Source organism: Drosophila biarmipes, chromosome 2L, assembly GCF_025231255.1.
Source record: "Drosophila biarmipes strain raj3 chromosome 2L, RU_DBia_V1.1, whole genome shotgun sequence".
Classification (NCBI taxonomy): domain Eukaryota; kingdom Metazoa; phylum Arthropoda; class Insecta; order Diptera; family Drosophilidae; genus Drosophila; species Drosophila biarmipes.
In genome coordinates, this window is record NC_066612.1 from 1,661,466 (window position 1) to 1,934,005 (window position 272,540).

General features: G+C 43.5%; 42 protein-coding genes, 1 long non-coding RNA gene and 3 other non-coding genes across 86 annotated transcripts in view; 24 read left to right on the forward strand and 22 right to left on the reverse strand.

The window, feature by feature from the left end:
- Positions 1–27,502: 27,502 nt before the first annotated feature.
- LOC108029304 (fork head domain transcription factor slp2) lies at positions 27,503–30,043 on the reverse strand. The gene has a single exon (XM_017101507.3). It carries the CDS (start codon positions 29,726–29,728, stop codon positions 28,367–28,369), a length of 1,362 nt encoding a protein of 453 aa, XP_016956996.1. The 5' UTR covers positions 29,729–30,043; the 3' UTR covers positions 27,503–28,366.
- Positions 30,044–40,500: 10,457 nt separating this feature from the next.
- On the reverse strand, positions 40,501–41,988 carry LOC108028980 (fork head domain transcription factor slp1). Its single transcript, XM_017101020.3, has one exon. It carries the CDS (start codon positions 41,901–41,903, stop codon positions 40,899–40,901), a length of 1,005 nt encoding a protein of 334 aa, XP_016956509.1. The 5' UTR covers positions 41,904–41,988; the 3' UTR covers positions 40,501–40,898.
- Positions 41,989–55,551: 13,563 nt separating this feature from the next.
- Positions 55,552–58,068, forward strand: LOC108029125 (zinc finger protein 777). Its single transcript, XM_017101243.3, has 3 exons — positions 55,552–56,275; positions 56,331–57,267; positions 57,327–58,068. The coding sequence occupies exons 1-3, from the start codon at positions 55,640–55,642 to the stop codon at positions 57,836–57,838; spliced, it is 2,085 nt and encodes a 694-aa protein (XP_016956732.1). The 5' UTR covers positions 55,552–55,639; the 3' UTR covers positions 57,839–58,068.
- A 6-nt stretch (positions 58,069–58,074) lies between these two features.
- Positions 58,075–66,990, reverse strand: LOC108029126 (pneumococcal serine-rich repeat protein). 3 transcript variants are annotated; one of them, XM_017101245.3, is made up of 4 exons: positions 66,818–66,990; positions 61,695–61,782; positions 61,069–61,397; positions 58,075–60,982 (listed from the first exon to the last, which is right to left on the reverse strand). In XM_017101245.3, the coding sequence occupies exons 2-4, from the start codon at positions 61,702–61,704 to the stop codon at positions 60,305–60,307; spliced, it is 1,017 nt and encodes a 338-aa protein (XP_016956734.1). In that variant the 5' UTR covers positions 61,705–61,782; positions 66,818–66,990; the 3' UTR covers positions 58,075–60,304. The 3 variants fall into 3 exon arrangements, with proteins under 3 accessions (XP_016956734.1, XP_043950006.1, XP_016956733.1); XM_044094071.2 differs by lacking the exon at positions 66,818–66,990 and adding an exon at positions 66,348–66,618; XM_017101244.3 differs by lacking the exon at positions 66,818–66,990 and adding an exon at positions 62,820–64,023.
- A 2,057-nt stretch (positions 66,991–69,047) lies between these two features.
- On the reverse strand, positions 69,048–85,104 carry LOC108029120 (protein bark beetle). Of its 4 annotated transcripts, none has more exons than XM_017101234.2 (13): positions 84,959–85,104; positions 80,683–81,288; positions 78,919–79,097; positions 74,806–78,859; positions 72,541–74,746; positions 72,274–72,485; positions 71,856–72,211; positions 71,673–71,798; positions 71,487–71,510; positions 71,329–71,426; positions 70,895–71,265; positions 70,611–70,835; positions 69,048–70,513 (listed from the first exon to the last, which is right to left on the reverse strand). In XM_017101234.2, exons 2-13 carry the CDS (start codon positions 81,163–81,165, stop codon positions 69,479–69,481), a joined length of 9,369 nt encoding a protein of 3,122 aa, XP_016956723.1. In that variant the 5' UTR covers positions 81,166–81,288; positions 84,959–85,104; the 3' UTR covers positions 69,048–69,478. The 4 variants fall into 4 exon arrangements, with proteins under 4 accessions (XP_016956723.1, XP_050740787.1, XP_050740789.1 ...); XM_050884830.1 differs by having other exon boundaries at positions 84,902–85,098; XM_050884832.1 differs by lacking the exon at positions 84,959–85,104 and adding an exon at positions 81,868–81,970.
- Positions 85,105–85,369: 265 nt separating this feature from the next.
- Positions 85,370–86,373, reverse strand: LOC108028936 (uncharacterized). The gene is made up of 2 exons (XM_017100955.1): positions 85,708–86,373; positions 85,370–85,477 (listed from the first exon to the last, which is right to left on the reverse strand). Exons 1-2 carry the CDS (start codon positions 86,371–86,373, stop codon positions 85,370–85,372), a joined length of 774 nt encoding a protein of 257 aa, XP_016956444.1.
- Positions 86,374–86,938: 565 nt separating this feature from the next.
- On the reverse strand, positions 86,939–87,579 carry LOC108029021 (uncharacterized). The gene has a single exon (XM_017101067.3). It carries the CDS (start codon positions 87,495–87,497, stop codon positions 87,051–87,053), a length of 447 nt encoding a protein of 148 aa, XP_016956556.1. The 5' UTR covers positions 87,498–87,579; the 3' UTR covers positions 86,939–87,050.
- Positions 87,580–88,458: 879 nt separating this feature from the next.
- LOC108029155 (protein bowel) lies at positions 88,459–101,152 on the reverse strand. Of its 5 annotated transcripts, none has more exons than XM_017101290.3 (4): positions 101,113–101,152; positions 100,154–100,401; positions 92,088–92,968; positions 88,459–90,668 (listed from the first exon to the last, which is right to left on the reverse strand). In XM_017101290.3, exons 3-4 carry the CDS (start codon positions 92,933–92,935, stop codon positions 89,288–89,290), a joined length of 2,229 nt encoding a protein of 742 aa, XP_016956779.1. In that variant the 5' UTR covers positions 92,936–92,968; positions 100,154–100,401; positions 101,113–101,152; the 3' UTR covers positions 88,459–89,287. The 5 variants fall into 5 exon arrangements, with proteins under 5 accessions (XP_016956779.1, XP_016956780.1, XP_043950075.1 ...); XM_017101291.3 differs by having other exon boundaries at positions 101,083–101,151; XM_044094140.2 differs by having other exon boundaries at positions 101,001–101,148.
- A 2,290-nt stretch (positions 101,153–103,442) lies between these two features.
- Positions 103,443–124,772, reverse strand: LOC108029103 (uncharacterized). 8 transcript variants are annotated; one of them, XM_017101208.3, is made up of 21 exons: positions 115,947–116,614; positions 115,813–115,859; positions 115,076–115,213; positions 114,832–115,013; positions 114,480–114,662; positions 113,476–113,556; positions 113,122–113,414; positions 112,613–112,931; positions 111,046–112,528; positions 110,755–110,993; positions 110,373–110,497; positions 108,453–109,912; positions 108,204–108,399; positions 107,306–107,440; positions 106,873–106,956; positions 106,666–106,791; positions 105,988–106,400; positions 105,544–105,749; positions 105,308–105,471; positions 105,066–105,207; positions 103,443–104,798 (listed from the first exon to the last, which is right to left on the reverse strand). In XM_017101208.3, the coding sequence occupies exons 1-21, from the start codon at positions 116,002–116,004 to the stop codon at positions 104,747–104,749; spliced, it is 6,126 nt and encodes a 2,041-aa protein (XP_016956697.1). In that variant the 5' UTR covers positions 116,005–116,614; the 3' UTR covers positions 103,443–104,746. The 8 variants fall into 8 exon arrangements, with proteins under 8 accessions (XP_016956697.1, XP_050740896.1, XP_050740895.1 ...); XM_050884939.1 differs by lacking the exons at positions 106,666–106,791; positions 106,873–106,956; positions 115,813–115,859; positions 115,947–116,614 and adding exons at positions 113,822–113,959; positions 123,960–124,123; positions 124,437–124,772 and having other exon boundaries at positions 114,832–115,000; XM_050884938.1 differs by lacking the exons at positions 106,666–106,791; positions 106,873–106,956; positions 115,813–115,859; positions 115,947–116,614 and adding exons at positions 113,822–113,959; positions 123,960–124,123; positions 124,437–124,772 and having other exon boundaries at positions 110,319–110,497; positions 114,832–115,000.
- LOC122818818 (uncharacterized) lies at positions 107,564–107,906 on the reverse strand. Its single transcript, XM_044094066.2, has 2 exons — positions 107,830–107,906; positions 107,564–107,778 (listed from the first exon to the last, which is right to left on the reverse strand). Exons 1-2 carry the CDS (start codon positions 107,897–107,899, stop codon positions 107,603–107,605), a joined length of 246 nt encoding a protein of 81 aa, XP_043950001.1. The 5' UTR covers positions 107,900–107,906; the 3' UTR covers positions 107,564–107,602.
- Positions 124,773–124,922: 150 nt separating the features above from the next.
- On the reverse strand, positions 124,923–129,466 carry LOC108029105 (monocarboxylate transporter 12). The gene is made up of 8 exons (XM_017101209.3): positions 128,896–129,466; positions 128,340–128,512; positions 127,834–127,975; positions 126,633–126,806; positions 125,861–126,162; positions 125,645–125,800; positions 125,206–125,367; positions 124,923–125,147 (listed from the first exon to the last, which is right to left on the reverse strand). Exons 1-8 carry the CDS (start codon positions 129,464–129,466, stop codon positions 124,923–124,925), a joined length of 1,905 nt encoding a protein of 634 aa, XP_016956698.3.
- Positions 129,467–129,531: 65 nt separating this feature from the next.
- On the reverse strand, positions 129,532–146,237 carry LOC122818817 (uncharacterized). Of its 2 annotated transcripts, none has more exons than XM_044094065.2 (2): positions 145,952–146,237; positions 129,532–130,312 (listed from the first exon to the last, which is right to left on the reverse strand). In XM_044094065.2, exon 2 carries the CDS (start codon positions 130,025–130,027, stop codon positions 129,662–129,664), a length of 366 nt encoding a protein of 121 aa, XP_043950000.1. In that variant the 5' UTR covers positions 130,028–130,312; positions 145,952–146,237; the 3' UTR covers positions 129,532–129,661. The 2 variants fall into 2 exon arrangements, with proteins under 2 accessions (XP_043950000.1, XP_050740899.1); XM_050884942.1 differs by lacking the exon at positions 145,952–146,237 and adding an exon at positions 137,406–137,489.
- Positions 146,238–150,454: 4,217 nt separating this feature from the next.
- LOC108029166 (potassium voltage-gated channel protein Shaw) lies at positions 150,455–160,505 on the reverse strand. 12 transcript variants are annotated; one of them, XM_044094200.2, is made up of 10 exons: positions 160,219–160,505; positions 157,679–157,719; positions 157,474–157,614; positions 156,958–157,168; positions 156,701–156,818; positions 156,446–156,640; positions 155,820–156,038; positions 155,152–155,755; positions 154,623–154,751; positions 150,455–151,729 (listed from the first exon to the last, which is right to left on the reverse strand). In XM_044094200.2, the coding sequence occupies exons 4-10, from the start codon at positions 157,164–157,166 to the stop codon at positions 151,380–151,382; spliced, it is 1,824 nt and encodes a 607-aa protein (XP_043950135.1). In that variant the 5' UTR covers positions 157,167–157,168; positions 157,474–157,614; positions 157,679–157,719; positions 160,219–160,505; the 3' UTR covers positions 150,455–151,379. The 12 variants fall into 12 exon arrangements, 6 of the variants coding, with proteins under 6 accessions (XP_043950135.1, XP_016956796.1, XP_043950134.1 ...); XM_017101307.3 differs by having other exon boundaries at positions 156,958–157,614; positions 157,679–157,708; XM_044094199.2 differs by having other exon boundaries at positions 150,455–151,711; positions 156,958–157,614.
- Positions 160,506–161,054: 549 nt separating this feature from the next.
- LOC108029004 (accessory gland protein Acp29AB) lies at positions 161,055–162,326 on the forward strand. Its single transcript, XM_017101047.3, has one exon. It carries the CDS (start codon positions 161,094–161,096, stop codon positions 162,204–162,206), a length of 1,113 nt encoding a protein of 370 aa, XP_016956536.1. The 5' UTR covers positions 161,055–161,093; the 3' UTR covers positions 162,207–162,326.
- An 8-nt stretch (positions 162,327–162,334) lies between these two features.
- Positions 162,335–165,813, reverse strand: LOC108029235 (glycerophosphocholine phosphodiesterase GPCPD1). Of its 2 annotated transcripts, XM_017101430.3 has the most exons (6): positions 165,668–165,813; positions 165,400–165,534; positions 164,634–165,033; positions 163,032–164,489; positions 162,833–162,979; positions 162,335–162,741 (listed from the first exon to the last, which is right to left on the reverse strand). In XM_017101430.3, exons 3-6 carry the CDS (start codon positions 165,030–165,032, stop codon positions 162,622–162,624), a joined length of 2,124 nt encoding a protein of 707 aa, XP_016956919.1. In that variant the 5' UTR covers position 165,033; positions 165,400–165,534; positions 165,668–165,813; the 3' UTR covers positions 162,335–162,621. The 2 variants fall into 2 exon arrangements, with proteins under 2 accessions (XP_016956919.1, XP_016956918.1); XM_017101429.3 differs by having other exon boundaries at positions 165,400–165,806.
- Positions 165,814–166,252: 439 nt separating this feature from the next.
- On the forward strand, positions 166,253–170,810 carry LOC108029301 (chromosome transmission fidelity protein 18 homolog). The gene is made up of 12 exons (XM_017101504.3): positions 166,253–167,199; positions 167,254–167,836; positions 167,890–168,118; positions 168,184–168,300; positions 168,362–168,464; positions 168,527–168,666; positions 168,826–169,060; positions 169,399–169,574; positions 169,634–169,767; positions 169,831–170,054; positions 170,495–170,558; positions 170,617–170,810. Exons 1-12 carry the CDS (start codon positions 166,339–166,341, stop codon positions 170,715–170,717), a joined length of 2,967 nt encoding a protein of 988 aa, XP_016956993.1. The 5' UTR covers positions 166,253–166,338; the 3' UTR covers positions 170,718–170,810.
- A 454-nt stretch (positions 170,811–171,264) lies between these two features.
- Positions 171,265–172,021, forward strand: LOC108029292 (uncharacterized). The gene is made up of 2 exons (XM_017101494.2): positions 171,265–171,424; positions 171,776–172,021. Exons 1-2 carry the CDS (start codon positions 171,301–171,303, stop codon positions 171,985–171,987), a joined length of 336 nt encoding a protein of 111 aa, XP_016956983.1. The 5' UTR covers positions 171,265–171,300; the 3' UTR covers positions 171,988–172,021.
- Positions 172,022–173,010: 989 nt separating this feature from the next.
- On the forward strand, positions 173,011–174,869 carry LOC108029293 (boophilin-G2). The gene is made up of 2 exons (XM_017101495.3): positions 173,011–173,600; positions 174,243–174,869. Exons 1-2 carry the CDS (start codon positions 173,507–173,509, stop codon positions 174,452–174,454), a joined length of 306 nt encoding a protein of 101 aa, XP_016956984.1. The 5' UTR covers positions 173,011–173,506; the 3' UTR covers positions 174,455–174,869.
- Positions 174,828–175,341, reverse strand: LOC108029009 (kunitz-like toxin PcKuz3). Its single transcript, XM_017101053.3, has 2 exons — positions 175,166–175,341; positions 174,828–175,112 (listed from the first exon to the last, which is right to left on the reverse strand). The coding sequence occupies exons 1-2, from the start codon at positions 175,242–175,244 to the stop codon at positions 174,940–174,942; spliced, it is 252 nt and encodes an 83-aa protein (XP_016956542.1). The 5' UTR covers positions 175,245–175,341; the 3' UTR covers positions 174,828–174,939.
- Positions 175,342–175,956: 615 nt separating this feature from the next.
- LOC127010685 (uncharacterized) lies at positions 175,957–176,390 on the reverse strand. The gene is made up of 2 exons (XM_050885106.1): positions 176,282–176,390; positions 175,957–176,219 (listed from the first exon to the last, which is right to left on the reverse strand). The coding sequence occupies exons 1-2, from the start codon at positions 176,343–176,345 to the stop codon at positions 176,053–176,055; spliced, it is 231 nt and encodes a 76-aa protein (XP_050741063.1). The 5' UTR covers positions 176,346–176,390; the 3' UTR covers positions 175,957–176,052.
- A 1,932-nt stretch (positions 176,391–178,322) lies between these two features.
- LOC127010686 (uncharacterized) lies at positions 178,323–179,651 on the reverse strand. Of its 3 annotated transcripts, none has more exons than XR_007763401.1 (2): positions 179,405–179,651; positions 178,323–178,545 (listed from the first exon to the last, which is right to left on the reverse strand). It is a non-coding gene; the product is annotated as an uncharacterized LOC127010686 (long non-coding RNA). The 3 variants fall into 3 exon arrangements; XR_007763403.1 differs by lacking the exon at positions 179,405–179,651 and adding an exon at positions 178,603–178,824; XR_007763402.1 differs by lacking the exon at positions 178,323–178,545 and adding an exon at positions 179,123–179,347.
- Positions 179,652–180,163: 512 nt separating this feature from the next.
- LOC108029268 (BPTI/Kunitz domain-containing protein 4) lies at positions 180,164–180,693 on the reverse strand. The gene is made up of 2 exons (XM_017101466.3): positions 180,593–180,693; positions 180,164–180,537 (listed from the first exon to the last, which is right to left on the reverse strand). Exons 1-2 carry the CDS (start codon positions 180,654–180,656, stop codon positions 180,374–180,376), a joined length of 228 nt encoding a protein of 75 aa, XP_016956955.1. The 5' UTR covers positions 180,657–180,693; the 3' UTR covers positions 180,164–180,373.
- A 151-nt stretch (positions 180,694–180,844) lies between these two features.
- On the reverse strand, positions 180,845–181,265 carry LOC108029267 (male accessory gland serine protease inhibitor). The gene is made up of 2 exons (XM_017101465.2): positions 181,154–181,265; positions 180,845–181,098 (listed from the first exon to the last, which is right to left on the reverse strand). The coding sequence occupies exons 1-2, from the start codon at positions 181,215–181,217 to the stop codon at positions 180,914–180,916; spliced, it is 249 nt and encodes an 82-aa protein (XP_016956954.1). The 5' UTR covers positions 181,218–181,265; the 3' UTR covers positions 180,845–180,913.
- A 450-nt stretch (positions 181,266–181,715) lies between these two features.
- LOC108029264 (tissue factor pathway inhibitor 2) lies at positions 181,716–182,543 on the forward strand. Its single transcript, XM_017101463.3, has 2 exons — positions 181,716–181,987; positions 182,179–182,543. Exons 1-2 carry the CDS (start codon positions 181,774–181,776, stop codon positions 182,352–182,354), a joined length of 390 nt encoding a protein of 129 aa, XP_016956952.1. The 5' UTR covers positions 181,716–181,773; the 3' UTR covers positions 182,355–182,543.
- A 746-nt stretch (positions 182,544–183,289) lies between these two features.
- LOC108029265 (early lactation protein) lies at positions 183,290–183,880 on the forward strand. The gene has a single exon (XM_017101464.3). It carries the CDS (start codon positions 183,331–183,333, stop codon positions 183,718–183,720), a length of 390 nt encoding a protein of 129 aa, XP_016956953.1. The 5' UTR covers positions 183,290–183,330; the 3' UTR covers positions 183,721–183,880.
- A 720-nt stretch (positions 183,881–184,600) lies between these two features.
- LOC108029014 (male accessory gland serine protease inhibitor) lies at positions 184,601–185,039 on the forward strand. The gene is made up of 2 exons (XM_017101060.3): positions 184,601–184,748; positions 184,811–185,039. The coding sequence occupies exons 1-2, from the start codon at positions 184,682–184,684 to the stop codon at positions 184,990–184,992; spliced, it is 249 nt and encodes an 82-aa protein (XP_016956549.1). The 5' UTR covers positions 184,601–184,681; the 3' UTR covers positions 184,993–185,039.
- A 1,042-nt stretch (positions 185,040–186,081) lies between these two features.
- LOC108029251 (male accessory gland serine protease inhibitor) lies at positions 186,082–186,610 on the forward strand. Its single transcript, XM_017101446.2, has 2 exons — positions 186,082–186,237; positions 186,291–186,610. The coding sequence occupies exons 1-2, from the start codon at positions 186,171–186,173 to the stop codon at positions 186,470–186,472; spliced, it is 249 nt and encodes an 82-aa protein (XP_016956935.1). The 5' UTR covers positions 186,082–186,170; the 3' UTR covers positions 186,473–186,610.
- A 112-nt stretch (positions 186,611–186,722) lies between these two features.
- LOC108028935 (male accessory gland serine protease inhibitor) lies at positions 186,723–187,383 on the forward strand. 3 transcript variants are annotated; one of them, XM_050885108.1, is made up of 3 exons: positions 186,723–186,935; positions 186,999–187,098; positions 187,158–187,383. In XM_050885108.1, exons 1-3 carry the CDS (start codon positions 186,869–186,871, stop codon positions 187,159–187,161), a joined length of 171 nt encoding a protein of 56 aa, XP_050741065.1. In that variant the 5' UTR covers positions 186,723–186,868; the 3' UTR covers positions 187,162–187,383. The 3 variants fall into 3 exon arrangements, with proteins under 3 accessions (XP_050741065.1, XP_050741064.1, XP_016956443.1); XM_050885107.1 differs by having other exon boundaries at positions 186,999–187,094; XM_017100954.3 differs by having other exon boundaries at positions 186,999–187,383.
- Positions 187,384–188,900: 1,517 nt separating this feature from the next.
- LOC127010684 (tabkunin 2-like) lies at positions 188,901–192,727 on the forward strand. Of its 6 annotated transcripts, none has more exons than XM_050885104.1 (3): positions 188,919–189,029; positions 190,883–190,999; positions 191,701–191,796. In XM_050885104.1, exons 1-3 carry the CDS (start codon positions 188,963–188,965, stop codon positions 191,751–191,753), a joined length of 237 nt encoding a protein of 78 aa, XP_050741061.1. In that variant the 5' UTR covers positions 188,919–188,962; the 3' UTR covers positions 191,754–191,796. The 6 variants fall into 6 exon arrangements, 4 of the variants coding, with proteins under 4 accessions (XP_050741060.1, XP_050741061.1, XP_050741059.1 ...); XM_050885105.1 differs by lacking the exon at positions 188,919–189,029 and adding an exon at positions 190,704–190,832; XR_007763400.1 differs by lacking the exons at positions 188,919–189,029; positions 190,883–190,999 and adding exons at positions 190,710–190,832; positions 192,685–192,727 and having other exon boundaries at positions 191,584–191,799.
- LOC108029253 (kunitz-type serine protease inhibitor 2-like) lies at positions 189,787–190,240 on the forward strand. The gene is made up of 2 exons (XM_044094332.1): positions 189,787–189,915; positions 189,970–190,240. The coding sequence occupies exons 1-2, from the start codon at positions 189,849–189,851 to the stop codon at positions 190,149–190,151; spliced, it is 249 nt and encodes an 82-aa protein (XP_043950267.1). The 5' UTR covers positions 189,787–189,848; the 3' UTR covers positions 190,152–190,240.
- On the forward strand, positions 192,275–192,727 carry LOC108029252 (kunitz-type serine protease inhibitor 2-like). The gene is made up of 2 exons (XM_017101447.3): positions 192,275–192,402; positions 192,457–192,727. The coding sequence occupies exons 1-2, from the start codon at positions 192,336–192,338 to the stop codon at positions 192,636–192,638; spliced, it is 249 nt and encodes an 82-aa protein (XP_016956936.1). The 5' UTR covers positions 192,275–192,335; the 3' UTR covers positions 192,639–192,727.
- Positions 192,728–193,029: 302 nt separating this feature from the next.
- On the forward strand, positions 193,030–193,421 carry LOC122818840 (male accessory gland serine protease inhibitor-like). Its single transcript, XM_044094333.2, has 2 exons — positions 193,030–193,126; positions 193,196–193,421. The coding sequence occupies exons 1-2, from the start codon at positions 193,060–193,062 to the stop codon at positions 193,375–193,377; spliced, it is 249 nt and encodes an 82-aa protein (XP_043950268.1). The 5' UTR covers positions 193,030–193,059; the 3' UTR covers positions 193,378–193,421.
- Positions 193,422–193,987: 566 nt separating this feature from the next.
- On the forward strand, positions 193,988–194,470 carry LOC108029254 (male accessory gland serine protease inhibitor). The gene is made up of 2 exons (XM_017101449.3): positions 193,988–194,108; positions 194,169–194,470. The coding sequence occupies exons 1-2, from the start codon at positions 194,030–194,032 to the stop codon at positions 194,354–194,356; spliced, it is 267 nt and encodes an 88-aa protein (XP_016956938.1). The 5' UTR covers positions 193,988–194,029; the 3' UTR covers positions 194,357–194,470.
- Positions 194,471–194,591: 121 nt separating this feature from the next.
- Positions 194,592–195,346, forward strand: LOC108029247 (chymotrypsin inhibitor SCI-II). The gene is made up of 2 exons (XM_017101441.2): positions 194,592–194,720; positions 195,126–195,346. The coding sequence occupies exons 1-2, from the start codon at positions 194,651–194,653 to the stop codon at positions 195,293–195,295; spliced, it is 240 nt and encodes a 79-aa protein (XP_016956930.1). The 5' UTR covers positions 194,592–194,650; the 3' UTR covers positions 195,296–195,346.
- On the reverse strand, positions 195,327–229,523 carry LOC108029243 (homeobox protein aristaless). Its single transcript, XM_017101438.3, has 8 exons — positions 228,984–229,523; positions 220,113–220,236; positions 214,155–214,246; positions 213,998–214,099; positions 207,987–208,088; positions 207,292–207,869; positions 197,113–197,270; positions 195,327–196,635 (listed from the first exon to the last, which is right to left on the reverse strand). Exons 2-8 carry the CDS (start codon positions 220,207–220,209, stop codon positions 195,974–195,976), a joined length of 1,791 nt encoding a protein of 596 aa, XP_016956927.1. The 5' UTR covers positions 220,210–220,236; positions 228,984–229,523; the 3' UTR covers positions 195,327–195,973.
- On the forward strand, positions 197,436–197,948 carry LOC122818839 (chymotrypsin inhibitor SCI-II). The gene is made up of 2 exons (XM_044094324.2): positions 197,436–197,578; positions 197,702–197,948. Exons 1-2 carry the CDS (start codon positions 197,509–197,511, stop codon positions 197,869–197,871), a joined length of 240 nt encoding a protein of 79 aa, XP_043950259.1. The 5' UTR covers positions 197,436–197,508; the 3' UTR covers positions 197,872–197,948.
- Positions 198,145–198,670, forward strand: LOC108029245 (male accessory gland serine protease inhibitor). Its single transcript, XM_017101440.3, has 2 exons — positions 198,145–198,293; positions 198,389–198,670. The coding sequence occupies exons 1-2, from the start codon at positions 198,224–198,226 to the stop codon at positions 198,556–198,558; spliced, it is 240 nt and encodes a 79-aa protein (XP_016956929.1). The 5' UTR covers positions 198,145–198,223; the 3' UTR covers positions 198,559–198,670.
- On the forward strand, positions 223,064–223,555 carry LOC108029244 (uncharacterized). Its single transcript, XM_017101439.3, has 2 exons — positions 223,064–223,192; positions 223,248–223,555. The coding sequence occupies exons 1-2, from the start codon at positions 223,120–223,122 to the stop codon at positions 223,511–223,513; spliced, it is 339 nt and encodes a 112-aa protein (XP_016956928.1). The 5' UTR covers positions 223,064–223,119; the 3' UTR covers positions 223,514–223,555.
- Positions 223,749–224,361, forward strand: LOC108029248 (uncharacterized). Its single transcript, XM_017101442.2, has 2 exons — positions 223,749–223,890; positions 223,948–224,361. The coding sequence occupies exons 1-2, from the start codon at positions 223,824–223,826 to the stop codon at positions 224,232–224,234; spliced, it is 354 nt and encodes a 117-aa protein (XP_016956931.1). The 5' UTR covers positions 223,749–223,823; the 3' UTR covers positions 224,235–224,361.
- Positions 229,524–235,676: 6,153 nt separating the features above from the next.
- Positions 235,677–236,778, reverse strand: LOC108028934 (accessory gland protein Acp29AB-like). Its single transcript, XM_017100952.2, has one exon. The coding sequence runs from the start codon at positions 236,743–236,745 to the stop codon at positions 235,945–235,947; it is 801 nt and encodes a 266-aa protein (XP_016956441.1). The 5' UTR covers positions 236,746–236,778; the 3' UTR covers positions 235,677–235,944.
- A 10,335-nt stretch (positions 236,779–247,113) lies between these two features.
- Trnap-agg (transfer RNA proline (anticodon AGG)) lies at positions 247,114–247,185 on the forward strand. The gene has a single exon. It is a non-coding gene; the product is annotated as a tRNA-Pro (tRNA).
- A 559-nt stretch (positions 247,186–247,744) lies between these two features.
- Positions 247,745–247,816, reverse strand: Trnap-agg (transfer RNA proline (anticodon AGG)). Its single transcript has one exon. It is a non-coding gene; the product is annotated as a tRNA-Pro (tRNA).
- A 104-nt stretch (positions 247,817–247,920) lies between these two features.
- On the forward strand, positions 247,921–247,992 carry Trnap-agg (transfer RNA proline (anticodon AGG)). Its single transcript has one exon. It is a non-coding gene; the product is annotated as a tRNA-Pro (tRNA).
- Positions 247,993–248,188: 196 nt separating this feature from the next.
- Positions 248,189–272,540, reverse strand: part of LOC108029068 (protein outspread) — an 83,705-nt gene continuing 59,353 nt past the window's right edge. For 2 of the 3 annotated variants that reach the window (XM_017101139.3, XM_050885098.1), the window contains 9 exons: positions 260,125–260,190; positions 258,951–259,527; positions 250,797–253,459; positions 250,582–250,716; positions 250,370–250,509; positions 250,092–250,241; positions 249,921–250,032; positions 249,354–249,711; positions 248,189–249,117 (listed from right to left, as the gene is read on the reverse strand). In XM_017101139.3, coding sequence (XP_016956628.1) covers positions 248,927–249,117; positions 249,354–249,711; positions 249,921–250,032; positions 250,092–250,241; positions 250,370–250,509; positions 250,582–250,716; positions 250,797–253,459; positions 258,951–259,527; positions 260,125–260,190 — 4,392 coding nt within the window. In that variant the 3' untranslated portion in view covers positions 248,189–248,926. The remainder of the gene's footprint in view (positions 249,118–249,353; positions 249,712–249,920; positions 250,033–250,091; positions 250,242–250,369; positions 250,510–250,581; positions 250,717–250,796; positions 253,460–258,950; positions 259,528–260,124; positions 260,191–272,540) is intronic. The other variant, XM_050885099.1, reaches the window with a different exon arrangement.
- Positions 264,153–266,026, forward strand: LOC108029070 (alcohol dehydrogenase). The gene is made up of 4 exons (XM_017101142.3): positions 264,153–264,297; positions 264,956–265,088; positions 265,146–265,550; positions 265,611–266,026. The coding sequence occupies exons 2-4, from the start codon at positions 264,990–264,992 to the stop codon at positions 265,875–265,877; spliced, it is 771 nt and encodes a 256-aa protein (XP_016956631.1). The 5' UTR covers positions 264,153–264,297; positions 264,956–264,989; the 3' UTR covers positions 265,878–266,026.
- On the forward strand, positions 266,149–267,696 carry LOC108029069 (alcohol dehydrogenase-related 31 kDa protein). Its single transcript, XM_017101141.3, has 3 exons — positions 266,149–266,267; positions 266,770–267,174; positions 267,241–267,696. Exons 1-3 carry the CDS (start codon positions 266,172–266,174, stop codon positions 267,556–267,558), a joined length of 819 nt encoding a protein of 272 aa, XP_016956630.1. The 5' UTR covers positions 266,149–266,171; the 3' UTR covers positions 267,559–267,696.

The window sequence follows — 272,540 nt, forward strand, 5'->3', positions numbered from 1 at the left end:
GAAATATCACATTTGTTTTGGTTCTCACATTGTGGATCTTGCTGTACCTGGCACCAAAGAGTACCTTGTACCCAATTGATTTTGAAATACTTTTATCGATTATTGGTAGGTGCCACCAGACCTTAAAAATGTTAACTGCTTTTCAAATTTAAGCGCGGGAAAAGTATTAAAAGGTAGGAAGTACGAAGGTTCGAGTCCTTACTTGAACTCTCCAAAATTGGATAGTTAGCAAGGACTTGAACCTTGATTTAACACAGGACAAGTGCTGCCCATTTGTGGCGGTCTATTCAAAAAATAAAATTACCCGCAATTCTTTTAATCATTTTCAGAATGATAACTACATATATTTTCCCTTTTTACTTTGGAAAATTGTTTTTAATTAAACAATCTATGCTTAGCCATTTGCAATGATTAGCTTGATTCTTAAGAAAGCTGAATTGGAATCAAACAAGGCAAAATCCAACACCTGGAAATCTTGAAGTAGCTGAAAAATCACTGGGGGCAATTTTCAAAACAAAGTTTTTAGATTAAAACATAACACACTTCAACCACCCAATAGTAAAGCCTTTCATTTAAACTAAAATTGTGCTAGACAATATTCGGCAAGGTCTTCAAAGTGGTCTGAGCTAAAAACAAAATAATAGTTTTCATAATTGAGGTACTAAGATTATATATATATATATCTTCCGAAACACAAACTAATTGACTCATCACCAACAACACAAAGTAATAAAGTGATTAATTAATAGGCCATAAAAGTAAGCTAAAAAGTTCATGTTCAGATCCCGGAGATTAACTGGTCATCAAACAGTTTGACATAAATCAGGCATCTGGTCAGCGATGCATCTACCTAAACTACGGAATTGAACAAAAGGGAGACCTACATGAAAGCGGAACGAATGCTGTGATCAAATGCCGCAGTTGGCCAATGATGAAGCCATCAACGTTTCAGTTTATACACCTCTTTGCCAGCGGAACGGGCGGCCTTTATTGATTTTGATGGCTGCGCAGCAGTTCGAAGTGATTTATCGCAGATCCTGCGGCAAACGGAGGAACACACAGAGGCCCGCATCCACAAGATACGAATCCGAGTCCGACTCCGAGCACGTCGATAAGTTGTGGCGGTCTTTAAACGGCCCTCGAGGCGGCTCATCACCATCATCGTTACCGCCTACAAGACGTCAACACCCAATGGTCAGCGGATAACCGAAGGAAACTGAGACTGCACTGTGGGAAAAATACTCAAGGGAAAAAATATATGTAAAACAAAAAAATGTATATATAAATTTGTGAAATTTGGGGATATATGTTTTTAAAAATCGGTGTAGTTTTGATTTCACTATTATAGGTGTCTAAAAGTATGCAGTACAAAATCATCTTCTTTTTCATAAATCTTTTATGCTACTGAAATATGAAGTTATCAAATATAATATTTTTTTAAGTGTTCAAATGGAGTGGGATCTGAGGCTGAAGAAGGATGCCTGCACTGCGGCGATGATGAACTTATCTACATCTCGGGACATTAACGTGTTTGTTGTTTGGGCCTGTGTTTTGTCATTGGTTGGTCTTCGCTTCCAGGACGGGATACAGTGGCACTTTCGATGGGCCGATCAGATCGGAGATATGGCCCAAATGCACTTGTGTGGGCCATTTCCAAAGAGCCTTAAGCAGGCAGCTTACACGGAAAGAAAACAAATAGTTTCAGCTAATAGACAGCTAGAATTTGACGGGATGGAATCCAAGTATTTAAAAGTAAGCCACAGAAAGCATGACTTACAAATCAGGAGATTATGATCCATTATCTGAAATATGATATGGTTAAATGAGTAAATGATTTAGGTTTTTAGCCACAAGTAATTTTAAAACCTAAGTACATGTTTTCATAATATTTTGAATAGTTTTGGATAACAAAACACTTGCTTAGATTTATGATATTTCTCTTCCCAATTTCTCCCTGTTCTGAAGTAGTTTATTAACTCTCGGCTGCGCGTATTTGTTGTGCGATAAGCACGCCGCTTGTTTATAAAATATTATTAATTATTTAACCAAGGCGGAGCCGGCTGCTCAAGTTTAGGATTTCATGGTCGCCCACACGGAGAAGGGAAAAGTATCGAGTTTCCTGAAGTAAATGCAATTAATTTGCTCTTGCACAATGCACACAATGCGAGAATAGGGCTCCCGAGGATTTTTATCCAACTAATTTGGGCCTATTCAGGGAACGGCGAGCCCTGCACATGTGTGCTTTGGAGACCCTAATCCTTTCACTAGAGATGTTTGCTTTCGGCACCTTTTGGTAAACATGAGATGGCTTGAAAAGGATTTGCGATCGGCCCCCGATGATTAGAGCTCAGCTTACACACACCCAGCCGAAAGGTGTGTGCGAAGACGGAATCGCAGAGATCGAGACGATTTACTATTCAATAGCGTACGGCACATATGGTTTCGGGATCTAATCCTGCGAAAAGGGGGCGGAGGGACATGTGTTGCGCAATCAAAAAGGGTTTCCCAGATCACTTTTCCAGGGGAGAGCCGGGAAAATTGGGGAGTGGCCCTAATGTAAAGGAGTTCAAACTCAGCTGATTTGATTTGAAAGGATCTGACAACGCACAGAAAAGCCGATCCATTATCACATTGTTTTTTCAATTAAGTTCGCCATCTTCACACTTTGGTGATACGTTATAATTCAAACTATTCAAAGATTTGCTATCCCTCTTTTGAACCACTTTTAGTAGTAAAACAACCATACCTGACCTGCTGGTTTCCCCAATATGCCCAATTCAATCAATCCAATTTGTTACTAATAATAGTAAAGATAGTCCATACTTGAAAATACATTCTGAGAGCCCTCCAAAAGTTTCCACTGCCACTTAAGTCTTCGATCTCGGTCTTCAACTGCGGACCGTCAAAATGGAAGCCGTCTTTGATATTTCTCTTAATCGCCGGCTAAGTCAGCGATTAACTTTACTGCTTATTTTGTTTTCACCCATTCGTAATAAAAATGCCATAAGCCTGCTCGGCGGCGAAAATAAAATGGAAAATTTATTGTCTATATATGGGATGCTGTCTGACCATCTCGACAACCTTTGGCTTCTGCAAAATTATAAAAAGCAAAAGCCCGCTGAAGAAGATGCGAAATTGCCGCCGCTTCCCTGACATTTGGCTGTCTTCTTTCAATTTCTGCTTTTCTACTCCGGTTTCTCGCTTGACGTTGATAATTTAGCAGAAGGTAACCGAAAAATTCAATATTTTGACAGCATTGTGTGTTGAGTTATAGAACGGAATTAATTTGCCACTCGATGCGGGTAGATAGCATTAAGTAGGGGGAGAATTCGAAAGGAAAGAAAAGCTAAAAAGCTAAGACTAAATTGTTAATGAGAAAAATGTGTTTGATGGAGAATGGACAAAGACAAGCTTTAGATATATGTTTTTTATAAGTATTTCTGATGTGGCTGTAGCTTTGTTAATAACAAGCTGTAAGATAGGTACAAAATGAGAAGGGATTTATTTACACAGATAAAAAGTAAGAAAATGTATTAGTGTGAAAAAATTTTATAGTGAAAATCTTAAATTTCTCTCACTTCGAAAATAGTCTTAACATTCTTTATTCTAGTTTATAAACATATGCCTTTGTCGCATTGTCACTAAGTAAATTCTTAGAGTTATTTAAAAAATTGAGCAGAATTATATAAACTGCTGCCAGCACAGCCAGAAACTACCCCACCCTTTCCTGTGATTTAAATGGTTAGCTGCACAAATTATTTAACAAGCCGAAGCACCTGATACCAGGTCAGCCCCCAGCCCAAGCCCATGGCCCATCCTTTAGCCAGGACAATGCGAACAGGAACAGGTGTCCCTGCAGGTCGTCCTTCGCCGCGTGGTGACGCTCTATTACACACACATTCACACGCACAATTGGGCACTTAACAATTTCGAAAACTTCACTCAAATTACATAGCCTCGCACGCCCGCACCTCCCCAAAAGGACTTTTAGACCCTCCGGAACTCGCCCCAGGTTGGCTCGGTTCCCGCGCAATTTGCGTTTAATTCGAGGTTGGAAAACCATGAATTATAAAGTGGGGTAGCTTCTTCAGCGCATGACACTCATCCTTGAAAGGGGGGACACCGGAACAGGAAGCGCTGTAATTACAGACCGTCCATATGCATTCGATTTGTTTTCCAAAAGTTGGCTTTCATTGTCGCATGTTTGTACACAAATTTCGATTCGATTTCCATGGGCTCTGCCGCTCCGCTCGCAGGCTATCATTTAAATGCCATGAAATGATTTTATTTTCCTGCCAGCAAATGCCTATAATTATCATAAATATTTGCCCCGAAATTGACAAGGCTTTGCAGCCAAGAAAGTTAAAGAAGGTTAGAGCAAAACTCCCCTTAACTCAATCAATAACAAAAACTGCCAACGGCTTCTGCCACTTACAATATTATTACAATATTGCAGCCCATTTCTGTTATATTTTCTATTAGCTGCTCCCGTTTTTATTAAACCACTTGCTGAGATCTCTCTTCAGTTTACAACATGAAATCTATGTCAGAGCACTAGCGACATCAACACGTCGCCAATCCCAATCCCAAACTTATCCGAACAAAATTAGTTGACTATAAATAGTCACAACCAGATGTCGATGGTGATGCGAGAGCAAGCTAATAACCTGGACAGGTTTTCCCGAAGACAAATTGAAGTGGTCGATAAGGCGGCTGTGTAGATGCATAATTGAACTGTGATGGTAAAAATATTTATTGTCTTATCACATCGTATAACTCGCCGTGTCACAACCTGACCAATAGCAACAAATTACCAGGAGACTGGGGGCTCGGAAGAGGGGATCGGCATCTGTGGAAGTCGGGATGCAACCACTCCACATGCTGTTCAGAACCCGGAATCTACCGCTAGAAGAGCCACTCCAACTGCCAATGAACCGAGGAAACTGGGAAAACTGAGAGCCGAATTCTGCGGTTTCGGTTTTCGCAATTTGTGCATTAAAATAATATTCATCGTTATCGTTATTAAGTTATGTTGCCTTGTGCTAATGCCCAGGAGAAGCAACCGATTTTACACGGCGGGAAAATATTTTGATCAACCAACTTAAGTTATTTATTTAATATCAAAACCCCTTCAAAATTCAACCTCAGATGAAGTTATTTTTAAAGGAGTTTTTTATTTGATCAGCATGGTATCCCATTGTAAGTTAATTTACACTTTAGCAGTGTAATTTTTAGTTTATCATGTTTAGAACTAAAAATATAATACATCAGTATTAATGTAAAAGAAAGAATATATTGTAAATTTAGTCAGACTTAAGCAATGATTATTTTGAGTTTGCAAAAGAAAGTACTATTTTATTTTTAGTGTCAGAATTCGTTATAAAAGAAAGAACTAATCCTTTGATCAAACTTCTCTAAAAGTGTTTTCTTTCTTAATAAACTGAGGGCATTTTCTTTGGACTTTTCTGAAAATATTAATTCGTGATAGCCTGGAGGGACTTCCCCTTGTTCTCAGTGCCGTTCGCCGGACGGGTTCCTCTCTGCGGCGAACAGCTCGCCGGCAGTTGCCAACAGTTGGCCAGTTAAATGCGCTAATCCGCGTGTTGTCAACTTCATTAGCCGATAAACACGCCGACACATTAAATTGGCAGTAGGAGGATCCGAGGAACCGGGGGATTATGGATGCGAAAGACCGCAGCCGGGGACCAAGGCCCGGGGAGAGCCCGAGAGCGAGCCTGATTTCCGCGGCTTCCATTTGAAGTCGCCAACGAAAAATTGCTGCCACTTGAATTTTTAATGCCCATAAAGTATGCAGCGGAGGCTGAGCTGGAGGCTTTAAGAGGAGGATGCACTGCAGCCAGTTCCAGAATCGGAATCAGGGAATCGGCGGAACTCCCGAAGAAAGTTCACATAAAATACGATGGCTTAGCTTTTGTCTGGCTCCCCTTTGCTCCTTTTTGATTTTTTTCTCCAGGTTTTTCAGGCCCGTCGTCAGGTGTGTAATTCGATATCTTTGCTCTTTAATCCCCGGCCATTCGTTTGTGCGCGCGATTTATGTACTACATTTGTACTTCTGCTCTCGGGGGCAGGCGGGGGCATCGGGACCATCCGGCCGCAGGACAACAAGGATGCGCCACTAAACAATAATTATGACAACAATAAAAGCGAGGAGACCTTTAATTTACTCCCGCTTCGAGGCTAAAACAAAGCACAAGCCCAAATTGGTAACTGGCGACTGGAGCTTCGGGTTCTGGGACTGGAGATTAGGGGGCAATTACGGCTTCACACGACCGACTGAAGCCGGAGATGTTTTGACAAAAGCGACCAGGTCGGAAAGTGGTCGAGCTCCCCTAAGCGCCGGTATAGAATGTCTCTACGCGGAATTGGATTGGTCTTGAAAAGTTCCGTAGAAGAGATGGGGTTGGGGACCACGTGGCCAGAATCGAATTATTCAGAGAGCCCACAAGCCTGAGATCTACTACAGCTGCACTTCTTAGTTTGTCAATTAAAATAACCACAATTGATTGAAATGGTCTATTTAGTACTCAGATTCCTTAGTAATATTTAATAATCATGATAATGGTTCAGCCTTACCCTAATGCCAACGCGAATTCTTCAGAAACAGATTTTATAACGCTCCTTAAAATGTACTTTGCCCACTGTTATCATCTGAAAACAACTAGGGTACCAACACTCCATTACCGATTTACCCGAATTACGAACGCTTAACGCTTTCCATTACCGGTCGTACCCCCCACTTGGGAAACACGCGCTAACTCACCCCCTTCCTCAGCTAGTCGACCATTACGAGACCCAACTCTTTCGCATAACAAAGCTCGGGCGGCCCAATGTGCTCCGCGTTCCATGCCCAATTGAAGACATAATTACTACTTAAAAGCGGCATTAACGCTATCACTTACACATGTCACATGCTCGTCGGGGCATTACGGAAGACAATAAAAATAAAAAACGAGCACGGGGGGTGGTGGGCTCCTTTTCTCCGTGCCACATCATCTTCGGACCCAAATAACAGCCTCATCATGATCTTGACTGGGCACAAAACGCAGTCCAGCTGTGGCTCGCGCTTTTGTACGGCACTGGAATCTCAGCCAGAGATGGGGATCTCCGATATTATGGGACCTGGGAGCCGGGGTTGTCCCATCATAATCAACTCAGCGAGCACCGGAAAAAAATGTTAGTTAGAAATGGGGAAACAGGAGAAAAATCGAATTTTTGGAGCATTTTATGCAAGAGAAAAACCACTTGGGAATTATAAGCGCCGGCATTTTATCTCACGATCATCTTGAAGACTTAAACCTTTGAAATTTCAAAGTGATACAATAATAAATAATATTATAAAAAGATTATAATTTAATATTAAGTAACTAAAATGTCATATGAGCCTTCCTTTATCTCCACGCGTATTACCCATAATTTTTTTACCGTGCACCTTACAACAAACAGTCCAAGATGAAGTTCCAGGCATTCAGGCAGGCAAAAGAAAATAAAACCTTCGGTGGCTCCGTTCCAGAGCAGCCGCAGCGGCGTATTGATTAATGGATCAAAGTCTTTTGACACGAGCTATTTTGGTAAGAAATCCTTTGTTGATCTTAACACAACCACAAACATACGCGCTCAAAAACACACGGACTCCGTGATATTTAAACTTTTTTCGTTTTTCTCCTCGCCGGTTATTCAATAAATTTTCAATTTTGACTGATTGTGAGTGGAATAAGGTCGTTCGTCAGTCGTCAGTCCTCTTCGGAATCGGTCGGCGCGTTATGATGTATGTTTATAAGGCGGAGGAGTGTGGGATCCACGGGGGTGCAGAAGGTGCGGGCCGGGCTGTTGCGCTTTTGGTTGTTGTAACACGAGTGTTGCCGTGTGTTTTTGTGTTATTATTATGATTGTTGTTATTGTATTATTGAATTGTTTGGGCCAAGGCACTTGGGAGCCACATAGCCATGGTTACGGTGGGATCGGGTGATTTGGAATGGTTCGTTGGGGAGCCAAACGAAATGGGGAGGAAACCCTGTTCCGAGAACCGAGTTATATAATAATATGATTAGTAATCCTTTTAGAAAGTAACATTATAATAAAAATTAAACAAATTATTAAAAAAAAATTCATTATTTTTATTTATGTTTATTTAATTATTTTTATTCTGTGAATGTTCCTATTTTTTTGAGTAGTTTTCTGTAAATTTAATTTTGCAATTTAGGTTCCAGGAACTTTTATAAATAAAGTTCTTTGTAGAAAGTTTAGGTATTTAAGATATTGAATAAGATAAAAACGATGATCCATTTTAAGTGCTATTTCCCCAATATTTCCCACTGTACTGCATACCATTACCATTACGCGCACTTGCGTTGTTTTCCCCGCTCTCGGTTGGCTGTATTTGTTTACAAATCGTGATTCAGATTGAAGTAGTAGCGTCAATACGAAATGTTTCTCCAAGGAACTCTGAGGTTCCATTGTGGATCCGCGAGATACATTCATTAAAATCGCATTGGTGTGCGCGTTTTGTATCTGTGATCGTCGTCAAAGCAGCCATGAAGATGGATTTCTTTCTTTCTTTCTTGGGGTTTCTGCTCTCCACAAACCGATTTTTCTTTCGGGCCAGCAACAAAGCCGAAGAAGTTGTTTTGTTGTGGCAAGCATTGTTGTTGTGATCAAAGCGGCTTGGCGCGTCTCACATATGAGTTGTTCTTTTTTCTGAAACAGGGGGAGTTCTGGGGGAAGTCAGTTGTCTTTTCTGCATTAAATTGTAATTACTCAAATGTTACAGAGAGAGGAAAAGAGCTAAATCATAACCATTTATATAAAAACTTGGGCTAAGGAATATATAGAATGAATACTAATAAAAACCTTTATAATTATGTTAAGTGAGTTCCTTATGATTTTTAAACAAAGTAAGGTCTGTACCTATAATTTTCAAAGTTATTCTAACTAACTTTGATCCTAAGTATAAATTTGTTTATGTAGAAGTTGATCTTAGAGCTAATCTTATATTTCTTTAAGTGAGCTTCTTAGAAGCGTTAAGATGGAAAGTTGGGTGTCAGTTGGGGAAGAAAATTCCCGAAAAATCTGACACGAGTCGAAAACGTCGTCATCGACAGCTGCTGACCGTTAGGATGTGGCACCTTTGTGGGGAAAAGCGTGCCGATCTCTGTGGAATTGGATGAGTGAGTGGTCGGTAGCCAGAACAATTGATTACGCCGAATGCGGTTACCGGATGACTCTAGCCTCGCCCATTTGTGCATTTATCCACGAGCCCCCCGCCTGGAGGAGTATCAGCCATGGCAGGATGCCAAATTCCCCATGGGTCCCATACAAAGTCATTCCAGTTACGAGGAATAGGAGTCCTGATGTCCTGCTGGCCCGCTGTCCGGTGATTGATTGCAGGAGCTGATCACCAGGCCTTCTAGCCTGTCAACACGATTTGGCCAAACAATACTGGACAGACGTCAAACTGGCCCACAATTGCAGCGAGGCAGAGAAGGAGAGTCAAACGGAGTTGGGAACAAGGGTAGGATCAGAAGAGGAAGGCAATGCATGTGTCTCAGAAGGAACTGCTGTCAGCTGGATATGTCCTGGGTCCTGCTGCAGAAATGGCAGCTACTGCGGAAGCACAATGAGAGGCAGGGCCTACTAAACGGCACCACAAATGCCAGCACTTTGCACTCAATTTGTACATCTGTGTATCTGTCAGTTTCCCTATTGATATCCCCGAGTTTGTGTGTGATAATCCCGAGAGGAGCCTTTGCACACATGCAAATTGCACTTACAGAGAGAGAAATAGGGAGAAGAACAGTGAGTTTCCACTAAAAGTGCAAAAATTTTATTTAGATCATCATATATTTTACTATGGTTTTTTACTAAGACAACATCTTATTTTTAAATTATATTTAGATCATCATATATTTTACTATGGATTTTTACTAAGACAACATCTTATTTTAGGTTTAGGTGATAGAACAAATTGGCCACAAAAAAAGATTTTATTTTTATTTAAAACTTAGTCTTAGTATACAAATTATATTTTCATGAAATACAAGTAATAGACTACTATTTTTATTTACAATTGTTCTGTAATTTACAATATAAGTTCCTTATTTTCCTCAGTGCCCTTTTCTCTCCCATAAATACAGTAGGATTAAGGCAAACAATTCGTAGGCCAAAAACTAAACTGTCAACAAATAAAACACAAATCGCCAATAATAAACGGCTATTGTCAGCCCATATTGAAGAGGCTTAGAAATCGGGAAAGGGGCGGGGGGAGTGGCGATCATCCTCATCAGGAAGGGAGTCCGAGTCCACTCAACCTCAACTCGCCTCGCAAAAAAGAGCCCACGAAAGGTTTTCGCATGAAGGCAGTCAAATCATATCGCCTGGAATGTGTAGAGCATGGCATAAATGTCACTTCGCATATGAATTTGCCCACGAGATGACGACGGCGTAGCGTGAAGCCGAATGGTAATGGTGATGGTAATGGTAATGCCAACAAACGAACCCGGGTCCACGCCTACACCGAGAAAAAATGTTGCAAAAAATAAATAAAATTGATTCTAATTAATCAAGAAAAGTGTGTATATATAAATATATTAAAAATATATTTTAAATTAAATTATAAAAAACCCTTTTTTTATTTTTAAAAATTGTTTAATTTTTTATGTTGTCTAATTGAAATATCAAAATTTTGTTAAAGGTAAATATCTTTAATATTTATTTTGAAAATTCAATAATGGACTGCAAATCTCTTTGAGAAACTTATTTTTCTTGCATCGCCGATCGTTTCTGATCGTCATGTTTTGAATAAAGACCCCTTTTTTCTCCGTGTGTCAGCAACCATGAGATGGAGCCCGAGTTCCGTGGCAGCCGGCACCGAAAACGATACATCATCGAAAGCAACAGGACTCGAGAGTTGGGAAAACGCCAGAGCCAGGGCATTTTCGAGCCAACTGCGGCTGACTGTGCGCCTTTTGTGGCAAGTCAACATGATCTCATCTGTCATAGATCGATCGACCTGTTCCAACAATGCCAGCGCAGGCCGTCAGTGGCAGTCCGGTCGCACTCGCAGGAGGGATCCCTGTATCCCTGTATCCCTGTACCCGGGCCTCACTGTACAGTGCCCATACGCACTACCTGTCCCCTAGCAGCGGGTGATCGACTTGACGGAGGTGAGGACGAGACAGCCGGCCAACGGAATTCCACCAAAATACAATTCAAATTTGTTGTCGGAGATTAAAACACATTTGTTAATTTGAATGGGTTTCAACGTCGTTGCACAAACTGTGTCCCTGCTATATCTTCGCGGCCATGTATCTGCCGATCCTTATCTGAGGAGGTGTTGGTGTTTACGTTGCCATTAGATGTGGGATTAGAGCTTGATTGGCTTGCCATTTGTGACAGCTTTGTCGTTTTGGGGATTGTCAACGGTTCCGAAAGGATTAATTTAACTGCAGAGAGAAAAACACTCTGCTTTTGGAAATTTAGGCATTAAATGTACACTGCTGTGGGCAAAATGTAAGGTGTTTTCCAATCCTTTAGAGAATGGAAATTTAATTTTTTTGGAAAGAGTTTTAAAGGAAACAATTAATTCAATACTGGTGCCTATATTATTTTTTGGTAATATTTTGACATATTTGTTTGCAGTGGATTAATCCCATTCCCTCTCAGCTGGAGCTAGCGATTCCCTCGAAAATCTTCTGGGAACCATATAATCGAATACAAAGCCAGCATTTAAAATACACAAGCCAGAAAATCTCTTCGGCGCTTATCCAAATGCCTTTTTCCTAACTGTAACAGCAAACTGCGAGTTTTCAATACGTTTTTAAAAGCTTTCAACTAACTGCAACTCACGCACAGACAAAGTCACGCAGTAGCCAAAAAGAACTGAGCCAAATAAAAACTAAACAAAAATAAATGGAAAACATTTTGATATCAATTTAATTGAGCTCATTTGCATGTGGGGAAGGGGGGGATATGGGGATCTGGGGAACAGGGGAGGGGAATGCCCAGCCGGGCCAATAGAATTAAGATATGGCCGAGAGAAGATTGCCGCGCTGTTGGCCATGACAATAATGCCAATCTACGACTTACGGCCAGAAAGACAGCTCTAAGCTGAAAAACGAAGCAGAACGAATGGCATTTGTGGGGAAAAAGGAAAGGAGTCTCGAACTGCAGCTGCACAGGGAGAAATAAGTTATATAAGGTGGTGGGACTTGTAATAATAAAAAAAAGTTAAACTAACAATAATCAGATACAAATTTCTCTTGATTAAATATAATCAGGAATATAACGATGAGTGATGAATTCCTAAATATATCTATATAAAATCTTTCCAAACTATAACTTATTTATTTAAATATAAATATATAAGCAACGCTTGAGAAAGACCCGATCGATAGGGATCTCAATTAGTTTTTATCCGTGTACTACAAATCCATAATTATGCGCGGCTGATGTCTTTATTAAAGCTGCAACAACATGTGGCTAAAAAGAGATGCAGATGCCGGGGTTCTGGGCCCCAGCCTCAAAAACCTTTTGGCGTTCGCCGCCGCAGCGATCGTCACATAATTCTGACTCACATAAGCCAGATATGTTGACAACGGGCGAAGAAAAGGGCACAAATGATTACACACCGGAGACCGGGGATTGGAGACCGGAGCTGCGAGGCTGGGGGATTAAGCCGGGTTATTTCTCCACCGACATTTGTCCCATTATCACCGCGGACAGCAGCGGCTTCCAACTGCTTTCGAATGCCCCAGCTCCCGGGACACACACCCGTATACACGTACATATATATGACTGTGTCTAGTCAAACAAATAACAACAACTAATAAGTTGCATGGCAATCAAAGCTGATCAATGCCGACAAAAGGCAGCCGACGACTGCATCCCACGTTCGGGCCAAGTGAGAAAAGCAGCCAAAAAGATACAACAAGGGGGAAAAAGCCTGTAAAATATCGGAAATTATTATTTAAATTTACAGCGACAACAACTGGCTGCGACAGCCGGAGATCGATAGGAAAATAAAACAAGGGAGTCTTAAACGGACAGAACTACGAACTACTAGACTCTCTTCCATAAGTAAATAAAGTCATAAGTTATACCAAATACGGGAGAACTCAGCTTGAGAAATCAACGTAAAAAGTATGGTATTTTTAATTTACAAAAAAAAAAAAAAACCTTTAAGAGAAAAAATTATATATGAGTGGAATATAGTATCATCTTAGAAACAAATCCATATTTGCAACTGTTTAAGACCTTGTTTTTTTGATCATACACCATGTTCACTGGCAAACTTTTAAGAACAAAGGAATACCATTTTTAACTGACTAAACTGTTTTAAAAAATTACATGTTATTTATGAAGTAATACTTCAAACTAACCCTTTACAGGGTATCCTCTTTCTCGTTGAGCCAGAGTCAGCTCTATTCAATATGAAATAATGGGAGCTACTACTATTCTGAGTCAACCTCAACTTCCAGCTCGGCTCGACTCATTAATGTGTATCTCAATTATTGAACACTATAAATATTTGGGCTACCTGTCGATACGGCCGGACCAGCAGCAACAACAAAGGAGCACCGATCGGAGGGGCAGAGGCTACTTAAGAGATCCCCGAGCTCGGGAGATACATCCCCCAGCCCAGAGGCCCCAATAGTCATCATCTTCACATAGTCGTATTCAAATAAACGTGTCCCAGGTCCGCGCGGCATTGGCTTGATTTTTCTTTTGATTTCGGAAAAGTTGCTGTATTTTATAATAAGCCTGCCGTGTATTCCTCATAATCATAAATATTTCTGTGCCCCCTAACAGATGGGACCAACAGACCAGCTCTTTCGGGCGGAGTCAGTGCCTCACTGTTGTTGTCGTTGCCCAGCTCTTTTTTATGTCCCAAAAGGTTCGAGATTTTTATTATTATTATTAGTATTAGGGCTCCATGTGCATTCTGCCCGAATTATATTGCTCTGCCCGGAATCATAATGATAATGCTGATGTGTTGATGAGGTGCCGTTTGGTCTTCGATCTGGGCATAAGTAATTTGGAGCGCGGTTTTGCCCGATGACAGGCCCGAGAAGGGCTTATAAATGCTGGCCATAAAGGGTTTATTGCCGGATTTTGTGGAAATATTGGGTGAGATTTTGTCAATGCTAGGGAGAGGTCACCTTAACGATCAGGCCACGGGATCTACCATCACCCTCAAAATAGCAGGTTACTTTTAATTTTCCATTTCAGTTATTAGCTCACTTAACAAACTTCTTGGATTACAACACACTTCCTTCCAACATCCTTTAACCCATCTTGAGCTAAAACTTTGGCCACAGAAGTTCGAGCTTATTGCCCCTGGCTGCGGGGTCACCACCCCTGTTGAGGTCACCGACGGTAATTGCAATTGTAACCTTAACTGGAAGTGTAACCAAGTAAGCTGCTTGGGTGGATTTGGATGCCCATAATGACGAATGCTCAGCCATTCATATGTCTGCCCTCCGGATTTTCCCCCGCCGGAAGAAGGGAGGTGTAACGTAAGGATATCGCCCAGGGGCCCGAAGGAGCACATCATTAGCCGAGTTGGTAACCATGGAGCACACTTGAGGTCGACGGCTGATGGCTGAAGGATGGAGGCCGAGAAGCGAGCGTTTTGCGGGCTCATGTGTCAAATTGAGTGTCAACTGGCAATTTGGGCACCACACACGGGACTTCGCCCCCGAAGCGCTGGCTCAGAAGTCAAGTGTCATGTTTATCATAAGCCTATTAGAGCAGCTTTCTGGCCTCTTTTTGATAGCCCATATGCTAAGCTGTTTTTGCTTCGCAGGGAAGCTATAAAATAGTAGCAGAGGAGTTTTATATATTTTTATGACATTGACAATCACGTATTGCCAATACGTCATTAGTGCACTTGGAAAAATGTTAAATCAAATTGATAGGTATTTGACTCTAATACAATTTTTGATTTTATAATAATAACATTAAACATATCAGACATTTCTTAACTTTACTTTACTTTACAACATAATACAACAATTTTAACGAATCTTAAAAAAGGTTGTGTACTCCCATATCATTTATGGTAAAACTATTCTTTTTTAGTCCTTGTTTAATTTAATTGAATTATTCTATTTATGCCTTCTTCTTATCTCAAGAATTTAACAACATTTCTGAAGTTAAAAATCGTAAATAAAATTGAATTGAAGATTCCAATATTGAGAACAAAATGCTCTTACACTAATTAATGTTCTCAATTCAAGAACAATGGATACTTCCCTGTTTAGTTCCTTATTTAATGGATTGCCAAGACCAGAACCATTTTATTATTTTTTAAGTAAGCCCTCGATTTCTTGAAGTGCACGTGAACCCCTTTTGATCCGGTGACACAGCTGCTCGATTTTTGAGTAAAGTCAAGCAGAGGGTCCTGACCACTAGCCCCCTCTCGCTTGCACGCGCTCTGCCAGTCCGTATTGCCCTCTCGCTCGCTGTGGTTGGCATATATCACATTTCAAAGCCTACTAATTTAACAATATTCTCATTAATGCGAACACGGCAAGGGGCGGGAATCAGCCATCGATTGGAACTAGTAATCCGCATTTTGTTACAATTTACTGCCTCGCGCCCTGTCTCTTTCTAATGGCGTCTGGCCGTCTCTTTCGCTCTGTTTGTTGTAGCGATTTTCAACAGATATCGTCGAGAGAAACAACATAATCGGGGAATCTGAATCTGAGTCCCAGTGCGATTCCGAGATCGGAGGGTTGTTTGCCTGGAAATTAGAAAATCGTTACAAATTCCCGCCCGGGTGTGTGTGATTTTCTTTTATTGTTATTTTGCACATTTGTCTGCTGTTTTCCTGCTGGGCTTGTTTGAGCAAGTTTGCGTATAAACATTATACACGTATTTGCCCATCAGCTTATCTGCGATCGTAACTCGATACATTTTTACATATTACCGGAGGATGGCGGCAAACGGCAGAACAACCAGAGCTAGCCAGGTCGGAAGGCTGGAAAACAACACCCTACTCCCGGGGGTATTATGTTCTATAATCCGCCTGATTCATATACCCCTTCCCAGGGGCCAACTTTTCAGGGGAGCGAGCCATTGCGAAAATGTGGTCAGCGAGCTTAATTGTTGTAGGCACAACTATGCAAATTACCAATGAAATGAGGCGACGGGTAGTTGCAGTTTGACGAGGTCTTTTGACTCGACACGCCAAGACATATTGAGTCCTATAGAGGCACACTATTCTGATTCTTCAGCGGATGAAAAGTGATTTATTTTGTATTGACAAATCCGAAAGGTAAACACAGAATCTCATTCCCCAGTGTTTGAAACTCTATGTTTGCTTTTATCCTTAATGCAAATATCTGTTAGGTGAAAGTTGTTTTGAGAGGATTACCTTTGTGATGAAAAATTGGTTCAGCAATAAACTATTTATGCTCTTATTTAGCTAAGAAAATACATTTCAAATTAAAGTAGTTTATAAATGATTCTACCAAACTATTCGACCTTTACTATTCTGGAACCAGAAAAAATGGTTTCACTTAGGAACTCTGATTAGTCAATACAAAGTAGTGTGATTTATGGTCTTTCTGTAGCTTTCCCCCTGCCTCAACAGTAGCTTTACCACCTTATGGAGAACCTTTGCCATCCACTTCCCTGCAACACGAAAAAACCTTCCTACAAAGTTGCATGTGCCTGGCGTGTTTTTGTGTACGCTGGCTGCATTTGAAAATTTTCAATTAAAATTGAACGTGATTGAAAATGATGAAAGTGCGAAGTGGCAAAAACCAATTTCTCAGCACAGTGCGCGATAATTGCAAGCAACTACGAGCGGATTCCTCCGATTTTGCCCCCGACTGTTGTGGGATGCGCTGCCAAATGCTGGTGCCGCATAATACAAAACTTTATTTATGGCAAAGCAGTGGCAGGCAACGAGCTGCCTGTATCTGTATCTCCAGGCACGGTGAAAAAAGTATCTAAATATCTAAAAAAAATATTCAATTTACTGCGTTTTTTGGCTAGCAGAGAATAGAAACATATTTACCTATATTTTAGTTGTCCCTAAAACATATTTACTTTACTTTCTTTACTTTCTTTAATTTTTAATCTATTTTTTAAACTACGAAATGAAATATATACATTTTTATAAGTATTTTATGGCTTATTAAGATTGATTTTCGAAACTTCTTGGCATATACACATTTGAAGCTCAGTAATACGAATAAACAGCATCTGTGTGGATGCTATTTTTCTTGCATATGGACCAAGCCCAATTGTTTCCAGTGCACCTCTACTTGTATCTTCATTTGGCCGCAGCACAATTTTGCGCGCAACAAATGAGAGTGTAAATTTGCGTGTAAACACTCGGGTCACCCGCTGACACACGATAGAGGAACTAAGGAGCTGAGGACCTGGCACCGGGGACCGCATCTCGCATCTCGCATCTGGGAGCTGGGAGCTGGGAGCTGGGAGCAGTCCTCCGCGGACTGGACGGGCAAACTAGACTGCCGCTTCCACCGTCGGTAGTCCGAGGCGCAGCCGCGGATCGCGAAACGCGGGCGCATGCGCATGCTCACACAGCGCATAAATTTATCGAATCGAATATAAATTATATGCGGGCCAATACCAGCCGAGAGCAGCTCCTCGCCAGCTCCAGTCCAGTTCGCAGGCCACTTTCAAAGCCCCAGAGTTCCCCAGTGATAAAAAGGAACCCAGCGTGTCGCCGCGGATGCGTTGATCATTCATTATTTAAGGATTGAAAAGTTAATTAACATTTTTGCCCAGCCAAAAGCTCGGCGACTGTGCTCCCCCCTTTCCGCAGTGGCGATTTACGAGAAGCGGTCTTAAGCCGCTTTTTAGCCAGGCTATTTCTTTTTTTCAAACATTTTTTCCCGCATTTATTTGTGGCCTTTTGCGCGAGCAAAATCAAGACCATTGCCTGGCTTGTTGAAAAATAGCGGAAAATTATTATTGATATTCGCAGAGGGACAGGGAATGTCTCAATTAGTTCAATGTTTTGGTTGTAGCTGGAAGATAGAAGGTTTTGGGGAACAGGAACAAGCTAGAGATACCAAATAGAATAAACCTGAAGACAGGATTAAGTATAAACTGAATAATATAACTTAATACTGGTATTCCTTTTTGCGTTTTTGATAATAAATAAAAATTAAGAGGTATTTTAATAAACAGTTTTTCTCAACTTTCTTGGAATTATACGTTAGGTTGTTGTGGAAATGTAGTATTTGCTGAATTAGTTTTACTATATAGCTAGCTGTCTCCTCAAGGAATCTTGTCGGCATTCCCCTCTTCAGCGAACAGTGCTAAAGTTATTCCCAGCAAACTTCTGTCAAGTGGTTGTGGAACTCCTTGGGAACCTGTTCGACCAAGTCAACAGCTTTACGAGCTAATCAAGTGCCACTCCTTTGGCCTCGACTGTTCCATGGGAAAATCCACACAAAATGGCACCGAATAAATCAAAGACAAACTCCCAAGCTACCGGCTCCAATCAAATGGTTAAACAGGCGGCAAATATTTTCCACCCAGCTTTCGCTCTCCTTTGTATGTACTTTTCCCGGCACCCGGGATGGGCAATTAAATTAATGTCTTAATCTGCGTTTATGGCAAACACCCCGGAACTACAGTAAACACCCTGTGAAGGGACGGCTTTAAGGCCACTTGGCTGCAGCAGAAGTCAATAGAGCGTAATATAAATCCGTGTAATGCTCGCCCGGGCAGGGGATGAAGTCTGCAGCAGGACATATGGACTGGGAGTTGCATATGCCTCGGATTCGGACTCGGATTCGAATCCCTCGGGGTTGCCTTTTCGGTTAGATTAAGACCTCAGCCGAAGGCCCGGGGCGTCTGGTTTCCATTTCAATTTGTATTTCTCCCCGGATTTTGGTTCCCTGTTCGGAAATGTCGTAGCGAATCACAACAGCAACAACAGTCATAAAAAATGTACAAAAACAGCGCCTGCTTAGCAGCTAAAACCCCCTTCCCGAACCTTTGGACATATCCTCGCCCGTATTTAGGGTGCGAAATCCCAAATATTATTTTATTTATTTGAATCTCAATGCTTTGCAGCATCTGAAACAAAAAAACTGCGTTTCCCAATCGAGTGGAATCGAAGAAACTTTAAAGCCAGGGGAAGGAAAAGGGGTTAGCAGGTACGAAGGAGAACGCAATGGCGTATCGAATGCAACTCAAGTGGAAAACTCGAAGCCAAAAGGTAGGGCATTCAGTTGACTTGAGAAGCGCGCTAAATGTCTTTCTCGATTGTAGGCAATCGAAAGTGCAACAGTGGGGCAAAGATGAAACCAGCTACATTCATTTAAATATACTAAAAATATATTTAACTGAATTTAGAGTAAAATTTTAGAAACAAAAACATTTTCTTGGTAAATAATGATCCTGAATAATATATAAAATAAATTGGAATCCCTAAAAACAATGTTTCATTCAGAAATAAAATTATATTTAAGTATTTAGAAGATATTCCTAAACTTCAAGCATACATTTACCTATCTGTACGTGTATATTCTCCCTGCCACGTGACCCACTTGAGACTGTCATCTCAAAATCGATTCCATCATCGGCCAAAACCCACTGTGCCCTTTCCTCAAGAATCCTAAACTGAAAAGGCTAAATAAAAATAAATAAAATAAGAAATGCGTGCATGATTGTGCGGAACTTTCGAGAGAAGGACCCAGAACATGCGGAAACAATAATCCATAAATGTAAACATCACGTCGACATGGCACAGTCACAGTCATAATCGAAAGCCCAGAAGACCAGTTTGTGGAACGGGGAGGAATAAACGCCTATGCCCTGATATGTTCAGGGGGCAGGGTAACGAAAGCGTAGCTGATTTTGTTGTATTATAAACACAAATAAATAAAGGACGAGACGGCTGCTTTGCGCAGGATGTGCGCGACGATCGCGAATGAGGCAAACGAGGCAGAAACACGAAATCGTCCTTCGTCCTTCATCCTTCAACCTCCATCCCATATCCTTCATCCTGCGGCTGCGGCGGCTGGCTTCCAACAATGGCTGCGATGACAGCCCAGCCTAAATGCCGGGCAGGAAAATATACACACACACATAGGCGGGGATGTGGAAAGGGTGCCCAGGATATCCAGGACGCACAGGATACCCTCACACAGACGCGTAATTAGGAATGGCATTCTCCATTTCATTTAACCCGCGCAACTGTGATTTTCAGGGTGCTCCTGCTCGGATCCATTGGGAAACCACCACCTTTGCACCACCCTGGCCACAGTCACAGTTGCCATTGTTCACCCATATGTTAGGACGTGCTAAATATGGGAGTGTCCTTGTCATTTATATGTCGCAATGTCGCCCGCTCCAGATCCCACTTTCTACACCGGGAAAAATGTATAGCAGAGATGGATTTTATTCTAAGATAAAATACTTTTAAGGATAGGGGATATTAAAGAATTTTAAAAAATAAAGTAGGTTTGGTATTTTTGGAACAGGTCGAAGACCATATTTAAATATTTTTAATCTGTTTCTTTTACCTTATAGTTTTGTAACCCTTGAAAAAGACTTTGTTAAATTTCTTCATATTAAAGTGGATATATTGGTTATTATATATCGAAGAACAGAATTTAAAGTAAATGTATCGCATCACTATTTCCCTCGATGTATCCCATCCCATCGCATCCTTGTCATGAGAATAAATATGGCCATAAATGAAATTAATACATTACGCATTGCGTCCTCCTCCTTTTCGATCCTCCGGCTCCTTTCGCTTGTTCACACATTGTCCTGACTCATGAATATTTAAACGTTATAGCATTTGATTTATGGGCTTACTTCTCTTTTGGGAAACAAATTTCACATCTATCTGCTGAAGCGCCGCTTGCAAAAAACAATACAACATTTTAGGCGTTGCCCGGGCGAACTGAAACCATTTTGATCTTGGACATCCTTGGCTGCTTTTCAGGGGAGGGGAAGAGAAACTGGAACGCGCGCGCGAAGTGCACAAATAAAACATGAAAATCTGTCAGTTTCTGTGTTTTGCCGCTGCCGTGTTCATTGGCCACAAAGACTCAGAGATTCAGATTAAGATTCGTATTTGGATTCAGCCAGGTATCCAATTGCCACTCGCAGTTAAGCGTTTCGACATGGGCAGTCAACAGCGAAAACAGCCCGAACAGTGGGTGAAATGAGTCCTTAAAGTAAAAATAAGGATCATACGTTAATGTTTTGACTTTCTAAACAGATTTTACATTTTTTACAAAAAAAGCAAAACTCTGGCTCATCTTATCTCTAAAAATATCTTTTAGTAATATCTGAGATATATGTGTATCACAACAAAAAAATAGCTTACCACGCGTAGGAAACTTTTTTTTGTTTTTAAAATATTTATCAAGTGTTTTCTGTTTAAAGATCTTACTTTAAGAAGAATTTAAATTAAAAAACGTTTATTTTCTTTGTGTCTAAAAACAATTTTAGACTTAAATACTTTCAATGATCGAAAAGATCGAAAAGTTTTCGGTCCTACACATTTTTGATCGGTAAAGCCCCACCCTGGACCACTGTGCCAAGGCTTTGGGTCTTGTGCTGTTCGACACAAAAGCCCACAAGCAGCCCAGTTGAGCGGAACACGAATTTAGTATCGAATTACGAAAATATTTTGCTAACAACAATTAGTTAACTCTCTCGTTAATTAACACGTCTGCAGCTCGGAATCTGTGTTGACAGCCCGGAGCCAAGGCGAGAAGAAAGATCGCCACGTTCTGCATCTGAGGCCGTGTTCTCGCTCTCGAAATTCGTTTTGCGCGGCCAACAAACAGTTGAATGTCTTGAAACTATTTAATTAAATCAATAGGGTCAAGTGGTAAATATTTTGACCCGCGTCTGATTAGTCAAGAAAGCCCCCGTGGGCAGACAAAAGATCGGGAGACCAGGCCCCAGAGACCCGCATGCTCCGTCCTATCCCATCCGATGCTGCACATACGATCTGATCTGATCTCGAGCCCTAGCCGAGATGATCTTCCGAGGCAAAACTTCTGCTGTCGTCTGCCGTGCCACAAATTCATTCGCTTAATTGAATGAATGGCGTTTTAAACGGGAAATTAAGCGCATGACTTGGGATGACTCGACTTTGCCTTCGCCGGATAGATGTTCCAGGAGTTCGTATTCGTTTTCGGGTTCAATTGTCAATTAAACGGAAGCAGCGTTTTCTCAACTTTGACTCGGCGATTTCTTGGGAAGCTTTCCGTGCGTTCCGCTCTTCAGTTGTAGTTTCGATCCCGCTGATGTGAGCCACTTGTGTGGCACATTTGCCCAACAGCTAACAAGGTACTTGACAAGGTCGACTGCGGCGCGGGACTGCAAGGCAGAACAGGGAGGGGAGTCACCCCCAACGACAGGGCAAAGTTCAGCTGCCGTGACCAAAAAAGGACCGAGGAAGCTCAAAGAATGCGACTATTGTGTACCCAGTAAAATGATTGATGGTAGCTTATATATAGTAATTAAATCTTACCTAGATGATAGTGTGTTCAAATAAACTTTCCCAGATGATAAAGCATTTTTATATTATTTTCTATTGATCTGAGACCTATTATCATAGAGAGTAAAGTGCATGTGTTCCTAAATTATTACAAGTATCTGTTGTATTTGTAATACAACATTTAATTTCATGTTTCTAATCCCCGAAAGACAGGGTTCCCACAGGGCACATACCCGGTCCTCAGCCCAAATCGCGGCACTGGGTACCCTGAAACCAAGTCAACAAGGCAACGCCGCTCGACCTGGAAACGTGAAAGGCAAATGGCATTTGGCCGGGACGGCGTTGTGCCTCTGCATTTGCGGCTGCGACTGTGGCAGACACTTAACTTCAATCGGAATCAGTCAGTTGGAATCAATGAGTCCATTTCGTCTGTTTCCCAACAACCTAAAATGCACGCAGCCAACGCATTGAAACAAACGTTTTTGTTTCACACAGGCAAACAAAGGGACAAGATATAGGAGTTGGGAGGAGGAATCGGAATCGGAATAGGAATGGGCGTCGGAAACCCGAATCGAGTTAATGCGCCTTTTTAAGTGCTCAAGTGTTTTGGCTAGCGAAATGCACCGAAAGCTTTCCCAGGAAATTACGGTCAGGGTAGAAAGGATATGGGACTTTGAGGATATACTTGGGCAGCTGCAAGTGTCTCCCATTCCCAAAGTCACTTCCTTGCACAACCACACAATTGTTTTGCCTATGAAAATATTATCCGTACTTATTTTTGTTTCGCCTCGTATTACCCAAGGACTTATTGGCCAACTCCTGCCCAGCTGCCCAGATTAGGAATAAAGGACCGTTTGGAGGAGCGAGGTGTAGGCTTTCTGATCCCTTGACCTTTTCCCCGGCAGATGTCCTTAGATAAATGTTGGAAGACATTGGGCAATTGCAATTTTTGGCATAATCCTCAAGGAGTGAGTCCTTCTCTAAATGGGAGATATTTTGCGGGAAAGGTTGATGCGGTTGCAAAAAGTAGATTATTATCAAGCGATCCAATTGTTGTCTAATATGTCTAGCCTTCAATAGAAAAGTAGATCATAGGATCCTCAAGTGTTGGGATTAAATTCCACAAAGGGTAGAGGGTACCACATGTTACTCATGCTCTGATAACTCGAAAGTGCCAATGATAATACAATGGAATTTAGGGGTCTAGGAAACAATGAAAAAAAAGAAGATATAAAAGGTACATATGTGCAACATTATAACTATAACTATATGTTTATAAAAAATGAAAATGTTATAAATGACGAAATATACATATTTTTTATATTTTTGAAAACTTTTCTCAACTCACTGTACACTGTAATTAATAAATTAAAGCTACCTTTTGCCTCACCTCAACCTTAATGCATCAGATGAGGGAGTATGACTGCCATTTCAATTTCCAGACGGGGCTTAAACATCAAGTCACGCCCTCAACGGCGACCACACCCCCGAAAACCAACTCGACATCATGATCAAAGGCAAAAAATATGAAAAACAGAAATTCCAAGATAAAACCACATTAAAAGCGGCAGCCGCCAAAAGTCATGAATTACAATGCTTAAAATCGCTCATTAGGAACTAAAATTTGTAAACTTAAGGCGATAAAGATCCCCACGAAAGCGGCGACAGTCAGGCATGGCTAACGCGAACAATGGATTTGGTAAAAATAGAGGCAGGCGAAGAAAGAGCGTGTGGAAATAATTTGGTTACAATTAAATAACAAAAGAATTTGTTTGGCAACTCTTGTGCGCTTTTTGGCCAACAACGTATGCCCCATTATGGCCAACACCTGCCCCGCCCCTCCTCCCTCCTCTGGCGGCATTACAAAGTACTGTACTGTACTCCCCCCATATATAAAGCCATTTCCAATGCCATTGTCCAATTGTTAGGGCTCAGCTTCAGCTGTCCCGCTCCAGATTAAGCTGCGACTATAATTAAGAGCGGAACGGGTCAGCAAAGGAGTGGAAATCGGGGGAATGGGCAACTGTTTACCATAACAATGCGCCGACTGTAGGGAAAACACCTTTGGATGCACTGGAAAAATTGTGATATATATATATTTCACTCAATTTTAAAGGGTCGATCAAGTGAAAATCATCAATAAAGATATTTATACGAAATAGTTAAATTAATACTCTTTACAACACTGCCTTTGCATAATTATTTAACGTAGCTTTATGTTTCTTAAAACAGTACAGCATTTATATAATTAAATAAATAAATATTATATTTAGAATGTTAAATGAAACCTTCACTAAATACCTTAAAATTATATATGCCCAAATGGTGAAATTAATAACCTTTACAACACTAACGCTTTTTGCAACCCTGAGAGTTCGTACAGCGAAATAAGACATTATGTTAGATTGTTGAATTAAATGACAGATATTGCTCACTTTACTCCAATAATTTTCTCCTGTGCATCTGGAAGAAAGAAAAACTTTTGTCGCTGGCCTGGTCAGGTGTTAATGTCTGTGTTTATGACCCGAGTGAATAGAGCCGACTCCTATATACGAGGTGTGCAATTATCGTCATTAGTCCCCGAACCCCCCATCCAGGGCTCGCCTCCTTTGATCCACCATTGTTCTTCTGACGCTTGCCGCTTTAGTTGCGGCTTGTTGTGTATCGATGTTGCATGCTATAATTTTGAAAATAATAAAATGATTTCTTCATGCCAGTCACAGTTGTGCTGCACACACATCATAATCATCGCAGTCGTCCCAAAGAGCCCAGCCCCAGCGCCTTCGTCATTATGCTGATGATCATCGGTCTCGCCTCATCCAATTATTACAGTTTAGCCATGCCACAAGTCAAACAAAAGATCCCAGGGCTGTCAGAGTCCCGTCAGATGTTCTCTGCTTCTTGTTGGTTTTTTAAGGCTACCCAAAATGGGGGTTGAGTGGGTAGCTCTTGGCGGTGGCCCGAGGACTCGAGGTGTTAATGAGTGGGTTGGCAACGGCATTTGGAAGGGGTGTGCCTTAGAGGATCAAAATGCATACATATTAAAAGTGTTCCAAGGACTTACGTTCGAGACAGAATGCCTGATTTAATTTTAAGCAGTATATAAGTAGAAACTGTAGCTCACAGAATCCCTGACTTATCCCAACCAATTTCCGTTGCAACACTCTGTCCATTTTCAACTCGCAGTCGTCTAATGGGCTAATCAAGGGTATTACAAAACCCACACCAAACTGGCGCCACATTCAATCTAAATCAGAGTAAGCGCGATTCTCGCCGCTCTTCCCGACACAAAGTTTCTTGAACTTAGGCCTCACACAGAAAGAAACCCGAGTTAATTGAGTCAACTGCCTGTGACATCATGCGAATGTGAGCGTGGATCGTGGAATAGTCGTGAATATATGGGGATAATTCGCTCGAGATGTTTATACAGACAATAATCCGTCGCGCAAGGCGAATAAATTGAGTGAAATGGGGAAATCTCGCTGGGGCGACGGGGCGGTAATTCTAGGGGCCTCCTGAGAAGAAGAGATTTACGTGGAAAAGAGACAAACAAATAAATTTACTTTGATTGAATAATGGTCGCATAATTGGCAACTTGAATGGAATTGAGTAGCAGGCAAAACGCAATTGAAAACTGTAACAACAAATGCAGTCGCCAGGAGTACCCGAGCGCGGAGCGTATTAACTAAGTGAATTGGATAATCTCATCGCATTCGCATTCGCATTCCCAATCCCATTCCCGTTCCCTCAACCACGTTGTCTAAGATTTTCGCCTCAATTGAAATGTGCAACTGAGAAATGTCAACCGGCAATTGTCGTCTAGATGGATGCGAATATCGCGCATACGCCCCGTGAGGTGCAGTTGCACAACCGCAGTTTGTTAACCTCTGGGCTAAGCGATGAATCACCGCCTTGGTCATGGGAGTGAGCAAGTGAACCGAACTGCAAGATCGAACTGCAGTCAAGGTGCGCCAGACAGCGACTAAGAAAAATGAGTGGATATTAACAGCCAGCCGAAGAACGCGGCTTTAATTCCATCTAATAAATATGGCTAGATGACTCGCTGGGCGCCATAACCTTAAACAATGCACTGATAAAAGTGCCGGCACTTTAGGTGAGAATTTAAGCGGACGTCATTACAGCTTACACTTAATAAAAAACATTCCGGAGATAGTAAGCCAGCGAAAAAGTCAGTAGAAAGACAGAGAGATTAAAAGGAGAATAGAAAGCCAGACAAACTTCCAGAAGTCTTGCAAGGACCTAATAGGACAAGAATTTCCAGAAGTACTATTTAGTACACAAAATCAACATACCACATTCTTGCAAAACATATTGTAGGAGATGAAAGTTATATATGAAACCGAGAACTCTCACCAAGAAGAAATCTATCAGTCAAACATAGAACCTAAAAGATACCAAATATCGAGTGGATTGGCTGTAGACAGTTTTAACCCACAAAAGATACTAGTGGACGTTCGATCTCGACAAGAAGTTTCTGTCGTGCTTTTGAAGGATATCTATCAACTATATAAAGCAAAGAAAAAATGACTGTCAACAGTACGAACTGAATCCGAAGGATAGGTACTGGGCTTATTTCTGGGTCCTATGAAGTCTATATAAAAATGTTAATTGCTCATTTAGTGTAAAAAAGCAAATGGTACTTAACAAGTGCACTAGACTTTTTTTAACTTTTCACTGAAGATCTAAAATGTGTATTCATTTATACAAATCTTAGGAGTGTGACAAGCGCCTAAATTAGATTTGATTTGACAGCTTTCAGGGGCATTTAGCGCTACTTTCACCACAAGCCCGCAACTACACGTGCGCCATGCATCTGAGTAGTGTGCCTGCCGGTTATTAAGGACTTCCTGTTGTCGGATTGTCCGATTGCCGACAAGTTTGTCGCGACAACAGATTCATTTAGCGGGCACTGCAGTTCAATTTAACACCCGTCGCCTCAAACGAATCCCAGGCTCCCCCGCAGATCCCATTAATTTTCGCCTTTCTGTTTTTGCTTTTCAGTTTTTATTTCAATAGAATTTTAATTGGTTTCCGTTCTCGCTCGCTTCGCTCGGTGTCTAAATATACAATAATATATAAATTAAATAGTGCTTAGTTCTTTGCCTGTAGCGCTTAAGTATCGTTAATCAAATTACATACATATACCGTAGATATGTGACAACAAGTTAGCAACTGTGGAACACTCGTTTGGAGAAGCCTTTGCAGAGGTATTACCATCGGGCTTGAAGGGGTTGTGTTGGAGCCACACAAAAGTAACTATATATTTTTACTACATTTTCAAGGTGCCTCAGATCAACTTTTGATGGCTTTTCTGGTTGATGACAGGCATCAATTTGTTAGAACGGAAAAAATAGTTTTATGTTTTTATCTTGAGTTATGCCTTGAATTAAAAAACAAACATTCATAAATAAATTTCTCAAGAATGACATTTTGAAAGTTGTTTGGACTTTAATATTTCACTTCGTGAAAAGATACTTTGATCCCCATATCATTATAAAACCTTGTTAGCAAAGAATGAGAATTTAAGTTCTTGAAACAATATGAAAATTTAAATAAATCAATATACAGTTCTGCTTGCCTTACATATCAATTCTGCTGATAAAATTTAAGTAAAGCAAATGAATTTTAAAGTTATCTTCCGACTCTTCATAGTTTTTTCCACATCCCTGCAAAGGTTTCTCCTAAATTCGGTCAACCGAATGTGGTTTCTTCCTAGCTCCTGCTCTGACTTTCTTATTTCCCCCCCTTTCTCATCTATTTACAAGCGTCTAGCGCCTCAGTCGCGGCTATATCTATGTACAAGGAATACTTATGAGCTACAGGAGCTGCTCCGCTGGCCGAAGAGTCGGAGGAGCCTCCTCCGCGGAGCCTTCAGCTGTTGCGGGAGACAACGGTGACGGGCTTGATGAGGGGCTGTGGCGAGGGGCCCGGGGAGTCCCCGCCCGGCGACAGCGGTGGCGCCTGACCCACCGCCCCCAAGTGGGCGTGGTGTGGGGGCGGTGGTTGCTGAGCCGCCTGCGAGGCCGCCACCACCGAGAGCTGCCTTTGATGAGCCGCCAAGGCGGCGGCCGCGGCGTGTTGGTGCAACAGCTGTTGGTACTGCAATCGCTGGTAGAGCTCGCTGCTCGTGGGTGGTGGTGCAACGAAGGGCGGAGGTCCCGGGGGTCCGGGAGGTCCTTGTGGTCCTGGAGGCAGTCCCGGCAGGCCCGTGGGCATCCCCGGGTGGCCCGGTCCACTCTTCGGCGCAAAGGGATTGTAGCGCTGATACATGCTGGCCAGCAGGCTGGGCGCCGTCGGCGGATAGGTGAGGAACTGGCCAAACTGGGGGTAGGCAGCCAGTCCCGGGAACATGGGCCCAATGAGGGATCTCTTGAAGGCCGCCAGCCTGGAGCGCGAGGCGGCCGTTGTCCTTCTCCTGAGCTTTCCCGTCGATCCGCCAATGAAAACATCCTCCGCCGAGGGATCCAGCATCCAGTAGTTCCCCTTGCCGGGGTCATCGTAGTGCCGGGGCACCTTCACGAAGCACTTGTTCAGGCTCAAGTTGTGCCTGATGGAGTTCTGCCAGCCCTGCTTGTTGTCCCGGTAGTAGGGATGGTTGGTCATGATGTACTCGTAGATGCCGTTCAGGGTGAGACGCTTCTCCTGGCTCTGGCGGATGGCCATCATGATCAGGGCGTTGTAGCTGTAGGGCGGCTTCTCGTTGCCCTTCTTGTCCTTGACCGGCTTGCCGTCCGTGGACTTGTTCTCCGCATCGCCATCCGTGGTCTCGCCATCGCATTCCACATCCTCCTCCGCAAACTCCTCGTCCGCCTCCTCCGGATCGCTTTCGTTGGCGTTCAGGACGGGCGCCGGTGACATGGAGGTCACATCCAGATCCGATTCGGGATCGCTCTCCGCCTCCTGGTCCTCAGACGAGCCCCAGTTCGTGGCATTCAGGTTGTTGTTGTTATGGTTGGGCGGAAACTTGGCCGGGGACTTCTTCTGCACCTCCTCCTCCTCGTCCTCGTCGTGGTGCTCCAGCGTCTCGGGCAGTATGGCATTTATGGAGAAACTGGACTTCAAGTGGGGCGTCCTGGCCATTTTCATCAGGTTGGTGAGGTTCAGGCCGACGGGGTGGGCGCTCTGGAGCGGGTGGTGGTGCGTGGTGGGCGGCAGTGGGTGGTGGTGGTGCTGAAAGTGGTGGCTGTGGGCACTGATCTCGCTGGACGGCAGACCTTCCTCGATCTTCACCATGTTGCTCGGCTCAGCTGGTTCAGCGACTGAACATCGCCTGGGATTTCCGTGTAGTAATGCTGATTCATATATCAATAGTGGGATTTTGTATTTTTTATTCTGTGTTTCTCTTCTTAAAGAGCTCTAAATACGCTTGACTGATTCACTGGCTATTCGAATTGGCTCCCGCTCTACGTTCAGTTTTACCGACGCTCGACGACAACACACAGCCCACAAAATACACGATGCCACGTCCGTTGCTGTGGGGCTTTCGGTGTAGACTAAAAACGAGAATTCCCAATAATTCCCAATCGCAGTCGGTCCGGTTTTCCAGTTTTTTCCGTCGAGCGGGTCTTCAGAGGTGTCGTCGGGGGTGGTTCTCGAGGCGACCAATCAGCGCTGTGGAACGAATGCGAGGCTGTCTCCCTCTCACTCGCCGCCACTGCCGACTCTCTCTCTCTCAGATTTATTTCCCCATTCGTTTGCTAATTGCCGCCGCACGCACACAAATAAACATAAACAAATACATAGGAGACCTATGTGGTGCCCCATACCCCAGAGTAGGTCACCCTTTTCCGGATTGTGGGTTGCGTTTTGATACGCTGGGTCTTTCGCGTACTTATTTTTCCACCTCCCCTCCCTTGCTCTTTTGTATCTTTTCTGGCGGCAGCTGTTGGTGTTAATGTACTTCTTGTTGTTACACACAGTTGCCATTATCAATTGTGTCCCGGACCGTTGTTGTTGTTATCGTTCCAGTTGCCATTTGCCCCCGTTAATTTTTCGGCGAGTTTGCAAGCCGATTTCCGGCGAAGGGGGTTGCGACTCAGTTAGCTATGCACTGAGATTTGGGATTTTTATTCCGCAGAGGACCATTAGGATCATCCGTTAGAATAGCCAACGTTTGTGGGAGGGATTTTTATGATCATGTCAGCTATAGGTCGGTATTACCTTGGCCAGCTGTGGCGAATTCGGCAACCTTTTTATGTCCGGCTATCATATTTGACCATATTTCTTGTCCCCAAGGGGGAAGTAATTGTACAGACTGACTGTTTATGGGAACGAATCCGCTTAAAACTACAAGTATCATGGATAAAGACATTTTATTAAAAAAAAACATGGAAGGAACTTATATTTTAGCCTTAATTTTACAATGACCCATAGTAAATTAGTTAGAAGCAACATTTAGATAAGGTATATAAAAGTATTTCGTTATGTAGTAAAAATGTTTACTTTTTGTTTGATTTAAAGTTAGAATTAAAGAATTAAAGTTAGAATTAAAGTTAAAAATTAAAGATTGAGCTACTACCCTCCAATAAGGTACGTTACTTTACCTTCCTGTTGAGCAAACCGAATGAAATACTTCCCCAAAGACCAACTTTTTAACGGCCGAGCAAATCAAAAACGACCTGACAATTAAGTGTAATTTGCTGCAATCAATTTCCACGAAGGAATTTTCCAGAGCGCCTGCAAAAGTGGGATGGCAGCTGCCGGCTTTCGCATGAGCCACGAAACACATGCCACATGACCACGTCTACAGGGCGACCCCTCCCTAGCCGAGGAGAACCGAACTCAAAATCGAAATCATTGCTGCAATCATAATAATTGTTTTCACAAATTGGGGGCGTGCACTCGTCGGTCGTGCGATTGGACCCCGAAGACACACACGGCCACGGCTGTATCTCTATCTATAAGGTGAGGCAAAAACGTGTTTTACCTGAACGAAACCATAAAAAGCCGAAGCCCACGACGACGCCGCCATGTTTGTATCGCTATCTGGTTTTGGGTGTATCTGTATCTTTGGCTCCCCGTGCGCGAGGGGTCTCCACACGGCCTTGCGGTTGTGTGAGTGTGGCCACAACTTATTGGATGGCCGAGTGGAGACATGCGCTCTCTCCGGTGGAGAATGGGGACTCCCCCGTGAAAAGCCATCCCCCCTTTCGACACAAAATGGCGCCCAACAGTCTTCAATTGACTTTTCGTAGCCCCTTTGTTTTCTCAGTATTTCAATTAAATTATTCAGCATTGTATTTTCTGCGTTGGGTAATTGTTTTGGCTGCTTTGCATACAACAGTGACGGGGTTTCAGAACGGAATGGATGGGAAACTTAATAATAGGGGGTACCGCGGAATGGCAATTACGGGTCTCTTTGAAATTGTATGTTTGTGATAAATACATAATAGAAATTTCGGGAAGAGGGAAGACACTTTCTAATATTTTATTAATTATGTTATTATTGCGACTTAGTATTCATGTACTAAAGAACAACTTAAGAGGGTATTTGTAGTAAATTTCTAAGACAAATGAGGGTGGTTTCATTATTAAATATTTATTCCGAGGGACGTTTACAATATGGTGGGTAATTACTTTGTGACGGTAATAAATTTAATATAAGTCCTAGGACCAGTACAAATTAACAACGATGGGCTTGTTGTTAAAAAGAATAAATACCAATATTGATAAAAAGGTCCAACTTCGCCTATAGAATGTTTAACTTCATTCTAACGATCAGTCATCCCACTCCCGTTGATTAACCAAATAAATACAAATTTGTTTACTCTCCGGCGATTCATCTTGCCGAAATCCCGCTTACAATTTCGGAAGCAAAATAAGCAGCGAAATCCTTTTCGAAAATATTCAAAGTATCAACAATTGAAAACAAACAAACCGGCCAGAGAACCGACTTAGAACTCCCCGACATTCGGGAGTCCGGAAACTACAGAGCGTAATTACCCCGGACAAACAAAAACCCATGAAAAACGAGCCACGGAAAAAACCAAAAAACCAACTCGTCATTGATCAAAACGCAGGACAGGAGACAGATTTCCGCGCTACCGAAAGGGATTTGTGCTTCAGGATTCGGGATCTAGGCACACCCTTTCGGAGTTGGGGGCGAGAGTACTTTGCTAATCAGCCAGATTTATAGCAGGCACTTAGTTTTGTTCCATAGCGAAGTTTTCGATATTTTGGCAGAAATAAATCCGCGACGCCTAACCCTTTAGGGATACTTCGGCGGTGCTCTTAACCCGTTCTCGGCCGTAAAGTTGCCACGCCCCGCGGAGCAACGCCTACGCGCAAGTCCTTCCGGGTATACGTGCCTTATTTTGATAGACTCAATGGCAGTTTAACCGCAGGATTAGCTTGTTTGTCCAACGGATCACCGCGGTCCATGCAAACAAGGCTCTGGGTCGTGGGTCGCCACTCTACCTGCGGAATCGGGACTCTGAACGGGTTAAGGGTCGCCGGGAATCGAGGACCTCGAGGATCGGTGGCTTTCAAGGGATACACAGCCCACTGCTTCCGCTGTTTATATGGTCTGTTTACATGGCCGCGCAGTCAGCAATGGGAATCCTACAATGTCCTACCTACGCCCCGACACCCATTCCAGCTACCGTTTCGAAAGAGTTAAGCAAGGATTAGATCGATCCAGGCTCGGAGCGAGGACTTAGCTTAGCGCGTATTAATCTCATTTCGAGGACCTCAAGCTGCGTCCTCCTCGACGTCCTTGCTCCTCCCTAATCGCCGTCGCTTAGCCACGCAAATATTTTCAATTTGGCCCTTGGCTTGATTAAGGGAAAACGGTTTAACCCGGTTGGCGGGCTACCATCTGATTTCGATTTAAGCATCGTATGCAGTTGACAAAACAGGAAGAACCCCAGATAAATACATAATGTCTTAAGGTATTCTCAAAACAATTGCTGGGGATCGAAAAATTATTATTAAAATACATCATTCGTATACTTTGAGCTTTACAAATTCCTTTGACATTATAATGTTGTCAGATTTTAAACATTTAAATTCTAATCCAGTCCTTCATAATTTTTACCAGTTCCAGTTTGCAGAACAAAGTATATAAAAAGAGGTTTCCTCTCGCTTTTCGCTCTGACCCCTTTTCAAGGGGATTTTCCCGGCGGGAATGGGGCGCTGACAAATTGGCCAAATTTCGTTGAAATCACGTTCACGGGTCTTTGGACAGTCCCGGGACTCGGACACACTTGTTACTTCTGTTGTTGTTGCTGTTATCGTGGGCTTCGTTTTGCAAATAAACAGCCAAATGAGTGTCCTAGAGGTTGCCTTGAGTACGGCGAAGGGTGAAACCGGGGACGGGTGTCCTTTTTGGGGGTTGCTCCATGGTCCACGCTGCGATAGCATATGGTTTGGCCAAAACAGCGGGGTGATGAGCCGGAAACCAGGATTTAGAAAAAGGAAACTTTCAGCTTTGGTGGTTGACAAATGCGCTATAGCAAGGAAATCGTTTTGAGAGGGCATTTGGTGAAGATTATCTCTGGAGATCATCTAGGGACAGAGTGTGACCATATGGTGGAGTGAAAGATGAAATAAGAAGATTGCTGGACCAAGCAGCAAGCACTCTGGAAAAACAAAACTTGAAAACAAGTTTAAGAAGAGATCCCTGCTATTATCAACTGAAATGTAATATATATTTCAATCCGAATCTGCACTACCAAAATTCATGATCAAGAAGTGGGCAAAATCATTCGACAAACCCTCAAAAAAAATGAAGCACCAAAAGCTCACCCCTTACCAGTGGCTAACACTTGATAATTGTTGACAATGTGTTATAAACTGATTTACACGCATTTAACGAAAAAAGGGAAACACTGCCAAAACTCACGCAGAGCCAACACCAACAACAAACAACATTAACAACCCACAAACGCTAACTAAAACGAGGCGACGGCAGCGCGACACTCGTCAGCAACATCGTTAAGGGCAACCGGAACACCAGCAGCACTGCACTGAGAAAAAAGAAGTACATGGACATGAATATATAAAACTGAAACATTCCAAGTGTCCTGCTCACATAGCTTTCCTCTAATTTTACAGGATTCGGTAAATCATAAAACGATCTAATATTAATATATGCTGTGCTTTAAAGGCATAAGGCAGTGTGACCAAACAAACTATTTTTCAAATCATGAGTGTGGTCAACTTAGTTTATTATGCACACTACTTAGATTGATTAAGATGAATAATGAAATGATATCTTCAAAAATAAGTGTACATAGTATTAACAATATTAAAGTGTTATCACCAACCAAAATTAAAGTTTATGTTCTAATATTTATTCATTCAGTTATTTTTTCCGCAAAATAAATCCATGCATTTTATAGAACTCTATTTTTCCTCAGTGCTGCAACACGAAGAGCAACAGCAGCCACCGCTTAGATGTCATCGTTAGCGCTGGTGGAAAGGTCAGTGGTGGGTGAGGGGAGTGGGGAAGGGGGCGGTGTGCGTGGGGTGGGGCACAGTCGCGTGTGCCACGCGAGGGTGGCACACTCACTCACACATACGCTTCACGCTAAGGGGACCCGAACACCGAGCGTAATGTGGCATGGTGTTATGTGGCGTGGTGCGATGTGGTGCCCTGTGATGTGTGTTAATGAACTGCGTAACAATTAACGGCAGCAGCAATAAGCGTCAACAAGCGACCGCAGATCAAACAAATAAGGCTAAATTTTACAAACGAAGATTGGAGTACCCTAAAAATTTATCTTCTAAAACTATTACTGATTGTAAATAAATATGGTTTATTTGGAAGAAATATAATACTATATTTATATTTCATTTCAATAAATGTTTTACCAAGTAAGAAAGTAAAAAGTTTATTAGAAAGAGTTTCATCAGCCACATCTCACATATTTAATTAAGAAACAATACTTTCAGATATTATTATTAAAATGAAAAAAAGAAATGGTTTGAAAAATGTTGAACTTCCGGACCTAAAAAAATATTATAAAGTATTTATCCATTGTATATCAATGTAATCTTACTTTCCCCTTTTCTAAAATTCCTTCTTTGTTGGTCAAAATATTACATTTTCCCCGAATCAATATACCCCCATCCAGGGTACAAAAAGTCAGCGGTCACGCGTAAGACTCGAACATCGTAGTCCAAAAGTTGCGGGTACTTTCGCGGATTTATTGCTACACATGATCGGTCAGAGTGCTTAGAAGTTGTTCGATGGCCTGATTATGCTGGTGCTTCCTCAGCTTCCTCAAATATCATCGGTCAGCTCGGAACAGTTCTTTCGGCCTGGGGACTTCTGGGGAACTAGAGTTCCCCTCCCCGGTCTAAATCAATTTAATTGAGGTCCGAGTGGTGGCCCTTGGCCCGGCTTAATTTGTTGATTGTCTGCCGAGTTGTGTTGTGTTTTTCTGTGGCCCGTTGAAACCATTAGCAGTGTCTATCAGTGTGAAATCTGAGGCAGAAGGGTGGGGTGCCATCGGCCAGACCTTTGGAGAAGTCGGGGTTAGGAAGCAATTAGCTAGGGCTAGAAATCAAATTCAGCGGGAATGACAAGAAGCCGAAGCTGGAAGAAGTCATGAGTGAAATTCTGGTAAAAGAGTTTCAAAACGTCTTTATTTTGAATTAAGTTATTCCAGAGAAACTTCTGAAGAAGTCAATTTCAATTATTTTGAAAAATACCTGAAACTAATCCTGTCAGTTCTAGGAAATAGTTCAGTTGTGTATGTATAATAGGAACATTCATTTAAATAAAATAATGTATATATATATTCTATTTGATAACAATACAAATATTTAATCTTACTAGAACTTCGCCTCAGAACTTTTCCTCTACCCCACAATGGGGTCACTTCCTCTGCGACTTTTTCGTACCCCGAGACATCTGCGTTCGCAATTGAAAGGGCAGTTCCGCTGTTCAAGTGCAAGATTGAAAAGTTCAGATGCCAACTGATCATGCAAGCTGTCTTCTCCTCAGAACCTCGGCGTCAGCGCATCCAGAAAGAAGACCGAGTTAACCCCAACCCGGAATGAACTCACTTCCGCTGGGACCGAGTGGGGGATTTCTTCGGCAAGTAGTGTTAACTGGACGGGTCGAGTGCCCAAGTGCAATTCGTAATTACTCATTCATAATTTCAGCTTAATTGCGAGCGTACTAGGCCCATTCATACGTTTATTTATTTATTGGTTCCCTCCCCGAGGGGGAGAGGGGACTGGCGGCGTAAATTAACTTAATTGAAATTCGGGTCAACAGAGAGGCCAAGAAAATGAAAGAAACTAATTAAGGCGCTCCGCCGAACTGCCCACATATGTGACTACTGATTGTTGCTTTGCGCATTTGTCGCTCAAATATTTTCAAATATTTTCCCCTTCGCTGTGTTTGTATTGCCATTATTTGATTACTGTGTGCGCACTCGCGGCCCATGGGTTAACAATTATTGTATTAATAAATATTTGAATGCGCTGCCCTCATCTGAACCCATCAGGAACGGCCATTCCACATCAGTTTCAATTAAAAACACATTTTGTGGTCACTGTGTGGTCGCCACTTGGTTCTCTATGGGTTGGGTTCGACATTCTAGCCTGGGCTCTCGGTGGCTCGCAGTGCTCCTAGGTGACACACCCAGTACTTGCGGGGCTTCTATGTGCGGCCTCGTGCTTCCATTTCTGCTGATGTGGGCATATACCAGTGGTGGACCCTTGTGGTGGCACATCAGGCCGGATTTAAAACCAATCGATAATGTCAATATTTTAGCTCGGCAACTTGGCTGCTGGTCTAAACTACTTACTGTCAACCAACTGGGCTAACAAGTGTTAAGGTTCTCATCGACAGCTGCGACTGATCCAATTACACAATCAGGGGGGTGCAACATATTTAAGAAACTTAAATTTGGTTAAAAAATCAACACTATACGCTGGGCATTAATCCGCCATCTATGAGGTTGAAACCAACACCTTGATAACCACTTAGACACCTCAAGAAGATCTGCACAAAGGAAAGTTTTCAAACCTTCCAGCCACTGCTATCTCCAATATCTGCTCTATACAACTCCCAAAAATGCATACAATAGAAGGAAGAATAACCTATCCCTGGCAACCTAGAAACCCGAATGAAAAAACCACCGCAGATCTTAAGCCTTTGCAGAAACAAAGCGGCTGAGCAACTAGCCGATTATGTATAAAATATTTATGAAATAGACCCGTCCTAGGACTAAGCCGATGGGTTTGAATCATTAGAGCGGCGAAGGAGCACCCAGGAGCAGTCTAAATGGACAAAATGTGTAACAAACTGCGTGTGCCGTCCCGGGCTCTGAACTCCTATAACCATATACCAAGCACCAGGATCCGGAGTCCCGAGTCCCGAGGATGCATGCTGGGTAATCAGGCCTCGGCATCTGCTGGTTGAGCCCTTCTCTACATAAGTGTATTATGTTCCGAGGACCGAGCACCGAGCACCGAGCTCCGAGCACCGAGCCTGAGGACCCACAAGGTTGCTCTTTCGACACCGTAATCCCTGCACTTAACCCGGGTAATAAGATAAGTAAGGCAGATCCGAGGTTCGCTCTGCTTCTGCTTGTTATCTTTGTAAATTGCATGTCGAGCACTTAAGCCAATAGAAAGGAGACTTGGCCAAGACATTCCCCTGCCCGAGCGCGTGCTACGCACCACTATTCCGAGCCAATTCTATTCTAAAGTGATATATAGTTTAAGGAACCCCGATGGCCGGCCGACCCTCGGACTGATTTAGCGACTTAGAGCTTAGAGCTGCGTAGTCCGGGCTTAGGTAAGTGGATTTCTGAATTCAATCCGAATCCAGGGCACCGGCGATGTGTTAAGTATATAATGCGCTCATCCGATCTATTTCAATAACAAACCAGATCCAGACTAAGCCGGGCAGGGCAGCCCAATAAAACAATGCTTCTGGTAAATTGTTCTATTCGCCTGATCTGCGGATTGAGCACAACAGCTCGGCTCGAAAGATACATGGGCAGGGCATATATGCATATGCGAAATATATGAATCTGAGGCTTAGACGTGGGCCAAACCGATTTAACTCTTGCACTGGCCTAAGCTGAGCATAAGCCCCAAATATGTACATACACGATAGGGAATCGAAGATGGTTTCCCGTTTTAAAATTCGATCTTGAGGAGGTTGCGAAATGAGCAGGGATGTGTGTTGATATTTAATAAACAATGCAGGGGATTAGACCAGAAAATATGTAGGTCCTGCTAGAACAATCTCAGCCAAGATTAAAAAACCTGTAAAGATGCTAAAATAAATCATGTTTTCCTCAGCTTGCCTATAGAACTTACAGCGAGGAGGGGTTAAAATGTAATCCCCTTCCTAACAATACCAAGCTTAAATTCAAATAATATAGGCTGACTACCTTCATCACCCCTATTACCTAACCTGACTCGATTAGGCCTCAGTGTTGCACAACTTCTGGCCCAATCCATCCCCCACCCTGCCCATCCCCTTTCCCAGCTGACACCTTATAAAACCGCCAGCTAATCGTTTCAATAGCATGATTTACCAGCTCACACACAATAATTCACAATTATTGAGTCGAAGAAAAATGGGCACACAAAATATGATAATTGCTACCGATCGCCTCTCGCCGGAGATAAAAGGGGGACGTCTATGGGGAGTGGGGAGATTAATCTAGTAACGATGATATTAATTATCATTTCGTTTACAAATCGCCTTTGACAGAGCGAGGGGAGCGGCGGGAAAAGCGCTGTATTTATGATATCGCCGAGGCTTGTTACTCGAATTTCCCCGTCAATGTCGGTTCGTGGGGAAATGGAGGGGAAAACTTGTTGATGCTGATGATGCTCCCTTTTTCTCACATCTTTTACTCCAACGCGCACTTAAGCCACGCACACAAACACAAGTCAAGTGATCAAAGAATCAGAAGCCGCCGCACCAAGTGAAATTTTCGAAAATGAAGACGTCCACTGAGAACCCGAAAAACACACATTTGAGAAATTTCGAAAACAACGCCCAAGTCGGTGCCCTTTCTACTATTTCTTTCCACAATTTCCCTAACGTTCTCATCTTTCACATTGAGACCCAAGCAAGTCCCGAGTTTACACTGCGAAAAAGGAGGGGTTTGTTCAATTATAATAAATACTTATTCTTTGAGCAGGTTGAAAAGCGAGAAAGTCTTTAGATTTTTGTACGCTCCACTGCTTTTGCAATTTTTAAAATTATTAAAATACTCCCAAAAGAAATTTTTGTATACCTATTAGTAAATTATCAATTTATCTAAAATACTTTCCAAATATACGAGAAATTCCTTAAAATAGATGTTTAAAAAAATCCCGAACTCTTTAGATTCCTGAAGTCTCTATTGTAAGTCCTAGGTTGTTTATTTTATTTTTCGATATATGTGTAAGTATTCACACTTTTCTCCAGGTGTAGCGCACATATTAGTTGAAAAATTGTATAACAAAAGTCAAGAAAAATTGCCTGCCACGGGCGGAGGGACCGGGGAGCAAAGTGTGCTCGCTGGACGGAGCGATCTAGACAAAGGCCTGGCTGGGGTCCAGGGGCAAGGGCTGCGGACTGGCTGTGGGATATCATATCGGAGCGGATCGTACCTGCGGTGCCCAGCACATCCCGCACAGCTGGAGTTGTCACTGGGCATGTAAAGAGCCAAACAAAATCGAGTCAATGGGTGATGGCTCATTTCGGACCTCATCCTCTCGCATTTTCTGCCTTTTCGGGAATCATTTTCATGTTTGCCGCTCCAGCTAGCAAACAACTAATTAAGTCATCAGGATGAAAGCCAGTCGGCAGAGGAAGCTGGGTAAATATTTACGGGATGTGACTGCGAGCTGGACAGCAGCTGAGGGTCAATGCAGAAAGAAGCTGCTGGGTTTTGGAGAAAATAGAGATAGTCACAAGGAAAGTGGAAATCTTTGAGTTCAGGAAGAGGTACAATGACGAATAGTTCACGTTTTCCAAAACCTATTTATATACAACGAATCCTGAAAAGTCCCCAAGAAATAGGAAAGCATCTTTAAAATTTTTGTTTTAAAATATATTTTTTATTGATTTTTTTGCAATTTTTGTTATTATTTCTTAACTAAATATATACAAAGTTGGTAGGCAAACTACAAGGGCCCTCGGCTGGCGAAGAATTGGCCTCGGTCTAGGACCGGCAGTCCTCGGAGCTGGTTCCTTGCTGACCATCGACTTTCCAGGTCGATTCGGAGGACCCGCTGAAGACGCGAAGCGGTCAGTGGGAAGTGACCAAAAGAATTTGCTAAATGGCGGCATTTAGACGTCAAGGGTTTTCTTTGCGGGGGGATGAGTAGGTGAGTCCTACTAGTCCTAGTTCCTCCCCCCAGCGACCCTAGTCCCTGGGTTTTTTCTGTGGATCCAAAGCGCTGGGCTTGGTGTTGCGCCGGCTGCCAGGGACACTTAGCTGGAGGGGAACTTGCCAAAGAACTGCATGCGCTGGAACAGCTCGGCGTTCAGCTGGGGCGGGTAGCCCTGCATCTGGGCGGGATGGGGCGACTGGTGGTGGTGGTGGGGCGCCTGGGGAGCCTGCTGGTACTGCATCTGCTGGTAGGCAGCCTGGTAGGCGGCGGGATTCATGCGCTGGTACAGGGCGGCGGCGGCGGCAGCGGCGAAGGGAACTGCGCCGGGGTATCCATAGCCAGGAGCCGGGGTTCCATAGGGCGCAGCGCCCATCATGGGCGAGAAGATGGCCTGGCGGTAGGCGGCAAGGCGAGTGCGGCTGGCGCCGGGATTCTTCCTCCTCAGCTTGCCGGTGGTCTCGCCAATGAAGACCTCCTCGGCCGAGGGGTCCAGGATCCAGTAGTTGCCCTTGCCGGGGTCGTCGTAGCTGCGGGGAATCTTCGTGAAGCACTTGTTCAGGCTCAGGTTGTGGCGGATGGAGTTCTGCCAGCCGCGCTTGTTGGCCTTGAAGTAGGGGAACCTATTGATCAGGTACTGGTAGATCCCGTTCAGAGTCAGCCGCTGCTCGGGGCTGTCCTGGATGGCCATCATGATGAGGGCGTTGTAGCTGTAGGGCGGCTTCTTGGTGTCGCTGCCGGCGCTGATCTTCTGCTTCTTGCTGGGGTTGCCGTCCTCGCTCTCCTGGTCCTCGTCCAGCTGGTCCTCCAGCTCGTCGTCGAACTCCACGTCGAGCTTGTCGTTGTTCTGGGAGGACAGGCTTTCGGCGGCGCTGCTCATGGGCGTGCTGGTGCGGCTGGGGCTGTCGAAGTCCTCCGAGGCCGAGAGCTCGCCATCGGAGTTCGAGTACGGATGGACGTACTGGTGGTGGTGGTGGTGGTGGTGGTGCTGATGGTGGTGCGCCGGCTCCGTCTTGATGGGCTGGCTGGCGGGCATGCTGGCGGGTTTCTTGGCCAGGATGGCATCGATGGAGAAGTTGCTCTTGAATTCCATTTCACTTTTCACCATGGTTTCGGTCTCGAAGATAGGCGTTTGTATCTTTTCTGAGGCTCACACACGACTGTTGGGATCGCTGGCGATGCTTGCGCTTGGGATGGTAGCTCTGAACTGATTCTCTACAGCCCCGGGTCGGGCTATTTATAGTGCACCCCCGGCCGCTCGAGCGAAGTCTACACGAGAGAGCCCACCGGGCGAAAGAGACGGGTGGCCCGGCCTGCGCCGTGCGAGCGAGCGAGAGGGCTGCAGGTAGCTGGGTAGCTAAACCCCCTTCGAAAGACTCCGCCCTCCATTTTGAGACCATTTTGTTCCACTCGCCTTCCACATGGAATCACGGGCCGAGCGGACTGTGTTTGGGCCTTGTGGATGTTTATTTTCAGTCTTTTGCGCTTCGGCGTCAAAATATCCATTACGCCCAATCCAAACAGGGTCGGCTTGGGGTTGTTCTCGGGGCCTCTCGCTTCCGCTCGCTGTTTTGACTATTAATTGCACTAACAAGCGGCAATAAAAACAAAAACACCATGCCAAGGAGTCGCAGCTTAATCAGCATGTTTATAGGTCCATGATGGTTTTTGATTGCGAGCCCAGATTACTCGAGGAAGTGGGCCATTTCTAATCACTTCAAGGAGTATGGCAATCATTACTGAGTCTGTGTTTCGGAAGAGCCAAGCCTTGCGCTGGTTCTGACCCACTTTGAGCTATAATAATCCTTAGGAATTAACTCCAGGTGCTTAATACTAAATTGGAAAGGTTTCTTTACTTTTAATTTTAGTTTAATAGAAAGGAATTGCTTGAAGAATTTGCTAAGTTAAGGTTTAAACTCTACTCATGAAGACTTTTCTAGTAATGTAAGATAGGAAACAATTTTCAAAACTTACTTTCGTCCTGGAATATTGAGCTATAATAACCTTTGGTAATGAACTACAGGTGCTTAATACTACTAGATTTTTATTTTTAGCTTAAGAACCAATTTTAACTTTATACAACAATCTGAAAACATAGTTTCGTCCTGCAAAATTGGATTGAGCATTTGATCCACTTACTATTTGACTATGGATTCTGCGAATTAGTTTGCTGGCAATCTGCGAGGCAGACTCCTCGAGTTGCTCCTAATCCCGCCCAAACTAGTTCAAGGGTCGCCTCGAGGCCCGGGGATTATCTGAGGCAGATCAGGGATCTGGGCTTACGGCACGATCTTCAACAGCTCAATGGAGCTCAGGACGAAGGATTCCGAGCTCGCACTCAGGTAATCCGAAGGGGTTAAACCTTCGGGCGGCGGGATTTGTCCTAGTTTCGCGACAGATTTGCGAATTAGTTCTGGGCGCGCTTAGCCAGAATCATTGTGGATCTCCGGCAGTCCTTTGGAGATTAATAGATTGGGAAACGCGTTCCCTCAAATATTTGAGCTCAGTATTAGCTGGCAGTGGAGTTTGAAGTTGCTCGCAGCGAAGTTAAGTTGTGTTTACGTGACTTGTTTGGGAGTCAAGGGAACAGCTAGAACATATAGGAGTAAGCAAGGGATTTTATAATATTATTATTCGAAATTTATATTTCCAAATATAAGTAGGTTTTGTACGCATTCAGGTATTAAAATATAAAGTTAAGGACCATTTTCTCAAATATATTTAATACTTAGATTAGATTCATTGAAAATGTAACTTAGGGACACATGCAACTCATATGGGAAAACATCCTGCGGGATCAAAGAAAGTGTCGCCGACTTACTTAGCCATAAGGCTACCGAAATGGACCTAAAGTCGGAGTTTTGATTGCGAGTGGGTTGGCAGTGGACCGAGACTGGACCCCGACTACAAAAACAAGGAAGTACAAGTGGTTTTGTTTTATGTTTTATGGCATGTTTTGCTAGAACAATTGAACAAATATGCTGGCGAAAGTCAAGTAGACACAATGAAGACGTCAGCGCTGTGGGTTATTACAGATGGATGGATGGATGGATGGGTGGATGGAGGTATGGCTATAGGGATGGGGGCGAATACTTGTCGGCGGCACTGCGCGTTTGATATCGTAGACAACTTGACAAAACAATCAAAGCAGCAACAACACATGTTCCAAATGACTGTCTATTAATTTGCCCTTCTCATATTTTATTTTTTGCCCAAAACCAAAAGCAAGTGAACCAAACAATGGCAGCGTAGGGGCAAAAGTAGGCAGCGCACTTTTGACGCAGTAGTCCAATTGCCGATGATAATGATGCACTCAGGGAGTCGGCGAAGTTAAAAGTGCCCGAAAGAGACGGGACCATGCCGGCCGAAAGAGACGGCTACAGGCTGTGGAAAAAGTAGGCGGCTAACAATTGTCGAGGCGGCAGGTTCAGTAACTATTCTTTCTCCGCAGAGCGCTTCTTTCTTTTCTAAGCGAGGGATAAATGAAGATTTGAACGCCTCGCTTTTCTCTGCGGCTTCCCTTTTCCCTCTTTTTTCCTTTTGGCCGAGCCACTAATTGAGTTGGAAATTTGTGTAGTTTTTTGCAAGTCGTAGCTGGAGATGAAAGGCGCTTTGCCGACTTTGACTCCGACTTTTCCCCGGTGAGCGCATCATTTTGACAGCCGCGACAAAACTAATTGATTTGTGAATTCCCTAAGCCGTCCAGAAAATCCCCAGATCCTGGACACACACATTGCAGTAATGGGTAATTCGATTATCAGACGCAAGCTGAAGATGGTATCTATGAGTTTTTTAAAAATTGTAGTATGCTAAATATAAAACGTCCTTTGAGTTTCAGCTGACTTATGTTAGTAACAGATATTTTTCAATTTATTAATTTTAAAGTGGTTGTATGTAAATATTTGCATCGTATTTCTATACATTTAAGCGAAAGTTGAGCGTTTTTAACCAAGAGTGGATATTGGAAGATGAACTGAACATTGCAATTCTTTCTAAAAAAAATATTTAAGATGAAATCGTTCCTCTGTGTCAGGAAAAAACCTTTTGGATGACTTTTAGTTTGACTTTGGCGTTTCTCCTTTCAGAGGATAATGCGGTAAGACGAATCGATTGGCGATTTGTGATCCTTGAGCGCACACCTTGAGCAAATCGAGCGTGGAGCAGACCGAGAGCATGTGGTCGCTGATTGGGTGATCAGGATGCGATCAGGACCACGCTGCTTGACATTATGGTTTCATTGCCAAAACCACACTTAGGCGTTGCCTTCACGAGCTTCACGCTTCGAAAGAGCGCTACGCCTGCCTCATTAGCCCACAAAAGCGGAGGAAAACTGAGGAAAACTAAGGGAAACTAAGGGAATCGCGGGAACTATGGGCAATGCATAAGCGAATTCCAAGTAGACACCGTGGCCACAGACAATGCGCATGTAATTTTCAATTAACGCCACAAGATCTCCCTCCTTCCTGGTTTCGTTCCACTGTGGGTGAGCATTGAGTCTCATAATTGATCGTAATGTGCGATATTCCTTTCGAGGGACCTCAGTTGTCAACAGGACTCGCTGCCATCCCGTCCTCGGAGACTGTCACATGGCCGGGCCTCGGGACACCAGCAGGATGCCTTCGGCATTTGTCGCGCTCAGCGAGTCGTCTTCTCGCCCTCGCCTCTGCCTTTCAGTCGCTCTGTCCTGTCGACAGGACATTCTGCACGCTCGGGACTTTATGGTCCCAACAATGGCCATGATCGATCTGTCGTTGCACTCCCGAGGAAAAAATGCACGGCCTTTTTTATGCATGCGAATCGCAGAGTTCTGTCACTAATCAGCTCCTTTCACTCGGGCACTTCTGCATAAGTCTCCGTTTATTGATAAGTCCGGTGTCAATCCCAGATTTTGAATGAATCCCGCTACTCGGCTTAGGTACAAGACCGGACTTAAGTTTACAGGGCCTTTATGATCTGGTTTCGCTCTGAGGGCTGCCAAGCCTGGTAGGTAGTGGGGAAATTGAGGAGTTTATTGGCAGCCAGGTAAGCATTTATTCAACACCTCCTTGTAAAAGAACCATAAAAACACATTACAGTATTGTCAGCACAAGAACACTGTGCAAGTTAATTGATATATTACTGGCAAAATAACGCATACAATACAGAAAGTAAATGATTTAACCGTTTGCTGATGTTAAACTTAAGTTGTCTTTATTAAAATTATAGGAATGTAGAGATAGAATAAAATATTCGATACAAGAACTTTTGAGGAAACTCCAGAAATGATCTAACAAATTTCAATTCCCCTTGAAGAGCTCATCATAAATATAGTTGTCAAATTTAATATTTCCAGCGATCCCATTTTCTCCTCTTCGAGGCGGCTAAAATTTGTTTTACTTTCCAACCATATGTGTCCAAGTTCCACTTAAGTAGAGTCGCCTCCCCCATATGGAAACAGCTGGAGATCGTAGCCAACCTCCTTTGACAACTTTATAGCCTAACGAGCTCAAAGGACCTCCAAGCGCACAGTCAACACCCACTATAATTGATCAGTTCCACACAGACGCATTGGACATAAAAAAAATATTTCGCATCCTTCGGGGGCGACTGCGACTTATTGATTAAGTTGTCCCTGCGGTTGGGACTGGAATGGCCAGACAGGATGCGTGAAAACCTGGAAGGATCCCTCGCCCGATAGCGGGGATCGAGTCATAAAGGGCAACTGGTTGCCATCCACCATTTCCCTTTTCCCAGTGCAGCTTGCCAGCCAGAACCAAACTGATTCGTCACGCAGATTTCGATACATTAAATGCAATCATTTGACAACAGGACGAAAATATTTTCATCCATTGTGTCCTAACAACTAGGATACGACTCTCTGTGTGTGTGTGCACTGGTATATGCCACATAAGGTATTCGAGAGCGAGCCTTTTGCAGGTTTCCACGGCAGTGGACTCCCCCCCAAAGCGTAGCAAATGCGTGATGAGGATGCCCTGTAGAGGATGTCTCGGGGGTTAGGTCCCATGCCTCACCGTATCTCTCCTTCCTGGGCGTGTGAAATCGGGGAACAACGCCTGGGAGCTGGCGATAATTGCTCGTTAGTAGCTGCACCATGTCCACGTCGGTTTTCGATCAGGGTCTATCCTCCATTCGGATTAGGCAGTCAGGATCAGAGGGAGACTGTACCAAACCCAGGGGATATATGCAGGGAATGCGGTTTATATGCGGTTTTATAAGGCAGTTCGTATATTTATTTAATATTTTTAAATGTTTAAATTTAGATGGAAATGGTTTTTTCATTGCTTTGAATTAAGATGTCAGGATCAGGTCAGATAACTCCCAGGATATGTGCAGGAAATTGCGGTTTTATATTATATATTATATTTTTAAATATTTTTGTTTATATGAAAAGTGGGTGTTTTGGATTTGCGGAGAATTGCGGTTTTATAGAGGATTCGTATATTTTTTTTTTGTATTTTTAAAAGTTTGATTTTTTTTTAAAAGGCATTTTACATTTATTCTAGTGCATTATTCTGATACATTTTATTCTTATATTTTGTAAGAAAAAGAGAAGATCATAAAATTACGTTTTCCCCTGCATATTTATAACCCTGCAAGTGAATACTTTTATTTTAACTGACAATCGTTGATATCGTAAAAATCATTTTCCATTTTCTAATGCTTTCATTAACAGCTTATATTTTTTATGCTTATCCTGTGCCTTTGTTGATTCACATTGACACCTCTGAGGAAACTCTCACCTCCACGATAATAAAATATTATCCTGCTGATCTCCCACTGATCTTGCCATATCGATTACAACGTCCTTTGCGCGAGGCAAGTTCCCCGAAAACCCATTAAACCGATTGTGCCAAATGTGACAACATAATCCACATAAAGTAGCCAAGGAGCCGACTATTCCGCTTTGATCTATATCGCCCTATCATCGCCGTCGTGATTTTCGTCTAATCTTGTGATTTTTGGGTGACAACATAATCGAGGCGAGATCGGCAGAGATCAGAGCAGCCGCATGTATCTTTTGCTGGGCAGGAGGACCAAAGGACACTCATTGTTCGAGACGTGCCGAAAGGTGGAAATAAGATGTCACCTGAAAAATGCAAGGAGCAGCCGCTCCTGGCCGAAATAAAAGGAGTTCGGAGTCCGACTTTGAAGTCATTGTTTTAGCTGCATTTTATCACATTGTCATTGCGGGTAGACCAGAAATATCGAAAAACCAGCCGCCGCCGCCGCCAACTAATGTCTCAATTATTTCTTGTTTTCGGCCTTTGGCTTTGACTTCTATTCTTTTCGGCCGCCTTGGGCCACGCCTTTTGGAAAATATGTGTACGAGGGAGGGGCAAGGCGTCCGCAGCGGGAGTCCTTGATTTATGCCTCGGCGATCCTTGATCCCGAGTCCTGTGGACGCAATCAAAGGAGAAATTCAAACAATATATAATCACCACAAATGGTCGCAGCGCGTGCAAAATGTTTGAGGAGTCGTCAGGATCGCATCCCCAACCACCACGAAAGCAAACCGAGCCAACGCACAATTAGGGAGCCAGAGAAGGAGACCCTCTGCTAAGCGGATTCTGCCTTAATAGTCTTAAAAAACGATTCCCTTTCGGGCTCTTGGCCTTATTGAAATGAGCAGCAGACGGCTCTTTGTGTTTTGGCCGGGACGTGTTAACACAGCAATTAACTTTTACAAGGGCGGCTAAGGAGCGGGAATTTATGTTCAACTTATGCGGCAACAGGACATGCAAGAGGATCTCCCCAAGGAGGAGATCTAACAGCTGGCAAATGTGGTGACCGGCGGTTGGGGAGGATCGCGAGATGATCGGTTTATGGACATTTTGGAATGTGCTTCGAGCTCAGGTGGGAGGATCGAAAGCGGAGAAGGGAGGGCAATATGAAATGTTAGTTTTTAGGTTTAAGGCTTACATTTTCCCAAACTCTTAATTAAATATGGGTGCTAGATTTTTTGTGTGACTTTTACCCTACAATGAGGCACTTTTTTTACAAACTCAAGAAGTCATTTGTTCAACATTTGACTATTTACTAGGTCGAATTTCCCACTTTCAATTAAACGACTTCCTTCCGGGGCACGTGAAAGTGTGTCAGCCCCACTCGCGGCTCACTTCCTCAGCTGCGGCAACTTCGCCGGGTTATGGCCGCAAAAACAAGTCAGATCGCACCTCGTTGGCATAATGACAAGATGGGAAAATGGAAATGCGTTTGCTCCTCGCCGCGCCACGTCAAATCGGTGACACTTTCTCATTAACACAAAAACAGGCGCAGGCGGTCAGAATTCGCTGACGTTTCGAGGCGCCTGCCTAGCTCCGGGCTAATGTCTGTGAGTCGGGGAAACCCGATACATGCGAGGAAAATGTGGGGAAGTGCACAGAAAATATAATTTTTAATGACTATAAGTATAAGATGGAAACAAGAAAAGGAAAATATAAGCTAATTCTTAAAGATTTTATTAAATTTAAAAGCTACAAAAACACGTTAATATTATTTTGAAGTCCCTGGAATATGAATATGCATCTTATCCGATGTTAAGGATGTATCTAGATCTTACTGTATTGAATTTTTTCTAATATTTTTCAGAACTTAAAAACACTTTTTTCCGTGTAGCCTGCACTGTGGACAAGAAACACATGCGGCAAGTGGAGTGTTTAGGCGTGGACGTGGCAACATCGCGCACCGAAAAGGAAACAAGAAGTGGGCAGTGCCGCCGATGTGTTCGAAAGTCGGTTAATTACAAGAAAACTCGAGGCATCCCCACGATCCGACATGGAAAAGGAGACACACACTTGAGGCTGACTGACTCACTCGGATTTCATGTGGCAAGGAATCGGGGAAATCGAAGACGAACGCGCAACATCAAAGGCCGCCAGCGACTTGTATGTTTTCATTGCTTCAAATTGGAAAATGTCTTGGCATCGAAAATATTTGGTTATCATTGGGTAAATACGTGAGGAAAAGCAGGAAAGATGGGAAGAAGCGGGAAAGCAGTGAGTCTATAAGGAGGAACTTGGGAACATTCCTGGGTAAATAGAAGGGATAATTGGTCCTTGCACTTGGAAAAATAACGCTTCTTTATGTTTTTTTAATTTTGTGGTTAAGGTTGAAATCGTTTTCTATACGATTTAAGAAATAATATATAAATATATAAAATAAATATGACTTTTTTAAATATTTTAAAATTGTTAGGATTTTATTTTCAGGACATATTGGATGGGCTGTGATGCCTCGGAAAATGCAGCGCACTTTGATATGTATAGTTTGAAGTGCTCAGCCTGGAAAGGTTTTTCCTCAGCTGACACAAGTCGAAGGTGTTTCTGCCCGAGACTCAGGTGCTGTTTTGATTTTGGAAAGCGACTGGCCGATGTCCCTTGTCCCGCTGGCCGAGGTGCCTCGGGCGGCAGCGGAGAGCGGAAGGTTAGTGTTAAATGCCGGCGATTTGCACCAGCAGTGCACCGGGGGAGGCAGCAGCAGATCTCGGAATGGGCCGGAGCCAGGGGGATCCACGCGGCAGGACGCGCTGCCTGCCTGCGAGATGATGAGCCTCGAGTAAGGAGGCCGGCACAAAGGACTTCCACTGGCACCCGCTGCTTGACATCCCGACGACAGCAAGCAGGCCAAACTCAGCTGCTGGTGTCTGGTAACTCGTGTTTCCCTGGGTTCCTCGGCACTCGTCCTTGGACGACGCGCAGCTCGTCCTTGAGGCGGGACAACGATGTGTGGCCAAAGTAAATGGCATATTTTGGCCTCTCCTGGTTAACCGTACGCAGTTTGGGCCGAAACTTTGGATCTAACGCAGAATTGTGGCCATACAGGGACCTTGGGCCGGAGTCCTTGGCAGGTCCTGTCGCGTTCGTTGGTCACAGTCACGACATGTTAACTAATCTCAAGTTTGCTGTTTGGTTTTTGGTTTTTCGGTCACCGCGGCAAGGTCGAATGGAGGTTGACTGCGAGTGACCTTAGTGATAATGGGATGTGTTGGTCAGGGTCCCTGGGCTTGTGTCCTTGCCAGCTATCATGTATTGGTTATTATTTTCAGCTCAAATAAAAGCCAAATTATAGAAAATGGGTCAATGACCAAACATCGATGCATATGATCCGTACACATCCCGTGGCGAGTCCTGAAACGGCTATCGAGCAATCTTTCGCTTTTCAGAACTCCAGCCCATTCGGTCTTTCAGGCTTTTATTTCCCTAGTATTTTTCACGGCTCAGTGGCCGCCGGAACAATCAAACTAATGGGACACCGCAAAAATAAAGGCTCGCAACCTCTTGTGTTGGTCAAATTCACTTCCACTTGATTACGCGCAAAGCTCAAATCTGTTGCGGAAATCATTTGATCGGAATTAATGCTCGAACAAAACATGTGAAAACTATCGCTCTGCGAGGCGGGGAATCACCTCGAGTCGCACAAAAATATATTTATTTTTCTTTGATTTTGCACTCGCAGTTCGGGCGCACAAATGTCGGAATATCCAGATACATTGGCGAAAAGGTAGAGCAGGGCGTGTGCAGGCCTGGCGGGTAGCTGGGTCGATTCCCTGGCTAAAAATGCCTAAGAAAGGGAAGCCCATTCGCAGAGCCCGAGTAAAGCGGGAGACTCTCTAATTAGTCTGGCGATTGAAGAGTGTTTTTGTATGGGGAAATTTCCTGCCCGAGGCACAAACACCTGTGCAATAAACCAAGTAATCATATTTTTAATAATAATTTTAGAAACAAGCGTAACCATATTATTTCAGAATGAAGAGGACTTGAAAATGTACGTCGCAGTAATCCTAAAAATTAAATACAATTAACATAAAATCTACAAAGCATCTGCCAATTTATTTAATCAAATGTATTATTTTATTTATTATTTATACAATACAAATTCATAATTTGGCTTCTTATTAATACTAGAAGTAAATTACTCAAGCTGTTAGGGTTTATCGAAAATATCAAGATCTGTGATGCAATAATCTCAACCATATCGGTACCCCTTAGAAAACATTTAGTAATCATAGTGATGATAATAACATGTGTACCATTTAGAGATCCCAGAAACTCCCCCCAGACATTAGCCTCATTATCCCCCACAAAGCGTCCTTTTTACCGGGGGGTGGGAAAATCAGATTGTGTCGCCACTTGTGCGTCGCCGCACTGCACTCAGCGAGGAGCTGAAGACCCGGACTCGGGGTAAAAAAGTGGCACGAGGCACGAGAGTCCCCTGCCCCCATGTGTCTTCTAAAACTACACACAAAAAGCGTCCTTTGGCAGGACACGATCTGGGCGATGCAAGTGAAAAACTGCCAGGGCACAGCACGTGACAATTGCGTCAACAGATTTTTCGCTGAGATGAGCACAAAATCGTTGGCAACAATGGCCCAACAGAAAGTAAAAAACGTGAACCAAGAAAGGGAGTGTGGCAGGAGGCAGGGGCGGTGGGGCGGGGGGGCTTTGGGGTTGTGGGTGTGGGTGTGGGAGGGGTTTCCCACCCCGGCCAGACGAAGTGCCAAGCCCCGCTGTTGTTGCCGTCTGCAGTTGTTGCTATTGACAATATTTACGCAGCAGCAGCACCAACAGGGAAATGGGAAAAGGGGGCTTGTGGGCGGGGCCAGGAAATCTGAGGGTGGGAGGGGGCTTCCCAGCCCCCAGGGCGAAGCTGTGGTGCCTGTCAGTCCTCTGTTTGTTTTTGCATTTGGCTACATTTTACAGCTTTTGTTTTATAATTTGGACCCGCAAGGCGACAAACTCGAGGAGGCAACAAAAAAGAAAGAGATTTAAAAAAGGAAAACCAGTTGAGGTCCTATAAGTTGCACAGGCCGGGAAATGTCACCCAAAAGGGGTAGATATTGTGGAACTGAAGCACAGTTTTAGAGGTGTGCAGCTTCGAAAACTGTTCTTGAAATCAACAGTTCACAGAAGTGTTATTTAAATGAAGTATCTATGTTTTGATAAACTAATTTTAAATTCTAAAATGGTTTATTGATGGGTAAATTAATTATTAATTATGTTTTATTTCTGAACAAAAATTAAGAATCATCCAGCTTGAACAGCCCAATATACCCCCTGCGTTGCTGGGTATCTGCGGCTCTCTTCAGCGATCGAACCGCTCTTGATGAGGCTCCTTCCGCTTCCTCTTTTTGCGGCGAGCAACTCGAGTCTGCGGTAGGTTGGTCCTGCTGCCGGGCCGTGGTCCTGCGCGCCGGCTCCGTGTGGTTGGGAGGTGGTTTCCCCTGCCTCCGAGTGGGGGGCTGCGACTGCTTCCGAGGAGGAGGAAGTCGGAGGAGGGTCCGTGGCACCGCAGTACGTGACGAAGAACAAAAGAAGGCACTTGGGCACTTGCATGCTTCCTGCCCTGCCTCGGAGGGCGGAGGTCCTGTGCTGTGTTTTTTACAAAAACTTACTTGCTGCTGCTTTTGTTGTATCCACAAAAAAGCACGCTTATGATAATAATGGCATTGTGAGGCAAGTAATAATGTACAAAATGTTGACAGCCGCAGTCTTTTTTGCTGCCTCCCCGAGCTGCGCACACTTGTCTAACGAGCTGGAGGCGGATGGTTACAGAAATCAAGTGGGGAATATGTGGAAAAGTTTGCGAAAGGAAAGTTTTGGCTTAGCTTCCTTATTATGTGTCGTAAAGACAGAAAAAAGGACGGAGAATATCACAGTCTTTGCGATGTTCCCAAAAATCATTCCCAGAAAGTAACCATGGCAATCGCATTTACCCAGGCAGGTTGATACTTTTATTATTTCGCCAAAGGAAAATATTGACTTTTCATATTTGCAAAAAATATTTGAAAACCACAAAGAGAGGTTCCTGTTTATTTATACAGAATTTGGGAATACTGTAAACCAAAAACAAACAAAAATTGCTTGGTAGCTCGCAAAATAAACACACAGGCAGTAATCCAAAGGTGCAGGGGCAGGTAGCACTGCATCTATGAGGCATGGAACTTGGGCTCTGGAGGGCAGCTGGTGGGCGTTGCTAATGTGTGAGCCAAAAAGCAAACAATTTGCATTTCCCCCTAATGAAAGAACAATATTTATGCGGCCCACAAAAATATCACAATTGAAAGGCAGGACAAAAGTGTGCACGGCAAATGAAACTATCTGCATATCTTTCTTATAATTTCTAGATATTTAAATGTAACTATTCCCCAGCAAATAAGCTGTGGCCATACTGAAAAGCCCAAATTATGGTGTCCCATTTGGGAACTCCCCGCTGCTCCAGAAACCAATTGGTTGGCCCATAAAGTTCGACAACAAACACTCCCACTACAAATTAACACTCATACACAGTCCGCACTCTGAAGGGGCGCATAATCCCAGCGGCTCCCAGCCCCATATGGCCGCAAACAGGAAGCTAATCCTGCTCAGTGATATATCAACATATTTATGGTAAACGGATCAGAGGGCTTGGGCCCGCGGAGCAGGGAATGCGGGGGCGCCCATGCCCATATGGTCCCCTCGGTATTTTTAGGCCCGACTTCAAGTGGCGACTACCGCAAAAGTCCATAAAATTTTATGAACACTCTTTTCGAGCAGTTTATGTGACGAGCCCCGGCTGCTCAGCACTTCGCCCCAAAACGCCGATAATGTTTAATAAACAATTATTAGACAATCCGCATATTTCGTGGCCTTGCAGCTTTTTGATCTCCACTTCCACTGACTCGCCGAAAGGGGTGTGAAAATAAATACCAAGCGGCTTTGCTGGGACCGAGTCGGATAATTACGCACACGAATTCCCATGAATCATAACACTAACAATGGAGTCCCTTGAGGAATCCGTCAGGAATCACCTCAGACGGTGCGATTGACAAGTCACGGGGCGAAGTTCGAGAGTCGAGACCAAATGCACTTTGATGTAGGACGAACTCCACGGCGATGGGGAGTCGCTTTGAATCATAACAGGCACTTACTGATGCTCGGGAAATCTAAACGTTAATAAAATAATTAAATAATAAGTACGTTTTTAAAATCTCTTTCAAGGAAGGAAGCGGTTCAAGAACCGCTGTCCAATCCGGAGAGACTTCAACAGGAAATCCTGGCTAAGTTGAGTTAAAGCCCGTCCTCAGGCCGCGTCCCGATGGATGCCCATCATGTTCGAGCAGCCCTGCGACCCGTCCAAGACCACATAGCCAATCTCATGGAGGCACAGAAAATGCAAGCCTTTGCCCAGAGCGCAGACAGATTCGGAGGACTTTGAGAAGGAAACATTGGCGATACTTGGCAGCATTGCCCAAATTAGGAAGAGGCTGGGCATCATTGGGCTCAAAATGGCACCTGCCAGTATTCGAGAAAGTCGACTTCAGATACTTTCGCGTGGAGCATAGTGACGACAGAAGCTGGCAAACTGCCAAGCAGGCCTGCCGCCAGAAAGGAGGATATCTGGCCGTCTTCCTGGATGAACATGAGTTCGAGGCCCTGAGAAACTCGGAACTCGGGGCCCAAGAGTACTGGCTGGGCCTCAACCTTCGGCGCATGGGTTCCCCAATACGACAAGGGCTACTTCAACTGCATCACCAAAGGATAAGGATACGCAATGAAAGTGGCACCATCATGTTTCGAACCAAACTTTGTAGGTTATCGTGGCGAATAACCACTCACACTTTTTGAATCTCCCGCCTAAGCAGAGACACAACCCAAAGTACCGCCAGCTGCCGAACTCTCCAAACAGCTGATGCGTCCGCGACACCACGTAGAATACATGCGAGTTACACGCGCTTTTCGTGTACCCTACGTGCTGCTGCCAATCGAAAACATTTGCCATCACTAAAAGGAAGAATAACAATGAAGAACGAAGACTAGCGAAATTCAGTATTATTGTTTTGGCTAGAGATCAGCAAAGGGGTAAGCCATGTGGGAGCAGCCGAACTTCATCATCGACCTCATCGACCACACGTACAAGTCGGAGGGGCCCACCAACCTGAGCACGAATCCCAGCGCCGGGAGCTCCGAGGGCGGAGTGGGCTACGTGGAGAAGGAGTCGCTGACGCCGGAGCTGAACTTCCACAACACCATCTTCCAGTTCGTGGACAAGGCGTCGCCGGAGAACGATGTGGTGCCCAGCCACCACCAGCAGGACGCCCAGCCCACCTTTCCGGCCCTGGCCATCGAGCCCACCGTGCCCATCGACGTCGCCGCGGGCCTCCACGAGGAGGAGGACCTGCTCTACGCCCACAACAACGCGTCCTGCAATGCGAACGCCCGCAAGGTGCTGCCCCACAAGAAGCGCATCTCGCGGAAGCTCAAGGGCAACATAGAGGCCGACCTGGAGCACCACCACCAGCACAAGCACGCCCAGGACGTGGCTCCCTCGTACTCCTGCGAGATCTGCGGCTACGCGGTCCACACCCAGCTGGACTTCTTCGCCCACCTCAAGCAGCACTACGAACCCACCGCTCTGGAGCAGCGCCTGGTCGTCCAGGATCCCCAGCAGCAGCAGCAGCAGAAGGAGCCGCTGGACATGTGCGGACTGTCTGCCCAGGATAAGGTAAGCCGGCCTGTCCGTGTCTTAGACTCTTAGTAGACTTCTTGTTCTCCCAAAGCTGCAACAGGAGCAGGCCAAACTGGACCAGGTCTTCCACGACGTGCAGCTGAACTTCGAGAACTTCCACAACATCACCCACCATGTGGACGCTGTGGCCAACGTGGGTGTCAACATGGACAAGCTGAGTCCCGTGGTGGTCAACAGCAACAGCACACCGAATTCCGGGCCCGTGGTCGACGACGTGGAGTTCAGCGACACGGAGGACATGCTCGAGGGTATTCGGAATGTGGTGGACAAGGTCTCGATAGAGGACACCTGCGACGAGCTGGTGGACCTGGAACTAACCTCCAGCGGGATGACGGCGCCCTGGTTCAACAACAACTTCAGGGACATCACATTTCCGGCTCTCCTGCTGCCGGGAGAACCGCCGCCAGCCCCTGCAGAGCAGGCCACGCCGCTGCTGAAGGAGAATCCCCATGAAAGCGAGCACTTGGCCCTGGACTTCCTCAGTCCCGAAAAGGAAGAAGCTCAGATTGATGCAAAAATGGAGAAATCTCTGTCGAAGGCGGGCGAATCAAATGAGCAGCAAACCCTGTTGGTTGCCCCAGCAGCCTGCCAGACGCCACCGCCTCAGTCTGCTCCTCCACCCAATTCCTCCATCGAGCAGCTGCGCCGATCTCCCCTGGAGATAAATGAAGCCTTCAAACTGGAGGAGGACGATATGACGGACAGCCGACCAGCCTCGCCCTTCGAAGATGCAGACGCCGAGGGTGGGGAGAGCTTCTCGGCGGAGGGACTGGACACGAGCCTAGCCGAGGAGACGCTGGCCAAGGCGAGGAGGAAACACTTCTGCGACAAGTGCAACCGGGACTTCAACTCGTACAACGCCCTCAAGTACCATCAGTACACGCACAACCAGCAGAGATCCCACAAGTGCGACAGCTGCGAGAGATCCTTCTACACACAGAGTGCCCTGAAGGCGCACGAAAGGACGCGTGAGTACAGTTCGAAATCTGCCAGAGATGACCAACTTATCCCTGATCCCTAACCACAGATTCCAGCGTAAAGCCCTTCAAGTGCGAGAAGTGCGACTTTAAGTTCCGGCAGTGGGGCGACCTTAAGTACCACATCATATCGCGCCACAGCGACATCAAAGCCCACATGTGCGAGTTCTGCGGCAAGAGTTTCTCTCGGAGGTACTCCCTGGTCTTGCACCGCAGGATCCACACCAGGGAACTGAACTACGCCTGCCAGCACTGCGACAAAACCTTCCGGGCCAGCTCGTACCTGCTCAGCCACATTAAAGTGCACACTGGGGAGCGGCCGTACGAGTGCTCCATCTGCGAGAAGAAGTTCCGGGTCTCGGGCGACCTCAAGCGGCACTCACGGATCCACGACCCGGGCAGAGCCAGTCAAGGACCTGCGGAGAAGGTCAGAAAGAGGAAGGCGGCTGCCAACAACGCTCCAGTGCCAGTCGAGGGGGAGCCCAAGGCGGCCACCAACACCCAACACAATAAGTCTGACGCCATGCGCGACCCAACCGGGCAGGAAGTCCTGGGCTTATAGCCATGCTGTGCCAAGGTTTCATCAAAGTAAGATAGTTAAGATAGTTAGTTCTCCGTTGTACGCATTTTGTACGATCCGCGAGTGTAAATAGGAACTCGGAACTAGTGGGTAGGAGGCAGGAGCTACACGCTTGTGTTTGTAAAGCTAAGAAGGGATCGTAGTTGCGCCCCAAGCTTAGGGGTAATAAACCTGTGAATTCAAAGGGTTGTGCGGATGGAATCATTTTCAAAGACCAGTTCTTCTATTGCAGAGCATTTCTTTATTATTTTCATGTTTTCCTCTTGTCATCTTCATTTCGTTTTTTCCCAAATTGGTTTTTCTTGCTTGCTTCTCTTTTTGCACTTGTACCGTTCGTCGACTTAATTGTTAATGAGTAAGTATATATTAAATATATTTTGTTATTAATTATGTAACTATGTACAACACAAGTGTTTGGGCGCCTGTCAGCGGGCCCGAAACGCAATGAAATCTTTGTATTCTTGTTTACAACATAATTTGTTCTCCTTCCCAATCGCTTCTGTTTCGTTTCTTTTCCCAAAAATATTCAACTAAACGCCCCGCAGCCTTGCGTTCCGTAGATTTGTGTGTTCGTTAGCCGTTCTCACAGTACTTTCCACCGCCTTAGAGCCTACGAACTAAAATCCTAGTAATGGTTGCTCCACCAGCTCCCCATCCTTCCACGCCTTAACCTGCGCTCAGTCCATGATATCCTCCGCTCCCCGAGCGTCACACGTATATAATATAATTCATCTGTTCGATCCCTCCTGGCCTCTGACCCCGCCTCGGCTTCTGCTTAGTTAATTAAAAATTACGAAAACTGCATTCCTAGTCTCAGTGTCTCAGTATCAATCTGCACTGCGCGTCGCCCAGCCTGATCCCGACCTCGGTCCATCGGTCCCCGCTCCCATCCTAAGTATTCTTGGTGTCTTGGTGTCTTGGTGGTGTGGATTATGCTGCTTGGTAGGTTGAAGTGTCGAGTGTCTCTGGTGTGGTTTTGTGGGGCGATGAGGTGGCCACTGAAGAAATGAGCCGGGTACCAAAAAGGTGGCCTGCTTCCGGAGGAAACTGAAATTCCGCCTGCCTCCGCTAGTGAGTACGACTAAATTAGCATTACACTGGCTTGCTGCTTGGCTTCACTTAAAAGTTTACGCTGTTTACTCTTGCTTGGCTATGGTTGCACACATTTACTGATTTTAAGTTTCTTTTGGTTTTTATTGAATTGAATATGGGTTACTTGCTGCGATGACTCGCTTTTCGTTTGGTTTCTTCATTACTCGACAAAGAAGGGCATAAATACGCTTGACTAACACACATATGAGCTGGCAAACCTCTCCAATCGTAGTCTCATCGATCAATCAGTCAATCATGTGGGTGCGCCCGGCACCCAAGCCGGCGGGAGACGCAGTGCCTCCTGTTCAGCTGGGATGCCGGGCCAGAACTAAACCTCAATCGTATGCATGAATCTTGATGGCAGCTTTTTGGTTTGTGGTTTGTGGTTTGTCGTTTCTCTTAGTTGTGGATAAATTGAATATTGTTTATAAAATAGCTCGCTATTAAACACATAATTTAACTGCCTTCGCCTGTCGCTGCGGCAGCTTTCTTCAGGCCCCCGTCCCCATACAAAAGGTTTGTTTGCTTGTCCTCGTGTTGTTCCAGTTGCTATTGTTGCTTCACATTGTTGCTGTTGCTGCTGCTGCTTCTGCGTCCCAAGTGCGTGCCACACTTTCCCGCCTTGCCCCCACTTCCGCCCACTGCTCGGCCCAGCTTTCTTCGTCTCATAGAAATATAATCTTCTGCTTTTCAAGTTTGAGTCTTCTGCCACATCACCACAGGTGCTTTTCGTCGGCTTAAAAACTAAAGTACATTCTACTCGCTTCTCGGTTCCCCCCTCGATGGCATGCCAATTCTTCAAAAGTTTTTGGTTTATCCCACTCAAATACAATATGTACAGTTCACAGTCTCCCTGGCTGGCTCCCTACCGTCCAGTCGCTGCACCCAGAGCACTCCTTAACTTATTTTTAATCAACTTTGTGATCCTCCTGCCATACGGCCTCCTCCCCTCGCACCCTCGATCCTTTGCCCTCCCGAGCTCCTTTAAATCTATTGGGTTGCTTCAACGTTCGATCCGCATTACAGTGTTTGCTTGTTACAGTTTTTCGGTTTAAAATTGTGAAAAAATAGCTGCATCTATTGTAAATTTTAGGTTTCTCTTGGTTTGTTGGTTGCGTTAAAACTGGAATTACCTTTAGATTTATATAATTTGATTTGGTGATATCCTCCTCCGCTGCCTGAATCTGAATCTCGAATCTGCTGCTGCTGCTGCTCCTGTCGTGCTCCGAGCACAGGTGCAGCTTGGTTCGTATAAAAGTCTTTGATTTGCCCCCGTTCCCGCAGACCGTCCACCTGCCCGTCCTACTCCCACGGATTGCGGACCTTCCGACTCCTCCGGCTGCCCGGGTGTTAGCATTAGAGACTAACCTGCTGCATCTTATCAAAATCTAAACACGGCCGATGCGGTCGCTGCAGTCTCTGGGTGGCGACGGCGGTGACGTTGGCAGCGTTGTGTGTCGTTGTTGTTGCTGTTGCGGCGGCTGACGCAGATGCGGATGCGGATGCGGATGATGGTGGCGACGTGGTGGTGGCATTGCTGCTGGGTCGCCGCCTGGGCGAGATGGCGCAGTGGAACAGTTTCGCCGGCGGACTGACCGAGCGCACCTCCATGTCCAGTCCGGTGGTGCTGGCCGGACTGCTCCGCGAGCTGTTGTAGTGGAAACTGTACTTCGGCTGCGGCTGGTAGATGTGGTGGCTGCTGTTGCTCATCTTCAGCGAGCTGCTGCACGCCTTGATCACACTCGGCTCGTTCTCGTTGCCGCCGTTTCCGGTTCCCGTTCCGGTGGCCGCGCCAATCTTGGCACACTTGCCGCCGTTGCCGCCGCCGCCACCGCCACCGCCGTTGTCGCCGTTCTCCTCGTTTACACTATTATCACATAATTTAATATTTTCGATGCCACATCGGGCCTCCGATAATATCAGTGGCGTTGTGGAGCGGAACATCATATGGCTACGATTTGGCTTGAACGCCTCCAATGGCGGCGATGTGCGAAAATTCACGGGCGTCAAGATCGGCTCCAGCGAGTTGCGCAACTGTGGTGGGGCGAGGAGATGTAGCATTAAAAATAGTGTTACGTTAAAGGGCCCAGAGCCCGCCCGACCGTGCCCCCGGAACCCACCTCGTCGTCGGAGCTGTGGGCCAGCGACCGCTTGCGGTTCTCCACCATCAGCGTGGAGCTGGAGCGCTTCGAGTTGGAGGTGGTGGCCCGCTCCTCGTAGGGCGCCTCCGTGTCCAGCGAGGAAGTGCACCCGCGGTTCGAGATTCGGGAGGCGCACGAGGAGCCCGTGGCCGCCGTTCCGCCGGAGTGCTGACCCGCCTGCGAGGACGGCCCGTTGATCACCTCCAGCTCCTCCTCGGAGCTGTGCTGGTCGTACATGAGATGGGCACAGGAGGACGTCTGCTGGTGACACATCATTTCAGGAGCGATTGGTTTTTGGCCAGCAACACCTGTGCGAAAGGATGGGGACATCCGTCTTATTAGCGTGGTTCTGTTAACTTTCTGATATTTTCAAAACCCATCAAGCAATTCAGAAACAGTGTGATTTTTAAAGTTGAAAAAGTATTAAAAAACAATACAGAAAATGGGTTTCAAACAAGAGGCTCCGAAACTAGTTTTAAAATAAGAAATATCAAAATCGTTGTTACTTCTTGGGCCTCTTAATATGTAAACCAAAAACCTGATCGTGTCAGTTTCGAAATAGTTTCAAAATCTGTCTCGAACCTGCACTGCCGTTTGGCACTTACTAGTTTCCATTTCCACGTCTAAGTGACGTTGGTTTTCCACATCGAGGAGTTCACCATCAGATTCTGTGCCAGAGTCATTCGATTCACGCTGCGGGAGGAGAGGGGATTTTTATGGTTAAATAAGTTAACAACAGCGAAAATTTAGTCTCAAAATACCAATTAATAAAACTGTAATTGGGCAAAACCAGAAATTTGTTCTAAAAGATACCATTTGAAATGCCCAAACCGATGTTTCTCTTAGATATTTTCAGACTTTTTCAAAAGTATTCATTTCTTGAAGTGTTCAAAAACAGTCTTATAATAATTTCAAAAATGCATTTTTCAAAAAATTCAAAAGTTTTGCCCTTTTTTTTATTTTAAAACGCAAAGGAGGGGGAGATTTTTATGGTTAAATAAGTTAACTACAACGAAAGATTAGTCTCAAAAATACCAATAAATACAAAATTTGTTCTAAAAGATACACTTTTGAAATGCCCAAACTTATGTTTCTCTTAGATATTTTCAGACTTTTTCAAAAGTATTCATTTCTTGAAGTGTTCAAAAACAGTCTTATAATAATTTAAAAAATGCATTTTTCAAAAAATTCAAAAGTTTTGCCCTTTTTTTATTTTAAAACGCAAAGGAGGGGGAGATTTTTATGGTTAAATAAGTTAACTACAACGAAAGATTAGTCTCAAAAATACCAATAAATAAAAAATTTGTTCTAAAAGATACACTTTTGAAATGCCCAAGCTGATGTTTCTCTTAGATATTTTCAAACTTTTTCAAAAGTATTCATTCCTTGAAGTGTTTAAAACAGTCTTATAATAATTTAAAAAATGCATTTTTCAAAAAATTCAAAAGTTTTGCCCTTTTTTTTGTTTTAAAACGCAAAGGAGGGGGAGATTTTTATGGTTAAATAAGTTAACTACAACGAAAGATTAGTCTCAAAAATACCAATAAATAAAAAATTTGTTCTAAAAGATACACTTTTGAAATGCCCAAGCTGATGTTTCTCTTAGATATTTTCAAACTTTTTCAAAAGTATTCATTCCTTGAAGTGTTTAAAAACAGTCTTAAAATAATTTAAAAAATGCACTTTTCAAAAAATTTAAGTTTTCAATTTTTTTATTTTAAAACGCACACCTTTTTACGCATAAAATTTTTGGATGCCCTTAGTGTGTTTTCTCGATTCTTCTGCCTGACAAACTTTATCATGGTTTCCTGCTTTGGCCTTTATTCGCTCCACAGCCTCACGCACACTGCGACAACGATGCACCCACGCAGCGCACACACACGCGGAGGAGAAAACTTACTACGACGCCGCAGTCGCAGTCGGCGTCGCGGTCGCGGTCGGCGTTTTCTGCTCCTCCTTCTGCTTCTCCTTCGCCTGCGTTTCCCACTACTATTACTACATACTACTGACTTCTCGCCGTTGCGCCTTGCACGCCGTTTCTATTTATACTCCTCCGCATGTATTTTTGTTTGTTATTTTTACGCGCTGCTTCGCTTGGCGATTCTTGGCTCTCCGCTCTCTCCACGCGCGTGTAAGGTGTAAGCGGCGCTTCCCTTTGTGCAAAAATGTCAGTTTACGTGCTCTCTCCCGCTCTCGCTCTCTCCCTCTCTTCGGTTGTAAATCGGTAGTTAACGCGTAACAGGAGCGGTTAGAGGGCCTTGCAACTAACAGGACCTTTTAGTTTAAACATTTTCTCTTTAGTACTTCAATTCTTACCCGGTAACAACCGGATTTTGGTAAATATTTCGCACTTTGAATTTGGGGTTTGAGCTTCGTAGGGCGAGTGGCAACCTCTCTTCCTGCAATCTCTTTCGCGCACAGTGGTCCCTCCGCGTAGTACTCAAAACACCCGAACTCAAATCCCGAACGGACACCTTTCGCCGTAACTTATACAGCACGGAATTATCGATTTTTTTTGGCACGGCCACGGAAACGGAGACCAGACGACGCGAAATCGGCAAATAAAAAAGCAGGCGCACCCGCACCACCAACGGGTTAAGCAGTGCTCTTTTGGCCTTTTAACCCATCGAAAATGGGCCTTTTAACACTCCTTGGGCTCGGACTGGGCACTCTTCCCCGACGCCTTGTTGTTTTTCTGCCGCTGCGGTTGTGCAACGTTCGGATCCGCCTACGCCTGCTGGCCGTGCTGGTTACTACGGCGTTACTGTGTGTATCGGGTGTGTATCGGGTGTATATCGCATGCAGCTCGCCGCCCGTCGCCGGCTAACGTTGCGCTCCAACTGAAAACCCATTGCGTCCACAATGTGGCAAGGCAACACTGTTGTCTCCAACGTCTCTGAGAATCTCTGCGCGGGCGCTGGAGAGAGACCACCGAGCCCCGTTCCCCGACTGATTCTCCACTGCGTGCAACCCACGGTTCACTCCTGACTTGCAGTTCCAGGGTTACCAGGTGAACGGGGAGAAACCACGAAAATTCATAATAAAAAAATTGTTTTCAAATTAAGATTTTTTTAAATAAAAAAAATATTTTGAAAGCCCTACACCGTCTGAAATGGATTGCAGTTCCAAGTGAGAGGGGAGATACGAGCAAACTTTCATAATAAAAAAATTGCTTAAAACATGCAAACATATTTTAAAGATTTCTTTAAATAAAAAAATTGTTTTGAAAGCTTTACACCGTCTGAAATCGATTGCAGTTATAGAATAATTGTAAAGGTTGCGTTAAACGACAAAAGTTTAAAACAAAATCCATAAACTACAAGCCAGTCGACAGCCTTCGGGTCCCGATCCTATTGCACAACAATGTAAGTCTTGTTAAATTGCAAAAGTTGCACACTAATTGATTGTGGATAATGGGCGTGTAGTAATTAGCCGAGCAAAATTAACATTCCCTGCAAATTTCTTTGGCTGATTTTCTCTTGTGCGCAGCTGTTTTCCCATTCATTGAATTCCTCGCCCATTCCCACCCAACAATTGCGAAAACTGCGTGTGCCTGGCAACCCTGGCCGCACTCACAAAGTGCACTTACTACTTGGATGCGATGCCCGTGTGGGCGCCCATGGAAAATTGGGGGCGTGGGGGCCTGACGTAGTGCTGCGCGCTTTTGTACATGCGCGCTCAGCTCGTGCCTCCAACAACGACGGAGAAGGTGCCGAACAAAAGTTTAGGGGCTTATTTCGGAAGTTCGACAGCCGACAAGTAAAGATTCGTTCGGAATTTAATTTGCCATCCAAATTTCACCAAACTGAGTGGCTAATATAAAGTTCGCTGGGTTATAACATATAATAATATATAAAAACATATAATTTTGCGCACATTCCGTTGTATAGCCGTTACTCATCTTGTAGTTCTTATCATCTTTGCTTTTACCAGAGTTTTTCTTTCAGAGCCTGTTAGAGACTGGCACCAGCCTTATCGTTTCATAAGAAATTTTGTAGCAGAACTGAGGCCGACTTTAGAAACCGAATTTAAATTCAGTCAAATTTGGACACTCGCTGAGCTTACACACAAACAATGCTTAAGTTAAAAAGTTCCTTGTTGTGCCTTATAATTGTAATGGGTGTTTATGGATATCCGGCTCGCTCCGAGCTCCCAGGATCTGTTGTATGATAATATTTCGAATTTAAAGCAAAGCTTGGATACCCGAATGGAAGCGCTAGTAAGAATAGCTTCGTCCTTGGAGTCAAGCAAGGCACCGTGTCAGAGCCCCAGAGCGCCCCTCGAGGTCACAGGATCTGGGCCCCTGTTTGATGACGTGAGAAACATCAAGCTCATGCTGGGGAACCAAGAAAGAACCTTGAATAATTTCATAGATACGAAATTAGACAGAATGCAAGATCAGCTGGTGACAACAGTGAAGAACGCAACGGAAGGACAATTGGCAGACATAAAGGATTTCCTTGCCAGGCACGCAACTCCTGTTGCGGCAAAGGCAGTAAAGATACCTCCGCTATTTCGGACGATCGGTTCTAGACATTTCTATATCGAAAGTAATGCCAAGAAAAATTGGCGAGATTCCCAGAGCGCCTGCCGTTCCTCAAAGCGTTCAGGAATGGAAGTTAATAGAAGGTGAACTCAGTCACCAAATACCTGGTTTTTACTGGCTTGAAAGGAAGTTACTAAATGGTGACACTAACAACTTTCATCTTGTCACTGGTGACTGGCATGAAAAACATCATTTTGTTTGCCAACTAGAAGATGAAGGTTAAGAAAGGAAATGAAATTGTGACTGCTTTGGTTGGTAATTCGCATTCGTAATGCTCCAAAATGGGGTCGGCCTGCAGTTTCGTCGCGCACCTTCCCCCACACGGAAGAAGAAGCAGCTGGAGCGGGCAGGTTCCTACACCGATTCCTGTGGATATGTGCCTATATGTCCACGACTATGGGTTGCAACGCGTGGCAGCAACAGGGGAGGGTGGAGCGAGAGGGGCAGCCGAGGGGGGGCCACGCAAGGAAGGGAAGTAAAACGAAGCGTGCGAAAGCCGTTGCAACGATGATATGGGAAATTGCAGCCGCTTTTCGCCACCGAATGTGGAAGACATGGAAAACTACGCACGAACTGGTTTTTCGGCTGCTCGGGGCAGCTTTTCGAAAATGTATTTTCTTTCTTCGAATTTTTTGTTGCTTGGTTCGTTTGGTAAAAAGTGTCACTTGGCAAAAGCTAGTAAGAATCGATTACCTTCAAATTGTAAACTTACTTTCTAAGAACTTGGCTTTTGTTTCGCATATTTTAAGTGTTTTTTATTCAACTGTAAGCCTATTTGAATTTCTTTTCTTTTGTTGTTCATAAACTTCTTCACTTTTGGCACTTTTTGCAACTCCCTCGTGAGCTTTTCAATCTGCTTTCAATTTTACGCGGAAAATTTTACTACGAGTCTACGTGCCACAAACACAAGCGCACACATCGCTGTCTCGCTCCCCCGCGGTCCAAGTACTTTTGTTCCATTCATACCACACACACACGCGCGAGGCCGCTCTCCGTCTCTTTTGCGCCCGCTGGAGAGGGAGAGCGTCTGACGTAGGTGGGCGGTGGGCGGTGGGAGGTGGGCGCAGCGGGGGTGGCGCGGTGGTGCTGCTGGTGCTGGTGGTGCAGCCTTCAGCTTGAGTTCTAAATTTAGCACTTGCAACTTCAGCAGGACCTCTCTCTCGCACCGCGTCGGAAACTTACTTGATTCGCCCGCTCTCCTCTGCCTATCTCCGCCTCCCTGCTCGGCCGTCGGCTTTCCCTTTGTTTAATCACAAAATGGTTTGTTTATTAGTTGTGGGCTGCCTGTTTGTGTGCCTCTTTGGTTGCGGAAATGCAGGAAAAGCAGCGGAAAAGCGGACCAGCGACGGCGAGTGAAAAGCGATGAATGGCGCTTACTACAGAAATCAAACAGCACGCGACGAGTTTTTGGAGAATTGACTAAACAAGCGCTGAAAGAGAGCGCGGGCACGCGCACTCCCTCTCACTCTCACTTTCCCTCCCGCAACCCCACACACGCGCCAGTGCAGACAGTCCAGCCTTTTTCCCGCACTCTCTGCTTTCCTAGCTTGAAGGTCAAAAGAGGTTCTATTTTCCCATACGAGATCGTTTATTTTCAGGTTTACCCATCAAAGTCTTAAATGTATTCTTAACATCATCACTTCATCAGCCTTTTTCGTACTAAACTATCTGCTTTCCTCGCCCTTTCACAACGAAGAATACCCTTTTCTCAGCGAAGGAATTTACTTGTCCGTGGACTTAAGAGTAAGGACACGTCAGGGATTTTAAAAACCCATCAACAGTATCGAGAGTTTCCTATAGATATCGAAGTATTTGCTCATATTGAACTATGAGGGGTCCAAAAGGTATCACAATATTTAGGCATGCGCAACGCCCCTAAAGTTACCTTAAAAATCAAGCATACGACGCATGTGCCTGTATGAATTTTTGACAAACTCAAGGTCTTAGTAATATCCTGGTCAACCCATCGAATTCGTTTGAGAAATTGTTCTCTAAAATAAAGAAAAGTAACTTATCTTCGCCCAAAGGATTGAAATACCAATGTTACAAAGTGCAACAGTTCGTATGAGTGATAAACTTTGAAGTCGATGAACCGATCCTATAATATATAAATTTTTTTAATTCTTTTGGTATGCCTTAAATGCCAAAAAGCCGGTGAAAGTAGAACCTTAAAATTGGACCACCCTATTAATTCATTTAAAGTTTTGTAGGTAAGCTTAGCACCAACCTAGTTTTATGGATGGAAGGGCGGGTGAAAGCTAAAATTATAATTATAAAATTAATAATACTAATCACAGTTTGTGCTACTAAACCAAAATTAAACAAAGTGAAACACCATGCTGCTTTATACACATTTTTACACATTTAGCGAAGACACGAATCACTAAAAGTCGATGGAAAATAAAAGGTGAAAAATACGTTGGAATGCAAATATTTAGTTTTTATTTTCTAAAATGTAAACTAAACTAAATGGCAAATAACAATTGAACTGATCTGAAATTTCATCTGAAATATGACATTTAATAATGTTAGCAACATCTTTTTAGATAAGGGTAACTTAATTATTAAATCAGATAAGTAAAAAGTATTAAAAAACACTTGTAAACATGTTGCACTTAGGAATCGTATTTTTTTATTCGAATAGGCGGATATTTTGGAACGGCAACACACTTGAATAAAGTTTTTTAAATTGTTATGTAGCCAGGACTTTTTCCGCGAGTGGAAGGACTACAAACAAGGATTTGGCCACCTGGACAGTGAGTTCATAATGGGCCTAGACGCATTGCATGCGATGACGTTGAAACGCCAGGAACTTCTAGTCCTTATAGAGGACTACGACGGGAACAGGGCCTACGGGCTTTACGATGACTTTTGTTCAAAAAAGGTTACCGCAATCTGTTAATTATTTATTCTGGTCTGCCTTAATACTAACAAACAGAGTATTAAAGTTTGTTTTCCTACACGTTATTTATCTAAATTCTCATACTTTTTGTATCTCCTTGGTTACACAGTAACGAACGTTTTTTAAGGCGAAATTATTTCAAAATTCTCTGAAGAATTCTAGGAACCATAACTCTCTAAAACTCGAATGTTGATATAGTAAATTTGATATTCGCAAAATTTTGAATTTTCAGTTCGGAGGTTTCACCCATTTATAAAATCCGAGAGTGTGTTCAGACCTTTAATGAAGGTAAAAAAATAGAGATTGTCTTGAAAAGTATGCTAAAAAAAATGTATGCTGAAGGAACCCATAATTGGCACATATATGTTTAAAAGTTTAGTTTTATTTTATATTAAATCGTAATATTTATTTTAGTACATTTTTAAGTCTTATTTCCGCTAGCTAGATGGGTAAAAAACTTTGCCCCAGAAAAATATGAAGCTGTTCAATGTTTGATAAAAAGAATTTAAATGTTTTTAAACTTTTATTTTGATTTATTCTTCTGTTTATATACAACAACTTAAAACTAGTTCGATCCGGCAATAGTTAATCGTATTCTTAGGGCTAATGGATGGAATGATCTAAGTTTACCACACAAAAACAACGGGCGGGCGTGTTCGTCTCTCTTGGTCTCTCTCAATCGTAATCTCGATTTTAAAAAGTATACTCTAAAGGCAAACTAAAACTACGAAGCTGTGGTGGTGGTGACCCCAACGAAACTGACAAAAAACGTATTTAAAGCCTTAGAAACTAAAAGAACAACTTAGGGTCTTCTCTTTCAAGTGATGTGATCAATAGCTTGATTTACCCAAAGGGTAGTTGCGAGTAATTCAGATTCTTGTCAGTCTCGCAAGGAGCGGATGGTGAGGGCTAATTTGGAGTATGCAATGGATGACGACTCCTCACATGGCCGTCTCCAGGGGCTGACTGTGGCTGCGCCCGTTGGCTTGCAGGGGCTGCAGACCCCCCGATCCACCATCCCCATCGAAGTCCGTCTCGAGCAGGGCCTCCGACTTGGAGCGATGATACGGATTGGTCAGCGGTGAGGGCGTCGTCGGCGAGGACTCCGCGGACCCCGTCTGGTAGACCGTCTTGGGTCGCCCATGCGCCACGTTTGGGGTGGCCGGCGGCTGGGCCAGGGGCCTCGGGGTCCGGTAGTGGGAGACTGGAGCCTTGCTACTCCGCACGGCAGTGTAGTATGAGTCCGGACGCCGCATGTCCGCCGGCGTGGCCTGCTGACTACTGGCAGGGACAGCGGGCGCTGGGCGGTACAGTGATGACTCGGTGGAGTAGTTGAACTGGTCGAGCTTTTGATCGAAGGGCAGTGAGTCGCCGCTGCTGCGGTGCGGCATGAAGCTGCTGTGCGAGCTCCTCTGGTACTCGGGTAGATTCTGCTTGAGTTCGCTGAGGAAGGCCAGACCCGGCTGGCCGCGCCTTCCGCCCGGGGTGCTGCCACCGCCGCCCTCGGTGCGCAGGGGCAGGGTGCTGGCGTTGCCGTAGTAGTCGGAGCCACCCTCGTCGACCTCCTGGTCGGTGTGGTGTATGATCGGCGTGTCCTCGGCCACACTGGTGCTAATGGAGTTGGCTCGAGTGCCGCCGCCGTAGGTGGAGTTGTCCCGGAATCCCTCGTTCCGGTAGCTCAGCTCGAAGGCGTCGGGCTCCAAGGCGGCCGCCGCCGCGGCGGCAGCTCTCGCCCGGTGGCCACTCGCCTTGGAAATGGTGGCCACCTTGTGACTCTGGTGATCCTGGCCTGACGGCTGCACTGGTCGCAGGGCGTTCTGATTCACATACTCGTTGTAGTGGGGCTTCTGCTCGTAGCCCTCGAAGCTGCCAGCCTCCGAGCTGAGCACACTTTTGTCCATCGAATCGATGGACCCATTGGCCACCATCTGCTTGTAGTCCTGACTCTTCGACAACGTTCCATTGCTGGACATGTTCTGGTTATTTGATGAGGCCAAAGCAACAACATAAAATGGTGGGAAAATAAAAATAAAATAAAAACTGAGGATAAAGCAAATCAAAAGCAAATCATACATAATTGGGCCTGCGGCGAAGGGAACCCTGTGGATCGATGCTGTTCAGGCTGCGCAAGCTTTGGCGAATGCTGTTCCTACGCTGGAGTCGTTGGACATGGCGGTGCTTTGACTTGGCGAACCAGCAGAAGGCCACCAGGATCAGCAGGATAATGGCAAGGACGAAGGCTGAGATAATACTGATGGCAAAGATGTCTGCGCGCCAGGATAAGGGATCAATGATAACCTGCGAAAGAGTGATTCATTAGCAAGGCTTCTCCTTAAGGTCCTTAAGGAGCCTCCTACCCTGGGATCCATTTCGCATATGAAACCGCGCTCCTTGCCGCAATCCTCCAGCTCGACTTCTCCAAACACGAAGCTCGTGCAGCGCTCGATGTGATTATAGTCCTGGATCCACACCTTATCTGGGTACTTCAAGTGCCTCATCTGGCTCTGCAGATACTTCCACAGCGTTGTCTTATCGGTGCGTATGAAAGGCATGGTGGAGTTCTCCGAGCGACAGAAGTCTCGGGCTTCGTGGAATGTCATGGGAGCTCCCACATAGATAAAGCAGGTGTCATGGACCAGGGCCCAACCTGGGGGACATTTTCCGTCCAGGATGGTCTCGTTGTTCATCTGGAAGGGCACGGCTAGGACCTCCAACAGCTTGGGATCGTCTGGTGGGAGTGAGCAGAGGGTTATTACGATTATCCAATGCACTTGGCTCTACAAAAACTCACCTGATTTATCTCTGATGCGAGACTGCACCGATATAGTGTTGTTGTAGCTCCAATAATTGTGACGGGCATCGATCTTAGAGCTCCAGGTTTCAAAGGTCCTGTTTGAGATAAATGGAAAATTAACGGAAGCTCCAGAGATGTTTGGTTACTTCTCTTACCTGTTTTCATAGTCAAAGCTCAAACTACAGGTAGGAAAATGGTAGGAAATAGAAACAAGTAAGAAATTAGATTCCCATTAATAGCTTCGAAGGAGAGATTAGAAGTAGATTTGAAGTAGACATAAAGATAGGACTTCATTCTGCTTTCCTCTATAATACTGCTTTAAATTAAGGTATACTACTTACATGGAATTATTGACGGTCAGCAGCTCGTAATCGTTTTCGTAGTTCTCGAAAATATTATCCACATATTGCTGACCCGCCGTCCCGGCCACAATGGTTGCCCTGGTCATCCAGTTGGTGGCAAAGTTCCTAGGCAACGAGGGTATTTATAATTTACTTATATTTCTTTCAGTTTCACAGACTTACCTATAGAAACCATTGTGAGCCGTGGTCTGATAGATCTGCAGCCGCACCTTTTCGAAGCCGGAAACCTCCATGATTCTGCCGCCCACATTGCTGTGCACGTAGTTATAGCTGAAGTTGGATACCACCTGACATAGTCTTATCACGTCCTCGTAGCCAGCCATGTTCTGGGCAAAGTAATTGCGATAGAGTTCCACTTCCTGGTACGGCGAGGACTGGCGTCCTTCCACGTAGAGAGCGGGGCGGTTGCGGTTCCTCATGAAGAGATTGTGGTGCACGAAGCCCCGAAGTGAGGTTGCAGAGCCCCGAGAATCAGCTCGAATCTTCAAGCCTCCTTGGTTTTCTGTGATCAGGTTGTTCTGTGGTATGAAATAGAAAATAGTTGTTATGCTTATTTACTGCATGCACACGCCCTGCTCACCATAAAGTACAATGAGTTCATGTTCTGCACATCCAAATTCAAGGCCGACGTGCAGGTGGAAAAGTTGCCATACAGTTGCCGGCAATTCCTCTCTATCCTATTGCCTATCAGGGTCAGCGTGGGCGTGACCTCACCCGCAGAAGAATAGGCTACCGCCCCCTTCATCGCGCCAGAGATATGGGAGTCCGTGATGTTGTGCAAAGCATCGCGATCTATAAAAGGATTCTGCGTTAAACGCAAGCTGTATAGGAAGAGGGGTTTACTTACACTGGCCCAATGTGGAAATGGGCACCGTGACGACCTCTGCTATGAAACCATGAGTTTCGGGAGCACCACTGGCCACCAGCTGAAGACTCATCGTTGGGCCCTTGGTCTTGAAGAACGACCTTTGATTGTCCGTGTCAGATTCGATTTTACCCAAGTAGGTGGCAGTCACGTTGTAGATGTCACCGTCGTAGAGCTTTATGAAGTCGGTTCTGCCGTACAGCTTGGAGTGATTGAAGAGATTTGACTGCAGCAACCGGAAGCCAATGGGCTTAGCGCGGAAAGCGGAGGTGAAGATCTTCACACAGTTCACGGGGTTGTTGTCGTACTTGTAGTAGATCAGCATGCGCTCTTCGATGGTCAGCACCTTCTGGGGATCGCAAATGTCCACCAGCGAGAAGAGTTTGTACGGAAGATCCAATTTCTTCAGGGGCGAAAAACTGGACTCATCGCTGTCGCGGCCCTCGCCACTCAAAGACACGATGCTGATCCCGGTGCCCAGTGTTTTGTTGATGCTCAGGTGGTTCAGGTTCAGTTTGCCACTGGGCGCTATCATGTTTATGCCATGGTTGGCCGAGTTCTCAATGCTCACCGACGTTATGGACGGGTTCTTGTGAATGGCTTGAATGGCAGCCGCCTTGTGGTTGTGCAGGATGCCAGCCTGCTCAATCCGCACATACTCCAGCTGACTTTCCCTCAGAGGCAGCCTGGCGTGCGACCTTGTGTTATGCAAACGATGCTCGTACTGGATTTCCTCGAACTTGGAGTTGGCGAACCGAATGCCACCCCAATAGACCTCATCGTCGGCGATGCTGTTGCAGCTGACAAACACGAAGACGTCGTCCCAGCGGCATTCGTGGCGATGCCCATAGAGTTGGCCATTCAACCGCTCGGCACAGTCCTCCATTCTCTCCTCGTCACCCCGGCACTCCAGTGGCTGAACCCAAGACCAAATTCGGGTCAGGGAGTTCGTGTGGAACTCTATCCTGCGGTCGTGGCCATAGTAAACATTCAGCGGGTCATAGCCCAGTTCGCGGCACACCACCTGGGCATTTCGCTCCGTGAATCTGCTATCGCAAATGGGCACCCACTGGAGCGTGGTGTGGTTGAAGTACTCCAGGAATCCCTCGTTCAGTCCAAACATTCCGTCGGCATCGCCCGTGCAGTTATTGGCACTGGTGCACAGCCTTATCGAGTCGAACTCCGTCAGAGGAGCACTCATGTCCTCCAGAGCACGCTTCTTAGGCTGAGCATCAGTCAGCGACTCCCGTGTGGCATTTCTAAAGGGTCTCATCACGATGGGCGACTCCTTATACCCGATGGCCACCAGGGTGCCCAACACCAGTATGCCCACGTTCGGCTCGAACTCCATGGTGACCCCGTGGTTGATGGTCAACGTTTTGCCGGGCATCACCGTGATGTCAGAGTGTATATAGTAGGGAGTGCTCTGCTTCGTCAATGCCAAGTCCTTGTACACCCGGCCACCTCTATAGGTGGACAGATCTATCTCCTGGTCCTGGTTGAAGGGCACCACCACCGAAACACTGGCATCGTAGCTGTCTTCGATGAGGAAAGGTTGGTATATGACATCCGCGTGGTCGTTCCAATTGTCGAAGTCGAAGATCTTGGCCTCTATGAAGGCGGTGTCCTTGGTGCCCCACCAATTCTCCCTGGCCTCAAAGTAGTTATTCAATCGGGCCGATCTCACACCTGCCACCAGGTTGTAGTCCATTTCGTTATCGGATATCAAATTGCGGTACAGCCGGACATTCTGGACACCATCCAATCGGATCACTGCGGTAGGCAGTTTGTGTTGCTTCTTTATTCTCCTCGCAGCTTTCATGTAGTGGTTTCGGTAGTTTGCCGTCATGGTGACAATATTATTTCCCTTGAAACTGTTGAATTCAATACTGGCGGGTACTTGGCCGATGATTTCGCTGAGGGAGTCCGCATTGAAGAGCAGCACAAACTTGGCATTATTCGACTCGAAGCGGTTGTTGTCGAAGCGCAGTCGCTTTTCCATGCCGTCGAGAGCTATCAGAGCTCCAGGACAATTATTCTCCCTAAAGACGTTGGAGGTTATATTGAAAACCGTATAGTGGCCGGAAACGGAAATGCGGAAGTCGCGATTCCTCTGCCAGGTGCTGTTGCCAAAGTAAATGGAGTGCGTAAAGTTCTCGTTGTATTGCCAGACATACGGTAAAGCCACCTGAAAGCACATAATACTAGATTAGAAACGTTTCAATACAAGAAACATCCGAATCCTACCTGGAAACCACCATGAGTGTTCTGCTCCACCGTGGTGTCCTGAATAACGTAGTGGAACAGATTGTTGGATGAGCGCAGATCCTTTGACATTTGCCGTATTCCATGGCCATTTTGGGTGATCAGCGAACTGTTGATGTGCAGGGTTGTCTCTGACAAATTACTGGAGATCACGTCCCAGAACGGCGACCTTATAAGTACAGCTTCTCTTTCGTTGTAGCTCAACTCGGAGTTGATCAACTTGATTGATTCGTTGGCTTTCCTCAAGTAGTACTCCCCGTTGTCGCCTAGGTAGCGATTGTAATAGATGCCCGTTATACCTCGCAGATTCTTTTGTATCTTCGTTGATCGGATCGTCAGTGTGGGCACTGCTCCGCTGACTATGCGGTTCCTTATGTTTTGAACTGGAGCGGTGACTGTACTCAGCATGAGAACAGCTCCTCCTAAGGCCTGCAAGCCGCTTTCGTAGTAAATGATAATGCCATAACTGCTGCTGGTGACCGGGAACACATTTAAATCCCTCTTGACTTGCCACAGGTCACTCCTTATGTTTTCTGTCCTGGCATTCAGGATGTTTATGCTTTCCGTGGACAGGTTGTGAATGGGATTCAGGAGCTGAATACCTATGACATAGCCAGCTGGACACTGAACCACTATTTTCCTGTTGATAGTTTGGCCGAGGATCTCTTCAGTCCGTATGTACTTGTGCTCAAAGGTTCCCAGATCTATATTGCTTATTTCATGTGGCAAAATATAGGGATCGTAGTCGGTGTCAAAGGAGTTAAAGTCTGTGGCCATGTTGAACCATCCGCCGATTTCCTTTTGATCCAAGGCGGAGATCACGGCGTCGTGCGAAATGCCACTGCCCTTGTTGTCCTTGATGATCGATCCCGAGATCCTAAAGTCCAGTTGCTTGAGGCTAATGCCACTACCTCTATTGCCGGAGAACTCCGAGTTCTTGATGTTATTCACGGACTTTCCGGCATAGATATCGGAGTACACAATGCCCAAGCCATCTTGCAGGTTGTTCACTACTCTCACGTTTTCCAGGTTGTGCCGCGCGTGATCCATTTGGACGGCGGGCTTGAAGGCATTGGTGGTGTAGTCAAAGAGCCCGGCCTTCTCCACGGTTACGTATTGCAGATCAGCTCTTTCGGCCAACATGCTGAACCGCACACCGGCCCAGGCACCCTCGTAGCACCGGAGACCTACGTCGTTCTCATGACTGCAGGTGTTTTCGAACTCGTACTCAGCCCTGCACTTGGTGACATCGCGATCCTGCAGCGTGCACCTGACATTGGCCACCAAAATGTCCTCGGAGGTGCCGGCATTTGGTAGCTGCGAGCGGAGTAATCGCCAGTCCTGGGGGTTCAGGGAGTAGCCTAGTTGGTGGCACACCAAGGCCGCATTCAGGACATTCCAGCCGTAGTCGCAAACAGTACCCCATCGTCCCTTTAGATACACCTGGAGTCTTCCCTCATTGGCACCCGCCCCACCAACCAGTCGCACCGGAACTCGGGGCACTCCATCCGAGGGTATTGCCTCCGTTTCCATGTCTATGGCCTCCGTTTCGCTGTCCAAGTCGATGGTCTCCGTGTCATTATGCTCGCCAATGATCGTTTCTCGTTTCAGGGTGAACAGTATATCATCGGGTCGGCGTCCCCTGGCTTCCAACTTTCCCGCCACCATCATTCCCACGCTGGGCTCGAATTTGAGCGTGGTGCCGGGCTGGAGTATGAGCTTGCCACCGGGTCTGATATTGATGTCCTTAGTAACCGTGTACGTTCCAGCCGGAACCATGTCCTGGCCATCCACTTCGCCACCAATGACATCACTCCCCTCGTGGAAAAACCGGGGAACCACCGTGGAAACCGTGATCATGGCTGTGGAACCAGGGTTCGAGCTGTGCAGTAGGTACGGTATGTAGCTAATCTTGGCCAGATTGTAACGATCGTTGCGGTGGAACAGCCGGGCGTAGATCTTGTTCTCATCCGTGTGGCCCAGCCAGTTGCAAGTGGCGTTGATAATCTTACTCTGGTCGGTGAGTTGGGAGCCGATTTCGTACATGGAGTCCAGATTGTGCAGGATGTTCCGGAAGATATCTACGTTGCTCGAGCCCACGACCACGGGTGCTGCCACTCGGGATCTGGGATTGAGGCGACCGGCGCCATCACTTCCCTCGGAGCCAGCTATCAAAGGACCAAAGGCTTCGGTGATGTTGTTGCCCCTCACAAAGTTCCGCGTAAATAGTATGTACTGCACTTCGGCTCTACTGTAGGGCGATAGGGCCAGGGAAACCACGTGCACTCCACTGTTCCTCATGAAGTAGTTGCTCTGTATGATCAGCTTCACGGGGAAGTAGTTAAACTCGGGGTATATATAGTCGTTGTTGATGAACAAGCAGCCATAGGAGCCATAGCGGAACATGTTGTACTCAATCCTGCCCTGGAGATTCAAGGCCGGGCTTAGGTGAATGGAGTTGGCCTGGGAGTACTTGAACTGATTGTGTCCCAGCTGGAGCTGCATGTTGGGGCGTCCATTGGCGGTGGCCTGGTAGCAGGATTCAATGAATATATCGTTCTGCTGGCTGCCGTTGAAACTGTTTCCTGTGATGTTCACCCAAATGGGTCGGCAGAAGTTGCCGTGGAACACTCCAGTCTCCAGATTTCCACCGATCTGTGAGTACTCCACCACGCTGGTTTGGTTGAAGGGAATGTACTCCATTCGGTCCACGTCGGCTGTCTGGTTCAGCCAGGTGGCTACGCCATATCCTTTGTTGGCAGTCAAAGCTGACCTGGAGATGTTTCGGTTGCCGCCGTAATAGGTGATGTTCACGCCTGCGCCGTTGTTGAAACTTATGTTGGAGCTGGTGATGTTGACATCCCCGGCTCCACTCGTCACATGAACCCCGGCCACATGACCATTTCCGGAGACGGAGCTACCGTGCACATGGAGCTTGGATCTTATGTTATCAATGGCCACGCCGCGACCTCCGTTGTCCTCCACGGTGGACTGGGACACCCTGAGGTCATAGGCCACCGAATCACCGGAAGTCATGCGGAAGAAGCCATTCAGCTCCTGCCTGGCATCCGCCCGGATCCTCACAAACATTTTCTCCCTCGTCGAGGTGACACTTTGGGGTCTCGTGAAGTTCCTGGCCTTCCATTCGAACAGCAAGCGGTCGTTTGTGGAGGCCCCATCGTAGATTTCCACGGTGGCCGTTTCGTTCTGCATCAGAACGAAATTCTCGAAGTGCAGGGTCAGTAGGTAGCCCGGTCTGGTGAAGAAGTACTTGCCGCACTCCTTGCCAGATCCCGCGTAATACTTCTGGGTGAACGACAGCGAGATGGGGTAGGTCTGGCCCGACGTGGTGGGTAAGGTGCAGAAGTCATAGATGCTGGCGCGATCCTTCCGCTCCGTTCCCCTCAAGTCGTGCCCCACGTACTTGACCCCGTCTCCGGCATTATCCACTATGGAGCAGCCGTCCATTTGCACTGCCCCCTGACTCGAGTTGACGAAGACTCCGATGCCATTGCATTTCCTAACCGTGACATTTTGCAACTGGAATCCGGCCGAGGGCCGCGTGCTGTTAAATCCCGTGTAGGCCGAGTGGCTGATCACCACATGCTCCATCTGGGGAGGTAGTCCCTGGACTTCCACTGCCGACTTGGCACTGAATCCCGCGCCGTTTCCTGCCCTTATGATGTCCACGTATTTCAACCGGGACTCCGACTGGGCCGCATAAACTATGTTGTCTCTGCCCAGGGCCTTCGTGGATGGGGCGTTGTCGAAATATATGCCTCGCCAGTGGCCCAGAGTTTCGGAATGTACGGGCAGACATTGGATACCCAGATCATTGTGGTAATCACAGGCACCGGCTCCCATTTGGCGGGAGGTCCAAGCGCAATCCTGGAGATTGCTCTCGCCACCCTTGCACTTGGGCTGTTCGTAAAGGAGCCGGGGGTAGTACCCTGCGGTTCGTTCCACCCAGTTCCAGAACCGACCGCCCCTGAAGCCCAGCTGCTTGCAGGCCACTCCATAATCCGCCAGTGTCCAACTGTTCATGGAAAACAATAGTTATATTATGAATTACTCTAGGGTCATTAAGTAACCTACTTTCTGGAGTTGGAGCACACGGATCGCCAAGCTCCCTTGTGGAAGAGCTGCAGTCTTCCCTCCACTGGAGTGGGTCCATCCACTAGGCGAATGCCCTTCTCCTGGTCGTCGGGCAGCTCCAACTTGTAGTTGGCCGTGTTACTCTGGGATTTTAGCACAATTCTGGAAGTGGGTGTGCCCTAGGAGATGAATTATCCGAAACTTTAGTGCTGCCTTCAAAACATATATTTCATTTAAAGTCAAGTAACATTGATGAACCAATATTTTGAGAGCCTGAAATACACAGCTTATGGTTCACATGATCGTTGATTTGACCCAAATTTCACTGACGATCCACTTTTCGGCTTAAAAACTTTAGAAATAGACCGAATAAAGTTCTTGATAAGGAGATAGCACATTTTCAAAGGTAGAAGATGTCTTCAAACCAATTTTAAAAATACTTAGTTTAAGTAAACTATTAAATGTAGAGTATTTCTTCTGCATTATTTTCCCAGTTAGTCATGTCTGCATTTTCTTTTCAGCTCACACATTTCACTTCGACATTGTTTCTCTCACGTAGCATGCAATTATTTTCGTTTTCAATTATGATATCTTCTCGCCGTTTGGCCTTCGTTTGCCAATGAAAATCGACATGGGGAATACATAGTATATGTAATTTTCGAGGCAATTGGGGCATCAATTAACACCTATGCTGCGAAGAGCTCCAAACGAACAGTCGCCCACTCCCGCAAAACAGTTTTATTAAATTAAGAACAAGCCGTTCTGATCTCTTAACCCTTGAAGACACATGACTCAATGGTGTTTTGCATATGCCCAAAACAACAAGAAAGTAGCGTGCAACACACATATCGAGGGCTTAGAATTGGCTTAAGAGTTTGACAAAGCTAATTTAATCATTTCCCTTTCGCTCTGTGAAATTGTCAATTGTGCGACTCCGACATTCACTTAAATCTAATTAACCCCCGGTGACCCCCTGACCGCTGATTAAGAGGCTGTGGAAGCTAAGAGCAGAGCGGAACATGCAAAGTGCACGTCATAATTGAGAGGAAGTCAACTGAACTTGGCTGACCCAATTATGGGGTTAAAGATGGAGCAGGCCCTAACCTACCGCCACATACACCACACACAGTGTTGTGCCCTCGATAGGAATTCCAAGCTTTGCTGCAGTATCTCCCCTCTCTCAATGATGTGTAAATCAGACAATCGCAATCTTATCGCTGCCACAAAGTCAACAATGGGAGAACTTCAGAACGAAACTTTTGTACGCGGCTTATCTATCAGTAAGATTACTCATAGTGGACCCTCGGCGGCTGATAGCAACAGGTGCCGCCTAATCATTCGCAAAACGCCTACAGGTGGAGTCGAGAAATGTGATTCAACTGAGAAAATACCCTGTAAATATTATACTTTATAGAATAAGATGTCTAAAGCTATCCTTAGCGGGTTCCAAATTGCTTTGTTTTTTGCTCTTATATATCCTACAAGCTTATGGTAGAATACTGATTACAACAGCATTTAATATTTACTAATCTCGAAACCTAGAATTGTTCTTATTAATATTATTATGATGAATCGCCAACAGTATTTCGTTACTGTTTGGTATGGCGAAAATACGATTTCATTATGTCCATTTCCCAAGCCCATTTTCCATAAACATTTTTCCTCTCTCTATATAAGGTTTCACCCCGTCAATCACACTCAAGTTACCCAGAGCTTCTCCTGCCCCATAATGAATTTCCCCATCAGGGTTTTCCGCCGACTTACCACCGCCTGCAGGACGCCGCTGACTTTGAGGCCTTTGGTGGGGGCGAACTCGATGGTGACGCCCGGTTCGATGGTCAGTCGGGCGCCTCGCAGCACCTCGAGGTCCTCGCGCGCCAGGTAAGGACTCTCGCTGCGCCGCAGGATTCGGTCGCTGAGGATTTCCCCGCCTTGCAGCTCGGTGTATGAGGCCGATGACGTCAGCGGGGAGGTGGAGCTCTGCGGCGCCACCGTGACGTCTGCGCCAGAATGTCGGGTAGCTGGCAGTATCTGGGTGGCGCCATCGAGACTGGCGAACTCGATGTCATTATCCTGCAGCAGTTCCACCTCCTTGGAGTCGACGGCTTGGGGACCTTCCTGGCCCCGCGCCAAGTGGGTCGAGGAAATCAGCGCTACGACCGCCCATAAACATATGCTGGCCCATTTTGGATCCCTGTGGGGCTGGCTTTTTCGTTGGCAGTGGCTTTTATGACGTTGCAGCTTCATTTGTGCATTGTTTTCGGATCACTTTTCGTTGTTGTTAAGTTTGGTTTGCTTTTCCTTTAATTAATTACTTCGCTAGGGGTTTTATTACACATTCGCCATGGCAGTTTGGTGATTATTAAACAGCTGCACGGAGGAAAACGATTGGAGGGATTAGATTTTTATCGTATTTTTATAATAATATTTGTGTAATGGTTTTACATATTTCTTAGTTATCCCGTTTTGTGCTTATATTGGACATTTATTTATTGTTTTTTCAGTATTTTTTATCACTCAATTTAAAAGCTACAATTAAATAATTTCTTCTTTTCTTTCTATGTCACTGTTTTGAATCACTTTTTCAATTTTTGAGTTCTTTAAAATTTTAAATTTCTGTTTTTACTTAGCTTTTATCACATATACATATTTAGTAACGAATATAAAGGAATTTTGTTAGCTTTAGCTTCATAAAAATCACTTTTCGGGCGCTGTTTGGGTCTAATTATCACCTATCAACAGTTCTTCATGCTTTTCACACACTTTTCAGTTAGTGCTCACCAATTGTTGTATTTTCAACACCGCAACCTCAAAAATCTTAAGGTTTCCCAACAGAAACATGGGAATTTCGGGCCTCATTGTTAACAAATTTTCTGATAAGCAACTAGAAGAACGGGCCCAAAAAAAACCGAAAAAAAACAACAACAGAACTCCTACCAACACTCTCACACACAAGTACCAGCTTTTGGATTTTCTTTTGGCTTTTTCCTATGTTTTCCACCCAAAACACGTCCATACGCAAAGAACCGTTAGCAACGACTGAAAACCGAGAGGGTTTAGTGTTTGACATGACCCACCAGAAGAGCGAGAGGGCGCGATTGGAAGAGTGGTTGAGCGAAAGGGCAGGGCGACGAGCAACAATAACAAAAGAAGTGAGGCAAACAAACAACAATATGGTAATACTGGGGAGTTGTTGCTGGAATTCCCCCACTTTAGTGAAATAACTGTAAAAGTGTAGGCATTTCATTCATGCCCCAAGAGAGCGTGCCAGAGAGAGACGGGGCGAAAGAGAGCGACGCACGCACCGCAAGTTCGTGCTTTTCCCCGAGTTTTCTTTTATTTTCCCTCGGTTACGTGTGCGTAGTAAGAAGGCAGAAGAAAGCATTTCCACCTTCGACTCGTGGGCTTTAGCCAAACTTTCCCCCACCCTCACCTACACTGAGCAAAGTGAGGGAGAAGGAGGATCAGTAAAATCACCAACTTTTGAGATACTTTTTTTGCATTTGCATTTTTTATGGATTATTTTTGTATTACTTAAAAAATATTGTCTCGATGTGAAATGTTTATATATGATCTTTAATTTTGACCAACTAATTAACTAGTTTTTAAACAGTAAGTAAAAACAGTAATATATAATTCGTATTTTAATATTAAAAGGGTATTTTTTCAAAAAGGTATTTTTTAATTTCAAAGCTCAAAAAAATGAACCATTTTCCTCCGTGCACCCCCAAGATTCTTGATAACCAGCATTTTAAATTTATCGAATATGCAGAGTAGCCTTATGGGGCGGGGTTTCGAGGAGGCAACGGTGCGTGTGTGGATTGTATCTTGCACGTTGTATCTGGTATACGACGGTCGATGGATGTGACTCAACTGCAACGCCGAATGTTGTTTTTGTGGCTGCCGTGACTGCATTTGAAGTGCATTCAAAAGTTTATTGCCTGTCTTTTTATGGGTTTATTAACTTTAGTTTGGCTTGCGTTGCGCATTGGCATTTTGCGTTTCCCATAAGTTAAGTGAATGCACTAAAAATGGGCCTCTCTTTAAGTTGAGCTTAAGAATCATTAACCTTTAGTAGACTAGGTATTGCGTAGTAAAAGGTGCTTTTTTATCGAAGAAAGTTCATGAAAGGTCTTAAATTACTTAGGAACATTAATTGATAAGATATAAGGAGTACAAATGATTGCAGAAATGTCAATACCTGTACTATATATAGTAAGTCGAAAAAACCTTTCCAGCACCTAAAATATAATAGTTTTACTATTTGTTTTACTAGAACACGTTCTACATCTGCTCAATTCAATTCCCATGCTAGATTTCTAGTTTAATTGGGCTTTCTCTGAATGGTTGGGAGAGGTGAAAGGGTTTTCCCGCTGTGCAGCTGTTTTTTGGTCAATTTTACAGCAATTTAATTTAGTTTCCGTTCTAGCAAGAGTTCAACAACCCGATGGACTAAAATGCTAGAATAATGACGATTGTCTAAACAATTTTATGCTCGTTTGAGGTCTCGTGATTGTCCAATCTGTGTTGATGAAATTACGAGTATCCAGAATTTGTGAGTTGTTAGTCATTTGCCGGCTTCACTGATCGTTGCATGAGTAATACAACCCACTACTCGTTAGATAGAATTTCCTCTGTTCCTATCTCAGAGACTGTCATTGATGTTGCTCACCGCGCTAAAATGCTAATAAGCTTGACCAGCGAGCTTTGCATTCCCATTATTTTTGAAGCTTATGGATACACATGCACCGAATGTGTTTGTTTTTTGTTTACAATTTTGTAGATAGGCTTTCCTGATGTTTCATAAATTAATTATTCATTATTTTAGTCAAGTCAAAAAAATCACTTTTTAAATCACGCAAAATTCATCCCCAAAAATTTGTTTAAAAATCTTTGTTTTTAAAACCTACAATAGGATAATCCAATAAAAAGAACATTAAAAACGAATATAAAGTGAGAAGAAACTATAGGGTATCTTTCAGTCTAAGACCTGTTGCTCTATTTGAACAGGCTGGGATTTATAATGCACCGGAATACTTAGGTCTTAGCTTTGCCTTTCCTTATCTACGCCAAATGATTGATAATGCCCAACTTCCTCTTACGCATGCGAAAATGTTCTTTTAATTCACTTTTTCCACCTCTTTACTACCGACCTGTTATAACCAGAGGGGCAACGCGTCATCGGCTTCCACATTCAATTGCCGGCCGAATGACTAATGCGGAACGGAAGTAGCAGAGGAACTTGGCTAAAGGGAAGCCGTCTATAGAGGGGGATGCGAGGGAGCCCAGCGGTATTAAACAAGTGCAACCAACGTTGCGGCTCGCTGAACGCATCAACTTAAAAGTTGCAGTTGCAGTTTATTGGCCACAAACCAGCGCAAAAATAGCATAAGAAAAGATTGCCGTAGATGGGGCAATTAGTTGCTGCCAAGAAAGCGTGCAAAAATAGGGAGAAACGGAGCAACAGCTAACAGAATTTTCGGATCCAATCTTCATACTCCGGTGGCTTTCTTTCGCTCAGAAAACACTGTTATTAAATAGTACCTTAGGTACCCTTACTGATGGATACTTTTTATTTTCGGTTTATGAACCCTCAATTTGCAGAAGATTTACAAACACACATGATCTGCCAAAGGATCTATAATAATTCTATATAAAAGGGCGCGACACTTATAACTCGTGGATTAAAGAACATAGTAATCCTAATTCTATGGCTCCAGAATCCTATCTCCTTTAAGCCGTAACTTAGTGCGCGTCTTGTATGTTTTCTTTGTGTACTCCGCATTGGCATTTAACAGGTATTGGTGTGTTTGGTAATACTTTTCGGTGGTGCCACCAACACAACCTCACTGCTTGGCCCAAAGCTTCGGGTTTTCACTCTTGGTTTTCTTGAAAAATACTTTATTTTGCCAGCACTTTATCAAACACACTTGCGCGCATCTCTTCCGATATTATTTCAGACGTTTCGGAAAGGTTTTCATACACTTTTCAGAAGCAACGCTCGACGCGTTTAAGGCGCGGTCAGCCAGCGATCACTCACACTCTGAAGAACCGACTGTACGTATACGTGACAGCCAAGAGAAAAACGACAAAGCACCGTTGAGATCAATAAGTTACTACTGCCAAGCGTTGTGTCCCGATCAAGCGCACACGTCCAACATCGAACACCTTCTGAACCGAACTGAGTGCCGCACGCAAAGCTGAAAGCCCAGTAAGACGAGCGGCGCAGAGCGCGTTGAGTTCGCCAGAGAGGAGCCGCCGTCCCAAGTGGCCAAGCAAAGCCATCTGGCCAGGTAAAGCCAAAAGCCCGGAGAAGCTTTGGGGTCTCCGAAAGGCCAGTAGCACTCTCCGCGCTCAGTTACCTTGGCCGAAATGCCGAATGTGGCCAGTGCAGCAGCCGAAGCTTCGGGTTCCAGAGCTGGTGACTTGACCTGTTGCTGTTGGTAGCCGGCTAACAGTCGGCCGACTCGCGGGTGGTTTCTGGCTCTGCAGAACCACGGGTGAATGTTACGAAACCTCGGAGCTGGCTTTTACTAGCAGTATCTGTGAGGTCTTCAGCCTGTTGGTAGAGCAGATTATGTTGGGGAAACGTTTGCGAGCGATCTGTTAAAATGGAAAACTCTCGCTGTCTCAGACACTTAATGCTTTGGGTATCATGGGTGTTTTATTTTTGAAACCGGTGTGGCGAAAAATAAATACATTTTAATGGTGTTCTGAAGTTTTTGCTTATTAGACGACTTGATCAGCCTGGCAAATGAAACGGTTTAGTCGCTTATCACAAGGGCTCACATGCATGAGGCCCGATATCAATAAAACGCAGTGCGGTGACGTTTCGTCTTCGTAACTCGGTTCCGGCGACCTCCAATTTGTGAAGGGATCGGTCTTGTTGGAGGCCACAGAGCTGAAGTGCCTCCGTGCTGCAGGCTCGTATAGGCCTAGCCAGTAGTAGGTGTTGTACTTAAGCCTAGCACTGATTTTCTCAAGTTCTTCTTGGTCTTTGACGGCTGCCAGATGGCCTCCCAACCGGCGACAGGTTAGTTTAGCAGTCCTCCAAGTCAGTTGCTGAGTTTCTTCTATATAAAAGTACCTTGAGCCGATGCGCTCGAATCCCAGAGGCACGGTTCTTCCATCTATTCTGGATACCACCTTCCTTATAACTGCTAGTTCGCTTAGCAGCTTGCTTTCTGAAGCCTCCATTCCCCGCAGTGCTTCCTCGTTCCCCATTGGGGCGTCGTTCAGGGCGTCCACCTTGATAAGCAGTTGTTCTAAGTGAGCTTCTATCCTCTCCACGCGACCGAACAGAGGCTCCAATGCCGACAAACAGAAAGCGCCGCATTGCTGAGGTGCATTGCTAAGGACGCAAACTGATCCTGGGTCCTGGGCTGAAGAAAACGGGGATCCAAAAAGATTCAGTAGGACTACTGAGGGTAGAAAACAGCGGCTGAGATTTAACATTATACGAGCTCGAACGATTTAAACAACCAGCCAGGGCAAACGGCTTGTATATACTGACTGTGAGTTATGGAATTTCGGAGCTCCCATAAACTCTGCTCAGCATAACCTATCTGGTACCAGCCTCAGAATGACTCTAATAAGGGAACCGGATGTATGCTAGAAATAAGATGTCAAACTGACTCATAGTGCCAGAATAGTACAATAATATATTATATAATAAAATAATATATACTAATATATAATACCATGTAATATATACGTAGGTAGACTGTAATGAAAGGGTATATCAAAGTCGTAAGGTCTTTCATTAAATTTACAAATCTACACGTAAAATGTATGAGCTGCTGAGTGGCGCCACCGTGGGCGTTTTTGGGAACTACAAGATCATGAATGATATCCACTACGACGCCAGCTCCCGTTGTGTTGAGAGTTGGAACTAAACAAGAAAGCGCCACCTGGGCGGCACTGAGATGTAATACAATTTCAACCGACTTTGATAAGCAGAAGACAACGAAATACTATTTTTAATGCATTTGGGATCACGTACGAGTATTGATTAAAAAAACTAGTTTTTGATTTCATTTATATTTCAGTCCTGCATTGTTAATAATAAGTGTTTTCCATTCTTCAGTGCAAAATGTAGATAAGGTTTGTAATAGTAAAATTGCATCAGGAGCCTAGCGCAAGGTCATCATGTTCACAAACTCCTCGAAGTTGAGGTGGTTGTCCTGATCCAGGTCGTACTCGCGTATCATGTCCTCCAGCTCGTCCTCACCCAGTTTCTCGCCCAGGGCCATGAAGACGGCCCTCAGCTCGGTGGCAGAGATGTACCCGTTGTTCTCCTTATCAAAAACGCGGAAGGAATCGCGCAGCTCGTCCTCCTTACTGGTGTCGCGCATCTTGCGAAGAATCACGTTGCAGAACTCCGCTGCCGAGATGGAGCCGTTTCCATCCGAGTCCACCTCGTTGATCATCGACTGCACCTCGGATTCGTTGGGCTGGCGACCCAGAGCACGGATGACCACGCCCAGCTCCTTGGAGGTAATGGCTCCCTCGTTCTCCTTGTCCAAGATCCTGAAGGTATTTCTGAGCAGATCCTGCTCCTCCCTCGACAATTCATCCATATCGCTCGGTTGATATTATTGAAAAGTATATACTTGCTTGAAACTATTCTGATCGACTGATCTTTTTCCACACACTTGTGTGTCACTTGAACTTGAGTTACTTAATAGGGGTCCTTGGATAGGAAATAGGAAATAGAATAGTATATCTCTGGAAATATTCATATTCTTAGCCAGTAACTTTTCTCTTACCATTATAGCTCTCCTTACTTTAAAAACTTGTTGGTCATATACCTAAATTTTAATATAACAAGACCTTAATCGTTTTTTGGGTAATATCCGAGCATTCTCACGCACTGTTTGGCAAACAAATCACGTGCTTTCCTGGACCCCAGATGATATCATCTGGCGGAGAAACTCCGCGGCCTCACGCGAATTATTTTATAGTTGCACCAGAAATTGATGTCATCAGTGGGGGACAAATGTGGGCTCCCATTCCGCCCAGTGGGAAATTCCAGGAAGCCAACAGGCAACTCCAACTGGCGGTGATGACAATTTGCGTGGCATTTTAATTGAACTTTCTACGTGTTTGAGTGGTGTACTTTGATTCGAGCCCCATCCACCGATTTTTCGTCGATTCGAGTCAATGTTAAAGGCGTTGCCACAAACCGCAAACTGTCGTGTCTAGGAGGTCGGGGAGGGGCCTCGAAACGTGCCTGAAGTATTATTACCGCCGTTTGTGATTGATGGCCTCATGCGAGTGAGTCAGTGGATTTTTATGGCTCTACGCAGATCCCTTCCCTTCAATCAAGTGGCAAAAAATCTGGACATCGATCTCTCTGATATTAGCTAACTTTATTTCAGATTTACTGCCGAGGAGAAACCTTGGCATTCTAAGAGCTCCTAAAAGATAGATAACCAAACATGTAGATACAATTCTTATTGACAAAAATAGGAGAAAAATATATATCAGAAAAAATCATCGCTCACCTTTTTACATCCCTCCCAAAAAATACGCCGAGACTTTCAATACTAATGCAAACTTTATTTGAAATAAACTAACTCGCTATGGTTTGAATAAAATCATTTAAAACTGAAGGAAGACCATTGAATTCTAGTGGGCTGCTTACAGGGGTACTACAAAACTCTTAAAAACTAGGCCTAATTACATAGGGTTCAACTGGAATGTTGCTTGTAGTTCGATTTCGCTTATGCTCTGCTTTACACTAACTTTTACTTTCAACCATTTTTTTCCCTACAGCAAAACCGATTTACGATTTTGTTTACTCATTAAGATTAGCTTACGGGATAAGGAAACATAAATAAAAAAATTGGAATTCACTCAGAAAGCAACACTTAGTGTTGGGGCGGCCACACATAAAAACTAATCGATAGACTCTCGTACTAAAGGCTTAAACACCTAAATGGGCAGATTTAAGCTAAGTTCCTAACACATAAGGGCTCTATAAAATGCAACAACGGAGTTTCTTCTCGCCTACAATTATCGCTTAGGGGTGTAACTGCTTTAATTACTTAGTTTAGGTTTATTGCCTTGCCTAGACATTGTACTAAAATGTATTAAAACGTAGCTCTAAATTAATTTTAATGTGCTTTTAGGTCCAAGTAGGGGATTTCCTATCGCTTGGCCATTGGGAACAATTGTTTTGACATTGATTGAGTTTGACGAAACCGGAATTGATCAGAGTTTCAAAATGTTAAATGGTTTTCATTATCTCGGGTGATTTGAAATCCCTTGTGAAGGCACCTAAAGGTATGCAATCTTTAATAAACCTTATCGCGCCAGTCAATTCTGGTTTCGCCAACTATTTTAGCAGTTAACATATATTTTATTTTTAACGTCTCATGATATCCTCAATGCTGAATCCAGTTCTCCTGGGTGGTGCAGGTGGTGGCGCAATGGGTGGTGCTGCCACAGGTGGTCCCTTTTCGCTGGGGGCACCACTAGTTTCTGTGCTCGGTGGCTTTCCCAAAAGTTGCCTCGGTGGGTGTCGCGACATATTCAGAGCGTAAATACTGGGATTGTCCACGAAGGTCCTTGGACCCAAGCCAGGATGATGGTGCGGATCCATCAAGTCCAGGGTCGGTGCCGGCAGTATCCTCTTCCTCATCGGGATCGAGCCCAAAAAGCTGGGCATAGCTTCGTGCGGTGAGTGCAGTGGTTGATTGGGTGGCTTGCCCGGTTCCGGTTGGGTTATTATGGTGGGTGGCGTGTGCGGCGGCGGTGGTGCACCCTTCGAGAGGTTCAGGCTCTTGTGGTGCAAGTCGCGTCGCACGTGGAGGATGGGTAAGTAGGGATCTCCGTTGGGTGGCAGTAATGCCAGGGAGTGTCCCTGGTGTGGGTGGGTCGGCGGTGGGGGTGGTGGTGCTCCCGGGGGCGGTGGTGGTGCAGCTGCCGGATACCTCACAAAGGGCGGGGGAACCGGTAGGCTGGTAATGCCAGAGCTTCCCGGATCTTCCAGGTGCTTCTCGCCGTGTGGGCGCATTGTGTAGGTTTCACCACCCTCGTGATGACAGTGGGTCACTCCCTGACGCTCCGGCTTGGTCAGCGAACCCACCGAAGGGGAAGGCAGTGCCGAGGAGGCAGCTTTACTTGCCTGGAAACGGGCCACCAGAGCCACCTCCGCCTGCTCCTCGTCCTCGGGATCAAAGTCCTCCTCCTCCTCCCTGCCCAAATCATGAACCCGGGGCAGGTCCTGCAGCTCCTCCTCCTCGTCGAAGTCATCGAACTCCTCTTCGCTCTCCTCCTGATCAATGGCCGCCTTGCGCTTGAGTCTCATTCGGTCCGACTCGGATTTCTCGCCAGGTCCAACCGAATCGCCTAGATTGTGAACCGGCGACTGACGGGGCGAGTCCACCTCCAGCAGGGAGTCCTCCTCGTCGCCACTCAGATTCCTGGCCTCATCCTCCTCGCCCACATCCACATAGTCCCCGGAGTTGACCTCGCCCACCGCATGGGTCAGGGCATGACGGCGCAGGTCGCAATTCCGGCGGAAGACCTTGCCGCACGAGGAGCACTCGTAGGGCTTGTGATCCGTGTGGGTGAGCAGATGGGTTTTCAGGTTGGAGCGCTGATTGAACGAGCGACTGCAAACGGGACACTTGTGCGGCGACTCCTCCATGTGCAGGATCTTGTGGACGGCCAGGGTCCTCGACTGGCAGAAGCCCTTGCCGCACTCCGTGCATTTGAAGGGTTTCTCCTTGGAGTGGATGTACCTGGAAAAGTGCGAGGGGAAAGAGGTAGAACAATTAGATATTATGGTTGCTGCGAGGGCGTTTTCCTGGTAGCTGCAGTTGGTAGCTAACCAGGTTGACAGTTATCTCTGCTCAAATGCAACCTTAACGCGAACCCCGCTAAAATGATAAGGCCCGAAGGTAAACAGCCTTTGAATACCCTAACTGGGGGTAAAGACTTAGGAGTTCTGTCAAGGGATTAAGAAACCTTAATATCCGTATAATATAGTTTAAGTGCTAGAAAACTTTTAAGCTACGGATGGCATTTTGCCTCTGCTGCCACCAATTTTAATTCTGTCTTAACAATCAAACCGAAATATTTTCTAGACCCCGTCAATTCTATAAGACTTTTCTTATCGGAAACCTTTTCAAAACAGCTGTAAGATACCCGAAAACATCCTTATAACCGATAGGGTATTTAGCTTTCGTGTCTGCGATCGCCTTGCATTAATTTTTTATGTTTATGGCGGCCATCTTGGCAATGGCGTCCACTTGTTGTTGGCTAGCAGCAGCCTCAGTTAAAGTTAAAGTCCCCATCAGCGACGGAGCCTCAGACCCAGCCCCGCATCGGAGGCAGCAGCTGCTGGTGGAAAAAATACAAAGCCCAAAACAGGTTCTGTCTCTGGCTCTGGGGCCGGAGATTCTTCTCCCATGCTCTGCGCGTTGCTGGTCAAAAAATACAAAAAATAAAGAAGAATTAGCCCCGCGGCAAAGCAAACAAACGACAAATGGACCGATACCGAACGATCAAAAGACAGAACGCTCGGACAGGCCGACACATTGAAGCCGGGGTGCTGGACGCTGGATGCTCGACGGTGTGGTGGATGCTGGAGACCTGCTGCCTGGCATCGGCATCGGGATATATAGACCCGATACCCCGGCCCCAGCTCCCCGGCCATCCCTCGGTTTTAATGCTGGTGGAGGAGCCCCAAAGGAAAACCAACAGAGTTAATTAACTTTGTGTTCTACTCTTGGGCCGAGATGGAGGTTTACTGGCAGTCGGAGGAGCTCTGATTTCGGTTTCTTTTTATGGGTTTTATGGGGGGAAAAGTCTTTTGGGCTGGGGTAGGAAAATTCGTCGCAAACCGGACCTTTCCTGGAAAATTCCTCTTAAACTATAGTAATAATTTCTAAATCTTTCGGTGCTTTACTGAAAGGAGGAAAAATTTAAAAGTAATTTTGTAATTTTTTTTAATCATTTCTAGCTAAGAGTTCAAATTTGCAAATTAAATAGTTTATTCTTCAGCTTCATAACTATATATAACTATCGAAACAATCTTAAGGGTATTTCCGAGTTCCCCCAGCAATCGCGCTTTAAATGCTCAACACGTCTGCGGGCCTGAATAGCACTTACCAGAGCAGATACTCCCCTTTTTTTACCCCATCGCAATCGCAACTCACCTGTGATCCCTGAGGTGATCCTGTCGCCGGAACGCCTTGCCGCAGATATCACAGGAATAGGGCCGCTCGTCCGTGTGTGTCCTTTCGTGGATGAGCAGATTGTACGACTTGGTGAACTGTCGATTGCAGAACTTGCAGATGAACTGCTTCTTGGGCCGGGAGGCGCGACCAGGAGCTCTCAGCAGGCGTCTATCGAGTCCTGCGTGCATGCCAGGGCCCAGGCCAGGTGGGAAGAGAGCTGCGGCGGCGGCGGCTCCTGGGGGGAAGGGAAAACTCCCGGCTCCCGTGGGTGAGGGCCCGGGTCCGGTGAGATATGGCGGAGGTGGGACGCCGGCCGGTCCGTATAGCACTCCTGGGGGTGGCACCCCAGGACCTCCTGGTCCTCCCGGACCCCTGCCCAACATGGCCGCTGCTGCCGCGGCTTCCCTGAGGGCCAGTTCCTTCCGCTTGTCCGCCATCATGGCAATGATCTCGTAATTAGAGTTGCTGCCTGGGCGAACTTTGCCGGTGGGCAGGACCGGCACAAAGGCGGAGATCTCGCGGTGGTGCGGCGGTGGTGCCGGCGGCGGGGGACCATGGAGTCCCGCCAGGTGCTGCTGATAGGCCAGCTGTGTTTCATACGCCGAGATCCGGCTGGCCGATGAGTTGCGCGAATCGCCGTTGCCATTCTGGGAGCCACCGTCCGATGCGCCGGAACCTCCGTTCCTGTCCACGGCGCCGCCTACCGCCGCCGCTGCCGCCGCCATCGAGGTCATGAACTGATCCATCCGGGAAGGTCGCAGCATGGGTATGGCTCCACCGCCTCCTCCTCCGCCGGAGATCTCGCTGGATGAGCTTTCCGTGGGCATTATATTGGAGGGGCTCTTCACATTCCGTTGGAACTGCGGGAGATAGGGACAGAGCGGAAAAAAAACGAAATTAAATAAGGGTGGTGGTAAATAACAATTAGTAGACGATTGTGCTGGGTTAATTGGGCTCTCGTTTTGGGGGCTTATCTTAATTGCGAGCCAAGTGCAATAAACAGTTATTTCCACGTAGTATTTTTATAGCACTTAGGGTAGTGCAGGGTATGATCATCACGTGGGCTAGCTGGGTACTGGAAGATACTTCCGGGGCCCGTCGTAACTCAGCTACTGGTTGAGATATCACTTTTAAATTTGGGATTGGAGCTAGGATGTGAGTCCTTAGATAATAATCCTGCAAATATAAAACAGGCATTCCTTATCTCGGTCAGTTGTAACTCACGTTTAAAGCACACCGAACTCTACAAATTTGTTTTTTGCACTTCTTATCAGGGAGTAAAACAGCTTAAGGAATAAACTTGCCAAAAGCCCGAGAGTGCAAATAAACACATCACTTGAGGGCAGTATATCCAGAATTTATCCACGTGAACGTGAAGGTTTATGGGATCGCAAAGAAAAAAAAAACGTTTTCCAGAAAATTACCCATATGCTTCTAAGAACCCTGTGGTATAACCAAATATTTTCACAGGGTAACTAAAATGTTTATCACATTATGGCCCCAGTCTAACGTTGTTTTTGTGTTTTTCCATATGAGTTTTATTACTGGTGTTGTTGTTGCTGGTTTATTATTATCAGCGGACTGCCGACGACGACGAGTGAAACTAAACTGAAAACGAGTCGCAGTTTGGCACCGCGATCGGGTGCTTCCAGTGCGCAGGTTAGATAAGATTGTGCGTCTAAAAAACCTGCCTCCGAACCTTTTCAGTCTCTGAGTAAGCAGCACAGTAGTAGCGATATAAACACACACGCTCTCACCCTATGTATATATGGTATATCGCCAGATACCCCGGCACTCTCAGATACAGATACATAGATACAGATACAAACACAGACGCAGATACAGGGGCAGGCAGGCAGCCAAGTTGCCGTCGGTTTTGGTAAATGACTCGAACCGAACTCGACCGACTGCTTACTGGATTTACGCAACAGGAGCCTCGACTTCTGGGTGCCTCGGCAAAGGGGGCAGGGGCTCGGGTCCGAAACGTGATCATCACGATAATAACAAAATAATGCAGATAATAATGATCACTCTGATGGCCGGACCATAAAATTTGTGGCCCCATCTTGCAAACGCTTCTTGCTGCCATCTCAAAGCTTTGCACAGGGGAAAAAGGATGTGGTGGCCTAAATTGTCCTAGTTTGAATGGAAAAAGTTAGTGGAATAAATAGTAATACAAGTTTCCCTATAAAAAATGGAATGAGCTGTAAGGCTAAAGCCTCACCAGGGAATTTAAAATAAATTTAATATAGCCACCTTTCTTGCTTTCAACAAAGTGACCAAATTTTTGGTCGGTGTACTTTCCTCATTTAAATTTATAACCAGTTGCGCACAGACGGAAAAGCATAAAAATAACCCTGCTGTCGGTGCAATGACAGTTTTGCTTATCATTTGCTAGAATCGTTCTCGCAGTCTCGCTGGATCTTAATGCAAAATGCTGCAACGTCATCAAGATCAACATTAACATTCAGCCAGCATCAAGCAAAGTGATCGTCAAAGTTGGGTAAAAATAAAGCTTGGCCAAGAGGTTGTGGCAGTTGAAGAGGCGCCCATTGTTGGAGGTACCGTTCTTCTTTTCGGATGACTGGCTCAGGGGTCTTATCTATGGAAATAATTTTGGCATTGTCTGGCCGGAGAGTGCGCTGTCAGATTAGCTCTATAAAGTAGCCGAAATCATGACTTGATCATGGGTGTATCATTGTGATGGTCTCTGGGGGAATGCCTCGAGTGGTAGAATCACAAGTAGTTCAAAAATACGGTAGGTGTGGGTAGAACTTATCCTACTCTATTAATCTTTTGAATTATAAATAATAGGACAGGCCACAGTCCTAACCATACCCAATCGGTATCAGAAGCACATGCCAAAGTAATTCCCACTTTTATTAGATAGTAATTGGATAATGCGTCTACTCCCAATCCATTTTATGGTAGCAAGCCACAGTACCTCTAATCTAGAGTTCCCCTGCCCTCGCTGATAGGCTGTCGCATTCTATCTATATTGGATTCAATAAAGCACTTATCTGATCTTTTTACGACACACTCGGCTCTAATAAATCCCCCAGCATAGGCGGCCCTTTGCCTTAGATGAGCGATGGCCCCCTAATATCTCATTCGATTACGATCCCGATAATCCGCCGCCAGTTTCGACTCACGTACGTCTGGTAGCCCCGATGGAAATAGAGTGTAACCCGTTCTGGGTTTTCACATATTCTTTCCCGATCTCGGTACTTTTTCTAGGGTTTGTTTCCTCACTTTTGCATTAACGAGCGCTCGGACGGCGCGACGTACCCACGTTTTGCCCCACACCACACCCTGTGCACATACAATGTACAATTCAGCGTTCATTATCTTTTTTGAAACATCGGCACTTTTGAAAACGCCAAGCCAAATAAGAAAAACAAATAAAATCCATGTAAATAATGGACATCGTCAGCAAAAGCGACGGCACGTAGACTGCCGTAGAAACACTGAGAGAGAGTTGTGCGCACAGATACATTTACCGATGCGGAGATACAAAGATACTCGTACCCAAAGATCCGCAGATACAAATACACCGAGCCGTTTGCGCAAACGGTTGCCCAGCAAATGAAGCCAAAGGCTTAAAGTTCCGAATCCGCGTCTGTGGGTGCACTGTGGAAAATGAATGCGTTTTACTAGTACCACAAAATAAAGTCGATAGTTACTGCATTGCTTTTACATTTCAAAAGAAAGGAAAGCTATTCGTATCGTATTATTTGTGCGATAGCTCAATAGATCTTTTCCTAGTATCCAAAAGTTAACTGTCGTGATTGAGTTATACTTTTAAATACAACAAGAAATATTATATCAATTTAAGCTGTACCATTTCTTTCTCTGTACCGCACATACAGTAAAAAGAGCCAGAAGACCAACTACTGCTGGGAGGAAAATAAAAGATATCGAGGAGCAATTTGGCTGCCACTTTTTTCCCTCCTCTGCTTCTTGGGCCGTCTTGCCTCTTCTGCTGGGTTTTCTGGGTCCGGGATCGGTTCGTTTGCTGGGTTTTTGTGTGTAAACATCGGAGGCCGGCAGAAACCCAGGGCCCAGCAGAGTGAAAAGGTTTCAGTTGATAAAAAAGCAGAAAAATATACAAACACACAGGCACACACTGGGCAAACGGATTTAGTGTTTGTATAGAAAACGCAGAGCGTTGAGGAGGCGAGTTTGTCCCTCCGATGATGGCCTACGATGGCTAGAAATGTCCATGCGTCTTACTGCCCAGCACATAGGTGCTAAAAGGGGTATATCAGGTTACCGGCAGCCAGAAAAACTATCCATCAAAATCCAAACGACATGTAATAACTGTGCGGAACTGAGATGTAAGGGAGAAGCCCAGGAAATAAGAAAATAATATGTAGATTAATCAGCTCAACTACTACAGAGCTTATCCCAGGCTAAACCGTGTATAAGGTATTAGTAAATAAGATCACCGAAAAGTTAGCTCTAATAAAATATATTTTAAGCACCGCATTTGAAATCAATTTGATGGCAATGAAACCTATACAAAGTATCGCTCCACACTCCTAGGGTATTCCCCTAGTTTATCAGCCAACCTGCGCCTCTGACCATATCTTCGGGGCCGAGTGCTTACCGGGTCCCCATATGCACTTCAGTTTGCTTACAAAACACCAGCCAACAACAACAAACAGGCCGGAGGATGATGACGATGGAAAGTGGAGTGGTGGGAGGAGTTCCCGGGAGGAGGAGAATGGGTATTACGGGTGGAGGAATGGAAAAGGGTCGCCGAGATCTGCTGTGTTTTTAATCCCTTCGGGATACTTTTTACCTTTCCTCCGTGTGTAGATCCGTGTGTGTGAAGGTAGCTAATAATCAAGGCAGCGAAGAAGGGAGGGAAAAACGCCGCAGACTTATAATTATAGTCGAAGAGGAGACCCAAGAAAATAAAAAAGAGGCCTGCACTGCACATGCGTTAATCTGAAAACCCTTTCGGGCCCAAGCAGCATCTGAGATTATAGTCGAAGCTATTAAGAATCTAGCATAATCATCGCCCATGGTGGAAAACAAGTTGGGTTGCTGTTTTTCTGCTTTTCGCTCCCGAGGTAGGCAGGCGATCTTCCTTCTCCGCCGCCTTGTCTATAATTTTCTTGATTAATATCCATGAGATTTACACATTTGGAGTGGTGGCCAGTACCCCCTTCCCCACTCCTCTACCACTCCCTTTCTGTGTGCGCTGGCCATTAATTTAAAAGCTTTGCTAATTTCGCGGGGAAAATCGGAGAACGAACAACTGCTAATGAAGTTTTATGGGTTCGGGAATGCAGCTGCAGCAGGATTGATAATGTCGATAGCATAAATTGAAAATGCTGTAAAGTTATGACCGAAGATTTGTTATTATTAAAGGATGGAAGGCTCGGAATAACATCTTCCAGGGATTATGTTTGAATGATAAACTGGTGGCTATAGGTGACCGGAAAGTATCAAGGAAAAATTCTTAAAAATATTAATAATAATAATATTTCGAAGTCGAATTGAATTATTATCTCTGGGTTATTGTTCCTTGAAATTGATTTATTCTCGGCTTAACTTTGACTCCCTAAAACTAATCCCTTTGGCAGTAATCCACTTTGTACGCTAAGCCTATCTCTTCATAAATTTCCTTGGCATATTGTGCGTTCCTTTCATTCGAACTAAATCCATTCAAGCATTTCACCCTTGAACAGCGCTCTTAAGATCTTTTGTTAGCGGGATTGCTACTTTTTCCAGGCAATCTATTGTATCACTATTTCAATGGGGCTATTCTTATTTATTAGAAGAGTTTATGCTAATAAGTTTAGGAGCCCTAAGACTATGATTTATTTATCCCCTTGCAATTGGATTATGATGAGTATTCTCTATAGGTGAAGTTCGTGATTAGCAATTATTTTTAACTTAGTTATGCAAAATATTTTTTTTATCCCAATCGATTTTCCCACATCTTTAGGACAACCCCAAAAATAAAATTAAAATAACACCTTTCCGCTGTCCGATTTCGTTAATAGAATCAAATATTCATATTCCCCTAGACAACGTCTAATTTCCTCATCAAAATTGATGAGTCCCCGTTCCAGAACCCAGAACAACAATAAATGAACAGGTCTATCAGGTGAATTATAGACACGTGCCAAAACCAGGCGTGTCTTGCCTATAAGCCCATTCCCATTTTAAAACCGAACATGGCAAAACCCTAACGAGCCATTGTTCCGCCGCTTTATGGCCAACTAAAATTCATCAGCCATTTTGTCACGATTTTAATTAATTTCGATTTTCCAGCCAGAAGGCAATTAAACAGAGTTTCCCCGCTGCTGGTGCAACCGAAAAATGGTATATAGTTGGTAAGCGAAGATGGAGAGGAAAACCCACCCAAAGAGGTAAAATGCAATAAACTTTTATGGTACTCCCATTCTTATGCTAAAAATCTTTTTGGACACAAAACCAAATGGCCCATAAAGCAAGACAATGAACCTCCAAAATAGATCTCCACTGGGGCGAAACAAAAGCCAATAACTTTATAGAACCGCAACCGAGCCGAAAAAAATCCCAGACTGTGAGAGCGCGGGAGGCGTTTTATAAAAAGCTAAGAAATGAAAAAAAGTAAAGCATTTAAAAGAAATCAAGAGATGTAGATGACGATGATGATGATGGTCTGGGGTTGAGGCTGAATCCGAATCCAAATCAGTATCCGAACCCAACAGAAGCTTGCGGCAATTGCGTTTCCTCTTTGGCCACACGTTCTCGACAATTAAAGCCCGACCAAGTCGAGCTCCGAATCGGAATCGAGCCAAGTTAAGACCGCGACCACGACCGAAAACCGAAAACTGAAAAACTGAAACCAAAAAACCGGATTCAAAGCCCAGAAAGAGCGAAAAAGACGGCGAGAGCGACCAGTGGCCACTGGCATGGCTACAAGTGAACTGGTTTACAAAGAAAAGAAACAGAGGTGGAAAAAAACACGGGGACAATCCTGATTCTGGTGGCGAGATTGGTATACCCTTATGAATAAAAATAAAATAGTACACTAACAAATTGTTGAAAAAGAAATAAAAAAAGGTCACAAGTTATATTAAACCTCATCACTTTGTATAATTTAACCAAAATATCTTTGAATTGTTATACAAAAATGTACTTAGACTTTGTCTTTCAATAATTCTAGGTTTGAAAAATATAATATTTTCTAGTTAATAAAATGAATATAATATGATATAACATAATTTAATCATGAAAAATATAATATTTTCTGGTTAATAAAATGTATATAAGATGATATAACATAATTTAATCATGTTCCTTCAATGCTGAAAGGGTTAGCATAATACCTCTTCTCTGATGAAGAATTTTGAAATTCTTAACAATGTGTTAACTATCAATGTGATATTACATAAAATGCATATAGAATAGCATGATATTATTTGATGATATTGTTTAAGAATATTTAAAAGTTTCTGATGTTCCCAAAAACTAGAAGGAAATCATAGTACCCCATCGAGAGTACTCACTATACAAGAGACCCCCAGAATTCCAAGCGAAGGTTTTTCGAGTCCGGCTCCAAGAGCCCAACTGGAGCTGAGCGCCACAGCAACAACAATGGGGCATGGGGGAGGGGGTGGTGCCGAAGTGAGGGGGGCGGGGGTGGCTGAGGGGGCTAGGTGGTTCCGACTCCACCGCGGACTGTGCGGCACCACACTGAGTTCAGTGGCAATGACAGTGGCACATGCAGTTGTAGTGGAAGCCGCTTGTCGGTCGACCGTCCGCCAACCGCCAGCGTTGTCGCCCTCTCTTTCTCTTTTTATCGCCCGTCTCTTTCACTTTGTGGAGCAGGTTTTGAGATATATCTCGTGTCTCTCTCTCTCTCTCTATCGCGTACTCGTTATTTTTTTGTACTCGCTGCCTTTTTGGCCAACGCAAAAATACCAAAATAAAAAAATAATTAGCTAGCCCTACGCCAAAACAAAAAATAAAAGTAAAAATAAGTGCTGTGGAATGTTTGCGTTCATCTTAGTGGGCAGGGCCTGTTCTTGGCGGAATCTTACCTGTGGGTTAAACAGAAGAAAGCCCCTAGGCTCTTTGGGCTTTTTCTTTGCGGCCTCAAGTATCCAAGTAGATTTTTCAACAAGTTTCTGCTTTTTGATAGTTTGTAAGCATTGAAATGCCTGGCGTTGTTTGTTGTTTTTAAGGTAGAAATTTAGATTTTTAATGTGGCACTTAAACACTGTTTCCCTCTTATTTGGCAGTGGTTTATGGATTTTATTTGTAAATAGTATGTTTTTGAAATTACATTCTGTAAATTAAAAGAAACAAATTGGTTAGAATTGCGTTGGTTTTTAAAAGGGTCTTTTTAGGTTTTATTGTGCCATTATATAAAATCTTTGAGCCTTATCCGATGGCTGTCTCGGGCCAAATGTATTTCAAAACACGCACACAGTGGGACAATTTTGAGATTTAAATCACGGCACGATCGCCCTGGGGGTGGGGCAGAGGGGGCGGCAGGGGGGCGGCTACGGGAGCAGCGGCAGCATCAACGGCAGTCAGCTACCACAAACCACGTAGTTTTATTTTTTTTTTCCAACCAAAAATCCACGTACAACTCGCGCACAAGCACACAGCGTATATCGCGTATCTTTCAGATACAAAAACCGAACGACATGAAAAAACCCGAACCGAAACCCACAATCTCAGCGAACTGAAAACCGAACGAGAACCGAGAGATACACGGCAGCTGAAATGTGTTTTTCTACATTTTGTTTGAAATAGGAGCTGAAGCCAGTGCAGCTACCAATTCGCTCCTCAAGTAGTCCCCAGCTCTTCCCACACACAGAGTCAGTTGCAGTTGAAAAGCGCTTTTCTCGAGGCAACTGGCGATGCAACAAGTTCACTCACACACACTGGCGCACTCAGGGCCCGCTCAATAAGATACATCGGCGAAAGATACAGATAGGCATGCAGAGCGAGAGGCACTCACAATGCAGTTCACTTTTCCTATGGCTATTACCAACGGTCCGCGCGCAGGTGCGTTGGCCACGATCAACACTCGAAGACTGAGCCACGAACCCAAGAACAGGGCCCGAACGGAGAAAGAGAGATGTGAGGCGGAGAGCATCGACTGAGGCGGGCTGAGATAGGGAGAAAGAGAGGGAGACATCCGACGAGTAGCGAGCGGGCCGGAAAACCAGCTTAGTGCACTGCGAGAAATGATCTGCACACTCCATAGTATAGAGATGCCTTTGCCCTAAGATCATATCATATCAGAAAATCTTAACTTGAACTAGAGTCTAATTGTATCTGATTGCACTATGAAATTGGAGTCAAAGGAATGGGTTTGAATATATGATATATCATTCGAGTAGGTATGGTAAAATTCTTATATACTACCCAGATCCTAAAATCCCTTGAGTACTTAAGGTGTTCAAAAGATATAAGTGAATTTCTCGCAGTGCAGGAGAGGAATTGAACCGAACGCAGCCCAGCCGACCGCCAGTCGCACGCTGCTAAATGGACAGGCGGACTTGCAGACGGACTAGTCCAGAGACTGGCACTGGCGGAGCGTGGAACGTGCATTCGTACGACGAGTTATTGTCAGTTAGAGCGCTACCTGTTTACCGTCCGACTACCGACTACCACCGACTGTTTTTTGGGCCCGGTCGAGAGGGTAGGGTGAAATGGGCCGGGTGTTGCCAGACTGCCATTGCTTCTGCCCATGGGTCGTGTGGTGGCTTCCCCTGGAGAGGGAGGAGGGTGTAACTCTGGTAGTCCCCTGGTTATGGTTATTCCTTTTTAGTGGGGGTGTATTTCTCCTCGGTCTTTGTTGTGGTTTCATTTAGGGGAATGACTAATCGGAAGGCAGTTTTAGGGGGCAAGACGATACGGCTTCTTCGGAGAAAGGGTTGCTAGGCAGCGACTATATGCCAAGTTTGGGTGAAATAAAGTGCATTACTCATCGTATCATCTATTATGATATGGGGAACCGCATTTTCCTCATTCCGGAATTAGATTATCTTACTAATATCTGATTTGCAACTTTTGTTTATCTCGATGTGCACTTTAACGATGACTTATGGGAAAATGTTCCACATTTCGGCAGCCAAGTTGTAAATTTCATTCGGGAACATGATTGTTAAGCAATATGAGTCTAGAACAACATTATCGCCAGACTGACTTTTATTAATGGTAATTATTTTTATGGTCCAAGACGGATAAGGTCCAAGTGTGGGTTTAAATGACACTTTCCCAATTTCCCTATAAGCCTTATCACCTCTGGAACTCCAGCCCCAACAGTCTGGCAACCTCCTCTCGCGATCCAGCATCAATGCGGTCAAGTGGTAAGAGGTAAGAAGGAAACAACAAGCAAAGACCAAAAACCAGTGAGGGTCCAAAAGTAGGGGGAGTTGCGTTTCGGCCGCGATGATGATCGTGGTCGTAATGATCCCGAGATGCCGAAAAAGAAAACCCGAAAAGTACCCAACAAAAGAGAGCCGGAGCCATGTAATTAAGGTGCTGCACAGTGGAACTAAATTGTGGCCGTTGCCACTGCAAAAACAGTAATGGGAAATGGTAAATGGAGATACAAAGCGGCAGCCAGAAGACCAGAAATAAGTGGTAGAAAGGAGAAGAGGAAAACGGTAGCTGGCTCATAGGGCGAGCGAATTGTTATGCTAGTCGTCGACTTCCCCCATCAACAACAGTTGCTCTTGCTGCACTCAGAGAATAGAATTGCCTCAAAATGTATCATGAATAGAAATCTATCCACTTGTATAATAGAGTAAAGGGTGTTACCTTTTATCTATGAGATACAAATATTTTATGGAGCTTTAAAAATATGTTTTATTGTATGTCCTTCATCCCAAATGCATCATTTATATATCATGTCTTACTTCTTCTTCAAGTAAGGTTCAAACTTTTTTTAATATTTATCTAGTCTTCTTACCTTGCGTTAAACCCGCCAATTTGCTAACAGCATTTGCTAAGATTCAAGAATATCTATGAAAGTTCAAGATACTCTGCAGATTTTTCCAAGTGCGCGGCGGCGGATGACGTTTCGCCCCTTGCATATTTTGCATCGCTTTACGATTTTAAAATAAATTACTTGAAATTCGTGTAAAACATGTGGCCGACTCGGAGTTCAGCTGGTAGTTTCCAGCTAGAGGGCCAAAAGCAACAGGTTCATTGATCGCATTTGAAATGCTTCGTTGGCCTCAGCAGGTAGCCCGTTTTTTGGGCTGGGCCTGGATCGAATCCGATTCGGAATCGGATCGTTGAGCCAAATTAATGGTGTTTAGATGCATTTCAATGCCCCCGGGCTGTCAGCAACACACACATTTGTCATTTGTTCTCGGTATATTCTTTATTTAATAATTAAAGCTCTTATTTAGTTTTCTTTTTCTTTTGTTTTTGTTTTTGTTTTTGGGTTTGCTGTCTCGTTTTCCACTCGATGAGTTACAACATAAAATGGCTGTCTCTTATGTATATCATATAATCATCGTAATGCGTACATTTAATATCTAATTTTATTTTGCGCCTCGCCGAATTGGAAATCTCTATTTAAAATATATAAAATATATTTATATATATTCGCTACCGTCTTAATAAAAACAAAAAAGAAGCTTCAAAATTGTTGCATCCTCACTCAATCTCGGTATTTGAACACTGACCCAAAAAAACAGGAAATCAGCTTTTTAAAGATCATATCATTATATGACAAAGTAACTACTGGATTCCGAATTAATTGCTATTATATTATTGTTTGACCTACCATGAACGTTGCTGTGACGTGTGTTTGTGAGTATGATTCCTAAAAAAATCCAACCTATCAAAAAACTAACTAATTGTGGCTTATATCGTAAGCGCGCCTAACTAATAATCGTTTCCAATAAGGACGAAAACCGTTGTTGATTATTCACAAAACGTTGTGTTCTTGTTTTGATGGAAGCAGCTATGGAAAATGGGGAGCTCACCTCGATCTCGGCCCTCGATAATGACTTTTCGAACTGTTAAACTCTGATAATTTCGAATTTTGGTCTCGCTTGAGTTTATCTTTGTTCTGTATTACCCTTTCTGTAAATAGACATTTATCTAAAAAACGTTTGCCTTGCCTTGCCTGGATTTGAGCCGTTGAATACCTAATCATTTCAATTTGGATTCAGCCTAGCCGAATTCTATATACATTAGACAATCAATTTGGTCTGCTGTACGATCATTTCTCTCTCATTTCTTTCTTGTGGCTAAATATATGTTCTATGTATATAAGTGACAAGACAACCTCACTAAACATAAGTTTTGTATATATATATGCCATTTGTTGTAAGCTATATAACAAGAATACACACCAAAAATGTTCTATCGTATTCCTCTATATGTGTATATATTTTGTGTATGTACGCTTTGTTCAAAATAGTTTTAAACCCGATTTGAATGACCGACTAAATTCCTTGGACTAAGCAATCGCCTATGCCTAAAACTAATTGGTTTGCTTGGCTTAAGTTCTAAGTGTTGTTGGTAGTACCCGTACTAGTGTCGAACAAATCAATTCATATATATCGTCATCGCCCCGCCTAATCCATCAAGTAGCTGAAACTGCGACGCTTGAGCCGGCTGCTCAGGGCCGATCTGGAGCGGGTCTTTAACCTTAGTTACCCGGACTTTATCCAGCGGTCTATGGAGTATTCCAGTGCGGATATCCAGCTATGAGAGTGAGAAGGAAGTATGAAGATTGTAGTGAAATGTGTTGCAGTCATAGATATAGTTGATAAAAATCAATCGCTATCCAATTTATAGGTTGATATAATATTTCATAGACAAAACAAAATTACATCTTTCATTTACATTCTGATACGAAAAAAAGAATATCTCTAAAATATATTTTAAGCCAAGAGATATTCATCTATTCTAATATTTAAGAAGAACTAATTGTCTTTAACCTATTATTAAGGCTTTTACAGAAATACCCACCGCTTCTTATCCATTTCGCTTTCGGTGCAGAAAAAGTAGTGACGCAATTTCGTTTCTGGTGGTATTATCTCGAAAGAGTTCTTCTTGCCGGATGCATTGGCGGACATAGAGGCCACTTTGTAGCCGTGCAAGCAGGCCATGCCTAAATAGAGAAATTGAATTAATTGCTGGCCAGTCAGTCACCTGCTTTTCGCCAATCTAATCTAATCTAGTTTCTTCGAGCACCACTCGAGTTGACTCACCGAATGCACTCTTGCTATTTGCATCTTGGTAAAAATAGAGGCAGGCATCCTTAAGAACGCAATAGCGTTTCGACCATCCGCACCACCTTGAGCCCAATTTGAGTAGGTAGCCAAAGCAATCGGGCCTCTGAATGTTGGTGGGGCTCTGGTACAAGCACCGCGCACTGTGAGGGAAGTGATGTGAGAGAGTGGATCAGTAAGGAATGGATCAGTCTCCGAGATCAGTGTCCCCCAACCTCTTGTCCAGCCACTGGTTGTCCTGGGAGGCCGCTTGTCTGAGCAGCTGGAGCCACCTGTTGGCCAACTCATCGGAGTCGGCGGCCACGTACATGGGAATACCTTCGCCGGCATCCACTTTGAAGGCGAAAGGCTTGCCCACGTCCACAGGACACAGGTCCACCGTGTGCTTGGCCATTATCATGGCGCCGACAGGCTGGGAGTCCTGAAAAATCAATATAAGTCCCTAGAGTTTTGAGAGGTGTCTAAAAGTATGCAGTAAAATAATAAAGTGTTGCATACTTTTGAACAGGTTTAAAAGTGATTTTAAGCCTCCAATGATTTAAGTGACTCTTTTCCACTTTCAAATGAACTTCGACATTTAAGAACCTGAATAACCCTTTGAGCGTTCCAAGAACTCTAAAAAATGTATATCCCCAAACCTAATCAAAATTCATACTCACATCTTCCGTTTTGTAGTAGTACAGGCAATTATCGGGCCTCAGCGAGAACCAGCGTCGCACCCATTTCTTTGAATTCGGGGCTCCCTTGGCCTGCCCACTTTGTCGCCACAAATATCCACTGAAAATGGGCTGACTTGGTGGCTCCAGTTGTTCGTGCATCAGAACCCCAATGGTCCGGGCCACCTGAAGTTCCAGCTTCTCGCAGCCATCGTGTGCGATCTTAACCACCTCGGTGTGGTGTTTGTCCAGCACTTGGACTCCATTCACGGAGATTATGATGTCGCCCACCTCCAGGCCAGAACTCTCCGCCGGAGTCTCCGGTTCGATGGCAGCCACAACCACGGGCTTGGAACCGTGTATGCGGAAGCCAAACTCCCCGGAATCGCTCTTGACCACCACGGTCTTATCCACGCCTAAGAGAGAATGGTAATTGGTTAATTGATGCACTTTAAAGTTCATAAAAATACATTTAAAAATAAAGGCCAAATATATTCCGATACTATAATAAAATTTAGGCAATGTTAATTTTATTTTATTGAGAATTATTTAAACCTAATCTTTTCTCATAATATTTCTCTGAGTGTATATTCGTAGTGCTTATTTATAGACAGAGAGAGAGGCGGGGATTGAAGTGATTTGTGTTATTTTATTTCCGGATTTCGTCCGGACATCGTTTACCATGTGCACCGTTGGATAAGTTGGATATCACAAAACTTTCGCGAGCCCAGACCAGGAGCATCAGCTTCAACACCTCCTCCAACTTTCTTCGAACCGAATCCGGCGTCGAATTGGACGCTATTAGTTCTGTGTGGTAATATGCACAAAAAGGGGATTATTAAAATAAAAATCCCAACCGGCAACGTTCGACTTTTCTTGTTTACACACCAATCATTTGGCCTGAGTATTGTGTAAATACCACACAGAAATTCCGAAAACTTTTCGCACTTATTTCTTTACATTTGACCAAAACCGAAGTACCGAACGGGAAGCGTTGCGGATTTTTTATGGTCGGCACACAACAAAGCACGCACCTCAACTATTCTCGATAACAGAGCCAAAAAACTATGGGCTTGGGTTGTTTTTTTCGGTTCTGTCTGATATTCCCCATTCCCACATACGTATCTTTGTATGCCAAGTGCCGGTCATGAAAATGCGGAGCGCCACGCCATTCATTATCTCTAAAGTTCTCCCAAATGGGGCTTTTCTCTCAATTTCTCTCTGATTCTCATCCAAGGGGGCGCACGTTGTGCCAAAATTAGAATATTGTTTGGGTGTTCGAACAGGGTGCTTTTGAGGCCTTTTGAGGCCTCAGACTTACGAAAGCTGTTGTGCTTCTGGCGATGATACATTTCCAGGGTACAACGTCGCTGGACGAGGCGGTGCAGGATCACTTGGTACTTGGCGTGGAAGCCCTTCTCGGACTCCGTTGAAGCTCGACGTTCCCTGGAACGATCTGTAAGGAAAAAATGTGACTGATCAGAAAAGGACGCAGACGAGGCATTATAAGTAATTTGACATTTTTCGAAAAATATGTTAGTTCCCACTTGCCCAGTCCTTTTAATATCATAAATACATATATATTCTTCAGTCCACTTTTATTTAAAAATCGGAATAGTTACATCTGGCACGTCTTCTGACATATCGCCTTGGTTGCGAATTTTCTGATTAACTTTTCACAAGGCTTTTTGAGTATTTGACACGAGTTAGTGATACGATTATAGAAATAAAATATAAAAGAAGTGTTAGGAGGCGATATACATCTTTTGACCTTAGGTTTCGAACCGCAAACAGCTATAAAGAAGATTATTAGCCCCGAATATTTTAAAGGCATTTCAAACTCACGGTCCTTTAGAGAAATGACAGAGACGAGCCATAACGTGATAAAAGTAATTGAAATTTTATCAATCTTCATCGTCTGCTTGGCCTTTACTTATTATTTTCAGATGCAAGTTACCTCAAAATGCAAATGCAACCGCGTCTAATGTTGTTCGTCATAGAAAATTTTAATTTTTTTCATGAAGTAAAAGAATTTTAAAATGTTTGCTATAGATTTGCACAAATACCAATCTTATTTTGTTATACGCCCAATATCTGTCTTATTCTGGGGAATAACTTTAACAATATTTTAAAGGCGTACAAAAAGAAAGATACAGGGAATATAAATCAAAAATGTTCTATTTGAGCCCGGAATATAACTCAAATGTTGATAAACTCACCGAAACACTGATGGTCCAGCTGAGTCCACAAGTCATCATCGGTAAGTCGAGTGTAGCGACCCGCGTCGTAATGTCCTTTGTAGATGATGTGCTGGTTTTGTTCTGTGTTGATGTCTGGCAAAACACAGGGACTGGAGCCGGCAGGTCGCAGTACGGGAGTATTGGGTAAGCTGGGAACGCGACCACGCTCCTCGCTCTATAAAATAAGTGGGATGTGTAAGAGATCTCTTCCAAACCAATCAACTTTACCTTGGCCCTGATGTTCTCCTGCCTGGTCTTGTAGTGCCTGCCCCTTTCCCCGTGATATCGCTCCTCGGATCGGAACCGCTTGTCCATCTTCTTGTACAGCCGCTGCGTGGTCTTGGTGGTCACCGGCGAGTCGGCGAAGTCGGACGGTGGCTTGACAATGTCCTGCTCGATGTAGGGTATCGATTCCACCGAGTCCCCGGCGAGTTCGCTGATGGTGTTGCTCTGCTGCTTGCCCTCCATTTCCTTGCCGCAGTGGTGGCAGTGACTCTGTTCTCCGCTGGCGGCGTTTCCATCCGCCTCGCTGTAGAACACCGAATCGGAGCCGGGCGACACGGAGCGCAGGGATTCAATGGACTTGGCCTTGAGTTGAAAGGTGTCCGATGTGGATTTCGACTGGGTACCGCTGGTTGTCGTTGTGGGCAGCTTGGGAGAGAGCAGGGATGTGGGCGTGGCGCAACTGTGGGGTTTCCTCACCGTCAGTGGAATAACTACTGCCTCCGTGGTAAGTGACTCCGATGTTGGAAACTTCGACGTGGTGGAAGAAGCAGACGTCATAACGGTAGTGGTGGAGCATGTCCCGGCTAGGGACCCTGCTAGGGCGCTAGTTGTGGTCCCTGTTTGGGCGCCACTTGACATGCTGGCATCCAGCAGGAGCTCTGTGTCCCCACTCCCGCTGCTTAGACCAAAAATAGTGGGCGTGGCACGACTCCTTCGCACCGCTGCCGCCGCCAGGACATCCTCCCGTGAGCTCTTCCTCAACTGCCTTCGTATCTTGGGACGGAAGCGCTTCATCTTGCTGGGACTGCTGCCATTATCCAGAGGTCCCGAAATCTGTTGCTCTGGCGATGTGACTTTGCTGGAACCCGAGGGCTTCTTAATGGGACTCGTTAGGGCCCGCATGTTTTCCTTCTCAATGTCCAGTTTCATGCTAGTCTTGCGCCTCTTCCTCTCGTCTTCGTGCCTCATGCGGCGTGCCTTGCTTCGCATCACCTGCTCTTCATCATCTTCGTCGTGGGGACTCTCGTAGTAGCCGGAGGAGGAGTATCTGACCTCGCTGCGCTCATCCTCGGATATGGAATCGGGCTTTGGCTTGGTTCCACTTACAGGTGCAGTTCCAGGAGGCACACTTTCAGCTGTGCTCACTTTCACTTGTGACGTCCCCGAACTGGCGACCGTTTGTGGCTGACTTTCCTTGGCAGGCGATTTGATAGCTGCCCCCGAGACAGGACAACTGCCCGAAGAGGTGGTGCTACTTATGGAGTGCGATGGTGACTTCCTGGTCAGCTCAGCCACCGAACCAATGGGGGACTTCAGTTGGGCCTTGGAAAGCAGAACCTTTTCCTTATCCCTCTCCTTCTCGTCATGCTGCAGCAGTTCCTCCCTCATGGAGTACAAGGAACTGGCGCTTTCGAAGGAACTGCCGGCATGGGTCTTCTCCAACTGCGAGCTCTGAGTGGAAACTGTGAAATAGAAAGGGTTTCGAACTCCATTTAATATGGTTATATGGGAAGGTTTACTAAGTACAGCTAAAGCATTGCGGGCAAGGCATTTGATCAGGCATCAACAACAAACTAGGGAGGCGACAGAGAGATATAGAGAGGCAGTCAAAGTTGAGGTGTGGTAGATGAGTCTACGGTCTATAAGCTATAGGCTGTTTAAGACTAGGGCGCAAAGCGTGGAGGCGGTGAGAGTATACGGTGGCTTGGAGCAATGATGGTGGAGTGGTAGCCACGAACACAATTCGATTGGGTTTTCTTTGTAACACTCATTCATGGATCAAGACTTGGGTTGGTTATGCGGCTTGGTACGAGTTCTACACACAGACAGGAACACACACAGCACGAGTACGTATCGGGGGGCCCAAACCTGGCACTTGTGTGGTCGACGATGAACTGGTCGTGGTCGGCGGAGTCTTAATACCTGGTGTGCGTTTCGAGGTGTCCGTGCAGGTGGCATACTCATCTGTATTCGTGCTGCACTCCGATATGTCCGCACTCCGGGCGTAGTCGGTGGCGCCCATGGGCAGGAACGAGGCGTCCGAGTGCCTGGAAGGGAGTATCAAATGTGTTACAAATTTGTTGATTTCAGCAAAGGAAGAGCCTTGGAAATTCTGTTCTATTCTTTTGGGTCTTATCAACTGATAATATAACGTAAATAAATATTTTAAACTATGGGTTTCCGCCTTTTAAATGATCTGTTGTTAATAAAACTATGCCTCAACAGTTTCCAGGGTATACTTTTGGGCTGAAGTTAAATATATCAAGCTTCATCAAAAAAGACCCCTTTTTAGATTTTAAGTAACCTTTGTTTGGCGGCTCCACCCATGAACATGAGTTGTCGGGCATCCGGAACCGACCCCCTGGCCACCATGCTCCTCTTGGGCAGTGGCGAACTTATAGATGAGTCCAGAATCTGATTTGAAGACGGGGTCACCGCGATAGCTGGTGGAGGCATCATGGGTTGGGTGGAAGCGGGCCTCGAAGCGGTTGGCGTGGGGGTCTTGATTATCTTCGGCAGTGTTTGTAGGCCATAGGTGGGGCTCTGAGAAGAAGCATTAAACAGAATGATCTAAGAATATATTTCATTTACCCACTTGTTCTTCGAAGTCCAGGGCATCGGTGTCCACCGAGCTTCTCTGCTGGTGCTGCAGCAGCAGGTTCTTCCTCTTGGAAGAGGGAGTCAACAGCAAATTGGAGCTGTAAGATCCGTCGGATATATCGCGCTGCTCAGCCGTCAAGACAGTAACCTGCGACTCATTCCAGATGCCATCGGAATGATCGCGAGTATTGTCGTTGGCCAGCGAGTCTGAGGAGGGATAAGTTGAGACATTGGCCAGCAGCTCATCGCGGCAAGGACTGGCTGGGGTGGATGGAAGTCGGAGGCCGGGAGTGGGAGTTCCCGAGGTCTTGGCCTCGTAGTCGTCATCCAAGCTCACGGAGCGCTTGCGGAACTGGGAGCGCTTGTCCTGGATATCCTGGTCCAGATCAGGCTGTGGATCCACCCGACAGCCACAGGGCGTTATGTTCTCGTACAGCGGCTCCTCGTCCTCCTGGTGATCCGTCTCCAGCTTCTGCTCATCCTCATCGATCTCCTCCTCGTCGGGCTCCTCTTCGGCCTCGGAGGGCTCCTCCTCGTCCTCTTCCTCATCGCTGGGCTCAAGTTCAACTTTTCTAACCTCGACTTCGACTGGCTGTGGCTTCAGTTTGGGCAGGGTCAAGGCTGCCGCCTGTGCCATGCGCTGCTGCTGCATCTTCCTCATGGCGATTTCCGCCTTGTGCTGCTTCCGGTGCTTCAGCTGCAGCTTGGGACTCGGTTTGGGTGATACATGTGGCTTGAAGTCTATGAAGATCTCCTGCTCATCCCGAGGTTCCGGCTGCGGCTCGTCGGGGAAACAGCTGACCTTGTCGCGCCTGCGAAAGGAGCTCCTCGGCCCGAAGCCGTCGATGAGCTTCTCGGTTTGACCATAGACCGGCATCGACTGGCGTCTCAAATCATCGCGACGGAAAGGGGAGTCTATCATCTGGGGCAGCATGGACATTCGACGATGCTGGGCCGCCTGCTCCATGCAGACCTCTGAGCTGTAGCTCTCCGTTTCGTGGGGATGGTCCTCCTCCTCGTCGTAGTACTCCTCCACTTCCACATCGTCGTCGTTCTTGCAGTACTCGCTGGGTGGCGGCAATAAATGCGATTGGCTGAAGTCCAGGGGAACACTGTCGGCCATCAGTTCGGAGCACTCCGTGACATGCTTGCACACATCCTGTCTCCTGGGCAAACTGTTCGAGTAGAAGTCCGTGTGCGAGGTACACGCTCGTCGAGGCAAACTGTTGCTCTCGTAGTCGAAACTTTCGTTCAGGGCCACCGCGGCGGCATTCACATTCACATACTCCACGTTCTGTTCGGAGGGCGAGGGTCGAGTCCTGCTCAGGTGCTCCATTCCCAGGCCATAGCTGTGGGCGTCCAGCAGAGGGGGCGGCGGCTTGTAGTACATGATGTTGTTCTGGGCATCCGAGAGGGTCTGCAGGGGGGTCACGTCCTGCGATTGCGTGCGGTAGATCATCTCGTGGGGGTAAATCGATCTGAGATGGATAACATGTTATTATATTATTATGAAATATTATTATAGTAACAAAATGTTCCTATCCATCCGATACAAGACATACCCCTGCTGATAATGGTGCGATGGCATCTCCTTGCCATTCGGTATTTCAGAGAGGCTCTTCGTCAGTTTCTTGCCATTCTGTAGGCCATTCGTTTGAGCCCCCTGGGAGACAACCTTAATACGATGTGGAGGCCGCGGACTTAGGGCCAATACCTGGGTGTTGTACCCAACTTGACCCTGGCGCCGGGCAGCTGCATCCGTTTGAGTGGCCTGCGTCTTCATGGCGTTGCGGAACTTCTTCTCCACGATGAGAACTTCGGGACTGGGCAGTGGCAGAGCCAGAGGCAGGGGCTGTGGTATGATCAGGCCAACCATGTTGTCTGAAATAGAAGAGGTTGTGATATATAGAAATACTAATATACAACAAAGGAATTTAAGAATCAATTTCAATTGACTTCAAGGCCCCAAGTGCCCGGTATTCACGAATTTATTGTAGACTTAAGCTGATAAGTGAACCGCTCATCGAACCCAAGCCTCCTGGTAATTTAATGACCCAACCTAAGTCCTCACCTGGAATATTTTGGTGCAGGTGGATGGGGGCATGGTGGTGCTGGCAGGGCTGCAGTTGAACCGGAGGCGGCAGCCAGGTTTTCGGCAGGGTGGAGCTCTGTTGCGCCTGCTGGCCTTGAAGAGGCGGCTGCAGGGTCTCGTACATGGAGCCCGTGGCGATGATGGGCTTCTTGCCACCAATTAATCGCTCCTGGCTTCGGGCGGTTTTCAATCGCCCGGAAGATCGAAATCCGGCATTCACATTATCGAAGCTGGTGAGGGTGTGTGACCTGGCGAAGCTCACGTGCTTTGTTCTGCATAAAGAGCTTTATGAAAGATTGGATTTCTGGAGGGCACTATCTGGCAAGGACTCACCTCACATTGCCGCCCTGCTGTTGGTGGTGGTGCTGGTGGTACGTGGTTGGCATCGTGGCGTATGTGGGGCAGTGATACGAGCTGTGGAGTAAGCACATCGGCAGAATATTAATCAAATTCCTCGGCAGCGTTTTAGCATTTTCAACACACAAGCATTTTTATTTAAAATTTATTCATTTAGTTTTAACTAGATTTGTTCGTTTTTTGCTTTTCGGTCACGTGCAGACACATAACATAAATAAACAGTTTTAATTAGCGCACTTTTAATAGAGTTTATTAATTTTTGCAGACTTTGCATACATATCTTATTTAAGTATTTTGTTAGATTTTAGATCACTTTACATACCAAACATTTAGATTAGCGATTTGATTGGTGTGTGATGTTGGTGGTGTAGGATTTGGTGGAGCGCAAAGCTCGACATAATAATTCCGTAGCAAAACATCCTGGTAAAAGGATTCAAGTGGTGCTGTACAACAAGTTGCCCTTTACACATTTTGATCATTTCATATCATTTAGTATTTGGTGGGGTTTTGATTGTGGCAATATCAATTGTTAAATTTTGGTTGATTTTTACAGTCGTTTGTTTTCATTATTTTTTGGATTTTTGAGGAGAGAAGGACAGGTGGATGAATAACGAAAGAGTACACGAAAAAGTATTTTTATACAGCATTTCTAGTAGGGTGTATATCAGTGGTTTTTTCGAGTGGTTGAGAAGAACTTGGAGGCATTAAGCGGCATTATGCAATGGATGATTCGGAAAGGCAGGCATTGCAAGCGATTCACAGATACAAGACAATATATGTTTGTTCATAGAGACAGATCGGGAGGGTTGAGGGTTATAGCGAGCGACAGAGAGTTAGTGACTACGGAGAGTGCGACAGTAAAGCATGATCTAAGCGACAGTTGGCATAGCATTTTACGGTTTTTAATTTGGGTATTTTTGGTTCTTGGTTATTTCTGTTTCTGTACTGATCTGCAGTGCGCCCTCTTAGGCGGTTCATACCTGTGGTCCGATGGGTAGTCGGCGTTGTTGTTGGTCACCTGTGGCACCTGCTGCTGGCCAATCCAGGTGTAACGACCTCCCAGGTCCGCTTCACCCGATTTACCAGTGCTCAAAATCGAAGCCGGCTGACGGCGAAAATAGGAACTTTCCAATTCGTGTGTGTCTGTGTAGTTGTTCTGGTAGCTAAAAGAACGGATTAAAACGAAATTATTTGCAAATTGTTTAAGTGGGTGCCCAAAAGTATGCAACGAAAATACCATACGTTTTACACATCTTATGTTGCATATTTTTAAACACTATCGAAACCCCTGGTGATTTTCCAGGTTGTTTGGGCATTATAATTTCAACCCACCGTGGATACTTTTCAAAAGGAGCGTAGGCGGCCAGATTCTCATCGGAGGGCACTCGGCGACCCACGCAGCCGCCCAAAAAACCGCCCGACTGCGTTTGACCACGTCGCGAAAGGCAGCCAAAAAATCGTTCCCGCCTAGGACGCTGCTCTATGCTGTGCAGCTGGCGATCTGTGAGGCAGTACTTTGAAGATATTAAAACGTGTGTTAAATTAGGAAAACGATTTTATACCACGGCCAAATTACCTGTTCCCTTATATCTCCGCGTGAGTAGACTGAAGTGCGAGGCTGCAGCTCGGTGGAGAGTGTGTGGCGAAGTCTTCGGCGACCAGTGTGCTCGTCCTCGGAGTCGTAGCTGCGATCCATGTGGCTGGAGTAGGTGGTCTAATGGGGTTGTGAAACAGAAAATAGTTATATCTTATTCAACATTCATGATTTTGAACAAGTTCGAATAATATGAATTTATTCTTTAAATTGTTGGGGAACTGTCAACCTCATTGAATCATTTTCGGTATTTGTTTTTATAATTTTCTGGAAAATATTTAATAGTTTTTTCCTTATAAACGGACCACGTGTCGTATACCTAATATGCGATGATAGTAATAATACGTATACGCCTACTTCACATTTGTATGAAATGCTCTAAAAATGCAATTGCCTGAGCCTCTTAATTTGTTAATATATTTTCTTGTTTAATTACTGTCTCCCTTTCTGTGCTATGCTAATCTTGACTAATGCTAATCCCCTAATTTCCTTCCTAGTTCGCTATCCATCTATCCTAAGCCCTTCAAATGTGCCCGGGCGCTTGCTGAGTTGTCCTTTCCCGCCCTCCGGAGTTCGCCCGAAATAATTGTGTCAATCATCCGCTATGACAGCGCCTCCTTCCTGGAACTCTGCGCCCGACAGAAATTAATTTCACTCGCCGCACACTTTGTGGTGCTTTATGGCCTGCGTTTTCGGAGAGGTGCTCCGTGAGCACGAACCTTGGTGGAGACCTCAATGTTGCCCAGTGACACAGCATGATGCAGACCTGAAAGTGAAAAGGTCGTTGTTTCACTTGCCAGCGGAATAAAAGATGCGATTATGCGCCTCTGGGCCGGGGATCCCAAGGACTCACCAGTTCCAGTCGTTGATGTTGATGATGCTGTGTTTGTGCCACGCAAGGCAATATCCATTTTCAAACAGCCAACAAAGGAAATAAAATGGAAAGGAAAATAAAAGCGAAACAGGGGCAAACACACACACACACACACACGTCGTTGGGTACAATCAACTTCTATATATATCCTGGGAAGTCTTCGTCGCTTTTCCGTGTCAATTGTCTGGGCCAGGCTTTGAAATCGCCGACTTCAGCTGCTCCATGATGGCTCCAATATTGGTGATTAAAAAACTTAATTACTACGAGTACGGCCTGTTGTTCGTTGTCATTTGAATCGCTTTTCCAGACGGTTTCGACTGCTCTGCGTTTGTATACTAATCTTCGTGGACTTATGCAAGGCAGCCAGCAATCGATATTTGCGCTGGCCAAAAAAGCGATGGGAAAAGCCGTAGGAAAAACGCGGAGTGGACGTTTTTCGCTGGTGCTCTTCTCGGCCTTTAATTTGCATGCGTTTTTCCACGGAGTAGGCTTGGCATCTCCGCTAATTGTTCTTAAATTTCGCTGAGGTGGCTGCTTTTCACAGGGATTTTCTCCGTTCCTTGCTTTTTTCGGCTGGGGTGTGTGTGTGTGCTGCGTGGCTTGAGTAGCCCGACAGTTTTCACGGATTTTCCGGTCTCCAAAGGACGCTCCTCACTCGACGGCGCTGATGCTGGAACTGCTGAAGCTCAGGCAGCGTTTCGCATTTTCCGACGCACCGAGAGAGCCAGAGTGTTTCACACGCGAGAATTTAAGAGAGTTTTCCTGGAAGCGAGGCAAACATAAAACAGATGTTCGGCATCTGGTGCGTTTTTCGGGGGGTTGGTGGGTCGGTGGGTCGGTGGGTTTTCCTGGCTTTTCGGCGGATTCTGCGACTGCAAAAGCGCAACAATGAAAGCGGCTGGAAGTAGGCAGCAAAAGCATGCGTTTGCGCACAGCGGCCGGGCAAAGAGGCAGCAGGACGTATGTCAACAAGGCAGACAGTCGGCCAGGACATGACGGCCAGGACATGCCATCGCCACAGCCACATCGCCATGCCCCATGCAGCTATTTCGGGAGCAGAAGCGGCAGAAATACCAGAAACAGCAGCATCGTCACGTAGCCAACGGCTAAATTTCACTTAGAACGCGTTCGAGGCGTCCACAATAGTCGACTTCACACGGCTTCCATGTCTGGCTCTGAGGCAAAAAGATGTCTAACAAAATGTACACGGTTGGAAAAGGAGGGCACTCGAACTTTGGTTTCATGTTTCAACTTTTGTTACCACTGTTCGGCAACTGATTTAACATATTTATACTGCTATAGGCTATTATTGCTTAATTGTGTACATTTTAAGAACCTTTAGAATATACAGGAATATTTAATATTTTTTAGGTCAAAAAGCTATAAGATGCTTATATAAAATTTATTCAAACCATTTTTACAAATTTATTTTTATAAGAGTAGACTCAAGAGTAAAAGAGTAAAGAGCAAGAGTAAACTAAATTTTTGTTATTATCTTCTTATACTAATTTTAATTTCGTTTTATATAAAAAAGAAATATATTTGTGATCGTGGTGTTAAATATTTGCAGTGCACCCCCATCTCATCCTGCTCGGGAAAGCTTTAATCGAAGCAACGAAGCTTTCATGCCTCTGCGGAAGAATTTAATTGGTTTTTGTGTGTGAGTGGGGAAGCGTTGTACTCCGGCATTAAGAGTAGTTAGGTTAATTTGCTTGAGATATCTGCCACAAAATGAAAGAACAAAGCCAAACAAAGCTGCCGCTGCAGCATTTCAGCTAAATTACTCTGAAATTTCCTATGGCACACTTTTTGGGGTGGGAATTAGGGGGCAGAGGTCATAACAAAATTACAACAGCTATGGCAAACCACGAATTTGGGTCTGTTTTATGGCATTAGGACACATATAAAACGTTTGAAGATTCACTTTGCGGAAGGGGAAATGTCCCAGCTGAAATTGTGGTTCTTTGGGGCAGTGATAATCTTTCAGATGCCTTGTGAGTCTCTCTTGCATTAAAGCTTATTCTCGCACTTCATAGTATTTTTAACTCAATTTATAACCATTGAAAAAATATTTAAAATTTAGTAAAAAGGTGGTTACAAAAAATATATTTATAAGCCTTTGGGAAAACATTAATTTCATTTCATTCAAATAACCTAAATGAATGTTTTTTCTTAGAAATCCGAAAAGATTAATAATCAAATTTACCCTTGAACTGATTGCCTCCTCTTATAAAGACCAGCATAAGTTTCACACATAAGGGTTATCTGGTGTGAGCCCGGAAAAAGATCTTGCCCTTAAGTTCGAATATGATCATTACAGTTGACGTCACAGCGATGTATAAAAGCGGGCAAGCAGATCTACATTTGGTCAGTTGTCTTTTGAATCCGAATTTAATCCCAACTAAGCCGACTTAAAATGTGGAAGCTCGTGGCCGTGCTGTTCGTCGTGATGATCGCAGGATTCATGGCAGTCGCTGCGGATACGGTTGATTTACATGACAACTTTGAAAGATTTAATGCAGGACTGGATGAGTTAAGCAAGAATTTAAGGGAGCAGAGACTCCTACTACAAAAAGTTTGGGATCTGGAAACTCAGCTACAGCTGCATCAAAGTCGACGCCTATAACGGAGTGCCACGAATTTCATTAGCTAAATAAATAACTAAATAGTTGGGAACTGTGACTGTATGGTATTGGATTCTTATATAGTGTTGGAATTTATTACAGGCTTACTGAAGATATAAGCAGTACAAGAGTAGAATATTTGGCACTGATAGATAGTCCCAATGTCCTACGTAATATTTTTTGTTTGGCAACATCATATAAGTAAAAGGGCGTTGATAGGCACTTCCCCCTCATCATTGTTTTTCCTGCTTAAGAGTTGAGTAAATCATAACTCATATGGGGCTGGCTGACTTTGCTTAGTCAACAAGTTGACACGAGAGGTTACACACTGCTCCCCAATCTCTCGCACCACATCTGTACGAGTCTATCGCCATAAGCTAGGCCAATCTTTAATCAGTTATGTAACCCGAAATGCCCAGACCGAAAAGCCCCGGCCATTTCCTCAATATAGACGACGATAGTTTCCGTTGCACGGTGTTTGCTCACAGTCCACACTTTCGCAGGCAACGAAATCATCCCCAGCTTGAGCCTATATCCCCGAAACCAAAATGCGAGTATGTGTACCAGGACGTGCATATGTATGAGTTGGGCTACACAGGAAGAAAAACATTCTAACTAACATTTGTTTTTAGTGTAAACATTTTCTAATACAACGATGGAATATTCAATAAACACCCTAAAATGTTATTATTAAAAATAATATTCTTTTCATTATATTTTTTACAATACACTTACGTCTTTCTAGTCTTCCAATGTCGCGACAAAAGAAATATAATGACAATCCCAACACATATGCCCATAGATTACTTCCCAGAAGGTTATCAAAAAGCACTGATAAGCTCTTAATAAGAAAAAACACGCCTATACAATTTTTTAAATATTTTAACATAAATTAAAAGAATATTATTCATGAAGACTCGAGAATCTTATTTTGATGTGCTTTCTTCCTATGCGATAAGACTTAAAAAACCCGCGAAATTTGCAACATTTTTTTTACACATTTTATTTGCCGTCGACGGCAGGAGGGATTTTTTCGCAGTGCACCACAGTAAGCTAGCTGCAAATTGTCTGATGGGCCCTGTGAAGATTCTCGCCCTCGCAGCGCTTACCACGCAAATATTCCGGCTTTCCTGCTAGGCGACTTAAATGTGCTTTCGGCCTGATATTGAGGCAAATATCAAGCATACGCACCGTGGCCCGACGCCCCGGCATAATGCATGAAAAATTGAGCATGTCATTGACGCTCAGCTGTATGCCGTATGTGCTGTATGCTATATGTGCCATCCTATATGAGGCGAGTGTGTCTGCGATTTCCCCGGACGACTGTTTACAGTCTAGGCACGTTCCGTAATGGGGACCCCCGGGTTATGTGCCCACAATATATGCAACATTAAGGGCCGGTCTTGACTTTGGCTAGGGTAAACTTTTTAATCGCCCTGGCTTTAGAGTGCTGCCTCTTTTATGGACGGAATGGGATGCGGAATGGGAGGCGGAGCCCGTTCCCGATGCCGCACAAATTGATGCTTTATGTTAATGCCATTAATTAATAAGTGAAATATGACATTCGCACTGTGACGCTGTTGAACCTGTTTATTAAATTTTAGCACGTAATAAATGAAAAGTTTATTATGGCCACCGCACAAATCCTGCCTGGTTTTTGGGGTTAAAACGTTCGACTCACCCGACACTTTGGGTCGCCAGGCTGCAGAGTTAAGAAACAAATTGAATAGAATTGGCAGGGTTTTCGTTTATGCTTTCTTTATTAACATTTATCACACTAAACTACTAATGATAAAGAGTTACAAATATGAGTTTCTGCGCTTAGGTTTTTCTCTGAAAAATTTCACGTATCTAAATTCCATCAGATAAAAATTGTTTTAGCTACACGTTGTACCTTAAGTTGGTTAGTTCCTTTTGTGTTATTTCGGCAAAATTGCAAATAGTTTATGGAATTATTTAATGTTTTTATTTTTTTGGCACACGGATATGCTTGGGGTGTAATATTATTTTATGCTAAGTGTTTCGTTTTCGCTGAACACAATTGGCGAAAAAGGAGTTGGAGTCGAAAGATATATATCTAGTTTATTTTAATGACCGTAAGGGAGCGAAGAATTTCTCCAAGAATTTTATGGATTCGTTGAAACATATGCAAACGTTTCATTATTGCGTTTCTTGGCAGTTGGCTTTGACTAAGGTCCTTTTATTGGAGCATTACAAAGATTTTCAATGGAAATTTATACACAGAGGAGGTGAGATGCGGAAAATTCGCTTTACTTCTTAATGGTCTTTAATAAATGTATGTTCATTCGATTCGTTTGTAAATTTTTATAAACTGGTTTTCCGTTTCGGTAGCCGCTTGCATTTGGGTTTCCTTTAACATATTGTTTAAATTTGTTTGGCATTTTGCCGGTTTTGTTTATTTTTCGATTGCCTTTTACTAGTTTATTTTAATATTCACTTTATGAAAGTTTTTCCCGCTGACGATGTCCCCTGTATAATGCTGTCCTTTCTAGTTTTTTGCCTTTTTTAAGCTTTTCAAATATTTTATTTATTATGTTTATTTGCAACTGGCCCTTTCATTATTTTGTTTGCCGTATCATGGCCATTGAATTCCTTTTTTATTATTTTTCTAATTGGTTGTAATGTGACTTGCTATTTGGTTGATTATGCACCTGGCTCTTTTTCAAATTCAGCTCCTTTTTGGGATGAATTACTAATGATTTACAAATTGGCGTTGTATATTTTCTTTTACGTTTTTATAGGCCATGAATTTGAAAATTACTGCGGATTACTTTAGTTTCCTAGAAATCGAAATGAAAAGAAATGTGAGTGAACTGATAATCATAGATATCAACATATTTGTCATATTGAATAACCAAATATCTCAGCACAATACAGGGTTGGAAATGCAGACTTCAACTCCATGTTTGTAATGACCGAAATTAAGTTCTCAATTAATTCAGGCTATCATAGTGTCAATAATTATTATTTCATATGCCTCATTTCGATTGGAAAATAAGGCAAAAGTAATTTTCATTTTCGTTTCCATCGGCATTTCGCTCGCCTCGTTCTGTTGTCCGCCATTAAACGCCTCTTAATTATGCAATATATAATTGTTATTGAAAAATAAAGTACTTGGCCGACACGAAAAACTCGGCACTCCGGACAGCTCAGCCTTGTCCCCGGGGAAAAGAGTCGTTTAATTGGATCGACTTCATGTCCATGTGCGCATTCTCCTCTGCCTATATGTACGAGTATATATTGGTAATCGGTTTTCGGTTTCGGTTTTCGGTGGTTAAATTGTATGCACGTTTATAAAATGGACCATTTAAGAAGTTTGTTTGTTTTCCGTTTTCGTCGGCTCTCTGCTCAATCGAATTATCCCATAAATATTTATGTACTGGCCACAAGTTGAATACTTTTGCTTGAGACAAAGATAAAGCTTTCCGTCTGTCTGTAATCCCTATAATATATTAATATGCTAATGAGTAAAATTTTCATCCTAGCTTAGTGCATGCGTGTGAGTAAAAGTTGAATGTGGACTTCCTGTGAAAAATTCATCGAGTTGCGTTTTTCGTTTGGGTGATGTGGGATTTCAGTTACACTTTCGACTTCGTTCGGTTGGAGTTTTTGAGTTTACATTTCTAATAGAGCTACGACAAAAGACTAGAAGAGATCTGGCAAATCGTGCATGCGGTTCACGTACCCGTGTATGTGGGTGGGGCCAACATACCAAAATATAAGTTTATAGCACCCAATTGTTGCGGGGGCCTCTTCGATTTTCGGAATTTTTTGTGTGCGTTTTGTATTACACTCGGAAAAAGTGGTAGTAAAATTTAGAAAGTCTCTAGAGAACTAAATATTTTCAGCAGCTTGAAATAGTATTTAAAGTAGCCAATAATCAAAATTTCAAAGAAAGCTGCTTAAAATTGAAAACAAAGTTTACGAAAAATAGTTATTCAAAAGCTTGAGTAGAACAGAGTTTTTAGTATGAAAAATGAAAAAAATAAATCCTAAAGGTATGCTACGGTTAATAGGGTACCCTATAAAGAAAAAAGAATTCAAACTTAGAGATTTTCAGTTGGGGACTTGACCTAAAATTCTGTTGAACATATTTCTGCCGTTCGTTTACACTTTTTCCGAGTGCCCTTGGCACACCCACGACTTTCTTACACGGACGTGGTGATTTGCTCCACAAACTGCACGGCAGTGGGTCGGCAGAGGGACTGGGACCGTTTCAGGCGGCATTGTGGATTGTTTCGCAATGCCGAGCCCGAGCCCGAGCCCGCTCCCGCCCCCTGACTATGGCGATGGGGGGTTCTCTGGAGGGAGGCATAGGCGTGCGGCACGTAGATGAACTCCCGCGTGGGGGCCGGAAAAGTGGCAGGACCCTGACGACAGTTACACTGCTGCGACATCGTGGATAAACCCTCCGGAACACTGCGACTGCGGGTGGAGCTGGGTGGTCCGTGGGTTCCAGGTGGGCCGTGTATTCCATAGGTGACGGGATTCCTGCTCGGACTGCTGCAGGTGCATATCAATGGCTGCTGGTCCGCCGATCCCGGGTTCCTGCAAAAGGGCAAGTCAATTTCCAGGGTTTAGGCGGAGTGTCAACACAGTTTTCGGCATGCGACAAAATGGTATGGGGGCATCTCAGTATCCCGACATCGTAAATGCCAAAGTGGCAAATTGGCAGAATGGCAAATTTGCGGCTTGCATGAGCAACGAAGGATGCCGCCAAATTGATTGTCTTCCTAGGGCTTCTAGCCTGATTGCCAATGATTGTTTGGTTTGGCGGAAAATCTCTTAATTGGTTTTCGATTCAATTGAGATGCGGTCTCCCATTTTGGCTACATCGCTTCTCAACCGATAAATCATAGTACTTTTGAGAGAAAATACAAACCATAAATTTAAATTCTTTGCAACACTTGGAACTCTAGACAGTATAATAGTTCCGAAATAAATGTATAAATTAAAAGCCCTGATAATTCTGATAATGGCTTGCTTAATGGGTTCTCGTTTAAATCGCGAAAATGAGAGAGCTTGGCATCAATTATTGCAACAAATACTTTTTGGGGCTTTAAAAACGCACTAAGTGCAACAGTGCCATTACGATAGCCCATGCAGTTTTCCTGTTGTAACTGTATATCACACCTTCGATTTAATATTTTCCCTGCGCATTTGTAATCCCCTTGACTTTTACCCATTTATTCTATGTAAGCTGTCGATAGCTACTTAACTTGTAAAATTGTCTGACAATTTCCAACTGAACTTTGATTTGCCATTCAACTGCATATAAAGGGAGCCGGTTCACTGCACACACCGGTGTGATTAGGAGCTGGAGTCCCTTTCCACCTATTTTACTCACTTGTTGCTCTTGTGACAGCCCAGTTCGTAGGTGCTGTGCCAGCTGCAGTACATTTGGCCATCGCAGCAGTTGCTGTGCTGCTGGATGAAGGACAGGCTCCGCTGCAGTCGCTTGCCCATCTTGGCCCCGATGCTGCCCTGGCCCAGCTGGTAGGCTCCACGTGCCTAAAGGGAGGGAATATTATAGAAATCAATCATTTTTGGGACTTTAAAAGTGCAATTACTTTAAATATTTAATGAGTCGATGGCAAGTATAAGCGGATATAATATATAAACGTGTCTAAAAGTGTGCTATACAATATTTTTGGAATTATTTTAAACTGTCTAAAAGTATGCAACATATTGTCAATGCATTTGAAGAGACTTTCTTTCTTTTTCCACTGCATACTCTTGGAATGTTTTAAAATTTTTTTAAATAAAATATAGGTTTAATAAATATGTAAATCTTTTAATGATTATTTTTCCAGTGTGACATTACCTGGTGCTGCTGCTGCTGCAAATCGAGATTGTGACAGGCCAACTGCTGCAGGTGGGAGTGTTGCTGCTGCTGTTGCTGCTGCTGCTGCAACATGTGCCTTTGGCAGAAGTTGCTCTGCAGATAGGGCTCCATTTGATTGAGACTAATGCAGCTCCGGCTGAGGAGATCGGGTGGGGCGGGGTACTCCCCGTATCCATAGTCCATCGGCAAATGGGGGCGGTGCTGGCGGGCGGAGGAGTGGCGCATCAGCATGGGAGTCGGCAAATGGCCATTTCGCTGCTGATAATGATGTTGCAACTGCTGCTGCTGCTGCTGCTGCGGCTCACTTATGAAAAATATTATAATTCCCGAGATGGCTGCCGCCGCCGAGCATATGTAATAGCCCGCTCGACCGTATTTAAGGGAGTAATCGTTCAGAAACGAGGTGAGTGGAACGCTTATCAGCACAGGAACTGACTCGACTCCCCGAATGAAACCTGCGGAAGTTCAGGACCCAAAGTTTAATCCGCATTTTAAACATGCAAAGTCCCCGGACTCACCCCAAGCCTTGGAGAAGTGTTTCAGCTTAATGCGTTCGAGTGCCAAAATCTTCAGGGAATATTGGAAGCCCCCCAGGCCAATGCCATACAACCAGCTTAGTATACAAAGGCCTGTATAACCCATGACAAAGGACAGAAATAGGATGGCCAGCGCCACAATTGATAGGAACAGCTGGAGGTACAATTCATTGAAGTACTGTTCAGGGATTGCTTTTCAAAATTTTACCCACCTGTGTGACAATTTTTGTATTGATCACAAAGTGCCTGATCACAAAGCAACGTCTCAGCAAAGCTCCAGCTATAACAACACCCAGGGCCATGGAAATTCCAAGAAACGTTTGCAAAAGAACCAACTCCTGCACATCTGAGCCCTGCTCGGCCGCATTGAGAGCCTGTGAAAAATATTTTATAAAATTTATAAATGAAATACGTTATTAGTATTATCATTAATTTTAGTGCTTGTGTTTTTTATGGTACACTTTGAGAGTCATTAATAAATTGTAATATTGCAAATTACTGACATTAGTTAGACTTAAATATTTTAAAAATGAAGTTTATGATATTGAAGAATTAGTTCACAGTTCATAAAATGCTTTTAACCTTATGCAATTAGGTAAGATGAAGTAAGTCCCAAAAAGATAAATAAGATAAATTGTGAAAAGCACTTACCATTAGGAACATGGGTGTATAAATGCCAAAGGAGGCCACGCTGGAGGTCATGAGTAGAATTTTAACAGTCACCGACTTCAGTGATGATATGTCCAGGAATAAGTATCTCGGCTTGCTCTCCACCTCCTGGCTGAGAATCGGCTTCTTCTCCCTCATCTGGAAAATGGGGTCGGGTCGCAAATTAAAACCAAAACTTTGCACAACGCAATTTCCCACCTTTTTGCGCTGATTTTTCAGATGCTGGATGGCCCGGCGCTGTGGATGATACAGGGAGGCGGGTCGGTACATTAGGCCCATGAAAAAGCTGAGTGCCGTCAGGGCAGCGACAATCTGGAGGCCCAGGCGCCAGCCCGCCTTGCCCACGCCCTCCTTCAGGATGACGGAGAACAAAGCGATGCCAACTCCCTCGCCGGACATGGCCACCATTTCGACGAATTGACGGCGCCGCTTAAAGTAATTGCCCAGCATCACGGTGGAGGCCTCCCGCACCATGGCGACCCCCACTCCGAAGACGATGCCTGAGGAAGTGTTTCGAGGGGTGTTGTGAGTACATTGCGGGAAAATTTTAGGTAACATATTTGTACAATTATTCATTACAGTATCTTAACCTCTTAAGGTTGTGTAGTAAGATATACAACTAGAAATGCTTTTCAAAATTTTCGTTGCATACATTTATATGTGTTTAAGAGTTTAAGTGTTTACCTAGTTAATTTTCATTTTAGTTTCATTTTTAAGCTAAAGTCTTTCGCCTTTGTGAATTTTAAAAACATTTTAATAGCTTAAGGATTTATTCGATAATGGGTGATTTTAAATAACACTTTTATCCTGAATAATGGTTTATGAACAATTAATTTATATTTTCTCTGCTTCAGGATTAGAAAAACTAGTTTTCTTGCAGTGTTTGGGTGCAAATGATAAGCAACTTCCGGAGCCAGCTGACTGGCATCTGGCAGGTTATTTATTTATATATACACCAAACTGTACGCACCATAACTGAAAACAACCTGGCCAAATTCCGTGGCAAATGAGGTGAACAGTATGCCCAGGGGCATCACCAGGCCGCCCACGATGGACAGGAGGCGGATGGAGCGTTTGCGACAGAGGGACACCACAAACGATGTGGCCACCATGGAAACTGACCAACTCAAAGCGCCCAGCAGTTCTGTAAGGAGAAATTAAGCCCTTGAGTGATAATGTTATAATATTCCTAAAGCGGCAAAGTCAACTTGACGAAGGTCACGAGGCCTATGCGAGAAGGTGTGTTCTTGGGTGTTAGAATTTCAGAAAGTCTTAAAGCTAGAATTTTAGGGGAATGAATATACAGGGAATGCTTTTCTCGAAGTAAAATGGGCATAAATCAATTAAATGCATTACGGGTTTTTCGATGTCTGCACGTGCTGAGCCCCAAGTAAGTTACTATTAATTGAAATTTTAAACAAATTGAAGGCCTAATTTAACAGAATGACGTTTGCTTAATTTATGGCCAGAACAAAACACGTGTAAAGAGTTTTAAACATGACAACCGAAATGAGTACAAATTGTGTAAATTACCATTCAAATGTTTATTGCTTTATCAGATCTACCAGCCTTAAAGTTTAGCGCAATAATAAATACGCGAAATGAAGCAATATGTAATATATCTTCCCAAAATTTATGTATATTCAATACGTATATCTAAACAATATCTAACCTTTGCTGCTATAAACACAAAGCCAATTAATTGGAAAGAAAAATATTGTTATAGTCTGAAAATATGCAAGCAAACATGGAAATGCAATGAAATACGAACTCCACATGCTGGCACAATATTAACACTTTATTTTTACGATTTATAGTCGGCTCTAAAGTGGTAAACACTTTTGGCCATACACAACATTCACACTATTCTTAAATTATGTCCGCACTGTCAAGTGCAAATGAAATTTATGCAAAAGTCCACACCTACAAACATGTATTATTCACAAACATTTGCATTTCCAGCACAAACAGAGTGGCAAACATTTTGATTACTCGATGGGGGGTCTCGAAAGAGAAAATAGAAAGCTGATAACACCACAAATGTGAAGGGAAAACAAGAAAATGACCGAGAGATAACAACAGGCTGCGATGACTGTGATTACACATTCCTATTAAGGACCTTGCCTTGCCAAACGACACTACCTGTCCAGTCCCCCTTTTCCATGACTTACCTATGCCACTGGTATTATGCAAATACTGCACGGCATAGAACCACAAAAGGCCGTAGCTCAGCTGCAGTCCGGTGGTCAGGATGTGGACCAGAAAGGACACGCCACAGATGATCCAGCCCCAGCCGCCGTCTGGATAGAAGTACTGAAAGTGGACAGAAAAAATGTGTGATTAAAATATATTTATAAGGTGCAAAGTATTTAAAATACAAAAAAAAATTAACACGATTTTTAGATTACTTATAAAAGGCTTAAAGGATTGCAACAATGAAATAATTTGATTTTTAGAGATTTTTATTAGTGATTTCAAAACGCTAATTATTTCTTTAGCATACTTTCAACAGTCACATTATTGTAGATCGATGTTCTTTAACATGTTTAATATATTTGTAACTATTTTTGAATACATCATTAATTTTTATTGTAGTGTATAAGTGTCAGGACAAAGGCTGGCAATTACTGTCTGACAGTTCCTGTGAGATAGGCATTCTTTCTGATATATTCCTCACCTGTCTAATGCGTGTGGTATCCACTCCGGTTCGTCGCAGTGCCGGGATATTCCGGTGCAGCAGGTGGAACTCTCGATCGGCCAGTCCGGGAAACGCCGAGTCCTCCTCGTCGGTTATATGGCTGGGATGCGGGGGAGTGGCGTGCAGATTGGGATGATGATTCGCCTCGTAGCCTGGACATTGAAAAACAATTGACGGGTGATTCTATGATGGACAAATTGGCTGGTTTACCGCGATACACGATAATTAAATTGGTTTCTTTTACAAATTAGTAATCTTAAAACATATACGATGGTTGAGACCTTTTTTTAACTTGATTTTAAAACCCTAATAATATCGTAGTAATATAATTATTACCTGAGATAGCTTTTATAGGGAAATTACATTTAACAAAAATAAAAAATCTCTGAGCTCGAAGGACCTTTAAGAGTCCCTGTAAGTAAGTACTGCCTCTTAGTCCCTCACAAAATAAATTTTCCACCGAGAAGTGTTTTCCTTTTTCAATTAGAACGTAATTTATGGCTTCTTGCTTTACATTTTCCATGAGTGTACTTACCAAAATAGCAGCCGCCGTTGGCCATCGGATTCTTGGTCCTTTGTTGGTGGTGCTGTTGCTGCGGCGGCGCTGGGTGATGGTACCAATTATCGCAGAGGCAATATTGCGGGGCGTACTGGTGGGGGTGGTGCTGGTTCTGGTGGTGGTGCTGGTGCTGGTGCTGATGGTGGGGCATCTGGGGGTGGTGCTGGCCATGCTGACCATGCTGGCCGTGCTGAAGGTGATGGCTCTGATGGGCGGCGGCCATGGGGTTGTACATGTAGCAGCAGCCATTCAAATTGGGATTCGCATAGCGGGGCGGTGGTGGGGCTGGCATTACACTGGGACCTGATCCCCCAGCACCACCCACTACCGCAGCACCACCGCCACCGTGTCGACTGCAGTGGGGCATCATGGGCATGGTCAACTGCTGCTCAATGGTGGGCAGTGTGGCATAGCTGCCGAAATTGTCACAATGCCGTTTGCTGGGGAACCGGGGCAGAGTGGGTGGTGTGCCGGTGGCTTGGGCGGCTCCACCTACCCCCACTCCCCCGCCGTGGCAGTGGCGGGTGGGCGTGGCGGTGGCCTGCATTTTCGTTTGCTCAGCGGGTAAATAAGAGAGCCGGGGACATGAGACCCACCAGGCCAGCGGCTGGTTATTGAAACGACACTCGTGGCACAAGTAACGCTGGTTCGTCGACGTCTCCTGGTCCGGTTTTTGTTGGGTGGTGTTCACCGGTTTCCCGGTGGCTTCCTTGGGATGCTCACAGCTCAGATTGTATCTTCGTCACAGGGCGCATTTGTTGCACAGCACGGGACTGCGTTGCTTGGGCCTCACCAGACTCGAGTACTGCCGTGCGTTCTCCTGGGGATTCTCCTGGGGATTTTCCTGGGGATTCTTGGGGATCCTCAGCCAGGAATGATGGTTGGCGGTGCTACTGCTACTGGGCAACAACTGGGGACAGCTGCCGTAGAGCGCCGATGAGGTATTCGATAGGCGGCGGTAGTAGGGTACCCTCTGCTCCATATCATCGCCACCGAAGGAGGCTCCGAACTTGTACGGCTGACTGCGACCCGGGAGCAGGCAGGATATTATGCTCCGGTTATCTCTACTATCACTGCAGTTGCAATCACATGTGCACTGGATGACCATTGTACTCCTCCGGCTGGCCCAAGAGAGAATGCTTTTAACCCTGTGCTTTCAGCCCGGTCTGCCGAAGTGTTGTCAACTTCAATAATCCCCACTCCTGCAGCGCATTATTTTCCGAGTTTGGGGTCTCGGTTTCGGTTTTGGGTTTAGGTTGGGGGTTTCAGTTTCGGTGTCAATGGAGAACTGCTCCCCAGGATTTCTAGGCAGCTGCCGCCGCCAGTGTCCCGCTGAATCCATTTGGGGCCATCTCTAACATTTGCTAGCCAAGCGTAAAATTGTGCTCCCCCACTGCAAAAAATTCAAGCAGAAAACTTACTAAAAACATAAAAATATATTTTAAAAGAAATTCATTGAAATCACTTGTGTAGCATACTCTTAGACACAATGAATCAAAAAACTATAACCCTAGTTATTTCTGAGAACAAATTTTCAGTTTGAAAATTGTTATTTTCAAACATAAAAATTCCGAATTTTCACAACAATTTTTTTCAGTTGTTCCAAAATCCGAGAACAAGCACATGGCGATACAGAGATAGAAATAGAGGATGTGGGAGTGAATAAAAGTGGAGAACCAACGGGAGTCGATAAATAAATCAAATCAAAATCAATTTGTTTACTCTACACCAGCACACAAAACAAGAAGCATATGCAATGCATAATTCAATTTGTTGTTCAATTGCGTGTATTTCAATTGCCTGCCAGCCATGTTAGCCGGGTGGGCGGCGGTGGGCCAGAAGGGGGCGTGGCCCACAGAAACTTCGATGGGCGAAAACTTTGCGGTCACTGTGGCAGAAGAATTAGGGCAAATTGCGACTGGCACTTCGTATAACACATTTATGGGCCATCATATTTTATTTGCATTTTCTAAATTATTTAATATCCCCCATGGAAATGAACTGTAAATTGCTCGAAGAATGTGTCCCTTTTGCGAGGAATCCGCAGCTTAATGTGTTCATATTTGGCCTGAAAAAGTGTTCTACATTTTTACGCCTGTTTACCAAACGAGGAATGTGTGTGTGCAAAACAGATTTGGCTGTAAAATATTTGAAATAAATAAATTTAGTAGCTCATGGCTGAATCGGTTTAGATACTCTCTGTAGGGGCACGGCAACCATATTAGTTTTTGGTCAGCTCCGCTCATCGAGGACCCTTATCAATGTCAGCCAATATGAAAAAGAATGTCGAAATATGCAGTAAATTTATTATTGGTTTATTGTTTGCCTTGCTTTAAAAATGATTATTAAGTGGTGCTATTTGCAACAAATGGGGAAATAGGGGATGCGATTTTGAGAATCAAATAGGGATTAATGTTAATTGACAAAATAATTAAGGACCTTTTTAAAGTAGGTCAGCTTTTCAAGAACGCCTTAAAGAACTCACAAAGTAAGGAGTACCTTTGGTTACTTTTTAAAGCCAGGTCTATACTTCACCTAAGAAGTAATGTTTCTTTTGGTAAAGTAAAAAGTGACTTTGACTTATTTGTTTAGCCTGGCCGAAAGCTGCAATGAAACATCAAGTCCGCACGTCTCTCGATTTTCCCAAGAACTTGATTGATTTATGTCTTTATCGTTTGACTATTTCTCCATTAAGGAGCGATGGTATCATTTAGATTAGTCCAATGTCCCATTGAGGGGCTATAAAAATGATAAATGATCTGGTGGAAAACAAGGAAACGTGGGGGAGCTTGGGAAAACAAGAGCACAGAAAGCGAAACTTGCATCATTTTGCATCGGGAAAAGTTTGTGCTGCAGCATATGGCCCAGTTATCCGGTTTTATGGCTGCATCGCACACAGCGATTTGGCCAACGAGTATTTCGCATTTCGCCTCACAATGCACACAGGCGCATTTAAATTGATTGTGGGTAAAGCGGAAGCATTTCCGAGGAAAGGAAGTCTAGGAAAAGGAGCAACATCAATCAAAAAACCCGCTGCAAGGAGCTCAGCAGGTGGGCTACGGGTGGTGAATGGGGTTTCCCTGGGAAAGGCGCCACGACTATTACCTGTGGAAACAGAAAATTTAACAACATTGTAGCAAAGAGCAAACAGGCTATACATAACGATATCCTATGTTATCCGCAGTAACACTTCTTGGGTACACAGAAAAAAGAGCGAGGAGTGATATAAAATATCTTTATATGCAAGATACTTTAAAATTTCCGCACATTATATAGTGAATACCATTTTATCCTTTAATTTTGTTATATAAAAAATATTATCTTAATTATTATTTTCATAGTAATTAAAGCATTTTTCCAGTATATGAAACTACAAAATATAAAATAATATTTTCCCACTTTTCTTTTCTTTGTGGGTTGTCGGACTTTTCACAGCTTTTTGGGCTTTCCTTTGTTGCTGCTCCGGTGCGTTGCAATAAAATCCTTAAATATGCTTCTGGCACATGGACGCAAATATGACTCGGTGTCAGCAGTTTTATGTTCTTTAAAATGCAATATTAAAACGTGAGAGTGCCCGGCGACGATGGCCGGGTTTTCAATATAGACCAGCTCATCTCCGCAGCATTTTTCCCCCCGGCAGGCCGGCGAAGTGTTGACTTAACTGGTCATTGACTTTACCTTTACCTTTAACTTTATGCTGCAGTCAAAATTATGCAGTCCGTTTCGGAACTGTATGACATCGACATCTGACAGCCGGCAGTGCGGATTAACTTATAATAAAGTGTGGCGAAGTGGCTTGTTTAATATAATTAAATATTTTATTGCCTTAGTTGAATGATTAAAACATAATTGGGCCTGCCTCAAAAAGATTAGCAAATTAATTGAGTTTATATATGTGCAAATTGGAGACAAATTTAAATTTCATATTTAGAAAATTCATTTCATATAAAGGCAAAAGCAGATGCAGCCAATGAGTGCAATCAACTCAAAATTGAAGCCTACTGGTTTCAATTGAAATGGGAACTGATTTTATATGAGCCAATTAGCATAAAGAAGCCTTTGTAAGTCCTGCATTCGATGACTTTCATTTGTATAATGTCTTGGTATGTATTATGAAATAAACTTTGGTTAGAAATAATACGAAATTAATAATATTCGATTTAAATTTTCATTTATTGGTTCTTGATGAAAATCTGGAAACTCGAAATGGTCTTAGGACTATCCCTCTGAACTAGTCCACCGAGTATCCGGTCTCAAATTATTTTCTTGCGCACTGAGGCACTTTTGTAAGTGATTTCAGTAAACTCCCAATTAAATTCGTAGATCATCCTCAAAGTGGAATTACACCGCTTACACGCACTGTAACCACCCGCATGAGACCAAAAACTGGCGCTGTGTGTCTGTGCGGTCGTGTCAAAAAAGGCCAACTTTTATTTGCAGGGGGCGTGGCGCAGTGGGCGGCGAGAAGGTGAGATTTAACTGGATGCCGGGTCATTCTGGGGTCGGTTTACTTTGCTGATTAAACATATGCGCCAGCATCAGCGAGCCGCAACAAAAAGGGGCAAAAAAAAAGGGAGAGGCGATGGCTCAGCCACATAAAATTTATTTAAACTTTTGCCGCTAACGTTTTTCAGCGCGGTTCGAGTTTGTCGCCCCCAACTGGCAGATAATGGGTATCATATTGCCTTGGGGTTTCGCATTTAGTTTGCTTTTTTTCTGCACTTTGCGTCGTAATAAACACACGACAATATGCGAACGGCGGCGGCAACATCCAGTGGCAACAACATAAACACCATCAGCACCCTTGAATAAGAATAAAAATAAGAGTAAACAAAATGCGCGAACCGAGAAGCGAAGATAATAAAACGAAGGCGGCTTTGTGGTGGCCGTGTTCCAATTACAGTTTTCTTCTTGTGGCCAAAACAGCAGGAGCTCCGTCAAGAGCTTTTGCGGTGGCTAAAGTTTGGTATTTAAAATAAAATGCTTTCAACTGGGATTAAAGGTTATTTATCGGTGCAGGTAAAGTCCAATGGTTTTCTGCATAATCCGTAAAACCTTTTTAATTTACTATCTATATTTTAATATTATGAAAAGGTTTACATAAGCTTCAAATTCTGATTATATCCACATATAAAAAGTTAAAAACAACCTTTAGCTGAGTAACGTGTATCTAATAGCTGGAGCCGTCGACTATATCGTTCTTCCTTATTCAACAATTCAAACTTTTGCAGACAACAAACGAGATCGAGTTGTTTACCAGTTCCATTTTCAGTTCGAACAAGTTTGAGAACTGAATCGAAATTGTTTGCCAGAACACGCTGACCCGGCTACTTCTATTTCTTTTGCCATATGCATTTACAACTTTTATTTGGCCGCCTTTCCAGAAAAGGGTACGAATTTGGATGTCTTTTTGTTGGCTCCTTTCGGAATTTACAAGCTGAGTACACACATATACATAAGTGCCTCCTTTGTGGGGCAGTGGGTATGCGAAGTGCTAAGAAATTTGGGAAATCCCCAGGGCGAAATCATTTGCAATGCAGCTAGCGGCAAAGGGATATATTAATACTTTTTCATTTAGTTTGCAGACTGCCCAAAAAAGGAGGGAAAAGTTTTCAACTTGACCATTTCTTGCTCTGTCTGCAAGTTTTCGCATATTTTATACCCAAGTGCTCTGCAGTGCCGGCTAATGGATTTATGTTTTTAGCCAAATTACGAATTGAACCGTACACGGCATTAAAATGTGTCCCCAATAAACCAATTTTAAAGGGTGGCCCCTAAATAATCTGGTTAGGAAGGGTTCATCCTTATCGGAGGAGCAAGTGCCCAGCGAGCTGTGAACCCAACTCAAAATCCTATCACGGGCATAGCGGCAGCCAGACATTAAAATTAATATTATTCCCTATATACATTTTTAATGCCAACCGCGCTGAGACCTCAGAAATTAACCACAGCAAAAATCGGAAATTGTGGTTCGTGAGAGTCTGTCTGTCTGTTTTTTGGCCGGCAGGCGTGAGCCGCATCATAAAGGGATAAGTTAGGCCCTTCTTAGCTGAAAAACGACACTTCCTTCCAACTCGCGTGCGAAGGAAAAGGGATGAACTCAAGGCGGGAGTCAAGCATCGTCTCATCTCGTTTCGGCCCGGCCTAAAAACAATGAAAATTACAAGGCATTCCGGCGGGCGGAGTGAAATCTCAACAAATTTCCTGTGTCGTGCGCCTTGCTTTATCAACATCAGCGCTTAGGCTAAGACTGCACTGAAAAAAAACTTTGATCTTACACGAGTGATACTAGATTCCCATTCAAAACATTTATAAAATACGGACTGCTAGAAACCCTGAAGCTACAAAAGTCTAATCAATCCAAGTAGAACAATTAAATTAAATAAAGTCCCAGAGATTAGTACTAAAAAGTAACCAACTAAAACGTAAACAACAATATTGTAAATATATTTTTACCTTATCACAATTATTCTTAACCTTCTCAGCATAAATAATTGCTTATTTTTTAACATGTATACATATCTTTTTTGGTTTCAGCTAACACCAATGGATATTTCCTCTGTAAGAAAGGCGACAGAGCCCGAGCCCAGAGACCCACATAAACATTTTTATTATTGGCTTCTGGGCTTCCCAAAAATAAAAGGGAAGAGAAAATAAAATATAAAAAAATGGGGTCTTAGCCCAGATGTGTGTTTGCGTTGGGCCGGGGAATCGAATTAGCATGCGAAATCTTTTGTTTGACTAACAATGTGTCAACGTGTGTGACGAGCGAGCGTTAGTCTCTGTCAGCTCGTCGATGGTGTGGAGCACGGAGTCTGGATCCGAGCCAGACATCTCGCCATTAGGGCCTTGATAGAGCTGCCACCAAGCTTCAAATTCGGGTCCTCCCTGGGGCACAATGGCAGCCACAAAAATGGGAGCACCACCACCCTCCCCAAAACTTGCCAAAACCTCATCAATCTTGTCGAGAGATTTTTGCAAAATTTTACAAATTGATTTCGCTTGCTCCAAAAATACTAGGTGACAAAAGCGCAAAAATAACTACACTGATAAAAAAAATTAAATTACAATTGACTATTAAGGTAACATTTAGTAAAGAAACAAAGTAATATACTCCAAATTTAACCTTAAACTTTTTACCCGTGTAGACGCAACAAAAAAGTGGAAAATCGTTAAGTAGTATGGCTTTGGAATTATGTATGGTTTCTTTTGTTATTACTCAGCTGGCCGGCATTGTGCCATGTGTGACATCCTTTTAGCTGTTTGCCATCCATCGTTGGCCTGCTTAATTAATGTTCGTCTGCAATGGATGAGTATGGGATGAGGATGAGGATCTGGATGTGTGTCCGAGATGTGTCCCCTCCAATCTTTGTTGACCTTTTCGCAAATGCAAGTTGAACCAGTGTGGCTAGGCCAAGTAGACTCAAACAGTTTGTGCTAAATTAGCAAATGACATAGTCAACATGGCCAACTTAGGGCGATGGCAGAAAGCGGAGCAGCCAGGATGAAAGGCCTGCTAACCCACAAAACTACGTGCAGTCCCCGGAACGCCCCCTTTCACCCACTTTCACCCCCTTTTTCGCGCCGCCCCCGTCTTTTAGTGCTGACACTAATAATGCCGGCGGGCAATGCTCCTTTAAGCACGCAGCTTGAATGGCGCCCACTGGGTAACGAAATGCGGCTGACAAGGCACAGTGGCTCCAGTTTATTGGAAATTTAATCTGGGCTACAAAAGGCATTGTTCCAGGAAAGCTGAGACTCAACCGATTTTAAGAAGGAGTTTATAGGGTAAAGCTTACTTAGTTCTTATTTCCCTAGTGAATCTAAGATAGTAAAAATAAGGAGATGTTGGGAAAAACATATTGGGTTCAATGTTTATCGAAATAAAACAAATTATTTTAAAGTTAAGGTGTACTCTGAGAGTGGCTTTATAATCTTGTAATACCGGTAGTATTTGTACATTATTCTTTTTCACTTTTAAGATTTGAAAATCCGAAGCATTTAAAGTGAGAGGCGAAATGTCCCCCATAAGGATTCTCTGATCAAATCTGTGTCCTCCCAATTTCTAATCCAATGGCCAAACTTTCTTAATTTGAGACTCTGCACTTTCTTACTTTATTAATATTGCAAATCAAATCACCGAACTTCTTGGGCTTCCGTTGATTTCATTTTGTGAATTTTTCCAGTCCCAAATCCAGTCCCCCAGATCGTTTCCACTGTCCCCCAAAAGTTGTTAGTAGTTAGTGTCTAGCGAAAGTGCCTGAAATGCGCATAACAATCGTGATTATATACAAACGTACGCAGATAAATATATATATCTCTTGAATCTTTTATACGCAGAGGAGACCACCCAGTTTTGTGTAGGTGATGGGCTCATCAAAATTGTGACAAAAAACAAACAGACACACAGGCAAACGGGCTAACAAAAAGTTAAACAAAGCGACTGACAGTCGTTCGGCTAATGAAAGGCATCGGGGAAAACTCACTCTCTGACTGACAGGCGGTTTAGGGGGGAATCCACCCCCCGGGGAAGCTCCGGCACCCCCCTTGAAGCTCCCACCATAAACGCCATGCTGATAACTTCCTTATGTCTGGGCAAAGTGAAGACATTGCCTCCCAAAAAATAAGAAAATTATGCCAAGGCAGCAGAACCACCGGAGAAATTGCCAGGGAAAATATATAAAATTATTTTAAATTGAAATTCTGTTTATCTGTCGTTGTCCTGCGGACGGGGCCAAGAACCAAGGGAAAATCCAGCACACATCCTGCCCCCATATTTACCGCTTTTTGGGGGTAATTCAATAAAGTGGAAAATGATGCTCGTCGTCAACGTAATTTGCTTTCGTGGTTTCCACAAATCTGCCAGCAGCAGTTAGCAGTTAGCCAAGGACGCAGGAGTCGGAGGAGTCGGAGTAGTCGGCTAAAGGACTTCGTTCTGAGGCCCTTGAATGCCGTTAATCGGTCCTTCAGATCACATCAAACAGAGGCAAGTACCGCCATGCCTCCACACCACACCACACCAAACCAAACCGAGCCATCCATCCAGCCAACCGAGCAGACTTGACTCCTCCGAGTTGGCATCATCATCAAGTGATAAGTGCGGACAGTTCGCGGGGGAAAAGGGAAAGAGTCGTAAGTTCTGCGCCACCTAGTCCTAAAGAGCACTGAGCGGAAAAGGGGAAAATTGTCTTAGCCAAAGTAAATTTAGCAACATTTTTAAAGTTGCCAGAAAGATCAGAACTATTTGAAATATCTTTAAAAGGTGCCTAGTAGTATGCATCAATACTTTTCAAATCGAATACAAATGCATCCTTTCCGAAAGTTGATAATCCTTTTTAAAATAACATCGCTCTTTGTAACACCGTTATACTGTGAACATTTATGAGATACGTTTATAGTCTATGCAGCATTTGTTATTACTGTTTTGATTAAAAATAGATAGTATTTCAGGTATATGAAAATTTCCTACCTATCATATCATGCTGAGTAATTTAATTTTCTAAAACCATCTTTTATGTAGCACTAATAACACACTTAAAAAAATAAAACAAAGTTCAAGGGGAAAACACTCTAAAACATAGCATATCAACAAATCGGGTTTTAAAACCAAAATAAGCCTTTTTGGCCAATTAACATTTTATTAAATAGTTCAGACTTGAGGGTATCTTTGCTTTTTTGTTTTCCTGTTTTTCGAAGTGTCCTCCCATCCCGTGCATCAGTTAGTTTGGGGAGCTGGGCTCGTGGCTCAGCCCCTGCTAAACTCAACTCCACTTGGCGCTCATCTCATCATCGTCATATGGCACACAAGTGGCAAGCGATGAGTTTTTGGAGGAGTCCCAAAGAAAACCAGGCGGCATGCAAACAACAACAACGACAACAACGGGCGCCACACAAAAGGCGATTGTAGGCAAAGGGGGGCGTGGTATGCTGTTAGGCCGGAGGGGGTGGTTGGGAGGAGGCAGAAGGACGGGCTTGTGGAACGACCCCATTACGTGCCAAAGCACTAAAAACAAGCCACACGAGGAAGCGTCACCAAAGTTGCCGGCGGGAAGTGGAGCAGGGGGACAGGGGACACACAGATGAGGTCAAAAAAGTAGAAAACAGTTTTTAAAATACTGTATTGGAGTTAAATCGCTTACAACATAAATTTCTATCGAAAATCACCCAAAGTATCTAAAAGTATGCAGTGAAAAATGAAGGTTGTCAGTTGGATGGAATCTCTCGCACTTGAGACTACAAAGTATATTATAGAATTCTTGTAGGCACTTACAGATTGAGAGCAATTTTTGGAAACACTGCATTATAACACATACTCAATGTGTCAAAAAGTATGCAGTAAAATATGAAGGTTGTCACTTGCATTGCATCTATTGTAGCACACTTTTGTCACCTTTTCATAAACATTTCTAATACTACTACTAGAATAGTAAAAAATAAAATATAAAAAAATATACATTTAAATAAAAAAAGTTAAACATATTTCGTCTTTTAGGTTCCTTTTTTTATAAGTATTCGGTTTTAATTTTTTTAAAGCTAAGCTAATATTCTGGCAGATATTGTTTGAATCTCGAGGGAGTGGGGGTGCCTATACAAGGCTTATAGCGAGAGTCTGGTATGTACAAATATGAGGAACGATGCTCGTAAATTTTGTCATATTTTTTCGCTTTTCTTCTCGTCTGTTATTTTCCTTCTTTTTTGTTTTCTGCACTTAAATTTTTTGCTTTTCATTTGGGTTTTCCTCCTCGTTGTTGTTGCTCTGGTTGTTGCTGCTGCTGTTTCATCGCACATTTTCATGTTAATGCGCCCGAGCTTATTTTTCATCCTTGTTGTTGTATTTTATTATTTCCTCCGCACTGGTGTTTTGTTGTTTTTAGCAGCCCATTAAAAAAATGCGAGCACACGCACAGTTTGACATGCACTCTTAATCGATTACAAAAAAAGACTGCAACAACTTTGGCACGAACAACGAAAAATCAGAGAGGAAAACTAAAAAGCAGCATAAAAAGCAACGAAAAGCTGGCTGCAATTTTCTTGGCACACGATTTCCCATATTTATTTTTATTATTTTGTTCTTTTGTCTGTGTGGGTTCCTGTACGTAAGTGTGTTTTGGAGTCTTTTTGATGATGACTGCTCTGCGATTAAAGTTTACTTTTTGCAGCTTTAATTGAATAATAAATTAAGCGAATGGCACTGAGGCTCAAGGAAAAATAATCACGGAAATTTGCTGTAGACAACGGAAAAAGTTTAAATAGCGCAACGAAGTTGGCTTTACTCTACGGCTGAATGGGGAACTTGGAAAAAAAGGCTTTCCTAGGGAAAGTTTACTCAGAAAAATTATAGATAAAATGCTAGAAATGTGCAGATATGCAATAAAAAGATTAACAAGAATGTTTTATATTATTATTAGAAAAATAAATAGTTAAATTATTTAAAAAACCTTTCCGAAAACTCTCTTTTCCTGATATGAGATCACTTTCTACCGCTTTGCTTTTTCACCCATTCAATTTAATAATTTTCAATTAGAAGATAAGTCCTTTGTCTCGGCACAAGTACTCGCGCTTTCGAGCAAAAACGTTCCGAGGGCTGTGATCCACACTGAAGTTTCATTTAAGCCCCAACATTAGCAACTTCTTTGAATTGCCTTACAGCTGCTCCACTTTCTTCTCTGTTTCTCACGGCTTTTGTTCCCCTTTCAAACTGTACAATAAATGTGTAATACCCATTATTTTATTATTCTACTTTAAAATTATTCCGCTCCTTGAACAGCAGCAAGAACAGAAAAAGAGACGAGCTGAATTGAGTTGCTTGAAGGAGCACTGAGAAATAATAAACAAATCGCAGGGAAAAGTTCTGCATGTTTATTTGCGGTCCTGCGAGGCGGAGGAAATTCTGCAAAAATACCAAGCAAAGGAAGCCATCTAGGCAGGGATAATTGCAAAAACATTAAGCTGAATGTCATATGAAACGATCGAAAATTTAGCGACCAATTCGCTTATATTTGTGGATATATTTGGTTTCCATTATATAGAGATGGCAATTATTGTTAGACTTAAGGAAGAACATAAATTTAAAAATCTTTAATATATAAAATCTTTAAAGTGTAAAAATTTCGTAGAAATGATGTTACGTGAAGATATTTTTTCTGGGATTCTAAGATAACTTTTCTTGATATAGCGAAAAACTTTATACATTTTCTATCGATCATCATATGCATCATATTTAGCCAGCTCCAATTTGCAGTTTATGGTCAACGATGTGTGTTTATACGTATGATTTTGGGGGTCCGAGAGGAGTCGCCGCCGGAGCCTGCTTAGAGCTGCACATTTGCCAGATACGAGATAGCTGACAGATACAAAATGCATAAGCTGCTCAAAGTTTAATCGGTTTATGTGACAGCTGAGAGGGATTTCCAGGGGGTGACACTCTACTAAATCACAAAGGATTTGCAAGCCATAAACTGCCATGACCGAAAACGGAGAACGGAAAATAACGCAGCATCAAGTGGCTGTCAATGCGTTTTGGGCAGTGCTTAAGATAAGATGCATTTTCCAGTATTCCCACGCCCCGGAAGTCTCCTCGGGACTAAGCCCCAAGTAGTTCTGGAGGGGTGTATCAAAAACCCAGAGAGAGATAGAGCGAAGAAAACGCACCAAGGGACAATTAAGCAATGCAAGGGAGAGCCATGGGAAATGAAAATAAAGTCGGGGGAAACCAAGGGAAACCGAGGGAAACCCTTGTGTGGTTTGTGCGGCTTGATTAAGAAGTTTTTGGGTTATAAATGATACAGGCGGCAGCAAATTATTCAAACTAATTGGTTTAAACACTGCAGGGAATCCGATCCTTGGAGCACTTTGAGGAAAGTTGGAATTAATACTGAGGCGAGCCAAAGAATTTTTTGGAACTTGTTATAAAAAGAGCAAATAGGAAAGTTTTAAGAGGTTTAGGCAAAAAGGCAAGCCAACAAAGTGTCAATTTGTCTTCTTGTAATGAATGAGCTGCCGTAAAAAGCGCAACGAAGAAAAACAATATTGTTCTCTTTTAAAGTTTAAAATAAATAATTTAAAATAAGTTCAACTCCCCCTTCCAACTCACTGAACTGGTATTTCATTATCAATTTTATGCCAAAGAATGCAAAGCACACTTAATTATTCTAAACCCTTCCCATTAAATTAGCCCAACGATTTGCGTTTAATGTATCAATCAATAATAGAGACCCTCATTATGGAGTGTGAAATGAAACGCCAAAACGGCTTTTACAAACTTTAAAATTAATCATAATAAGGCTGAAGATGGAAAAGCAAAAGTTAATCCACTGAAGGCAGGAAAATACTGCTGAATTGTGCACAAAACTTGAGCCAGTGTCTTCATTAGCATACACTCAAGAATTTAAAACTTTTAAAGTCGCTAAATTGGCCGAGATTCTTACTCAATGTTTCGTGAATTTTGCCGAAATATGCAAATTATCCACACTTAATGCCGATTACTCCCCATCTAATTAAAAACTTGTGCCAGGCAAGGCGACTTGCAAATTGCTTCCGATTCCAAATTGTTGCTAAAAGGTCAGGGCCCTCGACTTGATGACTTTCGGAGGGTCTGAAAACAATGTTTCAAGGCTCGGGCATTGGGTCAATCCTTGGATATCGATAAGCTTCTGTCCCTTTTGTTTTTTACGGCAGCCCTTTGAAAGATAAATCTTAATGTCTATCTAATCAATAAATAATTGGCAGGTCCTGTTGCAGCCTCGCAAAATATCCATTTCACTGTAATCGAAATCCATAGACAAATCTGAGCTAAGCCAATTGTAAACAAAAGGGAAAAGGTTTCCCCACAAACCCGAAATTGTTTGAAACAATTTTTGAGGCGAATCAGTAGGACAAAAATGAAACGAAATACTTTGGATTGACATATACGAATTTTGTTGTGATGGAATCCATTGTTTACAGGACTCGAAATGAACTTGTTATTCGAGTGGGGGAAAAACAAAGGGAAAAACAAAAATAGTGCATTTGTCAGCGGCCGGGGCGGTGTGGAAAATTTTGTGCGGAGTTCAGCAGGAAAAGGGACGAGACAGGACGAGTCCTTTCCTGTCACGACTCCTTCGACACAAATTTAATATTGTAAATGGAAATGGAATGCTCACTCCGCAAAAAAGCGAACGGATACTACGGTTAAAAAGTTTAGAAACTTAAAAAAACACAGTTATTAAAAAATACATATTCTTTATTAAACATTCTTAATTCTAATGACACATATTTTACAGAGCACTAATATTTTTAAAGGCCCTTTTAAAGGTGTCTAAAGATATGCTATTAAATCAAGACCTTCCTCATTTCCAAATAATTGCTGCCTACTTTAGTCACCTTTGATAATTCTATCCTTGCTGCCCTAATAAACGACACAAATTTTATTTGAAAATATTTCCAATGAACAAGTTATGACATTTAAATGTAAAATACTTTTTAAAAATATTTGCTTTGAAGTGTAGAGCTCTGCGAGTGGAAAATTTCGTGTGAAGTGTCCTGGCACTTAAGCGTTCAATTGATTTTCGACAAACACCTCACCTTTCGCTTGTTTTCGCAGCTGACGGCCAGTGTCAACATCCACCGCCGGAATGCCAAATTCCAATCGCGAAATCAAACTATGCAAATGAGGGCTGGCTGGCTGGCTGGCTGGGTGACTCGTGACCCGCGAACCGCTTTAATCAAAACCGAAAAGGTGGCCTGTCACCAAATGAAATAAATGTAAATTTCATAAATGAAGTGAACACACATCCATCCATTTGGCAACTCGCGGCATCAATATATCATCAATATTAAAATGCAATTACAGGCCGCCGCCTGCCAGCTGCCTGCTGGGTAATCACATAAAAAATTAACCAAGGAATCGCGCTAAACGCTGGGCTCGACCCGCTGGATACCTTGATTTTCCCTTCATTCATGGCCGCAATTTTGCCATCGCTTTTCGCCGCAGTCTTTCCCCTGGGCCAGCTCGGAAAAGCTAGCCTGAAAGTATGCCGCGGAAAACTCAAGAAACTCCGTCGGGCTTTTCACCGCCACTTTGGCTGGGCCAAAGTTTTCCTCACCATTTATTCGGTATCAGCGGTTCTAGTTGGGTTTTCGCGTAATTGTCATGTTGTCACTCTTCGTGCAGGGTAAACTTTGATGTTAATTCTCTTTGGGTATTCCGTGGAAAAGCTGCGAAATCTCTGGCTTTTCAACGATTTTCGGTATTTATTGTTGACCGAAATTGGAAAACTGTGGGGTCCGAAATCATCTAGCGCCGTTTGACCCAAGAATAACAAAAGCAATCGCCACTGGTGGCCAAATATTTTTGCAACTACTAACAATATACCCCTATAAATAATTCGAGATTTTTTCTATCATATTTTTAAAAGAGGAAAATAATCTCTAGCATCGAACTTTATAAAGAGTCTTCTGCGTTTTTACTTTTATTAAATATTACCAGAACACACGCTCTTTTAAAATTCCTTTCACCACCTTAATGAATAAATAAAAATGCACAAAACTTTTGGTGCTGAAATTGTGCAACATTGTGTATGCATTTGACTGTGAAGTTTGGTTTGGATTAGTTGCTAAAGAAAGTTAAATTTAAACACCTGCCAACCAACTTTTCATTCTCGAGTGCCTCGGACATAATTCAAGCGTACTGCTGAATTTCAAATCAATTTCAGGGGCATAACAGGGCTCCTGCATTTCCCGTCTATTATGGGAACATTCTAAAAATATCTTGTTCTCATAGAATATGCGAATAAATTAGGCGAAGATAGAGCCTCCTCCATCTGCACACTATCTCAATCAATGCAGGCTAATCCGCATACGACCTGCTTCACATTTCCGCTTGATCACAGCAACCGGTAAACCAGAGCCCACCGCAATTATTCAGATACCCCTTAACTAACCGCATCGAGTTACAATTACCATTGCCAGAAACCATTACAATCGATTCAATATTTGTCAGGGAAAATGTCATTAATATATAACGAGTGCGTGTGCTGCAGAAGTGTCCAATTTCCAGGGAGGCGACACCGGCTCTGATTGCCCGGCTAATAATAAAGACTCAAAAAATAAAAGCTCGGCTCACAGTTAATCTAGTTGGAGGCCAGCAGCCACTCGCACTTTACTCTTTTCTCGCTTGGCTCTGCCACTCTAAGCATTTCTCCGCCCCCTCACCCACCTTTCTCATATTTCTCCACACACGGTAAAAAAAACCTGAAAGTTCAACTCCATAGTTGTTAGCACACTACATCAAGTTACCAAAAATATTTAGATGTATTCAGTAATCAATTTGTTTTTTAAAATTGATTTTTGTTTGCCCCAACCCAATTAAAAGATTTGGGTTCTTAAGGAAAAGATTTCTTACAATAGGGAAAAATATAACAAAATCAATTGAACTATCAGATCTTAGAATTTACCTACGACGAGAGAAAAGGAAGATTATTTTGTAATTGCATTGACACAACAAATTCAACCTTCTCGTACCTATTATAAGATCTTTGACAATCTCCTTATAGGTTTATTTAAGACAATATTGTTTTCTATTCCTTCCGAAACAGGAAGAGTGTGTGTAGAGGTTATTACAGCCAATAATGTTTTTATGACACACTACCAGGACCAATAAACCCACTGAATAGTTGGAACACCAGTGCTTGAATGCTGGATTTGACACCTTTGACGGCCAAACTACCAGCTTGCCCTTTGTGGCCCGAAAACCTGCCAAAGAGATGCCACACATTTTTGGTGATATTTTTCCCGGTGCAAACCTCTCACCAGAGCTTATGTATAATGCATGGCATCTCCCGACTCTTGGCTTGTAAACGTAGCCAGGCAACGGCCAGCGACTTTGGCTGGTCTTAATCGCTGGCACAGGGAGAGCCGAGGAAAGCGGCGGGCCGGGGTCGGGAAAACTGTCAGCGTCACTGCTATTGATGTCCGTCCTCGCACTTGGCTTTTAATATTCAAAATAGCAAAACGGCAATGCCAAGAGGCACCCAGAAAAGGAAGGAAAACGAACCTAAAATCGCCGAATGCCCAGAAACAACATTGTGCTGGAAAATGCCGCTGTCGCTGACAGTTGACGCCAGGAATTTATATTTATATTTTCACGGTTGGCTTTTCTTGGCTGGTTTTTATTTATTACATGTATTGCCCTCCTTTTCCGCGAATTTTGTATTATTTTGACAATTTTTTTTTTGATGTCGGCGGAAAACTGTCGGCACTGGAGGCACTGAGACACTGAGATACCGAGATACTGGGAAAATGCGGAGATGCGGAGACGACAAAGAAAAGGCCGACGCGAGCGGGCGAGAAAAGCGGCAGAGACTGGCTGGTCGGGCAGTCGAAATTCAACTGAATCCGCTTTCAGGCAGCCAAAGAGACCGGACCGGCAGAGCCACCCGCGCCTCCAGCACCACCTGCACCACCATCGCCACCACCACCCCCGGGACCGCACCACTCTCTCTTCGGTCAGCCAAGAGCTGCAGCTTTCTTCGGCGGAGCAAGAGCCATGCAAAGTAGCCAAATAGGTGAGCGGTACCAGCGTGCCGCGTCCGAAGAGCGCAGGTTTCTCTGCCGCAGGGAGAGAGTGCCCCGAAGAGAGAGCTTTTCCAGGCCCCAAGCCCCCGCCCCCGCCGGGGAAAAGGAAAACCCCCGCCGAAACTGGAAAACTCTGCCAGTCGTCGGCCCAACTATAAAGTAACCGAGTTTTCCAGCACAACAAAAGCTCTCAACGATTACAACTTACACCGGAGAGCGGAGCGGGGCATCATTTTTGACTTGTAATTGAAATTTCATGGATTATTAGTTCGCCCAGACGGAGTGTGGGCGGATAGTAAAAAATTGTTTGGGCGCAAATCTCGGCTCTTCTTCCGCAAAAGCCACCGACCACCCGATTTTGGCCACCCGAAGAACCAACTGTTGATTGGGGCCAGGCCAAAATAGCTTCGGTTTTGTGATGGGGGGATTGCCCCTGTTTGGGCTCCGGAATTTTTGCTCTTTTTCCGGGGGGAACTGGGCCCTAAGCCCACCCACCACAACCCGTTCGCAACACTGCCCAGCCCCGCAAAGTCTCTGGTTAATGAAGCGCTTTATTGGACCATCGCCGGGGGCCGAAAAAGAGGTGAACGGAGGACGGGTCTCGACCCGGTTCCCGGCTCTGCCCCGCTCTGTGCGGGTCTTTTGGGCCAAGTGTTGAAGGTCAGGCCCTCGGGGGCCAGAGCGTTACCTCGCTTGTTTCGCCTTTGTTGGCTCGGGTGTCGGAGCTGCTATTGCAATAGCCAATTTCGGTAATGAAATCGAAACAAATGCCGAAAGTGGCAATCAAAGCGTCTCAGTATTGCGACAGTAGTTTACAAGCCCAAAGGTGAGGGAAAGAGGCGCCTCAACTTTAAAATGTTTTGGCTTCATCGAATGAATGTGAATGTGAAAATAATGCGATTACATTTTAAATACCCTAGAGTGTCAGAGAGTCAAGATTCATGTTTAACAATTAAGGCCTAGTTACTGTGGGAAAGGTCTACGGCTTGGGTTGCCGTGACTTTGAAATAAAAACCTTATCAATCCGAAAAATATCAATACACGTTTGAGCTGTAGCGGCCGTTCCCTGAAATCAGAAGCTCCAAATATAAGTCTATCAAGGGTCAAAAATAGTGCGTTTGGGACCTTGTGAATCCAAATCATTTGCCTCACTGATAAGCCCAGAAACGCAAGTACAAAAATTAGAAACTAAACGAAAATGTTTTAGTTACTTTTCAACTCCGAACTTGTTCGCTTATTCTGCTCAGAAATCAACATCGCACACACATAAAATGGTTCTCTATATTTTGGGAGCTCTTTTGTACTTCTTTTTATTTTACGAACAAAAGATCGAGCCAAACCTAATCGAATACGATAAAATAGGGTCCCGATTTTTCATCATTGAACACGCTGACAAGAAAACTTGGAGTAGTGCTGAGGAATACTGTAAGCAGAAAGGAGGTCACCTAGCGTCCATAAAGGACAAACAGGAGCTCAGCGCCATCGTTGGAAAACTCAAGTATGATACTGAATACTGGTTGGGACTCAACGATTGGAAAGAAAAAGGAAATTTTGTATCAGTGGCTTCAGAACAAAAGGCTCGATTTGTGGATTGGAAACCTTATCAGCCCATGTACGAATACGAACTGTCACACTGTGTTACCTTAGATAACTGGGGTATGGCAAATTGCTATTGCGATGCAGGGAATCCTTTTATTTGCCAGGCAGATGAGACGATTTAATAACCTTACCATTGGCATCCATTTGTTTGAATCAAATTCAATTTTCCTACGAGAACAACTATATTTTTAAGCTTTTGTTCCAGAATTAATAAAATTATTTTAAAATGTTTTTTTGTGTGCTTTTGGATTGGTATTTCCGTGACAGAACCGAAGAAATCAAACCCTACCAATCGGAACTGGTTCGTTTATAGTGCTCATAAAAGTAGAATAATACAATGTTAAAATGGCTCTCTATATTTTGGGAGCATTTTTGCTCCACTTTTTGAACTTTGGAATACGAACCCATCGGCTCTAGACATTTCATCATTGAACACAACGAAAAGAAAAGTTGGTTTCTTGCTGAGGAATACTGCAAACAGAAAGGCGGACACTTGGCGGCCATTAGAGACGAACAGGAGGGCATCGCCATCAATGCATAACTCAGAGGACACTCTTTATATTGGTTATATTGGTTCCTTAGATATCTGGGGAATGAGAAATGATTTCATTTGCCAAGCGGATGAAGTGACTTGACATTTTTTATTGGTTAATATTCGGTTTTCGTTTGAAAATAAATACTATTAATAAATGTTTATATTAAACATAGAAATGAAGAAAAACGAAAACAAAATAAAACATAGTTTTATTTAAGCCTCGCTCTTTGTAGATTGAACGGAACTCGAACAGATTAGCTCTAGAAAAAATTTCAAAGCTATTATTTCAAGCTCAGCTGTGACTGATACAGCTTTACTTTTGTAATAAGGGTCTTAGGAAATGCCTGGCAAATTGCTGTGTCAAATGAACAACTGCTAGACAATCGATCTGCGATGGGGTAAGTCTAAGTAGAATCAATCGCATTTTAAATACAAGCGATTTATTTTTGGAGATTGTCATGGTCAACTTAGAACACACTCACTATCGGTACTTGACTTTGACTTAGTCACATTACTTACATGTTGGGGGAGCACAACCACATCAATCTCAGTTGGCAGCCCTGCAAAAAGCCGTGACCGCTGCGATTCCAGGAAAGAGTCCGATCAGCTAGCTGCTTTGCAGAAGACACTATCCAAATATCGACGTGACTGGAGCATTATACATTTGAGAAAATAATAAAAATATAATTTTGTGTTGAAAAATAACATTCTTAAACTATTTCATTGCTTTCATATCCCCACAGAAATTCGTTATATTTGTTTTTGGTGTTCAATAGATTTCTTTATTGCATTTCTTTATTTTTTTTAAATTCATATATATATATTTGTTCAATTATATATATAAATGTATATATAATTAGTTTAATTTTCTTTGTTCATGAATTATTGAGAGAACAATTTGTTTTGTTTAGTTTAAATAGTATACAATTTGCTTAACTATACAATTAAAAAACAGTTTCGAAATCATAGCCAGAAAACGAAAACGATATAAACAATTGTTTTTATCAATTTCCTATAGCTTGCAATATATAATATTAATTTAGTTCTTATTAATGCTTTGTTCATTGTAAAAACTTAACAAATGTTTTGCAAACTTCGTTTATTTGTTGCCCATCTTCGATCTCAATGTTGCTTAAGTTTTTCATCCTTTTATTTCGCTTTCCTTTGATCCACTGTTTGTTTTAGTAATTATCATGTTTGTTCTTACAAATAAGTATGCAAATGCTTGCTGAGAGATATATATGTATATTCAAAATGTACAAGAGAATTAGCTAATGACTTGCGCAAGAAAATCAAGTGAAAATCGGGAAAACAATTTGCAAACCTGTTTGTTTTTTTAACCACGCCAGTGAGTTTTCCGGGCTAAGTCCACCCACTTAGCCCCATGGCAATTTGTGAACTTTTTCCACAAACTCAAGTTAACTGAACGGAGCTGTAAGGAATTCCCTGCCGCTTCTGGATTCTTTGTTTGTTTTTCATTTGTTCGGGGGAGGTTGGCGGAGTACCTAACAAAATTTAATCGAAATGATTTGCATTTTAACTCGTTGAAATTTGAAATTTTCCTTAAGGTTTCCCTAGCTTGTTGATATGTGAGCCAACTTCTCAGGTCGGAAAAATATAAGAGGCGATTCTTTCCCAGCTTACCGAGTAATCCCAGCATGTAAGTGAGTGATGAGCGAAAAGTGCCAAGAGTTGGAACATTTCGTTTGTTTTCTTCGGCTTCAACTTTTTCCCCGAAACTTTTGCGTTTTTCGTTCGAAGAAAATCAGCACCTTTCCTATTTTTAGTTCGGGGAAAAAGTTTAAGTCAACACGTGCCTGGCTTGGGTGAATTTTTAAACAGCATGTGTACTTTTTGATTGGTTTCTGTTTAATTAAGCTTCTCAAACCGCGTTTGAGTTGGAGTCTTCCGTCTATAAATATATCAAATTAAAGCTTTCAAGCCGAACTGCCCCACGAGAACTGGGGCACTCGAGTCTTTACACAACGCATAAGGAACTGGCAAACCGAGTTATAAAGCATCTAGGTTTATATACACTCCACTTCTGTTTAACATCTATGGCTTATGCAGAACATGGATCGTTAGTAAGCTTGCATTCGGTAAAAACACTTTGTATGGTTAAAAACGTATGATTTCGCTCTTGGCTAGCTCTCGATGGTAAATGTTGTGGCCAAGCAATTGGATTATCTATATTTAGCTAAGGTTATGTTTAGGTTCGATATTGATAGGTATGTCGTGATATGGTCAACACAAGTTGCGAGTCTAGGTATCTGCAATCGATCAGAGATGGCTGGATCGTTAGTGGTATACAAATGATTGTAATAGGTAATAATTAAAGGTATTGCTTTGATTTTCTTATCACCTCTGAAGTAACATAAATACGTTGTATTCGAGATTTAAAAATAATAATCTTATTTAATTTCAATTGAGAAATATCCTAGGCCTCTGCTGAAAATCAAAGAATTCTTCATAAAATTTATAGCATCACAATTGATTTGCGGCTGACCCCAGCTAATTCTGATCCATAGCCAACTCTCAGGTGAATATATGATATTCATTTCGATATTTCGCGTATTAGATTCGGCCGAAACAAAGGCGATCTACGATCAGTGATAAGATATGATCCATAGCCATCTCTGAAACACTCCTTCCTTGTTCCTAGCAAGTACGTATGCGAAGGCTATGTATGACATCGATAGATATTGCTTATATGGGGATATGGGAAACGCGGATAGATAGACATCAGGTGGCCCGAGTCTCTTGGCAGCCCTTCTTAGAGGAAGGCCTTCTTGCTGGTCTCCTGTGCCTGCGTGGTTGTGGTGGTCGAGATGCCCGAATCCTTGCCCACACTCGCTGTGGTGGACACCGCGATGGTGGGTGGTGCTGGCTGAGGTGGTGCTGCAGCGGTTCCACCTGCTCCAATCGTTCCGGATGTCGTCAGGCCCACGGAACCGGTGCCAGAACCGGTACTGGGCGGGGGAGGGGGCGTGGCTGCCAGGGGGGTGGGTATACGGGGCTGAAACGACGGCTTGCCCATCGCCAGGGCGGGATTCAGGTCCAGCATTGTCCTGGGACTCATGGCCACAATACTTGCGCCCAGCGGACCTGCGAAAAGTTGAGCAACTGTTTGTTTTAACCCCGCCACAGAAAGGATTATCAGTTTCGGTTTCGGTTTCGGATAGGAAGTAGGTGGAGTAGGTGGAGTTATTTAGCCGGAAACAATAGATAGATATAGTAGTGGGAAGTCCAGGAAGAGTAAGAGAAAAACAGAGAAAGAAAAGAGAGAGAGAAGTAAATATATTATTTTCATTAAGTCGGTTAGTCAAGCTGGAGATTCCGAATTCGGTAAACTTTGAATTTAATTATGACAGGTGGGAGGCAACTTTTTTTAAATTGCTGATGGTAATTACTGGGTGCACTTGGTTACTACGATATACGAGGGGAGGTGGGGTGGTTTTCTGGGGGGAGGGTGTTGTAACACGAGCACGATTACAAACATCACACACAACTATGGAAACACTAATCACACGCCAAGACTCGGGTCAAAATTCGGGTCACATGCAGCATGCTCGGCAAATAAACACACACATATAAGGCTAGATACAGTATCTGCAAACTACGTTCGGCAAGATTTCCGCTCGGGTGGATATTTTGGACTCGGGCAAAGAGGGGACGGGGGCGAACTTTGTAGAATCAAATGCTGGGAAATCGGATTCGTGAAGGTGGCTCTAAACTCTAGAGTTTCTGCTTGCTACGAACTAGTTTCAAACTTTTTCAACTATTTGACACTTTTAGTTGGGAGTTTTTTCGGGTTGGAAGAGAGCGAGAAAGTTGGAGGTTGTTAGGGGTAGATAATAAAGGTTTCTTAACCAACACACACCCGCCCAGCAGAGTCCGAGTTTTGGTTAGCTGATAAGTAGTTAGATGATAGATGAACGAACCGGGGATTTGTTAGTTCTTTACGGTTTGTATTTAACTGAGGTTTCGTTTTGATTTCGTTTCGATTTCGATTTTGTTGCTGAGTTTTTTCTTGTTTTGTGTCTTGAGCGGGCTTAACAAATTACAAAATATCTTTCTGGTTCTTTTCTGTTTTCTGTCTTAGTCGAAACTGAAGGCCATATCTGAAATACAAGAGTTCGAGATAATACAAACGTTTTTTCCATGTTTTTTGTTCAATTTTACATAGCTAAGGGATCTCTGATTCGGGGGCATTGAGACTAAAAACTAAATATCACAGAATTACACACGCACACACACAGAGAAAGAGAGAAGATACGGTTACAGATCTGAACATAGGTATAGTATCTTATATCTTAGACACTGGTAACGAAGTAACGAACGAGCCAGAACTGAGGAACAACACGTACACGATATATAATATATGTAATATTATTTATGTAAAGATAGGTGGAGAAATATAGAGAGAGAGGAAAACACGTAGAAAATTACATATTGTATAGTTATATATACGATTATATAGCAGGTTGGAGTGGTAGTAGTAACAGTAGCCGACGTCGCCGACACGAGTAAACGATAGACCATGTACGACTATATGCAAATCTATGGCTATATGGCGTCCAGAGCTTTTCTTTCGATCCAACGTACCACGATCTCTATCCGTGTTTCGATCTTAAGTCCAGTCCTCGGGGATGCATTTTTCGATTTCTCTAATTTTCCTTCGTTTACTCATAGATCAGTTTGCCAAATTCTTATATAGAAAAGATCTTCATCATCATCTCTCATTGCAAGTTCTAGCTTGGAAGTAATGGTATGGGGGATTATTTGTTCTTCGGCTGGTTGTGGTTGTTGTTGTTTCGTGGTTCATGTGGTTGTTGCTGTTGTTGTGTTCTTTGGCTTAGAGCAGCCTGCTCTTTTTGCCATCGCGCGGTTTGCCAATCATTGTTGTATATTCATCTATTTACACAAGATTTTTGGGGTTTGGATTGTATCGTTTATCAATAAAATTAAATAATACTAAAGTAAACAAAAGTATTTGGAGCAAAGATGTCAAAAAATCGAGGATTGAAATAGATATATATAATAAAGGGTCATGTATCTGGGTATAATGTATTGAAGAAAGGGTATAAATATATTTATATATTGGTACGATACATATTCTTGTATTTTGCTGACTCAATGGGAAAAGTACACCCTAAACTGATTGGAGGGCGATGACTTTGAATATACAAGTATGCCTTCGATGAATGGAGAGAAAGTAAAGGTCGTCAAATGTATTTTATGGTGTGGAAATGACTTGAAAATCTGGCTTTATGTTGAGTTTGGGAAATTCGTGGAGATCTATAAGATTGCAAAGGGAGTTTGCTAAAAAGCAATATTATTTAAGTTTTTCGTAAATATGAGTATTATTAAGAATTACGTGGATTTATTCCCTTAACATTCTTATCGATTTCCCAATTCAACTCGATAATGCTCCATTATAAATCCATTTGAATGATTTGCGTGAAATGAAAGCCAAGCTTGAATGAATAAATAGGAATATGAATAAAGAAGCCTTAAATGCATGGTAATTACATAGAGTACATATATACACGTACACGACGAATGATATGTTATATAATGGGTATAGTATAGCCGAAAAGGGAAAGCGCACCCAAGATATGGAGTCGTTTTGGGTCAAAGAATCGTATTTCTTGGCATCATTTACTAGGCACTTCTCAATGACTATTAATATTAATTTGCCAGGAGAAACTGCGAGACGGCACAAGGGATAACGAGTATTTATTACTGGGTTGTGTATTGCAAGTTAATCCATTGAACTCAATTACTTTTGAACTGAGGGTGCAGCTGTGCGAGCCTTTAGGTACAGGTTAAGAAGTTGGTTGGCTTACTCGTTTCTTGTACTTTTAGTGGTATATTTTGGGTTTTGGCGGTGCCTTTTTAAAGCGCAGCTCGATATTACTTGTCTTTTTTATGTGGCTTTAGCTTGAGGCTTGCATTTTGCTGGTTTGTGGGAATCGGTGTGGTGTTATTCGTTTAAGGACACACAAGGACTCACCTGACTTGGGGCTGACCAGGTCCTTCGTTTTATTGTTCATGCGACGTGGTCCAGTTCCACCGGATCCCATGGGACCGGAATGGGGACCCGATCCCGGTGTCCCACAGCCACTGACTCCGCCAGGGGCACCTGAAAAATGAAATAAAAGGGTTGATTTTATATTGAGAATAATTTTTATCTTCTAATTTAAGTTGCTTTCTGCTTTTAATTTTAATAAAAAGTATTATTAGCTGCTCATTTATTGTTATTTATATTACAATTAATGCAATTGGTTTTGTATACACAGCAAACGTGATTTACGGTACATTCAGACGTTTGTGTAAACAATGTACGTTTCAATCATCAAATAAAATTTGAATGCCTTTGAAATGGACTGCTAAAACCATACTCTTATAGTCAATATAAATAAAATAATTATAATCTAAAATTTTTTAAACTTCAATAGAAATAAGCTACAACAGAAAAAAGGTAGTTTGCATTTTGGTAGTTAACCCGCATTTTCTTACTACGGAGCGAAGGATAGACTCACCTGGCAGTCTGGGCTGTCTCGGCTGTTCGACGGGAAGCACTCGTCTTCGCTTCTTTGGCAGTTTGGCCCTGGCCTGCGTGTGCGAGTAGTACATGGCGAAGTTGCTGACGATGACGGGCACTGGCAGTGCAATGGTTAGTACGCCGGCTAAGGCGCACAGGGCGCCCACGAACATACCGATGTAGGTTTTGGGGGCCATGTCTCCGTAGCCCACGGTGGTCATGGTGACCAGGGCCCACCACAGACCCAACGGGATGCTGTTGAAGTCGTTGTGCGGATTCGGCTGGATGCGCTCCGCGTAGTAGACGAGGCTGGCGAAAATCACGATGCCCAGGACGAGGAAGAACACCAGCAGGGTCAGCTCCTTGGCCGAGGCCCGGAACGTCTGGATGAGGATCTTCAGGCCGGACGAGTGGCGCGTCAGCTTAAACAGACGCATGATGCGGATGATCGAGAAGAACTCGAGGATGTCAGCGTTCTCCAGGTGCGATGCGAACCGCTGAAGCACTAGATCGATATAAAAACTAAGCGTCGCTATGTAATCTATGATGTTAACAGATGACTTAATGAATTCCCACTTGTTCGGCGATGATATAAAGCGCACCTGAAAAGGTTCGTTGAGTTATTTGACAGTTCTTTAGTAGAAAAATTGTACATTCGTATCTTACCAATATTTCAAAGGTGAACCAGGCATTGCAGACGCATTCGATATAGAAGAAGGCTATGTGCGCATTGGTCTGGGTTTTGTCCAGATACCAGCCATTACTTCCATTCGCTGTTTTCACTGTAATATTCCGGACGATGGGCACCCGCATATCAGGATGGGTCTTCAAGCAGAACGAAAGGATCGAAATGCAGATGAAGAACACCGAAACCACGCCAATGGTCTGGAATTCAAACATTATATTCCACAGATGTTTAATTTCAATTCCAAAGTTTTTATTAAAACGTGTACTAAATACGAAATGATTAATGTCTTAATATGCTTTAATATTCACTTAAAATAAAAATAGATGCCACTTGATATATGTATTCCAAAAGCACTTTTGTAATTACATGGTACATTGCTTTTAGAATGGAATTTGTGAGTGGGTGTTCCTACTTGTTCGTGGAACTGTTGAAATTATTTATAGCTTCATTGAAAAGTGCTTTTAAATGATGCAAATGCAAATCTACTTTTAATCGAATGTATTTAAATAAACTTAACTATGAAAACTTGTTGATAAAAAAGTCTTTTTGCCTTAAATGTAATTTTCATTATCAAGACTTAGATATAGTTGAAAAGATTACTCACCTTGGCGGCATTGGAACTGTAGGGCTCATCGAACAAGGACCAAATGCGCGGCTTCATCTCCTGCCACCAGGATATGGTGCCTTTGTAGTAATCCTCTTCGAAGCCGAATTTGCGCGCCAATTCCTCTTCGGACGGTTTTTCCGTATCCAGATCGAGTCGATCCAATACGGCAAGGGTTTCCTGGGTGTCGCGATGCTGCAAGTAATACGACATCAATTAGTTTGATTCAAACAGCTATTTTATATGGGGACTAACCTGTGTATAGGTCATCCAACAGCAGGGCTCCACTTGGTTCGAGTCTAGGCCCCAAAACTCCAATTCCTCCTCGAACAACGGTCCGCACACATCCGTGGGATAATGCAGCTTACCGGTTCTGAAAGATCAATCCATTTTAATTTACAATTTAATCAATAAATGAAACTATTAGGCTTCCAAAATCACTGAATACTTTTAGAAACCTTTATCAGATATTTGGTAGCTCTAGTGATTTATTTTGTGTTTCTTACACCCACCTGTAATAGTTGAGCACTTGTGCGAAGACTCCCGGATGCCGATCAAAGAAGTACTCATTCAGTATCGGATCATAGTTGGCCAGGGCCTCTGTCAGTCGCGATAATCGCGTTGCCGGAATCTTTTTCAGAGTGGCCTTGTAGGTTTCGTGCCTAATGCCACCCACATTTAGCACCACCCGGTTCTCCGAGTCCATATTGATCAGATTCATGGCTGCATGCGCATAGTGTTGCATTTTTTTAGGTATATAAGTCATTGTCTCAATCAAGAACTCAAAAGTCAATTATTAACAAACAAAATGCTCAATGGTTTTTCGTGTCTTAGTGTCACAGAAATACAATTAACTAAATAAGGTGTTTAATGTATGAACTCCAAATTATAAGTTGGTTTATTTTTCTGCTTCAACACTCAAGCACTTTTTTACTTTCCGCTCTTTGTAAGTGTTTTGTGTGGGTTTAAGAAATGTGTTTGGGTGTTTTTTACTTGGGACTTCATTATTTTATTTTTTACACTCCAACCTGAATGCTTTTCGTTGTCCTTGCCCACGATTTTTGCAGTTAGTCGTGCCCCTCGACGCAGGCACCACTCTTTCCAGTCACTTCCTGCGATCCACTCTTCGGCACCCACAGGGGATCAGGTCTCAAGACCTCGGACGACCACTTGAAAATATTGAACCAGATGTTAGGAACACCCGCTAACGATTCTCGGCACTGAGCTACTCACTACATTGGGGCTGGATTGGACAACATGGCGCTGAAAGAAAACTATGTTTGAATAAGAAAAGTATATTACGTATTAGTTTCCCGCAAGTTGATTATATTTTAGGTGCAAGACACGGCCCACCATATATTAAAAAAATTAAAGACTGATAAACAGAAAGCAAAATAAAATATTTGTATGTACTTCCCGAAATAAAAACATGTCAGAACCTCTTAATGTAGTTCTTAACTTAAATGGTTCATAATTATGAGTTTACGATCTGGGCACATGTGCTGCGTAAAAGTAAAAGAGTCAATTTAGAGAGGCCATTATGTACGCACGCACAACTATTTTAGGAACTTTTAAAATGTTATACTTAATTATGACCTTTTTTGTTTCTTACTTAAATGTTTATTAATAAGATATGTTAGCAATCTTCAAGAATAAAATTGATTACAATAGAAATGACCATGCAAAATTCCGCCACATAAACAAAGTCATCTGACCTCGCCCCCAAATGTTAAGCATACAAATCATCGATTCTAAATCAATATTTTCTGTTTACAAATCATTGAGTGATCATATTTTCTACATCATTTCACGAGAGTGGCAAACTTTCGCACATCTTCAGTTTATGGCAGATTATCCAGGGTTTTTTTTACTTCTAGGCCCTTATCCTATGGATTCGCGATTCCAAATCCAAATTATTCCGTTAGGTGTTAAAGTGTGCCGGATGAAATCGGTTAAAGTAAGTTTTTACCCGTTCTTTTAATTGATGTATGCATCCGATGATTCAATGCCTGGATTCACTTTGTTTAGCGAGTACTTCTACGCCGCATAAATATTTAAAATCAACAAACTCAACGCCCGAACTAGGGCCATTTATTTGGAAAATAGGCAATAAGATTCGCTTCGATTGAATTGACCCATTAGCAGCTCGTGAAGCGCATCCCACTTGGGGTTATTTCCCAGATCCAACTAAATATAGTCTAACTATATCATCGATAGCGTCATCAATTTTTGGAGAGTGCCACGGAAAAAGACTGTATTGTAGTATATGCATAAAAATACAAAAAAAGGAGCTGAACGGAATAATGAAATGGCCGTTCGTGATTTGCACAAAAGCCAAATATTTGTTCTTAAACAATATTTAGTTTTGGCGCTGCATTGTTTACACTCTCGCACGCACAGATACAAATGTGTCTGGATACTAGCACGTACAGCTGTGGTCAGAAAAATAGTAAAGAAAAATGCAAAACTATGATCCTAAGAAGATCAATTCCATGTGAAAAAGACACGTACATAGCACGTAAAAGGTTAAATTAGCCTAAAATATCCTATCTTATCAAAATATAAACTTTTAGTCAAGAAACTTTGTTCAAATGGCATTAGTTGGGAAATTTTTTATAGCAGTGTATAAAAGTATGCAAGGAAAAAACACCTACAGAATGAACCAATGTTATTTCGGACAAATAGTTGCATACTTTCAGACATAATTTATTCACTTTCTGTTTAATAATTTGTAGGCTTAATCTTTATAATGACTGATTCGACCTGCCAATGCATGCAGCCCTACAGTTTTGAGCACTAATGTCTGTACATCATGTACACAAAGTGAGCAACAGAGTCTTGACCGTCTGCCTTTTGGACCAACTGCCTGCCTGTCCCTGTCCGCCGGGCTGTTCTTTTTCTGTTGTCGATTCTCATCATTGTCCAGCGGTTGTTTACTCGCAGCCGGCCGCCCCTCAATTTCGATTCTCGATTTTCGAATCAGCGCCATAAAAATACAAAACAACTCACACACAATTTTCATGAGGCTTTATAAACAAAACAAACAAGCCAAACACACGCTGAGGGCAGTTTTCCTGTCCGGGAAAGTGGTGGAATTCAGTTGCACTTAGTGCTAATGATTATGTTATACACACGGTGTTGCCGTTTCGGGATCGCCGAAACTCCGGCTTAATAGTCACGGGTTTAAAGTGTACAAAGGTACGTCTGTGCACATCTAACCGCATTATTTATTCACTTCTAATGAGTGGGGGAGAGCTGGGTAGCTCTAGCCCTAAAACACACACTTCTTGGCAGAAACCAGAGGTATTTAAAATGAGTTTCGGCTCTTTTCTTCCCCTCTGCACATTTTTTATACCGCATTTCCTTCCCTCCGCAAGAACTTTACACGCAAGTAGAGTAGTTAGAAGGTGGCAGTTGCTTTTGGGGCGGGGAAAATGGAAAATGGGGGTGCACACACAGTAGGTCAGGAGTGTTTTGTAAGTAGCGTGTTTTTGTTGTGGTATGAAGTTGCCTGCCTCGGTTAACTTGGCGTATACTTGATATACACACACATAGCAGCAGGACCTACACGTGTGTGTTGTCGTCGCGCACGCATCGATTTTTCCGTTTTCGGTGTATCGCAAACTTCCTTATTGTCCGCCGAAGGATGTGGATTGACTTTAAAACGGCGGAGCTCAGTTAAACTCCTGCCCAGATGTATACGAGTACCCTATCCCCAGCCCGCTTCGCATCCATTGTGGCCCTATGCCATCCCGCCTTCGCCGATTCCTCACCTATTCTCTCATCCTGCGGCCTCGTTGCGCTCTGCCCGTAAACATAGTTCCGACTTGCTGGGATCTCTGGGCCTCTGCTCGCAGGAAAACTCGGGGAACGCAGGAAAACCAATGTTTTGGGCTTGTGGAAAGTCGAGGAACCAAGGGGAGAACTAAACTGTGGACTAATGCACTACTAAACTACACTTTTCTTCTGGGGGTGTGCGCCTCCCTCCTCTGTTTTTCTTTCTTTCCGGGGAGTTGGCCGTCCGTGCTCTTCGCGCGCGCTTTCGTTCCGCACCGTTCGAGGCGATTTTACAAACTGAAAAGGAATCCGAACAAACCGATGGCATTTTCACTCTGCACTCTCACCGGAGGGATGTTGATATGGTTCTTCAGCTCATCGCACTCCGCTCTATAGGAAGTGCATGCGCAGTGCCTGCCAGCGCTTTTGCCTTCCCTTTGCTCTGACATTCGCCAGATTGTTGCGCCAAAATGCAACACTGCGTATGATTGATGGGAAAAATATTTTTAAAATTTTAAAATCAGTCTAACAACCATTTTTCTGCTTAAAATAAAATATACATTACATGGAATCCATATAAAGTAATATTGATTGTGGAACCCCCTTTTTTTTGGTTTTTCCAATAACTGTATTTAGATTGTATTCATTTCCAAGTTAAATGTACCCAATTAATATTTCCCTGGAAATAATATTTTCTGATTATCTGCGTTAAAAGAAAATATAATAGAACAAGAAACAGTGCGTAAACAAAGCTATTAATAAATTGATAAGGGCCTTCAGGCAAGTATATAATGATGGAAGTGAGTGGATTCATGTTAGTAGTCTTTGGATGGGGATCGTCTCCGGGTTTGCTGTCTCAGAATTATTAAGAATGCACAGATTGACTGCAGTTCTATTCTACGTCCTAGTCGTTGGCAACTATGGTGGATCGTTGGCAGTGCCCACTAAAGGTGCGAGTCGTGGAAGTAAATCGGAGGACTTGGAGAGCCGTTGCACCGGTCATTGCTTCTCTAAGATGCGTTCGGTGATGGACTACGTTGCTGCCAATCAGCAGAGATGGAATACCTGTCAAAAAATCGCAGAGGACGTAGGCCGGGCGGATCAGAGCCAGATTATTATCCAGTTGGCCTCCCTGCAAGAGGATGTAACGAAAATTAGGGCTTCTCAGGAGTCCCAAGACGTAAAATTGGATAGGCAACAGATCGCCATGCAGGAATCCTTACAGAAGGCAACTCCCCAAGACCTTGAGGGAAAACTAGGCAGTATGCAGACCCAACTTGCAGCCCTACAAAATGAGCTGGCATCCATGCAGATTAATATCAACAGCCATCACTTAGTAAGTAAGGAAACGCAGACAGCCCAAACATCTTTACAAGAAGTTGTAAACAGCATAAGGAATTCCTTGGAGTCCAACTTTATAAAGCTGGAGAGGCAGCAGGAATCTATGAGGACGGTAATTCCTCAGGACTTCGAGCGCAAACTGTCCAGAACAGAGGCTCACCTCTCAAACCTCGAAAACAAACTGCAAGCTATGCAGTCCAAGTTGGACAACCATCTCGCAGCAATTAGGGAAACCCTTACTAAAGTCAAGACAGAATTCATACCTCCTGGTTTCAAGCAGATTGGATCAAGATACTTCCACATCCAAGAGGATATCAAGCTGAATTGGGCCGATGCCCAGGACACCTGCCGTCGAATGGGGGGACATTTGGCCTCCATTCAAAACAGAGAGGAGTTCGATGCCATCGTTGCAAAGCTAGATAATTCTGAGAAATACTTTCTGGGCATCAACGATCGGGCCAAGAAGGGCGACCTTGTGTCCGTTGCCTCGGGAAGGCCAGCTTCCTTTTTCAAGTGGTTCCCCAGTGAACCCGAATACAACAACGACCAGGAGCGCTGCATTGCAATCAAAGGGGGATTCATGTTCGTGAACAATTGCACTTATAGAAAAAGATTTATTTGCCAGACCGATGACAAAATCTAATACAAGTAAACGACAACGAATCTCGCAAGCAGTTTGTTTTTCCTTTTGTTTGCTTTTTGTACTTCGTCATAATATTCTTCAAGTTGATTAAATTATACTTCCAAGTGCCCACAAAAAGAACGTTAAAATTTGTGTTTTCAATTTATATTTTCAGAGCTTTGGGAACGTAAAAACTGAAGTACAGAGCAGTTGTGTTTACTTAGGAAACGAGAAAGAGGTTCCTTATTTGGTTGGACACATTTTAAGTACATTTTTAATTAGCTATTTATAAAAATCAAATGCAATTTGCTAAGTGACGAAATGGAGGCATGGAGATGATAGTTGTAGAAATCAGATGAGTTTTGGTCCTAGCAGAGCGGTATTTGCGTACATAAAGATGAGTATAAAATAGTCGGGCAGACATAATATCCAGTCCCTATGCCTGCTGCTCCTCGTTTCCATCTGCAGAGGTGTGCCACACGTGTCCCATTTCCAGAGCCTGCAACTTGAGCAGCTCCTTCTGGCTGTCCTTGGCCTGCAGGTGAAAGACACTTTGCTGGGGGGAGATGGTAATAGATTCATTAAAACATATGTATTAAAAAGGGATTATTGGAATATCCTTTCACTATATCTTGACAAGCACTCACCTTGACCTCCTTGGTGGTCAGGACATCCATTTTGTCGTAGATGATGGCGTGCAGGCCTAGCTCCTTGAGCAGCTTGATGGTGTCCTTGGAGTTGTTGTCGTCGCCCCAGCAGAACAGCACCAATCCGCGCTCCTTGGCCAGATTCACCTAAAAGCGTCCGTAGCTGAGTGATTCACGACTCGAGAGTGGATCATGTTACCTGACTGGGGTCTCGCAGCAGGTCCTCCGTGTGCGCAACAACGCCGAGGAACTCCATGGCCACCGCGTGCCAGACAGCCAGCTCCATGGAGTTGCCCCTTGGGTCCAAATACTTCTGGTATTTCGTGGTCGTGCCGAGGGTGAGAAACATGACGGGATAGCGATTCTGCTTGAATCTCAATATGGTGCAGATGTCTGGGTCGAAACAACTAAGGACTATTCGGCGGTTGCCCGCCTTTCGCAGGATCACATCTAATATGCAGTCGATATAGAGATTTCTGTCCACCACATGCTCGAACTCCTCCTCCATTTTGCCATCCTCCAGCCTCTGGGACCACTTGATTTCTATGTTGAATCCCACATGAACATCCAGCGCATCGAGGACGTCGGAAAGCTGGGGAAAGGGCTGATGCTCCAGCAGGTCGTCGTTGTGAAAGGAGCGCGTCTCCCTGGAGAGCCCCTCGGCTATGTGATAGACCTTCAGTTTCCCCAGCTGCTCCAGGGACAACTCGCGCATCGGCAGGGCCAGGAAGTCGTGCTCCTGCATACTGCACTTCGACTTCAGCGAGACGTAGATCATGAAGTCGTGATAGACCACCGGCACCAGATCCTTGCTGAGCTGGACATCGAACTCCACCATGTCGGCACCATGATCGGCGGCATTCTTCAGGGAGGTGATGGTATTCTCCCGGATTACCGCATCCTTGGCCTTGAAACTGGTTCCCGAACCGCGATGGCCCACGTCCAGGCCCGTCCACTTGCTGTTCCAATACCGGGCGTAGCTGACACTCATGTCCATGAGGGCACAAAGCGACGAGGGCTTCACAATAAGATAGCCCAGACGCATCATTCCCAGGGGTCGATGACCCTTGGCGCAGGTGATTGGTAGCTCCAGATTGCCTTCGGATCGCTTGAAGAGGTTCGGCAGCACATAGTGGTAGCCCAGGTGGTTCGGAGGACCGTCGTCCTTGGCCACCCGCGAGCTGTAGCTGTACAAGTCGATCAGGTAGGCCGTGTTCTCAAAATCCCCGACGGTCAGGTGGAATATGACCAAGTCACTGGGCCCACATCCTGTTCCAAACTGCTCCTGCTGCCGGATTTCACACTCATCCGCACTCAAGGTGACCACCTCGCTGAAGGCGAAGGCTGTGGAGGATTCGCCACCATTCTCTCGCGTATCATGGGTGTCGTTCGACAGGGAGTCCTCCAGGGGCGAAACGGGCGCCATGGACTCACAACCGGCACTTGGTATACTCAGGTTCATGGGCGTTACCTTCACCTGGATGTGCCGCCTCTTCATGCGCTGCTTGAAGGTGAAGGGGGCGTAGAAGAACTTCAGCTGAACCAGGGTCTCCTTAGTCAGCCATCCGCGATCCACCTTCTCCTGGCCATTTATGGAGCCAAATATATCCACGTGGTCCTTGGCAGGCTGCTCATCCAGCTCCTTGATAACTCTAGGCTGCGGGAAAAGAGATTCTTTTAGAGTAGATCTTCCATAAGCTTTTAGAGTCCCATACGAGTGCTTTCCGATTAAACCGATCCCAGGTCAGATGGATTTATGCAATTCACTCGTATAGGGTCAGTACATAGTCAATTTGTAAACCTGTAAATGGGTCTCCCAGCGGCGGACCATCAACTGCTCAGCACTTGGGTCGAGGGCGCACACCATGTAGCGGTACTCCGTGTCACAGTGACGCGGAATGTAGACCTCTCCGGTCCACAGATTGCTGTCCTCATCCTCGGCACCGTCCTTAGATAGAAGAGCCGCTCCCGAGTGCTTCCAATTGCCCAGGGCCTCGCAATTCCCCACTATGGCCAACCGCTCGTTGACGGCCAGTTCCTGGTTCATCAGCACCCGAAAGGTCCAAAGTCTGTTCGTGGTAATGTCGCCAAAGATCCGACGGGATCCCAAGCGACTTTCGTTCTCCGAGGACGAGGGACAGGACGAGGGAGCCGCCATGGCGTCCTCCTCGCCATCGTGGGAGGCCAGCCAGTTCTGCATTCTGACGGGTATGGAGATGTTATATTAGTAAATAAGTTATTATTTTTACAAAAAGAAAAGTATAACTTAGATTAAGTTAAGTATACTAAAAATTACTTGAAAAGTATCTTAAAAATTATTCATTTGAGGTATTTTTGATTTGATTCATGTAGTCCCAACGTTGTGTATTTTTTGTTCGGGGGTTCTTCGTTATCGAATACACCGTAACGTGTGCTCACTGTACTTGACAATAACTGAGGGTCACAAGTTAATAGTTTATCGAGTGCATGTAACTCCATGGATGTTGAGACAGACGATTATTTACTCCCAGTGCGATTGTTGTTATTGACCTTATCAGTGGGTGACGTAAATAAATTGTATCACTTACTTCGTGTGGCTGTGTGTGCTATAATCAGGGAAAACGAAAGCCAAATCGCTTTGTTTTGTTTTGCTCTCCTGTTGTACTCTGCTTCCTCTTGCTAGTTTTCCTCGCTTTTCTGTGATTTTCTTAGGGGTGTGGAGGCTATAACAAAAGAAAAAGGCAATCTGAAGAGCCGAGCGATATTTTGGTCATAGCAGCTGTTCTCGGGCGTGTAAGTTCGCTAGCACATGGTTTTTCACTTATCCCGGGCGGGGGATGAACTTTGGAATAATACCAATTTTAGTGGATAATACTAAATATATTATCTGCCCGAATTTAGCGCCGCGGGGGCGACCGATCCGACTATAACTGTGAGTTGCATTATTTTTACAAGGGAAATCGGGTCGCCGGTGGGAATTGAAAAACGAGTGACCGTTATGCGGAAACCGGAAATTACGGACCGTCATAAAAATAAATGCTGCGTGTGAAGATGTCACGGTTTTAGTTAGTTTTGTATAATTTTCTTGATATTTGAAGTTATAAAAATAGGTAGTGCATTTTAATGGCAGTTTTTTAAGTCTTCAAAGAATAAAAAAAGGGGTTTCTAAATATGTGTTTTTGTGTTCAGTTTAACCAACTCTTCTTACACTATTGAGCTAGGTAAATTTTACTTTAAAAGAAAGCTATATTAATTATTTAAAATTTAAAATTTTGTTAATTTAATTTGTGAATTTAATTATACAAATTAAGTTCCTTCGTAATTAAATTCAAAAAGTAACGGTCGTTAGAGTGACCCTCCTGTTAGTCTACCATTTATACGCCGTGCCTCCGTCATCAGCTGATCCAAAAAAGGTGGCAGCCCTGCCCTGGAACAGCTGTTTCCGTTTGCACATTTGGCGGGAAAACACATTTCCAAATTTGTTTACAACTTGAAGGATTTTCGGTCTTTGCTCGCGGAAATCCAGGATGGATCAGTATCCCGATGAGAACGAGGAGTTCGAGCTGCAATACCAAGATGAACTGGAGCTGCTGGAGGATTTACCGGACGAGTTCAACGAGGCTCCCGCACCCAGCACCTCAAAACAAAAGGAAAACCGGGCTCCTACCTTGAGGGATGTCTCCCGCCTGGGCGACTCCACTCTGGGATCACCTCAGCTATCGCAGATCACCTTTGGCGCGAGTCAGTTGGGAGCAGAGGACGCAGAAGCGGGAACTTCCACTGGAGGCCTTGTGAATCGGCGACTCTTTGGCACTCCAAAGGGACCACCGATGGGTAGGGGGTGCTCCACGCCTTTCCAGCGAATGCCCGCCATTCAGGAGCTGGAGAGCACCCAACTAACTAGTCGGGGATTCGCCCAGGAGCACGAGAATCCCGCTGCCAATCAGCTCCAGGAAGTGGGTCTCAAAAACGTCAATAAGCGCCGCCTGGAACGTGACCTCTTCGGAGATATAGATGACCTCTTTCACGAGTCCTACGAGGATCCCATGGTCAAGAAGGCCCGGACCGAGGAGCAGCGAGATCACGAGGCCATCGATAAGATCCTGGAACTCCGCCGCAAAATGCGGGAGTCCAGCAAAACTCTGCGAAAAGATGATGTTAGTCGGTTAAAGGCGCTTCATGACTTCAAGATGCGGAACCTCTCGTACGATATACCCAACTGGCCCTTCCTGGCCATTCAACGCAGCGATCTCGAGCGGATCTACGTGCGCTTCCACTCCGAGGACTACGAGCAAAGGCAACTGGACATGATCAGCGCGCGCGGCGAAGTGGTGGGCAGTCTGTTGGGCGAGGCGAAGGAGAAGATCTGGCAGGAGGCCAGCGAAATAGTGAGTATCAGGCTAACCCAGAAAAAACATTTAATATCCGCCATTATCCCACAGGTCTTAAGTCGCTTGGAAGCGGAAAAAGAAGCAGATGTAACCCTAGTTTCCACCGATTCCAACACCCAACCCGATCGCCTCTGGGTGGACAAGTACAAGCCGAGGAAATACATTGACCTGCTCTCCGATGAGATGACCAACAGGAGTCTGCTCTACTGGCTAAAAATGTGGGACAAGGTGGTCTTCGGCAAGGCCTTTCACAGCAAGCAGGAGCAGGAGGCGGTGTCGGGGGAGGGAGGAACTGCTGGTGGAGGAGCTAGTAACCAGCTGAACAGCTTCAATAAGCGCACTGGAAAATTCGAATCCAACGGTGGTTGGCGCCAGCGCAAATCTCGCCAGGCACTCAACACCAATGTAGATGCCCTGGGCAGACCCGTGCAGAAGGTGGCCCTGCTGTGTGGTCCTCCGGGCCTGGGCAAGACCACTCTGGCCCACACCATCGCCCGGCATGCTGGCTACAATGTGCGGGAGATCAACGCCTCCGATGATCGCAGTCCGGAGGCCTTTAAACTGGCCCTGGAGAATGGCACGCAAATGTCCTCGGTGCTGAATGAAGACAAGCGACCCAATTGCATCGTTCTGGGTGGGAAAGCAGCTTTTAATTTGTAAATATGTAGTATATATCTTTTATCTTAGATGAGATCGATGGCGCTCCCCGGCAGTCCATAGATTACCTGGTCAAATTCATCAGCGATGGGATTTACACCAAAGTAAAGGCCAAGGGCGCCAAGGCGGAGCACAACGTTCTGAAGCGACCCATCATCTGCATCTGCAACGATGTCTACGATCCCGCCCTGCGTCCCCTGAGACAAGTGGCCTTCGTGGTCACCTTTCCGCCCATCGATGCTGCGCGTCTGGCGGAAAGGTATATTTTCTTTATACACTAAACAATTTTTTGTTTATTCCAAAGGTTTTTAACTTATCTTTCAGATTGGTCAAGATTGCCCACAAAGAGCAGCTGAAGACAGATTTTGGTTCACTGATTGCCTTGGCTGAGAAATCCGGAAACGATGTGAGAAGCTGCATATCCTCCATGCAGTTTTTCAAGTTAGTCATTACAAATTATTTACTATTTGCTTAACTAAACTACAAACTTTTTCTTTCTTAGTGCCCAGAAACATAGTTTAACCCTGCAAGATGTGCTCAATAATAATCTGGGGCAAAAAGACAGACACCAAGGTCTGTTCGCTGTGTGGGATGCCATTTTCCGAGTGGGTTTTGCTTTTTTTTTGTTACTGGAATCAGTTTTAAATATATTTTTGTATCTTTTTAGATTCAACGTCCACGAAAGACCCTGCAGACGGACGCCAATAAGATGGATGAACCCGGCCAGGTCACAATGACCAATATGTCGGTGACCACACGAGTGCGCAATGTTCTGGATGTGGTCCACTCCAGTGGGGACTACGAGAGGTAAGCAAATCGTTCAATTGAAATCTAGCATACTATAAATTAACGTTAAAGTTCATGAATTTTGTAATAAATGTTTGTTTAATATGCGTTTATTTTAATTTTAATGTGAACATTAGTTAATTTCTGATTATTTATTTGTAATATCTCTCAATTTTGCAGGCTAACCCAGGGCGTTTACGAGAACTACCTGCAGCAGAAGATGCCCGATCCAAACTTTACGGGCGTGTGCGAGGCGCTCCAATGGTTCTGCTTCACGGATATGGTGCAGCATCAGATTAGCAGACAGCAGAACTACAGTGTGTACCCGTACCTGCAGTACGGCTTTGTCGTCTGGCACCTGCTGTTCGCCACACTGGCCTGGCCGAAAATTGCATTTCCCACGCGTGGCTTTGAGGTGAGGTCCTGAAAAAGAAACCATGGCGACGGCGATGAGGCTGCCGATGACGATGACGATGAGATGATGGCCCCGGGCCACATTATTTCTTTTCATCGCAGCGAGGCTAAGGCAGAGGCTGCTTCTTTGAGGCAGGCTCATGATTTATGCAGGCGTCATTAGCCGAGGCAAACATCCCCGGCCAAAGGCCTGTGGAAAGTGCATAATCAACACAATCAAGCCATGTAATTTCTTGTCCATTATGTGCCTCAAATGCAATCACAAGATTAATGAGACTCCTGCATAGATTTGCGCAGTGTTTGCCCACGGACCAACCCTCTTTGTTTCTGTGCTTGCAGCTCCAGCAGAAGAGCACCAACCAGAGGAACATCTTCCAGGCCATGTGCAAGGGTGTCACCACCTCGGCTTTGGGCGTGGGTCAGGGCAAGACGCTGCTGCTGGACACGGTGCCGCTGCTGAAGAGGATCCTGTCGCCCCAGCTGCGCTCCGTGGCGGTGCAGCTGCTGTCTAAGAAGTAAGCAGAACTGGGTTATCCTACCACAACTTTATGACTCCCTTCTTAACTCATTTCAGGGAGCAGCAGGACCTGCGGCACACCATCGAGGTGATGGTTGATCTCGGCCTTACTTTCGTGCAGGTTAAGTCCCAGGAGGGCCACTATGTCTTCCAAACGGAGCCCGATCTCGATGCACTCAGTGCTTTTCCAGGTGGGTCTATGGGTTGGGATCAAAATTCCATTGAAAGCTAATGTACTTGTCTTGCTTTTTTAGGTTTTTCTGGCCTGTCGCTGCCCTACTTCAGTCGCCAGCTGATAGCCCGCGAGGTGGACCTGGAGAGGATCCGGCGAGCTGCCCCCAAGGGCGGAGCACCTTCAGCCCCCTCAGCCGGCAAGAAGAAAGCCACGGCTGCCGCAGCACAGCTGCCCAATCATTTGCAAACATTGAAGCCGAAACCAATTTCGGCGCCCAATGTGCACAGTGCACCCAAACAGCAGGTGAATTTACGAGGATTTGCATGCCTTGCATTTACTTAGCAGCAATTTACTTGCAAATTTCCACCACTCAACGAAACGAGCATATGCTCCGGATGGACTCACCTGAGTTTATTTTCCCTTATCCCCAAAATGGTTTGCCTTTGGCAAAGCTCTTTTTCTCCCGGCAAATCCCCGAAAAGCTAATAACCCATAAGGGGATTCCAGTGGCATTGTCATTGGAGTCGTAATATGGGATCAGCGCAAACGAACATTTATTGCCCATCTTAAGCGAAAGCGACTGAAGCAGCTTTCTTATTCTAACTTAATGGGGGTATTAACTTTGGGTTCCTTTTCTTCTTTTCCCAGACACATTTCTTATCAGTTTTAAGGACTTTTACAAATTTTTACTTACTGTTTTGTATTTTAAGTAGTACTTGTTAATGTGATTATTATATTTTCAGCTCACAAAGGACTTCTTTGGTCGCATCACTCACAAATCAAATTCGAAAAGTGCAGCAGAGGATGGTGCGTTTATTAAATCTGTTATTTATGTTTATTTTTAACCTAGAGCGATTTCTACTAGCAAAAACCGATGCCATCGTGAAGAGCCCCATTTGGTATCGATATAAGGAGGGTTTCAACAACGCCGTACGCAAGGATGTCCACATACACGAACTGCTTTAGATAACTTAATATTGTATCTTTATTTATTTAGGAAAGTACAACTAAAAAATATAATTTTATAAGCCAAAAGCTCTTGTTTTAATAAATGTACTTTATGTAAACTTGGATGGGACATGGTTCCCTTACCACATTGCATTTTTTATCTGGATTTGTTATGTACGAGTACATATGGTTTAAATTTCGTTTCCGTCTCTTTGGTATCAGTTTAAAATATATATATAGTGGGTTCTGGTTTTCGAAAAACGGTCATTGTGTTTTCTTAGAATTTCTAAAAAAAGTATTTGATTCATTTTTAAATTTAAGTATTTATAAAATGAGAGCTTTGATTCACTTTAAAAAAGAATGTAATATATGAGTCGGATCAAATCCAACAAAATGGGATTTGAAAAACCCAAATAGATCAAGAGACGTTCTAAAAAAAAAACAAAGCAAACCATTACCCCACTCGTGCAGGCCTTTAATTTGTATTACACGAGATTGTAGTTGGCTGTGCCCTCCTTATCGCGGGTTCCAATGGGCATGGGTTGAGCTCGGAAAGCGTTCCCGAGTGCCTCGCTTACTCAGTTGCCCGCCGCCCGTCCAGATGTCTCGACTTAAACCCGCGTCGGTGGTGCTATCGCTACTGCCGGTGGTGCTCTTGATGCTGATCCACCACCACCACAGCACAGACGCTCGGTTCGTGGCCTCCGGCGTGCCTTCGATACCCAGTGAGTAGCCACTTGGGCTGTGGTGTCTCGGAAATATATAGGGATGGCGAATCTGCGCGTAAATCACAGATTTTTAGGTTGAAACTAGTGATAAGTTATAAGTGAAATAATTATAAAATATTGGTTAAAATTTTTTTTTAAATATCAAATTAACTTTATAAATTTGTTTTGACCAACCGCATGTTATAGAAATGATTTTACATATAATCCGACGTCTAATGAATAAATAATTATAATAAAAGCAATATTTTGGCATTAAAAGGTTTGCTAAGCAAGAGGATTTTTGTTAGTTAATTAAAATGTAAAGAAAATACATATATATCTGTGACCCCTATCATTTTTTATCCCCAGGTATTTGCAAAAAACCGCCGCCACGTTCCGAGGGAGTCTGCGCCATCGATATCGAGGGATACTACTACGATCCGAGTGAATTCGACTGCAAGATATATAAGATCGGGGCGTGTCATCTGATCCGTGGCCAGAGCTTTGGGAGCCTGCAGGACTGCATCTCCACCTGCATCCATGGGCGCAGTCGCAATCATGACTATTATGTGAACGCGTAACACTAATAAATACGTAAACAAATGTACCCATTAATGAATGAGTTTGATTCGGTAAGAGTTGATCAAATCAAGCGGCAAACAAACTGCGACGAAGTGCTTAATCTCAGCTGGATGTCAATCATCCGCCCCGTTGACCCGTGACGTAATTGCTTTTTCTTTGTCGCACTATCGAAACGTGTGAGAAGTCTCCGACTGTGGCCTGTTGAAGCTACTTAGTTGAACATTGAGACGCCGCTTACGTTAGCATAATCTGCAGTTGCCCTACAAAAGAACGGGGCTTATGGGTTGGACGCAGGGCTCTTCGAAATGGCGATTAGTCTTACGAAGTCAATAGAAATTTCAAATATGATGTATATAATTGAAGAAAATATTTACAGATTTATTAGTGGATAATAATATAAAAATGTTATAATAATTATCAAACGCACGCAAATAACATGCCCGGCAAACAGCACTGTTCACCCCAATGTTTCACTCCAATTAGATGTCATTGAAGCAGATGACGCGGATGATTAAGTTATGATCTATTTTCTCAGGGCATCCGCAGTTCGTTGCGTATACGTCACGATGGCCGTGTCCGGCATTATCTCGCCGCTCCGCTCGTCTTAGCCTTCTGCAACAGGCACTCGCCGGATTTAGCCGGAATCGGGGGAGAGCCAAGCCCCGGTATGATCGCCATCCCCCATCATCATCGATCTCACATGCAAAATCGCAGCGAGACGATTGAGGGCTTATCAAACGATTCACACAGAGAATATTTTATTTGGCTAAACATTGGATTATACACTCCCTCAAGATGGAACATAAAAAGTTACAAAAATTGTGTGTGTCTCAAGAAGGGGTTTTGAAACTCGAATTGAATTTTTCAAGTAATTTATCAAGCCATTTTTCCCAGTGCACAATGTTTTTTCTCTCACCAGAATCCAAATCAGCGGCAGAGCTGTTGGCAGAGGCAGTCCGATTACAAATATGTGCCTTGGATGCCTTTTGTTCGAGGTTTCAAGTCGAGTTCGCGACTCGCCGTTTAGTCAGTGACCAAGTGTGTGGTGAGCCAAATCCGTTTCTTTCTGCCATTAAACATTAATTTGAAAATTCCGCTGACAAAGTCCAAAAAGGGGCATTAGAACGAGGATACCGGAGTATTTCCTATCTGCATCCGGTGACAACAGCTGCAACAAAGAAGAAATTGCTTTTTTCGGCTGGGCTCTTGCACTCTAGATTAAAAACCCATAAAATATAGCAGAATAAAGAAGCAAGTAAAAGTAGAAGAGCAGACGGATCGGCCGATCATCTATATACTAGAGGCTTTCAATCACTGTGGAATCGGACACATTCCGTACTGCCTCTTATATATGGCGACGAGCGGCTGCTGCGCATTTGTGTTTGTCCTGAACCAGACTGACATCATCGGTGCCAGGGAGCAAAGTAGAGCTGCAATACAGAGCTGACCAGCTTGAGGAGCTACCGAGGACACTCCAGCGGAACTATCGTCTTAAATACTGTGAAAAGTATTCCCAAAATGGCCTCCCACAGTCACTTGCGAGTCACCATTTGGCTCTGTGTGGTTTTGACCATTATCCTGGATCAGCAGTTCACCGCAGAGGCTCGCGTGCGTAAGTATTCAAACTAGGTTCATAGGGTATAACAGGCTTTTGATATCTTTAAGGATGATGCATTAAAAAATACCTTATCTAATCTTGTTGTTCAACCTTTCAATGCCAAAACCGCCAGGGCAATGACTCAATGGGACCGATCAGTTAAAAAGTAAATTTGCTTTAATCTCTAGACCTTTCAAATTTTCTGTTCTTATACGACTAAATAATCACACAAGTATGTTTTGTTGAAATAACAAACATTTAATTTTCTTTTGTCTAAATTATTGGAATATTTACTTAACTGAGATTTTATATAATACCAATGAATTAGAACTTTGACTAATAACTTTTTCAAAATTGTGTATAATAAAACAATCAAAAAATGCATAACAGTATTTAAAAAGAAATGACACTAATAAAAATGAGTCAACCAATTTATTTTTTATAGAAAAAATTCATAAATGATATGGTTTTGAAGAACAATAAAATTCAAAAAATTAACTTAAAATGACTCAAAGCATAATAATAAACATTTTTTAAAGAACTTTATTTTCCTGCCGAAATATCTACAGTTGCTGCAAGCTAATTTAAAGCTTTACCTATGGGGATCTTTTACCTCGATAGTTCCGATTGTTATTGAATACCTATACCTTCTTCCAGGAGATCTGTGCCAGACTGAGCCGATCACTAATGGAATCTGTGGACCCACTACCGTGGGAATCTACTACGATCGTGAGTCGCAACGTTGCCAGTACAAGGGCTGCAGCAACCGGAGGCTCTTTGAAAGCCTCGAAGATTGCGAGAAGATTTGCAACAACCCGCGGCACGTGAAGCGCCGCAACCAAGCAAAGGCCAATGAAACCTCACATTGAAACGCTAACATAAGAAATATCTGTTCTTGATTTTTAAAGTGCGAAATATTCAGACTGAGTTTAAAGTGAACCAAGCTCACAATATGATTGCCGAACTGGAGTGTTTTGTACCTTGAGGATAAGCTTTCCGTTTGTGAAACAGCAAGCATTTGTTCTCGCTGTTTATGTTTATAAATATTTGTATATCTCACACTTGATAACTCCTCATTTGTTTAACATTAACGAAATTTCCAAGTTTATAATAGTTTTTTTTAGGTTGTAGATTTACTTTAATTAAATGTTAAACTTGTAATTACACTTTTCCTCACTGTTAGAATCAATAAGGTTCTAAGGTTCTATTCTAAGATACTATTCAATAATACGAAATTGAATGTATAGAATGTAATACAACCTTCAGTTTGAAGATATATTTTTATTTCACGTTTTTTAATTTTTCGTAACTTTTGTAGATTCGGGAAAGGAAATTGGCATTTCGGCCGAGATTTCTAAATATCACGGCAGTTGAACTCGCACTCGGCTTTGCTGCTGAAGCGGTTGTCATTGCCGCCACATCCGCCGTAGATGAAGGGTTCGCAATGGCGCTTTATGGGGTTGTAGGCAAAGCTCTCCACATACCCGAAGCACCGGCCACTGACCATCGGCTGGAGGCACAGTTTCACTTGAAAGATATCACTGATTAGAGAGGCGAGAGCTGTCTATGGGTGGAATTACCTCTCTTGGAGGCCGCCCCCGAATGGTGGGGCAGCAGCAGGAGGAGGCCCAAAAGAAGACACTGCCAAAGAGCCGGCATCTTGTCATCTAGAGTTGGCAATCAGTGATCAATGATCCACTCGCCTTCCGCCTATACACACCAACCGTCACGTTCTTGGGCCAACAACTCACTGAACCGGGCTCTCTCAGCATTGATTTCTGTGTTTACAAATGCCTTCAAATGCTCATACCCGGTTGTTGTTTTGGTTTTGCCAATATTCAACATTGACCAAGTTAACAGGTTGGAACTGGTTGGGCCACAACAGAAGAGGAGTTACCTACCTCTTGCGATTGATGGTTTGATTTTACTTAAAATTTAAAAACATTCGTTGGATCTAACAAATTTTTAATTTAATAGATTCACTCTAATATGAAAAGATGTGCTGTATATTACTTAAAAATATCACACATTTTTAAAAATACTTATATTTTTCATATTATAAACGTAATATTTTTCCAAACGTAACCAGATAAAGTCACGATGGGGGCAAAAATCGAACCTCCCCGCAGGATACCCTGCACCCGCTCTCGTATAAAAAACACACTCGCGGAGATGACGTAAAAAACACTTGGCAGAAGGCAACAAAAACATGTTCCGCATATCAATACGGCAACAACAATAATGAGGCGGCTCTGGCAATACATAAAAATCAACTACCAGTGTGTGAAGTGTATAGATTGACAGCCTCAACCGCGATTTCAATTTCAATTTAAGTATCGCTTTCAACCTACCACCAAAGTATCCAAAAGTATTTAAGTGCATGAAGACACTTTGCCTTTCAAATGTATTTTTATTTTAGTTATTAAAATAAAAAACCCCCAAGTTTGGGATATAGTTACTATAGGAATCATATCAAGCACTCTCCGCAGTCGCTCTTGGTGTCGAAGAATTTTCCATAAGTCTCGCAGCCTTTAAGAAGCAAGGAAAAGCAACTTCTCTTCGGCGCACTATACATATACCCCTTGATGAGCTTTTTACAACTTCCCGACACTCCACCTTTTTGGGTACAACGCACTAAGGGAAATATTTCAAAAGGTTTAGAAACATTGTAATACTTTTAAAATTCAAGTGCCTACCATTTGCTCCCATGACATAACCGAGTAGGGCTACAAGCAAACAGGTGATATATAAAGTGTGCATTGTTGAAGCTTTGGCCTTTAGGAATATTCACCAACTAAATAATGATAAACCACAACATTTACTTATAAAAACAAAATATTTATAGATGAAGCTAATGCAATTTTGTTTGGCTAACACTTAAATTAAAGCCCTAAAATTGAAATGTTCATGCCTTAGAGATTATTTTTTGCAATTTCGACAATGCTATTTTCCATTATTAATGCCGACTTTCGAGTTACTTCAAACTCCACTGCCATGTCACTAATTTAGCAATTAAACGGAGCTGAGAACGGGGGACAATTAACGTCTGGCGCTCAATTATTTCAGGCAAATTAAGCAGTTAACTGAATTGTCACCCCGCACACCTCACATTTTGGCCACTCAATCGGGCCCGAAATGTTCGACCCTCCCACGTGTGTGCGATGGGGCTAATGAATAAATAGCACGGCAGTTTGACAGGTCCCAGACTCCTCGAGGTCCTCGAGCATAGGAATTATCGTTACATCATCATCGCCGAGCGATAATTCAATTTGCACTGCGAGTTAACACCTGGCATCGTTTCTGCCTGGGCTTCTCCTGCTGACCATCTTGTCTTGTCCAGCATTTCGGCCCTAATGTGGCTCTAATTATCGTGCTTGCCCAGGACTTTAGTCCTTTCCCATCCTGTCAGCACACAATGCAACTTTAATGAGCTCCACAAAGAGCCGTTCGCATTCGCACATAATCATAATAATAATATCTGCCTCTGCAAAATGGCCCTGACACTCAAATTTATTATGCAAATTGTTTGCAGTTTATAGCTCAGTTGAGATTGCCATATGGGCAGCTGGAGTTTGGCCAGCGGAGGGCTAACACATTTCAGATTTCCAATATTTAAACGATATGGGGCCTTCCCAGCTATAATTTCTGTCTTTATTTATAACTTAGACTTTAATTATAACACGCATCTGTCCTCGCAGGCTCTCATTTGCTTAAAAAAATTTCCCTTTCCTGAGCAGTTTCCAGATACTCTGACACATTTATTCTTTTGCGGTATGTAAGCAAAGCCCTTACATTTTCCCACAAAAGAAGCTTTTATGCCACAGATTGCTAAATTAAATCAATAATATAAGTAGGGAAAAAATGTTCTTCATTTCTTAAAACTTACGACTTTTCAGAGATTTTCTTGCAAGTGCCCCACAAATGTAACTCAATATAAGTATAATATGAAACGTTCTCATCTTTGAACAAATAAATACTGTTCTTTTAAACTGACTTAAGTGACTACAATTTTGAAAAAAGGTTATAAAGTATATCCGTCGCTAATTGAATTAGTTCTAGAACTGAACCAAATGGATCCACTCTTGGCATTAAGCTGAATAGAACAGCGGAATTCAAAATTGTTTAAACAAAATTAACGAGTAAGCTATTTCTTGTAAGAAAAAAAGAATTTAAAAAAATGAAAACAATGGCTTTTATAGGCAAGTAGGTAAAACCTCGGACAGCCATATAACACCATGCAATGGACTTGGCTGTGGTTCCTCAGATCGCTTAATAATATGAAGGTTAATAACAGCCGAAAAGCGTTTATATTAAAGCACTTACGATCTTTTAGGCCCATGCTAAAACCAAATAGTGCTAGCAATATAGCAATAAAGATTGCATTCATTTTAAAAAATATTCACTTCAATCTGTTGATTTTAGGTAACTAGATTCAAAATGAAATGGCAAAAGCATTTTAAAGAGCGCATTCAACACGCCTAACAAACCTAATTGGCTTTGGCAATTAATATCAGCAATGGTAGGATCATAATAAATCGCACAACATATGTATTCCGTATTATTTTATTTAAAAAAGTCTTGGAATAATTTACTTATTTTTGCCTTTCAGGATAAGTTTTTAAATTTACTGCAAGCTCCTTTGCTTTTGGCATCTTGAGAAGCTTGAAATATTTTATTAAGAACATGAATGATACCCCAATAAGTTCCGCATTGAGTTGATAATGAAAACGAAATTTATTATTTTCTCTGATCAAAATCATCGCATTTATTTACTCTTATAAGTAACAAGTTCTTTCTTATTCCTTGCATTTTGATTCACATGCAGCTATACTACTGAAAAAGTTACCGCTTACCTTGCAGCCCCCCGAACCTCTAATACACTTATTTTCCTTAGGCAAATAAGTAAAGCCAAAGGACAGGCTTAGACACCGCCCAGATATAATTTTCATACCGCAAATGGCTAAAATAAAAGATTACTTTGGTAATACACTATAAGAGTTTATATTTAAATACTCACGATCTTTTAGGCCCATGGTAAAACCAAAAAAGGCTATCAACAGAACAAAAAAAATCGGCTTCATTTTAAAAAATGAACACTTTAACCAGTTGATTTAAGGTAATTTTGAAATCATATGAAATGGGAAAAGCTTTTTATAGAGCTTACTCAACACGCTTATTGAACACGCTTTTCGAAAAGAATTGGCTTTGGTAATTAATATTAGCAATGGTAGGATTTGAAAACCCCCTCGACTGAAGAATCATTACTGCAGTCAGCCTATGTGGGTGTATATTCTTGATAAAATAATTATTCTTTATAATTAAACCATGTCGGCTAATACATTCACCCATGAATCAAAAATCAATTAAATCAGTTACGACTAATAGCAAACTTATGCTAAAAAAAGTGATGTGATAATTCAGGTTTATTGTAAACATTTTTAGTTTTGGACTCTTGAGAAGCTTGAAATATTAAATAAATAACAGGAATAATACCCCATTGAGTTCGGCGTTAAATTGATAATCGAACCGAAATTAAGTATTTTATCTGATAAAAATTATATGATTTATTTGTGCTTGTCAGTAACACGTTCTTTCTTATTTCTTGCATTTTGCTTCACATTCAGCTGTGCTACCGAAAAAGTTACCACTGCCCATGCAGCCTGCGTAAGCTGGAATACACTTATTATCAATCGCCAAATAAGTAAAGCCTGAATGCAGCCTCATACAGATCCCAGAAGATATTATTTTCGTACCGCAAATGGCTAAAAGAAAAGATTACTTTGGTAATGCACTAAAAGAGTTAATATTTAAATTCTCACGATCTTTTAGGCCCATGGTAAAACCAAAAAAGGTTATTAACAGAGCAAAAAAAATCGGCTTCATTTTAAAAAATGAACACTTTAACCAGTTGATTTAAGGTAATTTTGAAACCATATAAAATGGGAAAAGCTTTTTATAGAGCTTACTCAGCACGCTTATTGAACACGCTTTTCGAAAAGAATTGGCTTTGGTAATTAATATTAGCAATGGTAGGATTTGAAATTATTATCAATCGCCAAATAAGTAAGGCCTGGGTGCAGCATCTTACACATCCCAGTACATATGACAGACAGCTATGTGATACAATCGTCCGATTTTAATAAAATTTAATTCAAAATTTAGAACTAATGAATAATTGTAATTTTTTCATATTTTCCGATCGTTTCTATGACAGCTATATGATATAGTCGCCGAATTTTTATAAAATTTAATTCAAAATTCAAAACCTATAAAAAAAATGTTGTTTCCAAGCGGGGGAGGTTATATGTTAAAAAACACCAAAGATTTAATTTTTTTTTAAATTTTTTCACCGATAGTTCCTAAGATAAGATAAGATATAGTTGTACGATCCGGCTGATTCCGACTTATATACTACCTGCAATAGAAAGAAGGCTTTTGGGAAAGTTTTAACCAATTAGCTTTAAAACTAAAAATAAGTTTAATTATTCTGTTTTTGTTCAGCAAATATAGGATATTATTTCTTGCAAAAACAATAAACATTTCGGATTCCTTGATATATTGATTCCCCATATTATAGATTTCTATACAACAAGTATACCATTTTTATTAAAATTGAAATTTACTTGTACATACATTTTACTTATCGCACTTCGATTGACAAATACAAATGCAATAGCTCTGTTCTATTACGAGGAAGTAAAACATATAATGACAGCCAATTACAAATGTAATTCCAATGCCTCTCTCAACACATGAACAGTTTTCCCTAGTGCTGTAATTATGCCACCCTAAACCTTGCATTTGGCTTCACATTCTGTCTTGTTGGTAAAATGATTGCCATTTAGCAAGCAGCCCTGCCAGAAGACGCACTCATTTCTCGGACTAAAGTAGGAATACAGGGTCATTACTTCCACACAAGGTCCTTCGACAAAGGGTTCCAGATTGCAGACTTCTGTAAGTAGATGAATAGAGTTATGACTGGCTTGATCGTGTCTTACGGTACTCACTGTCCCTGAAGCCCCTGGCAGAACTCATTGCAATAATTACGCAAAAAAACACTTCCTTCATCATGGATGAGTGAAGAAAGCCATGTCGTTCAATACATTCACCCGCAAACTTTCCACGTATTAACCAAAACCGACTAAATTAGTTACGGCAAAAGGCGCATTAATTCATTTATTTATTTCTGTATTTGCCAGCAAAAATAAAAAGGCCATCAAAAAGTAGGCAATGATTTTGAAAAAAGAAGGGTATTCCAGTGCTTTCGCAATCGTATTATGTTACGAGTTTATTTATTTTAAGAAACATTTATTGCATTTCATGAATCATTACTTCTTGCACTCATCCTCACAAAGCTTTTTAGTGGCGAACCTATTGTCGTTGCCACCGCAACCGCCGAAGGAGAACTCCAAACACTCGTTTTTGTCAGGGTGATAAGAAAACCGATTCTTATAATGTGCACAGGACATAATTTTTCCAAAACCATCAGCAGCAGGCTTTTGTTGGCAGACGTCTAGGGAACCGAAATGATATTTATTTTTGCACCATAATATGATCTACACTCTTACCATCTGCTAATCCCTTAGGAACGCTAGAAAATATAAGAAGAAAAGTAAAAAAGCTAACGATCATCCTTGTAAGTAGCTATACTTTTTATTTGACTAGAATCTTGTGAATATTTCATATTTACGAAAAGGGCATACGAGTCTTTTTTAATCTCAATGAACTGCTTTAAAATCTGTGCCTAATTTTAATTAACCCTGCCGTTCACTTTTTTAAAGGAAGGGAGAGCATTTCAGGTTATTTAATGCTTCTCATCATACATGTCTCAAAATCAAATTGTTTTATTAATATTTTTAAATCCTAATTTAGGCGTATTTTTTGTTATTTTTACAAGCAGCTGGTTTTTAATTAATACAATCTTTTCGTGTGTATATACGTAAATACACAGAAGTGGTATATTTGCCTCGTGTAAAACAGATAATTAATCTTGCCTACGCTCAACGGGTCGTATGCGCGATTCGAGCTAGAAACTCACACATGGATGGGCAGAGAGCAGCAAGTGATTCAATTTGAACTCAGCTCGTCGGCTCAAACACAGCATATAGAACTGGAATATAGAACATTCGGCTCAGTTCAGTTCACAGTCGCTGCTTTTACCGTCCAGTTATCAGGTTTCACACTCAAAATGCTACTACGGGTGACCCAGTTTCTTTGCCTTGGGGCTCTTTTATTGCTGAGTGTTATGCTCACGCAGGCAGTGGCCACACCCAATAATAATAACAACAATGTCAAACCGAAGCCCGTGGTCCAGGTGCCGCCAGGAAGTCCCACAGGAAGTCCCACAGGAAATAAGCCCGCAGTGGCCACAACCACAACTAAACCACAGAGATCAGTACCAGGTTGGTTTTTTATTGGGAACACAATTTTTTAAAAACCGATGTGTAAAAACGATATATTAATTGATGATTGAACAAACTGATCTTAAGTAATGTTGTGTCGACCATAATGGCCTTTTTTAAATTTATCGGTTTTGTATTTGTGGTGATTTTATTGTGAAAAAGTATCTTCAAACGGAACCTTTGTTTTATAGATCCCAAATGTCTGCAGCCCTTGGAAGTGGGTCCCTGCCGGATGAATTTAGAGAGGTACTACTACAACAAGGAGAAAAAAGCGTGTGAAACCTTTAAGTATGGCGGATGTCGGGGAAACGATAATCGCTGGGGATTCAGGCAAACCTGCGAGGAGGCCTGCCTACCGAAAAAATGATCAAGTAATGACCAACATGGCAGCAAAGACTGCTTGGAAATATTACAAAGTTATACGAAATTATTTTTTATTAATGTCCACAGGAATATTCTTTCATACAAATTTAAGCATTTCAAATGTATTTCAGTTTACATAAATATCATCAAAACAACCGCAAAATAAAGAAATTCAATTTTTTTAAATGTCAAATTATTGTTATTATTATTATTATTCTTCATAGGCTGATATTTATCAGTTTAATTTTAACTATTCGATTTCATACTTGATAAGTAAACAAAGGTATATACTAACGATATAATGACTAGCAGATACCAGTAAAAAGTAAAAATTGCTACCATTAGCATCATAGTGAAAATGGCTTAATTATCAGATGCACAAATAAGCAAATATAATTTATTTGAAATAGGGGAAAGCTGTTTACGATTAGACTTCTATTTCCATAAAAAATGGATCAACATAAACTTTGGTTTATTTTGAGCCATCCTAAAGTCAACACACACACAATTTAATTGGCTAGTTAGCCAGTTAAAAGGTAATTAGGTAAGGTTCCCATTCCGCCATATAAACGTGATGTGGTTTGCTAAGCCATGCCACCGATCCGGAAACAAGTTGGCATATGATTTTACGGCCGGCAATATGATTGAGTCGGCCGGTGCGTTGAACTGCAACCGAAGGTTGGACCTGCGATAGCTTCTGAGAGCTGCCGGTGCCAGGTGACATGGATGTAGATATATAGATACAGATATAGACGTCAGAGCGGCACCGCCGTGATTTACATGCGACGTCGAATCAGTTGGACAAACACTCCAACGCTCCCGCTACGGTAAGTAAGCTACGCAAAAAGAGGCAAAAACGGAGGGTAAAAACGCGAATGACTCGCCTACGTGAGTGGGGATCGTACTATTCGTACGGATAGTATTTAAGCCTCACCGCCCGAACGATCTGGATTCATTCGCAGCCACTCAACGGAATCGAAATGTGCTTCAGACATAGCTTCAGCTTCATTTTAATCGCGGCGGTTCTGCTTTTGGCAGCCGGAATCGGGGCTGCTCCCTCGGACGTGGTGGTCGAGAAGGCGGAGGATCCCACGGTTCCGAAGCGCCTGCCAGGGGCCGACTTCAAGGTTCCGGAGGACTGTCACCAGCCCAAGGAAACTGGCCGCTGCTTCGCCCTGTTCTACCGCTACGCCTACAACGTGGATACCCAGTCCTGCGAGGAGTTCGTCTACGGCGGGTGTGCCGGCAACAAGAACAACTTCGAGTCCAAGGAGCAGTGCGAGCAGGCCTGCTTGGGGAAGTCCACCTCGGAGTCCTCCACCACCGAGCAAATCGGCGACGCGACCACCGAGACCAGCACATCCGCTTGATTTCATCTAGACTCTAGTTCGTAATTTATTTGTCACCGACTTCATCTCCAATTATATCGCAACACATCGAAGTACTGAATAATGTTTGTCTTTAATAAAATATAAAAATACCATAATATAATTCTGTTTTACCGAAATATATAAGGACAGAGAAAGTTTATATTTCATTCGATTTATGTTTAGTTGTTGTTAGTCCCACTATTTTAACACAGAGTAATTACAGTGCTGGGCTATAGTGAACCCATGGAACCTTTGGAATGTGGAAGCAAAAAGCTTTTCTGAACTTTTTTTAGATTTCCAGCCCCCATTCATCTTAAAGAGTCATTATTTAGCTGTATGATTTATAGAAACCAGATTTTTCTGTATATACAGCTATAATTATTGAGAATATACGTTAATTACAATTACGGGTAACATGGTAATGCAGGTGGGCGTAAAATATATCTGTAATCGCGGGTATCTCGGGATCCCTACCATCCCTAGATAGTTGGAGATAGTTTGGGTAAAAGAAACTTCCTCCTCCATATAATATGTGTTTTTTCAATTAAACAAGTTCCGCCTTCTTTTTAAATTAAAATCGGGTCTGACTAATAGACAAATATGTTATTTAATTTTAGTGATAACACGAAATCGATTCGAGTTCGGACAAACCCGCTTCTGAATCTGCAATCAGTGCGGGAATTCATGTACTTTTCTTAGAACGTAGTACCTAGGCTTATTTGCGACCCCGGCTTTATTGCCAGCACAAGCAATGTACTCAAAGTCCCTCTGTTTGGCCACCAATTTCACGAGCACTCGTTAATGAACCCTAAGTTCATGAGCACATCGATAAGATCCCGAGTGGTTTTGTAGTTCCCGCTCCGGTTGGCACGGCGTATATAATCTAGTGCTAGACCTCACGTTGGCATTAGTCTTTCCACGGAAGCTGCTGCGGGAGATAGTGTTCAACATCGAAGTCAACATGAAGTTCATTGCTACTGTCTGCTTGATTTTTGCCCTGCTGGGCCTTGCCTTGGGCCTCAAGGACCGTGAGTTGAATCTGAATCATAGTTTAATCAAATCAATTCTAACTTAAATCTACGTGTATTAGCCATCTGTGGACATCCTGCCGCAGCTGATGGCAATGGTATCATCAAGTGCGCCGCCTTTGTGCCCAGTTTCAGCTACCATCCCGAGTCCAATTCCTGCGAGTCCTTCGTATACGGCGGCTGCGGTGGTAACAGTAACAGATTCCCGAGCCAGGAGGAGTGCGAGAGCAAGTGCAAGGAATAAATTTGTGATTTAAAAAATATCCAATAAAAATATGTTTCGGTGAACAAGTTTTGTACATCTCTTATCTCTAGCTGCGAACCACCAGAACAGCTGAATAAAAGTGGTCCTTTTCCGAAAATAATAGATTTTTCAAATATTATACTGAAATATTTCAAGGGGATAATTTTTGGAAATGGTAAATGGGATGCCAAACGATGTTTAAGTCTTACCTTTTCTTAAAAAGGAAAAGCCTATTTTAACCAGCTGATTCGGTGCATGCAGATCTCCATCTCCCTCACACTACCTTCAACTTAGTAAAGGGTATCAAATCGTCGAGCCCGTCGATCATGGCGTTCATTCTTGTTTTAAACTTCTGAGCAAATTCAAATTTAAAAAAGTGGTACTTTGATTTTTCTATTAAAAAATTTAAAGTTGTTATCTCTACTTGTTTAACGTGTTGATTTTGTTTTTTGATTTCAACTGAAAGTACGAATTATAAGAACATAAAACGTGTTTATGTTAAAATTAAATTAAATTAAATTTTAGATTTAGCAATCTATAGTTAATGATGCAATAACTAAGTTGCTTCCATAAGTAATTCAGAATTTAACGAGGCAAAATTAAGTATGTATAAGAAAAGATATAGTAATCAAAGGCGGCCTATTTTTATTCCTTTTCAAAATACATCACATGATATCCAATGACTCGCACAGCATGTGAAATAATTTACAAAGAGTTTTCGTCATTGTCACTTATGTGTGTTAATTCCATTTTCCTATCGAAAAGGGAACCCGTCCGCAATTACAGCACCACTTCAACACTGGTTGACACGCTTTGTTTGTCGCGCTCATTGTGTACTATATCTCGAATATGATAATGCAATTATAATGTGTAGAACCACTAATGGGGGGCTTTCCCTTTCCGGCGGCTCGTAAACAAAGTGAGTTCTGGGAAGCCGAGGAAAGTAAACAATCCGGTACAAATATTTACATGTATCGGTGCGAATTTTGTGGAGATTTCCCAGCCATATTTGAGCTTGATTTGTTTGTCGTTTAATCACAATATTTAAGGTGCTTGGCGATTAGCCGAAGGTTCAATACAATGAAAGGTTCAATACCATATAAGTGGCGCGACTCTGGTCGCTCGGCTCCAGTCCGCTTTTATCTCAGCCAGCAGAAGGTTCTGAAATACTCCCCATTATGAAGCTGCTGATCTTGGCCTCTGTGTTCATCGCCCTTTTGGCCAGTGCTTCGGCTCTGAAAAATGGTTAGTGATCACCGCACCTTGACTGTTCTCAGTGTATCATTGCATAATTCCAGCAATCTGTGGTCTGCCCCATTCCCGAAATGGTGATGGCAAAATCTCCTGTGAGGCCTACATCCCAAGTTGGTCCTACGACAGCAATCACAACGAGTGCATCAAATTTATCTACGGAGGCTGTGGTGGCAACGACAATCGATTCAATTCGAAGGAAAACTGCGAAGACAAGTGCTTGGAATAAAATGTAGTGAATCAGAGACAAACAAAATGTATTTTTATTTAGAGAGATAGGGTTATTGTGTCTTTTCTTGGAAATTAACTTTTCGAAGTCAAAATCAACATTCAATTGAAAAATAAAAAATAAATAAATACAATTACATTTTCAGTGAGTTTCTTGGAAGTTTCATAAACATACATTATTCAAATTAAAAATTCGTAGACCTTTAAAGGTCAGGTAATTATTTACTTTAATCGATGCGAGGTTTGTTTTTTCGATTAACCAATAATAATATTTCATGGTCTTTTGCGATAAACTGTAAGCTCATGGTAATGAAAAGTGTATAAAACACTAGACGCTTTTGTTTTAGATTCAGTTTGTTTCTTCAAAGTCAGCTGAGAGCTCTAAATATTTTTCACCATGAAGCTCTTGGTACTTTTTCTTATGTTCATCGTCTTTGTGGCCAGTGCGCTGGCTCTAAAAAGTGGTAAGCTAAAATATTTGTATTATGATTTGATTTGATCATTTAAATTCAATGACAATTACTCAGAAATATGTGGTCTGCCCCATTCCATTGATGGTGATGTCGAACGCAAAATCTCCTGCGAGGCCTACTTCCCTAGCTGGTCCTACGATGGTGCTAATAGTAAGTGCGTGGAATTCATCTACGGAGGCTGTGGAGCATTCTAACAGGAAATTTAAACCTTAGTTGAAAAATGTGGGGACAACCATATTTAAGGACATGGATTAGACAAAAATAGATTGACATAACAAACCAAATTTGTTTGTTGTGTACCAACCAATTGGAATAACCAATAGACTCAAACAAACAAATAAGTAAAGGAATTAAGTATAAATATTTCTTAAAATAAAAGTTCGGACGAAACGTGTTGGCAAATAACTTTGTATGAAATAAAAACAAACTTAAGATTTAATTGCCATTAAAGTTTTTAAAGCGCTGAGTTGAGCATAAACTCGACAAGGAGGGTTTCAGTTACAGATTAGATTTCTGAACGTCGACTGAAAGTTCTCAATATTATCCTTGAAGGAAAGTAATTGTTGTGAGTGTCACCTTTGTGATCGTTTCTTTGGCTCTCGAAAATCGTTATTTTTATATACATTTTAATAGCACTCACTAGATGCAGAGTGTATAAATGGGTGTTTCGGATTGTATGAAAATTGGTTTTATATTGGTTTTGAGTACGGTGGTTGTGGTGGTAATGAAAATAAAAGTATGTAATTTACTTGTGGAACTAGAATTAGCTTTATTTAAAAAAAAACAACTTCATACTGCATACACAGTTATGGTTTTGGGAAAGTGCTCGTGCTTGGAAATAAATTTTGTATATAATTAAATAAACAGTTTTAATGTTTGCAAATATATTTTTCAATGAGCTGTATTTGAAATGATCCCCAAGTCACTTGCTTCCAACTTCAGTTTTCAATAGTCTTCGGAATGAAGCTGATGTTTTTGGCTGCGTTTGTCGCCTTTGTGACCAAGTCTTTGGCTCACAAAACTGGTAAAAGGCTCTGAACTCGCAATTTTTGATCTTTCTCAAGAGTATACCTTTTATTTATGTAGAAATATGTTATGATTATCCTTTTGAGGATGGCAGTGGTTTCTTTACGTGTTACGCCGTTCTTCAACGTTGGTCCTATGTTTCCGTTTTCAACGGGTGCGCCGAATTTACCTATGGAGGTTGCGGTGGAAATAAAAATAACTTCCATTCAGTAAAGGAATGCGAACAGACTTGTGTTGAGTAAAATAAAAGAACATAAATTTAGTATTATCTTGTAGTATATTGTAATATGTATGCATTTCTCTCCTGCTGATCTCTTCATAGTTGCTATCAAATATATTTGGCAAATGCACTTTGGCTTCGATTTGGTATGATGCCATTTCACAGCCGAAACATTTTGTTTCAATCATCTCTGTGAAATCGTGATTTCTTCCTTATTGAAAACCTTTAAGTCGTAATTATGTGGGTGTAAAATACGAAGACAGAGCTACTTTTGTCTACCAGCTAAGAGTTCTTATTATAATCCACGATGAAGCTCATAAGTTTGGTGGTTGATCTTCCCGCCCTTGTGTCCCATTCCTTGGCTCTGAAAGATGGTATGCTATAAAGACCTATAAATAAAAATGTAACTGTAATAAATCCTGTCATCTATTTAGCAATCTGTGGTCTACCTTATGCAAAAGATGGTATTGGCACAATGGTCTAGCTAACTTTTACTGATGGACTTATATCGCTGCACCAAATAAATAAAAAAAAATAAATTCAGTGAGTGAAAAAGAACTATATAAATTATTTTGATGAAATTGCAGATCTCCAGTGGTTATTGTCAAAAGTATAAGGTAAATGCACTTGTTTCATACAATTTGTTGTTAATAATTTCTGTGAAATCGTAATTTCTTCTGAATTGTAACGATATGGGCATAAGATACGAATCACGAGCTGTTTTAGCTAAAGTCATTTTGTCTACACCAGCTGCAAGTTCTAATATTCCACGATGAAGCTTATTACCTTGGGTTTTGTACTTCTCGCTCTTGTGTCCAGTTCCTTGGCTCTGAAGGACGGTATGGTATAAGCGCTTTATAATTCAACCTTATTAAATCTTGTCATTTAATTAGCAATTTGTCGTCTACCTTCTGAAAGCCATCCTCATAATAAGGAGAAATGTCTAGCACTTTTTAGAATGTGGACATATGAGGCTGCACAGAATAGGTGTATCCAATTTACATACGCTGGTTGTGGTGGAAATGACAATATTTTCCTCTCAAAAGAAAAGTGCGAGGCCAAGTGCTTGGAATAGCATTGAGCGAAAAAGAATGAAATAAATTATTTTGAAGAAACTACAGGTCTCTGATCTTAATCCAAATATAATGTTTCAATGGACATATCTATGGTATATTTCTTAATTCACTTAGTCTAAATATCCACTTTTTTTTATACTTAGATATGACATACTTAGCAGAGCTTAGTAATCTAATTTAATTAAATTTAATAGCTGATTTCCCCTTTGAGGATGGCACTGGTTTCTTAACCTGTTACTCCGTTCTTCCCCGATGGCCTTAAGTTTTCGTTTTCAACGGGTGCGCCGAATTTATCTACTGAGGTTGCGGTGGAAATAAGAAAATTCAAGTCAAAAGAGGAATGCGAACACAGTAGTGTCTAGTAAAATAAAAAATATAAATAAAATATTATCATGTAACATTGCCAAATGTATTATGTAAATACACTTTGGATCCGATTTGGTAACATATCATTTCACAGTTGTTTTTATTAATCTCTGTGAAATCGTAATTTCTTCCTGATATGGGTATAAGATACGAAGCGCGAGCTGTTTTAGCTAAAGTCATTTTGTCTACACCAGCTGCAAGTTCTTATATTCCACGATGAAGCTTATTACCTTGGGTTTTGTACTTCTCGCACTTGTGTCAAATTCCTTGGCTCTGAAAGACGGTATGGTATACACGCTTTATAATTCAACCATATTAAATCCTGTCATTTAATTAGCAATTTGTGGTCTACCTTCTGCAAGCGATGGTATTGGTGGAAGGATATGTCTAGCACTTTTTAGAATGTGGACATATGAGGCTGCACAAAATAGGTGTTTCCAATTTATATACGGTGGTTGTGGTGGAAATGCCAATAGGTTCATCTCAAAAGAGAAGTGCGAGGCCAAGTGCTTGGAATAGCATTGAGCGAAAAAGAATGAAATAAATTATTTTGAAGAAACTACAGGTCTCTGATCTTAATCCAAATATAAAGATTCAGATGAAATATCTATGGTATATTTTTTATTTTACTTAGTCCAAATTTCCACCCACCTGGCCCTTTTTAGATTTTTTTTATTGCCTTCTTTGATATGACATTTCACAGTAGTTAGCAGAACTTGCTGTTCTAATTTTTTAAATTTAATGGCTGATTTTCCTTTTGAGCATGGCAGTGGTTTCTTAACCTGTTACGCCGTTCTTCCCCGATGGCCTTAAGTTTTCGTTTTCAACGGGTGCGCCGACTTTATCTACTGAGGTTGCGGTGGAAATAAGAAAATTTAAGTCAAAAGAGGAATGCGAACACAGTAGTGTCTAGTAAAATAAAAAATATAAATAAAATATTATCATGTAACATTGCCAAATGTATTATGTAAATACACTTTGGATCCGATTTGGTAACATATCATTTCACAGTTGTTTTTATTAATCTCTGTGAAATCGTAATTTCTTCCTGATATGGGTATAAGATACGAAGCGCGAGCTGTTTTAGCTAAAGTCATTTTGTCTACACCAGCTGCAAGTTCTTATATTCCACGATGAAGCTTATTACCTTGGGTTTTGTACTTCTCGCACTTGTGTCAAATTCCTTGGCTCTGAAAGACGGTATGGTATACACGCTTTATAATTCAACCTTATTAAATCCTGTCATTTAGCAATTTGTGCTCCATCTACTGTAAGGCCTGATGGACTCGTATGTCAAGTAGCTTATAGAAGTTGGAAATATAACACTGCACAAAATAAGTGCTACCTAAGTATCGGTTGTGAAATAGGTCCCAATAACTTCAATTCCAAAAAAAAATGCGAGGCCAAGTGCTTGGAATAGCATTGAGTGAAAAAGAATGTAATAAACTATTTTGAAGAAATTACAGGTCTCTGATCTTAATCCAAATATAAAGATTCAGATGAAATATCTATGGTATATTTTTTAATTTACTTAGTCCAAATTTCCACCCACCTGGCCCTTTTTCGTTTTTTTTTTTATTGCCTTCTTTGATATGACATTTCACAGTAGTTAGTTTAAATAAAAAATATAAATAAAATATTATCATGTAACATTGCCAAATGTATTATGTAAATACACTTTGGATCCGATTTGGTAACATATCATTTCACAGTTGTTTTTATTAATCTCTGTGAAATCGTAATTTCTTCCTGATATGGGTATAAGATACGAAGCGCGAGCTGTTTTAGCTAAAGTCATTTTGTCTACACCAGCTGCAAGTTCTTATATTCCACGATGAAGCTTATTACCTTGGGTTTTGTACTTCTCGCACTTGTGTCAAATTCCTTGGCTCTGAAAGACGGTATGGTATACACGCTTTATAATTCAACCTTATTAAATCCTGTCATTTAGCAATTTGTGCTCCATCTACTGTAAGGCCTGATGGACTCGTATGTCAAGTAGCTTATAGAAGTTGGGTATATAACACTGCACAAAATAAGTGCTTCCTAAGTATCGGTTGTGATGTAGGTCCCAATAACTTCAATTCCAAAAAAAAATGCGAGGCCAAGTGCTTGGAATAGCATTGAGCGAAAAAGAATGAAATAAATTATTTTGAAGAAACTACAGGTCTCTGATCTTAATCCAAATATAATGTTTCAATGGACATATCTATGGTATATTTCTTAATTCACCTAGTCTAAATATCCACTTTTTTTATACTTAGATATGACATAGTTAGCAGAGCTTAGTAATCTAATTTAATTAAATTTAATAGCTGATTTTCCCTTTGAGGATGGCACTGGTTTCTTAACCTGTTACTCCGTTCTTCCCCGATGGCCTTAAGTTTTCGTTTTCAACGGGTGCGCCGAATTTATCTACTGAGGTTGCGGTGGAAATAAGAAAATTCAAGTCAAAAGAGGAATGCGAACACAGTAGTGTCTAGTAAAATAAAAAATATAAATAAAATATTATCATGTAACATTGCCAAATGTATTATGTAAATACACTTTGGATCCGATTTGGTAACATATCATTTCACAGTTGTTTTTATTAATCTCTGTGAAATCGTAATTTCTTCCTGATATGGGTATAAGATACGAAGCGCGAGCTGTTTTAGCTAAAGTCATTTTGTCTACACCAGCTGCAAGTTCTTATATTCCACGATGAAGCTTATTACCTTGGGTTTTGTACTTCTCGCACTTGTGTCAAATTCCTTGGCTCTGAAAGACGGTATGGTATACACGCTTTATAATTCAACCATATTAAATCCTGTCATTTAATTAGCAATTTGTGGTCTACCTTCTGCAAGCGATGGTATTGGTGGAAGGATATGTCTAGCACTTTTTAGAATGTGGACATATGAGGCTGCACAAAATAGGTGTTTCCAATTTATATACGGTGGTTGTGGTGGAAATGCCAATAGGTTCATCTCAAAAGAGAAGTGCGAGGCCAAGTGCTTGGAATAGCATTGAGCGAAAAAGAATGAAATAAATTATTTTGAAGAAACTACAGGTCTCTGATCTTAATCCAAATATAAAGATTCAGATGAAATATCTATGGTATATTTTTTATTTTACTTAGTCCAAATTTCCACCCACCTGGCCCTTTTTAGATTTTTTTTATTGCCTTCTTTGATATGACATTTCACAGTAGTTAGTTTAAATAAAAAATATAAATAAAATATTATCATGTAACATTGCCAAATGTATTATGTAAATACACTTTGGATTCGATTTGGTATCATATCATTTCACAGTTGTTTTTAATAATCTCTGTGAAATCGTAATTTCTTCCGCATTGTAATGATATGGGTATAAGATACGAAGCGCGAGCTGTTTTAGCTAAAGTCATTTTGTCTACACCAGCTGCAAGTTCTTATATTCCACGATGAAGCTTATTACCTTGGGTTTTGTACTTCTCGCCCTTGTGTCCAATTCCTTGGCTCTGAAAGAAGGTATACAATATATATATATATAAATATATATACAAATTTCAACTTTATTACACCCTGCCACTTATATAGCAATTTGTGGTCTACCTCATGGCGTAGATGGTTTTAAAGGAAGGGTATGTTTAGCAAACTTTTACAATTGGACATATAATGCTGCACAAAATAAGTGCTACCTATTTGCATACGGTGGCTGTGGTGGAAATGCCAATAAATTCTCTTCAAAAGAGGAATGCGAGGCCAAGTGCTTGGAATAGGATTGAGTGAAGAAGAAGTAAAATAAATTATTTTGATAAAATTACATCTCTCTGATTTTATGAAATGTTAATTGTATACATTTTAATTTACCTTTTTGTGTTAGTTCTTACGTACTTTGGATTTTTGTGTTAGTTCTTACGTACTTTGGCTTAGTAAGCTCACAGTAGTTAGCAGAACTTGCTGTTAATGATCGCCGTAGAATTCTTATTTATTTATATTTAATGCCTTTTACTTGTTTTGATATGGGTGTAAAACAGGAGCTATATTTTCTAAACAAATGTGAGCTGGACATAGCTGAAATCTTTCAGTAATTTTCATAAATTTTATTGATTTCAAAGTTGATAAGCACAAGATTTATTTACTTTTGCGGGGAACCCGAATTTCTCCAGATGCGAAGAGGCCATAAGAACTGGAAGATGACGCAATCTAAGCTTGATAGGGACAAACTTAATAATACAGTCTGTCATACATACATTAAAATACACTTATTTATTTTTATGTTCTCGGCTATCTCCCGACTTTCTATATAGAGTCTGCTGACCTGCTAGATAAGCGAAAGCTATTCCTCTCCCGATGTGTATACGTAAGTCCCTATAAAATGTAAAGTTTGCAAGTCTGGACAACCAGAGTACAACTGGAGTTGCAATAAAAATGAAGTATCTTGGTGTGGTCGCCATTGCCATCCTGCTGAGCCTGTCCAGCAACCGTGTCTGGGTCCAGGCCAAGCCGCGTAAGTAGGGATCCAACAAGTCCGGAACATAAATCTACGGGCTATTCCCAAACTCTGCAGAGATGTGCCAGCAGGCTCCCTCGATGGTGGGCATGGCCCAGGATGGAGCTGCCTGCATGGCCTTCATGCCGGCCTGGACCTATGACGCCTCCAAAAACGCCTGCTCGGAGTTCGTCTTCGGTGGCTGCGGCGGGAACTCCAATCAGTTCTCCTCCCGAGATGAATGCGAAAAGGCCTGCAAGGACTGAACAAAGTCACACACCTTGGGGCAAAACCCAGTGTTTTAAGCAAGGCAAATAGCCGGCAAGCTTGTTTTGCAAAAGTTCAACCAAAACAAACAATAAAAGAGAACTTAACTATAATATCAAGGTTTGTTGTTTTTGTCAGTGCTCGCGAAACCCAAACAGAAATCGCGGTTGACCCTCGGCGATTGATAAGCGATCCGGTTTGGGCCTATATAACGCGGTCGGCATCTTGGGTCGTTAAACAGTTTAGTTCCGTCAGTCGCGACCGAGATCTCAGTAGTGCCAAAAGAAATCAAGATGAAATACTTTGCCGTTTTCGCACTGCTCTGCTGCCTCTTGGGAACCGCCTTGGCGGCGCTCAAAAATCGTAAGTAAATATAAATAAATGTTGATAAAAAAATTAAGGACTCTGTTACAAGCTTTAAAAAAGGGTTTTAGTGAATATTTTATGCTCAGACCTGTTAAAAAATTTATTTACCTATTGTTTAGTTTTTAAACTATTCAAAACGTCTTGATGGATATGTGGCAAAGAGTGGAAATAATACTTAAAAAGGTATAAGGATGAATCCCTTTGTTATGGAGTGGTATGATAAGGAAAGTCCTATAGCTAGTCATTTGTGCCACAATTTTGAAAAGTCTTGAGCCTAAAATTATTAGGTACTAGGTTGTTCTAGACTTACCAGAAGATCTTATTGATGTATGTTGATTCTGAGGCACTTATTATTCTTAATAAGAGTAGAATACTAAAATATAATTTCCATTTACTTTTCAGCAATCTGTGGCGAGGAGTTCGGTAAAATCGGAGACTGCAGAGCACTGCAGGGCAAATGGACTTATCGCCGGGACACCAACGAGTGCATCAGCTTCAACTACTCAGGCTGCCATGGAAACAACAACCTCTTCGAGAGCAAGGCGCAGTGCGAGCAGACCTGCAAAAACTAAAAACCCACCTGTAAATAAAGTTCAAACCACGTTTTTGTTATCCTAATGCGATCATCTTTATTGTTTTCTTTATTAACTCGTTTAATATTAATAATATTGGTTTGGCGCTTACTGTAGTTAGTGTCCGATTCAGTGTGATTAGGCTAGGCTAAGTATGTCAGATTTGTTAGCTACTCTATGTACTGTAGTAGTTCATAATTATGTATATATGTGGTATTTGTTGTTGTAAATATTGTTCATATGCATTCGCGTGTTAATTGATATTGTTAATCATTGGAAATGTCTGCGGCTGCTGCTGATTATGTTGGGTTCAATCAGGGGTTATCTTATCTCGTCTTATCTGCCAAATCCATCAACAGCTAACTATATTTCTAATATATATACTTTTTATTAAAGAGTGCTGCGGTTTTTTTATTTTCTGCTTTTCTTCTGTGTATTTATGCTTGATTAAAGTAACACTAGAGCTTAATCTACCTTTTAACTTTTACTTGTTTATTGTTACAAACGGTCTGGCTTAGGTATTCCGTTTTACAGACTCTTCTTGGGACCTAAAGAAACTGGGAATATGGGAGTGTGCTCGCCCTAAGTTTGTACAATTTATACATCTGAGAAACGAAATACCTTGGCCAGACCCTTTTACGAAGCTTTCATTGCACATCTGATTTGTATCGGTTTTCCCTACTCCATTTTGGTAAGCACCGCATTGCCATTCAATGAGCCCGATCCTGGCATGGCTCCTGATCCTGGAGAGCCTTCGGCTGCGGCCACGCCCCCCGAGGACGTCTGAGTGGGCGTGGTTGGTGGCGACAGTGTGGCATGCTGCTGCTGCTGCTGTTGCTGCTGATATGCCACAGCCGACTCGGCCAGGTCCAAAAGGGCAGCCGAGGAGCTGCCTCCCGGCATCGAAGCTCCCACTCCCGGTCCCGAGCCCGATCCTGATCCGGGTCCCAGGCCATTCATGGTCATGTCCTGCGCCTCGTGCTTCATCCTCATCGTGTTGTTGTTGTTGTGGTTGACCACATGCTGCCCCAGTGCCGGGTGATGGGCGAAGGAGAGGGGCGGCAGGTGGAGACCCGGAAAGGCCAATCCTGCAGCGGCTGCCGCATGAAGGGATTGCAGAAGGGCCGCCGAGTGTTCCTGCGCCTTCCGCCGCAGTTCGGCCACCGAGTTGGACCTGGGATCATGGCCAGATGCCTGGCCGGAGGACTTGGGCGACTCCGGCGAACTAGCCGCCGAGCTGCTGCTCACCGGGATGCTCAAGGGAGCCACCACCGAGGAGCCAGGTGGCGGCGGGGGCTTCAGGGAGCAGCAGGAGCACAGGCTCTGGAATGGGGACACACCTGAAATGGAGGAAGTAAAAGATATGTGATTAAAAAGGTCGGCTTGTTTCGATTTCATTTTCTTTACTTTACTACTTTACTTTAATTTAATTTAGACAAGCTAAAGGCAGCTCGTAACGTTGCGAATTAAAATTTCATAAGCAAAGTAATTAACAAAAAGTGCCTGAATAAACTACGAGTAATTTACAAATATTTGTGGCATGTGCAAATGAAAGCATTTATTTAAATACAATCACTGGCATTCGCCTTTATTGGCCTAATCAATTTTTAATTTCGCGCTTGCCAACAGCCAGCCAAAAATATTCTCTAACTTGATTATTAATTTTCAATTTGCTCAGGAGCAAGATTTGATTTTGATGTATCTTTAACGAGAAGCATCTGTTGCCCTCGGCCCACTCCAACTAATTTGATTAGACCAAAGTGACTTGGATTGATTTTGTCGCTGATCGATTGGCCGGGTGGTGCGTGGCGACTCACCTTTTAGGCCCGGGAAAAGCGGTTGATGGGTGAACTGGGCGGCCAGGTGGGGCGGCAGGAAGAGCGGTGGGTGGTTGGCGCTCCGCTGGGCCGCCGCTGCCGCCGCCGCTGCTGCCACGGCGCTCTGCTCGCTGAGAACCGGGCGAAAGCCGCAGTTGCTGCAAGAAAAAAGTTAAAAATGTTACTCAGTAATGTTAGCTAATGTATATTGCTCCTGATAAGCCCTAACCCTTAATTATCGTCGATTGATTAGCTAGGTCTTTACCGCTACCTTTCATCTGTTGATAAGCGAGCCGATTCGAACCTATATAACGCTTGGAGCATCTATAATCGTTCAACAGTTTACTTTTAAAAGTCGAGGTTTATATTTCATTTGGAATCAATATTAAAATCAATATGAAATACTTTGCTGTTTTCGCGCTGCTGTGTTGTCTTTCAGGAGCAGCCATGGCCCAAGTTAAAAATCGTAAGTATTTGATTTATAAACGCATTAATACGTTGATAATGAAATGGTAAATGCTCAAAAGAAACTCACTTATATAGTTTTGTGTTTAATTAAAATAATATTTTTTATGCTACTTATTTTAAGCAATTTGCGCCGAGGAGTTCGGTGCATTTGGAGTCTGTCACGGCAGGATTCCGAAGTGGACCTATCGCCGGGATACAAACGAGTGCATCAACTTTTTTTACACTGGCTGTAAGGGAAACCAAAACAATTTCGAAACCAAGCAGCAATGCGAGCAGTCCTGCAAAAAGTAGGAGCTATCTGAATATTCTTCATTCATAATATCATATTATATTTTTGTGGCAAAATAAAACCTATTTTTACCTGACAAGCTGGGTTTGTGGGCGGTAAAAGGGCGTGGCACATTCGGATGTGCAGCTTGCTCTGAAACTTGAATTGTAATCAAAATAGATTTTATATTCAAACATAAAGATTCTCTATATTGTTGGTGATGAAGTCGAGCTTAGCCTTAGACCCCAACCTGTCGATTGATAAGAGGTCCGGTTTGGGCCTATATAAGCAGGCAGCATCTCGGATCGCTCAACAGTTTAATCTCGACAGTCGCGGTTGACATTTCATTGATCCGAAATCAATATCAAAATCAATATGAAATACCTTGCTCTTTTCGCGCTGCTGTGTTGGGTTTTTGGAGCTGCCATGGCCCAAGCAAAAAATCGTAAGTATTTCGATGTTTAAAATAAAGTTTAAACAATTCACCTCTATAGGTTTTGGTTTATGACAAATATTATTATATATTCTATTTATTTTTAGCAATTTGCGCCGAGGAGTTCGCTTTGGTGGGACCCTGCCGTGGGCTGATTCCGAAGTGGTCCTATAACCCGGATAAAAATGAGTGCAGCAAATTCTCGTACAGTGGCTGCCAGGGAAGCAACAACAATTTCGAGACCCAGGAGAAATGCGAGGAGTCCTGTAAAAAGTAGGAACTCTATCTAAATTCTGCATTCTTCGTAATAATAATATTCAAAACGCTGATTTTTCCTGATAATATTTTTGTAACGCCAAAAAAATAAAACTCTGATTTACCCCCAAAAATCTTGGGACTACCCTCGCTTTTCTGTCACTGCACCCGTTCACACATTGAACTGCTTTGCATTTCGCCTGCACGCGCACATTAAACAAAACCAATTAAAAAGGAAAAAACAATATTAAACACCACAGCGCTCAGGGCAAGCAGCAACAACAAACAGAGTTTTAATAAACGCTTAATTGAAATAAATTAAAACATTTTTATGCGTAATTGCATTATTATTAATAAACCTAAATATTTTGTATGCGCGAGCGGGGCGAGGGAATAATCAACACCCAGTTGTCATTTTTGTGACCGTTTTAATTGAATGAAATATTGCGCTTAGTCGCATGTCAAGGCAAATGGAAATAATTACGAACACACACCCCAACCGAGCAATAAAAAACATTTAATGCAATTTGAAATTTTAATTGATAAGTGAGACAACTTTTCGTGGAACTGGTAAATTCCAGTGGCTCTCATAATCTCCATTAATAAAATTATAGATCATACTATATACATACTTTTTTATTAGAAATGATTGCCTTTAATCAACAAGTGCTAGACTTGGGCTGGAGTTTATTTGAAGGCCGCAGAACAAGTGAAAAAAATTCAATTTCCATTTGTTCAAATTTACATTAAGCCTGGGGCCACCAGCCAAAATGTGTCTAAAATTTTATAATTTCGGCAGAGGTGGGGCTGCTCTGTGGTCATAAGCGAAATCTCTGGAAATGCTAATCGAGTTGGGGGCTTAGGTGGATTTTTGACAGGCAGACCTCGCGAACGGCGACCACAGCTGCCGGGAAAAGAGGACCACAAACGTCGCGGCCTCTGTCGCTTTTAATTCTCCCCGCTTTTCACTTTTCACTTTCGACTTTTTATTTCCCTCTCCTCAAAAAATGTTTCCCCCAACATTTTCCTAAGCTTGTCATGCTTTCGGCTTTCCCTTAGCCACCCACAATTTGCCGTGATTTTTCCGAGGTTTTCTCGCTTTCCCTGGTCCTGCTTTACTTTCTTTTTCGGTAGTTGGAGAATGCAAAACGCTTGGCCGCTTGAAACAGAATTGTTAACAAGTTAATGATTTTTTTTTGCTGGTTTCCAAAACGATGGCTTGGTCAATTTGTGTTTAAAATTGGGCGTTGGAAAAAAAAATAGAAAATATACTGTAATTGTTGACAAGGGAATTCTAAATAGTTTTTGTTACGATACATACATAGGAGGTACTTAGCTTCTGGTGTTTTCAATAACTTGTATATTTCCTGTTTGTTAGAATCAAATTGAAGGCAATACAACTTCTAGGAAAGCCAAATAATTCCCAGAAATTTCTGAAGCCCACGCATTTTATGGGAAACCCAACTAAATCTTGTGTTTCTCCCACACACATATATGTATATGATACTCACCCCTTGGCCCCTAATTAAGCTCCGAGCCAAAAAAGCAAAAGTCCAGGCGGCAAAAACGAGATGAGAAAGCTCAAATAGCAGCCATGGCAAAAACAACGAAGGCAAACACTCGGGCGTAGACAGCCCCCCTTTTGGCCCCCTCCCCCTGCTCTCTAGTTGCGAAAAAAGCAGTAAACTTAAATGTTTGCGTATAATTAAGCACTCATCCTTTGGTCGTAATTAAATTTTGCATGTGCGCATCCAGCAGATGCCTCGGATGCCTCGGATGCCCGAGAGTCTGGAGCTCGGGGCTCGTTCTAGAATACCTCCCTCGTTTTCGCCCCGCCTTGAGGCCCCCTTTTCTACGCCCCATCGCAGCGCTGCTGATAAGCCCCTCTCTTTCACTCATGTTTTGGGGGCTGGCAAAAATATGCTAATTGCCAAAGGCGACTTTACTGCACTGCGAGAAATATTTTGACTTGATTAAGAATTTGTAAAACAAAAAAATGTTTGATTAATTTAGAGACGAACTTTATAGATTTCCTGAAGAATCTTTGAAGAATCTATAATGCCATTAAAAACTTAAGTATCACTAAGGTTATTAAGTTGTTAGCCCGTATTTCAGCAGTGCAAAAAACTGAGTGTGTAAATGTAAGGTATATAATATTGTGTTTAATAATGCCAGTTGCAGAACCATTTATGTCTTATAGATATTTTTCATCAGTGCAGAGGACTGAGTGAGGGGGCGTGGCCATGTCCCACGCCTCTCGACTGCCGCCGCCTTAATTGCTATACTCATAGACCCGTTTCGCCCGACTTTTCCCCCTCCCTCTAATTAAGGCATTCACAAGCTCGAGTGTTGTCGTTGAGCTCTTTAGTTAGTACATAACTTTTCCTCCAGGCAGCGCAGAGATATAAGGAAAACGGCGGGGGAAACTGGGGGGGAAAACGGGGCTCTGTCAATGTCAATCTCGGGAGTTCCAGCTCGGCTTCCACCTTGAGTTGCCGCAGAAGTTTTTCTTAAAATTTTCGCACTTTTCACAGATTGCATTTAACGAAGGATGAAGTTTTCACGACCCGACTTGCACATGGAAAATTCAACCCCTTCTCCCGGCGCTCGTCCGTCTGTGTGTGAGTGTAATTAGTCGGGCAAACATTTTAATGCCTTACGCAATTCTAACAAATTAAACTCGAGCAATCAACACCTACACGGGCTTAGCTCTCCCGCTCCTGTCGCCCCCCAAAGTCAAACTTAATTTCCGCAAAATGTACTTTTTTCCACGGAACTTTCTGGATCCCCAGCTCCCCCTGGAAGCCCCACATAATGCTTATTATATTAGGCTACCCGAAAAGTTTGGAGCACGGAGGCAGCTTATTTTAATTGCATGATGAATATTAAAATATTTGCTTAATTTATTATTCAAGCATTCGCATTCGTGCGCGCAGCATAAGCGGTCGGAATATCAGCACACACCTGAATTACAGGTAGGTGCACAGGTGTATATACTGTAGGTGGGTACACATCATTTTGGGCCCTCTCTAGCGGGTTTTCGGGGTATGTTTGCTTATTTTCGCATAGAGCGGAGTGGAGCTGAGAGATTTTGGGGCTGCTGCCGGGTATTCAATTAACATATTTAACTCGAAACTTAGACCAGCGAATGATTATGGCTTTAGTTCGAGGACTAGCGTTGGGGAAAACGATGTTTCTGACGGATTTATGAATATTTTACACTTTATTGTACATATCTGAAAACAGAAGATACAAATTACTCTTGCGTCTTTTCTTCTTTACTTGGTTTATTTTTTGCCCTGCGCGTTTCGAGTATCGGCTTGCCACAAAGACTGCATTTAAGTGTTTTTGGGTCGTTGCATAATCTGTGTAATTGGGCTTTTTTTGGCTCCCTTGAGTGGCCATGAACAAACCGGTTTTCGGCATACTGACTGTACGGATGTATCTCCTCTTGCGTCACCTTCGACGACCTTGCCAACCGAGACAAGTGCGGATTAGTGCTCGGTAATTATTTATTTAGTTTTTGCCAGTGCTCGATTTGCATAAAATATGCCAGAGAGAGAGAAGACGCCACTGAGTGCCTGACTAATGTGATGATAAATGCTTGCGATGAAACGCTTCGCTTCAGATCGAAGATACACTCCAGATACATGCACTGATGGATGGCGAGGACATCCGGCTTGGGGCATTTGAATAACAATATCGCAGGCGAGCTATCTCGGATTCGAGTGCTAGAGACTGGGAATTGATTTGGTCAACCGTTACAGCAGCAGGAACAGCGGGGCTCCCGGGGGCAGTGGGGTGAAATGATTCGGCAGTCGGAATCGAAACGCGTGCCCTTCCCAGTGGGTTGTCCTTGGTCCCCGGGACTAGAGGATTGCATTGTGTCTCTGCCGGATCCTGTTCTTTTTTATTGTGGTGTAATGTTTGTTGTTCCAGCGCGTTGACATGTGAGCCAATCTTTTTACTCCCTTTTCTCTTTTTGCTTCCCACCCATGGCCTCTTTGCCGTCTGATGAGACCGCCCACCGATATAGGGAAGCGATTCAGGGGGAGTTCCAGGCCCAACCCGCCGCCTTTGTGCGCTTTCTGGCTGCTCGGCATATGGTTGGCCTCTCCGCAGAAAAACCCAAACGACAAACAAAACACCCTCGTTTACGCCCAATTTAATTTTCGAGTAGCTTTTTATGGCCTTGTGGCCGCGCACTTTAGAATTTCTGATCTGAGTAGCTAAGAGCAAATGGACTTAGGGATTTAATAATCCTTATGAATCGGTAATGAAGGGAAGTGCAGAAAACTAGATGGAAGATAAGTCCTGGTTTGCCAAAGACTGTTTTAAAAAGAACCGAGTTCCTGGGGTACATAAATGATTCAATCTTTCTATAAACATTCGAAAATAAAATCCTATCTTTTTTCACTTTAATTATGACTCGAATTTCCTAAGAAAAACATTTAAATATAAAGCTTATCAGTGCAAAAATGTAATAAATTAAAAAAGCAGCATCCGTTGGGTATAAAATGGACCGATCCAGCTCTAAATATTTAGTTACCATCTCAGATGGGAAAAGCAATCTAAAATGGTTAAGTTTGTAGCCGTTCTGGTTCTGATCGGATGCATTACCGAAGGATCCCTGGCAGGACTCTCGAAGGTACCGGGTCCATCAAGTAAAGAGGAGGACCTCGAAGCCCGCTGTACCGGCCACTGCTTCTCGAAAATGAGCTCGGTGATGGACTACGTGGCTGCCAACCAGGAGAAATGGAATTCCTGCCAGGAATCCATAGCAAACAACACCCGGGAAGAAAGGAACCAGATGAGCGTCCAGCTGAAACCCTTGCAAGAGTCTGTATCGAGCTTTATGGCTTCTCTGCAATCCAAGGATGCAACTCTGGGCAGGCTGGATGCGAGACTGGACAGGACGGAGGCTCACCTGTCTGCCCTGGAAGGTCGGCTGCAATCTGTGCTGATTAAGATGGAAAGCCAATTTTCAGCCCTACAAGAAACGCTCGCCAGACTCGACAAAAAAGTCTTACCACCGGCGTTTCAGCGAATAGGCTCAAAATACTATTATATAGAAAAGAATAATAGGCAAACTTGGAATTCTGCTAAAATCACCTGTCGTCAGATGGGTGGGTATTTGGCCTCCATCAAAGACCAGAATGAGCTTGACGATATCAGTGCAATGGCTTTAAAAATGGAATACTACAGTGTGGGCATCTACGAGCCGAATAAGAGAGGAGAGTTCGTGTCGTTGGCCTCCAACAAGACAGCTCCATTCTTAAGGTGGGCTCTAAAGGAACCTAAGTACGTAAGCGACGCGCTGCACTGCGTTTATATAAGGGACGGCCTCATGTTTGTAGACCGTTGTGATGGTGGAAATTATGTTTTCATTTGCCAAGCAGATGCCGATAATTAACGATACCCAATAATATATGTATATATACTCAACATAATAATATGCAAATTATGAATTTTATTAAATGGTTTGGTACGAGGGGCAATATTTCCAAGTTAAAGTATAAAAATAACAATGACGATGCTCAACGATTTTCAAGAAGTATATAGAGACACTCACAAAGTAACTGATAAGTGTTCACCGATAAGTATAAAAGCTGACATCGAATATTAGACGTCTCAGTAGCCTCCTCAACTTGATCCTATAATAATATAAATAATATTATTTCTGATGCTGGGAGCCATTCTGTTGCTCGTTTTAGTGACTGGGAGTCATTATGAAACTCTGGCAGGCTCAAAAAATATTTCAGGTCCTGAAAGTCAAGTGGTGGACCTTGAAACCCGCTGCGGCGCACACTGCTTCTCCAGGATGAGGACAGTAATGGACTTCGTTGCAGTTAACCAGGAGCGATGGAACAGCTGCCAGGAGGTCACAACGAACGTCACCCATGCGGATCAGAACCAGATTCAATTGCAGTTGGCATCCCTGCAAGAGGGTGTCAACAACGTCTGGACTTCTCAGGAGCTCCAAGGTAGGAAGCTGGACCGGATGGACAGTCAGCAGATCGCCCTGCAGGAATCTTTGAAGAATATAATCCCCCAGAGCTTTATAGAAATGCTCAGCAGGACGGAAGCTCATCTAACAGCAATGGAAAGTAAACTGCAGACCATGCAGGCTAAAGTGGACAACCAACTAAGAGCTCTAGAGGAAGCAGTATCCTCATTCGCGAAGAAAGTCATTCCACCGGGGTTTCTGCGGATCGGCACAAGGTATTTTTATGTAGAAGAGGAAAATAAGAAAACCTGGGTGGCAGCAAATTCTACCTGCCGCGAGATGGGGGGGTATCTAGCATCCATCAAAAACGAGGAGGAATGGACCTTACTGAGTGGCAAACTTAAGGATGAGACTTTCTACTGGCTGGGAGTCCACGAGCAGCTGACTAGGCGCCACTTTGTTTCCGTAGCCTCCGGCAAGGAGGTTCCGTTTTTAAAGTGGAAGCCCGGGGAACCCATTTATGTAGACGACTCCCTGCACTGCGTTCTCATAAAATCTGGCCTTATGCATGTGGACCCTTGTAACAAAAAATCATTTCTATTCATCTGCCAGGCAGATGTCGAAGTTTGAATTGTATATGAATTGTTATAATAAATACGAAATATATACAGAACGTATTTCAGTGAAAATACAAGCAACACAAAAGCACCGACAGATCTTTTAATCAGCGCTTTCGCTTTGCGTATACTTCTTCAACACCCATATCTCCATAAAAAAATATACTCTTATGTTTCTATTATAAGCATTTTGATTTTATATTTTTTTTTGTATGGTTAACTGAACTGAACAACGTTAACTGAGAATTAAAACAAACATGTTTAAGATCGCTGCGGCTCTAGCTTATCATATAATCATATTGATTGTGTGGAGTCCCGAGGGATCCTTGGCTGGACTCAGTCAGGTACACCTGAAGTTGGGAATTCTGCAAGAATCTGTGAACAACCTTAAGGCTTCTCTGGAATCAAGGGAGAAGGGGCTGGAAAGGATGGAGAACCAGCATATCGTCGATCAGGAATCTATTAAGAAGGAAATCCTAGACGGTTTTGAGAAGAAATTGGGAGAGACGAAGAATCACCTAACGAGCCTGGAAAATAAACTTGATTCTATGCAGCTCAAGATGGACAGCCAGCTGATAGCCATTCAGGAATCGCTGTCTGGACTTTTGCGTTCAAGAAATTGTTAACGCAAATAAAAACTTCCTAATAAATATTATTTACTATATGTGGAAAAATATATTAGAAAAATCTAATTTGCACTTGAGCCGCTGCATGATTGAGTAAGTAAGTGAAACTATTCATGCTCATTAGGGGATAAGCCAATTACTGAGCTACTGTATATCCAAAATGTATCACCACACCCTCAATAATATGCGATTCAGCACCCTCACTCGATCCCTCCCCTTTCGGGCGGTCTAAACGATTATAAACCCAACGATCTGCTAATTGCCTGCGTGTCATTAAGCCTCCACTTACAAAGGAATTAGACAAACAAACAATAAAATTTATGGCAAGTGTCGCATTTTGTCATCAAGCAGCGACAAAAACAACTGGCAGGAAAAACAAAGGAGAAGTGGAAACAAACTGCTTTCCACCCCTGGCAAATATTTACAAAATCCAACGAAACGAGGAAATTGCGACAAAATATCACCCCTAAGTGGGCAGTGCCAATGCAGACGTCTCTCTTTCTCTCTGTCTTTCCTCTCTGCTTAGTACTCTCTTATTTTTTTGGCGACGATGACTAAATTAGCCACTGATTAAGGGGGCGGAGGGGTTGCTGGTTGGGTGGATTTGGGGGAGGCAGCCAGACAATGACCGCAATGAGAGCAGTAATGACATTAGATGCTTGGCCGGGTGGACAATGCGCGTCTTGACTCCTGATCCCCCGTTTTTCGCATCTTTAGTCGATTTTCACTGAGAAAAGGGTTACAGATGTGGAACTACATTTTGAAACATATACATGTAAGAGCTTAGGAAGCGATAATTATTGAACTTCATGTAGGCCAGTTATTCACAACACCCATTTTTCCAGACACAAAAAACATGTTATTTCTCTTTTTTAAGCCCTTTTCCTCAGTGTTCTTTCGCCACCGACTCCTGCGGTGTTTATCTCTTGATTCCCGACTCTCTGTCTTTTTCCCGTTGGATTTTCCCGGCTCACGGGTTATTGAACAGGCGTGCGCGGCGGAAGGCGTTCTACTTAATGTTTTGGATGGAAACCGTTTAAATTCCATTGGCGCACTTCCGGTCAGCGGATGTCGTGTGCGCCAGCGGAAACATTAAGAGAGCAGTCTCCTCCCCCATGGCCATCGTCGAGGGGAAGGAGTCCGCTCCCTTGAAGTCCCAGTCTGACCCCCCGCTAATGATGCCGGTCATCATCGATATGGCCGCCACGTGCGATCCCGGGGCGCCCACTGTCTAATCATCGGCGAAACTCCGCCATTGTCTCAGCCATATGTGGGATATGCCGGATGGTTATCCTGGGCATCCTTCAGCAGCTGCGCGGACCAGAAGATAAATGACTTGGTTGATAGTGCTCTGCGAATTGATTATCGCCGGAAGTTTTGATTCGTTTTTATTGGTATTCTATAGACAATTAGGTGTTTCAGCGACTCTGATTGAATTCATATGATTCATCGAGTAATGATGAAATCTCAAAAATTGATTTTTGGATTTTAAAAGTGAATGGTTTTCCTTGTATAACTCCGAAATCATTCCCAGAAATAGACACATATTCAGTAAATCGACTTACCTATCGCTGGCGTTGCCGCCTCCTCCGAAGCTCCCGAAGATGTGGCTCCCGAAAGCGGCCGCCGCAGCCGCCGAGGAGTGCGGCATCTGGGGCGCGTGTGGGGTGGTGGGCGTTGGCGTGGACGACTCCGAGTTGTTGGAGGAGGCCGGCATCCTTGAGCTGGTGGTCAGGGACATGGGTCCGCCCACCTCGATGGGGGAGTCGGTGTTCCGCGAGTTGGACGGGCTGCTCGGCCCCTGACCGCCGCTGCCCGCCAAGGGCGTGTGCTCCCGCTCCCTGTGCATTCCCGAGGGGGAGGGTGATCCGGCGCTGATGGAGCCCAGCGACTGGGAGGCGGAGTGCGGGGTGGCGGTCAGCTGGTTGGAGGACAACGGGCGCTCGTTGTCACTGGAGTCCAGGTGCATCCCGCCCCCGGGACTGCGGGAATGCGAGTGCGACTGGGAGAGGGCGTGGGAGTGCTGCTGCTCCATCTGTCCGTTGGCCAGCGGACTGTGCGACCGCTGACGGGGCGGCAACTCGTCCATGTCGTCGTCTATTTCACCCGTAATGTCTGGCGAGGATTCGCGGGAGTCGTGGAGCTGAAGAGAGAAAATCGTGGTTGATTAAAAATTAATATGGTTCATAGCTAGCAGCATTAATTCGATGTTCTAAGTCCTTTTTAAGTGTCAACTATGACTACTACTACTACTACTTACCTTATCCAGTGAGCTGCTGCTCTCTCCATTTTCCCGCTTGCGTTGCTCATCCTTGAGCCGCTCCGCCTTGCGCCACTTGGCCCTGCGGTTCTGGAACCAGACCTGCGGAAAGGAAAAATGGGACGGGAGACTCGAATGAAATTGAGAAAGTTTCGCAGCAAATTGCCATGATATGGCCACATGTCTATTATTATTTATGCCACGGGGCGAGTCGCCCGCTGCCAGCCAATGGAAAATTGAAAAACTTTCCCCGCACACAAACGAAATTTTCCACCTCAGAAACTTTAACAATTTGTGTGTGGGGCAAGGGTGCCGGTGCCACCCCCAAAAAATGTTTGTGTGCTCTTTCCCTTTGTCTTGCCAGCCAATCTAAGACATAAACAAACAAAATCTGATTTTCAATTTTCCCAAGGAAGACAAAACAAATTTGGCTTGTAATCAGCGCCTAAATTGGGGTGGGGTGAAGTGCTTTTCCAGGGGGCGGGGAACCCCCACACACATGAAGGCCCTGCTCTAATGAGGCTCAATCAAGACAATGCCCTGGCATCCTTAGGAATATCCCTTGGATTGCTTGCTTATGCGCGCGTGCTTCCTCCTTGAGCCCCCACTTTCCCCGTTTTCCACTCCCAATTTTCCGTACTTCCCGTTCGTTTCGTTTGCTTTTAGTTCCGGTTTGCGTTGATTCCCCAGCTTAGAGCGCCCCCTAATGGGATTTCCCAGCCCGGGCGCCATCTTGGAGGAAATCCCTCTCTGTGTGCTCCGTGCGCTCTGTGTGTGCGTGTGCAGGCAAGTTTCCTAATCAAAATTCAAATTAGACATTGTGCAAAAGTTGGCATTTTGGCTCCATTGTTGTAATCATAACGCAGCGTAAAGCAATTTCGGCATACTTTGGCCTCCAGGCGATGCCCCAACCACAGGGCCTTGGCTTTTCTCTCTCTTCGGCCGCCATGTTGCTGCTGGATTTTCCCCGGCTCCTCTTCGCCTGGGCAAACAATAAATTGCGCACAATCCAACCCCCAAAAGGAAGTGCCCCACCAACCACCCACTGCAGGGCCTGAACTTTCCAGCTCTCCTCGTTTTCTGGTGGTGACGCCCACCAGTTACTTAATACAATATTTATGCCATAAGCACATTACCAATAAAATATGGCTGGGTAAACTTTTTTCTCTCTCTGTGTGTGTACGTGTGCACCCTGGGGCAGGTGGAGAAAGAGAAAGCCCTATGAAACGAAAAGAGAGGCAAGATGACGGCAAGACCAGCTTCTCCCTCTGACTGCTCCTGTTATTATGACAAAAATTGAATAATGAAAAACAATTGTGTGCGTCTGTCTCCCTCCCTCCGGCCATCGCCATCTCACTCCCCCGCAATCATAATTTCATGCACAATTTTGCCTTGTTTTATTACACACTGAATTTAACGTGTTCTTGTGTACTCAATTCGCTTGGTTTAGCTCCTTGATTGCTTCCTCGGAATTACTCTCGGCAGTGGATGGGGTTTTGGACCTCTCCAAATACATCAGGCTGTTGCTTTAGGTATCCTTTGGAAGGTAGTGTTTTCTATCACTTAGTGGTTCCTTGAATTTTTTAATTTCCAATGCGGAGTATACTTTTAGGATGGACTTTATACTCGTACACCATGTAGTAATTGAACAAAGAACTTTGTCAAGTTTTCTCTTTAAGATTTATTCACAAGAGCCAAGTGTTATCCTGTGTCACTGCCCCAGGTATTTAGTATTATATCGACATACAAAACTGAAAAATTCATTTCTGATCAGTGTTTAATAACCTAAATATGTGTGGAATCGCCCTTAATGCTTTTAAACGACATGGAAAAGGAAAGATCCCTACTTTTAAAACATTTTTTTGCGGAAGTGTCTTCCAAGGACCTTCGGTTTTCACTCGGGCAATCCTCAGGAAGCTCAGAACCTGAACTCTTTCGAGGATCTCCCTGTATTTGCTGGCACTCGAAAGTCCTGATGGAGTTCGTAGCGTCGTATTATTGATAATTTTTAAAAACTATAATGGGTATACAAAACCAACTTCGCACAGCTGTTGTTTATATCCATGGTATCTTAGGGGATATCTAGTAACTGTTAAGATAGCGTTTTTTTAAATAAATCAGGTTGTTATGCTTTTTGCTTAACCATATCATTTTGTGCTCACCCAAATATAATGCCTCACCGCATATGTCTCTTCTTATCAACGCATCCGAAAGGATCCTCTCAAGAACCCTGCAACCCACTTCAAGTAATTTATTTACCCAAGCAAACGCCCAGAGCGACAAAATTTCTCATAATTCTCGAAGAGCAATAAACAAAACAATTATTTATATACTTGGCAAACACAATTTTTGTGGTTACAAGTTACGAAAACCGATTTGCCATGAAAACGAAAACAAATAAGCAAACAAGCGGGGTAGCGTAAACAATACAAAGTTGTAACACAGCGAATTACACACAAAAAATACAATACAACACGAGGGGAAACAATGGAAACACCACCCAAAAGGCGGGGAAAACCAGGGGAAAAGGGGCGAAGATGCAGGAGGTCGTCTACGGGGTAATTACGGACAAGTGCGCACCATTAGCTTCCGCAAACAGTTTGTCCCGATCCCGGAACACTCAATGCAAACAACACCCGGGGAACGAGGACCAAGGGCCAAGAACCCAGGGCCCAGGACCAGAAACCGAAAACCGAAAACCAAGGACCTCGATGCCGCAGCTCAAGTGGAATGAATGAACAGATGTGTTAATATCAAACGCATTGCGCTCGGGGCTAGGCAGAACCCTTTGCAACAATAATTGGGCTACCGCAGCAGCCAACACCAGCCCGCCGCACACCACCCCTTCCCGTTCCCCGCATCCTGGCATCCCAGTTCCTGGAGTCCTTCCCCTGAAACCGCCCATATCCCGGGGCCAACACAAGGCAGACTCGATTCGATGCGACGGCCATCAACTTGGATCAGCATTAAAGGATTACTCGAGCAAATGCAATTATTTGACAGGCAGCCCGGTCAACCAGTCACCCCTGAGCACTGGGAGAAAATGAGCTGCAGTTCTAGATGGTTGAAATTCTAGACCGCAAGAGCCTAGGGATCTTGAACCTAAGATGGTAATGCTTATGCGAAGGCAGAAAACTTCATATTCCATTGAGATGGTTTCATGATGACCTTGGCTTTAACCAAGATATAGTATGATATATATTTTCATTGGTAATTTGGAAAATTGACCACCTCTAATATATATCTTAAAGATGTAACCTTTCCTTAAAATAAACCCTTTTCCCAGTGCATTTACCCCACCCTTCCGTTCATTCCTCGCCATCCTCTGCGGTTTTTTCTTGAACAGTTTCTCACATCGCCACTTGGGACCTCCGTGATTATAATAAATTATCAATTATTGGCATTACATGCGGTGGCAGGCCTTTGGCGGCGGTTTGGGTGGGTGGTTCCCTTCCGATTGGGCGGCCTTACAGTGGGTGTATCCTTTCGCATTGTCATGCTGCAGCACATTAATTCTAATCGAATTAGTTATGTATGAGGTGCGCAGTCGGAAATGTGAGAACCGGTAATCGCAGTGGGTTAGCGACTTCATTATTCATCGCCTTAGTCGGGGAAATTGATAACTACTGGGCCTGGGAGAGGGCTTATCGAAGACATTATTATTAATGTATGTCAGTGCCCCAAGGAACTTGATTGAAAATTATCGGAGTAAATAGTTATTCAACAGGGCTTTTCAAGTTTAAGTCAAAAATATTATTTCCATTGAGCCACTTCCAAACATCTTTTAGTGCTATGCAAATCTTTTCAACAACATTTTCCGATGAGCAGGTTCCATTCCACCCCAGTCCCATTTCTCCCCCTATCATCCGTTCAAAAATCAAATTTCCCACTCATTTATCAATCAATATCAGTTATTAGAAAGCTCTACTGCATTAGCTCGACTTCAAAGTGCTTTGTCCTTGTCAGGTGATGTGCTCCCTGCCCTGCGAATATATAACTAGGGATATATCCCGTGATCCAGCTGGGTCCCGGGGACTTGGCCATAAGCTCGTCGGGATGTACATTAAGTAAATGATTTTTGCACTGAACTCAAATGCGTTGCGACAGCGGGGGAAATAAAAACAGGCAAAACAGGGAAAGCAGGGAAACCCGGGGCTTTGGCCGGGGCATCAAAAATTGACAGACGAAAAAATCCAGTGGAAATGTATCAGGTTACAGGCAAGTGAGCGGCTAAACCGAAGCCGGGGATGTTGGGGAATCAAGCGAAGTACACATAATAAATTTTATTATAAAATTTATTTCCGCTACGCCGAGGCCGGGGAAAAACAAAAAATGTGTCAAAATGCGGTTGGAAAGCGCTGTGTGCGCACACCCTCATCAAAACATTTGGCATTCATTCCATTATCGAAATCCCAGACTAAGCTGTCCAGTCGAAATGCTTTTCGGTTTTTTCCACAATTTTCGCCGCAATTTTCTGGACGCTGCAAACTCGGACCACAGAGTTGGTAACAACTGACAGGAGGGGTGGGCTCTTTTTTATTAACTTGTAATTTTGTTAGGCTGACAAGTACACGTGTTTGCGGCAAGTGTCCCATTGTCGTACGCTTTCTTGTGTTTACTTGCAAATATCAAATGGCCAGAAGTTTTTATGTGGCAAATTGAATTGAAGGTATCTGGTTACGCCTGGGAATAAGCCCGGGCTAATTGTGCCGGAAATAGAAAAATGGAGAGGATGTCGTAACGCCACCAAAGTGTTTTAATAGCCACCAAAGTGTGCGTGGGTTTCGCGACAAACGTGTCTAGTTAGTGTGGCATCCTCATTAAGTTTCTGCTTCTGTTCCAGCCTCCGTTTCCATGTGCATAATTTGCTTTCGGCCTCAGCGAGGCGACGTGCTCGAGTGGCCGGAGATTCGTTATTTCCACCCACCCAAGATCTGCGGACTGCATTTCCAGTTCCCCGAAGTAGATCCGCTAATTGTCATTTTAATCTGACAAATGCAGCTCGCCACATCATGCAAATTGCCCTCGCTCTTACCTATTTCGTTTCGGTATCTTGCGAACAAACAATCTTTTCCTGACTTAATTTACATTTAGATCAGCGCTCTGATAAGCTCGTATGCCTTTGCTTAAGTGTCGGAAAAGTGATTCCAATTTTGGCTGCAATTGCCACAAATTAATCCTGAATAGTGTGAAGAGGTTGAAGTCATATGCTTCAGGGATACTGTCAATAGTACTATTAAATGTTATTTACTTTGATTGACAGTAGCCAGTAGACTAATCCCTTATCGTATGGTTTGATCCGCATTCAGGCTAATAAATAAGTTACTACTTTTTCATTTACATTTTATAAGGACTTTATCTCCTTTGACTTCTTAACCTGATCTAAAGCACATTTTTATCATCATTTTGAGGGCCCTTGCACTGCTCCTCCAAGCCACACGAAACTCTCTTCCAACTCTAATGTCGAAGTATAAATTTGATTTGGCGGCAGGTCGGAGAAAGAGGGCTTTATAACCAGCAATTTGCTTCCCACTTTCCTTCACTTTCCTTCACTTTCTTTTTTTGTTTTTCATTTTTATATTTTCCCTGTTATCGCTTAAGAACTTTGCATATTTTGCTGCTCCGGCTGTTTCTGGCTTTCTGTGTATAGAAAATATATTTTTAAGGCAGTTATTGCATTAGGCTGGCTACATGCTACATGCCACCCCAAGACCCCGAACCCGTTGGTAATCCCCGAATCCTTGGGCCTGTTCAGCATGCATATGCATTATTAATCGGGTCGGGGGAACGGCGAGTTGCAGATGAAGAGAGAGATATAGAAAAAGCGAGGCTTTGATCAGAATGCGTGACCGTTCTCGGGCTGTCCTACACTTATATACTTATGAAATTTGATATGATTTCGCCAAGTTCCTCAATTCCGAATTTAATATTCTTCAACTCTTCGCATTTTGCATAATTTTCCCCGAAAGAGGTCGGCCAATCGTGGAAAAAAGGGGGAATACTTTTCTTACCTGAACCCGAGCCTCGGTCAGGTTGATTTTCATGGCCAGATCCTCGCGAGTAAACACATCCGGGTAATGGGTCTGGGCAAAGGCCGTCTCCAGTTCCTCCAGCTGCTCGGAATTAAAAATTAAAAGAGGTTTTTCCTTCACTTTCCCCCCAACTTACCTGTTGCAGAGTGAAGGTGGTGCGATTCCGTCGCTGCTTCCGCCGGACAAAAGTCTCATCGTGGATGGCAGGATGATACGAGTAGCTGGTATCTGAGGGATAGCAGATTGCAGGAAGCGGATATTAGCCATGTGAGGTGTTGCATTAGCCCTCTTAATTCAACTAGTTGCACCAAGGTGCCAGGGCATAAGTGCCACTAAGCTGGGATATGACTTCCCTGGAGTCGCCATGAGTAAAATAGTTAGAGAGCGATTTTCAATTCAGGTGTTTGCGAAAATAAAGATATAGAAATAATCCGGAGAAAAGAAATAAAAAGGGTAGTAGTAAGCAGAAACATTTTTGAGAGTGTTGAATCCCTAAGACCTCAATGAAGCACTAGAATTACAAATAATGAAGGCAGTAATGCATGCTTTCATCACCTACCGCACACTTTTTAGCTTTTTGCTCAGTTTAAATTGATATCTTTATTATTTATGGATTGAGAAATACGATTTCCTTGATTTAAATATGTTTCTTTGAACCTTTTCGAGCCCTTGACTTATTTATAGCTATTAGATGGAATTCCATTATTTTTTCCAATATCTCCAGTCAAGCCGAAGTTTTCTCTAAATTTTAAATGACCCAACTATAACTGCCTTGGAATTCGCTCATGCCAAAAGTTTTTACCCGCCGCTGTGCCCTTGCTGGAAAAGCCCACCTCCCTCCTGAACTTTCCTTGTCCACTTGGCTTTTGCTGAAAGCCAGCTGTTGCCAAAAATTGCAGGCTAATTGAATTTTCTAGCAGCAGCGCCATTTTGTATGCTACGAAATATTTTATAACTGCCTTTGAGCCAGAAAGAGAGACACAGAGGAAAAGGAAAGGCGTTGACAGCCCCACTTGACCTCCGCCCGGGCTCTCCACCCACACACCACACCCGCACCCCCACCCCCGGAAAACGGAAAACCAAAGTCGAAAGTCGAAAGGCGGAAACTTTGTCGGACCTTTTTTGCTACGGACTCTCGGTTCGTTCGTGTTGTAAAATTAATTTTCAATTTGATTTTAAATAAATAATTAGCTGGCAAATTGCAAAATTTAATTTTAATTTTCTTCTTGCCAAAGCCGAGCAAAGCTGCCCGTCTCTTTTCCCCCGACCTCTCCGTCTCTTTCTTTGTGTTGTCTCTCTGTCTGTGTGTGTGCTAACTTTTTTGGGGGCTCTAATCCGATTAGCTGAAATGTTGTTACTTGGCATTCATTTTCGCCAGGCCGAAGGTCGTCCCGCTTCCACCCCCTTTGTCTCGACTCCCTGGAGACCCTCTGTAATGCGCACTAATGTTGTTTGCCCTGTTCGCCTCGGTCACCATTTCTATTTTGCGAGCAAGTGTCGCTATGCCTGCCATCGATTAATATTTAATTATGAAAATAATTACAAAATGTTTTCGGCTTCTTCCGCCATCAGGCTCTCAGGTAAGCCCAAAGGCTGTTCTCCATATATCCTGCTAATGACGCACGCATTTCGGGCCCAAATCAGGCAATCAAAGAGCTAGGCAAAGGCTAATCGAATAGTCGATGAGTTGGGCTCCGGGCACTCAGCATAATTTTTGTGGGGGCTGGGGAAAGATAGGTTCCCATGAGAGGTGACAGCGTGTGGAGGGATCTTAGGCACGATGATTAATATTATAATTTTTCAAGTCTATTAATAAATAATGGAAACCGGAATTAGGGAAAACCTAAAGAATTGGTATATTTTTATGCTTTATTAAGCTAATAAATAATTAGCCAAAAAATATATTTGCAATTTGTTTTTTTATTCTTACAAAATTTTTCATCAATCTAAAGTTACTTATTTAAATTAAGATTAATTTCCCTTTTCAACCCCATCCCGGATAATCACGAACACGACCTTTCCCATCCGCTCATCGCCGGTTCATCCAGCTGCAGTGCAATTTTCTTGCTAATCAAATTCTTTGCAGCCAATAATTGCCTAAAATGCAAATGGAAAATGCCCCAGGTTGGCCGGAAAATGCCTCGGGCCGAAAAAGAAGACCAGAGCAGGTTCCACTGACGTTCAAGCGGCTGGCAATTAGCACAATTAGGTTTCGAGTGCAAATCCCAGAGCGCAGAGCCAAAGCTGCCCAAAAACCGGGCAATAAGAATTTCATGCTGAAAGCTTTGGCCCAAAACCCGAGCCAATGGAGGATTTCCACCACCCCCGCATTTCTACATTTCCCGCCCCCATTTCCCCGCTCGAACATCAAACGTCATGCAGCAGGAGCGGCAGCAACAACAAGTCAACTAACCGCACTTGTCAGGAAGACAGGATTAACAAATCCTTGTTGCCAAATTGATTCAAAAAGTACGCAAAGGGCCGCAGACATCCAGTCCGTCAGCCAGCCAGCCATCTACATCTCTATACCCTCCCTGGCACCGAAGCAATCCGTCTCATTGTGCACCGGAAAAAAATGGTGCAAGTCTCATAATTCTTAAAAATATATTGCATTTAAGAGTTGGATATCGTATCTAGATTTCAACTGCATTCGTTACGTTAGGAACAAATTTAAAATTTTTTAAGAACAAATCTATAATTTTAAGATAAGTACAATAATTTATTTGATATTAGATATTGTTAAAAATCATCATCATATTTTATTTGTATGTGTTTCATATTTCAATTAAACTTATTGCCATATTTTCAATTTTTGTTTAAGTTGTTTTTTTCTTAGTTTGCAGCTTAAGAACTAATTGTATTTTTCCCAGTGCACCGAAGCTGCTCTGCGTCTGCTCGTTAGCTGCGCCGGTAATGGGAGATAATTCAATTTTTAAACATTTGGCATAACAAGCGAAACCATCATTAAGGGATTTTCGGTCTGGGAGCAGTCAGGAGTCAAGAGTCCTTGCAATCAACCCGTCAGAACGGCCCCGCCCACCCAACTAGTCGCCCGGGCTCCGCCCACTCAGCCATCGCATCCGCATATCCGTATCCGTAAGATACATGTCTGCAACTTTGTCTGCCGACTCTGTTCTGTATCTACAGTACACGAGGCCAAAATCAATTCTCATTCGATTTCAGTTTCGCTTACTTAATCTGAGAGCCAGGAATTAGCATTCATTATGTGTAGTTTTTCCTCGGCTGGCCTAGTTTCTTCTCGGAAAACTCAAGGATTACCCCGGCATAAGGTCGAATTCCCTTGGAGAGTGTCACCGTCTCAATTTCAGTGCTCGAAAGTCCGGGCACGCGTTGGCAAAAATTTTAAATTAGTTTAGCAATTGAGAAGCATTCTCGGTGTCAGCTCCGCTCGGGGTGGCTTTTTCTTGGGGGATGCGGAGTGTCACGTCGAGGAATCTCGAATTGGAATCTCGAAAAACAGCGAGTAAATTGAATTAGCTATGCAAATGTTCTGGGGAATTTTTTATTCTGATTTGTGAGCCATATTTATTGGTTATGTCATAAGGAAAGGGCGGAGGCTGAGAGCAGACACGCCCTAAGTGAATTCGTTATGGGAATTTTCACCATGTTATGTGATTTTTATTGAACTTTGCTACCAAGTGCTGGTGTCATTTGGTGGTGATTTGGTAAAAATTTCGAATTTCAATATTGATGATAAAAACATTTTGAATTCAGTATCCCTTCCTATAACTGGGTATCGTCTCTGCATTTCTTTTCAAATTGAAGTTACAGATTTTTAATTAATTCCGAAGCATTTATATATAAGCAATGAACAGTAAAGGTATCCTCTTCGTGGAATCGAAACCCAGTCGAAAATGATCTCCCAGTAAATTGCATTAGGCCGTCGCAAATCCAAAGCGACAGTCCCTCCGCAGACCTTCGACCCTGCTGGACCCTTCCCTACAGGGAACATAAGTTATCGCCCGCCGTCTGTCCATCCGTCTGTCATATTGAATCAGTCAGCAGTAAATGGAATTTGCACCTGATTAGGATTACAGGGCGGGCAGACGTGCCAAGACGTTGCGTAATGCGTTCGTAAGTCTCCACCTAATCCCATTAGACGGCACACATTCCCTGGGCTCGGAGACGATAGAAGCCCCCCGGAAAGCAGCCCGCAAAATGCAGCGCAATTTGTGGCAAGCTTTACTTTTCGGGATACCACTTTTATTTGCGGCGGCGCCTTTTATGGTTAGTGGGTGGGAAAAAATCAATAAACTATTCCGTCGGCGGGCTGGCGCTTTGATTTATGATTTTCGATAAATGCCTCAGCACTCAGCCTCAATCTGTCGAAATCTGTCGCCGCATTCCGATTGCAATCCGAGTGCGAAGGCGAATTTGCATGCCAAAGCATTAACGCTTTGCCATTCGATAATTGCATGAAATGAAATCTGAAATCCAAAATTCCCCATACCCCACACCCGGCACCCGGCACCCGGGCCCTTTTCGCTACCCAATTGCGATTCGAATGGATCGCTTCACTTTTCGCCACGTTCACGTTTGCTTGGCTTTGCCTTTGGTTCGGCCACTCCTTTGCTCCGAAAATCCCCTCCTGCATGCGAATATCGATTGAGTTGCCCGTGCTCTGGCCTCCTGCTTTTTTTATTCAATTATAGTTATATGGCAACGGGGCCTCTGTCCCCGCTCCTCCAGCTCTGGGTTCTGGGCCCCGGGTTCTGGGTTCTGGAGTGCCAGCCAAAGTTTGTTCTGGCTCGGATTGGTCGGGGTGAGGGAGTGGCGGTGGGCAGTGGGCTCTGGGTCTGGGTCTGGCAATGCGGAGTGGTTCTGTCCTGGGAGACCAGCAGTGGGCAATAGCAAATCAAATTGCTCCGCTGTGGCTTGCCTTACACCCAATTCATCGAAATGGCGTTTAATGGTGTTTTGCCCGGCTCCATTGGGGCAAGAAATTTTCTAGCCCTCCGCGATTTTTGGGACTTATATCAAAGCCAGAGATATTTAAATCGCTAAAAGATACATTCCTTTAAAGGGAAAGTTCGCAACTACTATAAAGTGTGGCCTACAGCAAGCATATAATATATAAATCCATTGAAATTATCAGTTTAACATACTTTAAAAAAGCCAATGAGAAAGTTTTCAACCAGTCAATATGAGAAGGTAAAGAATAATATACCATCAATGAAGGTCCCACTCTGATAAAATATAGATTTTACACGTTTATAGGTTGTTTAAGTTTAACCAGTTTAAATTTTGTTTCTATCTACATCCTCTATATATCCTGCATTATCGTTCAGCCTCCGAATCCAATTCTGTCCTCATCCCCACTTCGCGTAGCACTTACCCTCTGGCCGAGTGGCAAACTTTTCGAGGCAAACAGCAAACTCTCGACATGTGCGACCATGAAATCTGATATGCCAAATAGGAAATGGGAATGGGCAGTACTACCCTGCCTGCAACGTGCTGCTAATAGAATAATTCGTTAATGTAACTACAAGATTCAGAGATGCGGCGATAGACAATAATCCATTGACGACAGCCAAGGAACAACAGAAGCCGGCGATTATCACTGCCTTTTTATCTAAATTTAATGCGAACGAGGAGATTGCACTTTTGGCAGTTGGAAATCCATCTGTTCCTGCAGATTATGGTTCGATGCGTGAATTACTTAATGCAATTAGGGTGTGAGTGTAAAGATAAAAGGAATCATAATAGGAAATTTCATTGAAATTGAAATATGATTTACCACATGTTCTATAAAACTCGCCCAAATAAAATTGAAATGATCTATTTTACTTTTTATAAAACCCTTTTTCTATTGGTATGTAGTACACAAGCCACCATAAGTTATGTGTAAAAAAAGAAATAAAAATATGTACACTTACTGTAAACTAATCTATTGGATAAACCATTTGATTAAGAACCTCTGTATTTTCATTGCTTAAACCTATATTATATCAGTGAACATAGTTCATATGATCAACAATCAATCTAGTGCTTACCACTTTGGTTATAGTACCCCCATGTTTTCATTGTTTGAACTTATATTTTATATTTTAATATATTTTACAGATCTACTCACATGGATGGGTGGCGGCGAAGGGGTAGTCGAGGGTCGGCAGGCGCGGTGGGTGGGGGCCGCAGGGGTGCAGGGCTGGAGGACACTGGTAGCAAAACATTCCTCTGCCCGCGGCTGCAGGACCGAGCTGAAATTGAAATCAAACGGAGAAGTCAGTATTAAGCCGGAATCAAGGGTTACTCATCCATCGAAATTGAGAAAAAGAATCTTTAAATTGCACGTAATTTTGATAAATTCACTTGCCAATCACGACAACGATAATAACGACGATCATCATTGGGAGTGAACGAGAAACTTGTAATTTAAGTGCACAATTCAATTGGAGACATGCGGGCTTTTTGTGGGGCGCCTTTGCGTCGCCTTTAATGTTGTCATATGCACCTCAAACTCAATTCGATTCAATTAAAGGCAATTACGGACTTCTGACAAATCATCCACAATCGATTTCATCTGCTTTTGCATCTCGGTTTTTATGTTTCTGTTTCTGTTTCAATTTCCCGCTGCATTGTGTGTCGTCTGCATACAATTAAATTGTCCTCAAACGAATCAATTGATTTAAATTAATTGCATTTGCCGCAAAAGACTCGGCATATAACTATGGCCGTAACTGTAACTGGTCTTGATGAACTCGCTTCAGTTATGAGTCGATGTTTTGCGTTTTGCTGGCGCCTTTCTCGATGCAGCTTGCAGCTTAATTAGTCGAGGAATTTCTCCCGGCAGGCATAGCAACGGGGAGGAAAAGTTGAGTTGGTAAATTCCGTATCTTTGCGATACAAAAGGGCAGGCAAAGAAGTCACAGTGTCAGGCTAGAGATTGTCAGATAGCCAAGATCAGAGAAAGACGCTGGGAAGTGCATGTTCCCCTTGGAAAATTAAAATTGAAATTGATACTGGTGGGAACAAATGTTTTTGCCAAAGAAGATGGTTCTTGAACTCGTTTGGAACACATAAATATAATTTTTGAGTTAAGAAACGCCGAAGATGATATTAAACGGTTCACCGAACAGCGTTTTCTAACTTAAAATTGTTTAAATCAAGGGCTCACGCAATACAAGTAAATATTCTCCTATCTATAAGTTATAATTCATGCCACTTCCTTTACAAACTCTATAAATTATTTCTTTATTTACAAATGGACACAGCCCAATTTCCTGTGTTGGTTCAAAAACTATGGATCCCCTTTTTGGGCTATCACATTTTCCGTTACATTTCAATTGCAATTAAAATTAATTGTAACTTCTATATGACACATTACGCAGTCAACCAGACAACCGAAACAGTTGCCCCATCCGGATTGCAGGTGGGGCCTGCGCCTTGCCTGTGCCGACATTTTAATTTATTTGAGTAAATTTGTTAAAAAATTTTTATGAATTTTATTTATGGTGCCCGCCACACGACGTTGGCAGTGGCACCCACAATATATATGGCACCACCCAGCGGCCACCACCCACCGCCCGACGCCCAGTGCACCACAAGTGTTAGCATATCATGTTACAGACTATTTCCGCCAAATTTACACACGCAAAATAATTTAACGTGCTCAGCGGCAGCGCGTTTCCTGCCTACGGTTGTGTCCTGACTGCACTGAGAAAAATGGGGACATATTAAAAAAAAAAACAATTTGAATGTTGGGAAAAAACCTTAGAGATTAAATACTGTTTATCAATCTGTTTCGTATTTAATGTAAAAGGTTTATCCTGAAAGATGTTCTTCTATTATTGTTATATCTAGAGAATAGCGCTTTACTATGAAATATAAGTCCGCATTTCATATCTAAAATAATTTATTTATTTACGATACCTTGATTATACTTTTTGTTGTTATACTTCTCATTATTTTAGAACTTAATTTTTTCAACATTTTTTCCCGGTGTCCTTATAAAGCCTGCTTTTTCCTGGTCGCAGATGTGGCCGCGCTCCCAGAAGTCGAGCCCCGACAAGTGGCGCCAATAAATTTCCATTTAGAGCGGGAATGAGTCGCCACCCTCACCTGTCCCCTTCGCGCCGCCCCTTTTCGGCCACGCCCCTCCCTCCAGGGGCCCCGGCATTCCATTAGAATTGTGAGAATTTGTAATTTTGCATAATTGTTATATTTGGAGTCCGTCGGCCGCAAAACTCATTTGCCAAATGGAAAATTGCCATTTCGTGTCTAATGTTGCACATGCGGCCTGCTGGCTGCTGGCTGCCGGCTGTTGACGGTTGGCAACTGGATGCTGGATGCTCTGGCCCTGGGTCCGCAGGAGCAGGCTCCAAAGTTTTAGTGCCATCGCCAGCAGAGGGATTTCCACGAATGGGCGGGGTGGGGTTTTTGGGGCTGGCAGGCCGTTACTGGTGTTGTTAGTGAATTAATTTCCAGTGAATAATTTATGCTGAATTATTTTGGCCGTATTAAATAGGCACAGCAGAGGGGCTTTTGCGGCGCCGAGTGGCAGAGTGGTGGAGCAGAGCACCGGATAATACCATACCACTCCCATGTGCGCTTCGGAATCGCACGAAAGCCCTCACTTGTGTTTGGACCTTGGGGCGTTACATTTAAATCAAATCAAAATGCTATTCCTGAAATTGATTTTTGAAATTTTAATGTCCCGGACATGGAGCAGCGGAGATTACGAGGGCCCACTGTAATGGAATGGTGATATGGGCCAAATTAGTTGGCACAACTACGAGACACAAATTGGACAGGGCTTTTACTTTGGCCATGAGTTTGCATTAGGCCCAAATCGTTTGGAAAAGGATATTTTGCAGGTAAACGTTAACTATAAGGGAGCAAAATGGGTTTGTTTTATCTGTCTGACGCCCGAAACTAATATTAACTGAGATGTGTGCCTTCACGCCTTGATGTGCTAATAGCCTCTTTACGACTAGCCACAAATTGAGTTGAACTGAACCTATGTAGATTTTAGCAATAAGCTTAGAAGACTAGACCCAGTTATACTGCCAATGTTTCGACGAGTCTACTCTAGTCTTATCGAGCCATCTGAAAAAGACAGTTCACAAGCCATCTATAAGAAAATGAAGTTCCTCACCACTGTATCCTTGATGCTTACCATAATGGGTCTTGCCCAAGGACAGGCGAACGAGGATCGTGAGCATTTCTAAAACATTTCCATGACCATATTTTATATAATTTCTCCACAAAGTCGTCTGCTTATTGGAACCCGTGCCTGTGGGGCTATGTGACAACCGGATTGTGGGGTATACCTACTCGGAGATACGGAGCAGGTGCTTAGTCTACGAGGCCAGGGGGTGTGAGGTGAGGGGCAACTACTTCGCCAACAGGGACGAATGTGAGGTCAAGTGCAAGCCGGCGTCCACCTTTAGAAATAATCCCTTCAGTTACTTTGTGGAAAGATATTTCAACAACATTCGCAACCTTTTCAGAAGACTGTTTAATACAGATTTGTAAAGTACTTGCCAAATACATAAAACTTATCGCCGATGAACAGCATTTTTATGATGGTGTCTTTGTTCATTTTTACACCTATTATACAGTTTACTTAAACTTTACCACATCAACAATAATATTCTTTCTTGCCTCGACTAATAACGATATACATAAAAATATTTTAACCTAATAACCCCAATTACAAAATTTAAATAATATAATAATATAATTCTAAACCGAAACTAATGTAGTCTGCTTTTCTTCACAGCGCATTGAGCTTCAGTTTTAGTCATTTCAAAACAGCCGAGCCAGACACTTCAAGCCTGGGAAAATGAAATTTCTTTCTGAATTGCTTCTAATATGTATCCTGATTTCCCTAGTCTTTGGACAAAAGGATCGTAAGTGTTAACAGAACATGATAATATGTATTATGGTGTTCAAATTCTTTCTTTTAGCCATATGCAGCTCTGAACCCGTTGTCAGTGGTAATTGCACCCAGGCCATTAAAGGATATACCTATGCGACCGGTAGACATAGAAGATGCAAGCAACTCCGGCTTGCGGCCTGTACGATTACTGGAAATTATTTCCGTAGAAGAAATGAGTGTGTCGCCAAGTGCCAGTCTAGGATTCTCGTAGAAAGTGAATTTTTTAATTTTTGGAACCAAGCGATGGCACAGCTTCTAAGTGCGTTTACAATCTTAATTGATTTCGCCAGACCTTGGCTCAGATGGAATAATTAATATTGATCGTATTTGATCGTGCTGTATTTATTATCTTTGAATTTGATAAAAAGTGAATAAAAAGTATAATATTTAAAACTCCAAAAATGTAAATATTGAATTACATAATTAATAGATTATATTAAGATGTTGTCACAAACCATTATCTTGCAACAAAGGTAGATCCTACCATTATCTTTAAATTGTTCCCCAGACCACTTACCCACTCCACTGAAAGTGCCTACTTTTGGGCTGACCCTGCTAATTGTCACCTGTGAATTTCGCCACCTGAGAGGGAGTTGTGGCTGTGTTGCTGTTGCTGCTGCACTTGCAATTGGTGTTGCAACTGTCGCTGGCAACCGGCAACTGGCGACGCCAAGCCAAATGCAATTATCCAATTGCACGAAATGCACTTGGCAATGTTTGTGGCCTAGACAATGCAGCACAACTCGCTGCGTGCGAGTGTGTATCTGTGTGAGGGTGTGCGAGGGTGTGTGAGTGAGTATCTGTGTGTGGATGGTGGAGCAGCACACGCGAAATTCAATTAAGTGCGCACTAAACAGCGCAACGATTTCGATTTGACTGCACTCCCCAAAACGCCAAGCCAAATCGCAGGGGTGCAGATTTATTTTAAGATCCCTTTAAGTTCCCATTGGTCCTTCAAGACGGATATTTTTACAGTGTTTCTTACAATTCAAATGCGTGCTTTACAAAATTCGATAAAAAATTCAGGAAAATCCAAATCTGACTTCATGGACAGTTAGTTTTTTGCAGTGCAGGGAAAATGGATGGAAATTGCTGACTAGGGAAGGCGGGGGGCGAAAGGGCTGGCAGATTGGTGGAAATCTGTGTGGTAAGCCTTTGTTGTCCAGTCGGTCCTCGGACATGGGGTTTAGTAATGGAAGCTTGCGCTAGTTTCTGCCACGAGCCGTCGCCAAAAACGGGGAAATTCAATCAGAGCGGGAGGATTACGATTTGGAGGGGTCTTTGGAAGCGGATGTGGATGCAGTGTTCGCAAATTGCATTAGGTGGCGGAGAGATGTTGGAGGAGACAGCTTGAAAGGGTGAAATTGCAGGAAATAGGACTGCTGAACCACTCAATTTAATGACAATTAAACCGTTTTCATTTAAAAAAGTTTTTGAAAACAAAAAATCATTTCCATTAGTTTCCGTTACCGTGGAAAGTATGATAATATTGCTCAAGTGTTTTTAATACAAAATTTATTTAATTGAACTCCAAATTATTTTAATAAACTTTCATGCAATCACAGCTGATTTCGACTGAATGGCGCCTTCTGGGTGCCTGAAGTCCACAAAATAAAATACGAAATTAACTCAAAATTAATTAAAACGCATCAGAATATAATGCAATTTGCTGCAGCGGCAGAAGCGACAACTGCTGAGGGCATTATGCAACAGCTGCAGCTATAAAAAGTAATATAAATATAAATTAATAATGTCACGAATGACAACAGCAGCAACAACAACGCGGAGAGACAAAACGAGCAATTGCATTAATTGAGCAAACAACAAAGTGGGAAATGCAATGCGTCTGGACAACGGAAAACCCAACAACATTGGATGCACATGAATATGGATGAGTCTGCCCTGGACTCCAATGCCAATGCACTCGCCAGGCAACAAATGCATTTCGCTGCGCCAGCGAAAAAATGATAAAACGAGGAGCAGGAATTATCAACTGTCGCTTGATTAATTTGAATTAACCGAATTAAAAATGGAAACACAAGTCAATCAGCGAGTGCAACACCCAGAAGCGATGAGTCTGGGGGAGACGCAAAGGGTTCCTAAAGTACTTCATATAGGGATATTGGACTCCACTGGAAAAGAAGTGGAAAACGGTGTATCTACCATTTAAGTCTCAGGTGTCATCCCAAAGGATTAATAATATAAATTTATATAATATACTTCATTAATAAGAAGCAGGTTGCAAAATAACATAGGTGATCTTTCCCTTACCAGTTTTTTAAGTCCTTCTCCCCATAGCTCTTCTTATTTTGCAGCCCTTGAAGATCCCTCATATACTTCCCTAAAGCAATTCAGATTTTAAGCCTTCTGAAGGTCAGACTAACAGCTGACCACCGACGACCTCCTTTCGTTCAGGTCCTTTCGTTTCGAAAGCGCGATAATTTCCCACTGAGGTGAGATGATATGGAAATTGTGGGGCCGGCCGGGGGAGGTGGCAGGAAAGCGCTCGGCCAGCGATGAGGTTATCACTTTTGCCACCGAAGTAAAGTGCATCCGTTTTTAGAACTGTCCGTCCGCCAGCCTGTCCGTTCGTCTGTCCGTCCGGCATAATCAAACTAAACTGGCGCAGTCTGCCACTGATGATCCAACTTGGAGTGGGCTTTGAAATGACGCTGGCAACAGTGAAGCCTCTGTGAGGCGAAAGGATTTCCAAACAAATGAACAAAAGTAAAAAAAAATTTGAGTAGGAGAAGGGTGTGAACCTTCCAGTTCCCAAAAGGCCACGCGCTAGAGACATTTGTAAGCCAGTCATCTAGCCTTTGAAGAAAAGGTTTATAGGAATTTGTATTTTAGTTTATCAAACATTTGTTGTAAGCAACCTATATAGGTTTAATTCTTTTAAAGTGCTTGAGGTAACCCCAAAAATTTGAAAATCCTCTAGACATTATCTCTACTGTCCATTCAAACTATTTGCATATGCCCCCACCTAAGTACCCCTCTTGATTGCAGTTTTGGTTGGGCCATTTTCCTCTTTTTCAGATTTTTGCTGGTTTTGTTTTTGTCTCGCGGCGCATTAAGCGAATTTGCGAGGTTCGAATTTGATTGTGTCAATTGGCTCGCGCCTAGAATCAGGGAATCAGAGCCGCAGTGTAAATCAGACCGAAATGATGCCGTGCATTTGTGTGCAGAGCCACCCACCAACAAATCAGCGCCCGAGAACTGCACTGCGAAAAATTTAAGTAAATTAAATTAGCAAGCCACGATGCCCCCCACCGCCAGTTCTCGTGTCCAAGTGTCGCCAGTTTATTCAAAACTCGAAAGCATAACAGCCGATTCGAAAGCAAACCCTTCAGTTTGAGGGGCGTATATGTGATATACACCATTCTTCGGGGCGCCCGCATGGGGAGGAAAATCAGTTGATCGCCCCTGCCCACTTGGTTTTGCTGTTTTATAAATATTTTGATTGAATTTTCTGTTTAATTAAAGCAAATTGTTTTGTGCATTTCATTTGGGCAAGGGGACGGGAGGTGTTGGTCCCATATATAAAGCCTTGCGGGGGGTCGCCGAGTGATTGGAAAACATAAGGGAGAAATTAAGTGGAACAGGGCACTTTTACCAGAACGTTGACAAACCTTAATGGGAATAAATAATCATAAAAATATTATTGGTTATCAGTTTGCGTTGGATCGCTGATTTCAGAACATTTAATGATCCTAATTTGATCTGCTTAAACAGGGAAAAAAACCTTATCTTCTCGATGTTTCTAATCCTGCGCCAGGTCTAGTTTGCATATCGGATGCCCCTGTCTGAGTGAGTGGGGCCCAGTCTATCCGTCAATTTGGCCCATTTACCAATTCGATGTTCAATTCAATCAAGCAATCAATAAACATGGCCGAACTAACCTCCTTCGGACTAACGTTCTCTCCGGTAATTCCATTTGCTAATTTAAATATACGAAATTGTGTTTTATTTGTATGCGGTCCATAGCCCCCTTTTAAGCCCCTTTCGACCCCCATTTACCCCCCTTTTCCCACAGCTCCCACCACCCATGTTTCCCTAATTGAGTTGAACGAATCGAACAAAACTTGGCGACGAATGGAAAAATCGTTCGTCAACTCCAATTGACTCCTCTGTGGATCCAGTGCTCCCCTCGAAGCGCCGCCCCTGTCCGCCACCCACAGCCCCAGTTTTGTGGGCGTGGCATCCAGTGGAGCGTTGAACGTTTGCATGGCTGCCAATTAATTTGCGGTTGATCAATTTAATTTGAAACTTCGTTTTCCCCCGCTTTTTTCAGTCCGCTCTTTGGCGAATTATTTGCCATTGATTTTGAGCCCTTGTTGCCTCCCTTTTCCGCACACGGAACCCATGAGCTGTCTCCGCTTTTTCCTCTCTTAATTACCATCAATTATTCAAACTGCATTTGCGGAGTGATCAACTTTTGGTCTGTCTTCAATTAAGCGGCGAGTTTTAAACCGAAATCCCCTTTCCCTGGCGAGGGGAGGCTGTATCCTCTGGATCCCCGCTGCCGAATCCTTTATGCATACACCAATTTGGTTTTAATTCCTTTTTCGCCACCGAATCCTGGGTTTTTTCTCATTTGCGCTCAAGTGTTCACGAGTTTTGTGCGATTTCTCACAGGAAAGGCATCGGGACAAACACTTTTGCCAGACACTTCAGCACTCACACAAAACCCACATGGGCCAGGAAACTTCGGGATTCGCGGCTCTTGAAAGCCGAGATTTTTATCACATTGGAGCTCATTAGGAAATTTGCTTAATGCAGATTAAAAGCGTCTAAATAAATTATAAGCACAATGTGCAGAGCCTTGAATGGGGGACTGTCTTATGGAATCAGTAGGGATTTTGGGGAGGACAAAGGCCTGAAGAACTTCAATCCTTATCCGCAATCATAATTCAATTTACAGCTGGGAATCTCTATCAGATACTCTCTGGAATTGTATTTACTCTTACAGATTATGATATGGAACAAAGGATTTTTCAGGATTTAAAACTGTTAAAAACTCCCAAGAACTACCATGCTTTTATGTTCCCAAGCTCAACTTACCTTATTACCGTCCGTGAAAATTTTGGCAGCAATACTTCAAGCGTGTCACAGAAGAAAATCCCTGGCGCTGGTGTTTTTCAGCTCCCTAGCTTTTTCAGTTTAACTTTTTTTTTTTAACGCAATTTTCACAGCACGAATTCACGTAAGACAAAGGTGCGAAAGTTTTCTCGAGCGCCTAAACACTTGGCAGCAAGTTTGGCCCAAAAGTTCTTAACGAGGCTGTGTGCAGGAGTCACAAAGGATGCAGGCGAGAGTTCGAGCTTCCACTGCGAATTACACACTCAATCTGAGAGGTAATAGGCCGCAAAAGTAGTTAGTTTTGGGTTAGAACACACATGTGGGGTTGGCACTGGCAGGATAGTCTTAGGGATCTCCTGAAAGGACCCTGAGCTTGTCGAGGTTTTTAACAGAACCGTTGTGCCGACGGAAAAGCCTTCTTTTCAGATGTCAGAGGGCCATTTAATCCAGCTGGGTATTACGTATTTTCGGGATTTTCAACCTCGGCTATGGTGTTCTATGGGATCAGATGGTATCGAACCGACCGCGTGGAACGTCAGAGTGCGAATGATCTAACGGGGCTTGTGGCACTCGCAACGTCGACAGCGCAGTCGGCGGCAAATTAGATCTGCGCCGGCAGAAAGATGGCTGCGGGTGGGAAAGAGAGGGAGGCGAGCGAGCGAGAGGGCGGCAGAGGGTGGCAGGGGGAGGATTTGCTTTTGCCCCTAAGCGCCGCCTTTGCCATTTCCCGTTATTTTTGCCCGCGCAGGCGCAGCGCAGCCAGCAAACCAAAGCACAGTGATGTGGAGCCATATACCCATCTCGCTCGCCCACCACTCCCCCTCTCTCTTGCACTTTCTCCCCGTGTGTAAGACAATTTTCTCGCGCGTTTTCATTGTGGAAATTGAATTTTCGGCATGGAGAGCTGCAAAAACAACAACACAGCCCGTTGCAGGGGCTCTCGTGTTCCTAATATCCCTATCTACTCCTATCCCTATCTACTTTATTTTATTACACTTTATTTAGGTGTGTGCGAGGGAAAGAGACGGGACCAGCCCCAGGGGGGAAAGAGAGCGCAAACAACTGAGGCAGCCTTAAATTGGATTTTCATCGTTAAGTGTGGTGAATGTGTGTGGGGCCATGGGTGGAGGGAGGCGGGAAGAAGCGGGCAGAAGACGGAGCTTTGTGCTTTGGGTGTTCTTCTGGGCAGAGAAGAGGACACTACAGCAGTAACAATGAGAAAACGATTACTCACCGTTGGTATTTATTTGGCATATCATTTTTTACCCCACCCTCCTGCCGCCTTTTCTCTCTGCTTGCCCCACTTGACAACTCAATTTATTTAGATTAATTTCTCATCTTGTCGAGAAAAAAGTAAATAACTGAATTTCAGTTAATTTATTATGGGGCATTATTGTTAGGGCCACCCCCGCTCTTCCGTTGCCTCCCCCGAAAAACACCCCGCATAATCGCAATTCCCAATCCCAGTGACGCCATCTTGGATCCCATTTATTATTGTTTGCCTGAATGAGCTCCTCCAACTGTCCTTCGGCCCTGAACCTCAGGACTCGACCCGCCCTCCCCATTTTCACCCCTTGACTCGTTGGCCACAATTACGAAATGAATTTGTTGCCTCCTGCAGTCCCTATTCTGCCTTTTTGCACTGCGGGAAAATACGTTAGCCAAGAAGAAAGAAATCATTTTTTATCATAAAACATTTATCAAAAGAAGTAGATTTTATTGTTATTAATGAATTATCTTTAAGTGATGTTATATATTTCAATAGAAAATGCATGTGGTGTTTTTATATAAAACAAATAGAAAGTAAACCTTAAACCCCTATATAAGAAGATTCAATATTATAAATTGTTTTATTAAATCACTTTAAAATTTTTTTAACATTATTTTACTGTTTACCATGGTGTAACATGATATAATTCTTAATATTTATATTTTTTGAGTGCACCTCTCTCGTCCCCCTAGACTGGGCCTTTCGGGTGTGCTGGATAACTATTCAGTTTCTCGTGGCCCTTCCTGCTCCTGGATTCCCGCTCCTTTCTTTCGGGGGAGGAAGCCTGTCCTGTCAGGCCTGCAAATTGGCGCCCTGATTTATGACTTTGTCTATTGTTAGCCTGCTTTACCGCCCACCCACAACCCACGTTTTTCCGCCCCCCATCATTAGTTTGTATTTTAGTTTCGTTTCCAATCCGAATTTCATTTCATTTTGTGCTTAAATTTTGTTTTGTCCTCTTTGATTGTGTTTATTTTCCACTCCCTCCTCATTTTTCGGGGCTTTTCTTGGTTGGTTCGTTTTAGTGGAATTACTTGCTCCATAATAGATGAGTCTGGGATTCGTTTTGGACGCCAGGGAAAAGGCGTGGCACTTGCCCCTAACGCCCCTTCCTTTGGCAGGTGAGTGCCTGCGATTCGGCAAAGAAAAAAGATTTTTCCTGCAACTGCAACTACATTCAGTTCTTAGGTTGCATTTCCCATCATGGCTGGGTGTTTTCTTTTACCGAATTATCAGTCACTAATCGGTTGGCCATCAGTTATGCGATAAAGAGCATTAATTAAAAGAGTTGGTGGGCTTAATTTGATAGAGATAAATGTTTATTCGTCATTGTTTTATTTGAATTATTAGATTTTAAGCCATTACTTTACTTTTTTAAGAAGAACTTAGTTTTTATTAAAAACTTAGGCGTATAGCCAACCGAAGAGTTCTTCTTCTTCTAAGAATTTTCCACATTTTCTGCTAAAGTACTTATTTATTATCCTTTTCCACCATTTTCTTGGTGCCCGGCAGTTCCTGGGCGAAATTTATGTAATTTATATGGGCACTTGACTGTCTAAATTGCCTGCAGAGCTGAGCCCCACCCCCGGGAGAAACCGCCTCGATAACACTGCCACCTCCACTTTCCGACCATTTTCCACCCATTTTCCCCTCCTCTTCCGCTCGTTTTCCCACCGCCACACCCCCTTTTCCCCTGTTGGAGCACGCTTTGCTGCCACTTTTTATATCATCTACTTAGCCTTAATGGCAAATAATTAATTTCCAGCTTCCGCGAAGCCAGTTCTAGCCTGCCACGCCCCCTGCCCAGTGCCCAGCGCCCACCGCCCACGTAGTAAATGGCCGCATGTAACTGCAATTTCAGCCCTCCCCCCGAAGAACCCCCTCTCTTCGGGCTCCTGGAACGACCATTTTCAATTTACAAATTGCTTATTTTTCGAAAACCAAATTGCGAGTGCCTCGGACTCTTGCCAGGAGTGAAAACCCGTAGCTGTAACCGGATCCGCATCCGGATCCTGATCCGGGACCAGGACGAGGCCAGCAGCAGCAGTTAATGCATTTTACGTGCGGCCAGTTGGGTGGCGGAAAATGGGAGTGGGAAGGTGGGGGAGCGGGGAAACGTTCTGCTGCGGCGAAGGCTTCTCAATTACGTTTATAAATTTTCCAAGCCAAAATGGCGCAGCCCCCGAAAATGAATAGCCGCCTGAAAGGGACAACGCGAAATTGGGAGCGAGATAGAAGGCGGCAGGGCCGTAGAAAGGGGGTTATAGCACAAGAAAACCCCTAAAAAAACATCCTTAAAGATTAATAGATTTAAAGAGCTATTGATAGTTTTTAAAAATGTTATAGATATAGAAATTTGGAATCATTAATAAACTTAAAAAAGAAATGTATCATGTCAAAATTCAATAGCTTGTAACCCCTTTTTATTTGAAGTACACCTTTGGTTTTATAAGTACTCCAATCTCCCGGGGAAGCACAAGGAAAATCAACCGAGTTCCCTTTCCCTCGACCGAAATTTTATTAACTTCTTTTAGGCCAAATTGCATTGCGGTTTATCTGAAGGCACCCTTCTTCCTCCCGAAAAGCATCCCTTACCACTTACTTCTCAACCTCCCAACCCCTTCATCACCTTGCTCCTGAAAGCGATTCCCGTTTATTTATGATGCGACATTTCAACTCGCATTCGTAGGCACGAAAAGAGCCCCGACAATTTATTGGCGCCATCAAAAATTGTTTCTTGCACAACAAAAAATTATGTCATTAAATTTTCAATGAAAAATAACAACAAAAAACCCATAAACCCAAATGTAATCCAAACGTTATAAATATAGTATTTCATTCTTACCTTCCTTAACTTTTTGTAATCTAAGCATAATTACTTATTTTTTCAAGTGCATATTTATTATTTTGGTCGGTTGAGTGGGTAAGGGGCAGTAGCCACGCCCATCGCCTAAGCAAATGGCCAAGACTCCATCGTTGCCCTTTCGGCTTTATGGCCTACGCATCATTTGGCTAAAAGAGGGTAAAAAAAGCTCCCAAAGAATCCATTTGGAGCCATGTCTTCAACTACAATTTGGGAATAAAATTGGGGATGGACGGTGTGGCATGGTAATCGTTCTATGAAATGCCTAAATAAAATAAATGGCTAAACAGAATTAGAGTGAAAGGAGCTGCGGCCCAAAGGATGTGGCTTGGAGCTCACTCAAAGTTATTTATTCGGTACTGGGGAGAGACGAGTGAATGGTATCGCATTTATGGTATTTTATTTATTATACGGCTCTACACAAGCGGCGAATTTTTTATTTACGACGGTTATTACTTGGTTTTGTTTTTATTGCGGGGGCTTTTCGCGAAGACTTATTATTGGTCTTACTTTGTTGATACAGCAAGTGAAATTAATATAAAAAATTAATTACTTTTTTAAAATGTTTATTGGAAAAATTATGTTTAAATATTTGAATCATGTGACAGATAATACGACTAAAACATTTAAACTTTAACTTCAAACTGTTTGTGGACATTTTTAAAAACCGTGTATTATATATTTTGAGAGATATATATTTTGAGAATAAAAAACACCGTTAACTACACTATTCTTAAAATCATCTGAATATTTTTTTTTATTCGTTACCATTATTTGTTTTTTAGTTGTTAATAGCTATATTTAAGATCTTAAGGTCACACAGTTCTCAGTATTTTATAATTACAATATTCTTTCTTCTCTCAAAAGCAACAAAGTCAATTAAAAGCGCAATTAATTTGTTTGACAGCTGAAGAAAACAGACGCCAAGCTTTTGTTTTAATGTAGAGTGGGTGGAAAGGGGGTTCTCAGGGGGTGGGTGAAATGGGGGAGGGGAGAAAGAAGAGGCTGTCTTTTTTCTCCTTTCGTTCGTCTGATTCTGTCGGAATAATAAAAGTAATTTAATTTTAATGAAATTGTTAATACGAAAACAATTTCATTTTGCAAAAAGTTTTGCCTGGGCCAAAGGGGGCGAAGAGAGGGTTGGAAAGGGGGAGGGAGAGACTCAAATTGCTCGTGACAATGAGCGAAAGAGCAAACAACAAACAAACAAACAAGTGTGAGAAAAAGAGAGGGCCAAACCAACAAACACAACGGTGAGGGAAAACAAAAATGCCGTCGCAAAGCAAAAAGAAAGGCACTCCGCAAGAGAAAGAGACAGCGAGAGAGAAAGAGAGCGAGTGCGAGAAATGAAATGCTGATGCGAAGATTTAATAAATGAAATTGGTGTGTGATTAAAAACACAAAAACCAAACGAAATCCATCTAATCAACTTTTGCTGCCGCCTCACTTTTCCTCTGCTTTCTCCTCCCCTTTCTCCACCCCTGTTCTCCTTTGTCTTTCTCCCAGCTGCCATCTCTCTCTTTCTCCCAGCGACGTCGACTGCGACAGCGTCAGAGGGGTGAGAACTGGGCGGCAGAGTCGGAGGGGTGGCAAAATACTGGGGGTGGGGTGCTCTCAAGTTTGAAACGCCTTCTTGAGGGAAATTTGTGGCAAAGGATCCTTGGTATTTCAATCCTTACCAGTTTTGGAAAAGTGCTGATGAAAATTTCTACGAACCAAAAGTAAGTAAATTACAAAAATAGGAGTTATTTTTTCTTTACGAAAAAGACTTTATTAAAGTCTAAAATAAACTTTAATTTCATTTTAGCTTTTAAAAAATAATAAAATCATAAAAATTTTATTTAAGTTTTAAATACTTACATATGAGATAATATTTTTTAAACATTAAGCCGCTGTAAAACTTCCCAATAATAACTTTCTCCTTGGGTAATTCTCTCTCTTGATAGGCTCCGCCCCCACTTTTGAGCAGAAAATGGCCATGAGAGCGTATACAATTTTAGACACGCCCACATATAATGGTATTCCTAGTGGCGCCCTCTAGCAAAGCATTTAAGAGTTGAAGAATTGTAGTTCCAAAAACAAACAACAGGAGGCTACGGCGCAAAGTATTGAAGGTTTTTGTTATTTATTTAAAACTTTAATATAGTTTTTGAGCAAACGTACTTTAGTTTCCTTTATTCACTTTTTTAATAACTTTCAAAATTGTACTAGTACTAGTATATTTAAAAATAATAGGAAAATATCATATTTATGAAATAATTTTTAATAAAAACAGCAGTTTCCACTTTTTTTTTTATTCAAAAACCAGTATTTTGATACTTGCTATCGGCAAAGTGTTGCGTAGAATACATTGTACGAGTAAATGTTATGTAAAGTAAAAATTGAAGTTCGAAAAACCACCAAGGAGTTGTTAATGGCGCTTAATACAAAACGAAATGGCTGCAATAAGAAATGACGTTTTTTCCTGATAGATGAATAAACTTATAAGTAATGTAACTTTTATAAATAGATCCAAAAGCAAACATACTACAAGGCGCTCAAGTGCATGGAAATAATGAATTTATTTTACTGTTATATATATTTATTTATATTTAGTATTATATTTATTTTCTTAATTTTTTTGCCCATACCTATCAACGTGCAAAATATTGTTGTAATCGAACGGGTATCTTTTGTACAATTACAATTACATACAATTTTTTAAATGTTTGCGTGTTTGACTCTCCTATATTCTATTACTACAGTTATTGGAAAACTCAAACTTAATTCTGAATTTAAAATAAATAGGACAATATATATTTTACTGTACTCTAAATCACATCGTCCGCCTGGCATATGAAGAGAGCTTTCTGCTTGCAAGGATCCACCCACATTTGCCCTTTATAGATGACCACGCAATGACTGGATTTATCTATGTATTTGGGTTCACCCGGTTGCCACTTCAAAAAAGGTGCTAGTTGGTCGGAATTTAAGGACACAAAGTCAGTTCGGTTGGCGTGTTCGGTAATGCCCAGCCAGTAGATTGAAGTCCTGTCGAGATTGGCATTGATGGCCGCGAACTCTTCACCGCTTTGGATGATGGCGAGGTGTCCACCAACCTGGCGACAGGAGTCCTCAGCACTCTTCCAATCCAGCTTAAGGTTGCTCTCAATGTCAAAGAACCTTGAGCCCATCCGCTTGAAGTTCGGCGGTATGCTTTTCTTGTTAACTTTGGACAGGGATTCCAGTAAAGCTGTTTGTTGGGCTTCCATCTTAATCTGCACAGATTTAAGTTGGCTTTCTAAGGCTGTTTGGTGGTCTTCAATTTGCGTGAGTCTTCCCTTGAAATCCGCAGCGCTTATATCCTTCAATGTTCCTTGAACGGCTTCCAGTTGTTCCTTAATCCTGGCTAGATTCGTCTGTGTTTCATTCAATTTGAACGCATCTCGGGAGTTCCACAGCTCCTGGTGATTGGCAATGTGATCGATCAGAGGCTTCAAGGCAGTAAGGCAGAACTCCCCGCATTGGTTTGGAGGATCTTGTAATAAGCACATAGAAGGAGCGTGATCTGCTAGAGAGCTGTATCGGTTTCCAGTAATAATCACGTATAGAAGAATTGCTAGCTTGAACATGTCTATGTGCAATCTTTTTTAAAAATTTCTTTACCAGAATGCAACTGATATTTTTCGTGATCTGTAGGCTTCTTTTATACAGGCTGTTTGCTTATATTGTCTTATCAACTACAATTGTTTACTGAAGCTCCACAAAACGATTATTAAAAAAGCAAATTACTATATTTTTACATCGATAACCTTTTATGTCGAATTTTTTTTCCACGACATTATCTTTTCAGGAAGAAAAAATGGAAGAATAAAAAAGAAGAAAGTCTTGACTTAATTCGTTGTCTGATATTTGTTGCCAAGGTCAATCAATAAAAAATATATTACCCAAAAAAGATGAAGTAATTAACTTTCAATTAATTTTGAGGTACATATCATCCTATTTCTCAGGAAGCTGTTATCCTACTTTTTATAAACATACATTTTATAACCAAACTCAAACGCTTAAAGGATTAACCAGGAAATCTAAGGTGACTCAATAGCAACTGCTACCTGTCACCTGCCACTCGGCCATCGAAGTCGTCTGCCAAAAGCCGGGCAATTAATAACGCTCACTCGTCTCCCACCCAAAGGCAGTCACTTAAGACAGATTCGCCGGAGGCGCGGTGGCTAATTAAAACAGTTAAATTAGCTAAGTAAAGCTGGGCGAGCAATTGACAAATTGTCAGCCAGATCGCCATACAAGTCCGAGCCGAATCGAAACTCGCCGCATCGATCAGCGGCGACAGAAACACTTTGCCTGTCGTCTGTCGCTCGGCTGGCCGGTTGTTTGTTTGCTTTTGGCCATCTGGCGGCCACTCGCAGTCTGGGATGTGGAGTTGGCCCATTCCTGCGCCATAAGATGCCGTTAAATGGACACGCAGCGCGAGCCACATCTGCAGAAAGAGCTAATGCCAGATCCAGAGCCATGGAAAGAGTCGGAGCCCCAGACTGCTGCGAGTTCTCGCTCTGCGTAGCCAGAGATGCTTCCTGTTTGATAAATTTGAAAATCAATTGAAAATGCCCGAAAGGCCGACGCATCTTGGTGGGAGACAGACACACACACAGCCCGAGAGAGATTCGCGGAAAAGCAGCTGGAAGCTGTTCCGACTCGAATCAGAGATGGTGCCCCCTGGGAACGGGGTACTGGAAACGCCAGTCACCGCTTAAGTCAATTGACTTCGTTTTAAGATTTAAAAATATTACGGCAGACTTGACCTGATTCCTGTAATTACTCACCTACCGTCGGTAGTATGCAAACGCGGAGTTTTGTATTCCCCAACACCAAACCCCTAGTTTAGTGTTAAAAATTGTGAAAAAGCTATGTAAATAAGTTTGACAAAGTTCAATAAATATGAAAATTTGTTTCTTAAAATTAAACAAATTATAAATTGATAAATATGATATGTTATCTCCTATATTGACTTTGCAAAGATTAAACTAAATTGTTTTTTTTTTTGTGAGCAGTTTAAATATTATCATCTTTCATCATCGCCTTTTTCACCTGTCACTGGTTTCAGTGACTTGACCACCACGCACTTGCAGCCGCATCTCTGGCACTAGCCATAACCTAGAATATTTTAGTTTTTTATTGATATTTTCTAGCCATCTATTTACCGAGGCTGGATCATCTGCCCCATGCCCGGGCCCCGCGCCAATCGATGCAAATAAATCACTATGGAAAATGCAGTCGATGAAAAAAAGCGACGCGTAAGTGCCGCCAAATAAATTTCGCAATTTATTTATTGCAGAGACCGCGCGGGCTGCCGTTCAATTTGGATGGGGATCCCCTCGCGCACTCCCTGATTTTGGGGTCCATCGTGGTCAGGTTTTTGGCTATCGGCAACAAACAGGCGCGTCGCGGAAGAAAAGTATTTTATTTCATTGCCAGCAAATTGGCAATAAGTGAAATTTGTTGGCCCCTCTCGGCAGGTGTGTGTTGAGTGCTGTGCCAATGGCGATTGAAGGAAAAGGAAATTTGAATCGCACGCAGATTCCCTTACCGGGGAAATTGGGTTAGCAATGCCATTTTTTCGGGGGGCGTGTCGGGGCCTTTAGCAGGTCGGTCCTAAAGAGCCACTTAATATATCATCGGGCGGCCTAATTGGCCGATTATACGATAGCAGGCACCTGCAACCGTAGCCGATCGACTCTGACCCATTTGGCCATTCTTAAACATTCACTTTTGCGTCCGTAATTTATTGTTATGCCAGCGCCTTCAACGGCATCATTTTTGCATAAATAAATCAGCCGGGCTGACGGGGCAGAGTGCAAATGAATTAGCATTTGTATTCACCCGATTCCCATACGCATCATTAGCCTAAGAGGCGGCATCAAGTGCAATTTAACCGTTAACAAAAGCCCATTGTGGGCTAACAACCCATTGTGAAGAAAGCCTTTTACCCGCCACCACATCGCATCGCAGCCAGGGAGAAGAGAATCCGCGCAGACGCAAATTGATTGAACGCCGCGAAGGAGTCGAAGACGCAGTTTTCCATCGGAGCTGGCCAATGGAGTTGGCCAACGGAGCTGGAGAACCTGGCTAATGACCGCAAATTAACACTGGCCAAGGAGCCGCGAGACGAGTCATTAACAGAAGTGTTTGCCAGGCGGTCGAGTGGCAGCCACTCACTTCGGCCGGCTTGGCGCGGGCTTTTAGCATATCTTCTAATAGATCGCCAACTTGGCATACTTAACTTACGCCCCGAGTTAGTGTTTTCCTTAACTCTTTCTGGCCGGTTGACCGTGCTAAGTTGGGCCATAAATCGGCAGTTAACGCTGCAAGATCTCCGGCTACCGTCGACGCCGCGGGCATTCATAATTCAAAGATTCCTAGGTTTTGGGGGCCTTGGAAAGTCGGGGAGAAAGAAAATTCACACATGAAAAGTAAGGAAGTTTACACATGTTACACAAATATTAGAACTATTTTCGTGATTAAGGAAATCTATTCTTCAGACTATGCTACCCATGAATTTTTCTTTGAATATTTGGTTCAGTTTGACCTATCCGAAGACACAAGACATCTCACAATGTGCTACCAATATTTACTCGTTACATTAACTAGCAATAAAGTAGTATTTATTTTAAAAACATCGCATTTTAGGCACATTTTTAATTTACTAAAGTACTTCTAATAGTAGAATTGGAATAGATCAAAATTGTGTATACAATCATATGCAACTGACAAGAATCTTCTGAAAAAAAACTCCATCTCAAAAGGAAAGTGTTCCCGTTTTTAATGGATATGATTATATAAATTAAAATAAAATTCAAATATAGATCAATTATCCCATGTACATCAAAATTCAATACACAATCTTATGTGGGAGTATCACCAAGCCAACCCAAATCTCGGCCAATTATCCATCGCTATATAGAGCTATCGGGCCCACCCCGCTCTTCAATTTGCCATTTCGGGGCGAAAACGCAGCGAAAATCCAGCATTTCGCTTGCAAATTGCTTGTGTGTAGGTTTTGGACAACTTTTTCTGTTAGCATCTTTCTATTCCTATAATTACCACAGAAATCGCATAACAAGCTGCTGCAACGGCGATAAAAAAATAACCGAAATGGGGGGAGTACCTGGGGAAACTGGGTCAGCACTGTGGCATTATTGGTTTAGTGGATCAAACCGACAACGACTACGCAAAAGGCAATTTGAGTTGCAGCGGAGAACGAAATAAAACAAAAAGCACGGACCTCCACCGGCCACATTTATTAGATCAATGTCTCGGCAACAGCTAGGCAGCAACCAGAGCAGCGGCGAAAAAACATGGGGGAATCGAGGTGCAGCGGCATGGGGGTATCCCACTACCGGGCTATAAGGCTACCCACAAGACCGAGACTGCTGAATAAATTGCAGAGGCTGCGGCTGCGGCTGCGGCTGCGGCCTACTCGAGCAGCGAGGAAAACAAAAAGCTGGGGAAAACACAAAATCAAACGAATGACTAGCATGAGGCCAATATATAATAATGGTTAAACGCCCAGGCAGCAGTCTCTACGCCGCAGCAACATCTAATAACAGCAGCAACATCGCATCGGCAACAAGAACAACCAACAACCAACAAGCAACAGCCAAACAACCAACAACCAACAACCAACTGCCCATTAAGCGGAGCTCCAGAGAACCCACCTCGATTGGCATTGGCGAAACAATTTAAATAGAATTCGCCAGCCCCAATGGGAAATTCGAATTGAATTTGTTGCTGATGCATGTCCATGTTGCTCCTGTTCATGTTCGACTTCGCAGCACCGCCCAGCCGAAAAATTCGGGGAGTGAAGATAGTCATTAAATAAATAATGGCCAAGTATGTGAGAGATTATGCTCTTCATGGGGATAAAGAAAACTATTATAGCCGAAGTGAAGGGGATGGTACTTCCTCATTACCTTAATATAAGAACTTATCATCTCACAGACCTGACAAATTCAATAATTCTGATCAGTTGAATGACTCTTATCCTGCTTGCCTTTTGTTCAGCCATTTTTATAAAATACTGACATGCCCAATAAAAGGCGTAGTTAATCTTCCGGGAAATTGCTTTCATATTTCACCAGCTGGAACCCATTCAAAGTGGACAACCATCCGGGGAAACCTTTTCTGCTAGGGTAGAAACGCACAGGCACACTTGCCGCAAGATTTATATGCATGTATGATCGGTATTAGAAAATCGTCTGAGCAAATGTTTTTGGCAAGCATGTTGCACATGTTGCACAGTTGCCGCCGCACAGCCACATACTTGCAGTTTCTCCAGCGAGATCAATAAAGCCTGGCCGGCTGCTGGCTGCCGACTGCCGACTGCCGACTACTGGCCTTGCCTTGGTCGTCGGTTCCGCCTATGGCCTGCCTGCATATTAATTTATGTTTCGACATTTGCCTTGGCCGGAGAATTTCCAGGCCGAAACCGAACCGAAGCGAACCAAACCACACCCAGCTACAATTTGTTGGTTTGCCCCCTCTGCCGGAGCTCTGCCGCCTTTTCGGCCAGTCGCCTGACAGGCACTGCCTAAAATTCAATTAAAAGTATTAAGGCTGAGCCTGGGCTACTGCTTATTAGACTTTTGGGCCGAACATTTCTTTATGGCATTTGATTTGGGGTTCTGCCGCCCTGCCCTCGCCTTTGGCCTGCAGAACGTTTTCGATCGGAGATCTTAGATCCGAGATCGACCCCTTCGGCCCCCTTAACCGGTGGCTTGCTCGATTGCCCTGGCTACCGATCAATGACCGAGCGATCTCCCAAAGTGTGTTTATCCAGGCCGAACCGCAAATTATCACTGCTCGTAAAGAGGAACAGCCACGTCTGATGACCTGATGGTTGGCCTCGCGGTGACGATTTTCTAGAAGAAAAGAAGAACTTGGTTGCGGAACTTAAAGCTAACTACTGGTCAAGGTGCTGCAACATTTGTATCTTATTTCATAGGAGATTCTTATTAAACTGTCATCAACATTTAACAGATACTTCGATATATATAGACATAGGACACAGGAAGACCCCACCCTATCACCTTTTTCGAAGCTGCAGATTCAGCATGCTCAATCTGGCTTTTATACCGCTCCGGGCTTTCAGCACCAAGGCATTCACTCCCGGCACTTCCGGACCCCCTGCCTGCCACCTGGCAGCGAACCCGAGATGATCTTGACCATGTCAATTCCCTTGGGGGTGTGTGCTCTGTTACGTTAAGCTTAACCGCAGGCCGAGAAAGACACGCACCGTGCACGCTCCGTTAACCGGCAGAAACGGGGAACGGTCGGCAAATTTATGACTTCACAGTTAACCGGGAGATGCAGATCCCAGAAGGGGGATCTTTTGACTGTGTGCCCAACTACCGCGCAATTTACGAGCGGTTCATTTAGGTGGCCCATTGTCCACCGCGGCAGCGGCGTACCGGTGTTTATGCAATGTTTTTGTGATTTCATATCGGCCAGCTGGGAATTTGTAGCAGCAACGCCTTGTGGGCGTTGGGATGTGGGACCTGGGACCGGGATCGGGCCATCTCCGCTTTCCTTTCCCCCGAAAACTTTGGGCATTGCGGTGCCATCTTTCGCCACTTTTTTCGCATATCTTGTGCTTCTCTGGCTCGGGGGCTAAAGCAGCGCATCCTAGCCAAATATGTGCGAGCCAAAAACGTGAGCCGAACAAATTGCCGCTGCCTTAAATAGTAAACAGATTTTTTCGCTCATTCCCGTCCTGCCGAGGCCAAAACGGGGTCTGCGTATTACGGCAGCGACAGCCGAGAGGCTGCATTCGATTCTTCGACTCTTCCCAGCCGATTCCCAGAGGGTTGAGCTGGGTCAATCCTCGGCAGAGGAGAGGTCCCGGTCCCCAGGAGCATTTAAAAATCAATTTGGGCGCATTTATGTTTCACACGATGGCCCAGAGAAACAGAAACTCAGAGGAGTCGCAGTCGCAGTCCAAGGCGAAGGCGAAGGCGAAGGCGAAGTGGAAGTCTCGTTTGATGATTATCTCGGTTTGTGTGACTTTCGGTTTCCAAGCTCGTGTACGGTCCATGTAGTGTATATGGTGTGTGCCTGGAAAATGGATGGAAATGTGTGTCACCGGGTCTCTGTGCCTCCTCCCCCTCCTCCTCCCCACAGCTGGCAATCCCAGTCCACTGCCATTTCCATTTCCATTCCCAATTCGAAACAATTACCAATTGTTTATTTGTTCTTACAACTTGTTGTCGACTTCCCCAGCGGCCCACGGTGCTGGCGGTGCCTCCGATTCTCCGATCCCCAAAGCCACCTCTTCGCCTCCACGAATTCATCAATTGCCACACTATCTTGATCTCGAGTCGGCGCACAGAAGTTCACTCTGTCGAAACGGTCCCGAGCCGAAACTTTCCTTGGCCACTTTGACAGTCGGCACTTTATCTTCGCCGGCTTTTAATTTCACTAATGACAATTGATGACCGTACACGTTTATGAAAATGGAAAATCTAATGAAACTGAGTTTTCCAACGAGAGTCGAGTCAGGAAAGCCCAGCCGCGCGAAGTCCGTGTCAATATGTTCAATCAATCAGGGGAATGTGCAAGAATTGTCAGTTTTCTGAGAAGGATGCTGTAAAATGTAAAAAACTGACTATATTGCAAAAGTGGATATCTGAAGAGAGCTAAAGATAGAAATCCTTTTTTAGTAATCTTTGAATGCCACATTGTCATCATGATGCCACAGAAAATATCACCTACACAGATTAAAGACAAATCTATTACAGAAATTGAACAGTATTTCAGGTTGAATTTATTCTTAAAATTTGGATAAAGGCTTATACTTCTTATTCTTGTGAAAATATTTCAAGGGTGAGCTTATATTTGTAAAAATAAATGTCATCATATTATCCAATTCCTACCAACTATACTGTTGCTTAAAGGTTTTTACCCTGATAACACCTAGCACCTAAAGTTAGAACTAAACTTCTAATGGTTTTTGACGCACACCTTCCAATTAGCTCAGTTATCGAACAAAATGCGGTACTGCCACACACGTTTGGTAGGTGCTTTCGGAGGCATTTCAAGACCGCGGCCTCGTAAATCGCGTCCAGCCCACAAACACAAAGCGATCCCAAAGACAATCCGCGAGCAGGGATGCCTAGAAAAGTATGCCAGCAGCGTTTTCGAGTCGGCATTGTTGCAGTTCTGCTGCTGCTGCTGCTGCTGCACAGAAGTTGTCATCGTCAATTAGTTTAAAGGCAGTATAAATTTATGTTAACAGCTACCAAACATAATATCCCCCGAGAGCCGCGTTGCAGTGGCAAGCAGGCGAAATCGAAACGGAACGAAACGAAACAATTTTCCCTTTTCACCAGCATCAACGCCAGCTACCGTTTGTGCCACTGCTGCCAGTTGCAAGTTGCTCTGGCTGTGGCTCAGGTCTTGGCTTTTGGGTTTTGGGAAGCGCGATTTCGTGGCCGTTATAACAGGCCCGAAGAATCCGCGGCGGACGTTATGCCTCAATGAAGTCGGGTCTGAGCCGGGGAGCTGGGATCGCGAGCCCCTCGCTCCCTGGGAGAAGAAGGCCAATTGGGTCGTGGCTGGGCCTTTGATGTTGTCGCAGTTTGTTAGAATCTGCGGCAAGGGGCCAGGCCGCAGTAAGAAACAAAAAATTGCACTTCGGCCCAGGCGCAGCATTATTTAATGTAATCGATCGTGATGGGTTTGTTCTAATTTGCGGTGATTTTGTTTTTGGCGCTAGTTAGGCGCTGCCGCAGTGAAAGAGCCCAGCGAAATCCTTTGAAGTCGCTCAGCGATTTAGTGTCGTATCTTTTATGGCGCATCATAAAAGTTTACGACCCGTGTTTAATTAGTTGGGGGACGTGAGTGGCGGAGGTGCCATAAATTGCTGTGGCCCGTCGAATTTTTCACCATCTAAAATTATGGTTTAATTGGATCAATGGAAAAGATAATGGATATCGAAAGTTAAGTTTCATTTCCCTTTCACACATTCTAATTTATGTTTTACACTTAATACAGATAGCCATAAGCATAATCCGATTTGATTTGAGTTTCTTTCTCTGTACATTACTGGTTCCAGGCTTTGTTCTTGTTTCCAGTTGCGTATCTCAGACTAATCAGAGCTCGTGGCTGCATTATATACATATGCGAAGACTTTTCTCAATTTCAGGCTGGAAATTGCATGGACAACTAGATGGTAATTGCAGGTGTGCAACATGGTAATGACGACTTTGGTTGGAGGCCTGCCACTGGGTGGAAGTGGAGGCCCCAATCGGGGGATGATTGGCTGGGACGGGCGGGATCGGGAATCGCGTTGGGAAGGGGCGGACGACTTCCACCCGATCATGTCCATTACTACTAGTGGCGATGACCAGATGATTAGGAGAGGTCATTCCATTTAAAGATATGATAACATTTCACATCATTTTGGTAAGAGGTTTGTAAGGAAGGGCAGGTTCTATAGAAAGGTTTTGTGAGTTCCCGATTAACCTTCATTTCCTGGAATACTTCAGATAGGGAACGTAATCAGTATCGGTTCAGCGACCCCCGACCGAATCACCTGCCCGCGCTTAACCCCGTTTGATCCGCTGCCACTGAAGCCGGCCTGCCAATCGCTGGAATTAAGTAATTTCGATTCCGTCACGTCAGTCGGCAACCCACGCGACGGCAGCTGAGTAGATAATCAAATAAAATGGATTGTTGGCCGGGCTGAAAAAGTAGGGGGAAAGCGCCACTCGGGATGTTTGCTTTCCTGAGTGTCCCCACAAGGGTCAGGGACAGACAGCGAGGAAAGGCAAACAAATTGTATCGATGGCTTGCCAATGAAGTGAAAATCGTGATTCCCCAGTCAGCAGCGGCCTGTAATTTCCACTAATTTCTACACGTTTTGCTTTCCTTCGCTTTGAATTAGCTTGCTTTTTGGCTTTGGCCTCGTCAACGTTTTGTCGAATTGCTTCCCAAGTAGCCGAAACAATTATGCGAATTAACGGCGAGTGGGAAATGAATCGCGCAGTTTCAATAGTCCACTTCCAATTGGCAAGAGTTCAAATCGATTGCGACTCATTTAAAGTGACGTCACAATCGCTCTGCCGCCAGAAAAGGCAATCGATCCACAAGGAACACACAGCAGAAGTGTCCAAAAGCAGATATCCCAGAGTTCTCGGGAAAAACTCCATAACAGCAAATGCATTCTGCATTTTAAACTGGCCAAAGGGTTTTTTAGTCCGGCGCAGTCGCACGTCCCAAGGGAACGTTAGTTGACATTTATGGAATGGGACTCCTTGCTTCTGCGAAGGTACATCCATGGGCGTAGTCAGAAGTGGGCAAGGTCCAAGGCTGACTAAAACAAAATTATTATTTCAAAAACATTTCTTTGTTTGTGAAAGATCTTCAGAAACGCCCATGGTTATGTAAGAATTTGTAAAGTATGATTAAATATGATTTTCTAATTTTAAAATTAGTTAGTAGGGAGACTCCCCTTGTTTAAATCACGACTACACCCCTCCCCATGATGATGCGGCAGACTGCTTGGAACCATCGAGGTCTGAACTCGCTCATTTATTCAGCTGTTTTTGTTTTTTGCTGGCTGCGGCAGAAATTACTTGAAATGGCATGTAATGAGTCGACTGCTCTTGGTTGCGCTTCTGTTTTTTATACTCATTGCTCTTATGGTAAATGGGTACATTGAGTTCCTTGAGAAGTGCAAACATACTTGATCATTGCCCGAGTAGCCATTTCTGTCCGTCGAAGTAAATGAAAACTGAAAGGTTTAGATATAAGATAAAGATTCTAGTTATGCGCGTGCGTAGTGCAAGTTTGCTAAGTGATTCTAATGTCTGTAAGTTAGGGTATCTACCCGTCGAGTCTATACTGGAACCCTTCCAAAAGCTTTATTTGAACTTGCGCATGGAGCGGCCGCCATACCAAAACGATTTTTTGGCGAGTTCTGTTCAACTGGCTCGTTGGTCTAGGGGTATGATTTCCGCTTAGGGTGCGGGAGGTCCCGGGTTCAAATCCCGGACGAGCCCAAGTGAAGGTAACTTTTTTGCAGATAAATTTTAATTTTTTTTCATAACTTCCAGATAAATGTTAACCATTTCAAGTTGAATGGAAACCCGTATCATTAACAATATGAACCATACATGAAGCTAACATACTCAAAGTTCTTTGGTGTAACCGCTTTTGGAGCTCAATCAATTTTGATAACCTAACCAACCGAATATCTGTGAAACAAAGACTGCCTTTGATAAAACTGCTCACTTTTTGAATAATAGTACATATGTTTTTGGTATAAAAACAGTTCTCACAGCAGTAATCCCAATTCCTTGGAAAGGAATATGTTACTTCACGCCTCAATATTTGTTAATTATTTATTTATATTCTTGAAAAAGGATCCTCGATTTGCTTAAAGCAATCCCCCAAAAAAAAACAGCCGTAATATTTTTTTAGTATTCAACAACAAAAATTTAAAAAAGTGCCATTGTGAACATTTTATTGTCAAAGCGCTTAAACTAGGTAAGTGATCAGGCCCAAAGCAAGCATTACAAAATAAATTAAAATTCATCGCTTAAAAAAAAGAAACCTATTGGGCTCGTCCGGGATTTGAACCCGGGACCTCCCGCACCCTAAGCGGAAATCATACCCCTAGACCAACGAGCCAGGTGATCGAGGCGGTTCCCAAAATGAAACCAGCTTGTGCACTGTGATTTGCGCTCTGCCCGCGCGGTTAGGGAAGTACGCCTTTGGACCAACGAGTGGCAACTGGCTCGTTGGTCTAGGGGTATGATTTCCGCTTAGGGTGCGGGAGGTCCCGGGTTCAAATCCCGGACGAGCCCAAGTGAAAACAATTTTTGTTTTTTTTTTTCTCAAATTATAAACATTGCTTATAGTTTTTATTTTTGTTGCACAAATAACGACTTATGGGTAAATAATATTAACATTTGTTGTTTTGCCCCTCTTATTTAGTACGATTAAGATTGCATTAATTTAGGTAAAATATATTGATTAATACCAATGGTTAACAAAACAAAGTAAAATTAGATGATTTATTGTTTGTATTCTCTTTATGTATAATGCATTTACACGTATGTAAGCTGAAAACAATTTCGATATGTTCAATACAAACGAAACAAAGGGAAGCGGCTGGCTGATGCCCTGCTCCAAAGGTGACCTACGACTACGTAAACATAAATAAATGACACATTTTGTGGACATAGAGAATTGGATAAACGTACAGTAGAATAACATACAGATACAGATACAATGATAGAATAGACGATAAATACATAAATTTGGCCCAAAGTGCTGTTGTTTCTTGTAGCTGTTGATGACGCAGTGGCTGCTGCTGCTGCTGCTGTTACTTTGCTGGGGGTTAGTTTCCATTGCTCGACGTCCCCTCCACTGGCTGCGTTGGAGGGGGGTGAGCAGTCGTTGTTAGCTCAACTCCACGTGAAATCTGAAGCTCCTCATGCGTGTATCTCACTCGGCTGCTACATCACCAACATCATCATCATCCTTGGGATCTCTGCGATCTTCAACCAGTTTTGCGCTCTGTTAGAGAAATGTTATTCGTTTATGTACATGCATCGTGGGGTGCTGTGCCGTTCGATTTTGTCTTGCATTTGGTTGCTTGGTTTATTAATATACTTTAAATAATTATAATTATTTAGTTATTATTAGCACTAATTATTCTTTGGTTGTTCCACTGGTTCTGTTTGTTGTTTGCTTGCTCTTGGTTATTGCATTTCGATTTCCATTTTTTCGATTTGTTCATTGTGCTTTTTCTTCCTGGAGTTCCTGTTGCTGAATGTTAATGACGGCAGCCGTTTTGAACATTTGCTTGTGACTGGGCTTATTTGGATCGGTTGTTGGTGCTGTTCTTGTTAGTTCTGATGATGCTGGTGATGTCTGGGCAGCGGACTTTCTCAAACTCTTGCCAAACGTGGAGCTGCCCTTCAGACCTGCAAGGGAAGCCAAAAAGACAAAGGTTTACACCAGGAATTAGTTGGATTTTCAAGGGGCACAAAGATATACACATAAATGTTTCCAAGTAGAGGAGCACTGAAAGGGCCAGGAGAGATTTACAGAGGGACGGAAGACAGAGGAAGCAGAGACAGCCGTGGTGATGATGTGTGTAGAATGCAGAAGGAAGAGTGCGCTGCCCCAGGAGACAGTAGAGCGAGATTGGCGTTTTTACCTTGGAAGCTCAAACGGTTCTGATAGATGGCGAATATATCGAAGGGCCTGTAGCATGGCTCGTAGCCATCCTCGGGCCCATCGAGATCTCGGTGGAGCACCGATCTTCCACTCTGATCAGAAGCGTTTGCGGCAGACACGGGGGAACAGTTTAGCATATGGGAGGGTATCACGAAGAGACTTTGCTCCATTTTCTCGGCCGGCGCTCGCGATGTATCTGCATGGGCGGTTTCTCTATCGGATTCGCGTTCGGAATCGGATTCGGATACGGGATTGGACGCAGTGTCGCTCGAGGCCGCTGAAGTGGTCGCTGTGGCAGTGGTTCTTGTTGTTGTGGCACCCGTAATTTGCGGTGCAGGCTTGGGTTGTTTGTAGGTTGTAGTTGTGGTGTGTTGTTTGTGTTGTGTGTTTTTGTTTTTCATTTTTCGTTTTTGGGATAGTGGAAGATGGTAACAAAGTGGATTAGTTGTTGTCTGCTGTTGTAGTGATTAAGTGTTAGTCACAACTTATACTAATTTATCTAGTGTTAATTGAGGGCTTCTAAGGGGCTGCAAAGTTGGTTCCTTACCTCGCTGTCTTCACAATCAGCGCCCTCCCGAGCGTCGGTGGTCAGGCCCTGCACGAAGTGAACATCATTCGACGGATCGTCGGAGGCCAAGTGGGCGCGGAATTGCTTGTTTCTTTAAGATATCAAAATGGGGATTTAGGATCAGTTGGTACGGAAGTTTGATAGCCCTACCTTAGCTCCAGTTGCTGCATCTGCTGGAAATGCCTCAGCTTGCTGTTGGCCATATGCAGTTTCTCCTCCAGGGCCGCGTTTTCCACACACTTGATGGAGTACTTCTCGGAAAAGGACAGAATTTCCATGCGTAGCTCTCCGAGATCCTCCCTGAGTAGTCAATTAGGGTTAAACCATTGATTTCTTAGCTTTATTTTCATCACTAAATTCGGTCGGTATTTTTTTTAATTACCACCCAACGGGCTTAAAATCCTTTAATTTCCCAGTTCTGTACTTACTCCTTCAGTTTGGCTCCGTCACCCCGCATTTGCTCGCCTCTTTGGACCTGTCGCAGAAACTCCTGCTTGAACCGCGCCACCTCCCGCTGAACCTCACTCTGGTGAGCCTTTCTCATGGCATCCAGAGCAGCTAAGGTTGCCTATTAAACAAATAAAAGAATCCAGACGAGTTGAGTAAAGATGGAAAGTATAAAAGTGGAAGTGAAGCCCACCTGAGTCTCCTCGGCCAGCGCGGTTTCCTTCTCGGCCAGCAGGCGCTCGATCTCCATCTTGTGCTTCTGCTCCAGTTCGCAAGTTAGCCGCCTATGCGAAGTCTCCATGGCACTCAATCCCTTTTCGCAGAGGGTCTACATTGGCAAATATGTATGAAAGATAGTACAATATTCATTAAAGACAAAATAATATTATCAAAATAAGTGGTACCCACCCTCAGCTGTTCGATCTCGGTTTGGTAGCGCTTCCGGAAGCTCTGCTCGTCGGCTGCGTTGGCGTGCTCGGTGTGGTAGACCTCCCTCAGGCACTCCAGCTGCTTGCCATGCTCCCGCTCTAGGAGCTCCAGTCGCTTCTCCAGTCGCCGGCAGCGCTCCTGCTGCCTGGCCAGCTCCTCACTCAGCTCCTGGCGCTGCTGCAGGAGCAGCTCCTGCTCCTGTTCCTGGCTGGCGCACTTCTCCAGGGCCTGGGCGAGATCGGACTCCCGCTGCTCCAGCAGCTGCTCGCTCCTCTGCAGATCCGTCTCGGTCTGCTGCTGCAGGGCGGAGAGCTTCTCCACCCGCTGGCGGAGGTCGCAGCACTTGTGGCAGGCATCCTGCAGGCAGGTGAGCTCCATCTGCTCGCTGACCATCACACAGGTCTCGGCCAGAGCCCGTTCCAGCTGCCTCAGCCCATCCTTCCTGTCGTTCATGGGCGAAACGGAGCGCCGGGTCCTTTGGCCAGCCCTGATTTGCTGAAGCTGGGAGAGACTCTGCTCCAGGCGCTCCTTGCTGCCCAGGAGCACGTGCTCCAGGCTATGGAGGCGCTGCAGCAGGTGGGCATTCAGCGGGGATTGACTACTGGACTCGCTGCTGGAGGATTCCGTGGGAGGAGTGCCCTCCTTCCTCTGCTCCACCGTCTCCCTTTGTAACTCGCTTAGTTTAAGTTCCAGTTGCTCCTTTCCTTTCAAGGACAAAGATCTCCTTCTCTCGGATTTAGCCAACTTCTGCTTGAGAGCCCGCACCTGACGCTCAGAACTGCTGTACTTGAGGGTCAGATCCTGAATCCTGGCTGCCATGAGCTGCAGCTGAGCTCCATCCTCGTGCTGCCGCCTCTCCAGCTTTTGCTGCAGTGCAGCCTGGGCCAGTTCCAAGGCATCGTACTGGTTTTGCGACTGTTTGAGCTCGCGCTTCATGGCGCGGATTTCATTGACGGCCTTCTCGAAGCGCGATCTCAGCTCATTGTACTCCTCGGCCAGGGAATCCCTCTGCAGGCAGTAGGGATCTATATCACTGATGGTGGTCAGGTCACTCAGGGAATCCATTCGCTTGATTTTGTGACGCTGCAGGTTGCTTAGACCGGCAGAACCACCTCCGCCCCCATGATCCTGGGCCTGAAGCTCCCTCAGACGCTTGTAGAGACCCTCGTTCTCCTCGATGCCCTGGGCCAGCCGATCCTCCAGCTGCTTGATCTGGCACTGGCTGTCGGTCAGCTGCAGTCCCAGATTGTGCATCAGCTCGGAGGCACTCTGCTTGGCCTGGCTGAGTTCGGAGTTCAGTTGCTGCTGCTGCTCCTGCAACCTGGCGGTCAACTGCTGCTCGGTTCTTTGCAGGGTGGCCAGTAGCTCCGACATGCGAGCTTCCCTCAGAGAAGCCTCCGCCCTTAAAGTCTCACATTGCTGCTTCAGTTCCCTGCTCTCCGTGGGCTGCAGTTCCTCGGGAACTACCAGTAATGGGAGCTCATCACTGGCCACACTGTCCACTGTGCTGCGCCTCGAGCTTGGTGGCGAACTGCGACTCCTTTTGTGCAAGCTGGCCAGGCTGCGGTTGCGCAGGCAACTCCTCAGGACAGGTGGTGAAGGTGACAGTGGGGATCCCCAGTCCAAGCTATCCCTTCTCCCGCCCTCAGAAGCTGTTCTGTACTCCTCATCCGAGGAGAAGTGGGGACCAGCCGGGGTTCCCGGAGTGGCAGGACTCGAGGCAGGCTGCTGCATCTGCGCCTTGATGAAGTCCTGTTCGATATCCGTCTGTTTGGGAGGCGTATCCACCTGCGGCAATCCTGCTGCACTTCTCAGGACTGCCAGCCAGCTATTTCTCGAACTGGGTGACAAACTGGCCAAAACCAAACGCTGCTTGTCCCAAGTGGTCAGCTGGAAGGCATGCTGTTTACTGGCCGCAGGTTCAGCTAAAACGCTGGTTAAGCTGTTGACATCCAGGACTCCATCGAGTACTCCCCTCTCCTCGCACAAGGGATCTCGGTAGTAAAACAAGGCCGCTCCGCTTAGAGTGAACCAGTGTTTGGACCACTCCCCCGTTCGATTGTCCTGCTTCATCAGCCAACCCTTCTTGGCATTCAGCGATTCCTCTGCCGCGGCCTTAACCGGCGGTTTGCCCTGACCAGAGGTTGACTTACTGTTCGCCTTGCCCACCGAACGCAACTCATCCGTTTTGGCCATGTAGTTGACGCACAGCTCGTCCAGATTGCAGCCGCCATCGGGATCGCCCCTCTCATGCTGGTAATGTTTGGGGGACTTAAGATGCAGCTGGAGTCTAGCAGCGGGCTTGGTCTTGTCACCCTGCTCCATAACCGTGGGTATCTTCTTGACTATGGCTGAGACAATCGCAGGCGTGGAGTTGGAGGCCAGGGGCAGGGATTTGGGACGCTCGCTTGCTGCATTTTGGGATTTGCTGCAGGTCTGGAAGTCCGTCTCATCCCGGGACGTCACTTGGTACTGGCTGTGATGGCTGAAGTTGTGCTGGTTGTTCAGGGCATTGTTCACCGCCGTGGACCAGCGTTTGTTCTGCTGCTGACTCAGGTTCGTGATGGTGTTCGCAATGTCCTTGATCGTCTTCTCGTCGCGGCGAATGTCCTCTATCAGCAGACAGGTGCTGGGTTGGGAAACTGAAAAAAATAGCAGAGTTAAAGTAATGTCCAATTAAATCTAGATTAGCTTAAAGTTAAATTTCTTTCAAATTAAAACTGAGATAACTTAAAGTAAGCACACCGACATTTAACCAGAAGAAGGAGCAAAGCGTTTCAAGTATTATGGAATAACAACAACTAACCACCATCAAACTACAAAGAAAAGATCGTTTCAGCAGATAATCAGGCAATTATAAGGATACAAGCTTGTCGGTGATCAAGGATCGTAAATTGTCCATCAGCCTTAACCCAAAACAAACCCCGGCCGGCCATCTACGCATTTTTCTCTCATAATTGGCTCAACGTCTTCATTAAATAGTTTGAAATATGGGCATGTCGGGATCTCTCCTGGCTAAGCAAACCATATCAATGCCATTGACTGAAACTAACTTAGACAGAGGATCGTGCGGATGGTGGATTGGGGATTGAGAACTGCGAGCTGAGGACTACTCCACCCCTAACAATATTTATGCCCAGCATAGGGCCGTAAAACGCGGCAAGAGAGCCAAGTTATGTGCGCGCAAATATAATAAAATTATTAAAACGGGCACACGGTGTGTGTACTGTAAGGGGATACGAGGGATCGCGATAAGGCCGGCTGGCCAACACAGATCCCGAGCTCGGCAGAGTGCCATAATTTTATTAACACCCAAACTCGAACCCGTGTCCATCGAGGAGACGAACCAGGCGAGCGAGAGAGGCCAGCTCCGAGTTGTCCCATAAAATATGTGATTACAAAATATATATTTAGACCTGTTCCAGCCAGCCGCCACATTTAGGTTTATTATGATTATGATACAAATTTCCGACTGCCCATAAAGTCGGGCGTCTGCGAGCACTGGCACTGAACCCGAACCTGAATCTGAACCCAGACTCGAGAGTTCCCGCGTCCGAGGTCTCCTTTGGGTGCGCATCAATTCGGTCAGTCGAACAGGTTGGTCTTTCGGCGTTTATCTTGATTATTGAGCTGTTGCGAAAAGCGAAAGGAGGTGGACCAGCAGCCTCTGAACTCCAGCTGCAGATACGGATGCTAAGGCTGAAGATCGGGATGGGATGGGATCCAGCTCAAACTCAAGCCGGAGCCCTGACAGAAACAGAGCTGGCCAGTGACTGACTGACTCACCGAGCAGGTTCAAGGTTACTGTGCTAACTGCGCCAAGGGGAGTTTACGGGCTACGGGCTGATGGCGATGGCGATGGCGATGGGCAGGGGGTATGCCTTTAATTGGTCGACTTGTCGGCCCATCGCACAAAGCTAAAGGCTGACCAGAAGACCGGCCAAAGTGGCCCTGGCGACGCTACGTCGATTAGGGCTCGGGATCGGAATCGGGGCCGGGACTATGTCAGCAATGGAATTTATAATGCTTATGATATTACACATAGCCGAGGGGAAGGACAGCAGGACAATGCTACTTTGCTCCCTGAATGGGGTTCATTATGTTTTCGAGGCTGCGATCAGGGATCCCCTGAAATATGGGTTCGGGGCTGGGATGCTAAAAGGTTAGGTCGCTGTATAAGAATACTGAAGATCAGTTGATCACCGATGTCATGTATCATAAAATAGTGGTTTAACTTTCTAATTATATACCCCATACTGTTCGACTGCTTAATAACATCCCATAAATGGTTGGAACATCTAACAATTGTAAACCACTAAAGTTAAATATTTAAAGAATCCCGACATTGACAAATGAGTTATCAATAAATCAAATGCTTTAGACCCTAACTAAAGCTATAAAGTTTATTAAGGAATGCCTGCGGCGTAAGTAATAAAAGGGCTTACATGCCAGCCAGGACCTCTCCGCAAGTTTACAGGTCATCACTCATTCGATTCTTGGTGCCCGAATATCCGACCATAAAACCATCCCCACTCGCTGCTTTATTATCTGTGGCTCTTTGTTTCGCTTTTGTGGCCTGCCCTTGATGTGTTTTGCACCATTTAATATTTATTGTGGCTTTTACTACGCGCTTTCAAGTTCAAGATCAAATCAGAGGGCCCAGAGTCCAGGGGGGCAGCGAAAAAAGGAGAAAAACGCGTAAGGTGCTAAGTGTAATTAAGTTGATAAAAACAGTGTTCGCAGATACATGGGCTGGCAAGTGGCCTGATGCCGCTGTTGATGCAGAGAGCCCTATAATTATGGATCCTTTCCTCCCAGCTGAGGAACTCTCGGGACCAGACAATGCACTTCACAAGGCGGATGCGGGGGATCTGGAGGGGCACTGGGATTTTTGGAATTGTCTCTGGTGTCGACTTTTTTCATTTCTTTAATTAACAGCATTTGATTAATTATGGCCACAATTAAGCGCGCTCAGAACAACCCACTCAATCATGGCCGGGGCTTCCTGCAAATAACTCTCGAGGCCCCCGAGCCTGCCCCCACCTTGCCGAGCCCACAGCCCCGCCTCAGACGTAATAAATAATCAAATTGCAAGTTGATTTACCTGCCCGTCTCTGCCTTTTGGGCGAACGAAAGCGAAAATTGCCTTTGGATTGGCATCGCTCCCGCCCGTCGAAGACCCTGCCCTCCAGCCCGAGGCTCCCCTCACACGATGACTTTGAGAAATTTCTAACTGGCGGAGCGCCCCGCTCCGCGCAAGCGGAAAATATAAAACCCTGCCAGACCGGACCCCAGCTTGTTGCATAAATTCTGCTCGCAAGTCGTTACACTTATGAATATTGATTGGTTATAGGTGATGGTGCTGGCTCCTACTTCTTCCAGCTCTGAGCTCTGGGTTCGCCAGCTCTCGAGTTCTCGAGCCTCGTAAATCGCACAACCTGCATCGTTAGCTGCCGAGACGCCTCCTGGGCCATCCAGCGCTGTCATTTTGCATTTGCACAGAAGTTGTCCGGCCTCAATGGATCTGGACTCTGGGTTCTGGGTTCTGGGCTCTGGACCCGGGTACTCCTAACCACGTTTGTTAACATGCTTTTTCTGTGTGGCTCATAATGGGGCCGCTCAATAGAAAGATAATGAATTCACCGCCGAACTAATGGAACTCTCTCTCGGAGGCAGCCTTTAGTATTCTACAAAGTTGCAAAGGGTTGTAATTAGCGATTGATATAGTATGAAGGTTAGGCAGCGATAACACCGCCTGGCAGATAGTTCAAATGCAGGTTCTATGTCGAAGGCACACTGGGAAAAATCTCTATGCAGAGTAGAAAAGACAGATATGGTGCAATAAACACAACTTAAGTCTTCAGAGAGATCATATATAACTTTAATCAATTTAAAGAGATATAATTTTGCAACAATATGCCAATCTCCTTTATCGTACTTCCAAAATCCCTTTTCCAGTGCATCTGATTAATGAAATGTGCAGCTACTTTGTTGCAATCATAAGAAGTTACTCCTGCCCGTCTGCGGGCCCTTTATAATTTGTCATCGCATTACAATCTTGCACTTAATTCTTGCGAAAGCCCCAACTTCTTCGCAAGCTTGTTGGGTTGTAATGGGCCCTGGCCTGATGCTTTGATTGTTGGCCTGGGATTCGTCTGGGGATATACTTTTTCGGGGCGTTTAATCGCTGGTTAGCTGGGGAAGATGTGGGACTGCATTTCGTCACCTCTGCCCAGGGAGGCTGTTGAAATTTCTAAGCCAATCCAGTGGAGAGCAGGGCCTTTCCACACCAGTCGCCGAGATTTATTTGCACTGTAATTATTCACTTTGCCGTGAAACTTTGCCCATTACAAGTCCCTAGCGGATGGTCCACATGGACGCTGGACCCATGTCCAGAGGGGCTATCATGTAGCGCTGACTGGGAAAATATTTCAACTGGCCCCGGCCTGACATTGGCCCTGCCGACGGCTATTAGGTGTAGACAGTTTATAATCTTTGTCGTTGTGCATTTTAAGAGCTTTTCCTACCTCCGGCCGCACCAGCCTAACACCCATTCAGAAAGTGCTGGCCGGCCGGCCAATGAATTGCCTCATTTGCCGCACAATTTTGCTTATTGATGGAATGTAATTAGTCTGTGTCAGCACCAGTGAGCGAAATGCCCTACAGTCCTACCTGGTAACCGATCCCGGCCTCTCCAGACCCTCGACTCTCAGACTTCCAGACCTCCGGTCTTCGAGAGCCATTACTAGCCAACGGTGCATCGCTAATCGAAAAAGGTGGCAAGTGTGAGTGTGAAAACCGACCATTAGAGGGGCTCCAGAAGCGGTACTTTCCGCAGGAAAATGCAATAATGAAATGCACTCTTCAGAACTATTATTATTACGATTTGTCGGCGGAAAAAATAGTTACTATCACCATTTAGAATATGAAAATGCGTTGTTTTGTGGATAGGAAAAGCGTTCCCTTCACAAATTACCGGATCAGTCCGGTTGCATGTTTTATTTCGCTGTCCATTTCGTGGGCCCAACAGTTCAAACTGGTTCACGTATTTAACTGGCGATTTATCAACGGAATAATGCCATTTGATGTGGATGCTGAGCCTTGAATTTGCAACTATGGCTGTTCGGCTATAAGCAGGGCGGCCAAGGGCTCCAGCCGCGATGGCACAACAACGGATCCGAGGGCCGACACACTATAATTTAAGCGTGAATATCATTTTTCCATGAACAAGTATCCTGCAGCAATGTATGTGAGAACATTCACAGTAACTGCAATTACCGACCCACCAACCGACCGACCGACCAAGCGATCCTCCGCTCGAGAGTCTGCTGGGATCTAAAGAAAATTTATGAAGCCTACCATTATACGATCTTAAGTAGTGGCGGGGATTCCTCCCCGCCCGGCCTGTCCCTGTCTTTGTGTGTGAATTCAAGGTTAATTTCGTGGCTGCGGCTTTAACTAGCTGCACGCACTGCCCTCCATCTCCATCTCCATCTCCACAGACTCCCCTTCCCCTGCCCTTTTCCTTGCCCCGAATATGGAGTATTCCTGCAATCCCTCAGCCGAGAGTCCCTCGGTCCGAGGTTGATAATTTTGATTGCTGCGAGCCATAAATGATCATAAAAATTATAGCAGCCGATACGGACTGAGCCGAACCCAGCTCTACTTTATTGGAGGACAGGGGCAGGCGGAAGACAGTTCGCGAAAAAGGGTTGAGAATTCGGAGCAGAAGATACCGAAACCTAAAGCCATTTCCTTCGAAAAGTAAAAGTCGGTTTCATCAACTTTATTGCATAAAAAGAAAAAAGAGGTTCGACCTTTCTTACAAAGAACCATAAATTCTTAAAGACATTTCTTAAAACATTTTAATCAGTTATATTGCACGTAAGTAAATCCCTTTCATAGGTTTTTCATTTGTAGATGGAATATTCCGAAAGCTTTCTATCATTATCTCAAGGTTTGTGTTTTTGCTAAGTTCTATTTTACTTAATCAACTTTTGGGATCTTTATAGTATTTCTCAAATAAAAAATGTACTTGAAAAACATTTTTAAGTAATTAAAATGTTATAAAATATTTTCCAATGATTGTCTATGGCTTTGAGATATGATATGAACTAATTTTTATAAACTCACCCCGATTTGTGATCTCGTTGCCGGCATTCCGATTGTTCTCGTCCTGGCCGCCAATGCTGGCAGTCTTCGACTTCCTGGGCACCGCCTCATCCAACTCCTCATCCTCGTCCACATCCTCTCCCGTCTCCACTCCGTCGTCCTCCTCGTCGTCGGCGAGGGCAGTTTGGGTGGTGGTCATTGGAGATCCACCCGTCTTCGTGGAGCTGGGTCCCAGGTCTAGGGTGCTCAGAAGATTTCCCGCTGACTGGGAGGACGTGAGGGTGTCCTTGTGATAGGAGCTGTGCCGATTGCCCAACTTCGTGGAGAGCGTAAGGTCGCCATTATTGGACTGACGCAGACTGCCCACCACCTGACCTCCAGGAAGGGTGGCGCTCCTCTTGTGGCGACCCTTCGACTTGGGGAAGGCGGCCAGGATGTTGAGCCACCACTGGGACTCCTCCGAACTTGTGCCCTTCACAAAAGTCACTCGTTCGGGAGCGGTTATGGCGATGGAGTTGGGGTGACCTGTCACCTCCACGGCGCTGGTCACCTCCAGCACTTTGGTCATGTCGACGCATGCCTGCGGTATGGTTTCCGGCTATAAAGAAATATTACATTTATTTTTTAGTTTGATTATATATTTAAAAAATATTTGGAAGAAGAAGATTTGCAAAAGAAATGTGCATTTATAGTCTTAAATCTGGTTGATAGCCCCACAGGAAATAGTTTTTATTATCTTACCTTAAAGATTATAAATGTACGATAAGATTATTATTTATTTAGGACCCATATACAAATAAATCAATCTAATGGCAATTAAGAATCCCCTGAAATTCGCCCACTTCATAAATATTTCACTGTTTACTGATTACGCGCCGGCAAAGTTGTTGGTGGTGCACACTTCTTGAGTCCATTGATAAGGTGTAGTCAATAAGCTTTTATATGGTTTCAAGAGCAAGGCTATAATTACAAACTTTCCCCTTCAATCATAAACCTTAAACGAGCTCTGTTATCTATTATTTCCTGACCTCACCATAAATTTTGTTTGCTTTTTTTTGACGATGATCAAAACAAAACAAAGAAAAATACAATAATGTTTATGGGTAAATAATAAGGAATAACAAATCTTTACAAATGCTGATGGTTCTAGGAAGCTTCCTAGATGTTGTTAAACTGGTTCCAATAAAATACTCACATAATCATCAACCGAATACGTCAGCTCGCCGTCGTCATAGAGAACAAACCACCGCCTCTGCCAGCGCTGGAAATGGAAAATTAACATAGTATTAATAAAAAGTGATTTTAAATTTAATAAATAAAGACAGTTATTTCATAAATTTAGTTTTACACCGAGTTCTCTAATTAAGTGTAATATTTGCTATTGTGACTTGTGGTTGACTTGAAATGTTTACAACTTATTGTATTTGCTATCCACTTAGGCGCAAGTCCCAGACTATCGCGATCGCTTGATCTCATCACTCTAGAACAAATTTGCATTGTCGCTTGCAATTTGCAACTTTGAAGGGTGGGGTAAATAATGTTCAACGCCCCCGACAGAAATCATAATTCCTTTATAATTCGCTTTTTCATATATTTTCTGGCGTTGTCATTCCCATGAAAGGCAACCAAGCCCCAACGCCTTTGCACTGATTCGGTGTGGATCTGGACCTGCATCTGAATCTGCATCTGCATCTGCATCTGAATCTGGATCTGATTCTGATTGTTATTGTTGGTTGCCAGAATCATAACAAACGTGCCACAGCCACAAGGGCATGGGACTCAACGTGTGTCTGATATTTATGCAAATTGCTAAAAGTCAAAGCAAATTAAGCTCAACCTTCGGCGAAGATGACGTTGGATTCTGTTGCCCCAATGCGCTGCAAGTTGGGTGTAGCAAGTTGCATATTGCAACTCCCCAAAGTTGATTTCTCCCCATCCAACAATGGCCAGGTGAGAGGGAGTGAGTGTGAGTGTGAGTGGAGTGTAGTGAAGTGCTGAGGTGTGTCGGGCGTTTTATTTATAAGGCCTAGAAGAAGGGAACTCGCACACGAATAATCAAGCCGCAGCACCATTTTTCACTTTGCGCTCCAGTTCTTTATATGTTTCGTAGTTCTTTTGCCGCGATTGAATTCATAAATATTGAATCGAACCTATTGGATGTTGGGCCAAAAGAATGTGGCGATTGATGAAGTGAGAGCTAACGATTTCTTTCGGATCTGATGGGCTTTCTTTCGGGTGATTGGAATTTATGGGGATTAAGAAAACATATTGGCAGTAAGGGAAAAATACTTCTATTTTATTAAGATTTATTTAATCCTAGGTGAGGTAGTCTTCAACCTTTAGGGGTAAATAAATAAACCAAATAAAAGTATTATAATTTTAAATTGCTTTGGAAAATAATACGACAGACCGTTGTGCGGTTTTCAATGTGCCCCAAAGTAAAGTCAAGCGTGGAGGGAAACCTGATCGGATCGCGGGAAAGATTCTCTGCTCTCAATTACGTCAAACCAGGTTGATTTCCTCCTTTTCGCCAGCAAGAGATTGGCAAGAGTCAAATGGGTCAGGCAGCGGAATAGTAAATTAGATTATGTTTACATCGAGATGCAATGGAAACCGCGCCCCAAATATTCATGTGGAACGCGTGGAGCCCCGGGAACCCTTGTGCCACCTTTCCAACACTCTACACTTCCCATATAAGAGTGCGGTACAGCAGTTTCGTTTCAATAGGCAGAAAAACACCCAGACACTCGCAGCGGGAAGACAATGCCAGTGGCTTAATTAGCCCGGCGAACGACATCTCAATGCTCGGAGGCGGGCGTGTACTTATGGGCGGCAGTGTGTGCGAGGCGAGGCGAGTGTGGGACCTAGTGTAAATCGGTTTTGACAGGTACGCCGTTGGCGTCATTACCCCCGCAGAGGTTGAATGTCACCGACAGCATGACTTGGGGGCCAAGCCGATAAGGCGCACACTGCCCTCTGCGCGCTGTACAGTGCACACGGAGAAAAAATTCAAGACACCCAAGCAAATCATTAGTAAAAAATATTCAAAAAATATTTCACAACAAGCTTAGATAAGTTAAAGAGTATTTGTTAAGTGACTGCTAACTCGTGTAGCTAGAATTTTAATTTCTTTTTCGAACTTTAAATTATATTTTTCCCACAAGTCTAATTGTACACGTTTCTAGCATTATAAAAAAGACCGCAATAAATTATTACCAAAACAGAATATTATTCCTAGAAATGCTGGCATCTAGAGCTTTCACAAACTAGCACTAGAAGCCAACAAATAAATGTATAAATAACTTCTCTTGACGTAGGTGACGAAAACAAAATAAACAAATCTCAGATTTCTGTTTATTTATAATATTAGTTGTGCCTGCATATAAATGCAAATTTTTCACTCAGTGTAGCCAATAAAAAAAATCGACGGCTAGGCAGTGCGAAGATGTTAGGCACGTCTGCTGATAAGGAAAACGGTTGCCCAGACTAGGCCAGACCATATTAAATTAACGTCTAGGGGTTCGAGTAGTCATACGATGTGGCTTATATTTACTTCCCGGTTACCGGTTGCCAAGGCACTGGAGCAACTCGTTCCATTAGTGGGTCAATTCGGAAAATGAGTTATTGATTGTGGGAAAATCTGTGAGCTGAAAATCATTATCAGTGACCGAATTTTTCCTAACATGCCTTCTCGAAGTGTCCATGCATGGTTCGGTGATAGCGCTGGGGCGACCCCCAAAGATTATCAAACAAAAAACGTAATATGAATAAATTAATAAGAATAAGCGAAGTAAAAATAGATTCAACTTTTATTAATAATTAAGAGCCGGCGAAAAGCTTTCTGAGATCCAAGCCTTATAAGCCTCGATTCTGTAAAGATTCTACCCCACATATTGGCAGAGAAGTGGGTAAAGAAATACATAGATATCTGTTTTTCACAGCAGTAAACAGGTTCAAGTTTTCTATGCAAATTGAAAGCTTATTTCTTCCGCATCTTATCTCCTTCCCTCCATTCACACGTGCCAGTGCAATTTCAGGGGCCTCCTCCCTCGTCCAATTTAACCCCCTGAGTTGTCTAGATTGACAATATCTGGCAGTAGCTCGATGGTATTTCCTTATCTTTTTTATAGGTTATTAAGTGACATATTTTAATAGGCAGCATTTTGAGATGCACGCATTTTTTAAGAATTTAACTTAGGATGATGACTATTTACACAACATAGATTGTTACATCTAACTTCTTCATCTTGAACTCAAAAATCGTGTTTTTCTGCTTGTGTCACTCTTCTAGGAAGTGAACGATGTCACTGTAATGGCTTATAATAAAACTTTGAATAGCCAAAATTCGAAATAGTTACGTCACTTGAAGAAACCAGTATAGTTAAATCGAAATAAAACACAAAATAAATGTTTTTTACAATTTGTATTCAGGCAAGACCCAGCTACTATTAAATATTTGCGCCTTATTAATATTTATTTAAGTCTTACTATCCAAACATGGGTTAACTTCAAGAGCTGCACTCGAAACCGCTATTCCAACTCGGCTACAAAGTGGGCTTGGTCGCAGTTGCGGCCAAGTGAGATTGCTAATGAGTTGCTTTTGGGGGGCGTGTTCTGCTTGCTTTCCCCCTTTCTAGACCGATTCTGCGCTGCCCCCAGCTACAGCCCATGCCAGCGACCCCTTCGCATCCCTCGGCCTCTATCTGAGTTACACGTATGCAAATTAAGCCGAAGTTCAATTGCGACCGCAGCAACAACACAGGCTCGGGATCTTTCTACACCTCTGATAGCTATGCTTGACATTCACAAGGTTACTGCTCTTACTGCTCTGTCTCGGGGCCCTACACTGAGGAAAAATCTATAATACATGGGATCCATACAATATTATTACGGTATTTTTTAGAAAATAGAAATCAGAAGTTATTTTATTTTTGATTCCTTAAATTACATATAACTAATATTTTTTAATATTTTATAAATTCTAAAAAGTTAAACCTTTCAATAAATCAAAATTAAAAAGAAAAAAAAAAGTTTTTTATTATAAGTATAATTTTCTTGTATCTGAAGGATGCGATTTTATTTCCAGTGCACTTTCCGCTGCTCTATTTTCTATGGGGCTCTTGCCCGGCATTTATTTGCAGATCATTTGCTTGCGTATTTTTATTGCATTTTACATATTACAAATTATTCGAGCGTCGCTGCCGCCGTCGAAGTCGACGTCGACTGCAGTCGCCCCCACGCCAGAACGGTATTTAAGGAGCTGCCAGAGCCGAAGTCGCCGATTATTGTCTCAGTGCAGTTGTCAGTTGCAGTTCAGCAGACCGGCTAACGAGTACTTGCATTTCTTCAAATTTCGCCAATTGATCAAGTAAGTAAGAGGAAGGCACCCACTTAGTCTGATTTATTAAAAGTGGAATAATACAACTCATTAAATTTAAATTGAATTGAAGGGGTGGGAATTAAGATTAGGGCCCTTTTATGTAATTCCAATCTTTAAACCGTTCCGAGAATATGATCCGTCAGAGTGACGCGCCCTTTTGTAAGCTCAGCGACATGATAATCAAATTTTGGAGGCCGGCGTCTTGCCCGGTACATTGCTTGGAAAATCACCTGTTAGTTAACTTCTAAAATTAGATTATTTAACATAACCCGCCCCTGTTAGTCGGCGCCATGCCCTCGCCAGCTATCTCTAAAGAACGGGGCGCGTGCAGACCGGCAGTAATTTTCCAAACATCAGACTCAGTGCGGCATAAATATTAAACATACAAACGAGAATACTAATCAAGACGCGGAGCTTTGCCGGTCCGCGGTGCCAAACAAAAACAAACCCGAAGTGTGCCGAAAAAGAATAATAAAAATAAACCATAAACCGGGCAGCGCGGCTAACGTAGTCCGGACCACGTAGTGCCCGAGATAGTGGGAAAGCTCCACGTAAGCGCAAGCTCGGGCGGGAAGATCTCCCTATAAATACGGGGCCGAACGAGCTGGGAACAAACAACTAACGGAGCCCTCTTCCCATCGAACAGATCGAAGGAGCCAGCGCAGCAAGCCCACAGCACCATGTCGTTCACACTGACCAACAAGAACGTGATCTTCGTCGCCGGTCTGGGAGGCATTGGCCTGGACACCAGCAAGGAGCTGGTCAAGCGGGACCTGAAGGTAGGCTCTCCCCTGAGTCCTTAGTGGGCGGTGTGCTAATGTAGTAATCTCCTCCAGAACCTGGTCATCCTCGACCGCATTGACAACCCGGCCGCCATCGCCGAGCTGAAGGCAATCAATCCCAAGGTGACCGTCACCTTCTACCCCTACGATGTGACCGTGCCCATCGCCGAGACCACCAAGCTGCTGAAGACCATCTTCGCCCAGCTGAAGACCGTCGATATCCTGATCAACGGAGCCGGCATCCTGGACGACCACCAGATCGAGCGCACCATCGCCGTGAACTACACCGGCCTGGTCAACACCACCACCGCCATCCTGGACTTCTGGGACAAGCGCAAGGGTGGTCCAGGTGGCATCATCTGCAACATTGGATCCGTGACCGGTTTCAATGCCATCTACCAGGTGCCCGTCTACTCCGGCACCAAGGCCGCCGTGGTCAACTTCACCAGCTCCCTGGCGGTAAGTAATCCTCCAGAGAAGTCCCTGGAAAACACTAAGTTTTCCCATTAAAATCTCTAGAAACTGGCCCCCATCACCGGCGTGACCGCCTACACCGTGAACCCCGGCATCACCCGCACCACCCTGGTGCACAAGTTCAACTCCTGGCTGGACGTGGAGCCCGAGGTCGCCGAGAAGCTGCTGGCCCACCCCACCCAGCCCTCGCTGGCCTGTGCCCAGAACTTCGTCAAGGCCATCGAGCTGAACCAGAACGGCGCCATCTGGAAGCTGGACCTGGGCACCCTGGAGGCCATCCAGTGGACCAAGCACTGGGACTCGGGCATCTAAGCAACGTGATACTCCCCCAGAGAGCCACCTAACATTAGTTCATAGGTTCCGCGAACCACTAGATATTCACGCATGGCAATAAGGCTGATTCGAAGCACACTCACATTCTTCCCCCAATACGATAATAATAAAACTCACCATGAATACTACCAAGTGTATTTTTGAAAATTGAGAAATCCAAGCGATAAGCCCCCATTTAATTAAAACAGATAGATGGGATTGGCAGGAATGGGATTGGGGATGGCGAAGTTGGCTCAGTCGTAAAACAGAAGTCGTGGAAAGCGGAAAGAAAGAATGTTCGATTTGACGGGCAAGCATGTCTGCTATGTGGCGGATTGCGGAGGAATTGCACTGGAGACCAGCAAGGTTCTCATGACCAAGAACATAGCGGTGAGTCGGGATCGGTGGGCTCTCGCCCAGATCGGACTCGAAACTAGTCCAGCCAGTCGCCGTCGAACCTAATTAAGTTAATGAGTTTTCCATGTTCGCTTCGCGCGCCGCTACAACCGAGTTATGTTTCGGATTGGCTAAGATTTTACCAAAGGACTTAGCACTTTCGCTTAGCAGGGGGTGTTTCAAACAAGAGTTGAAGGGAGTTCATCAAGAGTTTAAAAATAAAATATTTTGATGTAGGAAACTTCGTTGTACGGTCACGGTGCGCACTTCTTCGTTTGAATGGTTTTATTTGTTATCAAGTGCTTTTAAAGAATTTCGATATTAACCCACCAGTGAAGTTTTTCCTAAGACAAGATAAGCGGTTCACTGTTTAAATATTTGCATTCCTTATCTTCGGGTTCTGTTCTAAAAGATAAAGCTGGTTGGTTGAAAACAAACTGGGGGTATTTATTATTTACCAATTCATTCTATTGAAAGTAGAATGTCTCTTTCCTAGAAACTGGCTATTTTGCAGAGTGTGGAGAACCCCCAGGCCATCGCCCAGCTGCAGTCGATAAAGCCGAGTACCCAGATATTTTTCTGGACCTACGACGTGACCATGGCCAGGGAGGAAATGAAGAAGTACTTCGATGAGGTGATGGTCCAAATGGACTATATTGACGTTCTGATCAATGGGGCCACCTTGTGCGACGAGAACAACATCGATGCCACCATCAATACGAACCTGACTGGGATGATGAACACTGTGGCCACGGTGTTGCCCCACATGGACAGAAAAATGGGTGGATCCGGTGGTCTCATTGTGAATGTAACCTCGGTCATAGGACTGGATCCTTCGCCAGTTTTCTGCGCCTATAGTGCTTCCAAGTTCGGTGTTATTGGTTTCACCAGGAGTCTATCGGTGGGTTTTATTATTATTAAATTGTCCATCTTTCAGTTTTCCAAGGGCGTGTATTATTGTCTTTAGGATCCCCTCTACTACTCCCAAAACGGAGTCGCTGTCATAGCCGTTTGCTGTGGTCCTACCAGGGTCTTTGTGGACCGGGAGCTGAAGGCCTTTTTGGAATACGGACAATCCTTTGCCGATCGCCTGCGTCGGGCTCCCTGCCAATCCACTTCGGTTTGTGGCCAGAATATTGTGAGTGCCATCGAGAGATCGGAGAATGGCCAGATATGGATTGCCGACAAGGGCGGACTGGAGCTGGTCAAGTTGCATTGGTACTGGCACATGGCCGATCAGTTCCTGCACTACATGCAGAGCAACGACGAGGAGGATCAGGACTAATTTCGAATCAAATAAAACAACGAACTACGCCGAAAGTAGGCAATTCTTTTCGATATATTCATAATCATAGATATGGGTCATCTGTGGGGGTGTGAATGAATAATGACAAATCTCGGCGTGCCCAAAAGTATGCAGCGAACTTCGATGGGCACTATAATTAGACGGGTTTACTAACGTTGAGGGGGAAACCTATTAAAAGATTTTTAACAATACAAGTTACTTAACAAATAAAAGGGTTTCTTTAATTTTCTCGATGAAGTGCTTTGGATGTGTTTTCTCCTCTCAACCTTTGATCTGAATTGCAAATGTTAAGTCAAGACCAACTACTCAAGGCTTTTCCCCGTCAACATCCGCAGCATTTTCGTGCGCATTTCTAGACCGTCTCTAGTGCATCTCAACTATGCGAATGCAAGTCGAAATTTTGCTAGAGCAATGCCGTGCATTGAACTTTGGCACATTTCCAAACGCACAGCCAGCCAACCGAGGGAAATCCAATCGGGCGACCGAGAATTGAATGCGAAAACAAACAAATCTGCCGACACATTGCCCAGGAATATGGGAGTGAGGGGCTACAGATGCACTCAGAGAAAAACGCAGTAATATTCTATTATATAATCTTCAAGAAATTATAAGTTTTCAATCTAGAAATCAGCAATGAGCCACATGCAGGTAAGCTGCACTACTGTATTGTGGTATGTTGATTTTATTGATTCTATTTTAAATATTCCTGTTTAGACAGTTTGTTTATAATATAATTATTTTTATGTATAAACAAATATCTCCGGGTGTATGAAAGCTATATACTAGGGTGAGCTGTGGGCTCGCCGCCTTGGCATACTTCCAATTCGAGTGCGTTGTCTTCCTAGTCTTCAGCTCGGGGCCACTCGGATCGTAAAAAATCAATAGCCATCAGACCAAAAAGAGCCACAGTGCCATCGGACATTGAGGACCCAACGCAGCGGAATGGAACCAACGGATTCGCATGGAGTGGAATCTGGCCAGGCCATATCAAACCATTTTTCCAGAGTGTTTCTCCCTGCCCGCCGCGCCGAAGCCCCTGCAAGTCTGCTTTCCTTTCCACGGCGCAACTTAATTCCAAAAATCGATTAGTCACTGTAAGCGAACCATGCAATTGTCCAGCATTTTTCATTTATAACTCCTTTTTTCGTTTAATTTTTGCTGGTTTCTTCCCATTTTCTGGTTTTTTATTTTTTGGCACACGCTTGATTAATTTGGTCGGCTGCCGGGAGTCCAAGGGGGAGGACATTTAAAAATGCAGGAAGTAATCGATTGGCTAGGGCACAATAGCCAAAATGGGAGAGGCCGTGAGTTGGAGGCCGAAATGTTGGGTAGCTTGGCTTAAAGGCAAATCGACGGTTCAGGAAAAATAGCTAAATATAATAAATATTCTTGGTGGGTAATAGACCAATCAAGCAATTATTTTTGACACGGATTTCCTAACTTGCAATTAATCTTTATTTGCTTATTTCACAGAATGGGTTCTAATAAATGTGCTGGTATGGTTATTATTTCTGTAGATATTACTCTCATATTTTTTAAAACCAACTATTAGTTTTGAGAGTATCTGAGGCTCGACTAGTTCTACTATTTCTTATGACCACCGTAGATCGAACAAAAACATGCGACCGACCGGTTGCCGGCAGTAGGTGGAGATTAATCAACAAAAAATGTACGGAAAAATGGGGGAAAAAATAACTGATGCTTTTTAAATGGCAATACGTGCCTGGTCACCAGGTATTTTACTAATTAACCTGACGGATGCACGCCACAGCCGAAGAAGATTGCGATTATGCAACTGCATGTATCGGATGGGCCAGCTGTCTGTGTATAGGCGTTGTGAGATAATAAAGCTCCGATGCGATGGGAGTTGAACCCACCACTGATAATGCACTCATTATGGAGCTTAATAACCATTCATTACTTGGTGGGGAAAATATAAAGGTACTAATGTAATTAGCCAAAGGTTATTCAACCAATTTGTGGGCACAATCGAAAAAACAGGATGTATCATTGTTCTGCCAAATGTGTTGTTTTAATAAAATACCCCATATAAGGTAAAGAGAACATATTTGTTGTTTTCATGAAAATAAAACCTTTTTTCTATATTACAGTTTGACCTTAATTTCTTGAAACACCACAGGAAGCAGTTGAATGTTATTGGTTCTAAATCTCTTCAATGCTGATTCTCTGATCTAGTTCCCCCCGGGCAGAGTTCCCCAATCTCCACTGGTTTCCTAAGACACAAAAAGAAACACATGAACACATGTTAGATATGAGAGCAAACGCCCCTGTGCCCGCACCATCCGATCCAAGACTCCGAAAGCCAGGTCCCATTTGAATGGCCGACTCGTGGACTCCATAACTCTGGGCTTTCGACTGAGATTTAGACTGAGACTGAGACCGAGTCGAGTTCAGAGCGGCGCATAAAGATTATCTACGGCCGCACATGGCACCAGGCGGTCAGACAAGATTATATGCGAAATGCGAAGCCAAATAACAAGTGTTACTCAAGGCAGCAAATTAATAGCCAACATTTTTCTAAACTAATCACGACAAGTGCTCCGGGTTCGGGGCTGACACAGAAACTCAAACAGCCGGCCGAGAAGGCAAAACGCCAACTTGGCCAACTGGCGGCCAAAAAAAAAAAAAAAATGCACAAAAAGACAGATAGATCAGAGCGGGGCTTAAATGCCAGAAAATGCAGTAAGCGAAAAATAAACATGAAGAAAAATGACAGGCAAAAACGTTACTTGCCCTCCGGGGGTCGTCGCTTCCACCTCGTCCGCCCCGCTCCAAATTCGGCACCATGGACCCAGGGTGGACCATGAGCCACAAACCCTGGACCAGCATTCCCGATTCGGGAGTGGAGCAGAGCCTGATCCCCCGATCTGAGATGCCGACACGTGCCGCGGCGACAATGGCTCCACAACAATGGCTCTGGAGCACAAACAGCAAACATTTTGTAAATTTGCGTCCATTGACACTTCGAATGATACGGATCTCGCTGCTCTCGATCTCTGGGTTCTGACGGAGGGTCACCCTGTTTAACCGGGAGGGCCACCTAGCCGGCGGATTGGCCCACGCAGAGTTCCTGCCCCCTCCCAGAACCCCACTCACGGTACCCATTTCAGCCTTGAGGCAGCAACCACTTTGTATGTACAAGAGACGAATGTGAAATGATGTCGATGCACTGCGAGAAACAGGACTGTGCAAAAGGGCATGGAATTTATATAGATTTTACCATGGGAATAACTAAATATCTACAAGGCAGCGGATCTCAAAACGTGTAAAAGAAATCAAGATAAATATGAACTTTCTCTTTTGGAAATAATAACCTTTTAAGAGAACAAAATATATATCAAGAAACCTTATTAAATGAATAATTTGTTTTCATATTTTCGTTTCATAAATAAATAAAATTTGTGAAATTCCAAAAAATAGATACCATATCATACCTTCCCATAACAATTAACCATTTTTTAAGAATCGGCATGCTTTTAAATGTTCTTGCATTTTAGAACTTCTTGCTTTTTCGCAGTGTAAGAATAAGCAATATTCTCAGAGAGGCGGTCGAAGGGGGGCTACCGGGGAACGGGACCGGTCCTGGGTGCATGTAACACAATCAGGAAGTAATTTTTATGCTATGTACCCATAGCATGTGTCGCCGTCATCGTCGACGTAGCTGATGTTGCTGCTGTCGCTGTTGATTTTGCCCGGTTTGTTGGTGTTGCCTCAGAAGATGTGGCCGAGGACTAGGGGTGGGGATCTGGATGGGGATGTGGATGTGGATGCGAGTGATCTGGCCAGTCAGAGGAGACAGTCGCTCAGGCAGCCGAGAAGTTGGCAAGTTGAGCTGGGTTCTGAACGCCACGCCGAGCTGTCGGGGGAATTGCATTCGAGCTCGAGAGCGGGCTCCCTTCTCCCTTTGGGAGTCGCAGTCGGGGAGCTGGGGGCACGGCATTGATTGCCAAGATGATGATGACGACGAGATGATGTGAGGCAATCGCTGAATCAATCTTGGCCAGTAGTTCAACGTTTACTGTTATTAGTTGCTGGAACATTGCATTTTGATCGTTCCCAATATGGTTTGCTCTTCGTTTTTCAATAGAAGAAGGCCTGGGGCAGCGAAACGGGTGTGCACTGGCCATAGAGTTTGGGAATATTAGTCTTTTTATATGATAAAACAATATAATAACAATTTTAAATATATGTCTTGTTAAGTTAAGTATATTCTTTGATAGAAACTTTCTTCTGGATAATATATATAACTAAATATATTCAATAACTAAGTATTTCAGAGACAATATACCTTAAGAAAACGATACATGAGGCTTTCATAAAACATAGAAATTATTAGCCGAGTATTTCCTGAGCCACTGTTAATTATGGCACTTTAATCAGCTGAAAATGAAATCGAAACCGCTCGAGCCGAACCGTCCAATCAACAACTCTATCTAAATAACAAGTATCTCGAGTGCAATTCAAGTTGCCCCACGAAAGACCTGCGAAATGGGAAACTAACGGAAAAACAACGAATTGTGAAATAATTTGGCAATTTCAAAATTGATGGCAAGCCGAAATTGCGGCAATAGAAATCGATTAGCGCCACGCTTCAGCTGACCAGCAAATATTTTGGAAAACAAAGGAGAAATAACTGAGGCGGCAGAGCCGAAAATAAAATTAAGTTATCGACAATGGGGGAAAATGTTTCGGTAGTAAATGGACTCGTGCGGAATGCGTTGCTGCAGTTTCCCTCTCCGGAAAACTCATTCAGCCATTAAATGCCGTTATCTGCTGATTATACAATAAAAGCACAACCACAAAAAGCGGCAGAGAGCCAGCAAATGCTACTGCAACTGCGCCCCGAGCCAAGAGACCCAATTCGAGGCGCATCTGTAGAGGAGTTACGGCAACGGCGGCAGCAACTGCAGCGGCAAATGCTGGAACTGCAACTGCAGCAA

Coding starts and splice junctions, on each gene's coding strand:
- LOC108029268 (XM_017101466.3), bottom strand. CDS start 180,656: ATGATGAAGGAAGTGTTTTTTTGCGTAATTATTGCAATGAGTTCTGCC. Junction 180,538..180,592: donor TGCCAGGGGCTTCAGGGACA/GTGAGTACCGTA, acceptor ATCTACTTACAG/AAGTCTGCAATCTGGAACCC.
- LOC108029126 (XM_017101244.3), bottom strand. CDS start 62,891: ATGATAAAGTTTGTCAGGCAGAAGAATCGAGAAAACACACTAAGGGCA. Junction 61,783..62,819: donor AAAATTTTATGCGTAAAAAG/GTGTGCGTTTTA, acceptor CTCCTCCCGCAG/CGTGAATCGAATGACTCTGG. Junction 60,983..61,068: donor CCCACAGCTCCGACGACGAG/GTGGGTTCCGGG, acceptor GCCCCACCACAG/TTGCGCAACTCGCTGGAGCC.
- LOC108029004 (XM_017101047.3), top strand. CDS start 161,094: ATGCACAGATTGACTGCAGTTCTATTCTACGTCCTAGTCGTTGGCAAC.
- LOC127010684 (XM_050885102.1), top strand. CDS start 188,963: ATGAAGCTTATTACCTTGGGTTTTGTACTTCTCGCTCTTGTGTCCAGT. Junction 189,030..189,083: donor TTCCTTGGCTCTGAAGGACG/GTATGGTATAAG, acceptor TCATTTAATTAG/CAATTTGTCGTCTACCTTCT.
- LOC127010685 (XM_050885106.1), bottom strand. CDS start 176,345: ATGCACACTTTATATATCACCTGTTTGCTTGTAGCCCTACTCGGTTAT. Junction 176,220..176,281: donor TTATGTCATGGGAGCAAATG/GTAGGCACTTGA, acceptor TATTTCCCTTAG/TGCGTTGTACCCAAAAAGGT.
- LOC108029009 (XM_017101053.3), bottom strand. CDS start 175,244: ATGCCGGCTCTTTGGCAGTGTCTTCTTTTGGGCCTCCTCCTGCTGCTG. Junction 175,113..175,165: donor GGGGGCGGCCTCCAAGAGAG/GTAATTCCACCC, acceptor ATATCTTTCAAG/TGAAACTGTGCCTCCAGCCG.
- LOC108029070 (XM_017101142.3), top strand. CDS start 264,990: ATGTCGTTCACACTGACCAACAAGAACGTGATCTTCGTCGCCGGTCTG. Junction 265,089..265,145: donor TGGTCAAGCGGGACCTGAAG/GTAGGCTCTCCC, acceptor AATCTCCTCCAG/AACCTGGTCATCCTCGACCG. Junction 265,551..265,610: donor ACTTCACCAGCTCCCTGGCG/GTAAGTAATCCT, acceptor TAAAATCTCTAG/AAACTGGCCCCCATCACCGG.
- LOC108029253 (XM_044094332.1), top strand. CDS start 189,849: ATGAAGCTTATTACCTTGGGTTTTGTACTTCTCGCACTTGTGTCAAAT. Junction 189,916..189,969: donor TTCCTTGGCTCTGAAAGACG/GTATGGTATACA, acceptor TCATTTAATTAG/CAATTTGTGGTCTACCTTCT.
- LOC108028980 (XM_017101020.3), bottom strand. CDS start 41,903: ATGGTGAAAAGTGAAATGGAATTCAAGAGCAACTTCTCCATCGATGCC.
- LOC108029304 (XM_017101507.3), bottom strand. CDS start 29,728: ATGGTGAAGATCGAGGAAGGTCTGCCGTCCAGCGAGATCAGTGCCCAC.
- LOC108029166 (XM_017101307.3), bottom strand. CDS start 157,211: ATGACTTATATACCTAAAAAAATGCAACACTATGCGCATGCAGCCATG. Junction 156,641..156,700: donor GTTGGATGACCTATACACAG/GTTAGTCCCCAT, acceptor TATTACTTGCAG/CATCGCGACACCCAGGAAAC. Junction 151,730..154,622: donor CCTGGTCAGCCCCAAGTCAG/GTGAGTCCTTGT, acceptor TAAAACAAACAG/TTGCTCAACTTTTCGCAGGT.
- LOC108029245 (XM_017101440.3), top strand. CDS start 198,224: ATGAAATACCTTGCTCTTTTCGCGCTGCTGTGTTGGGTTTTTGGAGCT. Junction 198,294..198,388: donor CATGGCCCAAGCAAAAAATC/GTAAGTATTTCG, acceptor ATTTATTTTTAG/CAATTTGCGCCGAGGAGTTC.
- LOC108028936 (XM_017100955.1), bottom strand. CDS start 86,373: ATGTTAAATCTCAGCCGCTGTTTTCTACCCTCAGTAGTCCTACTGAAT. Junction 85,478..85,707: donor TGATATCGGGCCTCATGCAT/GTGAGCCCTTGT, acceptor CTCTACCAACAG/GCTGAAGACCTCACAGATAC.
- LOC108029265 (XM_017101464.3), top strand. CDS start 183,331: ATGTGCTTCAGACATAGCTTCAGCTTCATTTTAATCGCGGCGGTTCTG.
- LOC108029243 (XM_017101438.3), bottom strand. CDS start 220,209: ATGTTTTGCTACCAGTGTCCTCCAGCCCTGCACCCCTGCGGCCCCCAC. Junction 207,870..207,986: donor GCAGCAGCTCACTGGATAAG/GTAAGTAGTAGT, acceptor TTCTCTCTTCAG/CTCCACGACTCCCGCGAATC. Junction 197,271..207,291: donor GGCGGCAACGCCAGCGATAG/GTAAGTCGATTT, acceptor TTTTTCTTGCAG/CAACTGCGGCTTTCGCCCGG.
- LOC122818839 (XM_044094324.2), top strand. CDS start 197,509: ATGAAATACTTTGCTGTTTTCGCGCTGCTGTGTTGTCTTTCAGGAGCA. Junction 197,579..197,701: donor CATGGCCCAAGTTAAAAATC/GTAAGTATTTGA, acceptor ACTTATTTTAAG/CAATTTGCGCCGAGGAGTTC.
- LOC122818817 (XM_044094065.2), bottom strand. CDS start 130,027: ATGGTCATCCAGTGCACATGTGATTGCAACTGCAGTGATAGTAGAGAT.
- LOC108029301 (XM_017101504.3), top strand. CDS start 166,339: ATGGATCAGTATCCCGATGAGAACGAGGAGTTCGAGCTGCAATACCAA. Junction 168,301..168,361: donor TCCTCCATGCAGTTTTTCAA/GTTAGTCATTAC, acceptor TTTCTTTCTTAG/TGCCCAGAAACATAGTTTAA. Junction 170,055..170,494: donor ACAGTGCACCCAAACAGCAG/GTGAATTTACGA, acceptor TTATATTTTCAG/CTCACAAAGGACTTCTTTGG.
- LOC108029105 (XM_017101209.3), bottom strand. CDS start 129,466: ATGCAGGCCACCGCCACGCCCACCCGCCACTGCCACGGCGGGGGAGTG. Junction 125,368..125,644: donor ATACACCCATGTTCCTAATG/GTAAGTGCTTTT, acceptor TATTTTTCACAG/GCTCTCAATGCGGCCGAGCA. Junction 125,148..125,205: donor ATACAAAAATTGTCACACAG/GTGGGTAAAATT, acceptor TTGTACCTCCAG/CTGTTCCTATCAATTGTGGC.
- LOC108029125 (XM_017101243.3), top strand. CDS start 55,640: ATGTGGGAGCAGCCGAACTTCATCATCGACCTCATCGACCACACGTAC. Junction 56,276..56,330: donor GACTGTCTGCCCAGGATAAG/GTAAGCCGGCCT, acceptor GTTCTCCCAAAG/CTGCAACAGGAGCAGGCCAA. Junction 57,268..57,326: donor GAAGGCGCACGAAAGGACGC/GTGAGTACAGTT, acceptor CCCTAACCACAG/ATTCCAGCGTAAAGCCCTTC.
- LOC108029252 (XM_017101447.3), top strand. CDS start 192,336: ATGAAGCTTATTACCTTGGGTTTTGTACTTCTCGCACTTGTGTCAAAT. Junction 192,403..192,456: donor TTCCTTGGCTCTGAAAGACG/GTATGGTATACA, acceptor TCATTTAATTAG/CAATTTGTGGTCTACCTTCT.
- LOC108029293 (XM_017101495.3), top strand. CDS start 173,507: ATGGCCTCCCACAGTCACTTGCGAGTCACCATTTGGCTCTGTGTGGTT. Junction 173,601..174,242: donor CACCGCAGAGGCTCGCGTGC/GTAAGTATTCAA, acceptor ACCTTCTTCCAG/GAGATCTGTGCCAGACTGAG.
- LOC122818818 (XM_044094066.2), bottom strand. CDS start 107,899: ATGAAGATTGATAAAATTTCAATTACTTTTATCACGTTATGGCTCGTC. Junction 107,779..107,829: donor TGTCATTTCTCTAAAGGACC/GTGAGTTTGAAA, acceptor TCTTCTTTATAG/CTGTTTGCGGTTCGAAACCT.
- LOC108029103 (XM_050884938.1), bottom strand. CDS start 124,633: ATGGATACGGGGAGTACCCCGCCCCACCCGATCTCCTCAGCCGGAGCT. Junction 115,214..123,959: donor GGCTGTCACAAGAGCAACAA/GTGAGTAAAATA, acceptor CAACCCCATTAG/ACCACCTACTCCAGCCACAT. Junction 114,663..114,831: donor CCTTTTGAAAAGTATCCACG/GTGGGTTGAAAT, acceptor CCGTTCTTTTAG/CTACCAGAACAACTACACAG.
- LOC108029292 (XM_017101494.2), top strand. CDS start 171,301: ATGTCTCGACTTAAACCCGCGTCGGTGGTGCTATCGCTACTGCCGGTG. Junction 171,425..171,775: donor CGGCGTGCCTTCGATACCCA/GTGAGTAGCCAC, acceptor TTTTATCCCCAG/GTATTTGCAAAAAACCGCCG.
- LOC108029247 (XM_017101441.2), top strand. CDS start 194,651: ATGAAATACTTTGCCGTTTTCGCACTGCTCTGCTGCCTCTTGGGAACC. Junction 194,721..195,125: donor CTTGGCGGCGCTCAAAAATC/GTAAGTAAATAT, acceptor TTTACTTTTCAG/CAATCTGTGGCGAGGAGTTC.
- LOC108029251 (XM_017101446.2), top strand. CDS start 186,171: ATGAAGCTGCTGATCTTGGCCTCTGTGTTCATCGCCCTTTTGGCCAGT. Junction 186,238..186,290: donor TGCTTCGGCTCTGAAAAATG/GTTAGTGATCAC, acceptor GCATAATTCCAG/CAATCTGTGGTCTGCCCCAT.
- LOC108029120 (XM_017101234.2), bottom strand. CDS start 81,165: ATGAAGCTGCAACGTCATAAAAGCCACTGCCAACGAAAAAGCCAGCCC. Junction 72,486..72,540: donor CATTTCCACATTGGGCCAGT/GTAAGTAAACCC, acceptor ATCCTTTTATAG/ATCGCGATGCTTTGCACAAC. Junction 71,511..71,672: donor CTGACCGTCAATAATTCCAT/GTAAGTAGTATA, acceptor TCCTACCTGTAG/TTTGAGCTTTGACTATGAAA.
- LOC108029264 (XM_017101463.3), top strand. CDS start 181,774: ATGCTACTACGGGTGACCCAGTTTCTTTGCCTTGGGGCTCTTTTATTG. Junction 181,988..182,178: donor ACCACAGAGATCAGTACCAG/GTTGGTTTTTTA, acceptor TTTGTTTTATAG/ATCCCAAATGTCTGCAGCCC.
- LOC108028935 (XM_017100954.3), top strand. CDS start 186,869: ATGAAGCTCTTGGTACTTTTTCTTATGTTCATCGTCTTTGTGGCCAGT. Junction 186,936..186,998: donor TGCGCTGGCTCTAAAAAGTG/GTAAGCTAAAAT, acceptor ACAATTACTCAG/AAATATGTGGTCTGCCCCAT.
- LOC108029014 (XM_017101060.3), top strand. CDS start 184,682: ATGAAGTTCATTGCTACTGTCTGCTTGATTTTTGCCCTGCTGGGCCTT. Junction 184,749..184,810: donor TGCCTTGGGCCTCAAGGACC/GTGAGTTGAATC, acceptor TACGTGTATTAG/CCATCTGTGGACATCCTGCC.
- LOC108029235 (XM_017101430.3), bottom strand. CDS start 165,032: ATGCAGAACTGGCTGGCCTCCCACGATGGCGAGGAGGACGCCATGGCG. Junction 162,980..163,031: donor TGCTGCGAGACCCCAGTCAG/GTAACATGATCC, acceptor GGACGCTTTTAG/GTGAATCTGGCCAAGGAGCG. Junction 162,742..162,832: donor TGACCACCAAGGAGGTCAAG/GTGAGTGCTTGT, acceptor ATCTCCCCCCAG/CAAAGTGTCTTTCACCTGCA.
- LOC108029244 (XM_017101439.3), top strand. CDS start 223,120: ATGAAGTTCCTCACCACTGTATCCTTGATGCTTACCATAATGGGTCTT. Junction 223,193..223,247: donor AGGACAGGCGAACGAGGATC/GTGAGCATTTCT, acceptor TTCTCCACAAAG/TCGTCTGCTTATTGGAACCC.
- LOC108029069 (XM_017101141.3), top strand. CDS start 266,172: ATGTTCGATTTGACGGGCAAGCATGTCTGCTATGTGGCGGATTGCGGA. Junction 266,268..266,769: donor TCATGACCAAGAACATAGCG/GTGAGTCGGGAT, acceptor TCTCTTTCCTAG/AAACTGGCTATTTTGCAGAG. Junction 267,175..267,240: donor GTTTCACCAGGAGTCTATCG/GTGGGTTTTATT, acceptor TATTGTCTTTAG/GATCCCCTCTACTACTCCCA.
- LOC108029254 (XM_017101449.3), top strand. CDS start 194,030: ATGAAGTATCTTGGTGTGGTCGCCATTGCCATCCTGCTGAGCCTGTCC. Junction 194,109..194,168: donor CTGGGTCCAGGCCAAGCCGC/GTAAGTAGGGAT, acceptor CAAACTCTGCAG/AGATGTGCCAGCAGGCTCCC.
- LOC108029248 (XM_017101442.2), top strand. CDS start 223,824: ATGAAATTTCTTTCTGAATTGCTTCTAATATGTATCCTGATTTCCCTA. Junction 223,891..223,947: donor AGTCTTTGGACAAAAGGATC/GTAAGTGTTAAC, acceptor TCTTTCTTTTAG/CCATATGCAGCTCTGAACCC.
- LOC108029267 (XM_017101465.2), bottom strand. CDS start 181,217: ATGATCGTTAGCTTTTTTACTTTTCTTCTTATATTTTCTAGCGTTCCT. Junction 181,099..181,153: donor TCCTAAGGGATTAGCAGATG/GTAAGAGTGTAG, acceptor TCGGTTCCCTAG/ACGTCTGCCAACAAAAGCCT.
- LOC108029021 (XM_017101067.3), bottom strand. CDS start 87,497: ATGGATGAATTGTCGAGGGAGGAGCAGGATCTGCTCAGAAATACCTTC.
- LOC108029155 (XM_017101290.3), bottom strand. CDS start 92,935: ATGCCCACGGAAAGCTCATCCAGCGAGATCTCCGGCGGAGGAGGAGGC. Junction 90,669..92,087: donor GATCACCTCAGGGATCACAG/GTGAGTTGCGAT, acceptor GCACTTTTCCAG/GTACATCCACTCCAAGGAGA.
- LOC122818840 (XM_044094333.2), top strand. CDS start 193,060: ATGAAGCTTATTACCTTGGGTTTTGTACTTCTCGCCCTTGTGTCCAAT. Junction 193,127..193,195: donor TTCCTTGGCTCTGAAAGAAG/GTATACAATATA, acceptor CCACTTATATAG/CAATTTGTGGTCTACCTCAT.
- LOC108028934 (XM_017100952.2), bottom strand. CDS start 236,745: ATGTTCAAGCTAGCAATTCTTCTATACGTGATTATTACTGGAAACCGA.